Here is a 288,358-nt window from a genome sequence, read left to right as displayed (position 1 = left end):
AACTTAATGCCATCTAGTGCACTTCAGCTGTAAATTGCTGATAGTGAGAAATATTGACTGGCCTGTTCTGAATGATTCTTCACAATCATTAACTGATCAGCCTGTGAGGAGATCTTAATATTTTCATCTATTCAGGACAAATTTCACAAATTTGACATAATGATGTCCTACTGTCTCGGTGCTACTCTTTTATTCTTGTCCTTTTTAAAAATCAACGTTAGTTATATTTTACTGCGAAGCAGAGGGATTGTGCCCCCATCTTCTTTGCTTTAATTGTTCTTTAAATTATTAAAATGTAATCCAACAATTTGGCGTGGAGTGCAAGTTGATTTCAGTTCTTTGTAATTTACACCAAGGATGTTGATGTCCCTGGCACAATCAATATTTATTGCCCAAACTTTAGTACTCTTGAAAAACCGATGATAAACATTCTTGAAGAAATGCAGTCAGGCTGGTGAAGATAGTCCCAAAACTAGCGATTTTGAGGATTTTGACCAATCAGTGATGAAGCATTGCTGATATATTTCCAAGTCAGAGTGTTGTGGAACTTGCAGGATAACATTTAGGTGGTGGAGTTCTCATACTTTTGCTGCCTTAGGTGGTAGAGGTGGCAGATTTGGGAAGCTAGTAGAATGACAATGGAGAGTTGCTGCGTACATCTCAAATGTGGTATATTTTACATATTGGAGCTATGTAGAGATGACATTAGTTGCTATGCCTGTGACATGTTTTGTTTACAATTCTTGCAGAATACAAAACAATGAAAATCTGATTTCTGACTTTATGATTGCTTGGAAGTCATTGATAAGAACAAAGAACAAACAATGATACATCCTAGGAACAGGCTTTTCAACTCACCAAGACTACGCCAGTAAGGAAGTTAAAATAGTTGGGCCTAGAATCCCCTGCTCTGAGATAATCTTGCAGCTATGAACTAGGCTGAGATGACTGGTCTTGAAAATTCAGTGTGACTCCAGTCAATGAAGATTTTTTTTTAAGATTAGATTCCCTACAGTTTGGAAACAGGCCCTTTGGCCCAACCAGAACCTCCAAAGAGTAAGCCATCCGGACCCATCTCCCTCTGACTAATGCACCTAACACTATGGGCAATTTAGCATGGCCAATTCACCTGACCGGCACGTCATTGGATTGTGGGAGGAAACCGGAGCACCCGGAGGAAACCCATGCAGACACAGGGAGAATGTGCAAACTCCACACAGACACTCGCCCAAAGCTGGTATCAAACCTGGGACCCTGGTGCTGTGAGGCTGCAGTGGTAACCACTGAGCCACTGTTTCCTCCTCATTTTATTGGCCACAAATTCACTGGGGCTCCTTAACGTCACACTCAGTCAAATGTTGTCTTTATGTCACAGGCAGTCATGCTCACTTCACGTCTTGAATTATCTCTTGTGAAAATATTTCGTGGAACACAAATTGAACATAAGTGAGCAGGCTCTTGGTGAATAAGTGTCACTTGATAGCACTGTCAATGATTATTTCCAACATTTTACTGATGATTGTAAGTAGATTGATGGGGCAAACATTCAATTGGAGGGGATTTTTGAGGGGAGGACATATATCGCAATTTACCACCTCAAACCTGAAGACACAGGAACAGAAGTAGGCCATTTGGCCCATTGAGTCTGCTCTGTCGTTCAATGAGATTATGGCTGATCTGATCTTTGTCATATAGCTAGTGCTGTCACTGAATTGTAACAGTTAGTTCTGGGCACTAGCACTGTAACCAGAGTGTTGTTGGAACCTTCACCTTTTGCTGTAGCCAGCTAGTTCTTAATGCAACATGGACTGAATTGAGTTGACTGAAAACAAGCTTCTGTGATGTTAGATGCTTTGTCCACTTTTTGAAGATAATTAGTAACAGTTGAGATTTTTCTTTAGCAAGTATAGACTGGCCTCTGCCATCATTGAAATGTGGATGTTCATGGATCCTCCTCCTTTCATTAGTTGCTTAATTATCTATCAAATTTCATAACCGTATGTGGCATGGTTTTGAGCTAATCTATTGGCTGTGGGATCAAGGAACTCTCCATTGCACAATTCTTCAGCTGTCTAACATGTCTGGAGTCTTGTAGTAATTTCACCAGTTCAACACCCCTGGTGCTGCTGCTTGCATGCTCTTCCACATTCCTGCTGCATTGGAGGCAGTAAGACAAAGGTTCACGAAATCCAATTCAATTTTTATTCCATCAATCTACTGACAATCATCAGTAAACTCCCTAGGATAAAAGGGGTTGTTCTATGATGAGAAGCTGAACAAATTGGCTCTGCATTCTCCAAAGTTTGAAAGAATGTCTGATGATCTCAGTGACATACAAGACTCTGAAGGGACTTGATAAAGTGATGATAAAAATTCAATTCCACTGGTAGGAGAGTTTAAACTGTGCCAGCTCATGTCCAAGATAAGGGGTCAATCATTTGTGACCTAGGTGAGGCAAAACTTCCTCACTCAAAGGCCTAGAATCTTCAGAATTCTCTGCCCCAGACCATTTGAATACTCCATTATGACTATATTCCAGAATCAATGTTGAGCACTCCAAGGGCCAATTGTGTCTGACTATATACATTCAGATACACTGCCTTAGTGAAGGTTGGGGACATTGGGTGAGGGACAGGGTTGGGGATCTGTTAGATAAGGTACTGCTTCTGAAAGAGTTAAAATAATCCAAGTTTGTCAAAATTTTCCTTATAGCTAATACATTCCAATCCAGGGACCATCCTGGTAAACCTCTTTTGCACAATGCCCCAAATTATGAAGGCAAGCATGTCACATGTTTTCTGAACCACCTTATCCACTTGTGTTGCCACTTTCAGGGAACTATGGGCTTGCACCCATTATCCCTGTGTATATCAATTCTCCTAACAGTCCTGACATTTACTGGATACTTTCCTTTTGTATTTAATTTCCCCAAATGCATCGCCTCACACTTGCCCAGATTAAACTCCATTTGCCGTTTCTCTGCCCAACTTTCCAACTGATCTACATCCTGCTGCAGCCTTTGACAAACTTTCTTACTATCCACAACTCCAGCAACTTTTGTGCAAACCTATTAATCAGATCACCTACAATTTCATACAAATTATAAACAACAGAGGTTCCAGCACCAAACCTTGTGCAACACTACTGGTCACGGACCTCCAGTCAGAAAAACACCCATTCACAACTCATCATTGCCTTCAATAATTTCAATTCCATGCCTTCAATTTTATATCATGATGGGATGTGAATTTGACTTTGGGTCATTGGTCATTGAGCAACACAGGCCTCTGAAGTGTTTGTGCAGTAACAGAATCACTCTGTATCAAATCAAATTTTATTGCAATCTCTGATATTCCTCATCTGTTGGATAAGGTACTAGTACTTGGTAAACGTGACAAGAAATCAATCAAACTATCAATAGATCTGAAAGAGTTACTTTCATTTTTGATTTGATTTGATTTTATTGATAACTGTTATGAGTACCGAGGTACCGTGAAAAATGTTGGACTGTGTTTACAACTCTTTGTAGATTCTTTCAGTCTTGGGAAGAGCAGTTGCTATACCAAAGCGTGATGCATCCAGACAGGATGCTTTCTATGGTGCATATATTAAAATGTTTTGAGAGTCTTTATGGACATACCAACTTTCCTTTGCCTCCTGAGGAAGTAGAGGCCTTGCTGTGTTTTCTTAACCATAGTGTCAACGTGGGTGGACCAGAACAGATTGTAGGAGATCACCACTCCCAGGAACTTGACATTCTTGATCATCTCCACCTTAGCACCATTGATGCTGACAGGGGCGTGCCCTCCATTCTGCTTCCTGAAGTCAATGACCAGCTTCTTCATTTTGTTGACATTGATGTAGAGATTGTTGTCTTTACACTGTGCCATTAACCACTCTATGTCCTTCCTGTATTCCATCTCATCGTTGTTTGAGATATGTGGCTCAGTGGTTAGCACTGCTGCCTCACAGCACCAGGGACCCAGGTTCAATTCCAGTCTTGGCCAACTGTCTGTGTGGAGTTTGCACATTCTCCTCGTGTCTGCGTGGGTTTCCTCCAGGTGCTCCAGTTTCCTCCCACAATCCAAAAGAAGTGCAGGTTAGGTGATTTGGCCATGTTAAATTGCCCGTAGTGTTCAGGGATGTGTAGGTTAGGTGTATTAACTATGTTAAATGTTGAATAATAGGGTAGGGGAATGATGGTTTGCTCTTCAGAGGATTGGCATGGACTTATTGGGCCAAATAGCCTGTTTCCACACTGTGTGGATTCTATGATGGTGACCTATAACAGTGGTGTCGCCAGAAAACTTGTAAATGGAGTTGAATGTTGAAGTTTCAGTGGCTTCACCCAATCTGGTATCATGTGTAGTCTTTGAGTGGAAGTAGTGTGTTCTATACTAACTGTCATAGGGAATAGATGTATTCAGTAGAGCTATTGACAATCCTTAGTAATTATGTTTGACTAGTAATGTAGGTTGTGCTTGCTGCTTTCATGCAATAAACCATCTAGTTTGCTGTCCATTGATCATTAGGCAGAACATGGACAGATAATAGATAAAAGTGGATTGGTGGCAGCAAGTTACCTCAAACAAACTTTACCTTCGGTCACATACCACATCATCCACACAAACTTTACAGCTAATATTTCTGTCAGTTGTCTTCAATATTTCATTCCTGATAGCAATGCAGCGCAGTCTGAAAACTCTAGGTTTTTTTTCTGCTTGTGCACTTATCAAGGTGAAGCATGACAGCAGTGATGGCAAATCTTCCACTTTGCACATATTGACAGCACCTAGCACTTTCAAGTAAATATCTGGGTAGATGCAATTCATTGCTCTGCATTATCCTGACAAACTATCCTAAAAACTGGAGCTTCCTCCATTTTATCCTGAAAATGTCCACTGTCAACTCTCCAGGTAGCTCAATTGCTGAATACATTGCCTGACTTGGTATAAACAAGCAGATACCTGGTTTAATCCCTAGCCTATACTGAGTAACAGTACTATACAGAATAGGCTAGCCAAATGAAGCCAACGTTCCTAGTCTTGATCACACAGTTCATACTCCTTGCTCAAAGACATTTATGATGAACATTTGAATGCATTTTGATGCAGTGTCCTCCCATCACCTACCATCATTTTTTTCCCACATGAAGAAAGGCCATATGAATGAGTCATAAAAGGGGAGGAAAGCAAAGAAATGGGATGGGAAAAAATAAATTTCCAACCCAGCTTTGTCTGTGTTACTTCTAACCATCTTTAAAACTGCTAAACGTCATGCTATTGCCTGACTATGGTTGGTTTGACTTTGCCTCCAACAGAATGTTTTACCTCATGTGGCAATGCTTATGTTATCTCCTGAAACTGGGTATGACTATTGTGATATTAAAGAATACAACAGACATTTATTTCAGCTAGCTATCATATATAAATATTGCAAAGCCTGTGTTAACTGTTAAGCTAGTAGGTTACAACAGAGGAGCATGTATTTAGTCACCTACCATGCTTCAAGTGACCTTGAAGTAAAATGGAGTAGGAGATTTCTTAAAATATCCTTGAGTCACATGCTGTGATTCACTGATGATGTCATGAGCACATCATTTATAGCTGACAGAGTAACAGTGAAGAAAAACACAACAATGCCGTGAACTTAACAACTCTTAATATCACCTTGGATGGACACTCAGTTGTAGAATTCTTACCATAACCTCATGCACTTTATTCTGAGAGTAATTTAAATATTAACTTGACCATGTCCCTTAAAAAAACTTGAAAGACTTGCTTTAATATAATGGCATGTGATGGAAAATGCTGAGATCGTGATATTACAATCATAGAATCAGTCATAGAATCCCCGCAGTGTGGAAGCAGGCCATTCAGTCCATTGAGTCCACACCGATCATCCAAAAAGCATCCCACACAGACTCAGCCCTCTACCCTATCCCTATAACCTTGTATTTCCCATGGCTAACCCATTTAGCCTGCACCTCCCTGGATACTATGGACAATTTAGCATGGCCAATCCACCTAACCTGAACAACTTTGGATTGTGGGAGGAAACCAGAGCACCCAAAATCAATACATGCAGGCAAAACAAGTTACAGTGAATGGAGTTCACAGCCATGTTTCAAATGCAGCAGCCAATTTTCAGACAGCAATCTCCCACAGCAGTAATTTGGTATAAGTAGATAATCTATTTAACCTGTTTATTCGTAATTTTGTTTGAGGACAAACTATCAGGGTACTAAAGATAACTGCCCTACTTTTCTTCAAAATAGTGCCATGGGATTTTTCACACCGACCTAAGACAGCTTTAATCGGTTACATCTGAAAGATAGTCCCTCCAATGATGCAGCACTGCATCAAGACAGCACTGGAGTATCAGCCTACACTTTATTTATGACAAACTCTCTGAGGTGAAACTTGGAACTGCAATTTTTGGTTCAGGCAAAAATGTTGCCAACTGATCCACAAGTGACACAAACGAGATTCTTACATTTCTCTACTATTGTACTTCCATCCTACAGCTTTTCTTTTTCACATGTCAATGCATCTTTACTCTAGGTCTTTCTTGATTGCACACTGACAGTGAAACATAACTCCTGAGTCTACTCTGAAAGGCCTGACAATAGGCTGCAATGTAAACTCTCCCTTCATGAACTTGATCTCAAAACTCACAAACTTATTAACTCAGCAGATGTACTTTGTGCTGAAATCTCTACATTACACTAAGTATCTTTGTTTTGGTCATAGTTCATTATTTCTTCTTTCCTGACATTGTCTTGACATTAGATTGACAATAATTCACAAATCAGAGTAAACTGATATTACTTCTCAACTTCCAAAACATGTATGCATATGAGTTTTTTCACTTTCTTTTCTCAAGAAAATCTCTTGATGAAAGCAAGATCATTTCAAATTATCATTGGTTGTCCTGTCCCCATAACAAATTGCAAGGAACACCTATTTATGGAACATGTTAAGAATTTATCTGTAGAAAAATAATGACTGGTGGTTTAAGAATGAAAATTAAATCCTTATTGGAAAAGGAAAATTTATGTATAAAATGGTTCAGCCAAAGACATTCACTGCCACTCTGGACTAGAAAACTGATTTGATTAAAGTGCGTTGTACTTTAATTAGCTCTCCCAGTGATACCATTGTTACCATCTATTCACTTCTACACCATTGGGAATGCTTTGTATTGTGTTGTGTTGAACTTGACATAAGATATTACCTTGTGCTTTAAGAAAATATTAGTCGCTACATTTGTGCTAACAGTACAGATTAAATTGTTATCGACAATATAAGGGTTAATCTGTTCTCTGCGCTACTCATAATCAACTCAATTGCACACTGCACTCTGATTGAAAGCTCTGCACATTGCAACGTGAGGTGTAATTCTGTCTATTTAATATGTTATTTTGATGCTCTGGCATTGGAGGTAACAAAATTGTATTTTTTTAAAATCCAAGGTAAGATTTGGTTTTCAAATTCCAGATTTTTGGACATTGGATTTTACAAGCTTTTTCAGAACCATTTCTTTCCTTTACGAAACACGCATCCTTCACATTTTGAGAGTCTGCCTGCTCACTTGGAAGTATTATTTACTTAACCTCTCTACTGGGGAGACCAAACCCAGGTCGCCTGACAATTTTGCAAAGCAGCCCCGCATTACATCTATGAAACTGGACCCCGGGCTTCAGGTTGATGGCATTTTTACTTGTCCACTTTGCTCCCACACTGAGCTTTCTGTTATTGGCCTGGCACAATGTTCCAATGAAGCTGAAGGAAATGGAGCAGCAGCTCATCATGCTTTCTACAGCTGTCTTGACTTAATATTAAGTTGAACAATTTTGGATGCTAACCTGTGCCTCCATTCTTGTTCTCTGTTGTATTCCCTGCCATTGCACTGGGGCAGTGGAAGCTGGTAGTGCAAACATCGTGGAGCATCTGGAATCGGAAGCCAGCACTGACTCCATCCTGGTGCCCATGCCACTGGTGCGCCCAACGTCCCCTCATCATTCTCATTCCACTCACGGCCTCACTCAGCACCCTGCTCCCCATTTCACCTGGCCTAGTCTCACTCCCAGGTTCACTCACACCGTCACTCAGCACCATGTTCCCCCATATTACCTGGCCCAGTCTCATTCCCAAGTCCACCCTTTCATTTACTGCTTAAACTGGTGACCTTCTTGGCTCTATGACTGCTAGATGGTGGGAACGCCACCCCCCCCCCCCCCCCCCCCATTGCTATGGCAACCTTTTCCTTTGCCAGTTCAATCTTGTTTAACCTTGTTTTATTTCTTCATCTGTCTGTCAATATGGATGCAGATGGAGTTATTCATGCCTCAACTGGTTACATCTTTTGTTCCTTTTACTGTACTCATTCTTGGCTGAGAAGGGCATTGGTTAGATCTGTTGGCTGGATGATTGGTTTGTGATAGAGATAAGAAAATACTGCAGATGCTGGAATCCAAAGTAGACAGGCAAGAGGCTGTCAGGCAGGCAGCATTCAGGAGGTGGAGAAGTCAATGTTTCAGGTGTAACCCTTCTTCAGGACTGGGGGTGATGGTCGGGGGTGCTGCAGATAAAGGGGGTGACTGGGGCAGTTTGGTGAAGTGGGGATAAGTGAAGACAGGCAGAGGGTACGACCTGGTTGGTCAATGGGAGGAATGAATCTGGTAGGTGGCTAGGAGGGGTGGAAGGGAAGGGGGAGGGCTGGCAAGGGGGTCAGGGGATGGAAGAGAGCTTAAGTAAAATTGGAGAACACAGTGGTGACGATTGGTTTGTGACAGAAAATGATGCTAACAGCACAGGTTCAATTCCTGTATGAAGTCACTATGAAGGTCTTATGACTCTATGACTCTATATGACTATGGTAATTCTACTCTTACCTCCTTGGGTAAAAAGTCAGGCAGTTTCTGTGAAGATCAACAGAGATGAAGTTATGGGATGAACGCCACTATTTTTGGCCTTTACACAGGGAAATCTTTTGTCCTTGAAGACAGGGATTTTCATTCTAGAAGCAGGGCAGAGAAGTTGGGAAATTTTCCAGCTTGATGTCAACTGCAATCAGGCCCATTGCTCCTGGAAACTGTTTAGTGGTGGCCATAGGGAGTAGTGGCTGCTAAGGAAGATTAGTTAACATACTCACACAGTACCTTGTCCTAGTTGCTTTATTTAACATTAGGTCATCAAATTCTCTCATCACGCTGTCTCGCAATTCTTCACCACAATCTATCCATGCCTACTAATGCCTCTCGTGTGCCTCCTTGATCCCTCATACTCTCCATGCCAATCTATGTCCCTCTATGATCCTGCATATGCTGCATGTCTTTGGGAGTGGGTGGAGTTATATAGGTTAGCATAGAAGATAGGAGGGTACTTGGAGGTAGGTTAGCATGAGCCCATAGGTAAGACCTTTGAACATTTATTCATCTACATTGTGGTTCACGACACCTTGAAAGGGTTCTGAATAACATGGCCTTGAAAAACTGAAAAACTGACCCTGACCTTCCGATTGCTCAACATTTTAATAAACCATGTGATCCCATGTAAACATTGCTGTCATGGGCCTGTTAGCTTTGCAATGTAGCACAATGCAGGCTGAAAGAACAGCACCTCAATTTCTGCTTTGGCACTGTATAGCCCCAAGGTCTCAATTTTGAGTTCCACAACTCCAGAACATGACCTCTGTACCTCTTTTTTTGTTATATTTGCCAAATACTCCCATCACCTAAAAGGCACATACACGCAGCCATGTTGTTTGTGTTTGTATCTTGCTGACTTTGCTCTCAGAAAGCAGACTGATTTTCTCCTGCCATGCATTCATTTACACCCTTTTTATATCTCTATTTTATCTTCACTACCATTAGCAATCTCTTTGCCTTTGGCTCTGAGCACTCTTACAATCTGTTCCACTTGCTCCTCCTCCCCCTCTGTCTAAGGCATAAAAATTGCAATTTTCCAACCCTTCAGTTCTGAAGATGAGTCATTTTGAACTTGAAAAGTTAATTCTGTTTCTCCCTTCAAGGATGCTGCCAGACCTGCTGGGTTTCTTCTGCATTTTCTGTTCTTATTTCAGATTTCAAACATTCACAGTATAGTATTTGGGGCTTTTTTGCCTCAAGAAACCAGGCCAATTCCAAAGAAATTGTGCTTTGCCTTATAGTGGAGGGACAGGCAGGCTCAACTCTCACTCCAGCCCACATCCTTATAGATATAGAGGAAATAGGAAAGGGAGTAGGCCATTCAGCCTTTTGAGCCGGCTCTGCCATTCAATATGATCATGGTTGACCATACTACTCAGAACTTTGTTCCTGCTTTCACCCTACATACTTTGATCTCTTTGTCCCTAAAAACTATATTTAACTCCTTAGAAAACATTTAATGGTTTGGCCTGAACCACGTTCTATAGCACTTATCCCATGCTGATGAAAACCTGGGACATTAGGACCTGGGCTAGGAAAATTTGAATTGGGGCACGTCTGCCATTTTAAACGTTTCCATAAATATCCAGCCATTACGTTCCACTGCCATCCACTCTATCAAAGACTTTGTCTTACTCTTCCAGCCCTTTCCCTATATTTCACTGGATTAAAGTCCTTTTAGATTCCAATCCTCCTTCAGCTGGTGGATGGTAAGTTATTGACCTGAAATGTTAACCCTCTCTCTCTGCAACTGTTGAGTGACGTAAGGTTTATTTAAAGCCTTGTCTGTTATTTTAATTGCCAACGTTCATATATTTCACTGATTCCTTTCCTCAAAAATTTCATTTGACATTTTCCCTCTTCCTTCATGGATGAAGTCTTCATTTCCATTGAAAACTTTATTCTCATTGAGAAATAAATTGTCCATTCTGGATAAACAAAATACATAATAGAACAATGTATAGAATTTTTCAGGTAAATATGTTTACTTAAAGTATGCACTTGATGTGCTAGCAAATAGAAGGTCTGCCAGTTGTGTGCCTTTAGTAACTTACAAAGTAGCCTGATATGTTAAAAGATGAATTTATTTTGTTTGGGATTTATAAAAAAAATCTATTTACAGAAATAGAACAGTTTTGTATTTTATGAAGAACTTGTAAGTGACATTTAGACTGGCTAGACTCTGGTAGTTCGTGAATATTGAGGTGTTAAACTGAGTCATTGAGTTGAGCAATGAACAGATTAACATTTGCAAAGGTGAGGATGAAGCCATTATTCTGCTGTTTAATTATGCATAGTGTGTATGGACTGCAAAGCAGTACACTTAAATGGAAATTAGCCTGGCTGTCGTACACTTAGGGGAACAGACTTCCTTAGCAATGAATGAGGACGACCTGCCCTTTTGACTATAGGATACATATAACGGACTTCAATCTAACCATAGAGGACTATGGTTTCCATTCTTGGTGGAATCCAATGTAGATACACACATAATCTTTGAAAACCAGAGTCTTTATTTTTAGAATGAAGAACACATTTTTTTTTCTTTTTTTTTAGTTTTTCATTTGGAGATGTAATTACTATTTCAAGTCCCTCAACAAGTTGCTTCCTTTTCAACAGTGCAAATTCATCAGCATGCGGACCAGGATTTTCCTGATATCTGATGCTAAACTGTGATTAAGGATAAAGAGCAAGTGCACTGTATGCATTTCACTCAAGGAATTTCACTCAAATCTGTAATTTTTCTCTTGTTCTCCTCTGAGAAATTAACTATTCCATTCGCTGCATAAATTTTCAGGTTCTTGATAGCGCGACACCCTGGGTGTTGAATTTTTTATGAAAAAAAATCATGTAATAATTGTTGAACAGATGTATCTGTTGGGAAGTGCGGCGGGACAACCTCATGAAACCTGTACTTATTAATTTAACCCTGCCACCACCACAGTGCTGTGCATTACAGCTAACACTGTGTGGAGTGTTATAGTCAACTCCAGAAAAAAAACACCTGGATCCCAAGGACATTTCAAGCCCAAACCTCGGATCGCTGCCCACTTTCTATTCATTCCCATTAAAACTGAGCCAAGCATAAGATTTAACGGATTAGAGCAATACATGTTTCCCCTATTAATTATGTTTTTGGATTCCTGCTAATTGAATATTCATCCCCTCACAGTTAGCATATTTTAGAAATTATAATACAATTATATCAAATGAATTATTTTTGAACACTGACACTTGCTGAGAGATATTTTAGAAGTGCTTTTAATATATCTGGAAGGAAAGTAAGGGAGGGAGAGAATAGTACAGCTGATTACACTCAGATTGGATTTTAATACCTTCTAATGTCAGGATATTACAGTTGGCATTCAGTTCTGTTTTGGATTCCACATCCTATGAATTCAACTGTATTGTCTCCCTATATCCTGATCAGATTTGCCAAGACCTCAGTGCCTTCTTTTTTGGCTTCCAGTCTCTTCTTCTTAAATACTAAAATAATCAATGTCAAATATACAAAGAAATGGTGCTCTGGAAACGTCTGAAGTGGTGGGTTACCGACATTATAATTGGGCTAGTCTTCCAGAAACCCAGGTCATGTCCCAGGGACCTGCCGTGGTGGAATTTGGATTCAATAAAAATCTGGAATTGATGACTGTGAAATCATTGTTGATTGTCAGGAAATAAATATTTGTGCTGAGGAAGGGTCACTCAACCTGGAATGTTAACTCTGATTTCTCTTCACAGATGCCGCCGGACTTGTTGAGCTTTTCCAGCTGTTTCTGTTTTACTCTCCTTCAGGGAGAGTAACTGCCTTCCTTAGTCGGTCTGGCCTACACGTGACTTCAAACTGACAGTAATGTGGTTGACATTGTCCACTGGGCAATTCGTGATAAGCAATTAGTAAAAGAGTAATCAATGCTGGTCCAACCAGTGACCCCTATGTCCTGTGAATAAATAATAAAGAAAATCTAACACCTTGTAACGACAATCGATGCTTAAGGGAGGACAACTTTCATGACTTCTGGACATCCCAAAGTACTTTACAACCATTGAGGTACCTTTGTTTTCAACAAAATACTGTTCTAGCTGTTCTTGTTTACTGTAATAAGGTAGCAGCCAATTTGCACATAGCAAGATCCCACACAAATAGATGACAAAGAGCAATTGATTAGTTTTGGCAACGTTGGTTGAGGAGTAAATATTAACAAAGGTACTGGGAAAAATCTTCTTAAAAAATGTCACGAGATCTTTCCTGCTCAGCTGAGAGGGCTTTTGCACACTTTAACAAGTCACTCAAAAGATAATGACAGTACAGCAGTCTTAAGGTGATCCACAGAAAATGACAACATAATTGGAACTGTGTAAAGTGCCAAGGTGGAAGAGCATTTCCCAGTGCTGTAAATTAAACAGACCCCTCAATCAACAGAACTAAACAGTTCATATGCTTCATCATGCTGTGGGAGCTTGCTGTATACAAATTGACTATCAAGTTAGGTTAAAATAACAATTGCAATTCATTTGCACTTAATTGGTTACAGAGTGGTTTGGGATGTCCTGCAGTCATGAAAGGTGCTATAGTAATGCAAATTATTCCATTTCAGTTGAAGCTGGTCAGATGGTCATCCTGTAGCATTGCATTCATTTCGTTGACCCTTTATTCTTGTTGTGAGCAATCTGGCTAAAGTTTATTTGTGGGCACTACATATCAGTGGCCAGACAGGATAAATTCTGGTTGTATTTTCAGCATTCGCTGCGGTGAGTACGGTTGAGATTTTGCATTCATTAAAAGTTTTTTTGTGTGTGAGGGAATGCACCTTTTTAGCTAGCAGCTGATAATTAAGATCTTCACCCACTGCATTCATTCATGGGAGCTGAAAATACATGCTCATCGCACCCTTCGCCAGCTATATTTAGACAAGAGAATGCACCCTCAATGGCATTAACCTACTTTTCCATTTTCATCGCTGCCTTCAGTTTCTTATCTCTTTTATCAATGAAAGTACCTCAGAGCTGAGTGTGAATGAAAAATGTTGAGTGAATGTGATTCATTTGAGTTATTTACTCATCAGCCATTATCTGTAATTAAGAGACAAGGGAAAAACAAATTTAAATGGGAAATTCAAGAGTGTGCAGCTCCTAATAATGTTCGAAAAGTTTCTGCTACGAAGGTTAGGGCTGCTGAAGGGTTAAGGGAGATTTTGAAAGAGTTATGAAGACACATTACTTTACAAATCCCATTCTCTGCGCATATTGAAATTTTATTAAATATAAAATTCAATGGTACTTAAAATAAGTTAATCTCGGAGCAGAGTGGGGGGGGGTTGCAGCAGGGCTGGGGGAAAAGTAATTTTGTTCTATTTTGCCATTGAGAAGTCTGTTAAACTGTCTGGACCCAGTACAGAGGAGACTTGTTCACAATCATGAACGTATCAGCTTGGCAGATCTCAGATGCTAATATCTCCCTAACAAAATGGAACGAAGTCACTGTTTCCCACCAGAATTCAATTATTACCGTGACTGAGTGCTACTGAATTTTGTATTTATTCTAATTTCAGAATTTTGAATTTGCACAATTCTTTCTCTTGCCATTGTTATATCCATCTAAATTCCTCATCACAATTTTTTTGTGGCTGCGATAAGCTTGCTTCCTCGGTGTCGGGAAGGTTGAATTCTACACCTTTTTACCCCACCCCCTCCCACAATATATCTATTTGGCAGAGAGGAGAAAGGACAATTAAATCAATGCTACATTCACCATTTTATACGCAGCCCCAAAATGCTATAAACAAACCTGTTTTCTAAAAACCAAAGGAACAGTGGATGCTGTATATCAGAAACAAAATAGAAACTGCTGGAAAAGCTCAGTAGGTCTGGCAACATCCGTGGGGAGAAATCAGTTAATGTGCTAGTCCAGTGACCCTTCCTCAGGACCTGTTTTCTTATCTGTTTAGATTGTTGACATAACATGTTTGTGTTATGTGCAGTGTTGTGCAATGGTCGATCAAGGGTTTGAGGTCTCATCTCAAAACCCATGCACTAAGGGTTGAATCCCAGTGACATCAAGAATGTTAAAAGCATGACAGCCTACGAAAAGGTCAATGTTTCAGACATATATCCGAAACGACAACTCTCATGCTCCTCGGATGCTGCCTGCCCGGCTGTGCTTTTCCAGCGCCACACTTTTTGACTCTGACCCTCCAGCGTCTGCAGTCCTCACTTTCTCCTAGTTAGCAAGTTTAGATCACACAGGATAGAGGGAGAAGTAGGTATTTTGAAACAGAACTGGCTTGAAGGTAGAGACAGAGGATAGTGGTGAAGGGTTACTTTTCAGACTGGAGGCCTATGATCAGTGGCGTGTCACAAGGATCAATGCTGGGTCCACTGCTTTTTGGTTATTTATACAAATTATTTGGGAGTGAACATAGGAGGTATGATTAGAAAGTTTGCAGATGACACCAAAATTGGAGGTGTAGTGAACAGAGAAGAATGTGGCCTCAGAGTACAAATGACTCTTGATCAGATGGGCCAATGGGCTCAAGAATGGCAGATGGAATTTAATTTAGACCAATGTGAGGTGTTGCATTTTGGAAAAGCAAATCAGAGCAAGACTTATGATAGAGTCCTGAGGAGTGCTGCTGAATGAAGAGACCTTGGAGTGCAGGCTCATAGTTCCTTGAAAGTGGAGCCACAGATAGATAAGGTAATGAAGAAGGCATTTGGCATGCTTTCATTTATTGTTCAGTGCATTGAGTATGGGAGTTGGGAGGTCATGTTGTGGCTGTATAGGATATTGGTTAGGCCACTATGCGTGGAATTCTGGTATCTCTGCTATAGGAAGGATGTTGTGAAGCTTGAAAGGGTTCAGAAAAGATTTACAAGGATGTTGCCAGGGTTGGAGGATTTGAGCTATATGGAGAGGCTGAGTAGGCTGGGACTGTTTTACCAAGAGCATCAGAGGCTGAGAGCTGACCTAATAGAGGTTTATAAAATCATGAGGGGCATGGATAGGGTGAATAGACAAGGTATTTTCCCTGGGGTGGGGGGTGGGGGCAAAACTAGAAGGCATAGGTTTAAGGTGAAAGGGGAAAGATTTAAAGGGGACCTAAGGGGCAACTTTTTCATGTCGAGGGTATTGCGTGCATGAAATGAGCTGCCAGAGGAAGTGTTGGAAGCTGGTATAATTACAACATTTAAAAGATATTTGATTGGGTATATGAATAGGAAGAGTTTAGAGGGGTATGGTCAAAATTCTGAAGAAAGTCTTAGGTTACAGAAGGATACAAACAGATTGGTCAGGTGGGCACATCAGCAGCTGATGGGATTTAACCCTGATGGTTATCAGGTGATGCACTTTGGAAGGAGTAGAAGGACAAGGGAGTAATCATTGAATGATAGAACACTCAGAAACTCAGAGGAGCAGAGATATCTGGGGGTGCTTGTCCACAGATCTCTGAAGGTGTCAGGACAGGTTTATAGGGCACTCAAGAATCATGTGGGTCTTCCCTTTATTAGTTGAAGTATAGCTTATAAGAGCAGGGAGGTTCTGCTGGAGTTGTACAAACGTTTAGTTAGGCCATGGCTAAAGTACTATAGGAAGGATGTGATGACACCAGAGGGGATGTAGAGGAGATTCACCAGAATATTGTCTTGAATGGAGTCCTTTAGTTATGATTAGATTAGATTAGATTACTTACAGTGTGGAAACAGGCCCTTCGGCCCAACAAGTCCACACCAACCCGCTGAAGCGAAACCCACCCAGACCCATTCCCCTACATTTTACCCCTTCATCTAACACTACGGGCAATTTAGCATGGCCAATTCACCTAATCTGCACATTTTTGGATTGTGGGAGGAAACCGGAGCACCTGGAGAAAACCCAAGCAGACATGGGGAGAATGTGCAAACTCCACACAGTCAGTCGCCTGAGGTGGGGATTGAACCCGGGTCTCTGGCTCTGTGAGGCAACAATGCTAACCACTGTGCTCTGAAGAGATAAGCTCGGGTTGCTTTCTTTGGAGCAGAGAGAGCTGAGGGGGAGCCTGATTGAGTGGCATGGACAGGGTGAAAAGAAAACCACTGTTCCCCTTAGTTGAGGGATCAATAACACATGGGGCACACTTTCAAGGTGAAAGGGAGGAGTTTCAGAGGGAAATTGAGGAAAATATATTTCACCCACAGGATGGTGAGGTCCTGAAATTCACTGCCTGGGTATCCTCACAATATTTAACAAGTACTTGGATGAACATTTGAAGTGGCATGACATTCAAGGCTATGCATCTAATGCTGAAAGATGGGGCTAACATATTTTCAGTGTAGTTTTGGTAATACAGACTCAAAAGGCCAGCAGGCCTTATATGTACTGGATGATTTTAACTCCGAAATTGATAGATTTTTGTTAATTAAAAAGACTAAGGGATAGAGGGCAAAAGTGATTCTGTAGAATTAAATTACAGATCCTAAACACTTGCTGCATAAAACTATTTCCATCGCGTCGCTATTCTTTCCTTGCTGATTGCCTTAAATTGGTGTTTCTGCTTCTCTACCCTTTCATCAATGAGGTAAAAAATTTCCCCTTACTTACTCTCCTCAGATCCCTCTTGACTTTGAATACTACTGTCAAATCTCTTCATAAGATACTTGTGTGTTAGCCAGAATCATCATAATTTTCTTGCTTTACTACTCTATCCCCTTATTTACAAAGCTTAGGATCCCATATGTTTTATTTCCCAGTTGCTTTATTAACTGCTTCTCATCCTATGCAGGCACCTGCAATGATTTGTCCCTGTGATCCTGTGTCCTCTTTTCAAAATATACCCTTTCCTGTGCTATTTGACTACCAACTTCAATAGCCTATCAATGTCCTTTGTTGAAATTTGTTGATAAGCCAATTACAAGGCACTTTATCAAATTTTGTTTTTGTAAGTCAAAACATCAAGTATACCAGCTCTCAAACTGACTGTGCCCCAAGTTCTCCACAAGAGGAGGACCTCAAGACAAAAGGTCAATAGCACCCAGCAGGATGTGTGAGCGCAAGACCCCAAGGCGGGCAGTCAGTCACACCTAGAGGAGCAGGTCAAGGAGGACCCCAATGCAAAAAGTCAGCATCGCAGAGCAGAATATGACAGGAGAACCCCAAGTCAGTCAGTCGGTATGTCGGGGAGAATGTGTGAGGAAGATCACATGACAGGAGCTCAGCAGCACCTGACAGAGATATGAGGGACGGATGAGTCAAAAAGTATGGTGCTGGCAATGCACAGCTGGTCAGGCAGTACCTGAGGAGCAGGGGTTTTGATGTTTCAGGCTTAAGCTTTTCATCATTCCTGATGAAGACCTTACGCTCAAAACATCAACTCTCCTGCTCCTCGGATGCTGCCAGACTGTGCTTTTCCAGTGCCACACTTTTTGGCTCTGAGCTTCAGCATCTGCAGTCCTCACTTTCTCCTCTATGCGAGAAGGATACCAAGATATGCTGTTGGTAATATCTAGAGCAGCATGTTGGAGGAGCACCCTAAGACAGGCAGCCAACAATTCCCAGAGGAGCATGTGTGACGAAGACTCCTGAGAGAGAATTCTCTGCCTCTTGAGCTGAAGATAGGCTCAAGGTTAATGAAGAATAAACAGGTTTATTACATATTGAGATGAGACTAAGTACAGCTATTTACAATAAAGTTTCTGAATATGAGTTTGAAAGACCAGGAATGAACTTGGCTATTCCTTGCAAAATAACACTTTCATTTTATTTTTCTTATGAGAGGACTGTAAATTTCTTCCCCCCACTACTCTGGTTGCTGTACCATTGAGACTTGGATCAGACAGAGAAGAGGTTTGATGTACTTAGTGCTGTCATCCCGAATTTGTCATTGTATATTGACAACAACTGTGCAACAATGTGAGTAGGATGTTGCAGTTAAATATTAATCACTGACATCATTGGATCAGAGGTGAACCAGTTTCTTGCAAATGGGCTGAGCAGATGGACAAACTCTGCTTATATTTTTTTCTTTTTTTTTCTTTTTTCTTTTTTTCATTTTTTCCCGCCAGCACCCATGTTGTGTGTGTGCAAGTGTGAGACACAGTGAAAGACAACAGGTGAACAAATCTTTATTCAACTTCCACCACCAGGAAGAAAGGAAACACCCGAGTGGCCAGTGACAAGCAGTCCCCTTCACATCAAAAGGCACTGCTGCGTGATCAAAAAGGTGAAGGGGAAGGCAGGGGTTAAATCAAAATGGAGTTGGAGGAAAAACAGAATACCTGAAGAAAACCCAGGCAGACACGGGGAGAATGTGCAAACTCCACATAGACAGTCATCCAAGGGTGGAATCAAACTTGGGTCCCTGGTGATGTGAGCAGTGCTAACCACTGAGCTACCATGCCACCCAAAACTGTGCTTATTAGCTGCCTAATCATTTGAAAGCTGAACAAAATGCATGGACTAGATCAGTTTAGGAAAACTGGTCAGTATGGATGAGTTGGACCGAAGGGTCTGTTTCCACATTGTATAAGTCTATGACTATGATTCTAGTGTAAGAAGTGTGGTGCTTCAGGAGAACAACTTAAGAATAATTTTCTTTTAAAAATGCATTAAAAGCAGAGGGGAGTTACACTGGAAGCAGTATATGCAAAATGGAAATGATGTTGCACCATTGCATGAAGGAAAGTTTTGTATTAGTATGATATTGACAATATCAATGATGGAGAACATATACAAAACTGTAAGAACATTAGAAATAGGTGCAGGATTAGACCATGCTGTTCAATAAGCCTGCTCCATTATTTGTGATCAACAAAGCTGAACTTCACCCTGAATTCCACTTTCTCATACAATGTTCTTTGATTCCTGACAGACTTAAACTCATACCAATACCCCAGCTTTAAATAATTTTGAGAATAGACCATCCACAAAATGTTGAGGTAGAGGATTGTAGAAATGCACAAACATTTTGAGCTCTTCATCATAAGTGATTGCCTCCTTTTCCCAAGTCCATGACCTCTGATCTAAATGCCAGAGAACATAACCTGTCATTCAAAGGACCAACTGCTCGACTCAATGTGAAGAGTAGGAACATTTTGAGTTCTTAATAAGAATTTTGGCCACCTCTTGTAAAACAGTAGACTGAGGCCTGTCAGGATCTGAGCTGGTGCAGGGTGCAGGACATAGCCTTGAAGATGCTTCACCTGAGGCCTAGGTACTTTTGTCCTCAGGAGTTGAGGAGGTGGCTTCTAAGGGAGCTGGGAGTTTCACTAGTGGAGGAGGAGATGCTGGCTGTACCAGCCACATTAAAGAGCGATAAGTCATTGCGGCCATTAGTTAGAACTGGTGGACAATGGACAACGTTGCCAATGGAGCTATTGTGAGAATTTCAATGGAAGGAAACATGGTATGTACTCAGTTGGCTGGGTATGCAGCGATTCTGGCCTTCTTCTGTGTGGGACAAGGTTTCCCTCCCATATGCAGTGAGGAGTCCAGTATCCAACAGCTCTCCACTCATCTGGGCTCTCTTTACTGTGTTAAAGGTTGAGTTCTCCCACAATGAGAGAAAGGGAGGAACTGAGTGAGATGAAAATAGACAGCATGCCATGGTGGGATTTGAACCTGGGCCCCTAGAGCATTATCTGGGTCTCTGGATTAATGGTCCATCAATAATCCCTCCAGTCCGTTGCACTAGGTCCTGCTGTAGATAGTTGAGAGTGTGATGCTCAAAGCACAGCAGGTCAGGCAGCATCCGAGGAGCAGGAGAATTAACATTTTGGATATAAGCCCTTCATCAGTAAGGGGCTTGTGGGCTGGGGGGGGCTGAGAGATAAATGGGAAGGGGAGGTGGGATTGAGGGGGGGGGGAAGATAGCTGAGAAAGTAATAGGTAGATGAAGGTGAGGGAGAAGGTGATAGGTCAGATAGGAAAGTGGAGCAGATAGATGTGAAAGGTGATGGACAGGTCAGGAGGGTGGTGCCAAGTTGGAGGCTTGGGACTAGGATAATGTGGGAGGAGGGGAAAAGAGGAAACTGTTGAAATCCACATTGATCCCATGTGGTTGTAGGGTCCCAAGGCGGAATATGAGGTGTTCCTCCTCCAGGCATCAGGTGGTAAGGGTTTGGCAATGGCCATGCAGGGTTCGTGGTGTGGGAGGTTGGAGTGGGTGAGGGCAAGTGAGGGTACATATTTCAGGCAATGGTGATAGTAGCAGAGTGTGAGAATTCGGTGCAGTAGCAGAGATGGTATGAGTGTGCTGTCACAATGAAAAATGCATGCAGAACAGCAGAGAAGATCGGGGACTTTCTTATGGTACTGATGACCACTCCCTGCCATTGGGATGGCACTCACCTGACTAGTGACTTCATACCAGGCTACCAAGTTCTGGTGTTCTGGCTTTCTCTCCTCATCTTCTGGGTAGAGGACTCATGTTCTCTGGACCATCCCCTCGACCAGGATCTCCAAGTTCCCACTGGAGAACCATGGTTACCATACTCCCCTTCCCTGACATCTTCTAGTTAATGTTCAGGCACAGCAGGGCAGCTTCAGAATGCCAGAGCTTTTCTGAGTGCACAGCAGTCTTTTAAAGATGGTGTGGACGCAAGAGATGTTGTTCTTTTTTCAGATGTCCACTCAGTGGTGAGTTCTTTTAAGAATTGTGTGTGGCAGGATGGAGCTGTAATCAGATGGGTTGACCAGCTAGCCAATGAGTTTGGTCAGATAAAACCTGCCATGCCTTGCAGAAATATCCTTCCAAAAAACTCAATGTAACTCACACTTAGCCAAAAGGATGTATGATTCAATTTGTTGTAACGTGGTCACCGTGTTCCCAAAATAAATAGTTCAAACACCTTCAAACAGTACAAATTAATTAACTACAGCATTGGAGAAATGCTTGAAAGTGGGGAAACATTTGAGGGTCTAACGTGAAAGAACAGGGCATGGGAGCAATTAGGTTGATTTTTTTTCAAAGATCCTGGCAGTTTAATGTCCTTGGTGGGAGGGATTTCAGAAATGATAATTCAGTAGAAAATTAACAACCACTTAGCAACACAGGAAATACGAGCCGGAGAAGGCCATTGAGCTCTTCATGCTTTTAGGGACATTTAAACAGTCGATGATGATGAGATAGTATAGGGTGATGGGCTTAGATTAGTTCACAGGTCGGCGCAACATCGAGGGCCGAAGGGTCTGTTCTGTGCCATATTGTTCGATGTTTTATGTTCTATGCTTGGTCCATATTCTATTAGATCATGGCTGATCTTCCATCTCAATAGCATTTTCCCACACCATCTACTTATCCCTTGATATTATTAATATCTAGAAATATATCGATATCTATCTTCAGAAATATGCCAAATATCTTTAGACAACACCTTCTAAATACACAATCACTATCATTTAGAAAGATAAAGGCAGCAGATGCATGGGAACATCATCACCCGCATGTTCGCCTCCAGGCCATTCTCCATCCTGACTTGGAAATACATCGCTGTGTCTTCACTGTCGCTGAGTGAACATCTTTGAATTCTCTCCCTCAGGGCATTGTGGGTCTATCTTCAGCATGTGAACTGTAGTGGTTCAAGAAGGCAGCTCACCATCATCTTTTCAAGAGCAACTAGGAATAGGTGACAAAGCTGGCCCAGGCAGTGAAACCCACGTCCCACAAATGAATAATGAAAAAAGAAACCTGCATCTAGTCTAACGCTAAAATAAAAAGAGTTCTAGAAAAACACAACAGTTCTGGAAGCATCATTGGTGAAGGAAACTGAGTTAAGTTCTTGAATCCAATATGATTCTTCTTTCAAATGTCCTTGATTTTGTCCATAGTGAGGAGAAAGTGAGGACTGCAGACGCTGGAAAGTCAGAGTCGAAAATTGTGGCACTTGAAAAGCACTGCTGGTCAGGCAGCAACTGAGAAGCAGGAGAATCGACATTTCAGACATAAATCATTCATCAGGAATGTGGGGATGGGGGAAGGGGGCTGAGAGCTAAATAGGTGTGGGGTGGGGCTAAGGGGAAGGTACCTTGAAAGTGATAGGTAGATGCAGGTGGGTGATGATGGTGTTAGGTTAAAGCGGAGGATGGAGTGGATAGGTGGGAAGGAAGATGGACAGATGGGACAGCAAAGAGGTCACTGCCAAGTTGGAGGGTTGGATCTGGGATGAGGAGATGGAAAGGGAGATGAGGAAACTGGTGAGATTGACGTTGATGCTGTGCAGTTGGAGGGTCCCAAGGTGCATGTGTCCCAAAAACAACCTCACCACCCTGCAGCTGACCACTTCAACTCCCCCTCCCACTCCGCCAAGGACATGCAAGTTCTGGGCCTCCTCCATCACAAATTCTGAGCCACCTGACACCAGGAGGAAGAACACTTCATCTTCCACCTTAGGACCCTCCAAGCACACTGCATCAACATCGATTTCACCAGGTTCCTCATCTCCCCTCCCCCCACCTCATTCCAGATCCAACTCTCCAACTCAGCCCCACCATCTTGAACAGTCTTACTGTCCACCCTTCGCTCTGTCCTATCAACATCAGCCCCCACCTGCATCTACCTATTGCCTTTCAAGGTACCTTCACCCCAGCCCCTCACCCCCCCCACCCCCATTTATTTCTCAGCCCGCTTTCCTGCTCCCTCTCGCCCCACATTCCAGATGAAGGGCTTATGCTGAAAATGTCGACTCTCCTGCTCCTCAGATGCTGCCTGACCTGCTGTGCTTTTCCAGTGCCACACTTTTTGACTTTGTCCATAGTTAGACTTGGGTGACCTTAACATCAAGGGAACAAGGGTCCTAGTCAAATATTATTTAATCCTACATGTCAGGTTTACCACCAGAAAACAAGGATAGAGCAGTTGACTTTGTCATGGTAACTGCAGCAAGCTGATTTTTAAAAAATCCTTAACACAAAGACAGAGAGATGGGAGCGAGAGAGAGAGAGAGAGAGAAAGAGGACAACTGCAGTAGTTGTGTAAAATCATGGGAAAGGTGTTCTCTGTTCCCTACCACCCAGGAGTCGGCTGTGTCATTGAAGAGATGGAACCTGCACACAAATTTAATGGAACTGGATGAGGAGGCCCGGAAAAGGAATCACGAGAGTGGTCCTTGCTTTTGAACTCAGTTTGGAGATTCTCAGAAGACTGCGGGAAATCGATTTCAACCCCTGACACAGTGAAACAGGGAGAAGCTGGCATGTTGGAAGCTGCAAGTAACTTTGGACTAGTTTAGTGGAGAGTGCAGCGTGATGTATAAATGTGAAATGGTTTATAATTTGTGTTATGAAACCAAGAAGAAATATCTTTTCTGAAGCTTGGAACATTTGCTGCCCACTGAATAATGTTTGACTGATATTTATTTTAGCTTGATTGTTACAAATCAGAGATAAGCTATAAATGCTGGCCCAGACAGTGACATCCACAGCCTGTGAAAGAACTGATTGCGTAACCCTTTACATCAGTTGCTGGGAATCTCAGTCTCTTTATCAGTCTCTACAGGAATCAGAAGAATGAGAAACTGTGTCCAACGGCTAAAGAATTGATAACCATGGAACACAGATTTAAGTTTAAAGAATAAGAGGTGGCATGATGAAAATATTTGTATGCAATGAGTCATTAGGATTTGAAATGCACTACCTGTTTAGGTGATGGATATAGATTCAATAATAGCTGTGCAAGGAGAACTGGATGCTTGAAGGAGAATAGAAATTGAAGAAATATGGAGAGATGAGAGGGGAATAGGGGAAGAGGATGCTAAAAGTTACTTAATAAGGTAGACAAAGTAGATGCAGATAATGTTGGAGAAGCTGGCCAGGTTTGGCAGCATCTGTGTAAAGGAAACAGAGCTCATGATTTAAATCTAGTGACCATTCTTCAGAATAGTTCCAGCATCTGCAGTTAAGTACCAGGGTTGGGGGAGTGAATGATTGTGGATGGGGTGCCAATCAAGCAGGCTGCTTTGTCCTGGACGGTGTCAACTTCTTGAATGTTGTTGGAACTGCACCCATCTAGGCAAATGGGGAGTATTCCATCACATTCCCGACTTGTGCTTTGCGGCTGGTGGACGGGCTTTGGGGAGTCAAGAGGTCCATTATTCACTGCAGGATTCCTAGCCCCTGGCCTGCTTTTGTCACCACGTTATTTATATGCTGTTTTTGAGTTGAGGTTTTGGTCAAAGATAATCCCAAGGATGTTGTTGTTATGGGAGATACCATGATGGTAACAGCATTCACTATCAAGGGGCAATATTTAGTTTATCTCTTACTGGAGATGGTCACTGTCTGGCATTTGTGTAACATGAAAATTATTTGCCAGCCCAAGCCTGGATATTGTACAGATCTTCCCATATTTGGACATGGACTGCTTCATTGTCTGAGGAGCTGGCATTGGCAGCATTACCCACAGCTCATGAAAACATTTTTAAAATCCTGGATTGTATGCTGAAAGAGTGAGCACTACACAGAGTCAATGAGCTGAATGGTCTCCTTCTGCTTTCAACTGTTCTATGATGGGCCAAACAACCTTCTGCAGTGTATGACTGTGGAAGCTTCAGATTTATCGTTTTATCAAATTGGGAAAGTGGCAAGTAGAGCTTTCACATCAAGGCGAGTGGAAGGGGAGCAGGATAACTGTCGCTTCCCATTCGGATTACAGCATAGATGCTGTTACTATTCTATTTTCGTGCTCGCTGCTCTTTCCCCACACTCCCTGAACCCCCCTCTCTTCACCTCAAATTGGAGAAGTGTAAAAGATGTGCTGATGCTCGCTCAACTTTAAACACATGAAGGAAAGGAGGACAATTTTTCACTGCATGTTATCTTCATATTGAACTAATGATCGTGGTTTACAAAATGATGTGGCACCATGGCTTACGCCATGAACCTCACAGCCTCTAATAAATTTTATGTAAGGTCATAACACAGGCTTCTGCTCTTCAAAGAAGCAGAGATTTATCCTGGAAAGGCCTATGTGATAAATACTCATTCGTAACGTTGTAGACTATTATTCTGCAGGAAGCAAGAAATGAATGCTCAGGGTTCAGTATTTTTTCTGTTCTTCGGGTTGAGGTAGGTGATATTCTCATCCATATTTTTTTAACACCAATAATTATTCAACTGCCCTTTCAGCAAACAGAAGCTGCTTCCGCACAGTCTACAACCCAATTGTCCCTGGTTAATAAATTAAACATGCTCCAACTACCTGCAGAAATGAACATTTCAGTATCTTTAGACACACTGTGACATCATATCAATATTTAAAACCATCTCCTGCTTGTATTCTGAGTTGTCCAACTTCATTAAGAACATTCATTATCAAGCAGAAGGGAAGTGTATTTTTCCCCCACTGACTTAATGGAACTCCTCATTCTGATTGAGCAGTCCCAGTCAACTTGTCTGCAATTCGCATTAAACCCTCCTCATACTTTCTCTTTTCAATGCCTCTTGGAGATGGGTAATGCATTGCAAACCACACTATAACATTAACAAAAGTAAACCCAAACAATTGCACTTCTAATTATTTTTGATGCAGTATATACATTTCTTACTTATTCATTACCTCTTATGTGGATGAATTTAAAACCTTTCAGGATTTGCTTTTTACAAATGTAACTGTGAACTTTTGAGTGAGGAATGGGATTGATCAGTTTTTCTCTTTATTCATTTTGTCCGGCATTGTTCTTTTCTTTTAAACAATCACCAAGCTGTAGCCTTTATTTATTAATTGCTGTTATATTTTGATTGCCTATATGCTTTTTAAGTGTTTTGCTCTCCTTACCAAGCTGTTCCTTTGTCTTTCTCTGAAGCTGCACTATTTGCTCTTGTCCGTAACACAGACACAGCTGCTATGCATGTATTCTCCTACTCAGCCCTCGGGGCAGCTTTTGCTCCACTAAAGTGGCCAATAAGGTGAAAGTTCAACCGTTGTCTCTGGGCAGATATGATTGGCTGCCTAAGGAAGGCAGTGATGGTTGGGAATATTCACATGCTCTGCACTTCATTCCTTTCCTTGGCTAAACTCTTCATTTCAAATAACACCTCACTTGAAGTCGTGTCTCTGTGTCAGTCAGGGTGATAATTGAGGTGAGATCTGTGCACTGCATGGCGTTTATAAGTGAGAGGAAAAAACTGCTATATATGGTCATTGCCGGAAGCTGCACAGCGGGAGGTCAGCTTTCTTTCATCAGTCTGACACTGGCAGTAATGTGTAAAATTATTAGAAAATTGCAGCTGTACAGATCACACAAAGATGTTCAGTAACCTTCAGTTGCAAAATTGTGTTTTTATAATGTGGGGAAAGTTAGCACATAATTAGGTTAGAATATTAAGGTAACTGAAAGCCTCAATCTTTTTGATTGGAATAGATGACTCTGTGTATTAATATTAATGATAGTAAGATAATATAATGGAATAACGTCACACTTTTTATTTTAAATTTTTTTCAACCAAGATTTGAATGCTTGTTCGCTTAGTTGTCTCTGTTTACCCCTCCTGGAATAGTTGATATTGTATTATATGGGAAATTAACAAAGCATTAGCCTTATCTCTTGCGGAGAACTGTGTTAACTGGCATTTTCAGATTAAAACAACTTTGACATACAACAGTGACACATGCTTATAATTTGGTAGGGTTCACTCCCTATGAGCAGTGGACAAAACTGCTTACTTGAGATCAATATCAATCCTGCATTGTACCCAAACCAACAGCTGGCAACAAATTTTCTTAAAATTTAAGTGTTGGAATTACATTTATATTATATTTTACATGAATAGAAGAAAATGATGGTTGCATCACAGAAACATCAATAAATAAATGGCAAGAAATTGGGCTGAGTAGCACCCATTTCTGGTCATTGTGAATAATCTAATAGCATTCAAATGGGTGTGCATGCATGAAGGAGGTAAGTTATTCAACAAGAGTAAATTATATTTCATTCCTACTTGCCAGAGATGAGAAGGTAGAGCGAGCATGGAGTTTTGTGAAGACTATAGACTGGCCCTTGGTGAAGGCTGCTATTTAATGCATCCAGGTGAGGCATGGCAATGCCCCATGTCATTCTTGTGACATCTGGTTTATCCATAGCCATAGGCAGTGAATCATTCTGGTTAATTCCTAGTACGTTGGCACAGTCATAATGCCTTAATTCCACGATGCTATCATTTTTGAGAGTTACCTTGGCAACCCAAGGGGATGGCTCTTGCCTGAAAAGTACTATCCATTTTGACACTGACAAGGAAGCCACAGGCACATTGTTGTAGGTATACAATGGAAGCCACTGCCTGTATGACCTGGGCCCCGGAAGAGTCCTGCAGTTCTCCCAAGGATTCATGGTGGTATGTTGCATGATCAGTAGATGTGTGGTGGGCAAATGACATCTGTAAACAAACAGGAAAAAGGAGGAGGAAGAAAAACAAGATAATAAAGCAAGGTAAGCAATCTCCTGGCCATCCATTTGCAAGAAAATAACTTATCCATGTGTATTAGCTGGAACTGTAACATCAAAATTATCACTGCTAAAAAGAGACAATGAGACAATGTTTTGTTTTATCTTGCAGTCATCAGAAACAGGTCACAAGAAACCAGACTTGGAAAAGAGGACACCATTTTATACAGCATGAAAAAAGGGTGCTGATTGGTTGGACCCTCATTGGCGTGAAGAGGCAGGAAGAACATTTTACTGTCAATCTTAATTTTTCATATAAGCAGGTAAATGCTGATTTTGTCAGGGTGTTGCCATGGGGATGCATTAGAGAGTCCCCATGATCTCATTTTAAATAAAAAAGAGCAATGTATGCACAATCCTTCTCCCTACATAAAACAGACTCCTGTCTATTTATATATGTATCCTTTAGCATGCACAAATGCATCACATTGAAAGGACAAATGATGATCTTAAATTGCTTTCAATGTAAGTCTTAACACAGGCCAAAATTATTTAATCAGTTATTAATTAATAAACAACCTTCAAGAACACAATCACATCTAACAATAGATGTAATTTTCAGAGGCTTGATGGTGGGAGTCTGGAAGTCACTGCCTGAAAGGGTGGTTGAGTCAGAAACGCTCTTAACATTGACCAGTATTTAGATATTCTCTTATGCTGTCCTAGTCTCTAGAGTTATAAGTCAAAAGCTGGAAAATGGGATTAGCGTAGTCGACCAGCACAGACACAATGGGCTGAATGACCTCCTTTTGTGTTGTTAATGCCTCCTTCTATGACCTTGTAAGCACAAACATGATTGATATGCTGCCTGCTGCAGATAGTCAACAGGACATGTTGTTCAACATGGTTCACCAGGATGTACAGCCTATGGACCTGGCATCATACCAGCACTCAAACTTCATTATCATACTGCTCATTTGTATGGTAGGCAAAATGTCTTTTGGATTTGATGGAGGAGAAAACCACTCATGGGTGGACAGCATAGTAGCAGTGAGTGATAGCTTATTTCAGATGTTGTTCAAATGTTTGAGACACCTTTTTAGGGCATAATGTAGACTGGGCACCACTGATACACTTATGTTACGACACTGGGTAATCTCTCCTGCTTAACTTAAAACCAGCAACACGTAAAAGATTTATCCCCTACAGTAATCTGTAAAAATCGAGTGGCCAAGAACTATTTAAAGTAAAAATTAACAATTTTATTTCTTAACGTATAACTAACTAACCACAATTAACAATTTCTTTCTCTAACCTATCTTTTACCTTTCCTTCTATAATACTAGTCCGATAAAGCTCATGATTAAGATTTACAAAACAGCACTTCTTATCTCAAAACCAGATAGCTTTTGTTTCTTGTCTTCATATCTTCCTGTGTCTTTTCTTCTGGTTAGGAATTTCTGTTTTACAGGTGATTGATCAAAAAAGTGCCTTTTTAAGAGAGCTATTTTTCAGGCAGTCTGTTTACATGCTAGGTTGTGGCTGTTCTCCTCTCAACTGTTCAATTTTCTCTGGTCTTATACTCCAGAGCATCAGATTGTGAGATTGGCCCTCAAGATTGTCAATATACTCAATTCAAACTTGATTGGAGTTTGATACGTTTCGGGTATAATTCAAACTGATTGGCCAAATTCAAATTTGCTTTTGTCTCCAAGCAACAAACGAATCGAGTTGTTCCTCCCAGTGTTACATTGTTACCTTTTTAAGTACACTTGGTGCTGTGTCCGGTAGTTCTGCTGCTTTTAGCTCTTTTAAAATACAGCCACATCTTCATAACACCTCCCCCTTTAAGAAAAAAAAGAACCATCATAATGAAAAGATGGCTTCTTTTTTTTCTATCCTTTTTAAAAAATTTTTTGGATAGCATACAAAACAATACTTTTCATTGCATCTCAGTACATGTGACCATAGTAAACCAAATCAAATCAAACTCAAGGCCAAAAGTGTTGAACTAGGTCGTTCATGAGATGTTGCGATATAAAGTGAATGATGATTTGTTCAGGGTATCCATTACCATTCATGATAATTCTCTATCTCAGCATCAAGCTTACAAACTAAGCAGATGGATGGCCAAATTAATAAGTTTGCCAAAAACACTGATCTTGTAGCATGTGGGATTGGAGGAATCACAACTTGTATTTTTTTCTTAGTTACTCACGGGATGAGGCTAGGCAGCATTTATTGGGCATCCTTAATTGCCCAGAAGGGAGATAAGAGTCAAGCACATTGCTCTGGGTCTGGATTCTCATGTATGCCAGACCAGGTAAAGATGACAGTTTCCTTCCCTAAATGACGTTAGTGAACAAGATGGGTGTTTTTTTTCCCAAAAATCAATTCACAGTCATCATTAGACTCTTAATTCGAGATTAAAAAAATAATTGAATTCAAATTCCACCTTCTGCCATGGTGGATTCAAACCCAGGTGCCTGTAATATTATCTGGGTCTCTGGATTAACAGTCCAGCAATAATACCATTAGACCATTACCTCTTAGTGATGGATCAGTGATTGGAGGCTTTCAGTAGATAGATCCCACTGGCAGACTTCTCAACTAATACATCAAGGAAAGGAAGCTTGTTTGATTGCTCATTTCAATGATAAATTTGAGAGCAGGATGAAATTTACTGAGCTGTGTAAAAATATTTTTTGATGCAGCTATGGATTCAATATTGCAAATGTGCCAATCTGGAAGCATGCAAGGGATGAGAGATTTGTGGTCATTCCATCAAACTGAGCTTCTCACGGTAACCAACAAAGATGTTAGTAAGGCCTGAGACTAGGAGGGACGCCATGGCAATGCCATCTACTTGGACACCCCTAGTGTAATTGCAATTGAACTCAACTAAGTTGCTAAGTTCATGAGTTCAGTGAACACAAATTCAGACACTGGTGGCCAATCTAGACTGTCATGATATAGTGATGTAATGCATATGTCAGTGGCTTCCATAAGTGGCAAGTTAGTAAGTAAGCTCAAAATTTCCAATCACCAATTTAGCTTACCTGTGCCACTGACCATCGCTGTGTTCATTCGGCCACAATACAAAAATAAAAAGCATTCCAAATTTGGAGACTTACAAATCAAACCATGCCACATTGCACTCAAAATCTGACCAATCGCCTTTGTGTATTGCCTTTATATCTGCCTTCTCTGTGTCTTTGGCTGTCTTAGTGCTCTTATGTGGTAAAAATTGCGGCACAGTGGTTAGCACTGCTGCCTCACAGCGCCAGAGACCTGGGTTCAATTCCTGCCTCGGGCAACTGTCTGTGTGGAGTTTGCACATTCTCCCCGAGTCTGCGTGGGTTTCCTCCAGGTGCTCCGGTTTCCTCCCACAGTCCAAAGATGTACAGGTTAGGAGAATTGGCCTTGCTAAATTGCCCGTAGTGTTAGGTAAGGGGTAAATTTAGGGGAATGGGTCTGGGTGGGTTGCTCTTCGGAAGGTTGTTGTGAACTTGTTGGGCTGAAGGACCTGTTTCCACACTAAGTAATCTAATCTAATATAAACCTAACCACCCGATGCCTGGAGGAAGAATGTCTCATCTTCTGCCTTGGGACCCTGCAACCACACAGGATCAATGTGGATTTCAACAGTTCCTTGAATCCCCTCCTCTCACTTTATCCCAATCCCAAGCCTCCAAATTGGCATTGCCCTCTTGACCTGTCCATTGTCTTTCCCATCTATCTGCTCCACCCTCCTGTCCGACCTATCACCTTCTACACCACCTTCATCTACCTATTGTATTCTCAGCTATCTTCCTCCCAGCCCCACACCTCTCCTATTTATTTGTCAGCCTCCCGGCCCAAAAGCCTAATTCCTGATGAAGGGCTTATGCCCCAAAGTTGATTTTTGTTTTTCCCTGCTCCACAGATGCTGCCTGACCTGCTGTGCTGTTTTAGCACCTCACTCCCAACGCCAGGTTATAGTCCAACAGGTTTAGTTGGAAGTACAAGCTAGTTACCTGATGAAGGAGCAACGCTCTGAGAGCTTGTGCTTCCAAATAAACCTGTTAGACTATAACATGATGCTTTGTGATTTTTAACTTTGTCCGCCCCAGTCCAACACCAGCACCTCCACATCATACTCATATGTAATGCTCCAGATCTTACCTCTCCCTGTCTCTGTAATCTCTTCCTTGCTTAACCCTTTTGAGATATCTATGCTCTTCGAATTCTGGTCTCCTCTCCTACTATGTGAAATCAAATAAGAGTGCATGTCTTCAACATTGCTGTGTTCTTGGTGTTCCTGTACTGATGGGCAAAGCCAGATACTTTACTATTATTAGAAAGGTAAAACTGACATGAAGAGTGGTGGTCCAGGAAATGGAAGAAGTAAGAGCTTCGTTCTTACACAATTGGAAGCTTGTCCAGATGTTAGATATGGTGGGGTATGTGAGAAGGAGGATTAGGCATGATGATACCACTATCTTCATTGGTTTCAGTCCCAGTGCTGGTCAGGCCCTCAGCAATGGATGTCCCAGTCATGGTCAGCAGTGGTTCCTTCATGAAATGGGGTGTGTAGTCATCACTGTCACCATCTGGTTAGCTCTCACAGCCTCCAAATGTATGCTGCTTTGTCCTTCAAAACAGATTGAAGTATGTCAGTGAGTGTCACGTAATCTATTCTGGTGAGGTGGCTGTCATAGTTAAATAGCTGGCAGTGTGTTCATGCCATTTGTGTGAATGCGTGACTTGCAGCAGTGGGAAGGTGAGGTGAGACTATGATTTTGAGAGATGAGTCGTGATGAAGAGATAGTTGGTGGTTGAGTGATGGGATGTGACGATTTGACCGATGCGTGAGACTGGTGATGCAGTTGTTGGGATAGGACAGCAAAAAATACATTCTCTGAGTTTGAGCACTTATGTGACATCACTGAAGTTCCACTGGCACTCCATCCAGGCTCCTGGAACTTAGCTCTTGAATTTTACTTCCACAGCAACCTACACTCATTGCTTTCTGTGTGCCTCTGGCTGTCCTCCTTTCTTAGCCTCATAAGCAATCAGAAGCTGCTTTTGCACATTCTACAGACCAATTGTCCCTGGTTCATAAATAGCTCCAACAACCTGCAGGACATCTGTCTTCCTAGTCACCTCTTCTGCCATGACAGTCAATGCATTTTCTGAAAACCTTGGAGCCTACTCTCTTCCTATCCCATAGAATCCCTTCAGTGTGGAAAGAGGCCATTTGGCCTAACAAGTCCACACCAACCCTGTGAAGAGCATCGCACCCAGACCCAGCTCCCTCACCTTTTCCTTGTAATCCTACACTTTACTGTGGCTAATCCACCTAACCTACACATCTCTGGACACTACGGGATAATTTAGCATGGCCAATCGACCTAAACCATACATCTTTGGACTGTGGGAGGAACCTGGAGCACCCAGAAGAAGCCCACACAGACTCAGGGAGATCATGTAAACTCCACAAAGACAGTCACCCACAGCTGGAATCGAACCCGGGTCCCTGACACTTTGAGGCACTGAGTCACCAGGCTGCCTGGTTGGGTTATCTTCAGCTACAACTCAGAGGGACTGCTTCAACCACATTCCCCTCCCATTTTAAGAAGAGTAGGCTGGCTTTAAGTGGCATTGGACATTCAGAAATAACATCCCGTGGTTGATGGTTCCAGACAATGAACATTGGACTATAACCTGGTGTTGTGTGATTTTTAACTTTGTACACCCCAGTCCAACTGGCTTTTTTCAAATCATTACTGTCAACTGGCATTGATAACTGTGCACCACAATCACTGTGTCTCATTTGGGACCTATCCAATTTACAACCCTACAGGTTCTTAGCTAAGTTATAGCATAGAACTTAGACATTGGAACAGACAATTCAAACTCACTATTTTTTGCTAAGGCTTATTCTTCATAAGAAATACCTGCTCTGCCAGGTAATCTCCATCTGTCTAATCCTTTTCCCCTCATTTATTTACCTCCCTTCCCTTTGAAGCCACAAATTCTCCATATGACAGCAAGATCCATATTCTAATCTCCAGGAAACGAAATGATCAACTTTTTCAAATAGCTGGAAGATCAAAAACTAAAAGAATCCTGACAGACATATTTATATCGTGCCTTAGCATGTGTCAGGAATGTGGCAGGTCTTGACAGACATCAGCAAATAAGAATGTGAAAAAAATCAAAGTAGGAGTAGGTGATACAGCACTCCAACCTGTTTCATCATTCAATAAGATTATGACTGAAATTGTCACTCCACGGTACTTCACGTCCAAAGTAATCTGAAGTGGAGTGACTGTTGCAAATTTGCCAGAAAGTTTACAAATGTAGTGGTCCCCAATTTACAAACATTCGACTTATGAATGTTCGTGCTTATGAACGCAATCCCATACAGGTGTATAATTTTAAATATCTGATGAGCAAACATTTTCTGTACTTAGGAATGGCTGCTTTATATTGTCCTGCATTGTGTTTTGACATGCATACAAACTGACTTACGAACAAACTCCAAATGGAACCTGTTCACAAACTGGGCACTGCCTGCAGTAATATCTCACAAACAGAGTTGAAATGGGTGACCATTTCATGGTATTTTGGGGTGATAACTGAAAGGGGAATCCCTATGAAATTGAAAGCGGTTGGATTTTTCCTGTATACCTTTACCTTGCTGGAAAACTATTGTGATTGATACCTTTGGCTAAACGAGAGAAATAAAATCGGCTTGGGTTTCCATTTGTCGCAATGCATAGTTGTGTGTAGACATTGCGTGACCATTTTTAAGGTTGAGTACTTAAACATGGACTATTTAAACATGGGAAATATGTGTTTTGAAATCATACATCAAGTGAACCAATGCATTCATAAGATAATTAAGAGAATTGAGAAAACGGAGAGCAAGATATTCAGAATGAGATATAGTGTCTCAGTTGTGCAGTTTGTGCACTCTAACTGTGCCAACAACAGTACAGTCCCATTCGAGATAAGGGGTTTTACGATGTCATCATTATTATGTTGAAGTTCTGAACTGAGCCTTGTTCTACACTAGACATGGATTCATATTTTGCTCTCCCCTCACCCTTGACCTGGAAAGAAGAATGTCCTTAAAGGTCATAGCTCCTTTATAGATCCAGAAACGTCAGAATTTTAATTCATTCACAGAATGTGGGACATCTGTGCCTGGGCCAACATTTACTATTCATTCCTCGGTGCCTATGAGAAAGCAATGGTGAATTGCCAATTTGAACTGTCACAGTGCATTTGCAGCAGGTAGACCACCCCACCCCCCAGACACACACACTCACACACACTCACACACACTCACACACACTCACACAAACACACTCACATGCACACACACACGATACTGTTAGAAAGGGCTTTCCAGAATCTTGAGCCAGTGATTTCTATTCTACATTACAGTACCCTGGAGAATTCCAGTGCAGGACCATCTCAGGACAGGACCTCAGGCTGGTGGAAGGGATAGGAAAGTGTTGCACACTTGGAAATCAACAGGTAAGTGGTCCCAATCAGACATGGGTTCTAGATTAGAGTGGTGCTGGAAAAGCACAGCAGTTCAGGCAGCATCCGAGGAGCAGTAAAATCAACGTTTTGGGCAAAAGTCCTTCATTAGGAATAGATGCTGCCTGAACTGCTGTACTTTTCCAGCACCACTCTAATCTAGAATCTGATTTCCAGCATCTGCAGTCCTTGTTTTTACCCAATCAGATATGAACAATGAAAAGAACAATCTAAGCCTGAAATCTTCAAACGCCCTTGGTCACTTATTGATCCTTCAGTCAGAAGAGATTAAAGGCGAATAAAAGCAAAGGTTGCTGGAGATCTGAAATCGAAACAGAAAATGTTGGAGAAACTCTGATTCAAGTGTAGCACCTCTTTTATGTTGGATAAGGGTAATGAGGGAGAAGGTCAGGAATTCTACTATTAACTTAACACGCAAAACAGCACCAAGGAAAATCTTAGAAATTATTAGGTCAGGCAATCTGCACTTCCAGTCTTCTTTCTGATCTTTACACACAAGGGTTTGCACAGTCTTCAGGAGGGTTAATCAGAAAATCTAGCTACATTACATTTTGTAAGGCACAGTATACAAAGCTCACACCGATTTTAAAAGATTGGGATTTCCAGGAATGAGAGCATTACCTACGCTGCCCGAACAATGAGACAGCCAGAGGAAGACTTATCAAAGGGGCACTTCTTCAGATCTCACCTTAAACAATGTCAGTATGGAGTATGCATATTCTCCCTGTGTCTGACTGGGTTTCCTCCCACAGTCCAGTGATGTGCAAGTTAGGTGGATCGGCCATGGGAAATGCAGGGTTACAAGGATAGGGTAGGGGTGTGGTCGGGGTGAATGCTCTTTGGATGGGCCAAATGGCCTGCTTCCACACTATGATGTAATTAAGTAAGGTCCCATACCAAAACAGAGTCCCTGGCACTATTCAAATAAATTAAGGATAGCTTCCAACATCCTGTCTCAAATATCTCTTCAGCATAAAAAATGGATTAATTGGTAATTATTCTTATTGCTCTATAAGGAATCTGACTTCATGCAAAGTCACTGCCACATTGGCCTAAAGACTGCGAGCCATTTTACAACAAGTGGTTGATTGTATACGATTTGCTTTGAGTTTTGGCTATCCTAATAACCCACTGGCTGCCTATCCAGTTTGTTGGGGTTGCTCCATTTCCCATTTTGTATCAAGTTTTGCTTGTTCATCATACAATCCTCACTGACCTGTCCTGGCTTAAATTTCTCAACTGTGTTTAAAAGCTTGAAATCCTCAACTCTCTCTAGTTTCCCAGCAAACACAGTTCTCATCTCCACATTCCACCCCCCCCCCCCACAAAAATCTCACCACACCAATCAGCCCTCTGAACCTTGGCTTCTTGCATTTCCCATCGCCCTCCCAAACCTTCCCTTCGCTGTTTGTATCAAAGCTGTCAGCCCCGAATAAACACATTCTCAATTTCCCTCCCCATACTCTGCGAGGTTCCCACTATGCTTATTATGTTCATAAGCAATACTGCTGAGTAAAAGTCTTCGCAACATGTCTTAATGGGGTTGTATCATTATAAGAAGGAAGGGTGAAACTAGGGCTATCCTATTGCACTGACATAGCAACTGCTCCAGCTGCAATGCAAGCTTTTGGACAGTGTAATCAGTGTTATTGAAATCTGACTGGAGAACAGAGGTTTGTGATATATTGAATAATAAACATAGTTTATAAAGTTCATTAACTCGTAGCACTTTCAGAAGGAACTCCCCTCTATTGTCACTTCATTTTTTTGCATTTCCTTATATTGAGGGCGTCTCAAATTTATGGCAGTGATTGTTTCATGTCTCCTTGGAATAGTGCAGGCTTCCTCTATCTTGAAATTTCTTATTCTTCATTAAACTAATCAGTTTTATATAAATATGCGATTTATTACCTTGCATGCCCACAAACGTGCTTTATGTTTCATAAACTAGAAAATAGTTTGTCACTGTTTACAGGGCTTGACCTCATTGAAGCATCTGTGCAATGTTGACTGAACAAGTGAAGCTTTCTTGAACTTTTGATATCTGCAACAATGCCGGTGTCAATGGCAGGAATAATAAAAACCTACAATCTAAATGGTATATGAAGAAGGGGCACTGTCATTCTTAAACAGTACAGAGTGACCTAATTCATCCCTATACCAGCCAATTATACAGAGGCTTCATTTCTTCAAGTATGAAGTTGTCTTTGATTATAGCTTTTTAAAATAATGATTTTAGATTTTGTTTTCTCTTGTATGTGTTTTAATATGTACCTCAGATGCAAAAGTGTCATTTATTGTACAAAATAGAAGAGGGCGGTGTAACCTTTGAATACCCACTTATACTGGGCTGGAAGAACTAGTCATTCAGGCTGAGCAGTCCCAGCCAACTTGCCTGGAACTCGTATTCAGCCTCCCAAATCCTCCCCTTTTCAACATAAACTGAATGTGGGAAATTCATCATCTCCTGCAAAATATACACTTCTGTCAACAGCCACAATAGGCTAATGGTAGCAGCAATAATTATTTTTCAATGTAACATATACTTTATTTCCTTAAGAATTATTTTACTATTTTCATAGACATATTTGTTTTGGCAATTTTCTTTCTTACTTTTACTATATTTTTTCCTTTTCTAACTTTTTAATAGCTTTATATTTTAATTTAACCATTCTGATTTTTTTCTCAAATTTGAAATGTATTAATTATTTGCTATATTGAGTCACCAAATAGAAAAATTAGCATTTCATTGCAAAACCCTATTACAACTTTCAGTCGGTTTTAGGGGAAATAACGATCCCATTAAAAACTATGGAAAGACTACATTAAATAAATAATAAATCCAACATGTCTCTTGAAAAGGTGCAGTTTTGAATAAAATGATTGCCTTGCATGTATTTTGTTGCATTTTAACATTGCATGTTAGTGATATATCAAAGTTGTTTAGAAATGGCAGTAATAAACAGGATTATTGGAACTTGCTTAATTTAATGCCCAACCTGGGAGTCTCTAATCAGAGTGATCACAGGATTTTGAGGTCATAAACAAGAAATAGTGTTATTGTATCTATCTCATGCAAAATTGGACAAAGCAGAATCATCTTAAGAGCAACAAAATCATAATCCATATTTCAATCATATTTCAATCAGCTTTTGTTTAGGTACGTCATGTTTCCCATGTTTAAACATCTTTTTCTGTTATGCATCCTTAATGTGGAAGCTTTCAGTTATAACACTTGCACTTTTATGCATCTTACCATTCTAATGATTGCAATTATCAATGCCCATCATTCTAATAGTTTGAATTGTAACATCTTTGCTGTTCTACATGCCACCCAGTCCATAATGTTTTCCGTCCTAGATTTCACCTGATCATAAGGTTCTCAATTATATCTCTATCTTTAATAAAAACGTAAAGAACTGCAAATGCTGTAAATTGGAGACAAACAATGGAAATTGCTGAAAAAGCTCAGCGGGTCTCGCAGCACCTGAGACTTTTCCCCAGGGCAGGATGGATTGATATGAGAAGTCATACTTTGAAAATATTAGGAGGAAGGTATAAAGGAGACATCAGAGGTAGGTTGTTTACGCAGAGAATAGTGAATGCATGGAATGCATTGCCAGTTGTGGAAGCAGAGTCATTGGGGACATTTAAGTGACTTTTGGACATGCACATGGATAGCAGCAAGTTGAGGGGTGCGTAGGTTAAGTTACTATATTTTACATTAGGATTAAATCTCGGCACAACATCGTGGGCCAAAGGGCCTGTTCTGTGCTGTACTTTTCTATGTTCTATGTTCTAAATCAATGTTAACTCTCAGAACTTCCTTGGGTCACTTGACCTGAAACGTGAACTCTAATTTCTCTAATTGCTGCCAGAACTGTTGAGCTTTTCCAGCAATTTCTATTTATATCTCTATCTTATTTGCACACCTCACTAGTATGCATTCAAATCTTCCTTCTCACTTCCTGCTCTTTTTTATTCATGTTTATGCAAATTTATAATTTATATTGCTCACTAAAGGATAAGCAAGGGGGGTTGTGTGTCAAACCTGAGAAAATGGGTGAGATTCTCAATGATTACTTTGCATCAGTGCACACTGAAGAGAGGGACCTGATGAATGTTGAGATTAGAGATAGAAGTTTGTTTACTCTGGATCACTTTAACATAAGGAGGGAAGATGTGTTGGATAGGCTAAAGGATATTAAAGTGGACAAATCCCCAGGACCAGATTGCTGGGGATCCCAGGTTGCTGAGGGAGGCAAGAGAGGAAATAGCTGGGGCCCTGACAGCTATCTTTGTAGCATCCTTAAACACAGGTGAAGTGGCAGAGGACTGGAGGGTTGCTCATGTTGTCCCCCTCCTCCTACTGCCCCCTTGACCGTGACCCCACCTCCCATCACCAAACCATCATCTCCCAGACCATCCATAACCTCATCTCCTCAGGGGATCTCCCATCCACCGCCTCCAACCTCATAATCCCACAACCTCGCACCGCCTGTTTCTACTTCCTGCCCAAAATCCACAAACCTGACTGCCCCGGCCGATCCATTGTCTCAGCCTGCTCCTGCCCCACCGAACTCATCTCTGCATACCTCAACACGGTCCTGTCCCCCTTAGTCCAAGAACTCCCCGCCTACGTTCAGGACACCACTCACGCCCTCCACCTCCTCCATGATTTTCGCTTCCCCAGTCTTATCTTCACCATGGACATCCTGTCCCTGTACACCTCCATCCCCCATCACGAAGGACTCAAAGCCATCCGTTTCTTCCTTTCCCGCCGTACCAACCAGTATCCTTCCACTGACACCCTCCTTTGACTGACTGAACTGGTCCTCACTCTGAACAACTTCTCTTTCCAATCCTCCCACTTCCTCCAAACCAAAGGAGTAGCCATGGGCACCCGCATGGGACCCAGCTATGCCTGCCTCTTCGCAGGATATGTGGAACAGTCCATCTTCCGCACCTACACTGGCACCAACCCCACCTTTTCCTCCGCTACATCGATGACTGTATCGGCGCTGCTTCATGCTCCCACGAGGAGGTTGAACAGTTCATCCACTTTACTAACACCTTCCACCCCGACCTCAAATTTACCTGGACTGTCTCAGACTCCTCCCTCCCCTTCCTAGACCTCTCCATTTCTATCTATGTAGGCGGCACGGTGGCAGTGGGCAGCACGGTGGCACTGTGGTCAGCACTGCTGCCTCACAGCGCCAGAGACCCGGGTTCAATTCCCGCCTCAGGTGACTGACTGTGTGGAGTTTGCACGTTCTCCCCGTGTCTGCATGGGTTTCCTCCGGGTGCTCTGGTTTCCTCCCACAGTCCAAAGATGTGCAGGTCAGATGAATTGGCCATGCTAAATTGCCCATAGTGTTAGGTAAGGGGTAAATGTAGGGGTATGGGTGGGTTACGCTTCGGCGGGTCGGTGTGGACTTGTTGGGCCGAAGGGCCAGTTTCCACACTGTAATGTAATGTAATGTAATGCAACCGAATCAACACGGACATTTACTATAAACTGACCGACTCCCACAGCTACCTAGACTACATCTCCTCCCACCCTGCCCCCTGTAAAAACGCCATCCCATATTCCCAATTCCTTCGTCTCCGCCGTATCTGCTCCCAGGAGGACCAGTTCCAATACCGAACAGCCCAAACGGCCTCCTTCTTCAAAGACCGCAATTTCCCCCCAGAGTTGATCGACGATGCTCTCCACCGCATCTCTTCCACTTCCCGCAACTCCGCCTTTGAGCCCTGCCCCTCCAATCACCACCAGGACAGAACCTCACTGGTCCTCACCTACCACCCCACCAACCTCCATATACATCGTCTAATCCGTCGTCATTTCCGCCACTTCCAAACGGACCCCACCAACAGGGATATATTTCCCTCCCCTCCCCTATCAGCATTCCGAAAAGACCACTCCATCCGCGACTCCCTCGTCAGGTCCACACCCCCCACCAACCCAACCTCCACTCCCGGCACCTTCCCCTGCAACCGCAAGAAATGCAAAACTTACGCCCACACCTCCCCCCTTACTTCCCTCCAAGGCCCCAAAGGATCCTTCCATATCCGCCACAAATTCACCTGCACCTCCACACACATAATTTACTGCATTCGCTGCACCCGAGGTGGCTTCCTCTATATTGGGGAGACAGGCCGCCTACTTGTGGAACGTTTCAGAGAACACCTCTGGGACACCCAGACCAACCAACCCAACCACCCCATGGCTCAACACTTCAACTCCCCCTCACATTCCACCAAGGACATGCAGGTCCTTGGACTCCTCCATCACCAGACCATAGCAACACGACAGCTGGAGGAAGAGCGCCTTATCTTCCGCCGAGGAAACCTCCAATCACAAGGGATGAACTCAGATTTCTCCAGTTTCCTCAGTTCCCCTCCCCCCACCTTGTCTCAGTCCCAACCCTCGAACTCAGCACCACCTTCCTAACCTGCAATCTTCTTCCTGACCTCTCCGCCTCCACCCCCACTCTGGACTATCACCCTCACCTTATCACCCTCACCTTAACCTCCTTCCACCTATCGCATTTCCAGCGCCCCTCCCTCAAGTCCCTCCTCCCTAACTTTTATCTTGGCCTGCTTGGCACACTTTCCTCATTCCTGAAGAAGGGCTCATGCCCGAAACGTCGATTCTCCTGCTCCTTGGATGCTGCCTGACCTGCTGCGCTTTTCCAGCAACACATTTTCAGTTCTGATCTCCAGCATCTGCAGTCCTCACTTTCCCCCTGTACAAGAAGGGTAGTTGGGAGATTCTAGGTAACTACAAACCATTGAGCCTGACGCAGTGGTGGGAAAGTTGCTGGAGAAGGTACTGGGGAATAAAATCTTTTTATATTTGGAAAAGAATGGGCTTATCAGCAATAGACAACATGGTTTTGTGTGGAGGAGATCGTGCCTTAGCAACTTAATATAGTTCTATGAGTAAGTGACTAAGTTGATAGATGAAGGAAGGGTTGTAGATATCATATACAGAGGAACCTTGGTTTTCCGAATATCAATTATCTAAATATCGGATTATCCGAAGGAGATCTTGAGGTCCCGATAGAAACATTACATCAAACATGTGTTTCCAACACTGATTGCGTCTTTTGTTTACAATGATTAAACAGGCACCGTCTCCAAATGACTGACCTCCTGCCCTCTTTCTCTCTCTCTCCCCACACTTTCCCTGGAGTTCTACAGAGAGGTGTATCCTAAATCCCACTTCCCCAGATAATCTGACCAACATTGTCATGTACAGGGTAAAGGTGGAACCAGTCAAAAAGTTGCAGTAAAAAGGTGTCTGTGTGTGCGTGCGCGTGCTATTTGAAGACTTATGCCACAAAGGCAGCAGCAATCTTGTTGGTGTCCAGTCCGGCTGCCCCAGAGAGGAGGCGGGAGTGGATGGGGGTGGGAGGCAGTGTTGGACGGGGGGTGGTGTGGGGTCTCGCGCATAGTGTGCTGCTACCTCGTCTCCTGAACAAGGAGCAGACTTAAAAATAACTCCGAGCTCCAGAGGAAAGGCATTTAATCGATTAACCAAGTAATCAATTATCCGAGCGAAATAGTGCCAGCCCATCTCGTTTGGATAATTGAGGTTCCTTTGTACATGTACTTTAGTAAGGCATTTGATAAGGTTCCCCATGGTAAACTAATGGAGAAAGTGAAGTCACATGGTGTGCAGGATGTTCTAGCTAGGTGGATAAAGAACTGTTTGAGCAACAGGAGACAGAGAGTAGTAGTTGAAGGGAGTTTCTCGTAATGGAGAAAGGTGACCAGTGGTGTTCCACAGGGGTCAGTGCTGGGGCCACTGTTGTTTGTGATATACATAAATGATCTGGAAGAGGGCACTGTTGGTCTAATCAGTAAGTTTGCAGATGACACGAAGATTGGTGGAGCAGCAGACCGTATAGGGACTGTCAAAGAATACAGATAGACTGGAGAGTTGGGCGGAGGAGTGGCAGATTGAGTTCAATTCGAGCAAATGTGAGGTGATCATTTTGGGAAGTCCAATTCAAGAGCAAACTATACTGTAAATGGAAGAGCCTTGGGAAAAGTTGATGAGCAGAGAGATCTGAGAGTTCGGGTCCATTGTACCGTAAAGGTGGCTGCACAGGTGGAAAGAGTGGTCAAGAAGGCATAATGGTATGTTTGCCTTCATCGGATGGGGTATTGAGTATAAGAGCTGGCAGGTCATGTTAAAATTATACAAGACTTTGGTTCAGCAGCATTTAGAATACTGTGTACAGTTCTGGTTGCCACATTGCCAAAAGGATGTGGACGCTTTGGAGAGGGTGTAGAGAAGATTTACGTGGATGTTGCCTGGTATGGAAGGTGCTAGCTACGAAGAGAGGTTGAGTAGGTTAGGATTGTTTTCATTAGAAAAAAGGAGATTGAGGGGGGACCTGATTGAGGTTTACAAAATCATGAAGGGCATAGACAGGGTGGATAGAGATAAGCTTTTTCCCAGGGTGAGGGATTCAATAATGAGACGTCATGCGTTCAAGGTGAGAGGTGAAAAGTTTAAGGGGGATACACGTGGAAAGTCCTTTACACAGAGGGTGATAGGTGCCTGGAAAGCGTTGCCAGCAGAGGTAGTAGAGGCAGGCACGGTAAATTCATTTAAGGTGTGTCTGGACAGATGCATGAGTAGGTGCGAAGCAGAGGGATACAGATGCTTAGGAATTGGGCGACTGGTTTAGACAGTAGATTTCGATCGGCTCAAGCTTGGAGGGCTGAAGGGCCTGTTCCTGGGCTGTAAATTTTCTTTGTTCTTTTTATAACACATTCGCTGTTGAACATACTTCAGAATGACACACAAAATATTGAAATGAATGGTAACGGGGGTGAAATGTATTATTGTTGGAATCTATAGTGATGTAGAGAAGCAAAGGTTCTTGGCTTTCTCTGTGAGAATGTTTACTGCTACTTACCATTGAATCAGTCGGAAGATGAATCAGACAATGAGTCATAGGTGAAACGCTTTGTTTTTCATCACAACTCATCGAGGGGTTAAATCGTGAGGGTGAAGCTCCAATGACAAACTACCAAAGATTCAATTAATGGGCAGCTTTGATATTCTGAACTTTCTTCAGGAGGTAAACTTTATCAGAACAGCTCAACTCTCCTCATTTTAGATTAGATTACATTACATTACATTACATTACATTACATTACAGTGTGGAAACAGGCCCTTTGGCCCAACACTGACCCACCGAAGCGCAACCCACCCATACCCCTACATTTACCCCTTACCTAACACTACGGGCAATTTAGCATGGCCAATTCACCTAACCTGCAGATCTTTGGACTGTGGGAGGAAACTGGAGCACCCGGAGGAAACCCACGCAGACACGGGAAGAATGTGCAAACTCCATCCAGTCAGTTGCCTGAGGCGGGAATTGAACCCGGGTCTCTGGCACTGTGAGGCAGCAGTGCTAACCACTGTGCCACCGTGCCGCCCACTAAGATCATCTTGCCCAATATGTTTCGTGAACGCTTTTCCATATGAATCATAGGAAATCAAGGGCACAATAACAGAGAACCAGAAGTAGGCCTCTTAGGCACTTGATTGAATTCCACAATTCCATGGAATCATGGCTGAATTGTGACCCAACTCTGCATACCTTCCTTGTCCAATATCTACTTTGGATGACAAAAATCTACTAATGGCAGTTTTAAGATCGACAAAGGATCAAGCCCTAATTCCCTCTGAATAAAGAAGTATTTCCAAATTGCATTTCTGAAAAGTCTGATTCAATTCATTTGATTATGCTTCTAAGTTCTCAAATGCCCACCTGGCAAATACTGTCTCCCTATCTTCCCAAACCATTCTCCATAAAATTTCAATAACTTGAATTAAATCTCTCCTTAATCTTCTAGATTTCAGGGAATACAATTCTAGTGTGTTCAATCTTGCCTCATGGCTTACCTTTGGATTTCAATTACTCATCTAGTAACTCTGCACTGCACTCCTTCTTAAGTCCAACATGACCCGCTTAAGGTGTGGTGACCAAAAGCTCAACTGGGCTGTGCTGTTATAGTTGAAACTTGAATGTGATTACTTTTATTTTCTACTTTGAAGTACAAAATGGAAACTTGGTGAATGCTCGAGTTTATGCTGAGCCACTGTATTGAAGAAAAGCATTAACCTGGTCTTGAAATGAGATTCTTGTGTTTTGTTATGGAACAACATTTGCATGCAGCCTCAAACACCTTCTGAATGAGAAACAATTTACAATGGTGTATTGTTAGTCTTGAAGCTGAGTAAACTAGGTGAACTGAAAGTCAATTTGCTTGCTATTGTCTCTGGTAGTCCTTCCACATCAATGTCTCTTTCTTTAGATCTGAACCTGTACTGAGGTGAACTTTTTGTAGACTATACAAACCCCTTGCAGGGAGTGCAGAATTGTTTCCAGTTCATGGTATCAGGTCAAATACGTGAAAGGAAATATCCTGAAAATTATCACCCAGACTGAGTTTGTGCAGGTGCTGAAGGAACCAAAAGAAGGACTAATCTACTTGACCTCATCCTCACCACTATATATGTCACAGTTGCATCTGTCCATGCTTTATCAGTAGGTGACCGCCATATATTCCTCATGGAGCCGAAGTCCCACATTCACGTTGAGGTACAGTGAAAAGCATTGTCTTACGTGTTCATACTGTACAATAGGGTCACAGAACAGAGTACAGGATACAATGTTACAGCTAGGAGAAAGGGTGGACTGCAAATGCTGAAGATCACAGTCGAGAGTGTGGTGCTGGAAAAGCACAGCAGGTCAGGCAGCATCCGAGGAGCAGCGGAATCGATGTTTCAGGCATAAGCCCTTCATCAGAAATTCATTTCTGATGAAGGACTTATGCCTGAAACGTCTATTCTCCTGCTCCTCGGATGCTGCCTGACCTGCTGTGCTTTTCCAACATGACACTCTCAACAAGGTTACAGTTGCCAAGAAGGTGCATAGAGAGAGAGAGAGATTAAGATTAACATTTGAGAGGTCCATTGTAAGTCAGATAACAGTGGGGACGAAGCTGTACTTGAATCTGTTCATATGTGTACACAAATATTTATATCTTCTGCCTGATGGAAGAGGTTGGAGGAGAGTATAATAAGGTGGGAGGGGCCTTTGATTATGTTGGTTGCTTTCCAGATGCAGCAAGAAGTATAGATGGAGTCAATGGATGGAAGGTTGGTTTGTGTGATGGACTGGGCTGTGTTCACAGCTCTCTGTACTTCCTTTCAGATTTGGGAAGAACAGTTGTCATACCATGCTGAGGTGCATCAGATATGATATGGTGGTGCCGATGTTGGACTGGGGGTGGACATAGTCAGAAGTCACACAACATCAGGTTATAGTCCAACAGGTTTATTTAAAATCACAAGCTTTTTAGAGTGCAGCCTCTTCATCAGATGAAGTCATTTTAATAGGCTGATCATCTGGTGAAGGAGTGGTGCTCTAAAAGCTTGGGCTTTCATATAAACCTGATGGGCTATAATCCGGCATCATGTGACTTCTAACTTTATATATCATATAGGATGTTCTCTATGGTGCATCTATAAAAATTTGTAAGAATTTTATGGACATGCCGAATTGCTTTAGCTTCCTGAGGAAGTAGAAGCATTGCTGTACTTTCTTGACTGTACTGTCAACGTGAATGAACCAGGACAGATTGATGGTGATTGTCACTCTCAGGAACTTGACACTCTTGACCATCTCCACCTCTGCACCATGAGGCATTGCCCTCTATTCCACTTCCTGAAGTCAAAGACCAAATCCTCTGTTTTACTGACGTTGGTTGAGAGATTTGTTGTCTTTACACCATGCCATTCAGTACTCTATCTCCTTCCTGTACTCTGTCTCATCATGATTTGAGATCCGAACTACAATGGTGGTGTCGTCAGCAAACTTGTAAATGGAGTTGAAGCAAAATCTGTCCACACTGGTGTGTGTGTGTGTGTGTAGATAAGGACTATAGTAGGGAGCTGAATGTGCAGCCTTAAAGAGCATCAGTGTTGGGGATTATTGTGGAGGAGGTGTTGTCACCTATCCTTACTGACTGCAGTCTGTTGGTCAAGAAGTCGAAAATCCAGTTACAGAGTGGGAAGCAGAGACGTGGGTCCTAGAGTTTGGAGATATTTGTTTGAAATTATGGTGTTGAAGGTGAAGCTGTAGTCAATAAGTAACATACTAACGTAGGTATCCTTGTTGTCCAAATGTTCCAGGATGAGTGTGGGGCCAGAGAGAAGACATCTGCTGTGGACCTGCTTGGCTGGTAAGCACATTGCAAAGGATCAAGGCAATATGGAGGCTGGAGTTGATGTGAGCTAGCACTTTTTAATTGTACAGAATAGTAGAAATTTAATGATTTTATTCTTTTATTTCTGTTATTGGCTGATAGCTTACAGTCATCTGCCAATCTCAAAATGTCTATCACAAAAACAATAAAACACCAACTGACCTCAGGGTATGTTTAACCATATATGGTAAACTTTATGGGATTAAAAGTTCATGATAGGTTAAACACTGTTTATGTTTACAGTAAAATAATGCATGCGCGTGTCACTTAATATCATAGAATCATGCTGCACATAAGGAAATCATTAGGCCCACCATGCCTATACTGGCTCTTTGAATTATCCCAAACCATCTTTTCCCTTGGGCTGCAATTTTTTTTTTCCAAACTGTATGCCCAATTCACTTTTCTAAGTTACTACTGGATCTGCTTTTATACAGCACCTTCCATATCATAATGTGTACATGGTAAAAAAGATTTTTGAAGGGAAAAGGTTAGTTGTAAAATATGCAGTGCCCCAGTTTAGAAAATATGTCGACATCATTATCAGTCATAAACAAACTGTAGCTGCTCAAGTTATATTGAAAATAAGCTCAATAACAACATGTAAAGTGTGTTTCTTTGGTGTAGACATATTAATAATACCAATAATGATAATGATAATACAAACACTGACACTTCATAAGATTTCAGTTTAATCTGTTTACCAACACAACCCTATATTTAAGTTTGAATTAACTGTGCCCTGGATGGCAATAACCTATATTTAGGTTTGGACTTGCTGATTACGTTTCAATTACATTTTAGTCAATATAAATTTCACAGCTGTATTCCAATCTGGAAGGAAAATGCACCTAAAGTATTAGGAATATAAGATTATAAGTTGAGATGGATGTGAAATGATTAACAACCAAATAAAAAACGACATTTGCATTTGATTCCCAAAGTGTTTCTCACGACAGGCACATATGTAATGTAAATATTCGAGATATGATGCATCTTTGTAGGTGATGAATTTCTAGTTGCAAACATCTGCATTTATGATTAAGTTCTGACAGGTGGAAAGGAGCAGAATTGTATGTTGAAACTAGGTTTAGAATAGGGGAGGCAAAAGAGAGAGTAAGTCCATTACATCAATATCCTCTTATTTATTATCACTATCCAGTCTTTTCAACAACCATAACTTGCATTGAATTTGAATTGAATTTATTGTCACGTGTACCAAGGCACAGTGAAAAGCTTTGTCTTGCGAGCAATACAGGCAGATCACAGAGTTAAGTAGCATAGACAAGTAAATGATAGGTAAACAGCAGCAAAAACAAAAATACAGGTACAGGCAAATGCTAAGAGTTTGAGAGTCCATTCAGTATTCTAACAACAGTAGGGTAGAAACTGTTTCGAAACTGGCTGGTGCATGTCTTCAGGCTTCTGTACCTTCTCCCCGATGGTAGAGGTTATAGAAAAACATTGCCAGGGTGGGATGGATCTTTGAGAATACTGGCAGCCTTTCCTTGACAGCGGGCCTGGTAGATGGATTCTATCGATGGCACGTTGGCCTTTGTGCTTATCCAGGCTGAGTTCACCACTCTCTGTAATCATCTCCAATCTTGAATGGTACAGTTGCCATACCCAGATAGTGATACATCCCGACAGAATGGTCTCAGTGGCGCACCTATAAAAGTTGGCAAGGGTATTTGCTGATTACATTTCAATTACATTTTAGTCAATATAAATTTCACAGCTGTATTCCAATCTGGAAGGAAAATGCACCTAAAGTATTAGGAATATAAGATTATAAATTGAGAAGGATGTGAAATAATTAACAATCAAGTAAAAAACATTTGCATTTGATTCCCAAGGTGTTTCTCATGACAAGCACATATGTAATGTAAATATTCGAGATATGATGCATGTTTGTAGGTAATGAATTTCTAGTTGCAAACATCTGCATTTACGATTAAGTTCTGACAGGTGGAAAGGAGCAGAATTGTATGTTGAAACTAGGTTTAGAATAGGGGAGGCAGAAGAGAGAGTAAGTCCATTACATCAATACCCTCTTTATTCACTATCACTATCCAGTCTTTTCAACAACCATAACTTGCATTGAATTTGAATTTGAATTGAATTTATTGTCACATGTCCCGAGGCACCATAAAAAGCTTTGTCTTGCGAGCAACACAGGCAGATTAGATTAGATTACTTATAGTGTGGAAACAGGCCCTTTGGCCCAACAAGTCCACACCGATCCGCTGGAGCGCAACCCACCCAGACCCATTCCCCTACATTTACCCCTTCACCTAACACTACGGGCAATTTAGCATGGCCAATTCACCTAACCTGCAGGTTTTTGGACTGTGGGAGGAAACCGGAGCACCCGGAGGAAACCCACGCAGACACGGGGACAACGTGCAAATTCCACACAGTCAGTCGCCTGAGGCAGCAATTGAACCCGGGTCTCTGGCGCTGTGAGTCAGCAGTGCTAACCACTGTGCCACCGTGCTGCCGATCACATAGTTAAGTAGCATAGATAAGTAAATAATAGGTAAACAGCAGCAAAAACAAAAACACAGGTACAGATAAATGCTAAGAGTTTGTGAGTCTATTCATTTTTCTAACAACAGTAGGGTAGAAACTGCTTCGAAACCGGCTGGTGCATGTGTTCAGGCTTCTGTACCATCTCCCCGATTGTAGAGGTTGTCGAAAAACATTGCCAGGGTGGGTTGGATCTTTGAGAATGCTGGCGGCCTTTCCTTGACAGCGGGCCTAGTAGATGGATTCTATAGATGGTAGGTTGGCCTTTGTGATTGTCCAGGCCGAGTTCAACACTCTCTGTAACTGTCTCCAATCTTGAATGGTACAGTTGCCATACCAGGTACTGGTACATCCAGACAGAATGCTCTCGATGGTGCACCTATAAAAGTTGACAAGGGTATTCGCTGTCATGCCAAATTTCCTCAGCTGCCTGAGGAAGAAGAGACATTGTTGGGCCTTTGTAACCAGTGCATCCACATGAAGAATCCAAGAAAGCTTATTGTGGATGACCACTCCCAGGGGCTTGATACTCTGCACTCATTCCACGTCTATGCTGTTAATGTGTAGTGGACATGATTTGGAGATGCCGGTGTTGGACTGGGGTGTACAAAGTTAAAAATCATACAACACCAGGTTATAGTACAACAGGTTTAATTGGAGCGTTGCTCCGAAAGCTAGTGTGCTTCCAATTAAACCTGTTGGACTATAACCTGGTGTTGGATGATTTTTAACAATGTGTAGGAGAGCATGAGTAACATTCTGCTGAAAGTCAATATGAGTTCCTTGGTTTTGCCAGCATTGAGAGCTAGGTTGTTCTCAGTGCACCATTTTTCCAGGTCTTCCACCTCCCGTCCGTAGTCTGTTTCATCACCATCTGAGATTTGACCGACTATGGTGGTGTCATCAGCGAACTTGTAAATGGCATTAGGCTGATATTTGGCAATGCAGTCAGGGGTATACAGTGAGTACAGTAGGGGGCTGAGTACGCACCCCTTGGGGGGCTCCAGGGTTGAATGTTAGTGAGCATGAAATATTGTCCCCAATCTTCACTGAAGATTGGGAAACTGAGGATCCAATTGCAGAGAGTGGGGCTTAGTCCGAGATCACTAAGTTTAGTAATCAGTATTGAGGACATAATAGTGTTGAAGGCTGAACTGTAATCCATGAGTAGGATTCTTATGTAGCTGTTCTTGGTGTCAAGATGTTCTAGGGAGGAGTGAAGGGCAAGTAATATGGCATCTGATATGATCTATTGGTCCGATAGGCAAGTTGAAGTGTGTCAAGAGTCATGGGGAGGCTGAAGTTGGTTAATGCCATGACCAGCCTTTCAAAGCACTTCATGACCACCGAAGTTAGGGCCACTGGGCGGTAGTCATTGAGACATTTATATAGTCCAAGGATAAGCATTCGACTTTATTTTTGTTATGGGGTAAAAATGAAGTTTAAAACATACTTTAGATAAACTTCACAGATTTACAGAAATCCTCATTTGTTTCACCACAGGGTTGTTAAAATAATAAAGTTAGTAGTATTATGGGAGTATTATTTATATCGTTCTGTGGGAGGCTAATAATATTTACACCCTGCCCCTTAGAACTGGCAACTATTGATGTAAGACAGCAGTCAAATTGGCAGGATACAGTGTTGTTCTCCCTGTTTGACTCAGAGATACCATTAATAATTTGGGGATGGTGGCTTGATTTTCTGGCACAGATAGTACATCTCCCTAATGCCTGCAATATCATGGGATTGTTTACATCCAACTGAGCAGTTTAAGTTTTCAGCCAAAGAATAATTGCCGTATTGTTTCAATGTGGGTACCCCTTAGGCTCAGTATTTGCATTATTTCTCTAATTTGGATTAAAACTACTGATTCCTCATTGAAGTTGGAGGATGGGGAGATTTGGATTAAATGTTACAGATATCCTACCCCATTTTATAAATGCTCTGGATTGTCAGGGAGTCCTTTGGGAAGAAAGATGTAACTTCTGGACACTGAGAACATAAGAATTAGAAGCAGGAGTAGGCCATCTGGTCCATCAAACCTGCCCCTCCATTCAATAAGATCATGGCTGATCTTTTCATGGACCCAGTTCCACTTACTGCCTGCTCACCATGACCGTTAATTCTTGTGTTCAAAAATCTATCTATCCTTGCCTTAAAAACATTCAACAAGGTAGCCTTAATTACTTCACTGGACAGGAAATTCCACAGATTCCAGGGTCTTTTGCCAACAACATTGAAGGAGCGATAATATATTTCCAAGTCATGATGGTGAGATTTCTTAATGTATTCTTCGGAAATTTTCTGTGGAATTAAATTTGGACATAATACTTCAATTGATTTCTAAGGTTTCAAATGACAGCTTTAACAAATGTTGTTTAGTATATTTCTGGTTGCTTTACTACCACTACTTATAGTTCCAGGACCCTACAGTTAGAGGTTTGGAAGGTCTAGCTCCCTGATCAGCGATACTATTATTTGATCAATCAATTGGCATTTATTTATCGGTTAAACAGCCTTTTCATCCAACTTTTCAATGTATTGTAGCTAACACAAATGCAAACAGAATGAGAAGAAAAATATATTTGATAATGAACATGATTAATGACCTCCCTCTATGTTAGATCATTTATTTTAGCAACCATCTACTTTTTTTAATCTTTAGGAATGGTGGCAAAAGCATCTATGACATTGATTTCACTAATCCATGAAACTCATTAGCAATATTGAGGATTAGTGTTGTTTGGGGAATATTTAAACCAATGCATCGAGAAGCATTCTTTGAGTAGTTCAGTTCTGACACTCATACCTATTAAAAAAGCAGGCTCAGAATTTACCTACATGACAGAGAAAAAAACAATAAACAAACTGGTCTATTTTTACCTGAGCATAAAGCTTCAGGTCTGTGGCCACAATGGCCATGCAGCTTGTAGGTTACTCGTACTTTTGTCACCCTTACATTTCATAATCCTTCACCTGCTCATTGGAACAGGTCATGTTGACACTCCAGTCATGAACTATCAGAGCCTAGTTAGTATGCAACATGCATTAATTAATTGAGCTAGTCCACTGTTGCAACTTGCAAAACATGTGAACCTGACCAACAACAACTGGAGAAGCGAAGGTGAAAGCCCTTTATTTGCTCAGATAATTGAACAGTTTAACAATTTACCAGCTACGCACATTTATTGAATGGTTTTGCAGGTTTACTTCCATATTATGCAACTCCCCTGCATAAATTAACACCATTAAAAAGCAGGAATTGTTGGAAATGCCCGACCCATTGGTTAGCACCTGAAAGATAAGGGCAGTTTAACATTTTAATAACAACCATTCAGCCAAATTTATCTGGTGGAAGTTGTCTTTGAATGAGGGCGAATGGCTAGAGATCAATACGTTGTTATGATCAGACCCCTCCCATGAGTTACTCCAATTCATTACAGTTCCAGATGGGATGCCCTAAACTATCAAGCTCCCGGATGAGAAGGGGGCAATTGGCTCCCTTTCTTTATTCACCCACCTTGCCTCGGTTGGTTGCAATTAGGTTAATTTAGAAGTGATCCCTTCCCTCGTGGATACCTTTTTCCTTCAGATCTAAATGAGCCTGCATTTTAAAAGGAGCCAATTTAGTCAGGTGCACTTGAGTTAATAATGAGTGACTTTATTCATTATTAAACATGAGTAGAATCAGTGACACAATACATATTAGAAGTTATTCCAAAAAGATAAAAGTTAACACAAAAGGGTCAGCCTCCAAATTGTTTATGAGGAGTGATAGTTGAACTTGAGGCCATTGTAATGGAGATTACTGGGAGCATTGTTGGTAGTTGAATAGTCTTTTTAAAAAAATCTTGGTTTTGTAGAATGGTTCTCAGCACTAGGAATGTGAGTCATGGAGTCATAGAGATATACAGCATAGAAACAGACCCTCGGCCCAAATTGTCCATGCCGACCAAATTTCCTAATCTGAACTAGTTCCATTTGCAGGTGTTTGGGCCATAACCCTCTTAATCTTTCCTATCCATGTACCTATCCTTTTAAAACTTGTAATTGCACTGTCTCCACAACTTCCTTTGGCAGCTTACTACATATATGCACTATTCTCTATGTTTTAAAAAAAAAAGTTCTGCCTCAGGTTCTTTTTAAATCTCACCTTAAACTATACCCTCTAGCTTTGGACTCTCTTCCCCTGGGGAAAAGACCTTGGCTATTCACCTTATCTAAGACTCTCTCAATTTTATAAACCTCCATAAGGTCACCCCCTCAGTCTCCTACACACCAAGGAAAAGAAAATTCCAGTCTATCCAGTCACTTCATACAACTCAAACCTTCCAGTCTGGTGCTGTGAGGCAGCAGTGCTATCCACTGTGCCACCGTGCCTAACATATGATGATTGGCTGAGGATCCTGGGATTGTATTCATCAGAGTTTAGAAGGTTGCGGGGAGATCTAATAGAAACTTAAAAGATAATGCATGACTTAGAAAGGGTGGACGCTGGGAAGTTGTTTGCATTAGGCGGAGAGACTAGGACCCGTGGGCACAGGCTTAGAATTAGAGGGGGTCAATTTAGAATGGAAATGAGGAGACATTTCTTCAGCCAGAGAATGGTGGGCCTGTGGAATTCATTGCCACAGAGTGCAGTGGAGACCTGGATGATGGGTGTCTTCAAGGCAGAGATTGATAAATTCTTGATCTCGCAAAGAATTAAGGGCTAAAGGGAGAGTGCGGGTAAGAGGAATTGAAACACCCATCAGCCATGATTAAATGGCAGAGTGGACTTGATGGGCGGAATGGCTTTGCTTCCACTCCTGTGTCTTATGTTCTTATTAGGAGGCAGAGAAGTCGATGTTTCCAGTGTAACCCTTTTTCATGACTAGAATGTCAAATAACCTCCCTTTCCATCACCGGACTATTTCCCAGCCCCACCCAATACCTTCCATTCCTCTGAATGACCCCTCTTTCCAGCTACCAACCGGATTCGTCCCTCCCATCGACCAACCAGATCATACCCATACCCTGTGTTAACCTAACCCCATCTCACCACACCACCCCTCCTCTCACCTCCCCCCCCTCCTTATCTGCAGTTCCCCCCACACACACCCCCAGTCCTGAAGAAAGGTAACACCCGACACATTGACTTCTCCGCTTCCTGATCCTGGAACTCCCTCCCGAACAACATGGTGGGTCAGCTCACAGCAGGTAGACTGAAATGGTTTGTGAAGTCAGCACACCACCGTATTCTGAAGGGCAACTAGGGATGCTGGCTAGCCAGCAACACCCACACTCCACATTTTAATTAAATAAAGAAAGAAATCTGTGGCTCTTACCTTCAGTTCCCTTGGCCTTAAGTTCTGGAATTCCCTCCTTAAACCTCTCTATTTCCCGACCCTTCTCCCATGATTCAAGATAATCCTCAAAATCAACCTCTTCAAAGTAGTAAAACCTGACAAGGTGGTGAATGGATGTGTCATCAAATTGACGCTGGGCTGGGTATGGTGTTATCAAGACTGGTGTCGAAAAGGCTCAGTTGAAGATGTTAAGCTATATTAGAGGAGGAAAAAGAGAGAGGGCGAGAGAGACATGCAGAGACAAATATTTAGGGAAGGAGTTTCAGAACTTAGTCCCTTGGTACCAGTTGATGACCAAAGTGCAGCTCTTAGCAACTGGTATAACAGCAAACCGTAAGGACTGGTGAGACATTGTATCACAAAGTTTGACATTTGTCATATGATTGCAACACTTATAGGTAGAAGTCAGAAATATTGATAATTTTCTTGGTTTTTTTTTCTCAGTCTAAAAATCAAATGCTGGGGAAGACAATATTTTACTGCATGGCTGCATGGTTCTGGGTAACCACCACAATGTTGTTACACTGTGAAGCAGTGATGCCCTTACATGTCCCACATCTCACCATCCAGCCGTGACTGTGGTGAAAATTCACAGTTACACAAGGTGGAACCCTCCATAACACAGTTGTCAGCTCTTGGCATTAGGTTTTATTTGAGCAATAAACTGTTCAGATTCACAGAGTTCCTTTTTGACTTTCTCTTTTCAGTGCCTTTATGTATTTTAGCAGCTGCAGTGCAGTGTGGCCCTGGATGCGAGTCACCTGATTTACTGCGGTGCAGGCTGGAGAATCTCTTTGCAGACCTGCATTTTGGCCTGGCAAAGTTGGCCATTTACTGGCCCATAGTGGATACAGACACTGGTCTGTCTATCCACTCCTTTAGTTCCAAGTCTTGCCTGTACCAGAGTGGATAAGGAACATGCATTTTCTGAGGGTACACTAGAAGTCTTCCATGATGTCAGAGACTGGATATACCAACAGAAGCATTATTGGCTAAGTTTATCTGTTTATTTTAATTTTTAATGGTTTAACAATAACAAAACTGATTTGAAAAATTCTTTTGTGGATATAGGCATCATTGACAAGGCCAGGATTAATTTCCCTTAAACTGAGTGGCTTGTTAGACCACTTCAGAAGGGAGTTATACTGGACTCAAAATGTTAACACTCTTCCTCTCTCCACAGATGCTGCCAGACCCGCTGAGTTTCTCCAGCACTCTTTGCAATTGTTTCAGATTTCCAACATCAATGGTATTAATGGATACTGATGGATATTGGTCTGTTTAACATGAGAGAGTAATGAAAATGATGACCAAATACTTGGTGGAAACATTTGGTATGGAAAGGCTTCTGAAAAAACTCCAGAGGCCGAGATAATGTTGAAATTCTTGAACATTGTTGTACATGCACTCAGGCAAGTGGAGAGTATTCCAACATATTCCTGACTTGTGCTTTGTTGATTAGAGAACAGGCATTGCAAAGGTGTGTGGAAACGAAGGAGGTGAGAAGGGGTGATGGGCTTAAGAAATTAGAGTGAGTTTTTTTAAAATGAAAGTTTTTTCCTGACTGGAATCAACATGGTTCAGTGATTTCAATTGGTGATTTGTGCAAATCGAACTTGGTTAGAATTAATATTTTTATCTGTTCTTAAGAAATGAGCATTGCTGGCAAAGCCAGCATTGACTGCCAGTCTCACTGCAATGGCTTGAGAAGATAATTATCAAGAGTTGTTAAGAGTCAACCGTGTTGCTGTGATTCTGGAGTCACACATAGGCCAGACTTCCTCCCCTGAAAGGCTTTTGTGAACTAGTAATTTGTAATTTCATGATGACCATGAATGAAACTAATAGTTTATTCCAGATTTATTACTTACACTAACTTAAATTCCCTGCTGCCAATTTGAACTGAGGAGTTTGGAGGATAAATCTGGTTCCCTGGATTCCGTGTCCAACAACGTTACCATCAGACTCTTTATTAGTTGTGTCACTTTTAAAAGGACAGGGGTGGACGTGTAGGTTATTTTTGTAAATATCATTGTTTGGTGACACTGGGGACCATTTAGATATTGACTTAAAGTATATAAATAATCCTAGAATTGGTTTCTAAGTCCTGAGAGAAACAAAATATAAAGATGAGGGAAATAAAAATCTCAAATCGTGATCACTGGTTCAAGTTAACTATGACACCACTTAAACAGTGGCCTGGAGCCTGGGGATGGCTGCTCTCAGTGAGTTGATTTCAAAGGGCTTTTGCCAGGTTCCATTGAAGAAGATCTACCAGCAGGGAGAAAGCTAGTGAATAGACATCATTCAACCAGTAAGACGTACATGGGGGAATAAATAATGTTAGAATGAAAGAAAGGAGAAAGTGAGGACTGCAGATGCTGGAGATCAGAACTGAAAATGTGTTGCTGGAAAAGCACAGCAGGTCAGGCAGCATCCAAGGAACAGGAGAATCGACATTTCGGGCATTCCTGAAGAAGGGCTTATGCCCGAAATGTCGATTCTCCCGTTCCTTGGATGCTGCCTGACCTGCTGCGCTTTTCCAGCAACACATTTTCAGCTAGAATGAAAGAAAGACTTGCATTTACAAAGTTTCTTTGCCCTCCTCAAAACATGATGTAGAGGTTAGATTAGATTCCCTACTGTATGGAAACAGGCCCTTCAGCCCAACAAGTCCACACCAACCCCCCCAAAGAGTAACTCACCGAGACCCATTTCCCTCTGATTACTGCACCTAACACTACGGCCAATTTAGCATGGCCAATTCACCTGACCTGCACATCTTTGGATTGTGGGTAAAAAGCCAGAGCACCCAGAGGAAACCCACACAGACATGGGGAGAATGTGCAAACTCCACACAGACAGTCACCCAAGACTGGAATCGAACCCGGGTTCCTGATGCTGTGAGGCAGTAGTGCTAACCACTAAGCCACTGTGCTGCCCAACAGGTGCTGGTATTGGATTGGGGTGGACAAAGTTAAAAAAAATCACACAAAACCAGGTTATAGTCGAACAGAGTTATTTGGAGATACAAGCTTTTGGACTGATGTTGTGTGATTTTTAACTTCATCTTAAAGCAGTCAATAAATTGTTCTTGAAGCTGCAGCTGCAAGAAATACAGCAGCCAATTTGCACACAGTCAGTTGTCATAAACAGCATTGTGATTATGACATGATAATCAGCTACCTTTTAGAACTATTGTTTGCAGAACAAATATTAACCTGGTGCTGTGTGTTTTTTTTTAACTTTGTCCACCCCGGTCCAATACCAGCACCTGTTGGGCAGCAAGGTGCCAATTGAGGAGAGCATCACAGCTACGCCTGATCTTTGCCATCTGCAATATTCATACACACACACACTACTTCGAATGTGTCAGTTCATTACAATTAGAGGCAGGAACCCTGGATGATTTTCCTTTTTCTCCTCCTGCTGGTCCAGGAAATCTAACAGCACAAAAGGAGCCCATCATGTCTATGATAATGTTTTGAAAGAACTGGCCTTTTATTCCATACCCTTAGCTTATTCTCCATTGACCTGCAAATCAGTCCTCTTCAAGTAATTAGTCTGTGGAAGATAATAAAATCTATTTATTCACCATTGGCTAGGTATTCACCTACTTCAAATTCTCCACATGCAAAACATTACAAATTAATTGACAGAAAAGAGGGGAAATGGTAAAATGAATTTTCATTTTCCCAAGAGAATTATACTATCAGAGTACTTACACAGGAGTGTCAAGACCAAAAAGGATCTTCGCCAAGTCTTTCCTTCAGTTCCGCTGGGAGCTAAGGAAAATGAATGGAGACCCAGACTGTGACAATTTGACTTTAACATTTCTCTAGGGCTTTTGTACTAACTGAGGTTGTTGGGAGTAGAGTCATAGAGTCATAAAGATGTACAGCATGGAAACAGACCCTTCGGTCCAACCTGTCCATGCCGACTAGATATCCCAACCCAATCTAGTCCCACCTGCCAGCACCCGGCCCATATTCCTCCAAACCCTTCCTATTCATATACCTATCCAAATGCCTCTTAAATGTTGCAATTGTACCAGCCTCCACCACATCCTCTGGCAGCTCATTCCATACACATATCACCCTCTGCATGAAAACATTGCCCCATAGGTCTCTTTTATATCTTTCCCCTCTCACCCTAAACCTATGCCCTTCAGTTCTGGATTCCCCGATCCCAGGGAAAAGACTTTGTCTATTTATCCTATCCATGCCCCTCATAATTTTGTAAACCTCTATAAGGTCACCCCTCAGCCTCCGATGCTCCAGGGAAAGCAGCCCCAGCCTGTTCAGCCTCTCCTTATAGCTCAAATCCTCCAACCCTGGCAACATCCTTGTAAATCTTTTCTGAACACTTTCAAGTTTCACAACGTCTTTCCAATAGGAAGGAGACCAGAATTGCACACAATATTCCAACAGTGGCCTAACCAATGTCCTGTACAGCCGCAACATGACCTCCCAACTCCTGTACTTAATACTCTGACCAATAAGGGAAAGCATACCAAATGCCTTCCTCACTATCCTATCTACCTGCGACTCCACTTTCAAGGAGCTATGAACCTGCACTCCAAGGTCTCTTTGTTTAGCAACACTCCCGAAGACCTTACCATTAAGTGTATAAGTACTGCTAAGGTTTGCTTTCCCAAAATGCAGCACCTCGTATTTATCTGAATTCAACTCCATCTGCCACTTCTCAGCCCATTGGCCCATCTGGTCCAGATCCTATTGTAATCTGAGGTAACCACCTTCGCTGTCCACTACACCTCCAATTTTGGCGTCATCTGCAAACTTACTATTTGTGCCTTTTATGCTCGCATCCAAATCATTTATGTAAATGACTAAAAGTAGAGGGCCCAGTACCGATCCTTGCGGCACTCCACTGGTTACAGGCCTCCACTCTGAAATACAACCTTCCACCACCACCCTCTGTCTTCTACCTTTGAGCCAGATATGTATCCAAATAGCTAGTTCTCCCTGTATTCCATGAGATCTAACCTTGCTAATCAGTCTCCCATGGGGAACCTTGTCGAACGCCTTACTGAAGTCCATATAGATCACATCTACTGCTCTGCCCTCATCAATCTTCTTTGTTACTTCTTCAAAAAACTCAATCAAATTTGTGAGACATGATTTCCCATGTACAAAGTCATGTTGACTATCCCAAATCAGTCTTGCCTTTCCAAATACATGTGCATCCTGTCCCTCAGGATTCCCTCCAACAACTTGCCCACCACCGAGGTCAGGCTCACCAGTCTATAGTTCTCTGGCTTGTCTTTACCGCCCTTCTTAAACAGTGGCACCACGTTTGCCAACCTCCAGTCTTCCCGCACCTCACCTGTAACTATCGATGACAGAAATATCTCAGCAAGAGGCCCCGCAGAGGTGACATTGCAAGAAAATATGACTTTACAATAAATAAAGAACTGATACAAACTCTAGCCTCCCATTGCGCTATCCACTTCCCCCACAGCTCATCATCTCAAGGCATTGCCAAGACATCTTTATGCTACAATTTGCTCCTGAGCCCAGGGAACAGAATTTATATAGGTTTCAGAACTTTGTGTAAATGATTTGGATGTGAATATAGGAGGAATGTTTAGTACGTTTGCAGATGACACCAAAATAGGTGGTCTGGTGAACAGTGAAGAAGGTTATCTCAGAGTACAATGGGACCTCGATTAGATGGGCCAATGGGCAGATGGAGTTTAGTTTAGATAAATGTGAGGTATTGCATTTTGTTAAGGCAATTCAGATCAGGGCTTACACGCTTAAATGTCGGGGCCTGGGAGTGCTGCTGAACAAAGCGATCTTGGGGCGTAGGTTCACGGTTCCTTGAATGTGGATTCACAGGTAGACATGGTAGTGAAGAAGGGGTTTGGCACACTCACCTTTATTGGTCAATACATTGAGTATAGGAGTTGGGATGTCATGTTCCAGCTGTACAGAACATTGGTTTGACCATTTTTGGATTATTGTGTGCAATTCTAGTCTTCCTGTTATGGGAAGGATGTTGTGAAACTTGACAGGGTTCGGAAAGGACTTACCATGATGTTGCCAGGGTTGGAGTGTTTGAGCTGTAAGGAGAAGTTAAATAGTCTTGGGCTATTTTTCCTGGAGCATCAGAGGCTGAGGGGTGACCATTACAGATATTTATATAATCATGAGGGTCATAGATAGAGTGAATAGTTAGCTCTTTTTCCCATGGCAGGGAAGTTCAAAACTGGAGGGCATTGGTTTAAGGTGAGAAAGGGACCGAAGGGGTGACTTTTCCTCACAGAGGGTGGTGCATGTGTGCCAGAGGAAGTGGTGGAGGCTGGTACAGCCACACAATTTAACAGGCATCTGGATGTGTACATGAATAGGAAGGCATTAGAAGGACCAGATTAATTTAGGATATCTGGACTGGCATGGATGAGTTGAACTGAAGGATCTGTTTGCATGATGTGCAACTCTATGAAACTATGACTGGTTAGCAATTCCAAAGTCACAGCAGCATCAGGCACTGTTTCAATAGCTTCAACACCCCACCTCGAGTCCAAATCTATTCTGGATCTTCTGTTTGCCAATACCCATTAACAGCCTGTGAGTCTTAATTACAAGGCCTTAGAAACAGTTGAGGCTAGAAATACCTGCAGAAGCACTTAACATTGACATGAGGAGGAAGAAAGAAATAACAAAGGATAGAGAGAGAGAGAGAAAAAGAGAGTGAGTGAGTGAGGGAAAGAAGGAAATAAAGACTTATGCAGTGTATTTTTACATCCTGAGGATCTTCCTAAGTGCTTTACAGCCAAGGAAGTACTTTTTGAAGGATAAGCATTGTAACAAACAAGTCAAAGGCTGAAAACCGTACTATGATCCTGTTGGATAAATGTTGGCCAAGACACCAGACAGATCTTCCTGTCTCTTATTTTAAGTGATGTCATAGGACCTTCTCACATTGGAATGGGGCTTTGGTTTAATGTCTCAAATGTTCAACAGCCCCTCTCTCAGTACTACAACAAATGAAAACCAAGACTGATTTTGTGTTCAAGAATGAAATGTGAATGCGCAACATCCAACTTGGAGGCAGGAAGCTATCCAATAAGTTGTGGCTGACACTGAAATTGCATGTTCTATAACAGCAGCAGGGAGCTTTACTCATTAATACTTTTTTTTTGCTGTGGGATCAGGAAACCTGACAGCTCTCTTCCCTGTTGCTAGCAAATTTTATCTTTCCACCCACTTAAAACTTATTAACCAACAGTGGCTGTAGGGATTCTGCTTAAATGCAGATTAAATCAGAAAACTGCAAATGACTGTCCTTTCTTCAGTTGTTCTCAAGTAATGTTCAACGCACAAAAGAAAACCTTCATCGACAGAGAAATTAAAATCCAATTTAGGATCCATACACTGTATTCAGGAATCACAAGGCTCACCTTCCAGCAGGTTTTGCTTTGTTTGAAATTGAAAGACAACATACCATCATGATATCTTGCTTTTATAGGTAATTTAGTATGGCTTCTCTACCTTAGGAAGCCTTGGCAAAACACCCATCTCTACCTTCAAGTGTTGCATAGCACAAATATTCACTTGAAAGCATCATTTAATGATAAACCCAGAGGAGATATATAGGTCTGGTTAATGGCTTTGAAGTATGGGGGAGAATGAAACAAAAAGTAGTTATTCTTTTTGTTTCATCTTAGGTCGAACTGCTACCTTCTGTGTGGAGATTGACTAACAATTGGCTCTTTTTTCTGAAAGGAAACTTGTGATTCAGTTTAACCCCATACGCCATGTCACTGTCATCTTCCACCTTGATGTGGAGGTGCTGATGTTGGACTGGGGTGGCCGAAGTTAAAAATCACACAACACCAGATTATAGTCCAACAGGTTTATTTGGAGGCACTAGCTTTCAGAGTGCTGCTCCTTCATCAGGTAACTAGTTGATAATCCTGTTGGACTGTAACCTAGTGTTGTGATTTTTAACATGTTCCACCTTAACATTATAAAGTAAATTCCAGGCTGCCAAATATTGTTGCTAACATAAAATTGCAAATTGTAATTTTTTTTCACCTGATGAAGGAGCAGCACTCTGAAAGCTTGTGATTTCAAATAAACCTGTTAGAGTCTAACCTGCTGTGGTGTGACTTCTGACTTTGTCAATTTTTTAAAACTGTTATAGCATGGAATAATGGAACTCTCAAATTATTCACGGAATTTTACATGATTTTTTTTATGCAGACTTCCATCTTTTTGACCAGAAAGTACAATTGTGTTACCATAGGTGCAGCCACTCTTTAATCTATCAGCTAATTTCTACACGGGTGAGATTGGATGTCAATTATTATTTATTAGACATTAAAGGTGTGCATGGACTACAGAGGTCAACACTTCCCTGTATAATGCTACCTTCACCTAACATTTAGAGGTTGCTGATTGCAATTGTACTGCTCTTATGTTGAATCTGTATAAGGCTTTATTAAACAATGAAAGATTGGCCGAGCACAATTTCAAGCAGCCTGAACAACAAAGTGCAACTCCTATTAATTTTTAAAATTTTATCCCAAAGGTCAGATCTAGAATAAAATTACAATGCCTGTGATTTACTGTCTCATATTAGGAATATATCTGACTACTCATATTCAGATTGATGTCTCATTAGGAAGATTGGGTTCAGGAAATCTGCATTCATTTATCTCTCTCTTTCAGTGTTTTGTGGATTCTCAAAGTGCACCACAGCTGCATTGTGAATTTTTTTATTCATTCACAGGATGAGGGTATCCCTGGCTTTTGTTGCCCATCCCTAATTTCCCAGAGGGCAGTTAAGTGTCAACCACATTGCTGTGGATCTGGAGTTACATGTAGGCCAGAACAGGTAAGGATGACAGTTTCCCTCCCTAAGAGATATTAGTGAGCCAGATGGACTTTTCCTGACAATCAACAATGCTTTCATGATCATTGCTAGACTCACAATTCCAGATTTTTATCAAATTCAAGTTGTACCATCTGCCATGGTAGGATTTGAACCCAAGTCCCCAGAACAATACCAGAATCTCTGGACCAATAGTCCAGTGATAATACCACTGGGCCATTGCCTCCCCAGAATTGCTGAGCTAGTTGCATAGAACATCTTGCCGAGAAAGCACAGCCGATCAATCGGCATCCAAGGAGCAGGACAATTGATGTTTCGGGCACAATACCTTCATCAGGAATTGCTTGACTCTCGATTCTGATCTCCAGCAGCTATAGTCCTCACTTTCTCCTGCATGGAATATCTTATCTGAAATCTTTTACATCCTCCAATTTTAGCCTCTTGTGAATCGTCAATTTTAAATGCTCCTACTTTGTTGTCATGACCTGAACTATGTGGTCCATAAATTCTAGACTTTCTACCCTAACTGTCCCTGCCTCTCACAACTCACCATCACCCACAAGGATGCTATTTAAAGCCCGTTTCTTTGATCAAGCTTTTGATCGTCATCATGTATGGCTCAGTGCCAAATTTTGTTTAATACTGGCTCCTATGAAATTTGTTAGAATATTTTACTGCATTGAAGGTGTGGTGTTATCTCCTGAATTATTTTGAATTATCCAGAGACTTGGGGAGACTGTCGTTCATCTTTTCTTTCCCCATGACAAGGCCACAGCCAATCAGGGCTGACTTGTCAACCAATCAACCTTATTTTCTCCTGTAGTGTAACTTGTCATGGTTGTTTGAAATTTGGTATGTTTGCATTTGTGATGATGAGTGCAAGTCAAAACGTTTCAGCAATGCCTCTAACTCAGGGGCACATTTACTTTGACTCCAACATAGCTTAGTTAACTCTACCAGGATCAGGTTTGGAGTTCTCCTAGTGTCTGAGTATCAGTTACTTGTTGCATACAAAGGGGACAATATCACACATGTTCAATAAATAAAATTGCAGAAACTTTTATGCACAAAATTTTACTCTTTTATCAACTGACAAGCAGAAACGGCCTTTTTTTCCTCAGGCTTAAGAATCACTGATGCTCCTTTTAACTGATAGAAAAGAGATGATGCACCAGATAATTACATTTACAAATACTTCCTGAGGAAAGCAGACTTTACAAGTTATATCAACAAAGGCAGGTGTGGTTTCTGTCTACTTAGATCACTCAGTAAACATCCCTTTTGTATTCAATGTTCTACCATGATGTTTAAGTCTTTCATGTGTTTATATATTGTTCACAGAGGTTAAGAAGCTCCTTGACTACTGTTAAGAGATTTTTGGAATGAGGATTAGTCATGAACCTCAGATAATCTCTATCATAAACTTTTTTTAGCCAAATTGACCCAGCTGAAATTTAGATAAATGTCCTAATCTTAGCTCTCTGAATTGCCATACCATGCACTAGTTTGGCCCATGACCCTTCTTCACACGCATGTTAATGGCAGATGGAGAGAATGTTGACCTCATGAATCTCCCTGAGAATAGTGCCCAGATCTAACAACTGACATGACATTGCATATATTCTGCGGGTTTGAATCACTTTGCCGATTGTAACTTATAAATTCCCCAGAGCCCTATTACAGGAAAATCTGTCTTACAATAACAGCTATAACAGATCAGTTGCTAAAAAAGATATAGGAAAAAATCTGTTTTGTCAGGAGAAGCGAGGTCTCCTTTGAACACTCAGATTTGGCTATTTATCTAAATTTACTCTTTATCCAGCTTTTCACCTTCCAGCAATGGCCATCATTTCAGTCAGTGCCATATCTTGTCAACACAGCAACCTTTCGTATCCTGACCAGTTTCCAGTCATCCTGAAATATGGCTGGTTACTACTTACCTTTAGTCTGGACCTCCTCTTATGCCATGAAAAAGGGCAAAACGTAGATCTTGAAATAGCAGTGGACACCAATAGGTAGAAATGGACATGGAAGAAGGGTCACTGTATTTAAGGAGATCTGGCCATATTAATACATGAGAGGAGCATCCATCATTGCCATCCAAATTTGTGTAGAAGAAACTGTTGCTGAAAATGAGATATGTTTCAAATGTCAGTGAGCAGTTGATGTTTTAGTGCATGTCCTATGGGCATTAAGTCAGCATGGTGGCTCAGTGGTTAGCGCTGCTGCCTCACAGCATCCGGGACCCAAGTTGATTCCACCCACATGTGACTGTGTGGAATTTGCATGTTCTCTGCATGTCTGTGTGGGTTTCCGTCAGATGCTCTGGTTTCCTCCCACAATCCAAAAATGTGCAGGTTAGGTGGATTGGCCAAGCTAAATTGCCCTGTAGTGTCCAGGGACGTGGTTTAACCATGGGGAATACAGGGTTACAGGGACAAGGTGGTGGGGTGGGATGCTGTTTGGAGGGTTGGTGTGGACTTGATGGGTTAAATGTCCTGCTTCCATACTATAAGAATTCTAGTCCAGAATTATGAAGATAACAAAATAGAAAGAAGACTAAGACTTTTATAAAGCCTTTGATATTTAGATGCATCTAGATTAATGCTACTTTCTGATAGATGATTCTGTTGCACTTGCCCCTTTCCTGACTTCCTATTCTCTCTCCTCCAAAGTATGATGGCAGTGGTTTTAATCCTTTTCATTCTGTTCAAAAGAACCTTTTTGAGGCATGAGCATTCATTCAGATATGCTGGATGCTTTATAGTTTGAGAGCATCTTCTCATTCGAGAAGATTGGTGCACATTTTGATGCGTGACCACCTGTTTCTTGCCTGGATAATGCAGTTCCCCAGATTTACAAGGTACGAGCAGGATAAGGGTGGCTTTTAGGAGAAGGTGAGCTCTTTTATTTATTCATTTTTGCATTCTTTGCCAACTCAGCCATAATTTTATGAAATGGTGGAGCAGTTCTGAAGGGCTGAATGGCCTATTCATCTTTGTTGTTCATATTTTTATGTTTATATTATAAGTAGATAGATCTACAAATTTACTACTATTCTCTATATCTACTTAAAAAACCTTATAATACACTTTGCATAAATCAACCAGTAATTTTGTGTCCAGTTTCCATCTGAATTAATCTGTCTGACGGTAATATGACTCACAGTGCTGGTTTTAATGTTATGGACTCATATATTTTAAGATTTATGGGAGATTCAGGATATTCCACTTTATTTCTACCTATTGTTGATTTTTACTTTTTGTCTTAAGAGAGCCCTTGGCTAAAGCCAGTAATAAGTTTCATCATGGGATCCAGGTTTTTTGGTATCCATGAACTAATTAAAGCCATCAGGGCAGTAGTGTGCACAAGTCTTGTGGCTTTTCTCCATTTGGATTACACTTCTTTAAATCTCCTCTTTCAGGTATTTACTAATGTTTCACTCTCCTAACCTCACATGGACTCTTTTTTTCAGTTTGCTAACATTCACAGGGAGAGAGGAAAATACATCCACTTATTTCATCTCGTGCCCTGCAGTCATCCTAGACGGACAATCAATTGAATGGTCAGGAATCGGTGTTGATGATGCTTTTCGAGAAACAATTTAACAAGTTACCTAAAGGTGCCCAAAGTGAATGGAACAGCAACTCTCCATCTTCCCTTATGGGGTGACTCTCACTCCACGTCCACAATACTGAGATTGGGAATTCAGTAGTTTTTAAGAGAACTCCCCCAAATGTGAAATCACAATACAAAATGGATTGGAGTGTGAACTCACTGCATCGTTATGAAACTCTGGTTCACATCTTTTCATGGGGTGAATTAATTTTCACTAAGTCATAGCTTTACACCTCCTGCAGCATGAACTCAATCATCAGTTTTAGAGGGAAAAAATGGATTCACTTATTGAATAATGTATATTTGATTCCACCTCCTGTCATCCCTTTTATTGTCACTTCTTGCTTACTGTCACCTTTTTCTAATTAAAGACCGATTTTTTTGCAATTCATTTTCAATCTGAAACTGTCCCTTTTACTGACAGTGTCTGCCTATTGTACATTTTTTTTTGTTCCACACAATTTTCATGCAGATCTACACTTAATTGTCATCTTCTTGTCACACTAGTCAGGTGCTAGCTTTCTCTAAATGGACCATGTAATCAAAATCTGCGCAAAACCTGCAGCCAGCAGTCGCTGTGTGACTAAATTATTCGAGGGTGGTTTTATTGCAAGCTGGTTCATCCTGAATGTCTCCCAGAGGGAAATGGTATCCCATTGGACCCCAAGCTTTGTTGATGTCATTTCTTGCTAACTGTGGCTCTGCCAGGTGGAAAAATGAAAACGAGAGTGAATACAACCCCACCATTCTGTTGTCTCTTGTACCCTCTTGTCTGCAGGATTAGAGGTCTCACTATTGGGCTGCCTGTGCTGTATTAGGTGGCAGCTATGAATTGTGATGCACACAGCAAATAAAATCTGAAGATTTCATTTTTCATTAGTGCTAAAATAAAATGTTAAACTGACCAGTGAAATAATGTTTTTTTTTCCCTGTAGGATGCTTGAAATCTCCCATCTATTTTAAATGATTTAAAACTTTGAATTCCTATGCTTACTGATTTAAAAGTGTACAGGTTAACAACTTTACAAAAAAAAAATGATACTGCAGGCTTACTGAACAAAGATTTATTGCATTGTACTGATGGTTTGGAGTTATAAACTCAAGCAGACCTTATGTCCAGATGTTGGATGAGGTCCCTTAATGAATTAGCATGTCGAGTGAGAGAGTTTTTTCTTACCTGCAATGCATGGGTGACTACTAGAATGGCAGTTTGACTGTGACCTTCACATTAAACCCAGGATAGCACACATGAACCTGGCTAATACATATGAACCTCAGTTCACCAGTACACCTTCTTTTACAAGTACACGCAGACCAGGCTTTCAGTCAGTTTTGAATACTTGTTTTTGTATAGCCCTAGAAGGGCATAAACACAAGAAATATCTGCAAGAGATGATTTTTTTTTGCTGAGGGGGCAAGATAGTCAATCACCTCATTACCACTTCTGTCCCTCACTCTCTTTGATGTTCCCCTGACACTCTACATTGCAACATTCTACAGGTCCAAGGCAGGACCTTACCAGAGAGCATTGAGTCCTCATCTGCTGTCCCTTTTTGCCTGTAGTGGTCCTCATTTAAAAAAAAAACTCATTTTGAAATTATAAATTAATAACGTCCACAGAACCTTTGGGGTTCTAATCTATTATCATGACAACTTGGAGGTTTCAGTGACGTTTACACCTTCAACTTGCCCCTCCCAAAAAACAGCCTTTTCAAAAATGACTCAGTTGGATGCGAGCATAAGAGGTAAGTAAGTTAGTAAGTTTGCAGATGACGCCAAAATTGGAGGTGTAGTGGACAGAGAAGAGGGTTACCTCAGATTACAACAGGATCTTGATCAGATGGGCCAATGGACTGAGAAGTGGCAGATGGAGTTTAATTCATATAAATGCGAGGTGCTGCATGTTGGGAAAGCAAATCTTAGCAGGACTTATACACTTAATGGTAAGTTCCTAGGGAGTGTTGCTGAACAAAGAGACCTTGGAGTGCAGGTTCATAGCTCCTTGAAAGTGGATTCGCAGGTAGGTAGGATAGTGAAGAAGGCGTTTGGTATGCTTTTGTTTGTTGATCAGAGTATTGTGTAGAGGGGTTGGGAGGTCATGTTGCGGCTATACAGGACATTGGTTAGGACACTGTTGGAATATTGCATGCAATTGTGGTCTCCTTCCTATCGGAAAGATGTTGTGAAACTTGAAAGGGTTCAGAAAAGATTTACAACGATGTTGCCCGAGATGGAGGATCTGAGCTACGGAGAGAGGCTGAACAGGCTGGGGCTGTTTTCCCGGAGCGTCAGAGGCTGAGGGGTGACCATATAGAGGTTTACAAAATTATGAGGGGCATGGATAGGATAAATAGACAAAGTCTTTTCCCTGGGGTCGGGGAGTCCAGATCTAGAGGGCATAGGTTTAGGGTGAAAGGGGAAAGATATAAAAGCGACCTCAGGGGCAACTTTTTCACGCAGAGGGCGGTACGTGTATGGAATGAGCTGCCAGAGGATGTGGTGGAGGCTGGTACAATTGCAACATTTAAGAGGCATTTGGATGGGTATATGATTAAGGAAGGGTTTGGAGGGATATGGGCCGGGTGCTGGCAGGTGGGACTAGATTGTGTTGGGATATCTGGTCAGCATGGACGGGTTGGACCGAAGGGTCTGTTTCCATGCTGTACATCTCTATGATTCTATGAGTCTATTGTTTGTAAGAGTTTTCTTCTGAGTTACTTACAATACTGTTCAGGAGATTGATCATCAAATGGTAGAGACAGAAGGCTGACCTTATAAAGCCCTTTGCAGCTGGGAAAGGAATAGAATGTAGGGTTTATCCCGGAATTACTGATGCTGGCTTGCATTTCAGTAGTAGGCCTCCAATCCCTGTGCTGGATATTTTGGAAGAGAAGGATTCAGGACTCAGGAAGACTGCATTACATCCACATCCTGCCCAAAATGGAAGCAGGCAATCGTTTAGAACCTGAATTGAGAAATAGAAGTTTAGGATTCTGATTTGGATCTTCTGGGAGCTGCCAACTTCCTTTCATAGTAAGGAGGCAGATAAACTGTGTGACGCCTGGCAGGCCTCTCCTGGTAGACCTGCCAGGGTAAGAGTCCCGCCAAACACCCAAGCTGTAGATAGATTTACAAACTCCTGCCCAGCGGTGGCCTGTCTGCTTTTCTTATTCTGAATTTTTGTTTAAGACTTTAAAACGTTGCTGGGAAGCATCCTCTGACAAGTCTCCTCCCAGTTACTTACTTTGCATGGCAGCCAAGCACTTCTCCCTAATTATATCATCTCCGCTTAGCTTTCAAGCTTCCTACCTTCAATCTTAATTCCCATTCCCTGTTCACCGGAAGTGAGTCACTGACCTGAAGAATGGTAAAAACGTTAGCCCCGAGAGTCATTGCAGAATATCCCAGTTGCTCTATTGATTTGTTCTCTGTAGAGTTATCCAGTCTGCCTCATTTTCTTGCACCCTTCATGTTTTGCACATTTAGTGCCCATCCTATTTTCCTTTGAGATAACTGATTGCCCTCACTTTCACAAATAGTGAATTCCAGCTCCTGCTCACTGTATAAAAATATTTTCCCTCACATCCTCCTTGTATTTGTTTTTGGCTGAAACATCAAATGCGTGTCTCCTACTCCTTGTGTAATCAGGTAACGAGAAAGGCACTTCTTTTGCAATCCTATCCAAACATCATACGCTTAAGCACTGGAGTGAATCTCTCCTCAACCCATTTTGTTATAAGTAGAAAGGTCACAGGAGAAAGTGAGGATTGCAGATGCTGGAGATCAGAGCTGAAAATGTGTTGCTGGAAAAGCGCAGCAGGTCAGGCAGCATCCAAGGAGCAGGAGAATCGACGTTTCGGGCATGAGCCCTTCTTCAGGAATGAGGAAAGGGGGAGGAAGATAGCTTCTTCAAGGAAGGCATTCTTGCAAGAGGATTCGCAGTAGGTTAAAATCTTCGAGGAGAAAGTGAGGACTGCAGATGCTGGAGATCAGAGCTGAAAATGTGTTGCTGGAAAAGCGCAGCAGATCAGGCAGCATCCAAGGAGCAGGAAAATCGACGTTTCGGGCATGAGCCCTTCTTCAGGAATGAGGAAAATCGGACTTTCCTCATTCCTGAAGAAGGGCTCATGCCCGAAACGTCGATTTTCCTGCTCCTTGGATGCTGCCTGATCTGCTGCGCTTTTCCAGCAACACATTTTCAGAAAGGTCACAGGCCCAGCTTAACCAGTTGAAATTCAATAAGATTAATGAAACACAATTTGCATTCTACAAATCCATGTTGGGTCTCCTTAAATAACTCCGAACTCTCTAAATGCTTGTTATTTTGTTCCCCTGATTATTGTCTTTCAAATTTTACCCGCCACTAAGGTTAAAGTGACTGGCCTGGAGAAACCAGAAAAGCGCTTTTGTGAAATAATGTATTACATTTGGCACTTTCCGATCCTTTCCAATAGACAAGGGATATTGGAAAATAATAGTGAACTTTCCCAATTTCCCTTAGCAACCTTGGGAAGCAAGCCATCTGGTTCAGACAGTATATCCATGCCTTTCAGTTACATTCTGCTGATCAGTTTTCATCCCATCCATTAACCTCTAGAATCTCTTTTCTTAATAATATTTTGTTAATGTTTTCTTTATTAGTAAACTCTGATGCAAAGTACTCATATGTCCTGTACCTGTAAGCATTTGTCACCCCTTTTGTCCCTTATCGACATGAACCCACTCCATACTTATCACTGGGCTAGTAATCAAGAGATCTGCAGGCTAGTGTTCTGGGGATATGGATGAATGTGAAAATTAAATTACATAAATTTCTGTAATTAAAAAGACATAGGAGTCTAAGCAATGTGGGATTTGGGTCAGAATCATGTGAGAAGTCCAGTGAAGCCTATCTCGACATCGTGATCAACTTGCTCCATATTTTATGCTTTTGACTAGCAGCCCGGCAGCTATCTTACTGCATATGCAAAACAAGTTAAATGCCTAAACAGCACAACAAGGAAATCAGAACAGGTACATGGAGACTTCAGCTATGAAGAACCTCCATGTTGGACACTGGTCACCAACATCTCAAGGGCACCAGCCGCATGAACCTCACGTCCATGGACAAAGACATACAATATTAGCCAGCCTGTAAGAACCCTCATTGGCAATTCCACTTGGAGAACACTTCTATATTTCAATGCTGCGCCTTGGACTACACTTGCAATTATCATTGTAACATTGCTACAAGGATAATGTGCACTCGGGGACATCTACCCAGCTCATACACTGGATCAGCTGTATCTCCAGTTTCTTTACTGACTGTCATAGTGCTCACTCACACTGAGCCTATTGCATGCTCACAGTATCCCTGCTTTGTCTTGCTGTTGTATATTTTAACCTCTCAGCAAGATCAGGTACATGTCCTTTTGTCCTGCTATGCCATTTAGTGCAGAAACAAAGGCAGGAAACTTGCCATGGTTGTCCCCAGGCCTGAGTCAAGACAAGAGGGTCGACTTTTGCTTAGGGGGTCTTTGCATAGAAGCTCAAGGCCAGCCTCCAATACCAGGCCAGGAGATTGAACATAGTCAGTCAGCCACTCAGGGCAGTCAGAGTCAGTCAGTATATTCTCATCATATGGGGTGAGGAGCCAAATGTCAGGTCGCATCCCCAACCTCTTGACTAATTCTTACCTATATTGTAGGCTGTTTTCCTCCTCAAATGAGAGAGGAGCAGGTATTAATGGAGACAAAAGTGGATTTTGGTTATTTTGTTGCAGGTGGGGAAGAATCCTGAGTGAGTGACTGTGCAGCACAGAGCGCATGGAGGGTTAGTGGCGTCAGTGGTGAGTCCATTAGTAGAGATAGAGTGTGTTGTAACCCCAGGAGAATGTGGCAGTACTTACCCTGGTAGAATGGAGAAAGACTTTCACAATCTTCTTCCAGGTGGTTGAGCACTCTATGATCCAGATGGCAACCTTGGATGCGTCTGGTGGGGTCTGCTGTTGTGGCCTCCACTGCCAGTCCCGAGAGGGATGGAAAGCCGTATCTTCACACGATCCATTCAGCTGGGACTTCGGGTCCCTGCCCTCAAAACAGGGCACCAATCTCCCTCCATCAGCAATGTCCCGGGAACCATGCAGGCCAGCTCTGAATGGACAGGGCATGTCCGCGTGCACAATGGGACATTGTAAGATGGCACGGGTGCAAGGGACACTGATTAATTCTGTGATATTCCAGAAGTGGGAATTTGTTCCAGGAAACAGGCTCTCTGGCTGTATTCCTGATGAGGGGCTTTTGCCCGAAATGTCGATTTTATTGCTCCTCGGATGCTGCCTGAACTGCTGTGCTTTTCCAACACCACTAATCCAGAATGTTGTAAGATGGGGCGAAAATCAGATGTCAGGGATGCCATGGAAGTGCGGCCAGCAGTTAATAAAACATGTTTGATAAGATGAAGTGAGAAAGCACGTGAGACTTTGTAGCAAGAATTCCTCTGAAACACACAATGCAACTTGCACTTAGCTCAAAACAATGTAACGTTTGCCCTTATCTGAACACTAACTCTAACCCTTACCCGAACCCTAATTTTAAACTCATCCCTTACCCAAACCCTAACCCTAATCTTACACAAACCTTAATCCTAACCCTAACCCTAAACTTAACCCTAATCGTAACTCTAGGATAGTGGTGACTTTGTAACCATTGTTGATTGTCATTAAATCTCTTCTGATTTCCTTCAGAGAGAGAAATCTGGTCGGGCTAAATCCTGGGTCCTGAATGTCTCCCAAATAATCACAAGATTTTCCGGGTTTTAAGCCTCTTTAACCAGCTTGCATAGTATCCCCAAGTGATCCTGTCTCCTTTTCTTCTTGAGAGTCCTTTGCTTCTTTACCTCACACCAATCTCTCCATTATTCTTTCTGTTCTTGCCTGCTTTCTCTTTGTGCACTTATATGTGTTCTCCCTCCACTCCCTTTAGTTTTGTAGCTCTGTCCGTTTGCAACTTTGCTTCACGTGTTTTAGCCATATATTCTTAATCTCCTTCCTGTTGGCGCTGTCTGCAGGTCAAGGGTCATGAAGTAACATGCATTGGTATCTTATTATCTAAGAAAATAACGACTTTTCCTGTTATAATCAGCACCATCCCATAAAAGTCCTTCAAATATTCTTAAAATAAATTGCAAATTCCATACACATTCTAAAGAAAATACAAATGGTCATTCCAAGTTGACACATCCTAAATCAGAACACCATCTTCTGGCATTAGCAACTTAAAATGTCTATGAATTAATGGGAGCATAGATGTAAGCCTTATGTATGTGCCCTTGACTCTGTTGTGTCTATTCCATTTGGCTAGCAAAGACAGAAACCTAAGACAATGTGAAACCATATGCTGCATGATGGAAATATGTTTGGCAGACAGAAAGCTTACCTTATTGTTATATGCAACAGTCATCATGCAGTCACACAGAGGATAACAGCTACTTAGAAATGGATAACAAGATACCCATTCAATCGAGAGGTGGCGTAAATGAGCTCCAGCAGTTTACAATCATCACCTCATCTTCATAAAAGTTAATTTCCTTAGAGGAATATTTGATACATATAATAATGCAAAATTAGAATTTTAAAATACTTTTGCCTATGATTCAGGCAGCCATTTCATACATTTAGAAAAGCTACATACATCTGAAGATTTAAAAATCACAACTGCAATTGAAAGCAGTGATACAAAGCAGAGCACAAAGGAGTAAAATTTACTTTGGAGTGTGTGACAGGCCAGGCAGTATTATTTTCTCACCCTGTAGCTTCCAGGAAAGTCTTGCTAAAGATTGTTAAAAATAATTACCATCACATTTATTTCTTGCTTCAACCCACCCACAAATAAGAAAGGTATTTCGGCACTGAACAAGTTAATGTTTTGTTCCATATTAAGCAAATCAATTTTAGCGTAATGCCGGCAGGCTCCCTTACACATCTGCAAACGGCTGCTTGTAAGTGTTTCCATATTGTAATCAAATGGCCTTAAACAGGAGCCATGAAATGTAATGACACAGAACTCCCCACCCTGTGACTTTATAGCTCTGAGATCTAATCGAATTCAAACAGAAGGTAGTAGGCCGAAGCTAAATGAGAGAGCACTTTTTTTTATCCCTCTCTCCAACCACCGAGTTACCTTGCTGTTCCGTGGCCCAATCTGCATATGTTATTGGCCCCCAAATCCCTAGGCTGGCACCTCAATCTGTGTAAGCTAATAGTACAGATCCCGCAGATGTTGCATGGACCAGGCTCGGGTTAACGAGGAAGCAGGAATCAGGGAAAACAGCATGAGACACTCGCCAGAGAGAAAAAAAAAACTCCTTGAGTCAACCTGTGCTGTGAGATGTTAGCATGAATTATCATAGTGTTATTTCTCCACTGGGGCACTGTGTGAGTTCAGCCTAGCACACCTGCAGTGTCTCTATCTCCCTCAGTGATGGAAAGTGTCAGTTTCATGTATTAGAAAACAGCCAATCTGCCAGCTCTGTGCCTTCACGTCGGCCCAGAAGTGATATGACCCAGTAAAAGGGTTAACCCTTAATTGGCTTTGTTTGGAGAAGCTGTTCTTTCAGTTTTAGATTGGGGGGGGGGGGGGGGGGGGGGGGGTGAGGGCCAAGATTGTAAAGTGCCAGCAAATATAGATGAACTCACAGGCATCTGGACAAAAACAAAACTGCCACCATACCACCCACAATGCCCATCCCCATTTCCACATGTCCATTCATAAACAGCTTCATTTTAACCTTGCAGTCTCCTGAAAGGGGAAATGCCTCTCAATGATACTCCCCTCAATAAGCTACGGTGTGCATTGATCACAGCATCTTGCATGTATAGTTTTATTAAATTGATAATGATTTGCTAAGTCACAAGTTGCAAATGTGGAGGTGAGAACACCAATGCCCTTTCCTGTACCGTCCTGTGGTTGTCAAGGGTTGTCAACCCTCCGATATCAAATAAAAGAAGGATCTGTGAATGCTGGAAATCTGAAATAAAACCAGAAATTGCTGGAGAAACTCAACAGGTCAGTCAGTATCTAAGGAGAAGAAGCAATGTCAACATTTTAAGTCTGGTGACCCTTCATCGGTTCTGAAAAAGGGTCGCTGGATCTGAAAAAATGAGTATTTTCTCTGCACAGATCTTGCCAGACCTGCTGAGTTTCTCCAGCATATTTCTGTTTTTGTTACAAGGATATTGTGGAGTCTGCAACAATAAAAGATTAATTGTGCTGCAAATGTTGATATCTTTATATGCTTACCTGATGAGAAAATAATAAGCAATGATAATTACAAATTTAGACTGTATAGCATATTATGTTTCAAAACATTTCAGACAATCAATTAACCTTCTTTAGGAATATGGTAAGTCTCACATGTGAGCCATCCTTTTCAACTAATGTCCCCAAAACAGCAGCGAAGATGCATTTGTTATGTTTGTTTAGTAGAGAAATGTTAATCAAGGTACTAGCAGAATTCCCTGCTCTTATTTGGAAACTGCCACAGGATCTTGAACATGCATCTGAACAATTAAACAGTAAACAGCGATTAAATTGTGAATCCCAGAGACATGGAGCTAATAGCACCTAACATAAAGCAGTAAGGAAAAAGAAACAATGAATTGCAGATGCTGGAAACCAGGGAAAAAAAACTAGAAATTTCTCAAAAACTCAGCAGCATCTGTGGGGAGAAAGCGTAGTTAACATTTTAGGTCCAGCAAATCTTCTTCAGAATGAAAGATAAAGGAGTCGCACTTAGAAGACTAAGTGTGCTCACGTTAAGTATGTGCCTCATTGACTCCCTGCATATTTATTTCTTTTTCTCCCCTGGCCTAGCACCCCACATCCCCTATTCTCCTTGTCCCCATGCATAAAATCATTCAAATTCTCAGAAGTATCCAATACTTCTGAGATCTCCAGTTCATCAATCACTAATCTCTTCAAGGAGCTCAGCACCTGTGGAATTCATTGCCCCGGAGCGCAGTGGAGGCCAGGACATTTAATGTCTTCAAAGCAGAGATTGATAAATTCTTGATCTCGCAAGGAATTAAGGGCTACGGGGAGAGTGCGGGTAAGTGGAGTTCAAATGCGTATCAGCCATGATTGAATGGCTGAGTGGACTGGATGGGCCAAATGGCCTTACTTCCATTCCTATGTCTTATGGTCCTATGGTCTTACGGTCTAACACGAAAATAACAAAAAACCTCTACGAGTTTCTATCAGTGAGTCCACCTCAATCTTAACCAAAATCTGCCCTTTCCCTTTTCACACAATCACAGTTGATTATTTCACAAAGAGGAAGTGAACCTTAGTTTTTGGCAAACTGACTTCTGTCTTTGCCCAGGCAAGCAAACCAAAAGGCCTTTGATGAACAGTTAGTCCTGCTTGGTCATGAAGCATGTAGTATTAGTGAGATTAACAATGAACTCTGTAAAGGGCTGATAGATACCACTGAATACAAGAGAAGTCCTACTCAGTTATAAACATTCAATGACCTGAATTTCCAAAAAGCCAGAAGGACTTTAGATTTTTGATGAAAATGTCTAAAGATATTCGAAGTGGAGAGGTACCTCTTTGGAGGAGGTCAGGTACATTTTGTAGTCATTTAATTCCCAGTCCCTTTATTTTTATTTTTGAAAAATTAATCCAGCCCTGCAATAGAGAAGATACTTTGTACTTGCTGTATCATTGTTGGAACATGAGGGCTATCATTATAGATTTATTCCTATATGGCTGTTTCTATAAGCTAGCATTATCACAGTGATGGGTGAACAGCATGTAGTATCACAATTTGATTGACAACTCCAGGTGGTTATAAAAAGCTTAATTGCCTTTAATGTGGGGCTGGAATACAAGTGTGTGTTTTTATAAGGGATTAAGTACTCGGTAGAAATATTTGTTTTTCAAAATGAATTAAATAAGTCAAAGAATTTGAATTTGATGAATGAGAATGCTTTCTAATTAGAGTTTAGTCAGCAATCAACATTTAGCAGCTTATTTCATCTCATTGTGGTCTCTAGATCTGTTCATGGTACATGTTGGGTGAATTGGCATAGAGGATGGAAGGACAAATGTTGTTGATTGGGGAACCATGGGACTGCTTGAGTTGAAACTATTTTTGCAAAAGGGATACAAATGGGGTAACGGGGCAGGCTCAATGGTTAGCACTGCTGCCTCACAGCACTAGGTACTCAGGTTCGATTCTACCCACAGGTGGAGTATGCACATTCTTGCCATGTCTGCATGGGTTTCTTTCAGGTGCTCCAGTGTCCTCCCACAGTCCAAAACTGTGCAGGTTAGATGTATTGGCCATGCTAAATTACCCACAGCGTCCAAAGATATGCAGGCTAGGTGGATTATCTGTGGGAAATGCAAGGTTACAGGGATAGGGTGGGGGGCTGGGTCAAGATGGGATGCTCTTCAGAGGGTCAGTATGGACGTGATGGCCTGAACAGCCTGCTTCCACACTGTAGGGATTCTATGATAACTCTGTGAATTAGGGTCATGAATTAGCATGAGTTGGTGCTAAGGTGGCTTCAGGGCTATAGAATGCTATTGAGTTGTGTGAGGTGGCATTAGTTGACCTGAAGGAAATAAGGAGCAATGGAGTTGGAGAGAGGAGCATAGTTTGGAATGGAGTTCACAAAGAGCCAAGTGTGCTGGGTGGAGGAGACATAAAGGTGTATAAACCCCATCCAGAGCACCAAGATGGCTCCCTAGGACAGTTCACTTTGGCAGCCAGCAGTCCTTGTGGCTATCTCTGAACTGTTCCTATCAGGCTTGGTTCCGGTTAGCACTTTCCTGCAATCCCTACACACAGAAACAAAAGATCTGGCGGATTGGGACGTTCTCTCAAGTCTCCAAACTTGGGAGCAAAAATCCGGCCCAGGGCATAGCAATTAGTCTTGTGTCAGTGACTGATAAAACTGAACTGTATAACAAATCTTGAGAGCTATATGTGTAAATAAATAGAAATTAAACCTGTTAAGTAGCCAACATAGCTGCTTAAAAGGGACTGCATAATGCCCAATAATGTTCCTTGACTTTTTATTGAGAAGTGGCACATTGAAGGGTTATTGTATAATAGACCTAAAGACCGAAGATCAAATGCAGACTTTTGGAACATCACTGACAAAGTCCAGCTTTAAAGGCTGCCATACAGGCCTAAAGCTGTGAGTATCCTGGGTTAAACATGAAAGTAGATATCAAATTCATGGAGAGGCATGATCAGTAAACTTCATACAGTAAGCAGAAAGCTCAGAGATCTGTTATGGATTCAGAAATGTGATGAGAACTGGTTGAGCGACACAGATTAGCAGAGTTCATGTAGCAATTACAAGAAACTTCAAAAGGACCAGACCAAATTTTCATATATGGAAAATTCTAACTGAGAAAATGCAAAGATCTACAGACTAGGTGGAAGAACATAGAAGACGTGCTTTCTTAGCAAACAGTTCGAGGAAAGACTGAAGCAAATGGGTCTAGATTAGGTTAGGAATCTGGTCGGCATGGACAGGTTGGACCAAAGGGTCTGTGTCCGTGATGTACATCTCTATGACTTTACATAAACAAGAGATTCATCACTTAACCAATTTCAGTTCTCCACTGGAAATATATCCAATTTTGAATTGATTTGGTGTGTGCATCAAATAGAAGTAGATTGGGGCGCCATTCTGTTAATGGATTATATGAAGACTTAAGTATTTTGACTTAATTTTAATTGGCTAAATAGGAAACCTTATCTGACAAGGCAGGTTATTGGTTTAAACCATTCATGCTGTTTTCACAGACTGACTTCAGGTCAGTAATAGGTTGCCAGGCTAAAGATAGTAGAATGTCCCTTTAAGATTAGGAATGCCTCTGGAGGGCCATTGCAAATAACTCTAACAAAGGGTGCACACTTCCCTTTCTGCAACAGCTTGGAGTTAAAGACCCCAGACCTAGAATTTTCTGTCACAAAAAATGTTCCATGCTCACCACATTCCTGCCTATCCAAACTCACCCAGGCTTAAAATCAGCTCCATAGTGTTTAAGTAAGTGTGGTTAATCAATCAGTTCGTCAATAGCATTGAGAATAGGTCGACAGTAATTAGGGTGGAGCTTGCCCTCACAAAGTAACTTTCAGAGCTTCAGTTAAAGCTTTCACGTTCACATCATGGCAGGTTGAATTCCCTCGACAAAACAATTGTAGAGAGAGTGTGACTCACATTCCTCTTTGCAGTTTGGACAATTTGTTAAAAGTGCATTTATGCAAAATAGGTAAAAATGGTGCATTATCAGTAAATGGAGCATTTCATGGTTATAACATTTCCTATAATGATGAAAAAAAAATGCCTGTCCCAAAGGAATTCAGCTTTTCATCTTCTGCATGACGTTTAAGGGAACATCTCCAAAATTCTCGCAGCAAATTTAATGACAATGAGTGGACTGATCAGGATTAATTTGTCCCTTTAAAGAGTGAGTTGTTTAATGGTGGCTTTTTATCTTTCTGACAGGTTTTTCTCAGATGTATCATGAATAGTATTTTTGTGACAGCAGCATTACTTTAAAGCATCTCTCTAACATTTTGTGCTACAGAACGATCTTGCCCTGATAGTAATTTAGCAATAGCAACGAGCTCATACAGTGTCCATTTAATATAGCAATAACAGGCACTGAGCAGGACCTGGAAGCTGAGGTACTGGAGGTGACCAAAGGCATGCTTTAAGATGTATATTTTCATGGGGCTTTTGAATTTGGTGGAGAGAGGCAGGGAAGGTTAGGAAAGGCATTTCAGAGATTGGAGACAGGCCAATGACTTGTTAGTAGTACATGAGTTTTTATTCACTTTTTGTTTAGAGGGACCTGTGGTGTAGTTAATTAAACCACCCTTCTTCAACACTTCTCCATTGCCTCTGGTTTAACTCGATTGTTTGAAAGCTTGCTGTTCTGTTTGACTTCAAAGTGAGCTTCAGACCTCATATCTGCTCCATCACAAAGATGCCTATTTTCACATCTGTAACATTATCCACATGCCATTGATCAATCCAACTGCTTCAAATAGGCTTATTCAGGCCTTTATCAACTCCACTTTCTCTTACCAACACATGCTCTCCATTTTCCATAAACTCGGCTCATGCACGACCAGAGAAATGGGTTTGTACTTGTTCCCAGTGAGGAGGTTAAACAAGAAGGTTTGATAGAGATGTTCAAATTTGGAAGAGTAACAATTTGATAGAGTAAATAAGGATAAAATGTTTCTAAGTAGTGGAAAAATCAATGAAAAAGGTTTAAGATCGCTGCAAAAGTGCCAAAGACAAGGATGTTGCCACGTTCGGAGGATTTGAGCAAGAGGGAAATGCTAAATAGGCTGGAGCTGTTTTCTCTGGAGCATCAGAGGCTGAGGAGTGACCTTTTGGAGGTCTATACAATTATGAGGGACACGGATAGGATAAATAGACAACATCTTTTCCCTGGGAGCAGTGGGGGGAGAGTCCAGAACTAGAGGGCATGAGTTTAGGGTGAGGGAAGAAAGATATAAAAGAGACCTAAGGGCAACTTTTTCACGCAGAGGGTTGTACGTGTACGGAATGAGCTGCCAGAGGAAAGTGGTGGAGGCTATTACAATTACAACATTTAAAAGGCATCTGCATGGGTATATAAATAGGAAGGATTTGGAGGGATATGGACCAAGTGCTGGCAAATGGGATTAGATTAGGTTCGGATATCTGGTTGACATAGACGAGTCAGACCAGAAGGTCTGTTTCCGTGCTGTGCATCTCTATGACAATGCAAGGAAAAATGATTTAAACAATGAAACATTATGATCCGTCAGGTAATGCCTGAAAGAATGGTAGAAGAATATTGAACAATACATTTGTAAAGTCAATTGATTAAAAATTGGAAGAGGAAAGATTTATAAAAGGTCAGGGGAAAGAGAACAGCAATGGAACTAGTTGGATATCTGAAAAGCTAGCACAGGCACAATGGCTGAATGGCCTATTTCTGCACTGCATCACTTTATGATTCTAAACTTACACACAATCCTGGCGCACTTTCATATTAGTAACCTCCCATTTATTATCTGTACTGTTTTGTACCTAATAACAGATTAATCAGAGCACCTTCATTGTTTTAAACTGGTTATACATGTGCATTATTTTTGTAATGATTTCTAACTTGTGATATTGAACTTCATATCTATACTACACTAGAACTCACTATTTTGACTGTTTATAACACATAATAGTATGTAAAGTACTTGTACTGCCAAATGCCCTGTAATTCAAACTTAAGACCAGCACTGGAACAAAACTGATATTATAACCCCAGCATATTTTGATTAAAATTACACGCAGTACTGGTACATATCCAGTAATGATGCATTAATCTTCAGTGAGTATTCAAACCTTTCTTTCTCTGACTGAGATGAGTAAAGGAACATTGTCCGCTGTTTATATTTCTCTCTGAAATTTATTAAATAATTTTTCTTATACTTGCTACCAACATTTTATCTCAGTAATGTATTTACAGACAGTCTGACTTTGAAATCAGCCTGCATAGACTGAGAGATGAGCAAAATAGCAGGTTGCTTTTTTTTTTGAATATACAAAACTGACCTGGAATGAGCAAATAAATTATTGGCAAAGGGGTTACCGCGGCTTGGAGAAGGAAAGATGTGTCCCACCTTTTCAGTACTTTACTGATAGGAAATCAGTGGGCTTTAAAAAAAAGGACTGCATTACTTATCTCAGCTACTCAGCAAGAACATGAAAGACCTTCTATCACTTAATGAAAAATAGCTTCTTTTTGGACAGAACTTCATAGGCTGCAATCAAGCCTCAGCTCCTTCTTGACGTGCCATAGAAGAAAATCAACTCAGCATCTATTAATAATATTTTCCCTGCTTCTTTCATTTCCCTGCATGTCTTACCACTGTCAGGGCCAGTGATGGAGAAGCCCTTTATCTCATAGAAGACTAGTCTGTCAGCTTGATAAACAAGTCTAACAAGAATCTGAATAAAGATCTTCCCAGTAGACCTACGATAGCGGCTTGCTCATTTTCCAGCAGGCAAAATTTAATCTAACGGCTCGGCTTCTCAAGCGTCACATTCAAAGAGATGCAAATTTGTCAGAACTCAGCCCCTGCTTGCTCACTTGCAGCCTCGCAATACATGTCAAAAAGGCCCAGAGCTGGAGACGTCTCTCTCTCTGGCCAAACTAATCCCTCAGAGGTGAAAACAATTAAGGGGAGATGATGATGAAGAAGAAGAAGGGGGGTGGGGGGGATAGTAGTAACGAAAAGACTTGAGTCTGTGTGGTTTTCTTTCGCACTCATTTGTGTCGGACAATGGTGCCGTTAGTTTGATTAAGTGGAAATCTGCTCGATGGAGAAGCTGGTGGAAGGAGAGGGTATTAGTGTTCATTCAAAGGGAGATGAAAGGCTACTCAACATGCTTGACTCCAGCAAGAATGATGAATGCTATTACAGCTCAGTAAATACAGAAGGTCTTGAATGATTCATCAGCAACCGTTCTACATTGCTTTTATTTACAAGTAGGCACCTAAATCTGCTCGGTCCTGATTTCTATTCCTTCACTCTACATATGGATCTGCAGTTTGCTGCCATTTCTTTGTATCATTTCAATAACAGCTAGTTTCAATGGAGTTTGTAATCTTTAATTTATTTTATGGTCCTATCTTACTGCAATATATTCTGTCTCATCTAACTTCCCATCCCCCCGCCCTCTCTAATTATTTATCTCCTGGTGTCACTGTAATATAGACAGGAAGTATTGTTTAGGAGACAATGCATACCTGCGAGCAATTACAATGAGGTTACTGGATGCCACTCAATGAATTGTAAGACATCACCCCAATCACGGGGTACAGTTAATTTGATAAACTGCAACCCACAATGTCCTTGCTGTAACATTCAAGTTCCACATTGTCACACCGCATTATTGCCTTGTAGTAACTGAAAGGTACCTGATATTCTTATTTATTATATTAAGAACAGTGAAATTTCATGTAAAGTAGTCTTTATATCTTTTAATGCATAAGTAAGAGTTAACTTTTTAATTGCCATAATAAGATTGATAGCAGATAATTTCAGAAAATATGTTGTAGCAGTTCATAGATTATATATTCTGTGAAGTCGAGATACAAAATTATGTTGCATTTGTATTATTTTCAATAATGAACATCTGAATTATATCCTGTACATGTGGTGGGAGGCAGTCTTCCAATCAGGAATAGCCAGCTGACATTGTAGATAAACTTTGTATTCATGTGTGATGCAGCAGGCCTGACCATGTAAGTCCATTATCACTTTTATATTCTGTGTGCGAAGTGTACAAGTCTGGTTTATGTTCAGTAGTTTACCAGAATCATGTAGCGTAATTCTCAGCAATGACTATATGGTTTGGAGATAAGAATTACTTTGTGACGAGGATTTTCTGACTTGCTGGTTCATGGTAGCCTTCTGAGTGCACAGATTTCCAGTGCTACCTGTTAAAACTGCATGTAAATTTCCATTAACTAAGCCTACTACAACCTTCTACTTTCCAACATACCCTCTTATTAATTTTCTAATTTACTGATGTTTAATTTGTGCTTCTATCATGAGTAGGCACAAATGGAAGTTTAGAATGGAAGTTGCCTAGTTTGGAATGCAATTTATTCTGGAGTTATTGTAAATTACCAGTTTCCATTTCCTGTCATGCGTATTGTTACCTCACTCAGGTAGAACACTGAAAACCAAGCCCCGCTATTCCTGGAGTTTCACAAAAGTTAAATATTTGGAAAAAAATGCAGAATTTACTTGTCTGTCAGATCCAGGTTAACAGGAAGCACAGAGAAGGCTTTTGTACTTCATAAGATTGCACCTTACAAAAATGATTACTTATGACAAGCAAATAGACTCTAACCACAGGTAAACAATTATATACTGTTAACATACAACTCTACTGGTTAAACCTCTAACAGCCTTATAAATCCTCCGCATTCGCATATACAGAGGGAAATAGAGGGAAAAAAAATGGATGTTTTGGGCAAAAAGAAAGAATGGGAAAGTAGTCCAGTCGTCCCTGTTCACATGATTTGCTGAGATGATTCTTGTTGTAATACCAATGCTGCTTATCGAGCTTCCTTCACTGGATGTTTTCACTGGCTTGCAAGAGGCACAGGATGACTGATTCAAACTTAAAGAAGTCTCAGGCTTATTAATTGAAACTCACAACTACTGAAAGAAAAATAGGTAAAAACGAGGACTGCAGATGCTGGAAACCCGAGTCTGGATTAGAGTAGTGCTGGAAAAGCACAGCAGGTCAGGCAGCATCCGAGGAGCAGGAAAATCGACGTTTCAGGCAAAAGCTCTACTGAAAGAAAAATGCCTTGCTTTTCTTCAGGCTTAAAGTCTTTTTCTTACTGAAGAGAATAGAGACAACTCCAGAGCCTGAAGAGATCTGATGGCATCTCACCACCTTGTTCATACCCCCGGCTACCTAACTTGGAGTCAGATAATTGTTGGCAGTCAGAAGGCCTTTGTCAGCAGTAACTAATCACTGCTTGTTATCAGCTGGATCTCTTTTTGTAGACACCCCTCCTGTGCAAACGACACTTCAACTATGGTTGAATAGACAGCTGTGTAAACAACATTTACAATGAGTGTCTAATTACTTGCATCACAAAATGCAGCATCCCTCAAAATTTTTTTTTACAAAAAACCCTCCTTTATTTCCATTTCAATCCATGATCAAAAGTACAGAAAAATAAAAAAGGTCTTTACATTATTTATTCACCATTAATATGCTTGTCCCAGATTGTCAACTAACTATGTTTCACACTCAACCTGATGCCAATTAATTATTATTTAACAGGTGTCATATAATAGTGGATATATTACTGTATTAGAAATCTAGAGGCCTTAATTAATAACTGTAGAATGTGAGCTCAGATCCTTCTTTGACAAAAGAGAATTAGAATTTCAGTTTAAACCAAAATTCAAATTAAAAAGCTGTTCGAAAATTCCAGCTGGCTTGCAAATATCCTTTAAGGGTGGAAAACTACTATCCTGAACCCAGACAGACCTACACATGACTTCAGTCCAAACTGACATGGTTGAGTCCTGACTACTTAGCAAGCCAGTTAATTAAACCAAATCTCCAGGACAATTAGGATGTAACCAGTAGAACCAGAAATGCCAATCTTGGCAGAGAGGTCCATAACTTTAAAAAAATGAATTTGAAACAAATATTTAACCTTGAAAAGAGATTAATCAATAAAGGTTGTTCCAGTTCTGGCTAATTGTCTAATGCAATCAACTGCAGAGTGCACATGAGAATAGAGGCATTTTTCTTTTAATGGTTTTCATGATCGAGATGTACTCCCATGCACACTCAAACATTAATGGGCCATCAGAGAAAGACAGCTGGTACCCAATGAACAGCATGTATTGGTGCCTTAAGGGGAGAAATGATGAGAAAAAGAGTGGTAAAAGAAGGGACGATATTGTCAGTCTTGGTGCGATCCAATGGAATCAATGTGTATTCTGTTGCAAGAATCACAGACTAAATTTCTGGCCTGCCAATGAGCCGGGATTTCGATCTGTATTACCTGATTTCAAACTATTTGATTAAAGCACAGGCTTTAGTTTGTTTTTCTTTGTGACCATTTGAGTTGAAATACTTGTGCTCTCTTTGTCTTCTCTTGTTTTAGTATCAAACTAAGCTTTAAGCAACTCTTTGCAATGTGCACCAATGGGTCCAGTTTATTTGACTCACCTACAGATAACTGAATGACAACAGTTCAATGAAATCTGATCAGACCAAAGTTAATGTCTAACTTTCAGAAAATCTAGTCAAAAATGTGAAGCATGTCATTAATTAATGTAAACACATTTCATGGTCTGATATGTTAAAAAGAAAGCTACTTCCATGTTTGAGACTATTCATAAAGAGTTTGGAGATCACCCTGACCTGTATCAGGCTCTTAATGTTTCCAATTTATTTCAGGAGGTTAATGAAAAACTTTAATTTGTCCATTTATTGGTACAACTTGATAGCAAAGACTAAAAGCGTCAAAAGCCCGACTAATGCTAATAGAAGTCTGCAGTATTTTGGCAATAATGTGATGGGATTGCTACTCTACTCCAATTGTTTTTTCACATTTATATAAAATGAACGTGTAGGACAGTCATTGTGCTGCTTGTCTCTATGTGTGTGTGCATATGTTTGAACATATGTCTCTGTTAAACTATACTTGTCCCCTATTAACCACAGAGTAAGATTCCCTCATTGCACTCCATGTATTGAAGTGATAAATATGTTCATATAGAATAGGTTCACATCAAGGAAATCCTCTGCTGGCCAATGGATTTCTGGCTGCATAAATATTGCTGTAAATTCCTCTGTGAAATTAATCTTTAATGCCAGATTATAAATGACGCAAAGATTACAGAATAAATTGCAGGCACTGACAGGACCCCTGCATGGGTTTCTTTTAGCCTCACTAAGCCTCAAAAGATTGATTCAACCTCATTGTGTGAGTCACGGACAGCACTTACTCTCATCTCCTGTAATGTAGACACTGGACAACTTATGCACCGGAGCCACAGGAGGATGCAGGTGGCAAGAATTAATGCAAGGCACTATTAATCTACTGTATATTCTTCAGTGAAAGTTTTCCTGTCTCAGATAGCAGTCTTGTCAGCATATAATGGCCAATTCTATAATCATAGGTTGATTTTCTTTTTGCAGAATCAAATTAAACTTCTTTCACTTTCAAACTAGAATTAGTTTTCTCCGATTTTATGTAAGGTGGGAGAATTTCATTATCAAATATCCTTTTTTTTTGCCAAAGCTCCCCTTTTTTGTGTGTCAGGTTGGATTCCCTGGAGTATTAAGGAATGATCTAATTGAGATTAGTTAAGATGAAGGGTTTGACATGTGAGTTGCACAAAATGACCAAAGAGGGTGATAGGGTGGGGAGTGAGAAAATATTTGCTCTGGTGGAGAAACTGAAAGAAGGGGACAGCAACTTAAAATTAGTGCCAGGCTGTTCAAAAACGATATCAGGACGTACTTCACACAAAGCATTGCAGCAATCAGGAACTCTCTCCCTTAGTCTGAAAAGCTGTTATTGTTAGGCCAATTCTTTTCTCTGATATTCATTCAGGGAATATGGGCTTTGGTGTCTACATGTTGCTTTTTATTGACTATCCCTAATTGCCTTCGGGAAGGTGATTGTGAGCAGCCCTCTTGAGTGGCTACATTCCATTTTTTATTGGTAGATCCACACGCTGTTAGGGATGGTATTCCAGGATTTAAAATTTACAAGCACTGTTTAATTTGTTTGTTGTTAGGCAGGAATATTAAGGGAAATGCAAATATAGTGGGTAAATGGAGTTAATCTAAGAACAATGATCCAAATGAGCAACAGAACAGATTTGAAGCATACTATAATTGTAATAGCTCTTAAGACCAAAGTGTATAACTTAGAGGATGCACTGCCCAGTGTTGAGTCACAGATAATGAACGTATTGATATCCAGTTCCCCTAGTTGGCTCCATTTTGGACTACAGAGGCATTAACATTTATAACATTGTACAGCTAAATGGCATTTGTTTTAATTCCCACCACTCTGCCCTCCCAACACAGCTGCCCCCACCTAATGAGAATTCGAATCACATACAATATAATCTGGGTATTGACCTCCCCATTGGTCCTACGGGCTGTTATTTTAACTTCTGGGCTTGCAGGCACATGAAAGCCTCATTAGTATTCAAGAACTCATGACATTTGGTCTCCAAGGCCATCTTGACATCCAGAGCACACAATTCATACTGATGGTCAGGTGCATCCTGGTAGGTTAGGCAGTGATGGATCCCAGACTATTCAGCAAAGCAAATTTATATGGTTCTTCATGATTTTCATTTGAGTCAGATGGAGCAATATTTGTTGGTCCAGGCACTTGAAAGAAATTTTAGGCCTATCCTCACCTTGGATTCCTCCCCTTCCCCAACTTCCCCCAAAATTATGACTTATCTTAGTATTAGAAAATTATCTTATAAGACTTCAAAGTCCTGTCTTTGCACAACACAATGATTGCTTTTCAGCTCTTGCATGATTCCAATTGAATTGGTGCCATCAACACTTAGGTACGATGGTGATGTCCTAGGACTTCAAATGACTTAGGCCTCATTTCGACTTGGCTGTGTAAGATTGTCAATGATTCTTGACCCTCAAGCTGCACTTACAACTCAGTTTACAAGTAGGAATCAGCTTGAATTGAATCTCAAAGATTGAATCTCAAACCAATGTATCTGTCCTCACAGTAATAAAGCAAAAATGATAATTTGACATATCAATTCTTTTCCATCTCTCTTTAGAGAAATCAGTTCAGTCCCAATTCCCCTTTCTACTTCCATAGAGCTAAAAGTTTATTTCCCCCAAATGCTTATTCAATTTCCTTTTTGAAATCATCTTCATACCTCCGTGCATCTTGCTCTGCTGCAGTTAATTATTAAAACTTATCTCGAATGAAACTATGATTTTATTTAAAGAGTCAGTACACACCTATGGAGTTCAAGCCAGGCAAATGTGAGGTGATGCATTTTGGAAGATACAATTCAGGAGTGAACTAAATGGTAAATTGAAAAGCCCTGGGCAAAATGGATGTACAGAGAGATCAGAGTGTTCAGGTCCGTTGTATCCTGAAGGTGGTAACGCAGGTCAGTAGAGTCATCAAGAAGGCATACAGCATGCTTTCCTTTATTGGACAGGATATTGAGTACAAGAGTTGGCAGGTCATGTGACAGTTGTTTAGGACTTTGGTTTGGCCATATTTGGAATACTGCGTACAATTCTGGTGGCCATATTACCAAAAGGGTATGGGTGCTTTGGAGAGGGTGCAGAGGAGGTTCTCCAGGATTTTGCCTGGTATGAAGGGCACTATCTATGTAGAGAGGTTGAGTAGATTAGGATTATTTTAATTAGAAAGACGGAGGTTGAGGAGTGACTGCTTAAGGTCTACAAAATCATGAGGGGTATAGACAGTGTGGATAGCAAAGAGCTTTTTCCCAGAGTGGGGACTCAATTACTAGAGGTCACGAGTTCGAGGTGAGAGGGAAAATGTTTAAGGGAGATATACGTGGAAAGGTTTTTACGCAGAGGGTGGTGGGTGGCTGAAAGACATTGCCAGCAGAGGCGGGAGGGGTGGGCACGATATCATCATTTAAGATGTATCTAGACAGATACATGAATGGGCAGGGAGCAGAGGGATACAGATCCTTAGAAAAAAAGTGATAGGTTTAGATAGAGGATCTGGATCGCCCCAGGCTTGGAGGGCCGAAGGGCCTGTGCCTGTGCTGTAATTTTCTTTGTTCTTTGTTCAAAGCCTTGGAAGATCCTGAGAATATCTAAATGTCAGGCTTTCTTCATGAAGGCTCACAGGATTCAGGGAGACTTCTATTTTGTGCAGATCAAGACTCAAGGGAGTGTCTCCTCAGAACAAGCATTAAGAATGAAATATTTCCCTGGAAGCAAGTGGTGAAAATATGTTAAAGTAGGAATTTTCCAAAATCTAGAGATAGGAGACTGGTGAACTGTGTGCAATTTTTTTATTATTATTATTGGGTCATGGGGCATGGGGGGCATGAGCATTGCTGGCCAATATTTATTACCCATCCAACCTGCCCTTGAGAAGATGGTGGTGAGCTGCCTTCTTGAACTGCCAGGGTCCATGTGCTGTAGGTTGACCCACAATGCCCCAGGGAGGAAATTCCAGAATTTTGACCCAGCCACATTGAAGGAATGGCGATATGTTTCGAAGTGAGGATGGTACTGGCTTGGAGGGGAACTTGCAGTGATGGTGACTCCCAAATATCTGCTGCCCTTGTCCTTCTACCTGGAAGTGGTTGTCGCTTTGGAAGGTGCCCGTCTGAAGATCTTTGGAGAATTTCTACGATATATCTTGCAGATTGTACACAACCGTCACTGAATGTCAATGGTGGAGGGAGTGGATGCTTGTGAATATGGTGCCAATCAAGTGGGCAATTTTGTCCTGGATGGTGTCAAGCTTCTTGAGTGTTGTTGCAGCTGCCCCCATCAAAGCAAGTGGGGAATATTCCATCACACTCTTGACTTGAGCCTTGTTGATGGTAGACATGCTTTGGGGAGTCAGGAGGTGAGCTATTCAGTGCAGTATTGCTATCCTCTCACTTATATCCAATGTATTTATAAGATGAGTCCAATTGAGTTTTTGGTCAATGACAACCTCTAGGATATTGGAAGTGGTGGATTCAGTGATAGTAACACCATTGAATGTTAAGGGGCAGTGGTTAGATTATCTGCTACTGGAGGTGGTAATTGTACCTATTAATTGTCATTTGTCAGCCCAATTGGGATATTATCCAGATCTTGTTGCATTTGACCATGCACTACCTCATGGAATGTTGCAGAGAGTCTGATTTGTTTTGCCTCTGGCCTCAATAATTCAAATCTGTTGGATTCAATGAGTTCCAGTCCTTCCCATTAACACAGAAAAGAATGAACATTTACAGGTTTTATTGCAACTTCACAAGTCTTTTAGCCTGATTTCCATCCCTTTGCTAAAACAACAGAGCACTTCAGCATTGGTTCTCATTAGTTCTCAAAAACAAAGCTGCAAGTAACACCAGTAGAAAATAGCACCCACGCTAGGTCTAGCCTTGTGTCTTTTTCCTTACAGACAGTATCAGGACTTCAAACTTTGGCTGTTGTGGATTACCACTGAAGCTCAGATTACAAAAGGATCTGGACCAGATGGGCCAATGGGCTGAGAATTGGCAGATGGAGTTTAATTCAGATAAATGCGAGGTGCTGCATTTTGGGAAAGCAAATCTTAGCAGGACTTATACACTTAATGGTAAGGTCCTAGGGAGTATTGCTGAACAAAGAGACCTTGGAGTGCAGGTTCATAGCTCCTTGAAAGTAGAGTCGCAGGTAGATAGGATAGTGAAGAAGGAGTTTGGTATGCTTTCCTTTATTGGTCAGAGTATTGAGTACAGGAGTTGGGAGGTCATGTTGTGGTGTACAGGACATTGGTTAGGCCACAGTTGGAATATTGAGTGCAATTCTGGTCTCCTTCCTACTGGAAAGATGTTGTGAAACTTGAAAGAGTTCAGAAAAGATTTACAGGGATGTTGCCAGGGTTGGAAGGTCTGAGCTATAGGGAGAGACTGAACAGGCTGGGGCTGTTTTCCCTGGAGCGTCGGAGGCTGAGGGGTGACCATATAGAGGTTTACAAAATTATGAGGGGCATGGATAGGGTAAATAGACAGGGTCTATTCCCTGAGGTGGGGGAGTCCAGAACTAGAGGGCATAGGTTTAGGGTGAGAGGGGAAAGATATAAAAGAGGCTAAGGGGCAACATTTTCACTCAGAGGGTGGTACGTGTATGGAATTTGCTGCCAGAGGACGAGGTGGAGGCTGGTACAATTGCAACATTTAAGAGGCATTTGGATGGGAAGATGAATAGGAAGGGTTTGGAGGGATATGGGCCAGGTGCTGGCAGGTGGGACTAGATTGGGTTGGGATATCTGTTCGGCATGGACTGGTTGGACCGAAGGGTCTGTTTCCATGCTGTACACCTCTATGATTCTATGACTCTGTGTTGACCACCTCTCATTGAGACAGGACTCCTTTGCTCTTGCCCAGAATCATCAGCTCCATCCACTGAACACTTCAAAGTTTGTAAGGTCTCAGGACAATGGATTATAACTCTGAATTATTTACAAACATTAACCTTTTAATTAAAGCACATGTTATATTTTCTTAAAGGAGGACACATGACCAAAACAGAATTGTGGATGAAAATTCAGTTGGTGTCTGGCAAAGACCTGAGAGAAACATTAGAATGTGATGCCTGAGGTGCCAAGGGATATTCAAACAGCAACCCCTCAAAAGGAGAGATGTAATCCAAAATAAACTGGTCTACAAGCTCTTGTGACTGCAGATATAATGAGATGTTGACTACTACTCTCAGCAGAAAGTCATCACCTGTGGATTATGCTCTAAACCATGTGATGACATGTTTGTGCTTTAGCCTTCCATGAATATACAAGAAAATGGAGGCTGAAAGCTAACTGCAATTTCTGGTCTGTGCATTAGTGGACAGATGTGACAATATGCACCAGTGTGATATGAAGGTTTAAGTCAGCCATTACTCACCCCTGTGCTGCAGGTAAAGAAAGAATACGTGTCACTCTGAGTGCTTGAGGCCAGGAAAGCCATTGAAGCCATCATTGATAAATAAACAGGACAAAATCCTGCCAGCTAAATTACAAGAGCCAAAAATCTCCAAATGTCTGCTTCACTACGACCATCAGTGTTACTAGTATGATCCAACTTAATAGCTTCAATGTCCATAATCTACCCTTCACGGGGCACAGAGACTGCTCATATACGTTTTCAACAGAGTTTTACTCAATTTTCATTTTTAATCTAATACATTGTACACATATGTCACATTTTATTATAATTTCTCATGTTTAGTAGCTAATCAACTCGTCCTTTCTTTCACTCAAGAAAGCCTGCTTAATTTGGCTCATTAAAAAACATAAATACAATTAGTAAAAAATTAGTAAATACAATTAGATTGGGAAAAGGTATTCCATGAAGGAAGGGATCTTTTTAAAATTATCCATTTTGTGACCTTGGTCTGAGAGAGAGGTTGAATTAAGCAGAGGAGCCAGATCATCCTTACTCACCTGGGAGTATGACCACTTAGGAATGGGGTTGGTATCCTATCAGAATTATGACAGATTATGGGCAGTCACCCAGTAATCAGTCATAGCAATGGTCTTTCCAACCACCAAAGACCATCATACAACGTGTTTGTTCTCAATAATATTTGTCTTCAGATGCACCTATTATTCCAAGAGGCATACATATGCATTCAGTGTAAACCTGATGAAGAAAGGATCAAAATAGCTTGATTGGCAATCTTGATATCGCTCATTATAATAAATGTGCTACTCTCAATTGGGTGAAAGGGCTGTTTTAAGGGAATGGTTACCATTCTAACAGTGCCTAAACTTAACTGAGTGAAGACTTAACTGGGTTTGGGGCAACCTGTGATTATGAAAAGTGCTACATAGACTCATTTTTATTTCTGATTACAATAAATAACTATAAAAATGAACTCTAATCAAACAAATCTTAAATTCAAACATTAGGGCTTCTTCAGCTCGGTTGGCTACTTGCTTGGCTTTGACAACAGTATGATGCTAATCGCATGGGTTCAATTCCCCTCACTGACTGAAGTTACATTGTGAAAACCTACCTTCTCAACCTCTCCCCTTCCCTGAGGTATGGTAGCCCTCAGGTTAAATCACCATCAATTGTTTCTTTCTAATGACAGAGTAGCCTTATGGTCTTCACTACATTGGGGAGACAGGGTGCTTACTTGCGGAGCGATTCAGAGAACATCTCAGGGACACCCATGCCACCAACCCCACCGCCCTGTGGCTGAACACTTCAAATCCTCCTCTCACTCCACCAAAGACATGCAGGTCCTGGGCCCTCCCTCCATCACCACTCCCTCACCACTCAATGCCTGGATGAAGAAAGCCTTATCTTCCACCTCAGGACCCTCCAATTCCAAGGCATCAATGTAGATTTCACCAGTTTCCTCACCCCACCATATCCCATTGCAACCTTCCAAGTTGGCACTGCCCTCATGACCTGTCCATCTTCCTTCCCACCTATCCCTCCACCCTCCTCTCCAACCTATCACCATTACCCCCACCTCTGTCTACCTATCACACCCTTAGCCACCCCCCATTTTTCTCACCATCCCCTCGGCTCTCAGCCTCATTCCTGATGAAGGGCTTTTGCCCGAAACGCCGATTCTCCTGCACCTTGGATGCTGCCTGACCTGTACTTTCCAACACCACACTCTCAACTCTGATCTCCAGCATCTGCAGTCCTCACTTTCACCTTATGGTTTGATAAGACTATGGTAACACAACAAATTCAAATGTTGCTCCTTGAGTAACTCCAGCTATATGTATTTTGTACACTCTCGTAGTCCTTATCATGTTCAACCGCAAGTATGATTTTCAGTTTGCAGATACGAAACACACTTGGGCAAACATGCTGTAATTAAATTGTGGTGATAAAACCTGATGGACAGGCACTCTGGTTTATCTACACCAGATAGAACTGCAGTGGTTCAAGACGGTGGCTCTCTACCACCTCCTCAAGGGCAATTAGAGATGGGCAACAGGTGACACCATGCAAGAATTGGAAACTATTAATCTTGAACTGTGAGTACATTCAGGACAATTATGATAGCTGTGTTCAGGAATGAATAAAATAAATTATTAAATGATAAACAAATAAATTGCAGATTTACTCATCTTGGTCTTATCTTACTTGCCTTCACGATGAGCTAATTAATGTCAGCTTAACGATGTTCTTTTCAATGTTGATGCATCAGATAAATACCCATAGCTGCCTGACGAACAGCCTGAAGACAGAAAACACCAGGAACGTCTGGAAACAAATCACCACTGAGTTGTGATAGACTCCAGTAATGATGGTTCTGTCATTAATGAACTATTATTCTGAACGAACACCCAACACATGGATACCAGTTCAGCAAAGTAATCATAACTGATCAATAAAGAGCCAATTGAAATTCTTAATGAAAAGCTTAGTCTGTCACAGACACGCTGCTTTTACACAACCACTATTCAAGCCAATTCCTTTCAAACGTGGATGGAAAGCTTATTTATGTCTGAAGAAAAATATAACACTGATTCTTAACTAGGATTAATAGTAATTTCTTCAGAAGGTTAGGCTTTCTGATGAAGGGCAGTTGTGGAATTGGGTGGAAAGATTATGTAATGTGCAACCCAATGACATAATGAGCTTGCAGATTGCGAGCAGAGATGGTGAAATGGGTCTTCGGGCTAATGCAAAACAGGCAATAATTAATCAACAATTCATTGTCTGATGGAACAGAAATGTCTAGAACGGTGTAAACTAACAATTCACTACTGACCACTTTTGCTACTGCTCAAAAGCAACTTCGTCAACCAACAGAACCTGAGCAGGATTTTCAGTCGCTCAAACCTATTCTGTCATTCTGTGATATTTTGTATAATCTCTGCCTCAAATCCCTTTTATCTGTCTTTGAACCTTAGTCAGTGATATTGTTAATGAATTTAAAAAAAACTTTCACCTTGAATTTCATTTAAGTTTGTCTCTGGTTTCACAGAATTGTGGGGGGAGAGAATTTTTGTTTTCCACAATCCTTCATGTCACCAGTGTTTTGTGATTCTTTTAAAACTATGTTCTGCTGTTGTGGAGCTTTAAAACCTTTTTCATATCCTTTCTATCCAATTTCTATAACATTTTAAGCATCTCAGTTAGACACACTGCTGAACTTTTTAACTGCAAACTAATTTGCCAAGATTCTGACTACAAAATCGCAAATTTTACTCTTTCAGTCAATCTGCACTGTACCCTCTCCAGTGTCAGCTGAGATCCTTCCTGAGATATTGTGTCTAAAACTGAAGGCAGATGTATCTCAACCAAGGCTTTATGGGGTGAGTTTTCATGGAGTTGGGGAAACGTCCGTGGAGGTGAAGATTGTCTGGGTTAGGCTTAGGGTTATCCCTAACTTTAACTCTAGCCTTAAACTGAATCATAATTTTAAGCCCCAGTGTTAACCAGTGCTGGTTTTGACTGTGCGGGATAGTGCATTTGCAAATTGTGCAGGAAATTTCATGACTGTTAACTGGGGTATGCTAACAAACTTGTTTCAATTGAAGTACAAACTCTAGGCAATTCAGTGTAGCTAAAACAAGTAACATCAGAGAACTTTCCTCATACAATTAACTAAGCCATTTCCTGCTCCTTAAGTTAAATGATCTCACATGATCTCACTCACTTATTTCTTTCTGAAATGCAAGCACCAATAGAATTCAGTGGCAGAGGTGTGATGTGTATACTTTGGATCCAAGAATGATACTCATGAAAATATTTTCTCATTGGTGGAAATACAGGAGGTGCAGATAACCAAAAATGTACAGGCATCCATGTGCACAATTCACTAAAATAAAGTGGATAAATACAAAAAGTAATCAAAGAACCTTGCATTCCTGACCTCACTATTCCAAGTAGAGGATTGTCCAGGTTCCAATAGTTTTCATGGAGTCACAATTAGCTTTTAAAGTATTGTAGTTCACAATCGCTCAGAGGTGTCATGGATCACAGTCTGGAAGAGCAAGACCTTTAGAAAGGTAATTTCAAAAGGTCTTGCCATAGGCCTCATGCCAAGCTATATCCTTCCACTCTTCATGGTTTATCAGACTCTTTAAACCAATCTATGTCCTACCACCCAATCCCAATGACCCCTCTTTCCCTCCATACCAATCTATGTCACTTTCACGCCAATAAAGCTGCTAAATACTTTGTACAAAACAATTGAACCATATAGTGACAATATAATGTATGAATAATATTTAAGAAAAGTCATTCATTCATAACTTGCCATGGTAATAGATATATATTACTTTTCTACAGCCCATTAAAAGTGTCCAGACCTATTAAAGTACCAGTAGCTGAAACTACAAGCTCTTGATAGCTCTTTTTCTTGTGGAAATACACATTGTACAATTGTAAGAATAACTCATAGAACTAGAGCTTTCATTCAAGCAATGTTTTCTCCATGACGCCAGACTTAATGAGCCCAGAAGATGAGAAACTGGATCAGTTAGGATGATATTCATTGGAATTTAGAAGAATGGGAGGTGGGGGTTCACACAGAGACCTATAGAACTCTAACTGGACTGGACAGGCTAAACATAGGAAGGATGTTCCCAATGATCAGGGAATCCATAACCAGGGGTCACAGTCTAAGGATGTGGGGTAAGTCCATTACGATTGCCATGAGGAGAAATTTCATCTCCCCAGAGAGTGGCAAGCTTACAGAATTCTCTGACACAAAAAATGGATGAGACCAAAACATTGAAAGTTTTTGATGTGATAGCTATCGCTTCACAGGCTGAAGGGTTCAAAGGATGAATTCAGGAACAGGGCGCAGAGTTGGATCATCTGAACTGATGATGTTGAACATGCTCAATGGCCTAATTCTACTACTATTTTCTATGTTTCTTTGGAAATATCTTAACTCCCGCTATGTCTCAAAGATGAAAATCCAGCCTTGCACCTTTATACTTCATGAGATTTGGGATAATGAAGAGGTAATAGCTCCTTATCACTTTCTGGATCAGTGGTGTTGGAAGAGCACAGCAGTTCAGGCAGCATCCAACGAGCAGTGAAATCGACGTTTCGGGCAAAAGCCCTTCATCAGGAATAAAGGCAGTGAGCCTGAAGCGTGGAGAGATAAGCTAGGGGAGGGTGGGGGTGGGGAGAGAGTAGCATAGAGTAAAATGGGTGAGTGGGGGAGGAGATGATGATAGGTCAGGGAGGAGAGGGTGGAGTGGATAGGTGGAAAAGGAGCTAGGCAGGTCGGACAAGTCCGGACAAGTCATGGGGACAGTGCTGAGCTGGAAGTTTGAAACTAGGATGAGGTGGGGGAAGGGGAAATGAGGAAGCTGTTGAAGTCCACATTGATGCCCTGGGGTTGAAGTGTTCCGAGGCGGAAGATGAGGCGTTCTTCCTCCAGGCGTCTGGTGGTGAGGGAGCGACGGTGAAGGAGGCCCAGTACCTCCATGTCCTCGGTAGAGTGGGAGGGGGAGTTGAAATGTTGGGCCACGGGGCGGTGTGGTTGATTGGTGCGGGTGTCTCGGAGATGTTCCCTAAAGCGCTCTGCTAGGAGGCGCCCAGTCTCCCCAATGTAGAGGAGACTGCATCGGGAGCAACGGATACAATAAATGATATTAGTGGATGTGCAGGTAAAACTTTGATGGATGTGGAAGGCTTTCATGTTATCAAGAGCAGGTGGGGATGGGGAGTAATTGCTGGTCTTGCCAGCAATATCCATGTCCTATTAAATAACTGTTAAAGAAGTTGTATAGAGCATTAGTTCTATGTTCAGTGCGAGGCTGTTTGATTACTTTATGTATTTATCCACTTTATTTTAGTGAATTGTGTACATTGATGCCTGTACATTTTTGGTTCTCCACACCTCTATACTTGCACCAGTGAGAAAATATTTTTATGAGTATCTTTTTTGGATCCAAAGTATACACCGTCACATCTCTGCCATTGAATTCTATTGGTGCTTGCATTTCAGAAAGAAATAAGTAAGTGAGATCATGTGCTACATTTAATATAAAGAATTAGGCGCTGGCGGAAATGGTTTATTTAATTGTATTAGGAAAGTTGTCTGATGTTACTTTTTTCAGCGACACTGAATTGCCGAGAGTTTATATTTAAACTGAAACAAAGTTTGTTTGCATACCCCAGTTAACAGTCGTGAAATTTTCTGCACAATTTGCAAATGCTTGTTAAAGTTTGAATTGTGGGGGTGAGCAAAGGATAAAGATTCTTATCTCAGCTCCTCTCCTTTTGCAGCAGGTGCATGGTAAATCAGAAAGGGAGGAACTCAGTTCCTTTAACCCTTTCACTAGTGCTTCCGTCAAAGGCCTGAAAAGCTATGGCTGAACATTAAACAAAACGATGAAGAAGAAGCGAATTCGAGGTTCGTCGGTGAGTGCTACTTGGAGATCTGTACTGTGATGTTTTGGGGGTGATGTCTTTGCATCCCATTGGGTTACTGCCTCGGCTGGTGAGGGTGGTATAAAATATAAAAACAGGCCTAAACATTGGATTGTTCAGCTTTTGTTTCTCAGAGTCTGAAGTGTCCAACATGACATGGAGCATGCTCATAAGAAAATTCACATTATGTTGTAATGTGCTAAAGTGTCCAACCTCAAATGAGTGTTATTCTGATTGCCTACAAAAATCTGTGATCTAACTGCCTACTTCAGCCACTGTGCCAACTGTGATCATGATCTACCGCAGCACAAGCAGAGACTGGGAGAGCTAAGTAGAGGCTCTCTGAAGAAACTCACTCAGTTGCATAAAATGACTACAATGTTTCAAGAAATAAGGCCTATCATCACATTCTTGGTGCAACTTGTGATGGCCATAAATGCCTTGCCAATGTCTCCCATAGTCCCAGAACTAATTTAAGAAAACCCTGGAACCCAGCATATGAACGCCACCCACACCCACACCCAGAGGACAGAGAGTCTAACTGAAATGGTAAAACTGCATCCTAGAGAGACCACATGGAGAGCCATACAATTTTAGATGGAAGGATCAAGAGATGCACACGTACTGGATGTTTAATTAACGTTGGGTTTGAAGAGGCCATGGTGAGTGTTTAACCAAATGGTTACAGAAAGTTGTTGCAGCACAATATCTCCCCTTCTCTTCGCAAAGAAAATTTGGTGCTTCTCTTCACCTCCCTTTTCCCCTCCATTCCTGAAAGCAATCAGCCCTGATCACCACACCCTGCCCCACCGGGACTTATTTACATCACCAAGGATTGTGGGTCGCTGAAAGATGAAGCTTCCTGCATAACTCACGCTCGGTCAATGACCCAGCTCTGCCATTTTTCCTAACTTCAGAAAACTTGGTAATGTTTTCACTGAATCTGGAAACGTTAAAAGATGATATAACTGTGGTACTTAGGATTCTGAATCCACTAGATTATTTAGACCTAGACAAGCAATTTCACCTTATCCAAAATGAGGTAAATTTGCATCTAGTGTTTGAAAACAACAGCCCCATATTGCAGGAAAATGAAGGAGGGGGCAACTGGTAGTTGTTGTCAGCAGGAACCTTGGCAATGCAGAGGACTTGCTGAATTCGATAGCAAGATACCTTTTACATTCCTGTCTGTGTTTCTCAGGTGGCAACTAACGAGAGTGCACAGGTTAGACTGGCTGGCAAGTGTGTTTTTATTTCAAAAATATATTTTATTCATAAAAATATCTTTAAATACATGCATAGTCACTGAAGCAGTTCAGTTCTGTGCAGTAGCACGAGGAAATAGACACTGGAATTTGACTGTAACAAACATACCAAGGCTTTTCTGCCTGGTGCACAACTATATTTACATATATTTGAGGCATTGGGGAGCTTCGATAACTGAAAGGACCTCCATTTAACTTTGACAGAAAGATCTTAGATGGTCTTTCCCCACTGTGCTTTGGCAGCAGCTGCCCCAAGCTTTAGTGTGTCCCTCAGTATGTAGTCCTGGACCTGGGCATATGCCAGGTTGGAAGACTTGGTTCGAGTCAACACCTTGGTCTTGAAGATCAACAAGTTTTGGGCAGATCAAAGAGTGTCTTTCACCAAGTCGATGGTGCTCCAGGCACAGTCAATGTTTGTCTTGGTGTGCGTCCTGGGGAACAGATGGGACAGCAAGAGTCCTACGTCACGGAACTGCTCAGGACGAACCTTGTCAAAAACCACTGCATCTCTCTCCAGACGTCCTTTGCAAAGGCACATTCCAGCAGGAAATGTGTGACAGTTTCTAATCCCATCTCCTGTGTGTGGTGATGCACACAGTCTGGGCGTGCATGAAGGATCTGACAGTACTCTCCCTTCTCACCACCAGCCAGGCGATGTCTTGGTGCTTGTTGGAAAGTTCTGGTGATGAAGCATTCTTTGATTTTGAAAATCTGCTCAGGGAACAACCCGAGGGATCCACCCTCTCCTTATCCAGCAGGGTCTTAGAGAGCTCTGAGGCAAAGAGTGAGACTCGCTGGCTCTTCACCTCCTTGGGATCCTCTGTGACATTGATCCCCATGGTCTTCAGCAGGAATAGTTCTGCATGCTCTCCTGGAGTTTGGATAGTTTTCCTCATCAGCCTTTCTCTCTTGCCTTCTGAACACCTTTGAAGATAATGAACCACTTGACGTTTCCCTTGACTGTTTCCCACAAATCTGCTGGAGACTCAAAGAGGAGCTTCACAGTTCTCCAAGCTGTGTAATCCCTTTTGCACTCCTCAGTGTTTTCTAGAGTCAGTGGTCTCACGTTCAGTCTCCACGTTGCCTGGCTGACCCACTGGTTTTTTTAGATTAGATTAGATTACTTACAACATAGAAACAGGCCCTTCAGCCCAACAAGTCCACACTGATCCGCCAAAGAGCAACCCACCCAGACCCATTCCCCTACATTTACCCCTGCACCTAACACTATGATCAATTTAGCCTGGCCAATTCACCTAACCTGCACATTTTTGGACTGTGGGAGGAAACCAGAGCATCCAGAGAAAACCCACGCAGACACGGGGAGAATGTGCAAACTCCACACAGTCAGTCACCTGAGGCGGGAATTGAACCCGGGTCTCTGGCACTGTGAAGCAGCAGTGCTAACCACTGTGCCACCGTGCTGCCCACAGTTGTCCTGTAGGTGACAGTCGGCCAGCAGGAGGTAGTGGTCAGAGAAGAACACCGGCTTGGCATTGGTGGATCTGACCAAGAAAGTGCGGGACACAAACAGGAAATCTATCCTTGAACGGATAGACCCGTCTGGCAGTGACCAGATGTAGTTACCCTTCATTTGCAGGGGTGCTGAAGACATCCTGCAACTTGGTGACTTTAACCATTCCCATTAGGAATCATGGCATCCAGTGTGTTGCCAGCCCCTCCAGATCATCCATCCGTATTGCAGTTGAAGACTTCAGTCAGAGTGGTAGGCCTGGACGTCACCGAACTGCTGCTGGATTATCAGTCATTCACTCTTTACCACCAAGGCATCTCAGGGGGACGTTTCTGTAGCATCTGCTTTGAGGATGTGACCGCCCACCACCTCCTTCACTTCAGAGACGGTAAAGCTGCCTTCTCGCAGCAGATTCCTAGGCCAGAGGAACAGCAATCTCATATTCCCCCAACCAGATCAATGGCCCGTGTGCCCATACACTCGACCATGTCCTGTCGCTGCTGAGGTGCGGTATCCCACAACCCTGCAGAAACAGGAGGCCTGCTTTGACATTGGCCAACATCAAACCAACAGCAGTGCAAGAAGCCAACCAGAGAATGGGGAGGAAGGAGGGACAGAGCGAGAGATTGCAAGTGAGAACAGCTTCACAGTAGAGGTTGCTCCTTCTCACCCATTCCAGATGAAGGGCTTTTGCCTGAAGCGTCAATTTTCCTGCTCCTCGAATGCTGCCTGACCTGCTGTGCTTTCCCAGCACCACTCTAATCTTGACTCTAATCTCCAGCATCGGTAGTACTTACTTCTGTCTTCTCACCCACAAGCTGTTTAATCAAACGCTTTACCTGCTGGAATTCCCGATTGTGGAGAAGCCTGGCCCAAAACTGTGAAATCAAAACCATTGGTGAAATTTCCAGCATGCAGCCTCATTAAACTATTTGAAAACTCAACAGCCTCTCAAGCGCAGCTTATTCATCTGCCATTACTCAACCTTGCAAACATGCCTCTGTTCAAACCAAAGGCTTGTGTTTTGGGAGTTGGCTAGTGTCAGGTTTCACATTTTTTGTAATTTTAGCCTCCTACCCCTAATCCACTTTGGGCAGTTAAAATATCCCCCAAAACTTCAGGGAACAATAGATTAATCTAAGCGACAAATTGCCGAGGGAGACATTAGAAACAGTTGCTATTGATTCAGTGAAATACAAATTAGATAGATTTCTTTCAGAAAATTAAATTTTGGAATACAACTAGACAGGCAATTTGTAAAATTACATGTGGGAAATGGCTGGGAGAAAAATGTTGAACTTGGAGTGTTTGGCTCCGAGAGAGTACATATACCACTAGTGTTTCTGTAATATTATTCCTGGATCTGTTTTATAATAATTGATAACAATTGCATACTATGTTAGTCAGGAACTCCAATATTGTTGTGGCATGTAACTATGAGTATGGTGGAGAGTACAATCTTCGTGTAGGAACTGCAATGCCACATAATCAGTGTTCATGGTAAAGCAAGTTAATAAATTAATCTTCTCATTTGCAGCTTGTTCGTAAATGTGTGCACTCTTGTTGTTTCAATGAGAGCAAAAGAAATTTCTATTCCTTCATCTTTCCAAGTTTTGCTCACTGGCCCCCATGGATGAGAAATAAATTGAAATATGACCTGTCATATAAAAAGGTTGCATTCCCCTGAGTTAGATTAACTTTGTTTTTTCACTTGTTTACATTCTTGGTATATCGAAATGGAAATGAGGTGCAGAAATTACAATGAACTGTTCCTCATGCCAAAGGTGTGTGGAGCTTGTCTTTATTTACACTTCTTTCTATGCTAGAATTGAAGCCTTTATCAAGGTTCGAATTCCAGACATGGAACAGCAAGTGAGTCTTGCTGAGATTTACTTCTTAGGTCAGGCCCCAGGCCTGGCGAGGAGTTCACACATTCCACATGTCTCCATCAGAATTACTAATGATAGTAAAAAATTCAAGTAGGTTGGAGGAAGTTAAAAGTAATAACACCAGCTCAGGTGTCAAGGAACAGGATAGTGAAGACATTTGGTATTGCTTGCCTTCATTGGTCTGCATTGATTAGAGGGGCTGGGAGGTCATGTTGTGGCTATACAGGACATTGACTAGTCCACTTTTGGAATACTGCGTTCAGCTCTGGTTTCCCTGCTCTCAGAAAGATGTTGTTAAACTTGAAAGGGTACAATAATGATTTGCAAGGATGTTTCCAGGTTTGGAGGGTTTGAGCTATAGGGAAAGGCTGAATAGGCTGGCACTGTTTTCCCTAGAGCATTGGAGGCTGAGGTGTGACCTTACAGAGATTTATAAAATCATGAGGGACATGGATAGGGTAAATAGACAAGTTCTTTTTCCAAGAGTCCAAAACTAAAAGGCATAGGTTTAAGGTGAGGGGGAAAGATTGAAAAGGAACCCAAGAGGCAATTTTTTCACACAGAAGATAAAATGTGTATGGAATGAGCTGCCAGAGAAGGTGATGGAGGCTGGATATACAAACAAGAAGGTGAAAGTCAGGACTGCAGATGCTGAAGATTAGAGTTGAGAGTGTGTTGCTGGAAAAGCACAGCAAGTCAGGCAGCATCTGAGGAGCAGGAAAATCGAGGTTTCGGGCAAAAGTTCTTCATCAGGAAATTCCTGATGAAGGGCTTTGCCAAAATGGTACTATGAATAGTAAGGGCTTAGAGCCATTGTTGCCAGGACTATCACCAACCTCATTACTTCCAGAGATCTTCCCTCCACTGCCTCTAACCTTATAAATCTCCTGGAGAGTCTGCTTCTAACTCCTTCCAAAACCCACAAATCAGACTGTCCCAGTAGACCCATCATATCAGCCTGTTCCTGCCCTACCGAACTCATTTCCTCTTACCTTGACTCCATCCTCTCTCAACTTGTCCAGACTCTGCCCACTTGCATCCATGATACGTCTGATCCCCTCCACCATGTTGACAATTTCCAGTTCTGTTCACAATGGATGTCCATCCCCTTTATCCTTCAATTCCCCACCAGGATGGTCTGAGAGCCCTTGGATTCTTCCTCAACCAGTGGCCTGAACCATTCCCATTCCCCACCACTCTCCTCAGCTTGACTGAACTTGTTCTCTCACTGAATAATTTTTTCTTTAATTCATTTCACTTCTGCCAAGTCAAAGGTGTGGCGAAGGGCACCTGCATGGGTCTCAGTTATGCCTGCCTCTTTATGGGATATGTGGAGCAATCTTTGTTTCAGCCCTACACTGGCCCCTCCCACAATTCTTTTCTCGGTAAATCAACAACTGTTTCGGTGCCACCTGGACCTTGGACGATTTGTTCATTTTGCCTCCGATTTCTACTCCTCTAAAACTTCTATATCATCCATTTCTGACTCTTCCCTTATTTTCCTTGATCTCTCCATGTCCATTTCGGGGAATAAGCTGTCCACTGCCATCCACTACACAGCCACTGACTCCCATAGCTACCTTCACTACAGCTCTTCCCACCCCACATCCTGCAAGGATTCCATCTTATTCTCCCACTTCCTTCACCCATGTTGTATCTGTTTGGATGAGGCCACCTGACAAAACAATACTGCTGACATGGCTTCTTAACCCGCTGTGATCGCTAGCATTTCTTGTTTTCAGTCAAAGATTTGAAGGGATATGGGCCAAATGCTGTCAAATGGGACAAGATTAATTTAAAATATTGGTCAACATGGTCGAGTTGGGCTGAAGCCCTTGTTCCCATTTTGTACAACTCTATGACTATGACTCTAATGATCGTAAGAAAACAGAAGTAAGTTGGAGGAATTTAAAAGCAATAACACCAGCTCAGATGTTGAGGAACAAGATGAGACCACTGTCAAAGTTAGGGTTAAAATCTGAAATTTTCATTCATTACTCAGCCATGCAGTGATTCTGCTCAGCTTTTGTACTTTTGTAAAAACAAACTCCACCAAATTCGAAATGGCCCTTCCTATTCAGAATGCTTCCTTGTTACTATTTAGGAAAATAACTTTTGAAAAAGTTTGAGAAGCAATCAGCATTTTTTAAAATTGGGCTTGAAGGGATTTTATGAATGTTCATAGAATCACACAAGTCTTAGAGAAGGGGGCCATTCAGCCCATCGTGACTAGGGTAGCCTTCTGAGCATTTTAACTTATTGCTAATCGCCTGCCTTTACCCCATCACCCTACGTGTTATTTTTATTTAAATAATCATCCAATGTCCCCTTGAATGCTTTGATTCAACTTGCCTTCACTACATTTCCAGATTGCACACTCCAGACCCTAACTGCTCATGGTGTGAAAAGGTCTGTTCCCTAGCATTTTTCCAAATCAAGGTTGTCTGTGTCTGTGAAGTAATTTTGAAAGGCTTTTCATTTCAAATATATCAAGTCTGTGCTTTATTATTGAGAAAAAAAAAGCAATAAAAACTTGATGTCTTGGTTTTCAGGTGATGGCAAAACTCTAGTTGAGATAGGTGCAAATTTACATATCATCCTCCAACCTTCAATTTGACTCGGTAACTGAAATGTGATAAATCTTCTACCTGTAGCAAACTTCGCTGGAGAGCAGAGAAAATGGCAATGCATCTGTTATTCAAGACTGGGGCTCATTTTTAAAGGGAAAGTTCTAGTAATGACAAGATATTTGACCTTGTGTTGATAATGGTGAATTACATATGGCAAAGTGAAGGGTTGTGGATAGCATAGCTACTTTGAATGTGGAAGGCTAGACATCAATCAGGTCATTGGTCAAGCGAGATCTTAATGCTGAGATCATGCTCCAAGTTAAATCCAGGAAAATGCTCCATAGCTTGCCAATGGACTATGACGCAATCACTGAGATATGCTCCGTCTGGCTTCAGTTTTTAAAAATTATTTATTCATGGGATGTGGGCACTTCTGACTCGGCCAGCATGTATTGACTGTTTCTACTTGCCCAGAGGGAATTTAAGAATTAACCAGATATATGAGATCTAGAGTCACAGGCCAGACCAGGTAAGAATGGCAGGTTTCCTTCCCGAAAGGGCATCAGTGAACCAGTTAGGCTTTTGGCAGTGGTCACCATGAGACTAACCTTTTATACCACAATTTTATTGACACCAAATTTCACTGTCTGCCATGGTGGGATTTGAACCTGTGTCCTCAGAAGCTTTACTCCAGCTCTTTGTGAGGCTTATGAAACATGACTGGGCAGCACGGTGGCACAGTGATTAGCACTGCTGCCTCACAGCGCCAGAGACCCGGGTTCAATTCCCGCCTCAGGCGACTGACTGTGTGGAGTTTGCACATTCTCCCCGTGTCTGCGTGGGTTTCCTCCGGGTGCTCCGGTTTCCTCCCACAGTCCAAAGATGTGCAGGTCAGGTGAATTGGCCATGCTAAATTGCCCATAGTGTTAGGTGGGGGGTGGATGTAGGAGTATGGGTGGGTTGCGCGTCGGTGTGGACTTGTTGGGCTGAAGGGCCTGTTTCCACACTGTAATGTAATGTAATCTAATCTAATGACACAAACCTAACTTAGGAAATTTCAAACACTGTGCTCAATTTTTACTCCTTATCCCACATTCACTATGCCAAAGCTGCATCGCACAACTTTCTTACAAATGTAGGATGCACTAAGGTACAGCAAAAAGGCAGTTAGATTCAGACAAGATGGTCTTCCACTGTTCGATCATTTCTCAATTTCTCAGTAACTATAATGGTCTTTTCAGAGATATCCATCCAGTGATTCTCCTCCTTCAAATAATGTCACATAATTAATGCAGCATTAATATTTCTGTGGCTTCAAGCACAATAGAGCTCAAACCATTCAGATTGGGGATGGATATAAGACCCAAGTGGTATAATTTGCACTACTATCCATTCAGAGGAACTCTGCTACCAAGTAAAGGGTGTGTGTCTTGTCCTGCAAAAGAGACTGCTTCCATGCTGTAAGTATAAAATTGTTAATTGTTGGGTGCCAATGTGCACTGCCGACAGTATGCAGTAAAAGATGTTCACTTTGCATGATGTGAAGTTGGCAGTAAAACCTCATGCCAAGATATTCCTCCAGACTATGGGATGAGCCCACCCTGTTTCAAATTTTGTCGGCAAATTATTCTTTTGCAACTGAAGCTGTGATCCAAATAGATCTGTGAAACCAGTCAGCTCTGTAACCTCATTTTATTTTACAATTCTCCCCATTCCTTCTAGTTGGAGCATTTTATACATCTCTAATTTTAATTTAAGCTCTGCACATTTGGTAGCCATACCTTGAGATGCCCAGGTCTTAAATTCAGTTACTCCCTCCCTATACATCTGTACCTTTCTTTTTGCCTCTAAAATTCTCCATGAAACCTAACTCTTTGACCAAGCTTTTGATCATCGACCTAATAATTTTTATGTCACTCAGTTTTAATTATTCAAAGTATTTGGAATGTTTGTGACAAAGGGTGTGTATTTACATATTTAGATCATTTTTAGTGTTCAAGATTCAAAATAGTGGCATATGGTTGTTGAAGCTATGAGGAAATGTTATTTTGAAGAAAATGACTAGGTGAGACAGTTCTCCCAGAACAATGATCAAATCCAGGTATGTGCCAGAGAGAAATTGATTGCTGTGTCCTGAAGAGTTAATGGAAACCTTTCCTTACTGGGATTGCTTATGACAGGGAAACAAACAATGAAAGCCATTAGCTGTTTCCAAATCCGGATAGACAAGCAGGAGGCAGGTAGAACATCAGGAGGTGGAGAAATCAAAGATTTGGGTTTAACCCTTCTTCAGAATCCAGGGCTGAAGATGGGTTACACCTGAAACGTTGACTTCTCCATCTCCTGATGCTACCTGGCTTGCCATGTCCTTCCAGCCTCATGCTTGTCTACCTTGGATTCCAGCATCTGCAGTTTTTTTGTCCCTATCCAAATCAGGATAACCAAACGTATGAACTTATAAACTAGCAGCAGCAGTAGGCTAGTTAGGTTTCGAGCTGCTGCACCATTCAATAACATCAAGTGTGATTTCCACTCAGGAAACACAGATTTTGAAAGTTTTAGGGCAGTTTGGAGAACATTTGACTGGGGTGAGAAATGCATGTAATGTTTCTTAGAAAGGAGCCTTTTTTCAGAGCAGTCCACCTCAGTCAAAAAGCATAACTTCCAGACCAGGAGTGTTTGTTAACATTCTGCAGGTTATTAGGGAATGTCAAGGATTTCAGTTTTTGTTAGTGTTCATATCAATAGAATCCATAATACACAGAACAGAAACAGGAACGGGTTAGTTAAATCAAACCTACAGATGAAATCTGGAAATATTATATCTCTATATCATATATTAAGACCATAAAATATAGGAGCACAAGTAGACCATTTAGTCCATCAGAGTTGAGAGTGTGGTGCTGGAAAACATTCCTGAAGAAGGGCTTATGCCCGAAATGTCGAGTCTCCTGCTCCTCGGATGCTGCCTGGCCTGCTGTGTTTTTCCAGCACCACATTTTTCAGCTCTGGTACTCCAGCATCTGCAGTCCTCACTTTCTCCTAGCTGGAAAAGTACAGCAGATCAGGCAGCATCCAAGGAGCAGGAGAATTGACGTTTCGGGCACACTCTCAACTCTGATCTCCAGCATCTGCAGTCCTCACTTGTTCCCATTCCGTCCATCAAGTAAACGTTGCCATTCATTGCGACCATGGCTGATCTGACAATCCCCAACTTCACTTTACTGCCTTTTCCCTGTAAGCCTTGAATCCCTGACTGATTAAAAATCTGTCTGAAGAGACATTAATCCCTTGTAATTGACAACTTGGTGCAGCTTATTGAGAAAGTCATCATGCGAATTGTCAAAAGCCTAAAAGATGGCTCGAGACGTTCCCTGCATTGAGATCAGCCTCACTGAGCTTCTCATGCTATCCTGTCACAAATCTCACAATAAGCTGTGTTGCTCAGACCCTTATACATTTCCACCCTAGATTTCATTTCCCATTGAATAAGACTCCTGGACTAAGTGGCTGAATCGACATCACCTTATATCCAATGTCAAAACATAAAAAGAAATATCCCCAAGGTACTTCTCTGAGATTTATGGAACAATAATCACAGGTGTATGATATTAAGTTGATATAAGGAGGCAGTCTTTGGGGTAGAAAGGATATGAGACTAGATGGACAACTCAAAGTCTGAAGTTGTAAACAATCTTTTGCCATAAATTGCAATCTCTTTTGAAGAAACCTACTTCATCAAGACAGGTCCCAGGGTTGACTTGCATGCAATTGTACGCTCCCTGTGGATACAACCTCATCCGATACTGGAAGAGACTTATTTACATGCTTAGTGTTGTATGGGCAATGCTCACCTCTGACCATTGTGTTGTGTAAGGTTGTCTACACTATTTTTCACCATAGGATATGTTTGCTGCCACCATCCATCACAGGAATCCCAGGAGATCGTGACAGTAGCAATACTTCTGCATGTGGCAACAGGGAAGCTAAGAAAAGAGGGGCACCAAAGTGAAATCATATAGAGCTAATGAGTCAAGTTTTGAGAAAAGCATAGGAAATCTCAATAGGGTTCATGAAGTGAAACCTTACATATTATCTCACCAAAATTGACATTTAGCCTTTTTTGGGGTAATATTCAGTCCAATGTGTCCCAAATAAGCAAACGATTCCTTGGGAAATTTTCATTCATCAGTGCTTTAAAACTGCATGCATGTTCTCCCACAGTTTCATTCTATTTCAGATTGGCAGTGTTAGCTTGGACGATGAGTTGATAGAATGACATTGAGACAGTTCTTAGAGCAACATGTTTTGGGATAAAAAAAAATTATATTAGATTAGTATTGTGTCATATCAGAGGATTAATTAATGGCCTCAGAGTTACAGCACTCCTGAAGCAGCAGTGATTGCCGTGTGATTGAATTTTCTATGCAGTTTGAAGGGGAGAAAACTGGGTCCAAGACTTGTATTTCAAACCTTAATTAGAGTAACCGTGTGCAAATTAAAGTTGAGGTAGTTGGTGAACTGACATACTACATGAGTGTATAGATCAGTAGAGAGACAGTGGCACTCAAGAGGATTTTCCAGCATAGCTAAGTTAAATATATTTCTATAAAGAAAAATTCTAAATGGAGGACCAGTTGTAGTTGACTAAAGAAGTTAGGAAAAGTAAACTTAAGAGACTATTTGGTCCAAAGGGTCTGTTTCCATGCTGTACAACTCCATGCTGTACAACTCCATGACTTTAGAAAAGCATCTGACTACATAAAGCTGACTAGTGGGTCAGATGATTAGTTGTAATATAAAGAAAAGTAGAGAATGACTGAAATGATAAGCAGGAGGATGACATTAAAGTGGGAGAGGACAGTAGCTAAGAATGTAAAAATGAGAACAAGAGTTTTTCTATGTATTTAAAAAAAATGCAATGAAGTGTCATCTCGAAAGTAAGAACGAGGAGTTAATGATAAATAAGAAGGAAATGGCAGATGAAATGATCAAATATTTTGCTTATGTCTTTACTGCAGAAAGTACAAAAGTGTCATTAAAGCTGCAAATCAGGTAATAGAAAGAGAGAGGAAATCAGCAAAATTACAATTGCAAGGTTGACATGGACTTGCCAAAAAATTACCTTGAGGATGATTTAGGGCCATATAGGGACATAGAGACGTAGGTTGACATGAGAGAAAGGAGGGAAGGTGAGGAGTGGGTGAGTGAGTGGAGGTGTAGTGTGTAGGGCAGAGACTGAAAATTTCCGGAAACAGCTGGAATGATATTCCCGGGAACTGATGGGCCTTATAAACAGCATTCAACAGCCCTTGCGACCTGTGTTCAGGGGCTGCAGTTTGAATCCTCCCAATCTTTCCCATCCCACTTCCCTCATTCCAATCCCTACTGAACCCAAATTGGATCGATTGGGTGTCTTGGATCACAGAGGATCTCCAAACAGTTCTTTTTGATTCGGTTAAATGTGGTTACGTGAAGATTCGACAACAGCGATTTGCTTAAATGTGGATGTTTATTAAGTAATAATAATGATAATAATAATAAATTGAAAAGCAAGGAGAAAAAAGCAATGAGTCTTAGGCCCTTCTGTCGGTCGGGGGCCACTTGGATGACGGCTGGTCTGGAGGCTTAGGTTTGTTCCTGGTACTGTTCACCATCCCAGTCTGAGGTAAAGTCCAACTCTTGGAACAAAACTCTCTCTCTCTCTCTCTTATACAGTATAACAAACAGGCAGTACAGAAACAGCTACAGTAAAACAAGCTGCTGCCGTTGTCTTCAGCCCGTAAGGAATATTCATAGGATTCATTCAGGGTCATGCAGCTGTCGCATATCATCATTTACCTTCCCAACCTATTTTCTCATTCTATACAATCCACCCCCGGTGATATTTGACAGCGCATGTTCCGATTGAAAATGCAGGCACAAATCAGTGATAGCCTCGCAGGAATATATAATAAATGTATAGAACTAACACCAGAAAATTAAAACTACAGTGAAAATAACTGTCATCAATACGAATACAATAACAATAGGGTGAATCATCAAATTAATGATGGCCTTTGGGGACCTACCCCGAAATATATCCCACCAGTGATGTATGGTCAAGGCCGTGATGGAATCAGCAAGTCATGTTAACTGTCCATCCGCATATGACATAGCAAGTTTCATTCAATGTATATTTCACCCCCTTGTCGTCAGTTCCTGACTAATATGAGCATTTTCATGGAGAAAGCCTCCAACTAAGTCAAGTTGACAACTGGTGGAAGGTTCTGCACCCCAAAGATGGTACAATAATGTTGTACATTTTCCCATTTCCCTAATTGATTTGATCTGTCTACTTGGGATCATAGTTAGTGTATATATCCTTATAACAATGACTAACTGGAGGATCCTTTCAGATGCCATCTAAATAAATGGTGCGGGGACTGGTAATACAAGTCTGCTTTTGTCCTGTCTCATGAATAACTGTGAAATTATATGGAATAAGTGCTATGTGCATGTTCCTGCAGAATGTTCAAGGGAGTATTGTTCAAATCCTGGGGTGTGGAGTAGGCATACCATACCAAATGGCCACTCCTGACAATCAATCCCACAGTGAGTTTGATTCCTCTCATCAATCTACTTCCCTCTCATCTCTGGGAGCCACAATTGCTGGCCAAACAGATGAGGGACAGTAATAAAGTTACACCAATTCTGTGCATGGGTCGCATTAATAATCCTCATCGTAAAATTACACCCTTTTGTAATACAGGTAGTATATTGCAAATTGGGATTGATCTGCAATTGTTATCTGGCAAACTTGAAAAAGTTCACCCAACTACCACTGTATCCTGACAGAGCTATTTGTTTCAATTCTGCTCTGAACAGTGGATGTGAAATTTCATGAAACGTCCAAACCGTATAAGTATTGAAACTATTCTGTTATAGGGACATGTAAAATGGTTCCCATTCCGTTCTATTTAGTTACTTCCATCATATTAACCAACCGGATAACATATTTCCATTTAACCCTCTGTCCCAAGCATTTTGTGACCTAATGGCATTTCCAATCAGGATACCCACCTTTTGTATCTTGTTTTGTAAGGTCTCAATAAGCATGGCATTCGATGCTCCAATGCCTGTTCCTAGCCCTCCTAATATTGTACCAAGCCCTGCTTTAGCTTGGTCTTTTGCGTCACATAACTAAAGGTATGACTTTACACCCGTCGGGTTTTGACTCATATTGTACCCATATCATGAGATTAAGTACATTTTGAGATGCAAATACTTTGGTGCATGTTGAGTAGAGGCGTTGAACATGGGCCATCCCTAATTGCTGTTGATTAGTTTTCTGGTCTGACCATATGGCATCATCTATGTCCCATTGACTATTTCAGATGCGTTGGTACAACCATACCATTGATCTGCAATTAACACGGTTTTTATTGTCCTTTAGATTAGATTAGATTACTTACAGTGTGGAAACAGGCTCTTCTGCCCAACAAGTCCACACCGCCCTGCCGAAGTGCAACCCACCCATACCCCTACACATCTACCCCTTACCTAACACTACGGGCAATTTAGCATGGCCAATTCACCTGACCTGCACATCTTTGGACTGTGGGAGGAAACCGGAGCACCCGGAGGAAACCCATGCAGACACCGGGAGAATGTGCAAACTCCACACAGTCAGTCGCCTGAGGCGGGAATTGAACCCGGGTCTCTGGCACTGTGAGGCAGCAGTGCTAACTACTGTGTCAACGTGCTGCTCTTTTACCCTTTTACCCTTGTCTCTTTTACCCTTTGCGGTACATTTGTATTGAACTTTACCCTGTATGACAATCAGGTTATTTTCATTAACTGTGTAGTTGTATTGTATATCATACAAGCCATTTCTGCTCGCTATGCAGTTTGCAGTTGTACTGTGTATCCTTTAGACACGGTAAACATACTCTGTTCCAATGCTACCCATAACCAACATGCCGTACCTGTAACATAGTATCCGATGACACATCGAAGTCCTGGGTGACAAGTAAAATTGTCCTGCACTCTGTTAGTCTCTTGGACTGTCCACACCATATCCACACATCAGTCATGGAAATCCATTGTCCATGTCAACTGGCAAGTCATCCACAGCAGCATCTATCCATAATCAATCGGCATGGTTCTGTGAAGAAATCATATCTTTTCAGTGTACAATCTTTGACAATTCACTCTCTTTTTGTTAGCTTCCCTGTGTCTATACACTGTTGTACTTCCTGTCCCATTATCAATATCCAGTAGGTATCACCTTGTCCACAGGCAAGTATCTCACTAGACTTAGAAGGGTGTTGTGGGTGGTATACCCGCATTCCTCCCCCTGCACAAAGATCATTGGATGTTGCATGTTTATTGGGAGGCTGTGACTAGTTACCTCCTTCAAACATTCTACTCATGGGTATCCCTCCTTTCAGAGGCTGATTGTTCAGATTATATCAGCGCTTTGAGCCACACCTGTAATGTATGATTAGAGGTCAATAATTTAATTTATTGTTTTAATAACCCATTCATTCATTCTACAAGGCCAGCTGCTTGATGGTAGTAAGAATTGTGGAACATCCAATGTATCTTACTGTTTGCAGCTGATTGCTACACCTGTTGACCTATAAAGTGTGAGACGTTATCTGATTGTATTTCTGATGGTTCACCATGGTAGGATATCAACTGTTCTCGGCCTTTACCACTATTCCTCTAATTTTCTCTGGTTGTCGGGAGAGCTAACATGAGCCCAGAGGAAGTGTCCACTACAGTTAACAGATATTGATATCGTTGTTGTAGAGGTCAATCTGCCAGATTTGAGCAGGCTGATTTTCTTGTTTGATTTATGCCATTGGCTTCATCGGCAGTGACACACGTTTACCTTTTGGCATATTTTACACTGCCAATGCGTTCTTTCACAGATCAGTGCTTAAGTGCAAACATTGATCTCTTGCCCATTGCACAGTGCCTTGATACCCTAAATGTCTGATTTTTCATGAGCCCATTTTCCAGTGTGGTACTCTTCAGATGCACCTTCAACTGTTCTGCATTTACTATTCCATCCACAATATTGCTGTGGTTAGCAGATTCCAAACCATCCTTCATTTGGGCAGCAAAATGGTACACAATGATTTCCACGCACTGTGCCTTCACCCATATTTGTTTCCATAGTTCTGTTCCCCACAGGGGCCTTCCAGCAATCTTCCAGTCATGTGACTGCCAGGTTGACATCCATACAACCATTTTATGGCCACAAGTTAGTATAAACTGACTCTCCTCCTCTAGCTGCTAATTCGGCTCATTGGCTCAATCCCCCATCTCCTTCACTATTCATAACCGTTTGTGTGGAGGCATTAAACACAGCTGCTTGCCTCTGGCCACTCTTTCAGGTGGCTGATCCATCAGTGAACCAAGCACAGTGACGAGCATCTTCAGACAGTTGTTCGAATGGAATGCCCCATTGAACAGGAGATGCAGGTATGGCCAGGTGGAACTCGGAGATTGTTCACCTGGTGAGTATTCAGCTATTTACTCATGGAGTTTGGCATCCCCTTCTTTTCCTTTCTCGGATCACTATGTACCATTTCCATTTTACAGTGGAGCTGTATTAGGCTCTACTGGCCTGGTGGATCACAATGTCAGGTAACAAGCATATCAGAATGGATAACTCAAGTCTGAAGAGCACTGCGTCCTCACTCGTCTACCATTGAGTTTCTACTAGGGGGGTATCTGGTCGGTGTGGACAGGTTGGACCGAAGGTCTGTTTCTATGCTGTACATCTCTATGACTCTATGACTACAGGGCCCAGTAGCTGGCCAGAAGTTGTTTTTCAAATGCTGTGTAATGCATAGCTGCCTCAGTCACTTTTCTAGACCAGACTCCCAAAGGTATTGATTTCCCCTTTTGTCTCTGCCATAAGCTCCACGTGGTTACATCTTGTAATACTGATACTTGTAATTCAAAGGCTAAGCCAGTATTCTGAGAAGCCAGGGGCAGCACCAATTCTACGGCCTCTTTTAGCAGCCTGAAATGCTTCCTGTTGTTCAATTGAGCTTTCTTTCAAGTAATGGCATGTAAAGGTCTTAGTAATGTAGTTATGTGAGGAATATGTCTGCACCAAGCAGACCTATAAATTTCTGTGCCTCGGTCTTGCCAATTGGAACAGCCAATTTTTTGTATTTTATTCCGTAGTTTTTCAGGGATGACTCTATCCTCTTTTGTCAACTGAATGCCTAAAACCTGCTCTGATTGTGTTGGTCCCTGTATCTTTTTTGGTTTCCCTTTCCGTCTCCATCTCGCATAGGTTGCACCAGTATGGCTAGAGCTTCTGCCATCGTGGTTTCCATTGGTCCATGGGTCAAGATATCATCAATATAATGTGCTACATAAATTTCTGGCAGGGGGGGATGGTGAATACATATCTAAGTCCCTTGCTACTAGCCCATGGCATAAGGTTGTATTATGTAGGTATCCTTGTGGTGGCCAACAGAAAGTATATTGGCAACATTCCCACATAAAAACAAACTGAGCTTGTGATTCCAGGGGCTACCGGTATCCAGAAAAAAGGCATTTGCTAGATCAATAATAGCATACCACTGTCATATTTCTATAACAGTGTCCACATCAGGCACAGCCACCGACAGTGGAGGAGCATATTTGCTAAGCTGGCAGTCAACAACCATCATTCGTCAACTTCCATCAGGTTTCTTCACAGACCACACAGGGCTATTGCACACAGAAACTGCATGTATCACAATCCCTGCAGCTAACAGGCCCTGCATATTATCCCCAATTGTGTCCTCCTGGAATACGATACTGTTTCATTGAAACTACCCATGTGGACGGAGGGATAATGAGGGGTTCCCATTCTGCCTTGCCAAAAGTAACTGTCACAGCTTATATACCAAAGAGAATTTGCCCAGTGGGGTTTGCAAGGTGGTACCTCTCAATGGGTCCATACTGATATCTTTCTCTGCTATGTTGGATATCAGTATTGGGACTACTTGTGGGAGTCCATTCCCCAAGGCTATTTGAATATTTGTTCTAATTGCTGGTGTGACCACCCAACAAAGTCTTTTCGTAGTCATTTTGAGCACTGTATGTCTATGTAGATTGCCATGTATAATAGTAACCTCTGCCCCAGTGTCTAGTAATGTGATGTTTCGAATAAACGGTGGCAGGGACATGAGGCCTCAAGTCTCTGGACATCTCACCAAACGACCTTATAAAGACCCCAGAGTCCTAACCCCAGCCCTAATCAATTGGCTAACTGGTTTGCTACAACTGCCCAGCCTCTTCCAGGCTAGGCTACAGTTACTGTGGTTTCCTTTCCTCCCTCCACATCTGATTTAGTTCTTTCTTACTTCCTTATCCTTTGCAGAGCCGTGCATCTTCCATATAGTGTACTGGCATCCACAGATATTCCATCTATCCTACTCCTCTCTATTCCTGCTTTCAATAATGCTATGAACATTTCTCTTCTGGTAATGTTTTATTTCACCTTTGAACCCATCCTATCTCCACGTTGTTGTCCTTGTTTATCACTTGTTCAGGTGTTTGCTTACCAGCCTCTCCATCCTCTAACTGTCTGAATAGCAAACACACTTGTCCCACTGCCTGTCCGTGAGCTGGCCCTAATAGGGCTAACAGGGCACCTCTCATCCAGCCCACACCACTTCGTATTAGCCGGTTCCTCATTCCAGCTGTGAAAGCTTTCTGGTGTAGACCCTGAAACTGTGGAGAATATAACCCGCTCGCATAGCCAAATCCCTCACTTTTTTATACCTTCTGGTATGCCCTCCCAATTTTCAACATCACCTTCCCAATCTTTCGGGGGAGGGTACTTGTTTCCTACTGGTAGTGTCAGTGCATTCCACAACAATCCAGTATGCCCTACATTTCTAAAAGCGCTATTCACATGTGGCTCAGCATTTAATGCTCCCAGATTCCCTCACTCTGTGACACTCAGCATGATATGGGCAGCATTCTGGTCGCATGCCCATGTCAACCAAGGGCTCACCTGAATTCTGCTTGAAGCGCAACCCCAAATCCTATAATTCAGACAGAGAGTCATCTCTCACTATTCTCGAATTCTGTGGATTTTGTCTCCCTACCTGTTTTGCCTTATTCATTATTAAGGGTCGTGCTATTAGTCCCTTTCCTGAGGATGGCTCTGAAGGTGGAGCATCCCCTTACCCATCCATCCATTCATACTCTGAATCAGATGAAAGCTAAATGGCAATCTCTGTGGCGCAATTGATTAGCCCATTCGGCTGTTAACCAGAAGGTTTGTGGGTCAAGCCCATCCAGGGAAGCTCCTGTATGTCTACTTATTTATTTCAGATGAACTCAGGGCATGGTTAGGAATATGGGACTGGGATATCATAGCAATTACAGAAACGTGGCTCAGGGATGGGCAGGATAATGTTCCAGGATACAAATGCTACAGGAAGGACTGAAAGGGAGGCAAGAGAGGAGGAAGAGTGGCATTTTTGATAAGGGATAGCATTACAGCTGTGCTGAGGGAGGATATTCCCGGAAATACATCCAGGGAAGTTATTTGGGTGGAACTGAAAAATAAGAAAGGGACGATCACCTTATTGGGATTGTATTATAGACCCCCTAATAGTCAGAGGGAAATTGAGAAACAAACTTGTAAGGAGTTCTCAGCTATCTATAAGAAAAATAGGGTGGTTATGGTAGGGGATTTTAACTTTCCAAACATAGACTGGGACTGTCATAGTGTTAAGGGTTCAGATGGAGAGGAATTTGTTAAGTGTGTACAAGACAATTTTCTGATTCAGTATGTGGATGTACCAATGAGAGAAGGTGCAAAACTTGACCTACTCTTGGGAAATAAGGCAGGGCAGGTGACTGAGGTGTCAGTGGGGGAGCACTTTGGGGCCAGCGACCATAATTCTATTAGTTTTAAAATAGTGATGGAAAAGGATAGACCAGATCTAAAAGTTGAAGTTCTAAATTGGAGAAAGGCCAATTTTGACGGTATTAGGAAAGAACTTTTGAAAGCTGATTGGGGACAGATGTTCGCAGGTAAAGGGGGGGCTGAACAATGGGAAGCCTTCAGAAAAGAGATCGCAAGAGTCTAGAAACAGTATATTCTTGTTCGTGTGAAAGGTAAGACTGGTAGTTGTAGGGAATGCTGGATGACTAGAGAAATTGAGGTTTTGGTTACCAAAAAGAAGGAAGCACATATCAGGTATAGACAGAATAGATCAAGAGAATCCTTAGAAGAGTATAAATGCAGTAGGAGTATACTTAAGAGGGAAATCAGGAGGACAAAAGGGGACATAAGATAGCTTTGGCAAACAGAATTAAGGAGAATCCAAAGAGTTTTTGTAAATATATATTGAGGGCAAGAGAGTAACTAGGTGGAGAATTGGGCCCCTCAAAGATCAGCAAGGCGGCCTTTGTGTGGAGCCGCAGAAAATTAGTATGTACTGTGGAAAAGGATATGGAAGATATAGACTGGAGGGAAATAGGTGGTGACATCTTGCAAAATGTCTATATTACAGAGGAGGAAGTGCTGGATGTCTTTAAATGCATAAAAGTGGATAAATCCCCAGAACCTGATGAGGTGTACCCAAGAACTCTGTGGGAAGCTAGAGAAGTGATTGCTAGGCCTCTTGCTGAGATATTTGTATCATCGATAGTCACAGGTGAGGTGCCAGAAGACTGGAGGTTGGCTAACGTGGTGCCACTGTTTAAGACGGGTGGTAAGGACAAGCCAGGAAACTATACACCAGTGAGCCTGACATCGGTGGTGGGCAAGTTGTTGGAGGGAATCCTGAGGGACAGGATGTACATGTATTTGGAAAGGCAAGGACTGATTCAGGATAGTCAACATGGCTTTGTGCATGGGAAATCATGTCTCACAAACTTGATTGAGTTTTTTGAGGAAGTAACAAAGAGGATTGATGAGGGCAGAGTGGTAGATGTGATCTATATGGACTTCAGTAAGGCGTTCGACAAGGTTACCCATGGGAGACTGATTAGCAAGGTTAGATCTCATAGAATACAGGGAGAACTAGCCATTTGGATACAGAACTGGCTCAAAGGTGGAAGACAGAGGGTGATGGTGGAGGGTTGTTTTTCAGACTGGAGGCCTGTGACCAGTGGAGTTCCACAAGGATCGGTGCTGGGCCCTCTACTTTTTGTCATTTACATAAATGATTTGGATGCGAGCATAAGAGGTACAGTTAGTAAGTTTGCAGATGACACCAAAATTGGAGGTGTAGTGGACAGCGAAGAGGGTTACCTCAGATTACAACAGGATCTGGACCAGATGGGCCAATGGGCTGAGAAATGGCAGATGGAGTTTAATTCAGATAAATGCGAGGTGCTGCATTTTGGGAAAGCAAATCTTAGCAGGACTTAATGGTAAGGTCCTAAGGAGTGTTGCTGAACAAAGAGACCTTGGAGTGCAGGTTCATAGCTCTTTGAAAGTGGAGTCACAGGTAGATAGGATAGTGAAGAAGGCGTTTGGTATGCTTTCCTTTATTGGTCAGAGTATTGAGTACAGGAGTTGAGACGTCATGTTGCGGCTGTACAGAACATTGGTTAGGCTGCTGTTGGAATATTGCATGCAATTCTGTTCTCCTTCCTATCTGAAAGATGTTGTGAAACTTGAAAGGGTTCAGAAAAGATTTACAAAGATGTTGCCAGGGTTAGAGGATTTGAGCTTTGGGAGAGGCTGAACAGGCTGGGGCTGTTTTCCCTGGAGCGTCAGAGGCTGAGAGGTGACCTAATAGAGGTTTACAAAATTATGAAGGGTATGGATAGGATAAATAGGCAAAGTCTTTTCCCTGGGGTGGGGGAGTCCAGAACTAGAGGGCATAGGTTTAGGGTGAGAGGTGAAAGATTTAAAAGAGACCTATGGGGCAACCTTTTCACACAGAAGGTGGTACGTGTATGGAATGAGCTGCCAGAGGAAGTGGTGGAGGCTGGTACAATTGCAACAGTTAAGAGGCATCTGGATGTGGTATATGAATAGGAAAGGTTTGGAGGGATATGGGCCGGGTGCTGGCAGGTGGGACTAGATTGGGTTGGGATATCTGTTAGACATGGTTGTTTTGGACCGAAGGGTCTGTTTCCATGCTGTACATCTCTATGACTCTATGGCTCTATAAATGTCTCCATCCCAATGGTCAAGGTCCCATCGTGAGGTAAATAATGTGCGCATTTTGACTGGGCCACCTTTCCAATTATGCAATTTTATCCTCTTTCTCTGTTGTACCATTGCCAGATGGCAAACTATCAGATTCTGTTTCTCCTCCATCCTCGTGGCTCTCTCCTGCATTGTCTTAGCTGCTTCTGTTAGGGTGATGTTACATTGTTCTACCACCATCAATGTGGCCTCAAGTTGCCAGTTATTGGCCTGGCACTCTCCCAATTCCCTACACATCGAACGCAAAGCTGTTAACAATATCCATCCCACTTACAATATACTATCCTTGCTTTTGAGGAAGCCCACTTCCCGCAAGCACTCATGTATGGCAGCCTTTATGAATAACCCCCGTCTCTCCCTTTCCATTTGTGACCATCCCCCATTCTTGCGGGGGTCCTAATTGTGCTATCTAGTTCGTTACAGACCTGCATTCCATCCTGGAATACTCCAGAAGGCCTCCGAAGCATCAGGTTGCCTTTCCCTTCCCTTAAACATTTCCCCGAATCCCATCTTCCTCACCTAAAATATCTTGGATCGCAGAGTGTATCCAAACAGTTATAGAATCATAGAGATGTACGGCATGGAAACAGACCCTTCAGTCCAACCTGTCCATCTTTTCAGATTCGGTTAAATGTGATTACGCGAAGACTCGACAATAGCAATTCGCCGTCCTGCCTGTCGGTGACCCTGGAGGATTAGGTTCATTCCTAGCACCATTCGCGATCCTGGCCCAAGGTAAAATCCAACACTTGGAATGAAACAGTCTCTCTCTTATACAGTGTAACAAACAGCCAGTACAGAAAAGCAGCTTCAGAAAAACCGTTGTGGGCCCGTAAAGAAATGTTCACAGGATTCATTCAAGATCATGCAGTGGTCAAATATCATTATTAACCTCCCCAGCCTATTTTCCCATTCTATACAATGGGTGTGGCAAAATAGGAAATTTCCTCACACATGCTATCTGTCTCAGGAATGAAAATCCATTCTGCAATCTTTCAGATAAAACTTGAAACCAAAACTCTACATGGATGCTGGAAATCAGAAACAAAAACAGAAATTGCTGGAAAAGCTCAGCAAGTCTGGCAGCACTTGTGGAGAGAAATCAGAGTTAATGTTTTGGGTCGAGTGACCTTCCTCAGAATCCAGAAATGTTACCTCTGATTTCTCTCCACAGATGCTGCCAGACCTGCTGAGTGTTTCCAGCAATTTCTGTTTTTGACTATATATGGATACCAGGTGGTCACAAAACACTATTCCGAAGAAGATTAAGGACATTCTCCTCAGTTTCTTGGCTTCAATCAACATTGTTAAAAGTTGCCACCATCAAACACATTTTCTCTTCCCTCTCACTTCAGCTTTCCAAAAGGACCATTTCCTTTTGTGATACTCTGCTCTTTTCTTCTGACATCCCTTGCACCTGGTCCCCTTCTCACAACATCTTTCCGTGAAAATACAGGAGTCATAACATCTTCTAACATGAGAGTGATGTCCCCTCATTGTCTCTAGGTCAAAATCCCCAAATACCCTCCTTGAGAGCTAACATTATGAGTATCAAGTTAAAAATCACACAACACCAGGTTATAGTCCAATAGGAGAAAGTGAGGACTGCAGATGCTGGAGATCAGAGTCGAGAGGGTGATGCTGGAAAAGCACAGCTGGTCAGGCAGCAACCGAGGATCAGGAGAGTCAATGTTTCAGACATAAGCCCTTCATCAGGAATGAGGCTTGTGGGCTGGTGGGAGACACCCTTTCCCCCCCACCTCCATCTACCTGTCACACATGCCCCAGTCAACTCTTGGCTCCCCCCGGCCCATAAGTCTCATTCCTGATGATGAGCTTATGCCCGAAAATGTTGATTCTCCTGTTCCTTGGATGCTGCCTGACCTATTGTGCATTTCCAGTACCACACTCTCGACGTATAGTCCAACGGTATATTTGGAAGCACAAGCTCTCGGAGCGCTCCGAAAGTGAGTGCTTCCAAATATACCTGTTGGACTATATCCTGGTGTTGTGTGACTTTGTCCACCCCCACATCATTATGAGTACCATCACAAGGACTGCAACAGATCAAGGAGGATCCCCAATGACACATTCTCAGAGCAGTGAGTTCTCAGTGATATACGTTGCCTTCCAGTAGTGCTCACACAAATATTAAAAAGAAACAAATGATCCAGTTTTTTCATACCTAGTGTGCTTGGTGATCAGCCTATGGAGCTGATGAATTGTGAGACATTTCAAAGTTATTTCCTCCCATTCTTAAAATGATGGGTTCACGGCAATTAAATGATCCTTGGTAAATCCAGTATCACAAATGAGACCACCACAGTTTGTTCACTGAAAGTCACATTGCTCAGATGTCAATGGGCTATGACTCAAAACCTCAGAGCCCATTCCCGACAGCATTCTGCTGCCTTAACTCCTCTTTAAAAAAGATTGCATCATTTGTGTCTGGCAGCATTGTTGGCAAATTTGATATATTTCATATAGCAGTGGGCAAAGTTTAGAGTCGATGCAATGTCAGACAGTTGGATTTCGGCGATCTTTGTGATGGTAAAGAGATGGCGCTGAAAGTTTACTTCAGGGACTGATATGGTTCTGAACAGTCTGGATGGATCTTCAACAATGGTTGCGGTAGGTGTTGGAGTTGCTCGCAAGGATGCAGAGTTTGATATGGGAGCACAATGTCTTTGGCCATTTGCATGTCTGCCTGGAGCAAAGTGCGATTCATTCCAGAATAGATGACGGGCAAACATCACGGTGTTGCAGGAGCAGTGGAAAAATTAAGACAGGCGTGAGCAAGTGCATGTGGTTTTGCCAGTGTTGAGAATGGAAGTTGATCCCGTGAATGATATTGCCAAGAGACAGTAAGTAGGTGTGAAAGCAGGACAGCCCTGATGGGTCCTGTTGATCCAAGGGTTAGATAGGGAAAAATGGAAACAATGAAAGGCAGTTCCACTGAAACAAAAACAGAAAGTCAGCAAGGTCTGTCATCAGGAGAGAAAGCAAAGTTAACATTTCATGTCCAGTGACCCTTCTTCAGAATTGAGAATAGCGAGGGAAAGACGTTTTTTACTATTTATTCACAGCACAAGGGCATCACTGGCTAGGTCAGCATTTATTGCCTGTGGATCTGGAGTCACATGCACATTATGTAAGGACGGTAGTTTCCTTCCCCAAAGGACAAATAGTAAAGCAGATGGGTTCTTCAGACAATCAGCAATGGATTCACTGTCATCATCAGACTCTTTAATTCCAGACATTTATTAAATTGAAGTTCCACGAGGGGAGGATTTGAACCTGGGTGCCCAGGACATTAAGTGTGGCTTTGATTAACACCCCAGCGATAATACTTGAAGCAATCACCTCCCCACATTTGTGTTGATGATGGGGGTGGGGGAAAAAGGGGTGAGTGGCTAAATGGAGACAGGGTCCCCATGAGTGAGAGAAAGACAGTTAGACAGACAAAAGAATGGCTGACAGTAAAGCAGCAAAGGAGAAAAGTTGGTAATGGGGATAATGGAAGAAAGGCATGAGAGAGAGATAGTGTTGTGGCCGATATCAAAGGCAAAGGAAATGGTTGACAAAAGTGAAGAGGGATAATGCATTATAGTTATGTAAGCTGTCATTTTATTTCATTGATTAGAGTCTTTTCATTGGTACGGTGCTTGTCAAGATTCAATGAGTAAGAAATATAAACGTGGATATGTCAAGCAACAATAAACTCAAGGACATTCGAGAGAAATAGAATGTTAGAGAGGTGGCAAACAGGTGATTATTCCATTGAATTAGTGGCTGACGAAGATTGTTTGAAAAGCAGGCAAGCATTCCTGATCAGACGTAGCCACTTACGGTGTAAGTTAAGTTAACTTTGGGGCCAGGGTGAGCAGAATTGAGTTGAGGGGGCAGTGAATGGAACTCATGGGAAACGAGTATCTGGGAGCTGGCAGTTAGTGGAAGAATACAGATCCGGAGTGAGGACAGGGAAGGGGACACAGATGAATGGGCAGTCTCAATCTCAGTTCTTACGTTTCTTGGAGAGAAAATCAAATCAAGTAATTATATCTGATGAAATCTGTAAAATCCAGAGAATTCTTTTTTTGCAGCTGTTGTGAAATAGAAAACAGGTGCACTTTTGCAAATCGACAAATGTCTCAGCACCCATGGGACCCTCTGAAGGCACATTCCCTCATGTTATCGAGATAAGTTGGAGACTCTTCAATCATTAAGCACTAAAGGCAGCAAACAGCTCAAATCTTTCAGGAGTCAGCTTCCAACTGTTCTCACTCTTTCTCCTTTGCTTTAAAGCACAGCGCTTCTGCTGCTGTTTTTATTCCTGCTGAACAGTGTGAGTTTGTCTGTGTTTAACTTGAGTTTTAATTCTTTTTTTGAAATGAAAAAAATCAGATTAAAACACCACAAAGAAATGTTGTTGAAGCGGAAACAGCGTCTCTTATGGTTAAAAAAAGATGCACAAATATGGCTGGCGCTCAGAAAAGGAAATGAAATCCAGACAGTCACTAACTCTTTCTAAAAATAACAGCGAGTTCTTTCATGATCTTATCCAGTCAAAAGGTACAATACCATTTTGAGTCGGACCCAAGAGTTTCCAGACAAACATCAGCCCCATTGAACAACTTAGTAAGAATTAAAGAAGTCCCTAATTTGCTTATTTAAAGTTCAACCCTGAAGGCTTTCCACTGGCTTTGTAAAAAGAGTTTCCAGTGCATTTATCATGAATTCCTTCTCAAATGTTAACTGTAGGTGATGGTGCAGTTGAGGTAGTTGATGCAGTTGTGCTATCGAGGGATGAATGATCAGCTCACCATTGTTTTCTCACATCTCACATTGATTGAAATGTGAAGCCACAGGAGTTGTAAGATACTTGGAAATGGGTGGAAGGGGACAGCTACATCAGTCATGAAAATATAGTGAAGAGATCCGGAAAATAATGAGAAAAAGGACAATGGAACACTGGCCATTGTATCAAGAAGATGATGCCACAAAGGGTTAGAAGTTCTAGGCATCACAACCTAGGAACAACCTTGGAGAAAGTGCAGTTCAGATTGACCAGAATGACCCAGTTGTCGAGCTATATAAGATGGGAAAGGAAGGGACAGTGTGGGAGCTGGTGGGAAGAACGAGTAAGGGGGCCAATTAAATAAACTGGGATTGTATTTCCTGAAATTTAAATATTTAGTGGGCAATTTGATTGAAAACTTCAAGATATTGAGGGGAACAGATAGAGTAACTGTAAGCGTGAGATGCGAGTGGAGGCCTAGGTTGCACAGGATACCAAAAGATCCTGATGTTTCAGCAGTAAAGTTAGGAAAGACTTCTTCACACAAAGAAGTTGAGAATGATAATTTATGCCAAATCAGCTATCAATTTTAAAACTGAAACTGAGAGGTTTTTGTAAACCAAGGGTTGGGGTTGTGGTAGTTCATACGGAAAAGGGGGTTGGTTAGTTCAATCATTGGGTGCTGGCTTGTGATGCACAATAGTGCAGGATCAATCCCATGCCAGGTGTTACCATGAAGGTCCCACCTTCTCCACCATGCCCCTAACCTGAGGTGTGGTGACCCTCAGGTTAAACTCTCCATCTGTCATCGCCCATTCATGAGAGAGTGAGGCAGTGACAATGTCCCTACAAAAGGGGTATGGGACAGATGTGGCTATGGAGATAGCAGGCAGATTGGCCATGATCTTGCTGAATACTGAATAAAGTGCTAAATGGCCTTCTTATGTTCTTTCTGATGTTTGGGCCTTTTTAGGGATGTATGACAGCTGTGAAGAGACACTGAAGATGTACTAAAGTCGAAATGTATCTCATTGACTCATGCTTCGGTGAATCAATGAGTGAGGTAAACAGTGATATGTTGTCAACAGTGAAACAATGTAAACAATGCAGTGATATAAACAGTGCACTTACGCAAAACAGTACAGTAATATAATGGGGATATTGATGTAAGGACTGCAGTGTGACATAAACAACACAGTGATATAAACAGCATCATGATGTAAGTGCAGAATTGATTTAAATAGTGGAATGGTGTAAACAGGAATAAAAACACCATCATCAGAAATAACACGTGAACTTGAAATTTTCAAGCACCTGCACTTACACATGTAAATAAAAAGGATTCCTCAGCACACACAGCATTAGCTTACTAATCTGAAGGGATTTAACAATATAAACTGACAGTCTGTCGAATCTACTGCCAATACATCTATCTGTATATTTCTTCTATCGTTCTGCTAATCTCAAGAGGCTTCTAGTCTGGCAATGTTTCAAATGTAAAATTTTCTTTCTCTCCTGGACTCCCTACCTCTCTGAACTAACTCTGTGAACCCTGTGAGAAATATGCAGCTTTCAAAAGAAATGGTTTCTTCGGCATATTTACTTTGCTCCACTCTGCCATGCCTTCAGCTGCCAAGGTACTAAGCTCTGGAATTCCTTCCCTGAGCCTTTGTGCCTCTCGAACACGCCCTCAAGAAACTCTTTAAAACCTCACTCTTTGACCAAACCTTTATTCATTTGTCCTTAACACACCTTTACCTGTCATCAAATGTTACTTGATAATCCTTCTGTGAAATACATTAGGATGTTTTACCATGCTAAGGGTGCAATATAAATAGAAGTTAATATTGCCTTACACATTCGTTACCTGGCATACGCAAGTACAGCACTTAAATATATGTGCAACAAAGCTGCACCTGCATGCATATGTTAAAGAGCTGTCAGAACAACAGAGCAACTCCAATCAGCTCACCCCCAAAGATTTCAATACCGGCACATGTCTTTCACAGGCACAAAAACCATGCAACACGAAACCAAGATTAATTGGGCCTTATCCGTTTTATGCATGTTTCCAGCAAGAAATCCAATTAAATTATATAATATTTCCTTTTCAGCACTGAATTTCCACAACTGGCATTGTGAAAATATTGAGCCTTGTGTCAGATCATTTGAGTTCTTCCTCTGCTATTTCCCCTCAATGCCATGTGACATTTTATTGGACTTGTTTTTGCCTCAATGTCAAGCACCTACCCAACACAGCCAAAATATTAATGAAATGATTGCAATCATGTTCCAGTGACATAATTCCAGCATTTAAAGCTGAGAGTTAAGTGTTCAGACCCTGTCTAATCACAATGTGTAATATAGGCAATTGCAGTGATTGTAACAAGGTCAGCCAGGTGGACATCATAGCATATGAGTTCACTGATTGGGGCTCTTAATCTGGTCCAATCAGAGAGCCCTGGCTGACAGATAAGGACAGGTGTGTCACCTTGTGTCTCTCACTGTGCCTCACACCTGCACACACACACCATGGGTGCTGGGGAAAAAATAAACACTACTGCGGTTAGGCGGTAGTGGGGGTGGGGGGGGGGGGGGGGTTAAAAAAAGAAGAAAAAAAAGATAAAAAAACAGGGGTGTGCATTGCCCTTTGATGTGAAGGGCAGTTAAAAAAAAGGACAGGTGTGTCACCTTGTGTCTCTCACTGTGTCTCACACCTGCACGCACACACCATGGGTGCTGGGGAAAAAATAAGCACTACCGCAGTTAGGCAGTAGTGTGGGGGTTAATTTAAAAAAAAAATAAGCAGGAGTTTTCATTGCCCTTTGATGTCAAGGGCACTGCTTGTCACTGGCCACTCGGGTATTTTCCTTTCGAGAGCTGGATCAGTGTGAGTGTGAGTGTGTGTGCACTTGCAAGGACTCTCCTCCTTCCTGTTCACTCTGAGAGCTGGCTCTGAGGGAACCGGATCAGTGTCAAGGAGTCCCCACATGTAAATAAAGGGTGATTTGGTAATGGGACACCAGCCTCTGTGGAGTTATTTCAGCAGTTCACCCCAAAAAGAGTTAACTGATACCATTTGATAAGCTCTGCCCATCAGAATATAAAAGATTGCTCTTGGGTTGCATTCAAATATAACAATCTTCAGTAAGTGGTGTTGCCTGACAATCTATCAGCTCTCGTATCTAAAGAATACAGTTGGGCTGGTCTCTTACCAGAGAGAGATAATTTTTGCTGGTTTAACCTGAGGATCACCGCACCTCAGGTGAGGGGAGGAGTTAAGAAGAAGAGTTTGAGAGGATACAGCAAAGATTTACCAGGATGCTGTTTGGTTTTGAGGATATTAGTTATGAGGAGGGATTGGACAAACTTGATATGTTTTCCCTTGAATGTCAGAGGCTGAGAGGCAACCTGATGGAGATTGATAAAATAATGAGAGGCATGGATAGAATGGATAGTCAGAATCATTTTCCCAGAGAACAAATATTGATTACTAAGGTTTACGGAAAAAGCTGGGAAGGTTAAAGGAAATGTGAGAGGCAAGCTTTTTTTACACGGGGGAGGTAATTGTCTGGAATGTGCTACCATTGGAGGTAGTAGAAGCGGATACAATAGCAATGTTTAAGAGGTATCTTGACAGATACATGAATAGGCAGGGAATGTAAGGATGTGGACTGCATAGATGCAAAACGTTTTTAGTTTGGAGTGGTGTCATGTTTCGACGCAGTCTTCGGGGGTCAAAGAGCCAATCCCTGTGCTGTACTGTTCTTTGTTCATCATAGCAAATTCAACCACTGGGGAATTGAACTCACACTGTTAGCATCCCACTGCAAAATAAACTAACTGTCCAGCCAACTGAGACAATCAGATCCCAACTGAAGACAAGTTTGCAGCAGTCAGACAAAATGATCTTGCCGGCAATTGATTGATTTTAAAACAGGAAATTCCAGTTTCTGCTGACACTAACATTTTTTTCTATGAAATTAGCAACAGGGAGAATTCATTACTCCCTCACACACCCTCTACCTGGACTGAGACAGAAATTAAAAAAAAAGCAGGTTTAAAAAAAAAGCCAAATAAACTGAAAGGTACCTGGCACAAGTTAGATTTTAAGTGATATGGGGTCTGCCTCAGATATACGTAAAAAGATAAGTAGAATTTTCTCCCAAAAGTGATCTTTGCGGAATACATTCTCATTGAATTCATCATCTTTTGGTTGCATCGTAAGTAATGGTGTGAGGTAAATTGTGTTTAACTCGTGTTGAAAGGGGCTTCAGCATTCTGGTTAGATGACTTGTTTGTCAATTTAGGATTCTTCAAATTGTACAGTGATGCGATTTTTTTTCAATTCATCAGAATCGATGCCATGCTGCTAAAATTAAATTTGGTTAATTATGATCCCAAACTCATTTTGTCACAATAATTCAAGGCGCAGAGGAAAAGTGAGGCTGCGTAGACTCACAGATTAATAGATTTGTAGCTGAGTGGTTTTGGCTGTTCTACTGATGAAGTCTGCCTAAGTATTCTCTGGAAAAGACAACATTTGAAGTGAGTTTTTAGTAGCACCACAATATTTTAGATTGTGGCAATTAGAATATATATCAATGACACTAATTCACATGAGAAAGAAATATATAATTGCAGTTATATAGCGACTTTTAAAATGCCAGGACATCCCAAAATTGTTCACAACCAGTGAAGCATTTTTGGAATGTATTCACTGTTTCAATAAAAGAAATGTAGCAAACAATTTGCATGTCACAATTCCAAAGACAGTAATAAAATAATGACCAGATAATCTGTTTAAATGGTGATTAAAGAATAAATATTTGTCAGGGCATCTGCCAAGTTTCCAGCTGCCCTTCTCCAAATGATGCAAAGACAACTCCGACACACTCCTTGAGGTTTGATACCTTCTGAAAATGTATTGCTGGAAAAGCGCAGCAGGTCGGGCAGCATCCAAGGAGCAGGAGAATCGACGTTTCGGGCATGAGCCTTTCTGAAGAGAGCTTCTTCAAGGAAGGCATCCTTGTAAGAGGATTCGCGGTAGGTTAAAATCAATTAGGAGAAAGTGAGGACTGCAGATGCTGGAGATCAGAGCTGAAAATGTGTTGCTGGAAAAGCGCAGCAGGTCAGGCAGCATCCAAGGAGCAGGAGAATCGACGTTTCGGGCATGAGCCCTTCAAGGCATCCTTGTTTGACACCTTCTTCAAAGCAGCATCTTCAATACCTTTAATGCATCACATTTGCAGCATGAATGGCCTAACTGTTTTGAGTTATAAATAATAATATGCAAAACTGACCAACAACCCAGACAGGGTGAAGTGAGGACTGCAGTTGCTGGAGATCAGAGTCGAGAGTGTGGTGGTGGAAAAGCACAGCAGGTCAGACAGCATCCGAGGAGCAGGAGAGTCAACGTTTCAGGAAAGAGCCCTTCATCAGGAATCATCATTGCCCAAAACGTCGATTCTACTGCTCCTTGAATGCTGCCTGACTTGCTGTGCTTTTTCAGCACCACACTCTCGAAACAATCCAGACAGGCAACACCAGACAGAGAAACCTTGAGCCTGTGTGTTTTTCCTGTTTCTGACCCCTTATCTCTCAAACCTCTGTCAAACCCTTTTGGTGCCCAGAACTGGGAACAATAGTCACAGTGGGGTTAAATAGCTCTATAAAACTTTAGCAATAGCTTTTGGCTTTTGTATCCTTTGTCTCTATTTATAAAACCCATTAACAGCTCAGGTTTCAATATGATACAGTTTACAACCACTGCTTTATCAGTCAACTACGCACAACTTAATTGTTCATATTATACAACCATCTCTGCCTTGTTTTGAATCTGGCCCTATGTAATAGTGAGATAGCAACATCCTAAAAACTTGAATTTGCTACCAGAAAAATTTCACTTTCTACGAGTGATAAATATTTTCTCATTTTAACTTGAATCCAACAACACTTACAAATGCCCAGCATGGAGCATGTAAACAAAGGGCAAGGATGCAGATGGTATGGCGTATGGTGGAAATCTGAAGTATAAACAGAAAATGCTGGAAATATTCAGCAGACCACGCAGCACCTGTGGAAAGGGAAACAGAGTTAATACTTCCAGTCCACAATCTGTACTTGTTCTGATGAAGTGTCACTGACCTATATCTTTCGCTGCATAGATGCTGCCACTCTTGCTGAACATTTCCAATATTTCCAGATCCTATTGCAACAAACATAATCACTTTAGCCATCCCTTCATAAAGCAACCAGGCTTCTACTGAATCTCCCATTCAGCAAGATACCAAGCAGCAACTGACTGAGATCTGGTTTGGCAGCACATAAATTTCAACAAAAAATTGACAGAAGAATAAAGCATAAACAACATTAAGGGCAAAATAAAATCAAAATCAAAGCAATAAATTATAATTTTAAAAATGGAGTAATCAATAAAAAATACCATTATGAAGTGGCAAAAAGTAGAGCTAATTAATAAAAAAAAGAAAGTTTGTGTCCTTTTTGCTCAAAAAGCAGAACTAGGGAGAGAAAGAACATGCCCCAGCTCCCGATCATCATTGAAGGGTTTGGAGGCTTTGTGAAAGAGTTGGGTTTAACTTTGATTCACACTTGATGGCACATTATCCAAGATTCATACAAATTGGAAGTTGGTGGTTGGCTGGTTTTCAACCTTGGTTGTCCTCCTTTCCATGCCCAGTTTGTGGGAAGGACAAAGGGCACAGTCTCTCACAATCATAATACTGCTGAGGGGGAGAAAGTTAGGTTGGGAAGCAGGGGATATGCATAGCAGCCGTCAATCATGGAGCACCATCAAGAATGAGGAAGGGAGAAGTAGATGTTAATTTTAGATTACTTTACAGTGTGGAAACAGGCCCTTCGGCCCAACAAGTCCACACCGACCCGCCGAAGCGTAACCCACCCATACCCCTACATTTACCCCTTACCTAACACTACAGGCAATTTAGCAGGGCCAATTCACCTGACCTGCACATCTTTGGACTGTGGGAGGAAACCGGAGCACCCGGAGGAAACCCATGCAGACACGGGGAGAACGTGCAAACTCCACACAGTTAGTCGCCTGAGGCGGGAATTGAACCCGGGTCTCTGGCGCTGCGAGGCAGCAGTGCTAACCACTGTGCCACCGTGCCGCCCACTAATCTGGAATGTCTATGGACAGGGGAAGCCTATTCCTGCCATGGAGCATGGGGTTAAGAAGCATCAATTCAGGTAAAAGTGAGGCAGAGCTAGGTGCATTGGTTTACCTTGCTTTTCACTCAAACATCCTTCCGCCAGGATCGCCACAAGAGCTCAGAACTACAGCATTCATTGACCGATCAGCATATCATTTGGGATGGTTGATGTGCCGGGATGGTTTATATGCCAGAGTGGCTGATTTTGAACGCTGACATTCTTATTGGCCGGCTACTCAACTAAAGTGTTTGGGGTCCCCACTCCCCCCCCCCCCCCCCCCCCCCCCCCCGCCACCACACCCCCACCCACTCACCATAAAAGCAACAACTCCAGTGATGGCACCATCCCCTTCCAGACTCTTTATCAATAGATCTGGGACCAGAATGCTTAGCTCTTTCTCTATTCATTTTCCCTCTTTCGCTGACTGACATCAATGTTTGGGATGGTGGGAAATGTAAACAAGAAAGGATTGCACGTACATGCCGTTGCAATTTACCCTACATCTATGAAATCTAAGTTTGAGGAACGGTACAATTCACTTTGTGGAATAACCTACCACCAATGATTAAGCAGGGCTCTGAATGACTGAGCAAAATCTGTGATATTCCTAATACATTTTGCTGTACATTCAACATCTGAATCAGAATCTTTTTCCAGCCTTCAGTATTAACAAGATGTAAAGTGCAAAATGCAAATATTGTCACTGAAATCCAAGGATCTCAATGAGAATGATTACTGCATGATACCAAGTGTATCCTACAGTAAAACCTAGCCTAGCTTAATGGCATCAAAACAAAGAAAGAACTACAATCAAAAGTTTCACATATGCATTTGTATGGAGGAAATATTTGCTTCACAACACAAAGGCAGGAACTTACCCTGGAGTGATTGATTGTTCTTTTGGAAAAGCTAACAACGAAACTGTTTCTCCAAAATTCTGCTATAATCCAGCTCAGAGACCATTACAGCAGATTAGCTGCCATGTGAATAGGCTTCAGGCTCAGGAATGGATCCATTCATAGTCTGAATAACAGGTTAAAGCAAAATGATGCAGGTGGTGGTAATCTAAAATTAATAAAAGAAAATGCAAGAGAAACCCAGCACATTTGGCAGCATGGGTGGAGAAAGAAACAGTGTTAATGTTCTTTTTCAAGAAAGGTAAATAGGCAAAGTGATACTTGATTTATTTCACTTTCTATTCCATTCCTTTCAGCTCTGATGATGTATAACCTTCACCCAGTTCTAGTCCAAATCACATCAAAAAGGAACCACTATTTACTCTCATTTCCCTGTATACTCTGGATGGGCATTCATTGCAACCTAAAGGTATTAGGCCATTCAGTATGAGCACAGAAACACAAGGTACGATTCCCAGTCACTGTCTTTGTGAGTGGAGGCACTCAGCAAGGCTTCATAAGGTTAAGGGTGTGTTTCTGATCTATTAAACATTCGATTATCGAGAAGGCTTCATTCATAAGATACTTCGATGATGCAGTTGTGAGATGGTCATTGCATAAAACAAGAAAGTTGGCAATACATTCCAAAACAGTTTTTTTGTGCTATTTGAGGTGATGGTCTAATGGCCTTATCACTAGACTATTAATCCAGAGACCCAGGTAATGTTCCAGCGACTTGGGTTTGAAACCTGCCATGGCAGATGGTGGAATTTGAATTCAGTTAAAAAAGGAAGAGATCGGGAATTAAGAGTCTAACAATGATCATGAGTTGATTGTTGGAGGAAAGCCCATCTTGTTCATTAATGCCTTTTAGGGAAAGAAGCTGCCATCTTACCTCATCTGGCCTACATTTGACTCCAGAACCACTGCAATACCCCCATCCCGGGAATGAATTTTTAAAAAAAATTGAAGGCTGAATCTCTGAAGTTTTAACTAACTTGGTATTGCTAACCACTGACTTAACTGAGTGACAGAGTCAAATGTCGGCATTCCCATTACAAGTGCTGGCCAAGTGTTAAAACCCATATAAAGGAATAAGAAGTCGTTTCTCCGGTTTTCTGAAATAATGCTCAGGTACGCAAATTCCACAAACATTTACAGGAAACAGACCACATATATCTTTTTCTTTTGTTTCTTTGAAAGAGATGGGTTGACTTTCGGCTGACCTACATACATTGCTTTTCAAAGTTTACAAAAAAAAACCCAAAGGAAAGGTGCCAGAAGTATCACATACCAGCCCACTGCTGCATACTTCATGCAATTATTGAAGAGAAATATATCGGTTTCGTTGTTGCAAAGAAAATATGTTTTTTTGTAAAGGCCACAACTCGCGACAGTAAAACCGCTGTCTACGTTCTTTTGTCGCTAGCTAGCCGCATCTGTCTAACATCCGACATCCTTTAGTTGGACCTGGGTGGAGAGGCTAGGGGGCGCAGTTGGGTATCACATCTCTCCTCAGGGCCAGTCATGTCTACCCATGGTTCCTGTTAAGCCCAATAGATGAAGACATGGCTGCTTTCTTTGTGCACTATATACATTTCAAAAACATTCAAAGGGATGGCAGTGAGTTAGGGGGATCTTGACAATAGAAATTAGGTGAAAATTCACTCACTGTTTCTCTTCTTGTTCTTTCAAACTATTTTCAAGTGATCAAGTAAAGGATGGTGGAAGCTCAATTATTGATGGGTCTGTTGATCGATGTGAGATTTCCTTATTTCTACACTTTTGCATCAAGTTGTACTTTGGAATAAGTCAGAAAACTCAACATTGATAGAATCGCAGAAGCCTTGCTGCACAGAAGGATGCTATTCAGCCCATCATGTCTGCACTGTCAAACGTGACAGAAATATTTCAACCAAAGTAGACCTACAACCATGTTGAGATGTTGCAGGCAACTTGATAAGACGGTTCAGCAAACTTACCAAAATATATCATGAACTTGCAAAAATGCACTGGCAAGCTCAACTCAATGTTCCAGCCAGTTTGCTGATCTTACTAAAATAAACACAAGATTCACTAAAATTCTCTAGTCTATACATGACACTAGCTCCTAGATAGTATATTAGCTACCGAGCTGATAAAAATGTATTAGGTTCTTGCTACAACAGTTTGAATGTAACAAACAAGACTGTCACTGCAGGGCAGTGTTGAGTGAGTACGATCAGAGGTGCAGACTTTCAGATGAAATGTTAAAATAAACTGATTCATGCACTCTTAGGTGGACACTTGATACTAGTTTGAAAAACTCCTAGCTGAAATCCTAGCAATATTTGTCACTCAATCAATACGATTAAAATAGATAAGCTGGTCATTATCAGACTACTGTTCGTAGGATCTTGCCAGGCATTAATTGGCTGCTACATTGCAGGCATTAAAATACTTCTGAAAGTGCTTTGTTGGCTGTGAACTGCTTTGGGATGTCCAGTGGTTCTGAAAAATGCTGCACAAACGCAAGTGAACTGAAACATATTTCAGCAAAATCATCAAAATGCAGCATTATAATCAGAAGCCAACTGATCATGGTCAGTATCTGTAGCAATAGAAATCAGTTGGATCTAGTTGACTATGAAATCCTCCGTTGGGGTTGTTAACCTGGGAAAATCAGGAAAGCCCTGGCTGACCAAAATAACCAGGAGATTTAGAATCTCCTTAGTTCAGGGACTGACTCCAAGCTGAGCTGGCCATAGCCAGTGTACTGCGTACTGTGCACAAGTAAATAAAGAGTGACTTGGTGATGGGATACAGGTCTCTATGCAATTATTTCAGTATTTTACCAAACTGACAAAAATATATGAGTACGTCACCAAAAAAAACTAAACAGATTTGAACTCTAAAAGATTTTTAAACAAAAACAATGGTGAAATATTTCTGATTTTGATTTACTGTCATTTATTCTGACTTCAGTTAATGCACTTACGGTGCAGATGCATCCCTAATTGGCTCATTTGCATTAATATAATGGTCATTGTTCTGAGATATTGAGAATAGAGAGCAAAATCTGGAAATGTTCTACATTGAGGCTGAATGTATTGTTGGGATACTGCAGGAGAAACACAGAATCCCTCTAGTATCTAGTAATATCCATGTAGCATCTGGGATTCAGAAAGAATCTTTTGGAAAGGGAGATGAACAGCCAAAATTCAAGGAGACAACAAATGAGTCAGGAAAACCATAGGCCAGATATAGCACAAGGGAGTTGAGCAAGGTTGATGATATTTATGGTAATGCAAGAGTCTGATGAACAAAGCAAATGTGTTGAGGGCACAAATTAAAACATTGGGGTATGAAGTCATTGCTAACACTGAGACATGGGTGCTAGAGGGGCGAGATTGGTAGCTTAATATTCTAAGATACGGGGTCTTCAGGTGAGATGGGAAGAAGGTTGAAAAGGAGGAGGTAATGCAATTTTGATCAGGGTCTCTGTTATAGCAGCAAGGAGAATGACAACAGTCCTCAAATGAAGCCATATGGGTAGAGCTTGAAAACCAAAACACAGCAACCATTTTGCTGTGAGTGTACTCTCAGCTCCCTAACTGTCTAACAGAAATAGAAGAACAGAGCTGGATGAATATTTCAGGGAAATATAAAAGGCTGAGCCAGGAGGCCTACGTTCAAGTTTGAACTGTTCCAAATATATGTCACAACATCTCTGAACAGGTTGTTTAGAAAATATCCAAAAATACTAGGACATAACAGATTTTAACTGTCCCAATACTAACTGGGGTAGTCAATAATGTGAAAGGCCTAGAAGAAGAATAATTCTTAATATGCATCCAAGAGAGCTTTCTTTAAGTGAGTCTGTAGAAGGTCCCACAAGAGAGGGCTAGTCCTGGACTTAATGTCAAGTAACAAAGCTGGGCAAGAGGTTGAAGTATCAGTGGGGGAGCATTCAAGCCACTGATCATTATTCAGTTCGATGCAAGATTAATGTGGAAAAGGACCTGAAATTAAAGTTCTAAACTGGGAAGGTTGACTTTAATAAGATCCAATTTGGCCAAAGTGGGAAAGGGAAAGTTCCACTCCAAAAAGTGGGATGCATTCAAGAAGTTTGGAGAGTACAAGGCCAACATGTTCCAGTAAAGAAAAAAGGGCCGGACTTCAAATCTTGTGAACTTTAGATATCAAGGGATATGCAGGATTGGATTAAGAGAACAAGGGACGCTCATGGCAGGTAACAAGGTCTCAAAACAGCAGAAGCTCTTGAGGAGTACAGAATGTGCAAAAGGCAGCTTAAAAAGCAGATTAGGAGAGTTACAAGGGAACATTACAATAAAGAAAAATCCTACGTTGCTTCACAGGTACAATAAGGGTAAAAGGATATAGAGGGAAAGAGTAAAGCCCATTAACAACTGTAGCAGTAATTTGTGCATGGAGCCAGAGGACCTAGGTACAGTTATAAATGAATACTTAGTGTTAGTGTTCATCAGTGAGAGGGATGATATGGGTATAGAATTCAGGGAGAAGGTCTGTGATACAATTAAAGAAATCATAGATAGAGACGTGATTCTGAGTGGTCTGGCAAGCTTAAAAGTAGACATATCTCTCGAGTTGTTGAGTGAGGCAAGAGAAGAAACAGCTGGTGTGCTTGCAATAACTTTCAATTCCTCTCTGGCCATCCAGGAAGTGCCAAAGGACTGGAGGGTACCAATATGGTGCCATTATTCAGGAAGGGACAGTCAGTCTAACCTCAATAGAGGGGAGATTATTGGAAGCAATTCTGAGGGACAGAATTTATCTTCACTTGAAGAAGCAGGTATTAATCAGGAATAGTTAGATGGTTGTTCTTGGCCAACACAAATGCTCAGGGCAGAAGGACATTTTTATAAGCTGTAGAATCTTTATGACTCTATGACTCTAGTTCACCCACCAACCCCAAGATTGCATGGTATTTCTAAAATCAGTGTAGCTGGATTTGATGAGCATATTAGGTTTGCAATAACGATGATGGTTTCATTATTCTGATTGTTTGTTAATTTCTTGACACTGTCTTCTGTGTGAATTAGCAAACCAAAATGAGGATTAATTTTGATTGGGTTGACTTGCAAGATATTGGGGCTTAGTACATTTCATAAATGGGGCTCTTCATTGGTAACAGCTAGAGGGGTCCTGGGTATAGTGGTATCTTTCAACATTTGCTGTCTTGTCAAATTTAAATTTAGCCCTATTAGCTCATCTTCATGTTTAGTTACAATTATCAAAACAAAAAGGGAAAACAAAATATGTTCAATGTAAACTTCAATTTGTAACCAACCAAGATAAATAATTCAGATCTCGTTGTTGACACCAATACATTGACATATACACCACTGCATAATAGTATTGTCTTATTTACTTAGGTTTAATAGATGGACAATAGACAAATCACAGTTATATATTAGGAAGCACAAAAAAACGCGCAAAATTCAGAGGAGATGAATCAATCAAAATGAAGAGAAATATGTTCCATTGGAATGGAAGGGTAAAAATTAAGCAGATGTTTGCTTAAAGTTGGAAATTTGCAGACTTATAAGAATGCGCAAAAATAAAAATATCTTCAAATGCAAAGCTAGACTGCAAAAAGAAATATTAATGTTATATATTAAATTAATGTTAAAAATTAGAAAGCAAAACATCAAATTAACATCAAATCCAAAAGGATGAAGAAAGTAACTCAAGATTGCTATTGTCTTCTACTTATTAGTTTGTTACCACTGGTCTCCCCGAAAGGAAGTGGTCAATATGTACTTAGGAGTATTATTTTCCTATGGTCCAAAATAATTCTGAGGCAGAGAAGGTGGATGGGAGAATAAACAAAATGGATAGCAGATAAGGAGACAGTAAATGAGCCCTTAGGTTTCTCTTCAGATCATTTGAGTACTGCTGACACAATTCTTTGAAAGCCTTATCAGTGTCTCATATCTATGTTAAGCTGACATTAAAGCAAACTTGTCCTTTAAAATTAGACATTCTAATGAGCATTTGGCATCACACAGCTGAATTGCATTGGCTGATATTGGAAACTAAACGAGATGCAATCAATGTGTTCTCATCTAGCTGCCCCCAAAGTAACCCAAATACTTCCATGAAATTTGCGTGCAAGTTGGAGCCTTTTAATTACCACATATACTTAGTCATGCAAATAAACCTAAAGGTGCCATGCACTTGAATGGATTTGCTAAGCACTTAAAAAAAAAATTGGTTGCAAGCCTCTAAAGTGAGCCTGGGCTCAATTAGTCAAGTTCATCATCGAATTTAACCCATTTGACGAATAAGCATTAAAAATTGGAAAACATTTGTTTGTGAATCATGGTCTCTTGTCTTCTCTCGATGTAGTCTAGGTTCTACTGCATTTTAAGGAAATTGCAGGAGAGAAATGTCATACACATTCAAAAATGCATGAAAGATTTTGTCTTTGGTTTTCTTGGAGTAGTTCACATTGACCAACATAAAGGGTGCACTGTTGCTCCGAAAAAGGAGCAAAATACTCAGCTTTTTTCAACCGAAACCCAAGAGAAGCTTACATGTATTTTTGTAACATTACAGTAAAGGGTCACAGGACAAAAACCGCAGGCGTACCTTTAGTATCGCAACAGATAAAGGCGAGTTTTATGAGGTTTTCTGTTTTGTACCAGAGCGGCACTAGTCCAAACCCCACTCAGGAAAAGGCACATGTTTTCTCTATTTTATCTGTTCGCACTATCCAGCTGGCTATGTTTTGCGAAAATCAATCTTGCTTTAAGTTATGAACACCTGTCTCGTCAAAAACAACAGACCAAAAAAAGTGACTCATGTATTCCAATGGGCCGAATTTTGTTTTCAAAATCACTTTCTAAAATAATGAAGACCTAAGCTTCTTAGCCCTTGAGCATGGAAGATTAAGAATGGTGATCTAATTCTGTTGTTTAAGTTGACTAAGGGAGTTGACAGATTGACAGTTATAAATTATTTCATCCGGTGAGAGGTCCACATCAAGGAAATGCGAGCTTAAAATTCAAACTGGCTCATTTATCTTGAGAGGAGTGGCTCTTCACACAAAGGACAGGGGAAATTGCAAACTTTTCCCCTCAAAACCTGTTGAAACTGGGGATCAATTGCAACTTCTATAATGGAGATTGATAGATCTGTTTCAGACAAGGATGTTAAAGGATCTTGTAGGAAAGATGGAGTTTGAGATACAGATTGGCCAGTATCTAACTGAATGACAAAACTGTTTCTACGGTCTGAGTGTTCTACTCTTGCTGTTATGGTCTTATCTTCCTAGGTGTAAAAACGCCACCGACTCCCGCCCATTTTACATCACTGCACGCTGTCAAATTCAACACCATGGTGTTCAAAGGGAAGACTTACAGTTAAGACTAAGTTGAGAAATATTGGAACAACCTTCAAGCACAGAGTGTTTGTTGAGATATTGGATGAACTCTGGTAGTTCCAATGTCCACCCAATGTAAGAAGTGACTCAATGTTAATGTATCTGTTTCTAGTATACTCCATTGGGGATCTGACAGCCGTGAAGTGTTATTGCTATAATTTAAATCCAGGGACCCTGGTAATGTTCTGGGGGCTTGGGTTTGTGTCCTGCCATGGCAGATGGTGGAATTTGAACTCAATAAGTATCTGAGGGAGGTGGCTGAGGAAATAGCGGAGGCATTGATTGTGATCTTTCAAAAGTCACTGGAGTCAGGGAAAGTCCCAGATGATTGAAAAATCGCTGTTGCAACCCTCTTCTTCAAGAAACGCTCAAGACAAAAGATGAAAAATTATAGGCCAAATTAGCCTAACCTCGGTTGTTGGTAAAATTCTCGAATCCATCGTTAAGGATGAGATTGCTAAATTCTTAGAAGTGCAGGGTCGGATTAGAACAAGTCAACACGGATTTAGTAAGTGGAAATCATGCCTGACAAACCTGTTAGAATTATTTGAAGAGGTAACAAGTAGGTTAGACCAGGGAAACCCAGTGGATATTATATATCTAGAATTTCAAAGGACTTTGATAAGGTGGATCATAGGAGACTACTGAGTAAGATGAGGGCCTATGGTGTTCGAGGTGAGCTACTAGCATGGATTGAGGTTTGGCTGTCTGACAGAAGGCAGAGATTTGGGATAAAAGGTTCTTTTTCGGTACGGTAGTTGATGACAAGTGGCATCCCTTAGGGTTCAGTGTTGGTGCCGCAGCTGTTCACTTTATATATTAATGATCTGGGTGAAGGGACTGGAGGCATTCTGGTGAAGTTTGCTGATGATGTGAAGTTAGGTGGACAGGCAGGTAATACTGAGGAGGTGGCGGCATAGTGGCTCAATGGTTAGCACTGCTGCCTCACAGCACCAGGGTCCCAGGTTCAATTCTGACCTTGGGTGACTATCTCTGTGTGGAGTTTGCACATTCTCCCCGTGTCTGCGTGAGTCTCCTACGGGTGCTCCAGTTTCCTCCCACAATCCAAAGATGTGGGATAGGTGAATTGGCCACGCTAAATTGTAGGGTGTAGGGTAGTGTAGGGCGCATTAATTAAAGGGAAAAGGGGTTTGGGCAGGTTACTCTTCAGAGGGTAGGTGTGGACTGTAGGGAATCTAATCTAACCTAATCTAAAAAAAAGATTTAGACAGTTTAGGAGAGTAGTCCAGAAAATGGCTGATGAAATTCAATGTGAACAAATATGAGGTCTTGCACTTTGGAAAAAAAAGAATACAGGCATGGACTATTTTCTAAATGATGAGAAAATTCATAAAGCCAAAGTACAAAGGGATCTGGGAGTGCTAGTCCAGGATTATCTAAAAGTTAACTCGCAGGTTGAGTCCGTGATTAAGAAAGTGAATGTAATGTTGTCATTTATCTCAAGAGGGTTGGAATATAAAAGCAACAATTTGCTTCTGAGACTTTATTAAGCTCTTGTTAGGCCCCATTTAGAATACTGTGTCCAGATTTGGGCCCCAAGGACATACTGGCACTGGAGCCTGTCCAGCGGAGTTTCACACAGATGATCTCTGGAATGGTTGGCCTAACATATGAGGAATGGCTGAGGATCCTGGAATTGTATTAATCAGAGTTTAGAAGGTTGAGTGGAGATCTTGCAAAAAGTTACAAGATAATGCATAGTTTGGAAAGGGTGAACACTGGGAAGTTGTTTCTGTTAGACGGGGAGACTAGGACCCGTGGGCACAGTCTTATAAGTAGAGGGGATCAATTTAGATAGGAAGTGAGGAGACATTTCTTCAGCCAGAGAGTGGGCCTGTGGAATTCATTGCCACGGAGCACAGTGGAGGCTAGGATGTTAAATGTCTTCAAGGTAGAAATTGATAAATTCTTGATCTCGCAAGGAATGAAGGGCCATTTTCTGGACCACTCTCCTAAACTGTCTAAATCTTTTTTTTAGATTAGGTTAGATTAGATTCCCTAGAGTCCACACCTACCTTCTGAAGAGTGCGGGTAAGTGGAGTTGAAATGCCCATCAGCCATGATTGAATGGTGGATGATTGATGGGCCGAATGGTTTTACTTCCACTCCAATGTCTTATGATCTTATGGTCTTATAGAATTAGGAGTGTAATGTAGGCCATGAAACTATTGACAATTGTAGGTAGAAACTGCTGTCCTTACCTGGTCTGGCCTAAATGTAACTCCAGAGCCATAGTAATGTGATTGACACTTCACTGCTTTCTGGGCAATTGGGGATGGGTATTAACTGTTGGCCCAGCCAGTGATGCCCACATCCCATGAATGAATTTTTAAATATTATAAATGTCAATTAAAATGTTGTTAAAGAGAAATGATCCAAAGGTATGGGCCACACACCCAAATCACTGATATGAAATAAGCAATGAAAGCTGAATTTTGAACAAGATGAGAATGTATGAACCTATTTGCTCAATTGCTTTTAGTTCTCAGCTCGTATGGCTGCTTTAATCATAAACATTTCTTTCAGTGACAAGAAACGCTTGACATTATCAATGTCCCATAACTAGAAAAAGACAAAGTTCCTGGTCCTGATTACTAACCTCTTGCTAGAAATTTAATCTCGTATTAAAACCACTCAACTGACCTGTAGAGGGACATCATACAATGAATGGTCACTTTGCTGTCATGTAGGAAGGTCATTGATGTCCAACTTAATTGAACATGGAATGAGTCAGTGCCTTCAGAAAAGGAGGGGTGGGGGGGAAAAAAAAAAACTATAAAAATACTTATTTTGTAGGTTTTGATCTTGCCTGGAATCAAATACAAACTGATTTTATTTATTTTATTGGGTCAATGCAATCACAATAAGTGACAAACATTTTCAAGTGCAAAATGGATAATGTACTAGTTAAACTGTACTTTTTATGAACTTTTGCTCTTTATTCAGAAACAAATTGCAAGAGACACATCAGTAGAACAGAAAATCTGTTTTAAAAAAAACAAGCAATTGATTAGGTCATAATTAAAATGACAGAATTTTTCAAGAATTCTTGCAGAATAAATATGTTATCCCATAGTACAATTGCCTGCTGCCCATAGATGGAAATATCATCAACCTTACAATTTCAATATCAATAGGCTGCTCACACCCATCAGGCCACACCAGTGAGGTGAGGTCTCAGAACAATTCAAACCTAAGTATCTGTAAATTGAATGACACTCAGGTAAGGAGATTATGAGAAAGAATGGAGCTAAGGGTTAGGGAGAAAGGGTGTTTCAAACTGACTAAGCTCTGTGAAACAGTAAGAAGGTACGCAGCAAGTCTGAAATGTAACACTCCATTCTGAGGGAGGGTCACTCAACCCGAAACATTAACTCTGATTTCTCTCCACAGACGCTGCCAGACCTGCTGAGCTTTTCCAGCCATTTCTATTTTTGAGGATGAAATTGGAGCAAGATCAAAACAGAGAATGGAAAGAGAGTTCACAACAGAGTTTGAGGAAGAGAGTTTGGAAATTAGAGGTAGCTCAATAGCTGTGAGATAACAATCTTTTGCATACTTTCTTGGGCTGTGGTTTTGGACCTTACATGTGCTACGTGGGAAATTAAACACAATTTTAAATCATCTCATGAAATCTGAATTGAAGTGTTACTCCTGTATTATGCTTGTGCAACGAGTTGAGGAGCCAATGAGGAGGTATCGTTGCTTGATTAATAATTCAAAGAGACATGTGATGTCCCAGCGATATGAGTTCAAATCCCACCATTTCGATGGAATTTGAATTCAATAAAAACAAGAAGTTAAAACTTTAGTGGTGACTGTGAAACAATTGTCGATTGACATAAAACCCATTGAGTCCACTAATGTCCTTTAGGGAAGGAAGCTGCCATCCTTACCTGGAATAGCTGACATGCATTTCCAGACACACAACAATTTGATCCACACTTAACTACCCTCTTAAATGGCCTAGCAAGCCATTCACTGCTGGAAAGCCTCAGAAAAGAAATGAAACCAAACAGACAATCTGGTATCAACAGAAGCACTGGAAACAACAACAGCAAACTCAGCTTTGCAAAGTCCTCCTTTCTAACATCTGGAGCAGGTGCCAAAATTGGAAGAGCAATCTGATAAATGAGTCAAATAACTACCTGACATAATCATACTCATGGAATCATACCTTACAGACAATATCCCAGACAACTGGAACGTGGTGCAGTGATATATATAATCAGAGAAGAGTTGTCCTGGAAGTACTCAACATCGACTCTCGATCCCATGAAGTCTCATGACATCAGGTCAAATATGGGCAAGAAAGCCTCCTCCTGATTACCTGGTCATGACCATCTCCTTGGTGAAGGAAGCATTGACCAGGGGACATAGATTTAAGGTAAGGGACTGGACATTTAGAGGAGATGTGAGGAAATATTTTTTCACTCAGAGAGTGATGGGAATCTGGAACTCATTGTCTGCAAGGATGGTACACACAGATGCCCTCATAACATTTCAGGAGTATTTAGATGGACATTTGCAATTCTAAGCCATACAAGGCTATGGGGCAAGTGTTGGTAAATGAGATTAGAATGATTAGCTGGTTATTTTTGACTGTTGCAGACTCGATGGACTGAAGGGCTTTTTTCTGTGCTCTAGACCTCAATGACTCTATGACTAACAATGTCTTGGCTTCAGCAGTAGTGACCAAGCTGGTTGAGTGAAAAAGGACATTACTACTGGACTGGGTCTGTGGTAGATGGTAAGGGATCGAAAAAGAGGGAAGAACATAGCAACTCCATTATTTCAAAACTGCTTGCTGAAGCTGCTTCTGTCCATGGCAGAATCACTAAGCATGACCACTTCATTGGTAGAGGGATTGAATTCCGGAGCAGCAATATCATGCTGCAACTATACAAAACACTAGTGCGGCCATACTTGGAATATTGTGGTCGCCATATTTCGGGAAGGATGTGGAAGCATTGGAAAAGGTGCAAAGGAGATTTACCAGGATGTTGCCTGGTCTGGAGGGAAGATCTTATGAGGAAAGGCTGAGAGACTTGGGTCTGTTTTCACTGGAAAGAAGAAGACTAAGAGGGGATTTGATAGAAACATGCAAGATGATCAGAGAATTAGATAGGGTAGACAGTGAAAGTCTTTTTCCTCGGATGATGACGTCAGCTTGTACGAGGGGGCATAACTACAAATTGAGGCGTGATAGATTTAAGACAGATGTCAGAGGCAGGTTCTTTACTCAGAGAGTGGTAAGGGTGTGGATGCCCTACCTGCCAATGTAGTTAACTCAGCCACATTAGGGAGATTTAAACAATCCTTAGATAAACACATGGATGATGATGGGATAGTGTAGGGGGCCGATCTGAGAATAGTTCACAGGTTGGCGCAACATTGTGGGCCGAAGGGCCTGTTCTGCGCTGTATTTTTCTATGTTCTATATTCCAAGACTTTGGAAAATTGGTGGAATAAGTCCAAATACTTTCAATTAGAGTCATGGATATGTACTCAGTTTAATGGGCTGTTGTCTGTCACTGTGAGCTGAATGGCTAGCAATGTCCACAGTAAAATTGGACAGTACCATGTCTAAAGAGCAAAAATTCTCAAAGTTGCATCAAGTGCCAAAATGAAGGAGCTTTTGCAAAGGCACACTTCAGAGGTTAAAGTAAAATAATATTGGTGACGTTGGAACGTACAAAGATCAACAACAATTTTTAATCAGATTCCTCAATAACACTGAAAACATAAGGTACCAGAGGAGGCCATTCAGTCCTTCAATCTAGGACTATCTGTTAATGATAGAATGGTCTGTACCTCAACTAGTTTAGCTACTTTTATCTTACATTACTCAATGCTCATTGCTGACACATTCTATCAATCTTTGTGTTGATATATCCTCTGACTAATGAAGTCCCCTTATCACAGAAACATAGAAACTAGAGCGGGAGCAGGCTATTTAGCATTTCAAGTCCACTCTGCCATTGAACATGATAATGGCCAATCATTCAATCCTGTTCCCACTTTCTCCATGGAACTTTTGATCACTTTAGTTCCAAAAAGCTAAATTTAGCCCTTCTAGAAGTTACAACATCTGAAACTTCCAATGCACTGTTAACTTCCTGTGGAACAATAGCCACTATGATTACTTTCTGGTCACTTAATCAATCATTTTTCAGGAAGCCGTGGAGGTGAGATTCACCTATGAAGACCGTTTGAAGCCTTCCTCATTGATATCGTAGAGTCATAGAGATGTACAGCACAGGAACAAACCCTTCGGTCCAACTCGTCCATGCCGACCAGATATCCTAACCTAATCTAGTCCCATTTACTAACACTTGGCCCATATCCCTCTGAACCCTTCCTATTCATATACCCGTCCGGATGCCTTTTAAATGCTGTAATTGTACCAGCGTCCACCACTTCCTCTGGCAGCTCATTCCATACATGCACCATCCTCTATGTGATAAAGATCCCCCTTAAGTCCCTTTTATTTTTTTCCCCTCTCACCCTAAACCTATGCCCTCTAGTTCTGGAATCCCCAACCCCAGGGAAAAGACTTTGTCTATTTATCCTAACTATGCCCCTCATGATTTTGTAAACCTCTATAAGGTCACCCCTCAGCCTCCAATGCTCCAGGGAAAACAGCCCCAGCCTATTCAGCTTCTCCCTATAGCTCAAAACCTCCAACCCTGACAACATCCTTGTAAATTATTTCAAATTTCACAGCATCCTTCCGATAGGAGGGGAGACCTGAATTGCATGCAATATTCCAACATCATTGAAGAACACTACGTGTAGCAGCCATAGCACCAAGAAATTCATGTGAGCCTGCGCAGAACTGTACCACATGAACAAGATACACCTCCCAAATGTTTTCTGTGATAGTTGAGTCACAAGTGTGAAGCAGGAGGGATATGTCGGGTTGCTGCAATCAGTAAGCATGAAGCTTCTGCCAACTTCAACTGTCAGTTCAAGCTTAGTACACGCCTCAGACATGTAATTGAATATCTCCTGGTCCATGAACCCATTTAAAAATCAGGCCTTGAAATAAACCCTGGGGAGAGCCATAATCAGTTTGGCTGTAGGCGCTGCGAGAGATGTGGGGCAAGGAGAAGTGATACGTGGAATGTCCACAGGAAATGGGTCAGTGAAAGTTAAATATAAAATGAATGTGAGGAAAATTAACCAAATCTAGGACACTCTGTGCAAATTTCCAAATAAATACAAACAGCAACATAAAGATATCCCATAGAAAGATGTCAATAAAGTCTAAAATAAATGACTGGGGGAGGATGTTAATTTTAAAGATAAAGGCCTTGAAAGTGGAACAGAGGAAGTGGAGAAATAAAACAAAATAAATAAAGTAACTTTCAATTCTGCACCAGTTGGGTATTCTTGTGTTTTCTGCTCTTTTAAGAGCATTTCAACTAATTTCAGCTTCAGCAAAATAGCGGAAATTCCCATCCAGTCCAAGACTAATAACAATGACACTCGCTGCTGATTTCTGACCCTCGATAATATTATCTTGATCATTAGATACATCCTCCAAAAACAATCTGGTTGATTCTAAAAGGGCTCGGATTAGGTGAAATCACAAGAACACAGAGCTCCCAGTGAGGCGAGGAGGTGCCGGAGGTCTTAGAAAACAAAATGTTAGATAAATCTCCAGGACCTGATCAAGTGTATTCCAACATTGTGGGAAGTTAGTGAGGAAAGTGTGGAACTCCTTAGCAGAAATATTTGTACCGTCTGTTAGTGCAGGTGAAGTACCTGAGGGCTGAAGGATGGCTAATGTTGTGCCATTGTTTAATAAAGACTGTAAGAAGAAGCTTGGGAGCTATAGACCTATGAGTCTGACATCAGTGGTGGGTAGCTGTTGGAGGTGATTCTAAAAGATAGGATTTACATACATTTTGGAGAGGCAAGGATCTCCTAGGGATAGTCAGCATGGTTTTGTGCAAGGAAAACCATGTCTCACAAACTTGTTTGAGTTTTTAAATAAAGTAACCAAAAAAAATTGATGAGGGGAGAGCAGTAGACATTGTTTTCTTTGACTTTAGTTAAGCCTTTGACAAGGTTCCGCATGGTAGACTCATTAGGAAAGTTCGATCACATGTGATTCACGGTGAACTTGACAATTTGATACAAAATTGGCTTTATATTAAGTGACAGAGGGCGGTAGTGGAGGATTGTTTTTCAGTCTGGAACCTAGGACCAGTGGTGTTCCACAGGAATGGTATTGGGTCTACTTTTGTCATTTGTATGAATGATTTAGATGAGAATATACGAGGCGTGGTTAGTAAGTTTGCAGATGGCACCAAAATTGGCTTTATGGTCAACAGTGAAGATGTTTATCGAAGATTACGATGAGACCTTTATTAATTGTGTCAATGGTTGGTGGCAGATCAAGTTTAATTTGGATAAATGCAATGTATTGCATCTTGGTAATACAAACAAGGATAGGACTTATACAATTAATGGTAGAGCCCTAGCTAGTGTTGTAGAACAGAGAGACCGAGGGGTTCAGGTACATAATTATTTGAAATTTGGATCACAGATGGACAGGGTGGTTACAAAGGCATTTAGCACACTTATCTTCATTGCTCAGACCTTTGAGTACTGGACTTGACTGGAGTTGGAATGTTATGTTGAGGTTGTACAAAACATTGGTGAGACCTCTTCTGGAGTACTGTGTGCAGTTCTGCAATATCCTGTTATCGGAAGGATATTATTGAACTGGAAGGGGTTCAGAAAATATTTTCCAGGATGTTGCTGGAATGGAGGGTTTGAGATATAAAAAGAGACTGGAAAGACTGGGACTATTCTCACTGGAGTATAGTCTGTTGAGGGGAGAACTTATTGAGGTTTATGAAATCATGAGGGGCATAGATAAGGTGACTGACAAAGATCATTTCCATAGGGTGGGGGAGTTCAAAACTAGGAGACACATTTTTAAGGTGTGAGGAGAAAGATTTTAAAAGAACATGAGGGGAAATTGTTTTTTACACAGAAAGTAGTTTATATGTGAAATGAACTGCCAGAGAAAGTGATGGATACAGGTAGTTACACTGTTTAAAAGACATTTGGATGTTCATGAATAGGAAAGGTTTGGAGGTATATAGGCCAAGTGCAGGCAGACTAGTTTCATTCAGGAACATGGTTGCCGTGGACAGGTTGGACAGAAGGGTCTGTCTCCATGCTGTATGACTCTATGACTTTATGATTCTAAACTAACTTATTGCACATGGGCTCATTACACCAGATGAAACCTGTGACCCATTAGTAACACTTTTCCTTTTGCCCAAGGAAATTGCAAAACGTTAGACATTTACTGAAGTTGTTGATGAAAACATCAATACAGAAGGAGGCCATTTTACCTCCTGTGCAAGTTAATACATATTGGTCAACTGTGTCAGTGATGGTGAAAGGCATGTGGGCAGACATTTTATGTCATCCAAAGTTGTCACTTTACAAACATGGTGGATGGTGGGCAGGCTTTGTAGAATCAGTAGTAACTTACTGCTGGATTTCTAGTCTTTGATCTGGTTTTGTAGCCATTATATTTATATAGCTAGGACACTTCAGTTTCTGGTCAATAGTAACCCCCAGCGTGTTGACAGTGGGGAATTCAATGATGGTGAAGCCAATGAATGTCAAAGGGTGATGGTTAGATTCTTTTTTGTTGGAGATGGTCATTTCCTGCTACTTCAATGTTGCAGATGTTACTTGCCACTTGACAGCCCAAACCTGGATGTTTTCTGCATTTGGACAAGGGCTGCTTTAGTATCTGAGCAGTTGCAAGTGGTGCTGAACATTATGCAATCATTGGCAGACACCCTTACTTCTGACCTTATGATGAAGCAGCTGAAGATGCCTCAGTGGATGAGCCCTCCAGTATGTCCTCTCTGAGTGCAGATGTAACACTCTCCCTGACTAGTAATGCACAACTGAGGAGAATTATGCAATATTCCCTATTTTTTTGGGATGAGTGCAGCTTCAACACTACTCTAGAAGCTTGAAACAACCCTGGACAAACCAAGCCACTGGACTAACAACACATCCACAAACATTCAATCCCTCCACCATGATGTTCAGTAGCAGCAGTGTGTACCATTGATAAGATGGTATAGAATGTTACAAGAATCCTTAGACAGCACCATTCAACCCACAGCCACTTCCATCGAGTAGGACAAAGGCACAAGATAAATTGAGCCGTTGGCTCAAAATCCTTGACCTCCCTACCGAACAAAATTTTGTGTTCACCTATGGCAACAGTTCAAGAAGGCAGTTCACCACCACTCCTCAAGGAAAACTGAGAATGGCAATAGATATTGGCAAGGCTAACATCAGCCAGATGCCATGAATAAATTTAAAAACATTGTAAGGGAAGGGTTGGTAGAGTGAGGATATGGGGTGGGAGGCAGTAGTGGGTGGAAGACAGGTTGGGGAAGATGATGGATCTAAGTTCAATCTGGCAAGTTTCAACGTTCCCGTTGATGTGGAATTGAGAACAATCTTCAAAAGCCAAGTGTGAGTTGCCATTAAAATCGAAAGGCATGAGTCACGATTGGTCTCTTTTAAAGAGCTCTTGCGGTCCTCTGCTGTAAAGGTGCCACATATCTCTGCTCATTTCCTTTCCATCTTGCTATATGATTACACCGAGTGTGGTCAGTGTGAGGAGGTCAATGCTCGGCTGCTGCGTTGACCACAGAGTCAGCATTAAAGTGCAGCTTCAAGGCTATCTCTCAGCAAAGTGTGCACCTTGACCAATGAGCAAGCAGTCTGCACTTGAGGAAGAAAGAAAGAAGCTCTAATCTAATCTTGATTTAACCACATGTCATGTAACCTAGTCTCATAGCAAGAGCACTTACAAAAAAAAGAGACAGTCAGCAAAAATGGTAATAGAGATGACGGATGCGAACAACGTTAATGTGAAAGGGTGGAGTACAATAATGTAATTCTTGATCAAATCCAGATTTTCAAATGAGCAATAAGACACAGAAATGCTCAAGACTTTGATTCATTTACCTTGTCCCAAAAATCAATAAAAGCCTGACAGTTCCTTATACCTTTCAAGTGCTTCTTTCATCCAAAAGGTATCATCTCTCTCTCTCTTTTTTTCTCTCTCTCTGTCTCTCTATCTCTTTCTCTCTCAGTCTCTCTGTCTCTGTCTCTCTCTCTCTCTCTCAAGATGTGTTTTGCTTGAAATGTCCCCTCTAACTCCTTGGGCAAACTGTCATCAACCTTCTTGTGAAGTCCTTCAATAGAAAGGATCTGATTGCTTCCGTGTGCCTATCCAAGAGTCTCTTAAATATCCCTGACTAATATATTATTGATTGCTCTTTCTTACACTTGCCCTGAAACCACTAAGAGTCAACTGTGTCGAATGAGTCTAATTATACTCAGCCTGGACCAGATCAGAGTGGTAAATATCTTTCACTGCTGGGTTTTTGCAAATTCTAGGCATGATTATTCCCTTCCTATAGATGGTGAAGAAAGTGGAAAATGGGCAAATAGTTCAGCAAATTCATCCTGGAGAGATTTTCACCACCTCAGCAATTAGATACACGTTTAGAAAGTCCATGGGCAACCTTCTCAGCTCAGCACAAACTAAAGTGCTTCTGTGGTCAATTCTTGGCCACTCAGGAGCCTGAACTCACCATCACCCTGATTATCTGCCTTGCTGTCTGTGGCTAGTTTTGCGATTGGCAAACCAGGCAACCTGCCTGTTGAGTTAGGAAGGAGGAGCTCCACCTACCTAAATAGGGGCCAATCAGAGGGGCAGTGATAGGATGTGGCCAACAGAGTTCACGTTTCTGCCCTTGCCTCTGAACTCTCTAACCACACTCTTTCTGCAATGGGCGAGACCCAAAAGAAAAGCACTTACTCACTCATTATTTAAACCTGTAAAGCTTATTTCTTGCAATCTCGAGGACCCAGATGCTGATAGCCTCTGACTGGCTGACAGCTTCTGGCAGAGCAAGACTTCAGCATTGAGGCTCATGGCGCACCAGAAAGCTCACTGCTTGATTGTAGCTTGATCCGTTGAGCTTTCTCTTAATGGGGGCTGGGAATCAATCACTCCTGATGTTATCCGGCCCCACACTGGAGCATCAGATCCTAACACTTAGTTGCAATTTTGAATATGGCCCAGACACTTTCACAATTTGACTCCTGGCCTACAAATGATCAGATTATCTAATTGACATGGTAGGATATGAACTCTTAAGTGCTAGGAGCTTTTTTTAAAAATTTGTTCATGGATGTGGGCATCCCTGGAAGGCCAGCATTTATTGCCCATCCCTAGTACCCTGGAGAAGGTGGTGGTGAGCTGCTTTTTTAAACCACTCCTGTCCTTGGGATTTAGGGACATCTGCAGTGCTATAAAGACTCATAGAATCCCCACAGTGTAGAAAACAGGCCATTCGGCCCATCAAGTTCACACGGACTATTCAAAAAGCTACCCACCTTATCCCTGTATTTTCCATGGCTAACCCACCAAGCCTGCACACCCCTGGACACTATGGGAAGTTCAGCATGGCCAATCCACCTAACTTGCACATCTTTGGACTGTGAGAGGAAACCGCATGCAGACAAAGGGAGAATGTGCAAACTCATCATGGCTTCTAGTTGTGCATAAAGCACAGACATAGCTCCGCAACTCATTGTTTGTATATTGTCTCAACCTAATTTTGATCGTGATGCCTAACCATATCTTTGGTCCTCATTACTCTGTCACCTGAAGCTGGAATCAAGCCTGGGTCCCCAGCGCTGTAAGGCAGCACTGCTAACCACTGAGCCACTGTGCACTTGAGGAAGGGACTTGTGGATTTTGAGGGAGTCCAAAGTAGGATGTTGCCTGGTTTGGAAGGGAACTTGCGGGCAGCCGGTCTTCCATGCATCTGTGGCCTTGTCATTCCAGGTGATAGTGTTCACATTTGGAAGCTGCTGTCGAAGGGACCTTGGAGATTTTGTGAAATGTGTCTTGACGATTGCTGCTATGATGCAGCGGTGCTGGATGGAGTGAATATGGTATCAATCAAGTGAATATGTGGATATGGTGTCAATCAAGCATTCTAGACAGTACCGAGCATCATGAGTCTTTTTGGAGCTGAACTGTCCAAAGTTGGAGAGTATTCCACCACTCTCCTGATAATGTGACCTTTTGGAAAGAGGAGGTGAGCGACTCATTGCAGAATTCCGAACTGTACCTCAGAGATTCTGACAGTTCAATTTTCAAGACAACTTTTCATTCATTGGTTGCCCATTTTTATTAATTTATTCAGCTCTGATGGCTTTTAGTTGTGCATAAAGCACAGACATAGCTCCGCAACTCATTGTTTGTATATTGTCTCAACCTAATTTTGATTGTGATGCCTAACCGTATCATTGGTCCTCATTACTCTGAAGCCGCTTTGTGTTCTCAGTACTTTGTTTACATTGTACTGAGCGTTTTGAAGGCTCTCAGAGTCAAATTTGCCCACTGTCCTTCTGAATCTTTAGCACTGATCCACAGACATGGATAGAGCAGGGAGGAATAGTTGCAACTCTCAACAGATTTCAGTGAGATCCAGCTGCAGCAGCCAAGTTCCTTGTCTTAGAGTTAGAAATGTAGATATTATCATTGTCATTTGATAGCGAACAAGTCTTTAAATGAACTTGTTTGCTGTCAATGTGCTAGGCCTGTTGGAAAACTGGTCAGATTGACAGGAATGGCCAGAAGTAATGCCCTGGGTTTCAGTACAAGGTCTAAATTACCAGGCCCCAGCTCAAGGTTGTGGTAAGTCTAAAGACTGCAGGAATCAGGCTCTCTTGAAGACACTTATGATAGGTACAAAGCAAAATCGAAGTCGATGTTATCGAGCAGGATGTTTAAGAGTTGTACTCAGGTCAGATAAGAAGAAAAGCAACAAATGGACTAGGAGAGTGATAGGGCTAAAGATATAATTCCAGTAACCACAGTAAAAAAGAAAGTCAGATGTTCACAATTTATTTCCATTACTGATAGAGCTGCAGCAGTGCCTGTTATTGCAGAAGAAAATTACAAGAAGTCCCTAAGTCACAGTCCTTCAAACAAAACTGCTGTGAGACTGATGAGTTGCTACAGGAGCAGTATTACAGTGTAAGGAGAAGATAGTGTAGGGAGTAGAACTTAAAAAAAAAATCAATCATGGGGCGAGGGCGCTGCTTGCTTGGCCAGCAACTGTTATTCATCCCAGAGAACTCTTAAGAGTGACCCACATTGCTGTGGGTCACATGTAGGCCACACTAGGTAATGATGGCAGTTTTGTTCCCTGAAAAACATTAGTGAATCAGGTGGTTTCTTCCAACAATTGACAATAGATTCATGGTCATCATTAAACTCGTACTTCGAGGTTTTTACTGAATTCAAATTTCACCATCTGCCATGGTAGGATTTGAACCTGAGTCACCAGAACATTACCTGGGTCTTTGGACTAATAGTTCATTGCCTCCCCCATGAATGCAGTGAGGTATCCTATTTCTTGCTCTTGGTCATAATTGGGAAGGAATATAGTCGTCCTGATGAGAAGGATTTGGCTTCAGGAGGTTCAGTAACTAGGCTGAGTTATCTGCAGTAGAGATCAGAAAGAAAGCGCCTGGTGTTGTGAAAGTACTGAGAACACAAAGCGGCTTCAGAGTAATGAGGACCAATGATACGGTTAGGCATCACGATCAAAATTCAGGTTGAGACAATATATAAACAATGAGTTACAGAGCTATGTCTGTGCTTTATGCACAACTAGAAGCGATCAGAGCTGAATAAATTAATAAAAATGGAGACGATTCAGAAAGGTGAATGGGTCACAGCCAGGGGAAGGCTCAGAAATCACAGGCCTGGTAAAAACACTTGGCCACCCTTCTGACCTGAATACAGTGCTTCCTATCCCAACCCAAGCATACCAGGGCCCCAGTTACTGGGCCCTTGATGTGCAAGAGTATTCCTCAAGTGGTGATGATCTGAGCATGGAATAAGATTGTCCGCTGTGAGGTTTAAAAATTCATTATTTTACTGGGTTTTGCAGAGATACTCTAAAAGGAACTTCTTCAAGAACCACAAAAAGGTAGTTTGCATGAATGCATAACTTGGTAACCCAAGTTATAAAGTTTGTGAAGTTTGTCTCAGAATGAAAAATGGTCCAGCCAAGATTCCTTCATTCTATCATCAAACTGAAGAAAAATGAAAGAATCGATGCATGTTGGGTTTTTTTCTGAAGTGAAGAGTCAATCTTTGTTTTGGTCAATAGCCATGCTAAGTGAATAAACACTGAGCCTATGCCCCCATGACCATAAATCATAACCGTGGATCATCTATGGATATAGTGAATCTTTGATTACAGCACATGTTTTAAAAAGGAGGATATAGAGTAAAAATGACTGATAATATATTTGAGTGACTGCCTGAAACTCTTCTGTAGATTACCTCCACCTGCATGGGAGACCATGGAATGTCACACCTGGTTGTGTGCCAAGACATTTTCAAAAAGAAGAACTTCAAAACCTAGCATGCAAACTGAAATGTAATCTCCTGTGAGTTATCTCAGACTGAGATCATGATGGGAGAAAGAAAGGAGATTGGGAAAGAAACATATTTGCGTTGTCCTTTTTCAAGGATACATAACAACAGGGTTTAAAAGTTGGTTTCACCCCAGGGCTGTGTGTCCTAGTGGGTGAAAGTGTGTGCTGTGAGGACTTCAGGTTAGAACAGCTCTAATCACCTTTGTGCTGCAGGTAAATAAGAAAATTATTTATTTTTTATCAAATGGGGAAGGAATTTTATATAAAGCTTTTTTCTCCTGTCCTTTCTGCTGGGGAGGTTAAAACAAATATAGTTAGTAATGACTGCTGTGTTTGAACATGATAAACCATTTCCCAAACAGCAGACTAGCAGCAACTCTGAAAATTTGACATAAAACTAGAAATTGATACTCAGCAGGTCTGGCAACACTTGTGAAGATAGAAGCAAAGTTAACATTTCAGGTTGTGAACTTCCATCAGAACTAAGAAAAACTGAAAAGGTATTGAGCATAATTTAACCACTAGCAGCAAAGGAAACCACCACAGGGAATTGTTTTTATTGCTAAATTTTTATTATAAAAATCATCTATAAGTACATACAAAGGTTCTAAATCAGTTCAATACTGTCTTTGCAGAGAAAAATACACAAAACATTAGAATTTTGACATTTCTCAGAGCTTCCCTGTGGTTTGAAAAGCAAAGACATTTTCTTCTCAGGCAGGAAGCTATTTATATTCATTTTGAGGTAATGAGAGGGTCTGATAACTGAGTGTGGCCTCGTTATACTTTATCAGATAGACTTTAAATGTGGGTCTTTCTCCAATGCACATTGGCCACTGCTGCTCCAAGCTTTAGTGCATCCTTCAGCACCTAGCCCTGGACCTTAGAGTGTGTTAGTCTGCAACACCCTGTCAAAGTCAACTCTTTGCACTGGAAAACCAACAGGTTTCAAGCAGACCTAAGGACATCTTTCATTGAATTGATAGTCTTCCAGTCCCATTCACCACCATCCTCCTCTGCCTGGCTGAACTCATCTTCATTTTGATCAACTTCTCCTTTAAGTTCTTTCACTTTAGTCCAATCAGAGAGGTGGCCATGAGTACCTGCATGGGCCCCAGTTATGCCTATCCCATTGTGGGCTATGTGGAACACTCTGGCCCTCACCCATAACTCTTTTGTCAGTACATCGATGACATAAGTGGTGCTACTTCCCCTCTCATCCATAATTGGAAAAATCCATAAATTTCACCTCCAATTTCTATCCTAATTGGGACCATTAATGGCTGACAATTTCTATCCTACTCTCACCTTTACCTGTTCCATCTCTGATACCTCCCTTCCCTTCCTTGTCATCTCTGTTTCCATTTCTGAGGATAAGCTGACCACTAATATCCACTACAAACACACCAACTCTCACAGTTACCTGGACTATAAAACCTCACATTTCACTTCCTTTAAAGACTATATTCCATTCTCCTAGTTCCTCGGTCTCCTTCACATCTGTTTTGATGACGTCAACTTCTACAAGGAACCTCCACCTTTTTGCTTCTAGGCCCTCATCCATCTCCCGCACTTCGGCCTTCACCCCTTCTCTTCCCTCCCACATCAGTGATACAGTCCTGCGATCCTCAGACATCATCCCACAATCAATACATATTCCCCTCCCTTGTCAATCTTTCATAGGGACTGTTCCCTCCACCACTCCACTCCGATGGCACCTTCCCATGTAACCACAGAAGGTGCCACACCTGCCTGTTTACTTCCTCCCTCCCATTATCCATTCAGGTGAAGCAGTGATTTACCTGCACTTCACTCAATCTAGTCTATTTTTTTGCTGCTCACAATGTGATCTCCTCTGCACTGGGGAGAAGAAATGCAGACTGGGTGACCACTTCACAGAACACTTACAAAAATGACCCTGAACTTTCAGTTGCCTGCCATTTCAACTCACCACCTTGTTCCCTGGCCAACATTTCTGTCTCAAGCTTGCTACAGTGCTCCAGGAAAGCTCAGCGCAAGCTAGAAGAACAGCACCTCATTTTCCGCTTGGGGACCCTGCATCTTTCAGAGCTTAATACTGAGTTCAATAATTTTAGGGTCCAAGCACCTTCTCCCATATCTTTAGTTCAACTCCCACACACTAGGCCCTGTCATCACATGGGCTGCTACCACAAGTGTGGCACCTTCTGTGGTTACATGGGAAGGTGCCATCGGAGTGGAGTGGTGGAGGGAACAGTCCCTATGAAAGATTGACAAGGGAGGGGAATATGTATTGATTGTCAGCATCCCACTGGAGGTGGTCGAAATGGTGGCTAACGATCCTTTGGATGTGGATGTTGGTGGGATGATATCTGAGGATCGCAGGACTGTATCAGTGACGTGGGAGGGAAGAGAAGGGGTGAAGGCCGAAGTGCGGGAGATGGATGAAGGCCTTGAAGCAAAAAGATAGAGGTTCCTTGTAGAAGTTGACGTCATCAAAACAGATGTGAAGGAGACCGAGGAACTAGGAGAATGGAATATAGTCTTTAAAGGAAGTGAAATGTGAGGTTTTATAGTCCAGGTAACTGTGAGAGTTGGTGTGTTTGTAGTGGATATTAGTGGTCAACTTATCCCCAGAAATGGAAACAGAGATGACAAGGAAGGGAAGGAAAATATCAGAGATGGAACAGGTAAAGGTGAGAGTAGGATAGAAATTGTCAGCCATTAATGGTCCCAATTAGCAGCTATTGATGTCCCAGGTTAACCTTTACCCATTCTTTTGTCTGTCCACGTGTTCTCTCCCTCTCTGGCTTTCATCTCCACCTACCGTTTACTTCCCCCCACCCCCTTGCCCACTTCATTTTCAGCGTACTGTATATACCAACCTTTTCCAAGCGATCATCAGTTCTTAAGAAAGCTCACCGACCCCAAAGCAATAACGCTGCTTTTTCTTCACAGATGTTAGGAGAAAGTAAGGACTGCAGATGCTGGAGATCAGAGCTGAAAAATGTGTTGCTGGAAAAGTGCAGCAGGTCAGGCAGCATCCAAGGAGCAGGAGAATTGACGTTTTGGGCATAAGCCCTTCTTCAGGAATGACGAGGGTGTGCCAAACAGGCTAAGATAAAAGGTAGGGAGGAGGGACTTGGGGGAGGGGCGTTGGGAATGCGATAGGTGGAAGGAGGTTAAGGTGAAGGTGATAGGCCGGAGAGGGGGTGGGGGCGGCGAGGTCGGGAAGAAGATTGCAGGTCAAGAAGGCGGTGCTGAGTCCGAGGGTTGGGACTGAGATGAGGTGGGGGTAGGGGAAATGAGGAAGCTGGAGAAATCTGCATTCATCCCTTGTGGTTGGAGGGTTCCTAGGCGGAAGATGAGGCCCTCTTCCTCCAGGCGTTGTGTTGCCATGGTCTGGCGATGGAGGAGGCCCAGGACCTGCATGTCCTTGGCGGAGTGGGAGGGGGAGTTAAAGTGTTCAGCCACGGGGCGGTTGGGTTGGTTGGTGCGGGTGTCCCAGAGGTGTTCTCTGAAACGTTCTGCAAGTAGGCGGCCTGTCTCCCCAATGTAGTGGAGGCCACATCAGGTGCAGCGGATGCAGTAAGTGATGTGTGTGGAGGTGCAGGTGAATTTGTGATGGATATGGAAGGATCCCTTGGGGCCTTGGAGGGAAGTGAAGGGGAAGGTATGGGCGCAAGTTTTGCATTTCTTGCGGTTGGAGGGGAAGGTGCCGGGAGTGGAGGTTGGGTTGGTGGGGGGTGTGGACCTGACGAGGGAGTCACGGAGGGAGTGGTCTCTGCGGAACGCTGATGGGGAGGGGAGGAAAATATATCCTTGGAGGTGGGGTCTGTTTGGAGGTGGCCGAAATGACGAAGGATGATACGATGTATCTGGAGGTTGGTAGGGTGGTAGGTGAGGACCAGTGGGGTTCTGTCCTGGTGGCGATTGGAGGGGCGGGGTTCAAGGGCGGAGGAGCGGGAAGTGGAGGAGATGTGGTGGAGAGCATCGTCAAACACGTCTGAGGGGAAATTGCGGTCTTTGAAGAAGGAGGCCATCTGGGTTGTTCGGTATTGGAATTGGTCCTCCTGGGAGCAGATGCAGTGGAGGCGAAGGAATTGGGAATATGGGATGGTGCTTTTACAGGGGGCAGGGTGGGAGGAGGTGTAATCTAGGTAGCTGTGGGAGTCGGTCGGTTTATAGTGAATGTCCGTGTTGAATCAGTCGCCCGAGATAGAAATGGAGAGATCTAGGAAGGGGAGGGAGGGGTCTGAGACGGTCCAGGTAAATTTGAGGTCGGGGTGGAAGGTGTTAGTAAAGTGGATGAACTGTTCAACCTCCTTATGGGAGCACGAAGTAGCGCCGATACAGTCATCGATGTAGCGGAGGAAAAGGTGGGGGGTGGTGCCAGTGTAGCTGCGGAAGGTGGACTGTTCCACATATCCGACGAAGAGGCAGGCATAGCTGGGGCCCATGCGGGTGCCCATGGCTACTCCTTTGGTTTGGAGGAAGTGGGAGGATTGGAAAGGGAAGTTGTTCAGAGTGAGGACCAGTTCAGTCAGTTGAAGGAGGGTGTCAGTGGAAGGGTACTGATTGGGTCATTGGGAAAGGAAGAAGCGGAGGGCTTTGAAGCCTTCGTGATGGGGGATGGAGGTGGAGAGGGACTGAATGTCCATGGAGAAGATAAGGCGTTGTGGGCCGGGGAAGCGAAAATCATGGAGGAGGTGGAGGGCGTGGGTGGAGTCCTGAACGTAGGTGGGGAGTTCTTGGACTAAAGGGACATTTACTATAAACCGACCGACTCCCACCAATTCCAATACCGAACAACCCAGATGGCCTCCTTCTTCAAAAAACCGCAATTTCCCCTCAGACGTGTTTGACGATGCTCTCCACCACATCTCCTCCACTTCCCGCTCCTCCGCCCTTGAACCCCGCCCCTCCAATCGCCACCAGGACAAAACCCCACTGGTCCTCACCTATCACCCCACGAACCTCCAGATACATCGTATCATCCTTCGTCATTTCCGCCACCTCCAAACAGACCCCACCACCAAGGATATATTTCCCTCCCCTCCCCTATCAGCGTTCCACAAAGATCACTCCCTCCGCCACTCCCTCATCAGGTCCACACCCCCCACCAACCCAACCTCCACTCCCAGCACCTTCCCCTGCAACCGCAAGAAATGCAAAACTTGCGCCCACACCTCCCCCCTCACTTCCCTCCAAGGCCCTAAGGGATCCTTCCATATCTGTCACAAATTCACCTGCACCTCCACACACATCATTTACTGCATCTGCTGCACCCGATGTGGCCTCCTCTACATTGGGGAGACAGGCCGCCTACTTGCGGAACGTTTCAGAGAACACCTCTGGGACACCCGGACCAACCAACCCAACTGCCCTGTGGCTGAAAACTTTAACTCCCCCTCCCACTCTGCCAAGGACATGCAGGTCCTTGGCCTCCTCCATCGCCAGACCATGGCAACACGACGCCTGGAGGAAGAGCACCTCATCTTCTGCCTAGGAACCCTCCAACCACAAGGGATGAATGCAGATTTCTCCAGCTTTCTCATTTCCCCTACCCCCACCTTATCTCAGTCCCAACCCTCGGACTCAGCACCGCCTTCTTGACCTGCAATCTTCTTCCCAACCTCTCCGTCCCAACCCCCTCTCCGGCCTATCACCCTCACCTTAACCTCCTTCCACCTATCGCATTCCCAACGCCCCTCCCCCAAGTCCCTCCTCCTTACCTTTTATCTTAGCATGCTTGGCACACCCTCCTCATTCCTGAAGAAGGGCTTATGCCCAAAACGTCGATTCTCCTGCGCCTTGGATGCTGCCTGACCTGCTGCACTTTTCCAGCAACACATTTTTCAGCTCTTCACAGATGTTGCCAAACCTGCTGAGTTTTCCAACTTTTCTGGTTATATTTCTGTTCCTACGTCTTTTTCATCATTTTCTTGGCCTTCCTCAGGATTGGTTTATAGCCTGGTTCCACTTGCAATATTATTTGACGCTGTTACCGATTGGCGTTTGGAATGATTTAGGAACATTTAAGTCATAGAGATATACCACATGGAAACAGACCCATCGGTCCAACCCGTCCATGCCGACCAGATATCCCAACCCAATCTAGTTCCACCTGCCAGCACCCGGCCCATATCCCTCCAAACCCTTCCTATTCGTATACCCACCCAAATGCCTCTTAAATGTTGCAATTGTACCAGCCTCCACCACTTTCTCATTCCATACACCTACCACTCTCTGTGTGAAAAAGTTGCCCCTTAGGTCTCTTTTATATCTTTCCCCTCGCACCCTAAACCTATGCCCTCCTTTTCTTCAGCTCTCCTTTATTCTTTCTTGATTTGTTCACAGGATATGGGAGACACCAACATTTATTGCCGCCTGCTATTGCTCAGAAAGTAGTTACCAGTCATTGCTATGGCTCTGGAGTCACTGTAAGGTAATTCCCTTCCCTAAAAAGCATTAGTGAACCAGATGTGTTTTCAATAACAATTGACAGTCATGGCTACTTAGCTGCCTTAAATATTTATTCCAGGATTATATCAATTTCATTTGCCACAATAGGATTTAAATCCATGATCCCAGTATACTGGCCTGAGGGTCTGAATTACTAATCCAGTGACATTACCATGACACCATTTCTCCCCTCAACTCCCCTTTAAACTATAGCACTCTCTGTACTTCATAATGTGTATATCTCACTCTTCGACAGATTATTCCACCTCTCTTCACAGACCCTCGCACTTGACTGGTGATGTCCATGTTATGTCACGTTATACGTCACTGTATCATTACCATAAACATTAACTTATTATTCCATAAGTGCCTTCGAAAGTCTGGATGATGCTGCAGCATAATGACCAAAATGATATTCAAGGCAGCGAGTTCATTGTTCTATATAAGGTCATTATTATCTCGTGAGACTTCAGTTGTAACTCTCTCATATTCTACCTTAAGGTTACCATAGTCTCTATTACCACTATCCCACTACTGCTGATGGGCTTGGTCGGGAATACATATGGCTATGCTGTTGAGTTCATAATTGCATTTAATAGGCACATGTAACCCTTAAGTGGATCTTAATAAACTCGCCGTAATTTGTACCCAAGCTTTCTAAGAAGAAAAAAACCGAAAGAACTGCAGATGCTGTAAATCAGCAATTTCTGAAGAATGGTCACTGGACCCGAAATGTTAACTCTGCTTTGTCATCATAGATGCTGCCAGACTGCTGAGCTTTTCCAACAAGTTCTGTTTCTGTTTCTGTTTCTGAAAAGATATCTTGGTTTTAGCTTAATTTTAACGTGTAAAATCGAGACAGGCCTTCCGGGGTGGCTTTATAATAAAGTGCAAATGTACATGTTATCACTGCTAGTAACCACAGAAGATTTGCATATGATGTTATAAGTACAGAATTACTTCGGGCCTGCACATTCCAATGTAAACTCTGCAGCTTTTGGAGCGATATGGGATAATCTTCCACCAGGCAGGGTTAAAAACCGTTACTTTTGATAAACGTCTTCAATTATTCCCCCACTGAGGAAGTGTGCAAACTTAATTTATGCCTGGCAATGATTGGCTTAACATTTAACAAGCCTGGAATTGACCTTTTGTACCCTGCCAAGACACTCAGCAAATGGTCCTCTTTGTGGGTTGGCTAGAAATTGTCGGTCACAAGGGTGCAATAAATTTCCTCAGACAGTTTGCTCACCTCCCTTCAGGCCGTCCCCCTCCGTCTCACCCCTGATAATCCCAGCCACAAGTGTTGGCTGAATTGTTGCAGCCGATCTTCAACGCTAGTGTCCGTGTTCTAGGAAGCAAGTGGTTCAATGTGGAATGAATCACCACCACTTCAGACATTGCTCTTACCCCTGACAAAACAGTCCACTTCTAAAATTAAAGAATTTGGAATCCCTGGTCACCTACATAACTTAGACGCCAGTTACAACTCCAGCAGTGAGGGGAAAATAAAGTGTACTTGAAATAAACTTCAATGAATGCAAATATTAATTTGGGGCTTTGAGCTTTAGTCAACAAAGTTTCCTGAGTGCTTGCCTCACACAGAACTGCACTCCTCTATTCCTTTCACAGCAAGCAGTGTGATTAATATTCAGTTCTGCACTTTAAAAAGAGTGAAACTCAAAGCAGTCGACACTAGTTCAGAGAGACTGGCAGTCTCCAAATGTCAATGTAGCTCACATATTGACACTGTGTTATCTGCCCATTGCACCCACTGTACAGACCAGGATGTTGGTCAGCGCTTTTACATGAGTACACAGGCGTGAGATATACACCAGTGATACTGGAGATGTATGAGTTTGCAAAGACAGGATATTTATGCACTGCTATTACTGCCTGAGGTGGTGGACAGATGAATCCTTCTTCCTCCAACACTGGAACAGCTTGTCCCTGGTCTCAAACATCAGCTCTTCTGCCATCGCGACAAGGCATAAACTTGCACTTAATTTAACAGCAAATGTGATGAAATATAATTTGCTCCTTTATTTTAAGTGCTGTTTGCAAATTTGCCAGTCTATCCCTTCAGTGCAAACAGCCCTATGTCAGTATTTAATTGTATAGGATCAGGAAGAAAAATGGCAATTGCTGTCAGTAAGAGTCGCAGGATGTCTCGCTTTCTCTTTCTCTTTTCCCAAATTAATATGTATCACAATCAATAACGTTTAATTACGAATCTGTACCACAAGAATATATTCCAAAATGTTATAGCTACATTATCATGAACAGTAGCGTGCTGTAATACTGTAGGTGTTGCACCTGACTAATCTCATAGAATTGCCTTATACTCTTACCATATGAGAGTTTCTAATCATCCACATCATGTCCAGGCAGCAGAACAGAAGTCTGTGGAGTAAGTGGGAGGGAGTGGTGATGAACCATTGAGGGCAGAATTCACTTTGTACCTCAACACGTCTTATCATTAGACTGTGTGAAGGGAGTGAGAAATTCACGTCAATTAATTAGTTAATAGTTGCCTACAATATTCTTTTATTACTATATTCTCTGGTTACAATGATTCAGACTTTTGGGGGGATTTCCCCAAACTCTCATAGCTGAATTTACCTGGCTTTCTGATCAACCCAAAATTAGGAAAAAGAAGTGAAACTAGATGATCAGTTAACAATAATTGCATTCCATTTCGAGAGCTTTTATTGATTGAGTTGCTGCTGGATTACTGAATGAAAATGAGGTACCTTAGTTTTTTTTTAAAAAAGTGTTTGTATGTGTTTAAAGTGAAAAAAAAACTTACATAATTCATTTACTGCCTCTGTAGTTAGAATCAGATTTTCTACAGCGTGGAAGCAGACCATTCGATCCTTTGAGTCCATACCAACTCTTCAAAGTACCACACAGTCTCACCCCATTCCTATAAGCCCGCATTTCCTATGGCTAACCCACCCAGCCTGCACATTGCTGAGCACTACAGACAATTTAGCATGGCCAATCCACCTAACCTGCACATCTTTGCACCATGGGAGGAAACCTGATCACCTGGAGGAAACCCACGTAGACACGGGGAGAATGTGTAAACTCCACGCAGACAGTTACCTGAGGGTGGAATCAAACCAAGGTCACTGGCACTGTGATGAAATAGTGCAAACCACTGAGCCACTGAGGCATAGGGTAAAAATGGGAGAAGGATATGGAAAGACAGGAAATGTCCTTTTGCAAGTTGGCAAGTAGAAATGTCTGTTATTTCTACAGTGCGCTATGACCAAACCTTGTATTTTGAGGTACACTTGTACAGGAGTTGGCATTGACAACATAGCTCCAAAAGTAAAGCTAAAATTTAGAGTTCCCTTTTAATTCCAGGCCCACAAAATTAAAAAAAAAACACACAGAAACAGAGACTGCTGGCAAAACCAAGCATGTCTGGCAGCATGTCTGGAGAGAAATCAAAGTTAATGTTCCAGGTCCAGTGACCTTTCTTCTGAAGAAATGTTAACTGCTGAGTTTTTCCAGCAATTTTGGATTTTGTTTCTGATTTCCAGCATCTGTGATTCTTTTGCTTTTTCAGAATCATAGAATCCTACAGTGTGGAAGCAGAGCATTCGGCCCATTGATTCCACGGCAACCCTCCAAAGAGCATCCCACCCAGACCCACCCCCCTACTCTAAAACCCCGCATTCCCCATGGCTAACCCACATGGCTTGAATATTTCTGGACACTATGGGTAATTTAGCATGGCTGATCCACCTAACCTGCACATCTCTGGATTGTGGGAGGAAACCGGAGCACCCAGAGAATGTGTAAACTCCACACAGGTAGATTCCCGAGGGTGGAATCAAACCTGGGGCCCTGACCTTGTGAGGCAGCAGAGCTAACCACTGAGCCACTGTTCCGTCCCCATGAAATTTTAACCCTGTCCTCACCTGCATGTTAACAGTCAGTAGCCAGCCCAAAATAAGTAGAAAGCAGCAGCCAGTCTATGGGTAGAAGGCACTGCAAGTTCAGGCTACTGGATAGGAATAAATGACACAATAGAAAGATTAGAGAGCGAGGAATGGTGTGGAAGGTTGGGGCAGGTGGAATACTCTAACTGTTTGAACACTCTACTCCCAGTGCTATTCATATATGAAAGAGCTTGACTTCCCTTTGAACACTGGTTCATGTTCTGATCTGCTTTCATCAGACAGGAATCTGTGATGACTTTGCAGCTCAGGCCCAAGTTAAAATACCATCAATGTCCAATTAGGACTAAAATTAGGTACCACAGGCCTCGGAAACCACTCAAAATGTTGGCCTGCAGGAATGATTGGTAAGGTTGCTATAATAGAGATATTGTTTCAATGTCTTTATTCATGTGTTCCCATGAGTGGAAGTTAGTTATCTAGCTTCAAACTGTATATCGTATTGGGTGAACATATGTTAACTAGAATTCAGGAGCAGGCCTATACTGTGGAACATTTTCCTCTTTGTGACCAATGTGAGCAACTCTTTGTGCAGTTGAGCTGAGGGGTCACTGCTTAGAGTTGGGGTGCTGCTGGGGTGTCGGCCACATGGCATCTGTTTAAGAGCATGCAGAATCAAAAGATCGGGAAATAGGAGGGGGCGAGCTGCAGAATCACTCAGTCAGGACTACATTGTCATAAATTAGCACTATAAATAAAACAAAATTTGGGGCTGTCCCAAATTAATCTTCGGGTGAGTATGACACACAGCGTAGCTGCTGATCACAGGGAAACTATGACTCTCGGCAATTCCTGGCACAACATAATCACAACAGCAAGCAGGAGCTGAGGTGATTTGCAAAGAGAGAAAAACTAGATAAACACATAAAGGAAAAGAAGGACTTATGAATAGGGTCAGGAAAGAAGGATGGGAGAAAGCTCACGTGGGGCATAAATGGTGTTCCATGCATGTGTGGGGCCATTTCAGTGCAGTTAATGCCATTCAGTACAGCATATACCAAATAACAGGTGGAATCTTGTGGAGAAGGCAGGGGTATCGGCTATTGGCTGAAGACCCATGTCTCACCATTTTACAGGAAGACCCACTATATTTTGTGCCATTCAGGCACTTGACAGACCAATGGCAGGCCCTCTTCCAGAACCAAGGAATTTAGGGATGGAAGTCTGGATCCCCAAGACCTTTCAGTCTTTCATTGTCTTTCTGTATTCAGCAGTGCCACCCAGGAGGTGGTGGCTGCTGCCGGTACAACACTGACCCAAGGTTACAGATGGCACATGGAGCACAAGTGAGTGACAGAAGGAAACAGTCTGGGGGGGAATGGGTAAGGATCATGGGACAGGAAGCAAGGGTAGAAAAGCCAACTGGGCCTTTCTGATGTTAGATTGGAACAGGCTCACTGGGTTGAATGGCCAACTTCTTCTCTTAAAGCTTTGGTCTTATGATCAATCACGGAGTGGCTTTGAATGAGGAACAGTTCCTTGGGAACCCACAAGCAAAGCCCCCAGGCTTGTTTGTTGAAATTCCCACCTTGCATACCTTCCTCCCAAACCCTGTTCCCTGCTTTTGGAGAATACTAGGAGCAGTGGGATGATGCACTTGAGTGGGCTTTAATTACCCATTTAACAGCCTCAATTTGCAGCCTGAATGGAAATGATGACCCTTGGCCCTCCCACTGCACACTTATTTGAGGATGGAGTCAGTACATGGCTCTTCTGCCAGATTTAATGTCCGTGCATCACCAAATTTACAGTGGGGTAGGGCATACAATTCAGCTCAGCAAGTGACAAAACTGACCCAGAAACATGACTGACACGGATTGTCAGACCATTTGATACTGTCCTTCCTATTTTCCTCAACCCACTACCTGTCCTGCTGCAAACCTGACTCTCCCACTGACATTCACGCATCCTTAGTGTCTCAAATTTAAAGCATGCTTTCCAATGTTTAAATTTCATCATGGCCCCTTCTCCACACATCTCTGCAATTTCCTTGCAATTCCAATGCCCACAATGAACTTCCCCCTCACTCCTATCCTTCCTTCGCATCTGGCTGTGACTTCTTTGGGTCCTTACCCACTTTGTTCTACCCTGGTCAGTCATGCTTTCAACAACCTGCCCACTTCCATTGAACTCCTGTTTAACACCCAACCCATTGACAAAGCTTTACACTATCCCTACACCAGTATTCTTCTTAATGGAGGTTGATCAATTCGTTTGACTGGACAACTGGTTTGCAATGTAGAGTGACACCAGCAACATGGGTTACCAACTGAAGTTACTGTGACAGTCTCTCCTTCTCAACCTCACCCCTTTCCTAAGGCATGGTGACCTTCAGATTCAATCGCCACCAGTCAACTCTCCCTAATGAGATGGCAGCCCAATGGTCCCCTGGGACACTGGCAACTTGACTTGTTAGTTTTCTTCTTATGCCACTCTTACGCACTTGGGATATTTCTCTCCACAAAATTGAAAGGTTTTGTTGGATTTGCCTGCAGACAATTGTGAACAATGTTGGATTTTGATGAAGGATATGGGAGGTGGGCCGGTGAGGAGTGTAAACCTCAAAAATTTTAATCTGCCCTTATCGGCAATTCTGGGAGTAATTTTAACCTGAAGAGCTGTCCTCGGTGTCTTGACCAATGTTTTAACCTCAGAAAAGTCACTAAAGAAACAGAAAATATGGAAGCATATGTGGAATTCTAATATAAAAACAATTAGCAACTCTAGAAATACCTAATAGTTCCAAAGCTTCCAGTTGACCAGAAATACTAACTTGTTTCTCTTCACAGATGTTATCTGACCTGCAGAGGTTTTCCAGCCACTTTTTGTCTTTATTTCAGATCATCAGTATTTTGCATTTGATCTATGCCAGTGCTTGTCTTCATCCATCTGGAGCTGCTGCAGTCCATGTGGTATAGGTACACTCACAGTGGGGAGTTCCAGGATTCAGATCCAGTAACAGTGAAGTGCCCACCGATATAGTTCATAATCAGAATTGGATTGGAGGAAGACTGAAAATAACGTTAATCTGGTCACTGTAACATTGCTGTTTGTGGGATCTTACTGTGGATAAATTGGTTGCTTTGAGTCCTACATTATAACAGTGTCTGAACATCGCAATAAGCAGGGTGTAAAGCTCTTTAGGACATTCTGTGGTGGTGAGCGGTGTTATGTAAATGAATGTTCTTTCTCCCTGTTTAGTGGCATGAGATTGAATCAATGCGACATGTTGCACAGGTTTGTTTTCTATTGCAGTTGAGTGATTTGATTTTTGTCAAACTTGTGCTGTTCATATGTGCACTCCATGGGATTATATCCCTTTTTTGGGTACAAAGACAATGAAAAATTCCTGTACTAAATGGTCATTAGGTGGCGACAGTTTAAAAAAAACAAATTGCTCTCTCATTTTAAGTGTAGAGGAAAATACATGTGTAATAGTTGTTCATTAACATTACGTGCTTTACCTTACGACCCTTACATCTAGAATTCATTGACCTGATTTAGGGTCATTTTTTTTTCTTTTTGGTCTTCTTTTGAGATGAAATCATCTTTTACTAGAAACGTATCCTGTGTTTCAGCTGAAACCTTTTGATTAGAGTGCTTGAGGAGCAGACTGATCCGGTATCAGTTTCCCTTCCCAGGTCAAAATGACTAATAAATCATTTAAGACCAGATTGAGTTGATAGTGATAGTGAGTTACACAGGACTCTCTGCCCACTGCTTGCAACCTTTAAAATGGGAGTTTAAATAAGTGCTTGCTCAGCTATGTGTGGAAGGTTTAGGCTTGGCTTGCCACTCAGTTACTGTAGAAAGAAAGTGTCAACGTGCACTACACAGTGCAGTGTGTCCAGCTGGTGTGTCTTTTGTAGAAGTGCATCATTGTTAAAAAATGAAAACCCGTGCTCTTATCCAAATGAGGTAGATCATTCGTGGTCCAGAAGGATGAAAAACACATTGTCAATTATTAGGCACTTGCCACCTGACTGAGAAGTCAAACAACCTTGGTTCAACTTAATTCCTGTTCAAGGTAAGTTTCACCACACAGTAGTTGCAATCGATGTAGGAGAAAGTGAGGACTGCAGTAGCTTGGTGTAGCTAAGGTATCCTTTCGGGCGAGTGTTAACCTTTGGTGATGACAATACAACTGCCCAAATTTTCCTTCTGGTTCACTTCCCACCACCCCTGCCTCAAACTTTAGCTCTCCAAGCTTGAATGTAGTTGACAGACTTTGATAAAAACAAAATTGATCTTCAGATATCACTAATTTTGTTGCTATGTTTTGCTTCAACCTTGAGTATGATTTACGTGAGCATGCTATTTCTTTAAGCAGGCCTTCCCATTAAGTTCTTTGCTGAGGAACAACTTTCCTGAAGGTATACATATACAACCACAAGATAATTATGATGTGGAAGTGCCGATGTTGGAGTGGGTTCGACAAAGTCAGAAGTCACATGACACCACTTTGTAGTTCAACAGGTTCATATGAAATCACAAGCTTTAAGAGCCCTGCTGATGAAGGAGCAGAAAGCTTGCAATTTCAAATAAACCTATGACCTGGTGTCATGTGACTTCTGACAAAATAACTGGAAGCTTAAGTAAGCCAATCAGTTCTTCAACCTACTCTACCTTCAATCACATCATGGCTGATCTGCTTTTCCAAATTCCACATTCCCATCTATCCCTGATAACTTTTCATTCTGTTGCTTAACAAGGACCTATCTACCACTTCCTTAAAAATAGGAAATGATCTTTGTGTCTGCTGACTGCTGAGGCAGAGAGTTCCAAAGTTGTGTAACTCTCTGAAAGAAAAAATGCCCAGCATGTTTTTTTGAGCTTCTTTGAAGAGGTGACAAAGAAGATTGATGAAGCCAGAGTGGTAGACATTTTCTATATGGACTTCAGTGAAGTGTTCCCCAAAGTTCCACACGGTAGACCGGTTAGTCAGGTTAGACCACATGGGATCCAGGGGTAGTTCGCCAACTTAATATAAAATTGGCGTAAAGGTAGGAGACAGAGAGTGGTGGTAGTTGCTAGCTTTTCAGACTGGAGGCATGTGACACGTGGTGAGCCTCAAGGCTTGTTGCTGGGTCCAGTGCTTTTCATCATTTGTCTAAATGATTTGGATGTGAGTATAGGAGGAATGGTTAGTAAGTTTGCAGATGACACCAAAATAGCTGGTGCAGTGGACAGTGAAGAACATTATCTCAGAGTACAACGGGATCTTGTTCAGGTGGATTGATGGGCTATGGAGTGGCAGATGAAGTTTAATTTAGATAACTGTGAGCTGTTACATTCTGGTAAACCAAACCAGGGCAGGACTTCTACTCTTAATGGTAGTGTCCTGAGGAGTGTTGCTGAACAAAGAGATCTAGGGGTGCAGGTGCATAGATCCTTGAAATTGGACTGGCAGGTGGTGAAGAAGGCATTTAGTACACTTGTCTTCATTGGTCAGAACATTGGGTAGAGGAGTTGGGACGCCAGGTTGCAGCTGTACATTACTTTGATGAAACCACTTTTAGAATACTGCGTACAATTCTGTTCTCGCTTCTAGAGTAAGGATGTTGCTAAACTTGGGAGGGTGCAGAAAAGATCTATAAGGGACTAAAGTGTTTATGTTATAGGGAGAGGCATAATAGGCTGGGACTTTTATCCCTGGAGCATCAGAGGCTGAGGGTTTTATAAAATCATAGTGGCTTAGTGGTTAGCACTGCTACCTCACAGCGCCAGGGACCCAGGTTCGATTCCAGCCTGGGTGACTGTCAGTGTGGAGGCTGCACATTCTTCCTGTGTCTGCATGGGTTTCCTCCCACAGTCCAAAGATGTGCAATTTAGGTGAATTGGCCATGCTAAATTGTCCATAGCGATAGGTGCATTAGTAGAGAGCAGGGGAATGGGTCTGGGTGGGTTACTTTTAGGGCAGCACGGTGGCTCAGTGGTTAGCACTGCTGCCTCACAGCACCAGGGTCCCAGGTTCGATTCCAGCCTTGGGTGACTGTCTGTGTGGAGCACATTCTCCCCCGTGTCTGCGTGGGTTTCCTCCGGGTGCTCCGGTTTCCTCCCACAGTCCGACATCCAAAGATGTGCAGGTCAGGTGAATTGGCCATGCTAAATTGCCCATAGTGTTAGGTGCTTTAGTCAGAGGGAAATGGGTCTGGGTGGGTTACTCTTTGGAGGGTCAGTGTGGACTTGTTGGGCCGAAGGGCCTGTTTCCACACAGTAGGGAATCTAGTCTAATCATAAGTAGCATGGTTAGGATGAAGAGCCGTGGTCTTTTCCCTTGGGTGGGAGAGTCCAAAACTAGAAGGCACAGGTTTACATTGACAGGAGAGAGATTTTAAAAACGGGTAACATCTTCATCAGAGGGTGGTGCATACATGGAATGAGCTGCCAGAGGAAGAGATGAAGCTGACACAATTACAACATTTAAAAGGCACCGGAAAGGGTACATGACTAGGAAAGATTTAGAGCGATATGAGCCAAATGCTCAGATTGGGATGTCTGGTTGGCATGGATCGAAGGATCAGTTTCTGTGCTTTATGACACTATGACTCCACCTCTGCCCTGAAGGGGCAATGATAATTTTAAAATAGCATCACCTAATTCTGGAGTCAGCTGCAAGAGGAACTGTTCTTTCCACTTTGTCAGGAATATTCAAGATCTTATAAACTCCAATCAAACCAAACCTCGCTTTTCTAAAGTTCAGTGAAAACTCACCCAGTCTGACCATCTTTTCCACTCACTCCAGGTATCAATCTGGAATACCCCATCTGAACTGCCTCAAATACATTTAAATTTTTGCTGAATCATGCATACCAAAATTGCTTATAGAATTTGGGATGTGGACTCACCAATGCCCTACGAAATTGGAGCTTAACCCCTTATTTTTACATTCAATTCCTTTTGTAATAAAGGATAGCATTCCAATAGCTTTCTTAATCACTTACTGTACCTACATATGAACATTTTGTGACTCATGCACTACAGCATTGAGATCTCACTGCAATTCAGAACGCTGAAGGCATTCTCTGTTTAAATAATACTCTTGTTTTTTTTTAGAGTTTTTTTAGGTCACCTTGTTTCATGTTGTTAAAACAACTTGGCATCACACTTTTGCACTTTCCAAGGAAACTGTTTTCAATGCTATTTCCTGCACTGACAATGGGTGGAGTCTTATTGAGGCATCTGGGGTTTCCTCACCTGGCTGGAGATCCACAACAATAGACCCAACAAGGAGCTTCTTACAGGGAACTGATCCACACACTAATCAGGAAATGACAAAGCTTCATCTGGAATCAAGACCCCAGGGAGCGAAATCCTGCCCAGCGAGATCTGGCGGTCGCTGAAAGGCCAAGAGATTTTGTACTCAATAGAACCATAGAGGAGACCATGCTACAGATGACAGAATGACCATCCAAATGCCCTTACAGTCTCCAAGCTCACCAGGAATAGAAGATTCTGCCAAATGACAAGGTATTGTTGAATTCCTTCCTCATGTTGCTATTCTTTGTGTATGATCTTTGATATTGCTGGGAATAATTTAAATCTAAATTGCCAAATGGCAAACCTATGGGATCGGGTGCAAAACTGGTGTTCCACTTTGTTCTCCTGATAGGCTCAGGTAATGTCAGCCGCAGAGGGAACCGAGGGGAGGCAGCAATGCAAAGTCAGGCTTGTTCCCTAATACATTTCAAATGCCTTCCAGCAAAAGTCTCTGGATAATGATCACGAGCAGAAATTGTGGCTAATTCCCTAAGCAGAGGAATTGAGGTCAAACAGGATGCCCAAATATCATCAGGCTGAGTTCTACAACCTCAGTATAGACTGATCGGTATGGCTAGGATGCATGCATAAATGATGTTACTGAATTACCAAACCGAGCAATCCTGCAACTAAACCCACTCATAGAACACGAGTCTCTACTGCTTAACATCTCGAGCAATGGGTCTGTGATCTCGCTGAAATACTTAGCACTTTAGGTGAAGAATTCAGCTTTTATCTTCTGGCCTTCCAATGACATTCTGCTGTCTGCTGATTATTACACTTTTCAGGTCCTTGTTTCCACACCATCACAAGCTGTTTCCTTCAACACCACACCCCCCCCCTCCAACAAATGTACACTTCATGATATAATTCTGTTAATTCTTTTTTCCAAATGTCTTCCTTAGACTACTTGCATTTCCAGCCTTCAGTCCCTGTCGCCACAGCTGTTACTGAGTTATGAGGTACCTATGCTGGAGTGACCTTCTCAGTCAATTTCCCAGCGCACATGGGGGCAACTTTTGAGGTGAGGGATTGCGGCCTGGAAATTTGGATCTCTGCATAGCAGGTAATTGATCAGCCAAGATCATATTGAATGATGGAGCAGGATTGAGGACCTGAGTGACATACTCTTGCTCCGAATTCACATATTCGTATGGTACAAAGGTTCGTTCCATCACTTTTCTGCAAGATAGGTTCCAATGGCAATGGCAGATAGGCAATTTAAGGCACTTAAGAGGACAGTTAAGCTTCTGTCTGTTACAGCATTGAAAACATCCTCCACTTCCTTGCCCCACCTCACCCTCGATATATTTGTTCCCAATCAGGTGAAAGGGAAAGGCTTGATTGTGGTAGGCTGAATGCTCCTAACTTCTAATGTTGAAAAGCTCTTTAACAGAAAAGTTACAAGAATGCTGTCTGCCCATACTGAAGCCTTGTCTCTGAGTGCCATGATTATGGAGGTAGTTATGTCCAAAAGCAATATGTTGCGAACATTACAATTCTCCAAAGAATGTCTCCCATCAGTCAGGTCATCAATAGCTCTCCTACTGGTCTCTATTGGAGTGGACTTCATTACCTTTTATTTTCACCTCCTTACCTATCCTAATTGAACAGTGAACGTGGAGGTGGCTTGTAAATTGGTACTCTGATGTAACATCTCCCTGTGGGTGGACACCAGACAGCAAGAAATGTCAGGGCCTGATATGGGTTTCATGATATCCGAAAGAAAAACCAGTCCACATTAAGCTGAGGGTTTAAGATAAATGGGGCATCATGTTTATAAGTATATGTAGTGATTGGAATGAGGGCTAGGCAGACCTCATTGAGTATGAGATCCCTGATAGGGGCTGTTAACCTGAATCCAATCAGAGAGCCCTGGCTGGCAGATGTAAACAGGAGTCTCCGCACTCTCAGCACTGTCACTGGTCTAGCTGGTCAGACAGAGTCCATGTACTGTGCTGGTACTTAGTGATGGGAGAGTGGCCTCTCTGCAGTTATTTCAGAGTGTTTTCTTTAATTTATAAGCAAACACAATGCAAACATGTAAATAGCATTAAAAGATATGAGCTTGTGTAAATTAAGCCATTCTTGTTGCAGTGTACCACATTTAATTCAGCAGGAACAGTATTATAGACTTGCACGGTTCATATCATACATTTCATTTCATTAAATATATGAACATTGGAAACACAAAGTGACATTTCTCAGCATCTTTCATACCAGCCCAATCTCAGACTATTCTTCTGACAGGTTCAGAAAATTAAAGAGTAAGATGCAAGCAATGAAGCCAGCAGGAAATTAAAGAAAATGAGGTTTGCATTTATAACATGTTTTTCATGTCTCCAGGATGACCCTAAGCGTGTGAGATACTTTTAAAGTGTAGTCACTAATATAATGCAGGAAACATGCAACTAATTTGCATGCAGCAAACTCCCACAAACAGCACTGCAATACATGTGCAGATGATCTCATTTATAGTATATTAGTTGAGGGTTGAATGCTCGACAGGTATGCTCAGGAGAACATTCTAACTCTTCAAATCATAGAATCATACAGTACAAAAGAGGCCCTTTGGCCCATCAAGTCTGTACCACCAAAGCTACACTAAATCTATACAAGTCCCACCTCCAGCACTAAGGCCATTGTCTGGAATGTTATGACATTTCAAGTGCCCATCCACATTTTATTTTTAAATACCCACCTCAACTATCCACCCAGGCAGTGTATTCTAGACTCTCAACACCCTATGGGTGAATGAAAATTTCCCCAAATCCCCTTTCACCCTACTGCCTTTCACCTTACAAGCGTGCCCTCTTATAATTGACCCTTCGAATAAAGGGGGCAGATGCTTTCTATCCACCTTGTCCATGCACCTCAAAATTTTATGCACTTCATCAAGTTCCGCCACCACCCCACCCCAAGCTTCCCTGCTCTAGAGAAAGCAACCCAAACTTATCCAGCCTCTCCCCAGAGCTAAAGTGCTTCCAGGCAATATCCTGTTGAATCTTCTCTACATCCTTTCCAGTGCAAAGACATCCTTTTATAGTACAGAGACCAGACCTGTACACAGTACTCCACTGTGGCCTTAACAAAGTCCTTTACAGCTCCAACATAACCTTCCTGCTCTTACAATCTATGCCTGACTGATAAAAACAGATGTCCTATAGCCTTCTTAACTACCCTATTAATCTGCTTTGGCACCTTCAGGGATTTTTGGACAAATATCCTAAGATTTATGCTGTGGGATTATTTCAGTCAAGAGTAGCGGGGCCTCGGTTTGCCATCTTATCTTGTAGGCCAGCATGGTAAAAATACCTTCTTTGTAATTTCAAATATATACTTTATTCATAAAAAATCTTTGAATTTATACAAGGTCACAAATGCAGTTCGGTTCTGCATAGTTGCATATCAAGGGAATAAACAAGCATTGGAGTTTGACTCTGTCCAAACAAGTCAAATACCTCTCTTATACATACAATATTATATTTAGATGCATTGAGGCAATAGAAGGATCTAACAGCTGAAATGCTGCGACAATGCAGCACTCCCGCAGTACTGACATGAAGTGGGAACTGGATTTTGTGCTCCCATTTCTTGAGGAGGCCTTGAACTCATTACCCCCTTGCACATGTGAGAGCGCTACTAACTGAGTCATGGCTGATGCCTATTTAGAGCTTATTTACAATCAGAAGAAGAGGAAACATAACTAAAAGTGAAAGATGGATTCAGTTTGGAACGATTCAGACTAAGAATAGAATCAAACAAGAGAAATGCAGAGCAGATGAAAGAGCTTTTCTGTCGCGGATTGTGTGAGTCAGATGATACTTGTCCTGTTTGATGCCTAACTCACAGTTTTGCCCATAAACTCAAACTCTCTGATTTATCAGTGCATTTCAGTTTGAAACTCTTAGTAAAATTAATCAGAGTCACTCCAAAGTAGACCGTGGTTCCCTTCAGAACTTCAGTTACCAATTTATTGGAATCAGCAGTTCACTGGTTTCTCCAAACAGCATTGAGGATATTGCTATTACTGAAAATCGGAATCAAAATCAGAAAATGTTGGAAAGTAGGGCCAACATCGTTTTGACTTACGTAATCTGTCAGATGGTGACTGCCTGCTTCTCATACTTTCTGCTTTCCACTCACTAGCATCTCAATATTGGTTTTTGCTCCATAATGCTGAACTGATTTTAGTAGTAAATGTGTTTGCAAGGATGGCATAAATGGAAGCTTACGTTTTATGAAGAAAGATAGCATGTTTTCCCATGCACTATTTCCACTATCATACGTAGTCAGGTTTTGCAAGTGCAGAGATGAAGTATTATGTCCTGGACTTATTAACAAAATGAAAGCCTGGAATCAAAGGTAGTTGAAACAAAGACATGAAATAGCTAAGGGTCTGAAAGTGGTAGTGAATGATTCTTTTTTTTTTCAGAGAGTCGGGGTAGAAAAAATGGTTCCCCCTCTACCCCAACCTTTATGATACATATTGATGTCTTGACCTTGGGCATACAGGACACTATTTCAAAATTTGGAAATATAGTAAATTGCGAAGAGGACAATAATAGACTGCGGGGATTTTCATTCCCGATTCCCTGACAGGACTCTGCAAATTATTTTTTGAAGATGTGCCCAATTAAGTAGCAGCTTGCAAGTGTCCTGTTCAAATATGAATGCCAGGTGAGCCTCTGAGGGTGAAAGGCCAATGGAAGTTTTCCAATACTGACAGATCACCACACACATTGGGAGAAGTGATTGATGTGATTGGGTGAAAGAGCTCAAAATGTGGAGGCACCTTCTAAGATGATTCAAAAGTTTTAAAGTACAAAGCGATCAATGTTGCCTCTCTATCATCATGGAGGCAGAGCCTTTTCACAGCGTGGCACTGGGTTACAAATGTGACCTTCTGGTTAATGCAACTGTGAGGAAAAGGTAGGATGGGGATGATCAACTGTTAAAGCACTCGAAGAACTCATTCCACCTTCTTCCTGGTGGCAGGAATTTGCAAGTACATCTGTCATCTACTACTCTGTAGTTATTTGAAAACTCTACATTTTTACAGCAAGTGCAGAAACAGAGACCTATATACGCAACATACATAGCTATGCATCTAGACAAGTCTTTAGAGGTGGTAGGGCAATTGAGACAGTGTATGGACTTCTTTGTTTCAGTTATAGTGATGTAGCTTTCAAAGGCAAGGACATTAATGGAAAACCTTATAAAACACAAGTTAAGGCTTCAGTTGAAATATTGTGTTTAAATTTGGGGACTATCCTTTAGAGGGAATATGAAGACCTTAGAACGTGATGATGATGTACTGGCATAGTATTGATATTGAGGAACAGTACTGTATCAATCTGCATATAGAGTCATAGAGATGTACAGCACTGAAACAGACACTTCGGTCCAACGCATCCATGCCGACTAGATATCCCAACCCAATCTAGCCCACTTGCCGGCATCCATCCCATATCCCTCCAAACTCTTCCTATTCATGTACCCATCCAGATGCCTTTTAAGTGTTGCAATTGTACCACGTTCCAGGGAAAACAGCCCCAGCCTATTCAATCTCTCCCAAAGCTCAAATCCTCCAACCCTGGCAACATCCTTGTAAATCTTTTCTGATCCCTTTCAAGTTTCACAACATCTTTCCGATAGGAAGGAGACCAGAATTGCACGCAATATTTCAAAAGTGGCCGAACGAACATCCTGTACAGCTGCAACATGACCTTCTCTGAATGAGGTCACATTACATAATATTTTTTTTTTGACAGTGGCTTGGAAGCATATGGATTTGGAGTTGATAATTTTATTGGGACTGAATTGCTCTGTTTTACAATGTAATAACTGTATAATATGACCAACTACATTTCCCTCAATAGCATTTTGACAAAACTCTTTCGTGCTGAAAACAATTATGGCATTTCTGATGCTAAGTAAGGCTTTTTGAAATAAAAGGAGAAAGTGAGGACTGCAGATGCTGGAGATCAGAGGTGAAAATGTGTTGCTGGAAAAGCGCAGCAGGTCAGGCAGCATCCAAGGAGCAGGAGAATCGACGTTTCGGGCATGAGCCCTTCTTCAGGATTCCTGAAGAAGGGCTCATGCCCGAAACGTTGATTCTGCTGCACGTTTTTGAAATAAAAAGTGACCAGTGGTTGCCATAGACATTATTTAAAACGTCTAGACAGCCATCAGGTAACCCTTCAGAGCACCAACACAGGCTAGACTCCCAGCTCATATTATCATAGCCAGTTAGAGTCATAGAGTCCTACAGCATGGAGACAGGCTCTTTGGCCCAAACTGGTCCATGCCGATCAAAATGTCCATCAAGACTAACCCCATTTCCCCGCACTTGGCCTATATCCTTCTAACCTTTCCTATCCATGTATTTGTCCAAATACCTTTTCAATGTTGTTAATGTATCCGCCTCAATCCCTTCCAGTGGCAGCTCATACCATATGCATACCACACTCTGTGTAAAAAGGTTGCCTCTCCGGCTCCCTTTTATTCTTTCCCCTCCATGTTTAAACTGATGCCCTCTAATCCTTGATTCCCTAAACCCGAGAAAAAGACTGAGTGTATTCATCCTATCCATGCCTCTCATGAACTTAAACACTTCTATTAGATCGTCCCTCAGTCTCCTATGCTTGAAAGAAAAAGGTTCTGGCTTGTCCAACCTCTCCCTAACTCAAACCAATGCGTCCTGGCAACAGCCTTATAAATTTCTTCGGCACCCTTTCCAGTTTATTAACATACTTCCTGTAGCAAGATGATCAAAACTCAACACAATACTCCAAATGCGGCCTCACCAATGTCCTATACAATTGCAACATAGCTTCCCAACTTCTATACTCAGTGCCCTGACTGATAAAGGCCACTGTACTAAAAGCTTTCTTCACGGTGGCTCAGTGGTTAGCACTGCTACCTCACAGCACCAGGTTCGATTCTAGCCTTGGGCAACTGTCCGTATGGAGTTTGCACATTTTCCCTGTGTCTGCACAGGTTTCCTCCCACAAGCCAAAGATGTGCAGGCCAGGTGAATTGGCCATGTTAAATTGCCCATTGTGTTATGTGCATTAGTCAGAGGGAAATGGGACTGGGTGGGTTACTCTTCGGAGGGTGGGTGTGGACTTGTTGGGCCGAAGGGCCTGTTTCCACACTGTAGGGAATCTAATCCCTGCCTTGTCTACCTGTGACTCCACTTTCAGACAACTGTGCACCTAAACTCCAAGGTGTTCCACTACATTCCTGTATTCCCTTGATCCCAGCTGCCTGTACCTGAGCCATACTTCCTTTTTTCTGGTCAAATTCTCAATATCTTTTATCCAAACTATTCATTTAAATTGAGGAACAATGTGTCTTCTTGTGCTATGAAAGATGGTCATGAGTCATCATTACAAATGAAATACAAAATTTACATTGGTTGATTTAATTAATTTTTAAAAACTTTTGTGGTATGTGGGCAATACTGACAAGGCAGCATTTATTGCCCATTCCTAACACGCTCCAGAGGGAATAGTTTTGCTCTATCTAAATGATCAAACTTACCACTTTGAATAGTGCAGGTTCTAAAGGCTATCAAAGTGAAAACATTCATCCTCATCTCTGTGTTTGATCTTTTACCAATGATTTAAGATCCATGATATCTGTCTATTGAGCCACTCACCAGAGAGAATATTCTTTTTTTCATTTACTCTGTCAAAACTCCTCTTCAACTTGAAAGCACCTAACAGGTCACCTCTTATATTCTTTTTTTCATGAGAATAGTGGCATCATGGTGGCTCTGTGGTTAGTACTGCTGCCTCACAGCACCAGGGACCTGGGTTCAATTCCCACCTTGGGCAACTATCTGTGTGGAGTTTGCACATTCTCCCTGTATCTGAGTGGGTTTCCTCTGGGTGCTCTGGTTTCCTCCCACAGTTCAAAGATATGCAGGTTAGATGAACTGGCCATGCTAAATTGTCCATAGTGTTAGGTGTAGGGGAATGGGTCTGGGTGTGTTGCTCTTTGGAGGGTTGGTGTGGACTTGTTGGGCTGAAGGGCCTGTTTCCACTCTGTAGGGAATCTAATCTAATCATTTCCAACCTATTTCATTACTCTCTTTAGTAAGTCTTTGCTAAACCTCCTCTGTATCTTTTCTAAGCCCTTTATGTTTTTTGTCGAAGTAGGGTGCAAAGAATTGTATACACTTATATCCAGATGGGACCTAGCTAGTTGTTTATAAATTGATAGCATAATCTATTTGTGTATATAATGGAGGGTCACAGAGGGAGTGCTACAAAGATTTACCAGACTGATTCCTGAGATGGCAAGGCATTTGATGTATGAATAGAGATTGAATGTATGTTGCACCATATTCACTGACATTCACTGGCATTAAGAAGGAAAGAAGGAGATCTCATGGACACTTACAAAATTCCAGTTGGCATACATAGGGTAAACAAGGATTGATCCAATCAATGATTGAGTAGTCCACTAGCAGGGTCACAGTCTCAGGATACCAGGTAGGCAATTTAGGACTGAGATGAGGAGAAACGTTTTCACCAGAGCGTGGTGAGCCTATGGAATTGTCTACCACAGAAACTGGTTGAAGTCAGACTGTTTTCAAGAATGAGTTTGATATAATTCTTTGAGCTAAAGGGATCAAAGGTTGTGTGTGAAAGTAGTAACAGAGGACTGAATTGGATGATCAGCCATGGCCATCTTGAATGGCAGAGCATTCTCAAAGGGCCAAATGGTCTACACCTGTTCTTATTTTCTCTCGTTGTCTAATCTATGCTTCTCATGTAAACCTAAATCACGTATTTCTTTTTAAACTTTATCACCTTTCCCCATGATCTTTCAGTGTTAGCTTCTGGAAATACTAATTCTGAACTTTTCAGAATTGGGCCATTTATAATGTTTCCATTCTAGTCCTTCTAGAATGAATCACTTCATATTCCTTTGTACTGAACTCCACCTGCCATACTTCTGCCTTTTTCACCATCTTGAAGGCTATGGTATTCTGAGGTACGAGGATCTAGACTGGCCGAATCCAATGATATTATAGGGGCACGTAGCAGTGAGGAATTTGAACTTTCAATGTTCACCATCTCCCTGACATGTCATAGGAATCCAGGGAAGATTGATTTTGTGAAGAGTGTGTTGCTGGAAAAGCAGAGCAGGTCAGGCAGCATCGGAGGAGCAGGAGAATGGACATTTCCGGCATAAGTCATTCATCAGGAATGTGACACAGTCACTCAACATTTGTCAGAAATTAATACTCCATCAAGTCCATGTCAAAAAAGTAAGCAGACATGCACAATGACATATATCAGTAAAACACAAAATTATTTTTCTGACAAAACTAGAAATCTACATCCACCTCTACCTATGGATTCTGGAACATTGGAGCTTTCAATGCTGAGAGCAATATATTTTCATGGGGTTACATACATGAAATGATGAGGTATGGTTAGTAAATAGTGTTGAACGGCCACGATCTTCTTGAATGTGAAGTAGATTTGAGGGACAGAATGGCCTGCTATTCCTGTGTTAATAGGCTTGTACTTAAATACTATGTGGAGAGCCATTGGGTGCATGTGTCAATTCAGTTGGTTGGACATGAGACTGAGCAGACTGGAGCCAGCTCACATAGTTTGCTTTTATGTCTGCTCAACTGGATAAGGATTAGACTTTGTCAAACCGAATCAATCCAAATTCAGTTCATTTACATGTACTCCCTCTCAATGCTCTGCTTCTGACATGTTCTTGTCCACATCACGAAGACACAGTTGAGTATATAGCAGTCCCTGGAGTCCTAATGCATGAGAGAAACCTTACAGGAGCTGAAACATTTCTCTAATGATTACACATTTATGCAATTATCATGTGTTTTTAATTTGTTGTTTGGACCTATACATTCATTTTTTTTTTATCTTCCTCACTTTTTCCAGCCCTTGAGATTGTAGCAATACACCAAATTCAACAGATAAATCTGGACACAGTTTACAATTGAATGAAACCTTCTGAAATTCAAATACATTTAGATTTTGCAAAGTGCTAGGTACGAGTGAGAGATACTGCCAATGCAGTGACTTTTAATTAAGCGCCACGCTTCTGAGATTCCTTGGGCTAAAAAAAAATCTAAACAACAGTTGGAATGTACATTTGATTAAATGCAGTCAACATGGCTCTGTGAGGGGCAGGTCATGCCTCACAAACCTTATCGAGTCCTTTGAGGATGTGACTAGAAAAGTTGATGAAGGTCGAGCTGTGGATGTGGTGTATATGGACTTCAGCAAAGCATTTGATAAGGTTCCCCATGGTAGGCTCATTCAGAAGGTCAGGAGGAATGGGATACAGCGGAACTTAGCTGTCTGGATATAAAATTAGCTGGCCAACAGAAGACAGCGAGTGGTAGTAGAAGGAAAATATTCTGCCTGGAAGTCTGTGGTGAGTGGTGTTACACAGGGCTCTGTCCTTGGGCCTCTACTGTTTGTAATTTTTATTAATGACTTGGATGAAGGGATTGAAGGATGGGTCAGCAAGTTTGCAGATGACACAAGGTTGGAGGTGTTGTTGACAGTATAGAAGGCTGTTTTAGGCTGCAGCGGGACATTGACAGGATGCAGAGATGGGCTGAGAGGTGACAGAAGGAGTTCAATCTGGATAACTGCGAGGTGATGCATTTTGGAAGGTTGAATTTGAAAGCTGAGTACAGGATTAAGGATAGAATTCTTGGCAGTGTGGAAGAACAGAGGGATCTTGGTGTGCAGGTACATAGATCCCTTAAAATGGCCACCCAAGTGGTGTTTTGGCTTTCATTAACAGGGGGATTGAATTTAAGAGTCGTGAGATCTTCTTGCAGCTCTATAAAACTTTGGTTAGACTGCAATTGGAATACTGCATCCAGTTCTGGTCGCCCTATTATAGAAAAGATGTGGATGCTTTGGAGAGGGTTCAGAGGAGGTTTACCAGGATGCTGCCTGGACTGAACGGCTTATCTTATGAAGAGAGGTTGACTGAACTCGGACTTTTTTCATTGGAGAAAACGAGGAGGAGAGGGGACCTAATTCAGGTATACAAGATAATGAGAGGCATAGGTAGAGTCGATAGCCAGAGACTATTTCCCAGGGCAGAAATGACTAACACGAGGGGTCATAGTTTTAAGCTGGTTGGAGGAAAGTATAGAGGGGATATCAGAGCTGGGTTCTTTACACAGAGAGTTGTGAGAGCATGGAATGCGTTGCCAGCAGCAGTTGTGGAGGCAGGGTCATTGGGGACATTTAAGAGACTACTGGACATGCATATGGTCACAGAAATTTGAGGGTGCATACTTGAGGATCAGTGGTCGGCACAACATCGTGGGCTGAAGGGCCTGTTCTGTGCTGTACTGTTCTATGTTCTATGTTCTCAAGGATAACTTTGACCATGTAACTTAGACATCTCCAGAGTGAAGGAAGTTTGACCAGCAACACACAAATCTTGGGATCAGCATTTTCCTGATGACTCATTGTTAGTGAGCACTATACATAACTGTACATCTCTTAGTGTCGAACACCTACCAACTTTTGAGGAGGGCTGCTGAGTGCTCACCATGAATAGCTGGTGTCCCATCAGTACAGAATGATGTTCTAGTAATATAAATGCTTGTGGTTTCTAATCTTTTGAAGTCATTTCAGAGCTACAGCCGTGGGACCTTCTCTGCAAATATAATGCACCTCTCATGCATCATTTCCTCACTGTCGGCTGTGGATTATGATCTATCTGTACACCTGGCATCATCTGTCATTTCAATATCTTGCAATGCAAAAGGCAAATGGTGAGATTGTGGCAGGATAGCTGCTGCTGTTACTAACAAGACTGTATTTGTGTTCAAAGGGGCATTTTCAGAAAGGCAGTAATGTAACTGCCCATCTCCAGCTGAACAGAAAATGTTTTTTTTTGCAGTTAGGGTACTTTTAACCAAGTTTCTGCCAGTTTCCCCTTTTTGGCCAAAGGTTTCACACAGCAGGGATGCTTTACTTAAGAGTTAGTGGATCTTTAAAGCTTTTTCTCCACAGATATTAAGGGAAAAGTGATTTTGGTCTCAACATCTGAGGAGCTATTTCCCTGAGATAATGTTATCCTTTCTTACAAACCCATATGATGGGCTGCTGGAAAAGAACTATCATTACAGAAATGAATCAATTTAATATCATCAACAAGGTATACTGTACACCTATAAAAAAACTACCAAAAAGGGTGATAGAGTTGGGAACCCTCAAGACATTTAAGAACTAACTGAATGAACAGTTGAAATGTCAATGCATACAAGGCTAGGAGCCAAGATTTGCAAAATGGGGTTATAATAGATGGATATTTGATGATCAGTGTGGACATGATTGTTTTTTTTTACAGTATGGAAACAGGCCCTTCGGCCCAACAAGTCCACCCCGACCCTCCGAAGAGTAACCCACCCAGACCCATTTCCCTAGCCTATATTTTACAAATGCACCTTTCAAATATGGGCAATTTAGCATGGCCAATTCACCTGACTTACACATCTTTGGATCGTAGGAGGAAACCGGAGCACCCGGAGAAAACCCACGCAGACACGAGGAGAATGTGCAAACTCTGCACAGACAGTCACCCAACGCGAGAATCAAACCCAGGTCCCTGATGCTGTGAGGCATCAGTGCTAACCACTGAGCCACGGTGCCACCCCAAAGATTGAAACCAATCTTTCTGTACTGTAAAAACTCTATGTCTCTATGTCTCTATGACCCAAATTGCAAAGTTTTAAAAATTCACTTTTGGGACATGGGCACCACTAGATTGGTGAGTATTTATTGTTAGTTTCTTGTTTGTTGGAGATGGTAATTGCCTGGCACTTGTGTGAATATTACTTTTCACATGTTAGCTCAAACCTGGATATTGTCCAGGTCTTGCTTTATTTCACCATGGACTGTTTCAGTATTTGAGGAATTGAGAGTGGTGTTGATTATTGTATAATTATCCTGAAGAAGGGCTTATGCCCGAAACGTCGATTCTCCTGTTCCCTGGATGCTGCCTGACCTGCTGCGCTTTTCCAGCAACACATTTTCAGCTCTGATCTCCAGCATCTGCAGACCTCACTTTCTCCGATTGTATAATTATCAGCAAGCAATCCCACTTTTGACCTTATGATGAAGGAAAGGTCATTGATGAAGCAACTGAAGAAAGTTGGGCCTCAGACATTACATTGAGGAACTCCTGCAAGAATAGCTTAGAGCTGAGGTGACTGACCCCCAACAATTGCAACTATCTTTCTTGACTCCAGTTTTGCTAGGATTCAGTGATGTCACACCTGCTCAAACGTGGCCTTAATATTAAGGGCTGTCACTCTCACTCTCATGTCTGGAATACAGCTCTTTTGACCATGTTTGAACCAAGGCTGCTTGATAGCACTATTCATGGCTTTTTTGTCAATTGTTAGTGATCAGGAATGGACCAGTAATGTGATAATGGGATGGGTTAGATTTGTCCTGCTTTTTATGAACAGGACATAGGAGGGAAATTTTCCTAATTGTTGGATAGATACCAGTGTTCCAGGTTGACCGGAACAGCTTCTCCAGAGTGGGTTTAGATATGGAGTGCGCACCTTCACTAGTATTGCTGGAATGGTGACAGAGCCCGTTGCCTTTGCAGCATCCAGTATCTTCGGCCATTTCTTGATATCACATGCAGTGAACTGAATTGGTTGAAGCCTGGGCACCTGTAATGCTGGGGACCTCAGGAGGAATGCGGAGATGGGCGTCTGGCATAAAGTGGATTTAAATGCTTCAGCCTTGTTATTTGTAATGACGTTCCAGTCTCCCACATCATTAAGGATGGCAATATTTGTGGAGCTTCCAATTCCTGTTCGTTGATTAATTGTCCACTATCATTCACAACTAGACGTGGCAGGACTCCAGAGCTTAGGTTTGATCTGTTGTTTGTAGGATTACTTAGCCCTGCCTATTGCATTTTGCTTTCACTGCTTGCCATCCAGTAATCCAATGTTGTAGTGTGAAATCTCATTTTTTAGGTATGCCTGGTGCTCCTCCTAAGATGCTCTCCTGTACTTTGCATAGATCCAGGATTGATCACCTGGTTTGATGGTAATGATAGAGTTTAAGATATACAAGGCCATGTAGCTTCACATTGTGTTTGGCTCGTAGATGCCCAGTCTTGAGTTTGCCAGATCTATTTGAAGTCTGTCCCATGATAGTGTCTGGCAACAGGGTGCAGGGTATTCTCCTTGTGAAGATAGGGTTTCTTCTCCGTAAGGACTGTATGGTGGTCAATGTTACTAATATTGCATCTACAACAGCGAGATTGGTGAGGGTGAGATCAAATAGGTTTTTCTTCTCTTGTTCATCCCCTCAACACCGGATGCAGATCTAGTCTTGCAGCAATGTCCTTTCGAACCCATCGGCTTGGTCAGTGGTGATGCTATTTAGCCAATCTTGGTGATGGACACTGAAGGTTACAACCCAGGGTACATTCTGTGCTATTGTCACCTTCAGAGCTTCTTTTCAGTAATGTTCTACATGGAGGGTTATTGAGTCATTAGCCAAGGCATGGGTGGGTGGTGGTGATAATCCAAAGGCCATTTCACCTCAGCTTTGACATGATGTCATGACACTTCATGGGAGTCAATGCTGAGGACTGATGGAGAGCTTATGCTCGAAACGTCGGCTCTCCTGCTCCTCAGATGCTGCCTGACCAGCAATGCTTTGCCAGCACCACTTTTGACTCTGATGCCCAGGATCTGTAGTTCTCTCTTTCTCCTGTATACCACTGTGGCCAGGGTGGGCGAGGCTCTCTCCAGGGACAATGATCGTGGTTTGTGGGATATTATCTGCGAGGTATGACCCTTTGAGGATGACTGTGTTAAGCTGTTGCTTGACTAGTCTGTGAGACAGCTCACCCAGCTTTGGCTCAAGCCCTCAGATGTTGGTAAGAAGGAATATGTTGCATTGACAATATATTTGCCGTTGTGGTTTCCAGTACCTGGGTTGATGCCATGTGTTCCATACAGTCTCATTCATTTACTTCGGCTTCATAACTGTTTAATATCACTGAGTGTCTTGCTCAGCTTTCTTGCAGGCAATTAAGACTTAATCGCATTCCTGTGGATCTAGTCATATGTAGAAGAGACCAGGTAAGGATGAGTGTTTTCTTTCCCTAAACAGCCTTAGTTAACCAACAGTGTTTTCTCAACAATCAGCAGTGCTCCCAATTAAACTAACTTATAAATCGAGATCTGTCGTAATGTAACTGTATTTAAGCCCATATACCAGAATATTAGTCTCCGGTTCTGAATTACTAGTCCAGTGATGGGCACCATTGGCTTCATTGTTATTAATAATAGCAAGTGCAAAATGTCACTAAGATACTGAAAGGCTGTGTGCAGTTTGACAGACTCAAGACGCTCCTTTGGTTTCTGTGTTCCAATATGGGACATCATGCAAGACTTTCAGCCATGTTGTGTTTCTCTTTACAGTAACAAGTCTTTATCATAGGTTTGACTGTGTTTTGCTCCTTGAAGTTTCACTCCTACTGGATGTTTTTCTCTTTGTGAGTTCTCTGCTCAAAAGCACAATAACATGACCCCCTCCATGGAGAGGGCATTGTGACAGGTTCTGAATCTATGTCAGCCAAAGTAGAGGTTGAACCCCGACTTGTTGGCACCAATCAGCCAAATCATTTAAGCAGCCCCTGAAAGACTATTATGATAAAGGAAAGACCAAGAAAGAATGCGGTTCTAGGAAAGCATAGAGTGTGGCAGAAAGCTAACCCTGTAACACATAACCGCTAGATAGGTTTATCGTAACAATGGCATTATATCACTGATTGGAGAAACATACAGGCCTCAATGACAGCTGACACCACAGCTTCCCTGTGTTGTTTAAAATAAAATGATGTAATCAGCCCTCAACTGTAGTGCGGACTGTGGATTTCCTGTCAGTGTTACTTTCAGTCTGTCAGACAAGAAACTAGCAATAAAACTGATGATGAACCCCCCCCCCCCCCCAAATGAACTCTCTGACCATGAGGAAGAGCAAGACCCTGTTGAAACAGATCCACTCTAAAATAGGCTGGCTTTTTTTCACCACATATGATAGAAGGCTCAAACCTTTTCCAGGCCTATTTTTGTGGGGGAATGGACAGCTAGAAATGTGTTCCAAAGAAGGTAAACCATGAAAACTAGAGCATCCTGAAAACAAATGATTAAAATGATGCCAAAAACTTAAAATATCACTTTGTCCCTGTTGTATGTATCAAGTTATGTTATATCCTTGGAAAACAGTGACAAATTTTCTGTATGATTTCATGACACCACAGCTACCTAAAGGTCTCTCTCTTACTCTTGGCCTTCCCAGAATGATAAAGATTTTGGGAAATCTGTGTTTATTGGTTGCAAGACCACTGGTGGCTCGTCAGATCTATCCATGACCAGTAGATTCTCCTACGTGGTGTGCAAATGAAGAGGTACTTGCTGTTTGGTGTCATTGGGTCTATCCTTCTCCTTCTCTTCGATTTCGTGTTGCTTCTTCACTCAGTCACAAAGGTGCCTATTGCCTTCCTGATTTAACATCTCCAGGCATTTCATTCCATTCATGTGATGTGACTTGATTTGATGTCACATGTACCTAGATACAGTAAAATGTTTTGCTTTGCATGCAGTAGAGGTGGAGCATACCCTACAAAGTGCATAAGGGTAATAGAACAGCATGAGAAATACAAAGTTGCAGATGCAGAGAAGGTGCACAAACAACAAAGTCAACATTAAATTTGAATCATGAGAGGTCCATTCAGAACTCTAATAACAATGGGGAAGAAGTTGTTTTTGATCTGTTAGTACACGTGCTTAAGCTTTTATACCTTCTGTCCAATTGAAGAGGTAGGAAGAGATCATAACCAGGGAGGGTAGGGGTCTTTGATTATGTTGGCTGCCTTTCCAAGGCAACAGGAAGTATAGATGGAGCCGATGGATGTAAGGTTGGCTTCCCACAGCCAGTAATCGATGAGGTACATAGAGAGGGACCTCTTCTGGGAGTGCTTGAAATGTTTGTGTGGGGCTCTCTGTTCAGTTTACTGGTGGTTAGATATGTAATGGCATTGGGAAAGTTGTACCACGCATTGGCAAATCTGATGGCATTGGTGCATTTGATCTGTTAAGAGCAACAATGTTTGCATGCATTGCATCCTTTCCATAGCAAAAACCTTTTACATGGGCCAGACGATCAAACACTTTCAAAGCTGGCAAAGATGTCAGCTTTAAGATGCACCTTAAGGCAGGATGGAGAAGTGAGGATGCTTACATAAAGATTTCTGGACTTTGGGGTTTTCGCAGCTGAAGGCACATCAACCAATAGTGCAGCAATTAAATGTGATGATGTTTAAGAGTTTGCAAGTGGAAGAACATGAATATCTTATAGGTTTGGAGGAGGTGACAGCAATGGGGGGTTATGAGTCTATAAAATCAAGATGTTGCTTTATAAAGTAAGTTGGCAAGCATGGGGTGATGATGAACAACATTTGCTGTGAATTAGAACATGGCAATAAAGTTTTAGATGATCTCATATTTGCAGATAATGGAATGTGGGCAACTGGCCAGGAACACTTTAAGTCAGAGGTAACAATGACTTGGCTGGGAATTTCTTCAGCAAATGATTTGAGATGGAGATGAAGCTAGGCAATGTTATCGAGAAAGATATAGATGGTCTTCATGGTAGTGATTGGACACATGGTTGGAAGCTCACCTTAGGATGAAATGTGACACCATTATTGTGTAAATTCTGCTTTAATTTTGTACATCTACCAAGGAGAGGGATGAAGTCAGATGGAGTGGCATGGTAGCTCAGTGGTTAGCACTGCTGCCTCATAGTACCAGGGACCTGGGTTCAATTCCACCCTTGGGTGACTGTTTGTGTGGAGTTTGCACATTCACCATGTACCTGCATGAGTTTTCTCTGGGTACGCTGGTTTTCTCCCATTGTCCAAAGATGTGCAGGTTAGGTGGATTGACCATAGTGTCCAGGGATGTATGGGACTGGGTGGATAAGCCATGGGAATTGCAGAGCTACATGGATAATGTAAGGGGGGTGGGTTGGTGTGGACTTGATGGGTCGAATGGCCTGCTTCTGATTCACATTAGTGTTCAGCTGGCAGTTTCAATGTGGAGAGAAATGAAGGTTTGTTGCTAAATAATGGAAAGTATCAAGACATGGGGGATCTTGCTCAGAGATTGTGCAAATTAGTTTCATTTGACAAGCTTTAACTCTACTGACCTGTAAAGGCTGTTGCCTAATTGTTTCAGCAAGGCAGCAAGCAGGAGGATCCATCATGGCTACCATGTGCCTTTCATGCTGATGAACAGCAGGCAGTTTTCATATCCTGGAAACCTTTGCCATGCTAATTGGGTGGCGGGCTTGCCTCTTGTCCAACCAAAGCATAACCATTTAGAATTCACACAATGTGCATCTCAGAGTGATGGTGAGTGTGGACCGGAACCCAAAATTCAAAAATCCGGCCCTTGATGTTTGAACAATTGGCCTCATAATGGCATTAAAGATGGTACCTCCCATCAAGAGTAGCTTCTCCTTGATGAATTCTGTTTTAAATTAACTTGGATGACATGCCTCTCTTGTTACTGTCAGTTTAAATTGCATCAGACAGAAATTGGATCCAAATAACCAGCAGTCTGTGGCTTCCTAAAGAGTTCGGGCATGCCCAACCATCAACTTGGAGGCCTGCCGATCTTTGCTCATCATCATTCTCTTATGATAAACAAGGGCTCGTAAGTAGCAACTATAAAGAGTATTACAGGGCTTTTACAGGAGGAACAAAGTATGTCATACAATAATAATGAGGGCAGCAGGAGCTGGGTCATGATTGTTTCTGTCTGGGCACTGGGCCGGTGTTATTAATTTCAGCAATACGAACACCTCATGGCATAACTCCTGGTGTTGCAATCACTCTGCATGTGTTTTAAAGAGAGGCAGGAAACACAAAGGCAAAATAGATACAGAAAATAGAAACAACTTAACACATTCGATACTACCCCTTCATCGACATTGTGCTTCTATTACATGTGGGAGCTTACACCGGGATGGGATTTGCAATGCTACCTGCTTTTCTCCCATTCAGGTGCTGACAGATCCCACTGAACTCTCAGAACTTTATGTTTACTGGTTGCACAATTTGCAGACTTTCCTTTCTATTTCAGTACACTAGATCCTACTGTGAATTTTTTGCTCCTGTTTCACTGAAATCCCATCTTTCACATGCAGTGATAATTTGTTGGCAGCGAAAGGTTATAGGTTCAAGCAGTGTTTGGACTGAACTTTTCTCTTCATTGTGCAACATGAAGCATTGCCTTCTGACAGGTCTCAAGTGCAGCAACAGAATAGAGGTCTTTTATACACTGCAAGCAACACTTCTTCAAAGTTAGATTACTTCTGACGACACTGGTTAGCTGATCAGAGTCGAGAATGTGGTGCTGGAAAAGCACAGCAGGTCAGGCAGCCTCCGAGGAGCAGGAGAGTCAACGTTTTGGGCATAAGCCCTTCATCAACCTGATGAAGGGCTTATGCCTGAAACGTCAATTCTCCTGCTCCTTGGAAGCTGCCTGAGCTGCTGTGCTTTTCCGGCACCACACTCTCGACTCTGATCTCCAGCGTCTACAGTCCTCACTTTCTCATGGTTAGCTGTCACAACTGGAATGATATTTAGAGCTTAGTAAGAGATGGCTGGGTGGTAACATTCTTGCCTCAGAGCCTATGGATTGAAGTACCATTCTAACCTGACACTGAGGGAGTGCTGCAATGCAATGATGCTGTCTTTGAAATGAAATATGAAATTGAGGCTCCATGTGGCCTCTCAGGCGGGAGCAGTAGACCCCTTGTAAATATTTAAAGAATAGCAATAAAGCACTCTCTCTGGGGCGGCACAGTGGCTCAGTGGTTAGCACTGTAGCCTCACAGCACCACGGTCCCAGGTTCAATTCCAGACTCGGGTGACTGTCTGTGTACAGTTTGCACATTCTCCCGTACCTGCATAGGTTTCCTCCGGGTGCTCTAGTTTCCTCCCACAGTCCAAAGATGTGCAGGCCAGGTGAATTGGCCATGCTAAATTGCCCATAGTGTTAGGTGCATTAGTCAGAGGGAAATGGGTCTGGGTGGGTTACTCTTCGGAGGGTCGGTGTGAACTTGTTAGGCCGAAGAGCCTGTTCCCACACGGTAGGGAACCTAATCTTATCCTGCTCAATATTGATGCATCAGCTTACACCAGCAAAGGCAATAAAGTTTGAGGAGAATAACATATATGCATCTAAGGGGAAATTAGACAAATACGTGTGGGAGAAAGAAATAAAGGTATAGGTCAATGGGTTAGATAAAGAAAATGGGAATAGTGTTAAGTGGATCATAGGCATGAACACCAACTGCATTAACACTGAAAGATCAATTGCCGTGCTGTATATTTTATGCCTTTAGATCTCATCATTCTACATATGACCTTGTTGTGTGCAAATTGGTTGCTCTTTTTTCTTGCTGTGTAACAGTGTTCTGGTGCATCCTCAAAATTGAGAAGGTGCTTTCCCAACATCTGTCTTCCTTCCTAGAGGTTTGACAATGAATCCTGAGGAGAAAGTCAACAAATATTATCCAGTTCAACAAACAATGGCAGTCACTAGGGATAAATTGGCATCAAATTAACACACCCACTCAAATAAGCCACATAACAATTGGTTTGGAAAGTCACACTGATTCATAGGTGTCTTTCTGTGAGGCTGTAGTTCTGGTGTATTTTCAGAACAGTACACAGGAGTTAATTGCTTAAAATACTGAGGAGGGTTGTAAGCTTGTTTTGTTCCTTACAATACCATTCCATTCATAGAATCCCAATGGTGTGGAAGCAAGTCATTTGGCCCATCAAGCCCACACAATGCCTCTGAAGAGCATTGGATCCAATCCCTGTTTCTCTACAATTCCCACAGATAATCCACATCCCTAGACACAATGGGCAATTTGGCATGGCCAATCCACCTAACCTGGATTAACTTTGGATTGTAGGGGGATCCCAAGCACCCGAAGGAAGCCCATGCAGATACAGAGAGAACATACAAACTTCGCACAGACAGTTGCCTGAGACTGGAATTGAACCTTGGTCCCTGGCTTTGTGAGGCAGCAGTGCTAACCGCTGAGCCATTTGGATGGAATGTGGAATTCTTATTGGTTTTTATTTGACTGTATGCTGATTTCATGCAAATGATCAAACGTTTGCTTTAGATAGACTAAGTAATTAGGAGATTTTTCCTTCCACTGGCAAGAGAGTCAGTAACTAAAGGACAGAGATTTAAATTAATTAACAAAAGAACCAAAAGAAAGATAAAGAAAAATGTAGGAGTTGTTGTGCTCAGGAATGCTCTACCTGAAGAAATATATGTTGGTTGCAGATTCAATAAAAAAATTCAATTGTGACATAGATAAATAACTGAGAAGAAAAGCAAATGCAGAGCTTTGGAGAAAAAGGAGGAGAGTAGGTCAAGTTGGACAACTCTTTCAAAAAACTGACACACATGTGATTGGCTAAATGGTCCTCTAAGTTGTATATTCCTAGTGTATACCTCATAGAAACCATGCTTACAAACATAGCTGTTAATCGTAGTGACGGCAAAATTTGAACATTTGCCTTTGAAACATCCCTTCCACTACTGCTCCTGCACCCCACCACCACCCATCCACTCTTCCAAAAGGCTGATAAAATTGGCTTACATCAATTGCTATATTATTCTGGATGGGAAAATTATGTGCAAGTCAAATAGACTGGACAGTGTCAGCCAAAACCTTCAAATTGCACCCCTTAATGTAAAGCAGCTTTGAGCCATTTATTCACAAAACCAACACACTTAGGTTAACCTCTGATTACATCCCACAAATTATTCTTGTAGTTTTGTGACCAATATTTAACAAATTGCTGTGGAATCATGACAAAGTTTTAGTGCGGCTTATCAGTTACTTCTAAAACTATTGATTAAGTGAAGTCGAACATGCAATATGCAGTTTCTGCAGCAGTTTTCAACTTTATTGCAAATTGGTACTGTTCAGGCTGCATGATGCTATAAAACAGCACTTCAAGTCATAGGCTTGAATTTGATGTATGAAATGAAGGGGCTTCCTTTTAGGCTGGAGTATTACTAGTGAAAGTAAGATTCAATCTGGATTTTAATTAGGGTTGAAGATAATAAAGAAGTAATTTTTTTTACAAAAATCTCAAAAATAACTATACTTTGGGGTCATCGAAGACATTAAAATGGGGGAGAGGAGAGTAAATTGGAGAGCTAATTGAAAAATGAATCTTTATTTGTGTAGAGAAGTCTATATGGATGAAAGTTCCAAAACGTTCCCAAAAAGATGAGCTTCCTATCACACTGCAGGGTTAGAGTGAGCAACACCAAACTGCAGATCTAAAGCTGTTTTTGCTTTTGGTAATTCAGATAAATTTGAGGAGCAGAAAGCTTGGTTTTGTCTCAACTCTGAGAATCAGGTTGAGAATGGCTTGAAATGTAAAGGGAAAATTTTCATTTTACAGCTGTACCAATAACAGATTTTCTGAGCACCTATAGAGTCAGATTACTTGAATGCAGTTTTGAATACCATAAATACTCAAGAAGTATTTTACTTTTTGAGAGAGAGAAAAAAATGGCTAATGCAAATAAGCAGCCCAGTTTACATCTCTCTCGATTTTCATTTTTGTTGACTTATAAGTGGGAATTAATAATTAATAGAGCATGAAAGGAGCTACTGAATCACTGAACCATCCTTTTTTTTTACTGTCACACAAAGTCAAAATCTCAAAATTAAAACGAGCTAAGCACTCATTTCCTTATCTAAGCATGCAGTGTCTGCCTGGTCACCATTTCTTTACTTCTGCCCATTTATCACTGTTTCATTCAACTTTCCTTTTAGCATTGCCTCTTTCAAGAAAGTAAAATTGAATGGTGACGATTGTTAAATTATTGAGAAGTTTTGTATCAATAAGTAATGTAGTGGTTGTGGTAAGCAATGAAGAAGTCAGAAATTATGACATCAAATGACACTATGGTTATGTTACAAAACTCACTGCACAAAATTTGGGTATTTGTGCAATAACGTAAAAGTTACAACTTGCTTGTGAAAATCTTGTGCACCAATGCTCTTCTAGTAAATAACACTGATGTGGCCAACAAATAGAGGCATAGAGATGTGCAGCACAAAAACAGACCCTTCGGTCCAACTCATTCATGCTGACCGGATATCCTATATAAATCTGGTCCCATCAGCTGTGTCCCTCTAAATTCTTCCTATTCATATACCCCTCCAGATGCCTGTTAAATGTTGCAAATGTATCCACCTCCACCATTTCCTCTGGCAGTGCATTCCATACATGCACCACTCTCTGCTTGAAAACTTTACCCCTTGGGTCCCTTTTATATCTTTCCCTCTCACCTTAAATCTATGTCCTCTAGTTTTGGACTGCCCTAATCTGGGTAAAAGACATTGGCTATTCACCCTATCCATGACATCATATTTTATGAACTTCTATAAGATCACCCCATTTTTCTGATGCTCCAGGGAAAATAACTTCAGCCTTTTCAGCCTCCCTCCCTAAGCTCAAACCCTCCAATACTAGCAACATCCTTGTAAATTGTTTCTGAACCATGTAGTCTGAAGTGGTCTCGCAAGGAACTTAGTTCATGGCAACTAGGGATAGGCAATACATTCGGTTTTAACAGTTTTACTCAAGCCCCTGGGAATAGTGAGAACTCCAGATGCTGCAAAGTCAGAGTTGATAAAATGTGGAGTTAGAGAAAGCACAGCAGGTCAAGCGGCATCAGAGGAGCAAGGGAGCCTGACGTTTTGGGCAGGTCCTGACGAAGTGTCCTGCCTGAAACATTGACTCCTCTGCTCTTTTGGTGCTGCTTCACCTTCTGTGCTTTTTCCAGCCCCACATTTTGTCGACTCTTACTTAAGCACCCTAGGAGATAAATTAATCAACAGAATAGCTATCTACAAATGCTGAGAGTGTTGTTCAAAATTAATGCTCCTTATTGGCAATAATTACATTTGACGATCTTTGCATTCTCAAAGGATATAAGAGGTTAGGTAGTTTACTTTTTTCCTGCGTTAAAAACCTAAAATTAGGTTTACAAGTATGGCTTCCAGCAGCCTAAACATCCAACTGTTGTTTCTCTTTTTAAAGATTTAATTTCAAATTGCTTCTTCGAAAAATAGCTGAACTGACAACATCTCTCTCTAATGCCAGAAGCAAAGTTCATCAAACTTTGAAGGGAGGATGCATTCGCTTGTCAGTGGAAACCTCCATCCAGTCTGAGCCAGGAGAGAGAATATGTATCTGGCTTCCCTCTCAATGTTGTCTGAAAGGATATATTAGTGTTCTCTGATCTTCTGGAGAGACTTGCTGGCATGCGAGATTGGGAGTAGAATCCGGCTCTCCAGCTTTTTTGATGCCCAGATTTTGTGTATTCTGAAGCCAAAGTTAGAACAGAAATGAGCAACACTAATCCCTCCCTTCAACCATGCCCTTTAAAAATTAGTTAACAACTCGTGCAGCCCCAGTTGCCCACTGCTTGCAGTCCCAGCTTCACAACCAGCTTATTCTGGGCACGTGTCCCAGGGCTTGCTTATAATTCGACTCTTACTGTCACAGTTGAGAGGAGGTTTTGTCTTTCCCAGATTGATTCACTCAATGAGGCACCTACCAGAAACAAGGAGTACTGAAAAGAAAAACAGGAGCATTTAAAGACAAGAGATTTGTTTGACCAGAGGGATTGATCGATCCAACAGGTAAGCTGAATTAAAAACATTTTGAAATCAGAGGCTCAAGAAAAGAAAACTGCACGTACCTGTATATTTATACATGTATATAAACTTAAATGTACATGAATAGCAGGAGGAAAGAAAGCAAGAATGATTCTGATTATTGCATCATTTTTAATATTGTTTATAATCTGGCTACACAAAGCAGCAAGAGCTACCTCCCTCCTCCCCTAGTGTTATATAGAAAGTAACTTCCTGAAATGAACTGTGAATTACAATCATTGCACATTCAGACATTAAGCTGTATTACCTCAGTCATTGAATTGCCTACAGGGTTCAAGCTATGTCAGTGACTGGCGACGTTAGAATGGAACTACTGTGTACAGATCAAAATGAAAGGGTCGGGAAGTGGGCAGAGCAACAGTACTACCCCTTCCCCACTCTGACCTGATAGCAATCAAAATCTCTTCTCTGATCCCTCCCACATGGCAAAGGAGATCAGAACTTTTGGCTTAAAAATTGAATTCTGGCTCACCGCTAATCAATCAATCTAGCTTTAAAATCTTCTATGTAATTCTCTGCCCTCTTAATTTCATGCACAGCTACAGCAAAACATGTCAGTGACATATGAAACTGTGCAGCTCTTAAAGAAACTTGGCACTAATCCAATTTTTTTTATTGCTTTCTCCAGCAATCTTCAGTGCAAGATCCATTTACCCACTTGTGGTGATCTTTTCAGCTTATTTGGCCTATTTGTTCTAAGGCAATCTGACAAAAAGACACTTGTCTTAGGAAGCACATTCATTGTGTTAAATGGTCAGGTTATTAGGTTGCTAGATGATTTGATTAGCTTTGCTTTATTTGCTTAATTACTGAGTTTCATCGCTGAAAGGGCAGGGAAGTGGCCTGAAGCTGAACCGTTGCGAATGGTGCATCACAACAGCTACTGATGGCATTTATAACATGTCAACAAGAGATAGTCAGGAGTGGACAGTCTAGTGATTGCCTTTGATGAAGCTGCTCACAAACATAAGTTGGAAAATCACATGTAACGATCCTGAATCTTAGAATGTGATGGGAAAAATGTTGCACCTCGAATATATTTGATGTTTTGTAATCAATCAGCTCAGAGATATTATTACACACTTCTAGAGCAGGTAGGGCTTGGGCCTCCTGGCCCAGAGGTAGGGACACTACTTCGGTGCCTCAAAAGCCCTTCTAATTTATCTTACCAGGAGTGATTTATCTTCATCATGTTAAAAGAAACGATGGTGCGTGACAAATTCCATTCAATCCTTTCAAGAGGAAACTGGCATGATAGCAGGGGATCACTGAATCCCCTGCTATCAACATCCTGGGATTTACTTTTTCTACTGGATTCACCACATAAATACAATGGCTACAAGAGCAAGTCAAAGCCTCGGAATACTGCTGTGAGCAGCTCACCTCCTAACTCATCAAAGCCTGTCCACCATCTACAAGGCACAAATCAGGAGTGTGATGGAATACTCCCCACTTGCCTGGATGGGTGCAGCTCCAGCAACACTCAAGAAGCTTGCCATCATCCAGGACAAAACAGCCTGCTTGATTAGCACCACATCCACAAACCCTCTCCACTCCCAATGCAGTGTGTGCTTTCTAGAAGGTGCATTGCAGAAATTCACCAGATATTCTCAGACAGCATCTTCGAAACCACGACCACTTCCATGAAAAAGGCAAGGACATTAAATGTATGGGAACACCATCACCTGTATGCTACTCACCATTCTGACTTGAAACTATATCGCTGTGCCTTTACTGTAGCTGGGTCAGAATCCTGAAATCCCTTCTCTAAGGGCATTATGGGCCAACCCTCAGCAGCTGGACTGCAGTAGTTCAAGAAGGCAGCTCACCACCACCACCTTCAAGCCAGCGATTCCCACATCCCAAGACTGCATAAATATGTGTTATTCCCACTTATGTTTGTGAGCAGCATCATCAGAAGCAATCTCCAGACTGTCGCTTCCTGACTACTGCTTGTTGACATGTTGTAAATATCATCAGTGGCTGTTATGGCAAAGTAAAAACTTGGAGATTTTGCAGGATAAAGAAAGGATAGAAAATTGAATTATATACAAGTTAAATAGTAGAAAACTTTTAAATTAAGCATGGTGTCCAAACTTGTGCATTATTTTAGAAAGGAAGTGAAGACTACCAAAGTGATGCAGATAAGATTTACCACATGTTTTTACGAATAAGTGATTTCCATTATGTAGATAGATTGAAGAAGCTAGGTTGCTCTCTATAGTTCACAAAAGTATTAGAAATTTGATAGAAGTACTCAAAATCAGAAAGCGTCCAGATAGGTTAGGTAGAGAGTTGTACCCATGGATAGTAGAATCAAGAACTCGAAGATGCAGATGTAAAGTAGTTATAAAAGGATCAACTGTAACTTAGTTGAAATAGCATGAACAGTTTTGGGCCCCTTATCTAAGGAAAGAGAAGCTGGCATTGGAGAAGTCCAGTGTCAGTTCAACGGGCTCATCGTGGATATGGAGGGAATGTCTTATGAGTACAGGTTGAGTCAGTTGGGTCTGTACTCATTGGAGTTTAGAAGAATGACAGGTGATTGAAAAAAATAAGATTCTTAGGGGGCTTTACAGAGTAGATGTGGAAAGGTTATTTCACCTTCAGGGAACAGTCTTGGACTGGAATGTATATTCTCAAATTAAGGGTCATCCTCTTGAAACTGAGATGAGGAGTAGTGTCTTTTCTCAGAAGATAGTACAATTCTTTTCTGTAGAGGGCTGTGGAGGTTGGGGCATTGAGTACATTCAAGACTGAGTTAGACATTTTTTAATCAGGAAACCAATGGCTATGGGGAAGAGGCAGGAATCTGGAGTTGAGGGATATTAGATCAGCCACAATCTCGCTGCCTGACAGAGGGATCTTGATGGGTTGACTGCTTTTGTTCCCATACATTATGTTTATGAGAAAAAGCTTTCTCTTTGCAATGGATGTTTTGAAGCTAGGATAGATGACCTGAAAATGTGGTGGAGTCAGATACAAGCAGGACTTTTAAAAGGGAATTAAATAAGTACAGGGGTACTTTCAGATTTAAGATTTTCATGGCTATGGGGAGAGAACTAGAGAATGAGACCAGCTAAGGTGCTCTGGCAGATAACCAGCATGGAGCAATGGCTGAATAGCCTCTTTCTGTGTTGCAACCAGTTTATGACCCTACGATTTCTGCAGTAATAGATGCAGGGGCCAGATTCATGATGCCAGTCCGTCCTCTGATCATTGAAGTGATGATTTATAAAATGTGTGCTGCCAAGCATAAACACCTCAATTAAACATGATAGGCAGTGGATACGTTATTGTGGGATATCATAGCTGTAAATGATCCTGTCCTCATCTTTTTATAGGTATTTACAGGATAGCAGGAGACCTTTCAGCCCATCAGAGTCTGGTATGGTCAAGAAATATCTGATTAACTTAATCTCAGTTTTTGGTCAATATCCCAGGAGGCTTTGGCAACAAATGAATATCTCAATACTGCTGAAATGTTCTGAGAGTTTCTGATTCACCAGTCCTTGCAGGCACTGAGTTCAGACTCCCACCACCTTCTGAGTGAAAATATTTCTCCTCAAATCTCCTCTTTGCCTACTACTGCTTGTCTGAAATCTTTGACCTCTGGTTAATGACTATTTTACTCACAAAAAATGTCCTGCCAATGCACCAAATCTATGTCCCTCATATTTGTATAAACCTCTATCAGGTCTCCTCTCAATCTTCACTGCTCCAAAGAAAATAAGCTCAGCCATCCAAGCTTTCCTCATCTGCTCAGCCACCATCCTGGCCCATCTCCTCTTCACCCTCTCTCGGACAATCACACTTTTTCTATAAAGTAGTGATCAAAACTTATGGCTCAACAAGCATCTTATACAGTTCCAGCATAAGGTCACTTATATTCTATGCCTTGGCTAAAAAGGGCAGGTATCACACCTGCCTTCTTGACCACCTTATCTATCTGCCCTGCTACCTTCAAGGATCTGCATTTATTCACACCAAATTCCCTCTGATTGTTAGTACTTTCCAAGGTCCTACCATTCACAGAGTACAGTCAGTTCTACTATAATGCTGCATTTCCATTGTCATGCAACACCGTGTTATAAGAAAATCACATAATAGCAGCACCATTTAAATGAATGGGGCCAGAATCGTATTATAACCAATGCACACTTTAAAAGTTCACGCTATAGAGAAAGTGTTCCCAATTCATTAATAGAGTTATCGCGAATTCGCATTAACAAAATGTGCGTTATAGCAGAATGACCTGTATTTACTTGCCTTATTAACCCTCTCCAACTGCATAGCTAGGTTAGATAGATTGGTCATGGTAAATTACTCATAGTGCCCAGGGATGTGTGGGCTAAGTGGGGAATGCAGGGTTACAATAATGGGGTTGGCTCTGAGTGGGCTGCTCTTCAGAAGGTTGATGTGGACTTGATGGACCAAATGGCCTGCTTCCACATCATAGAGATTCTATGAAAATAATCATTGAGGACTATGCCCGTATTTTCCCAATCAACACACCAATTATCTCTATGGTCCCTATGGGCCCTACCTTTTCCTGAGTTATTCACTTGCACTTTATATATTTAAAAATCCCCTTTGGATTTTTCTTTATTCTGCCTATCAATGCTTCCTTTTGCATTCTGATGCTTACATGTGCTTCCAGGTTAATGGATACCAATCCAAGTTGAGCAGCCTTGTCAATTTTAGTTTTTCTTGATGTGTGATCTTAAGGACAATTGTAGCAATCTCCCAGTGCTTACCTAATTCAACATCAGAGCTCAGGGATCTAATCTATGATCTGTACTGCGTTTATTCTGCGAATTAACCCATGGAATCAGATGATACAGAACCTTTTACTTAATATCATTGAAGTACAAAGCATTAAAATGTCCAGTTTAAATTCAGCCATACTTTCATCAATAACTAGATTGCCCTGAGCTGCATGTAATATTTGATTAACAGTTAAATGTTTTTGATGTTACCATACCCTTGCATAAAACTTGTTAATCTGCAGAATGTCCTCCAAACTCATCAGAAGAAAACAACCTGGGTAAAAGAGCAGAAATACACAGAGGTTAATATCGTGGTTTCCTGTCCTGTGAAAATTAAGGCGTTAGCAACTTGTTTTCATTTTTAACAAATCAATTGGTTACATTTACAGACAGACTAGTATCTAAGGTTAACTCAAAAGATTAGAAATATGATTTTAAGACGGATAGATGGTGTATATAGATAAAGAGCTCATGGAAGATCACAAACTTTGTATGACAATGAAGTTAATGTTCAGAAATTAAAAGCTCAGACCAAACTCTGTATCGTGACTTCAAGAGCTTGATATCGCATGCCTAGTTATGTCCAGAATTACTGTCCTTCTATACACAACATGAAACTGGAAGGCATGATGATGGCGTGAGGAATGTTCCAGACTTTCAGACTGTGGTGTGATACTCTTCTCCTGATGGCTCACAGTGGCTAGTAGTTGTTAATTCATCCTTAGTCTGTGTCACTGTGCAGTGACACTGCCAAAATATATCAGGAGAATATCTATCTAATTCTGATCAGATTTTGTCTTTCCTAGAATTGTTCAGTTGTCAGTTCTATCAGTGCTATGTTTGCCACACATAGTTTGGTAATGAAGAGGTCAAGTTTCCTGTTGTTGGTTTGCTCACCGCTCAATGAAGGCCCACTTTTGCAGCTGCGTTTGTGAGTAGTCAATTGATTTGGCCAGGGGTGGTGCTACTGAGCCTCTGTTGGTGATAGAAAGTAAATTCTCCTCGCACAAATTACATTCTACAGCATGTTCTCCTTTTAGTTTCCTCACCAGTGATGTGCAATGCAGAGGACATTTATTTTACCACCTTTGCTGAAAGATCCATAGGAATTTTCTTTGATGTTGTGGACCCTGTCAAAGCCTGTCTGTATTTTGATATTTTCCCATCTCAAGCTAGTCAATTTTACTCAGTCTGTGCTATTGTCCAGATATTGTTTGGGTGGAGTTGGAAATGGGCAGCGCCATCATTATATGTACAAACAAACTGTTTCAGAATGGAACCAACATGCTCTTGGGATATCAATTGTCATAGCATGTACTCCATAAGCTCTGCCCACTTCACTTGACATTGAGTGGTACAAGCAGTGGTCCTTAAAGGGAGCATTGCAGACCATTCAAATACCATGAAAACAATGGGGAGCAATTGCTGTGTTGAGGCAGTGGGCTTGATCCTATATCTGTACCCCCATCCCACTTAACAGTTTGCATCCCTCTGCATTACTGGGGCCACTACTGGGACTACAGGCAGTCTCCACTGAAAAGAAGCCATGCCACTAGACTGCCTGTTGTTTTGTGTTTTGGTGACTAAGTTTTTTAGACCATAATGGAGAAAGTGGGATAAATCAGTAGAGCGAGGAATGGGGAATGGGGAGTGGATCTCTGATGAGGTGGGAGTATTGTAACATTGGCACCTTCCCATTAACAAGATCACCTAGGAGCTTCATCTGGTGCCCTTGCCATTTGGATCAGGCACCCACCCATTAGTAAATGCCAGTAAGTACATTAGAAGTAGAGCACTGGTGTCATAAAGCCAAGTATTTCCCTTCCTTTTCCACTTCCTAGTCAGCGCGGGCCTGCATGGTATAAATTTACATGTAAGTGATTGTGCTGTTTTCTATAAAATTGTCTCTTCTCCCAGTCCCTTGCCTTTCTTTAATCTACATGTACATGCTCCATGGCATTTATTACCTGTTCCTAGATCTCCTTGAGAGGGTAATGGCCAGCCTTTTCTTTGAATCAGTGCAGTCCACATGGTGAGAAATGCAATGAAAGTTAGTACACCTTCACATTTCAGGGTTTGGGGGTGTGGGTGCATTCTGCTGTAGGTGAGCAGCTTTCCTTTCACCTTTTACTCATATCAGTTCCAATCTGACGCAACGTCAGGAGGCCTTGTCTCATCCCATTTCATTACAAGCCCCCTGAATGCTTTGCCAATGTGTTCAGTTGCCATCTAATGTCTGGTGCCTTATGGTTTCAAAGGCCAACTACCTGTCCTATTCTTTTTTCAGGTGACGCCTGACAATGAGTGTCTCCAATGGCCTCGAATCATAGAATGCCTCCAGTGGGGTAAGAGACTATTTGGCCCATTGGGTCTTCACTGACCCTCCAAAAAGCATCCCACCCACATGCAGCTCCACCACCCTCTCCCTGTAACCATGGCCTATTTACCTAACCTGCACACCTTTGGACATTGGGAGGAAACTGGTGCATCCAATGGAAATCCACACAGACACAGGGAGAATGTGCAAACTCCACACAGAGAGTTATCCAAGACTAGAATTAGATCTGGGTCCCTGGTCCTGTGAGGCAGATGTGCTAACCACTGTGCCACCTTGCCACCTCATTACAGCTGCAGGCATATCATTATATGTCACTTGATTTCCCTTTGTATTCCAAAGGGATTTTTAATGGATGTGCCCCATTTTCCTTATAGTCTGGAGGTCCTGTGTATGATTTCTTAGCTATGTTAAGTATTTCCATCGCTATATGTGGAGCATTAAATAACTTGTTGGCTGAAATGATGGGGACTGCCAAGGAAATTGGCTCATGATAATTTAGAGGTAAATGGAGCAGTGCAGAAATGCAGGGAAACTTTGAATGGCAAGGCAGGAAACCACCTTGATTGTGAACTGTTCCCTCTCACAATGAAATAAGTTGGCAGTTTGATAAATAATACTAGATCTTGCATGACACAGAAAGCAATCTTAAGTGTGGTCAAATAATGCAAGCTCGGCAAAAAAAAAAAAATTTGTTTGCAGCCAAAGGTGATTCATTTAGCAGGGCAACTTTAGAGATGGGCAAAGATCTGAAACGGATGTGGATTTTTGATTTCAGCGCTCAGCAGAGAAGCAGGCACCAGCCAGGTAGTCACCAAAGTGAATTGACTATATCAGAAACCCCAGTCAAATAAAACACCTCAACCCCGGACAGGACTGCAAGCAATAACTGAAAGGTGGATTTGCAGCAAGAAAAAATTCAACACATATTCAGTCACTGCTTCTTGTAAATTCATCAATAATTTGTGTTTACAGCAATACTTCACAAGCGGAACACCTGATGCAACTGAAACTGATACTTTTTTCGGATGAATTGTCTCATTCTCTACAGGTCAATAACAGTTATCTTCTGTTATGGTGTCTGCTTTCCTTAATGAGGCACTTTATTCATTATCAGGTTCTCGGTACACCTACACTGAACAGAGAAGAAATCTTCATATGATTCGGATGAAGGGACTCCACTCAAAATGTTAGCCTATCTGTTCTCAGTTCTTTGCTGACATGCCTGGTGTCCGTTTCCAGTGTTTTCTGCTTTCTTTCTTATTTATAATTTTCCTTTTACCGCTGAATATTGGATCTCTACCTTTAGGTGGCACCAGCTGTGAAATGTTCCTCTTTAAATATTTTTTCTCTCATTCTCATTTAATCAACCATGTTACTGGGAGATACAGTGTGCTTTTCTCCCTGTAAATTTGCTTTGGTAAAGATTTTCTTTTATCAATGAGAAAATTAATCACTGACGTAAAGAGTCAAAATATTCTGGGGCCGTTTTAAGTTAAAAATAATAAAAGCACAATTTCCACTTGTTTGCAAGATGGTAGAAATAAATGTGGAGAGATCTCCCATAATAAATAGACTTTAACAGTTTCAGCTCTGATTCTCTCTTTTTTTAACTTTTCATGCTACACAGCTGTCTCTAGCCATAAAACATCTCATAAAATTATATTCTGCTGATTACTGAATATAGCAATCGGGGATTAGAAAATCCATCAGAACCTCTGGGCATTACTCATTTTATCATATTCATTACTGAAAAAAAAGTGTTTTAACCTTTTTTTTATACTCTTTCATTTCAAACCATGTCCACGCAAGACCAGAGAGGGTAAATGCAGAATATGCAGATTCTGATGCCTGATGTTTCAACCCCATTCCTCCAGGGGACCTGTTCCCAATCCTTGCTTTTCCTCTGGAAGTGGTATTTTTGTAAAATAATTTTTTTAGTGCTGAGCAGGTCTATTGGTTTACACATATCTGGTATTGCAAGGTAATGTGAATAGTTATTTGAAAACCAACAACTAATTTTTTTAGGTTCAAGTTATTAAAGTATTAGTTTTTTTTAGATTAGATTCCCTACAGAGTGGAAACAGGCCCTTCAGCTTAACAAGTCTACACTGACCCTCTGAAGAGTAACCCCCACCCCCTGACTAATGCGCCTAACACTAAGGGCAATTTAGCACAGCCAATTCATCTGGTCTGCACATCTTTGGATTGTGGGAGGAAACCAGAGCTAACCCATACCGACACAGGGAGAATGTGTGAACTCCACACAGACAGCCACCCAAGACTGGAATTGAACCTGGGTCCCTGGCACTGTGAGGCAGTAGTGCTAACCACTGAGCCATCGTGCCGTTCCCCTAACAGGCTACTAAAAGCCCTCTTTGAAAAAAAAGTTGCAAGTTCGTCTTTTCATGAACTTCGCATGTCTTACAACTTAGAGGCTTTTATTTTTAACACGACAGATTATTTTAATTTCCATTATAGTATGCTTTGCATTTCAATTGTGAAATTTCTATCCAGGTTTGGAAATAAATTGCTGTTCCTTCGGTGTCACTGAAATTCTCTCACTAATGGCATTATGGGTCTACCTACAGTATATCACTGCAGCAGTTCCAAAAGGCACCACCAGCTTCTCGAGGGCAATTAGGGGCTGACTATAAATGCTAGCCAGCAACACCCATATCTTGTGAGTGAATATATTAAAAATGATTTAATTTCCCACTCCCGGGAGATGAACACATAATTCAATCTGAAACTCCAGTACCAAGTCGGAATATCAGAAGTGGTGTTAACTGAGAGAGGTGTAAAAAATTCCAGGCACTGTTAGAAGAAAAGCAGGGGAAATTGCATCCATGTCTTTGTCAATGTCTCAGATTAATCAGATTATTCTCAAAATGAAATGGTGTTGCGCTCAATATAGCAATATACTATATAACCTCGGACTTGAATATACTCATCGGTTTACCTTATGAACTGAAGGGCCACCAGATAGCTTATTGGTGTAGTGGTGTTGTGAAACTAAATGGCCTACTTCATTACTTTATTAAATAGTTGATTCAAATATTCCTACTTTTATAGACACAGTGTAAGCAGTATGTTGTAGCAGCAGGAGAGATATTTGGGAACGGGCAAACTGTTTTAATAGTGGAAAAGACTGTAGTCATTTATCATTGATGGTTACAGCAGCTGCACTCTCTGTTATACTAATGGTGTCTGCACTCTGCATGAAGGGAATACAGCTAGGGTAACTTTATTCCCAAATTTCATGTTCCAGTTAGTCAAATTTTAATGGAAACCAAAAAGAATTAATAAACATCTTGTTAATCGCTCTGTTGAGAAAGGCATTGCTTGCCAGTTCTGACAGTACAGGCCAGGCCTGTGTACTTTCACCTTCCATGTCAACACTATCTTCCTGCTTTAACCCCATATCCAATGGTTTCTTTATGTCTCACAATCTATTGACCTCAGACTTGAATACACTCATTGAGTTAACATCCAAAGTCCTAAATGGTACAAAATTTCAAAGATCCTGTATGAAATGTTCACTTTCAGCCATCATTTTGGACATCTGCCTCTTCCATCCCCTCAGTGTTAATTCTTTTCTGATTACACATCTACTGAAGCAATTAGTAGCTTTGTATTATCTGAAAGGTGCTATATAAATACAAGGTGTTGCAGCGAATGCTAACATGACTCTGAAATTCTACTTCTCACTTCAGAAGGTTAATGTGTGAAAGAGATCCGCGTTGGTTATATTTCTACATCATTCACCTTTTAATTGTGTAGAGATTATTTCTCAGGAATAGCATAACCTGAGTAATTAATATACTCCCCCTCATGAAGGTCACAGTACTTTGTTTTGAAACTGTCATTACATAATACCCATGGGGAATTAAACAGGAACTCCTTACAAACTAGGGTTTGTAATCGCCAACTGGCTGAAAGAAGAAAGAATAAAGAATAGAGAAGATAAATAACATTTGTAAAAAGGTACTTCAACTTCATAATGTTATCTTAAACTCTATTTTATAGTCCAATGATCTCCCCATTGTTCAGGATTGATCTCTGTCTATTTTCCATCACATTTACAAATTTACATTTCTCTGGAAGGTTGAATCACAATCCAGATGAAAATACCACACCTGTACTGTCACACTGTGACCTTTGTACTATATATATGTTATTTATTTTAACAGCCAGGGTAAAAAGGTCAAGGCTGAAGTGCAAGGCAACGCTAAAGTTGAGAAGAGAAGTTGGGATTCATCTTCCATCAAAGTAAATATGTTCCTCAGATTAAACCAACAACAGTCACATCTCTCTCTCTCTATCTCTATCTCTAATGAGAGAGCCACCTATGGACTTCTGAGACCACAGCAACTTTAATTTACTCATAACTAGGTGACAGTGATCTTCAGTTTTGATACAAAACAGAAAGTGCTGGAGAAACTCAGTAGGTCTGGCAGTGTATGTGGGAAGAAAGCAGAGTTTCAAGTCCGGTGACTCTTCATCAGAACTGTTAGCAGTGAGGAAAAAGTGGTGTTTATGCTGAAGAAGACGTTGGAGAATGGGGGTGGGACAGGGAGAGATGAGTGGAAAGGTGGCGATGGAGCCCAGAAAAAACAGAGACAAAAATATTCAAAGGGTCGGTCTCTTTCTTGCTCTCTGCTTTCTTCCTACAGATGTTGCCAGACCTGCTGAGTTTCTCCAGCAATTTCTGTTTTTGTTTCAGATCTTCAGCATCAGAACTTTGTTTTATTTTTGGGTTTTGAGAGCCTGATCATGAAAGGTTTGAGGAATAATTGAAGGAAGCAAAGGATTCTATAGCTTTAGGAATCTAAGAAAGGATCAGTCAAAGACCGTAATGCAAAGACCATAGATTTCAACATTGTGCAGATGCAGAGCTAGGAAAATATACAGTGACATTCTGAAAATAAAAACATTTAGTTAGGTGCAGTACCAGTGAGGCAGCATTTATTTCCTGTCCCTGAATGTTAAGCCAATGGGGTGGCTGGTTACTATTCCTGAAGGATATTATTAAACAGTTGGTTTTTCACAACAATCCATGTTAGTGTTCGCATGCTAGCACAGCATGAATTCTTATTGAATTCAATTTGACACCTTGCTACATCAGGAGTATGAACTCTTGCCCCTGAATGGCAAGATCAATAACACAACATCTGGTGTATTTGGAGCCTCAGAAGAGTTTCAGAGATATCATAACCTGGGCAATATTGATAAAATATAGAAAGGCACCAAAGGTTAGAATGGAAAGAGTGAAAGTAGTAGTGATATTACCTGTCAAACAACAAAATCTTTTTGCACAAGCTTATGCTGAACTTCAGTCAGAGGAAATACTAAGTTTGGTTTCAATGGATCTCCGGAGGCAGAAGGGAACAGGTACACGATCTAATTTTTGCTACAACACTGGGAATTAAAACAAAGCAAGTGACAGTTTGGTGTTAATTGGATGGGAGAAATACTTTACATGGAACCACCATGCTTCTCCCTTGCTCCTATACGAGAGAGTCACAAGATTTCCAGTTATAAAGATCAGTCACGGTTTAATATCCAATTGGTTCTCAATTCTGATTGTATTGCTATCATATTCATTAGGAAGAAAAGAAATTGTTGAATCACTGATAAGAGAGCAGAACACTGACCTGAAAATTAAAGAAACAGAAAACGCTGGAATGAGTCACTCTGTAGGTCAGGCGGCGAGTGGAAAGTGCAGCTAAGTTACTGAATGAAATCTTATCAAAATGGACCTATTCAGACCATGGAGGTTGCTTTCAGGTCAGGAACTTGTCTGTTCTGTTGGTAGTGATTTGCCAAAACCCTTTAACTCAGCCTGCAGCATATCCATCCAAGGAAATTCACAACCAACTAGAGAGGATAGCCAGGAAGATATGTCAAGTCAGTTCTAGTGAAAGGTATGACATGAGTGAGAATGGCTGAACTGTGCATTGAGTTCTGTGGCTTGAGTAACCAATGGAATATATAGGAGACCTGGGATGTGTTGTTGTCTGGTTCCCCCTTAAAACAAGTTAGACAACTCCAACCAGACATCAGGCATTTACTTGGCCGATATATCCAGCATCCCTTGCTGTTTGGCCAAGTTGGCAATCTATCTGTGTTTTAGCAGCCAAGAGGCTGCTATACTGTGGAGTCCTTGCAGCACGATCTGAGGGATGCAGTGAAGTGGTGTATACCAAGTGTGGGAGGAAAAGGTCAACCTCTTCAACCAAAATGTGTAGATGGGATTGACTGAGGAAGTCAGTGGTGGTCCCTCAAACAGTGCTCTGAGAGGATCCTGGAAGACAGGAAAACTGACTGGTGTAATAGTTTGAGGAGCCAAATCCCACATGTTAACTTTCCCAGCAATTTCCTGCATGGCACCTCTTATTCTAACACTCCCTGTGCCTCATTTTCCAGGAATCTCACATCTCCATCAAACCTTCACATCCACCCTCATTTTTGTGCCCTCTCGTGCGTGTACCTTCCCCACCAACCATTCCGGACACTCACTATCCTCTGTTTTCTCTCCTTGTAGGAGGTGAGAGGGCAGTGCAACAGCAAGATGCAGAGAATGTTGTTGGTGGAGGGTACAGGGGAGTGTGAAACCAGTGGGGAGGAGAGTGCAGCAGAGACAGATACGTTGGTAGCTCCCAGCAATGCATGTGTAGCTGGCCAGTGGAAAGGAGATCTTGTTTCACGAAGCTGCAAAAGGCAGCAGTGACCTGTTGGGTGAGTCTACGCCTCCTACAGAGCTCAGCGATGGCAGGAGCTGATTCTGGACCTCTGGACCATGTATCAGGTGGGGGTCCCACTTCCTTCTGACCTCTGGAGACTATTCACCACCGGAAATATATATATGTACTGATCGTTTTCCCTCCCGCCTGTTCTTTCATACTTCTCAGTCCCCTTTATTTATACAACAGCATAGTACATATTGATAAAAGAAGAGGTAAAATAAATATCATTTTATTGGTTTATATATAAAAATGAGTTACAAACACTTGCGATGGCGAATCGTCCTCAGCGGCCAATGGGCGGTGGCTAAGCGTCATAGGCGGTGAAAGGGCAGTGGCTAATCGGCAGCAGCGAATGGTCCCATCCCGGTTGTCCTTCCCATTAGAGATCCAAAGCAGAGCTGTGTAAAACTCCTTGTGTGTCCCAGTGAGGGCTGATAGCAGGGACAATCAAATCAAGGCGAATGAAGTCTAATGCAGGAGACCTGACTTCTCACATGTTGAAAATCACCTGAAAATCATCAGTCAATGGGGTGGCACAGTGGCTCATTGGTTAGCATAGCTGCCTCACAGTGCCAGGGACCTGGGTTAGATTCCAGCCTTGGGTGACTGTCTGTGTGGAATTTGTACATTCTCCTTGTGTCTAGTGCTCCAGTTTCCTCCCACAGTCCAAATGATGTCCAGGCCAGCTATGATAAATACAGGGTTACGGGGATAATTGAGTCTGGGTGGGATGCTCTTCAGAGTGTTGGTGCAGACTTGATGGGCCGAACGGTGTCTTTCCACACTGCCGGGATTCAAAAGACCACACTCATGTTGTGATCTGCAGCATCTCTTGCAATCAGGTGTGCAGCTATTGTCACACCAATCTTCCCAGCCCGTCAGAGCACTCACCTTATTGACCCTGGTGAGCTCCACACAGCTGGAGAAACCCTTGGTCTTGTTGCTGAAGCCTGACTGACTACTGGGTTAAATCCTGAGTTAGTTGCCATTTTGAATATAGAAATTGCACGACAGGGAAATGCCTGTCCCCTATTAATCTACAAACATCACCACTCCCCCCACCCCACCTCGGTTTAAATAACAGAAGTAGGAGGAATCATTTTGGAGTTGCAATGTAAAACGATTTTCCAGTTTTATGAAAACCCTCGCCAACCTGACTTGGTTGTGAAACTGCCTCACCACGGCAGTTCAAAATTCTGTCCAATATTTTCAGCAGAAGGTCCTAATGCTGCCTGAGCTGCTGTGCCTTCTCCAGCGCCACACTTGATCAACTCCAATGTTTTCAGATCCATCTTTGTGTCTTTTTTTAAACTCCTTTGCTTTTGCGATTTAAATCTCTCCTGTTTTCAGTCATGCCTCGATTTCTCCCTGCATCTTCTGCTACCTCTCCTGGCATTCTGCCTCTACTGTCCCGTAAAAGGACCTGCTGATGCTCTCACTTGCCCCAGAGGTCATCCACCTTCAACATGAACCCTGTTCCTTGGTTCCCAGATGCTGCCTGACCTCCTGAGTATTTCCAGCGTCTTCTGTTCTACCTCCTGAATCACTGATCCTCACGTGAGTACGATTGAATTAATGGGAGTTGCAAAACCCTGGCTGAAGATTAAACGGCGTTAAGTTGAAAAGAAAAGCAACCACAGAAAAAAAGGCAGAGAAAGAAAAGAGTGAGTCGTTCTTTGTGACAAAAATTTTCAAAGGTGCTCTGCCAGTGACACTGCTGGAGTACACTACAAGTAAAAAGCAGCACAAGCAAACAATGGTTGCATTTAAAATCAGCATCCAGAAGATTTTGAACCAACTGCACATAGCTATCTCAGAAACAAGAGAGAAAGGATTGTATTTACTTAAACTGCTAAGCAGAACTCCTGTAGTTACGGCTGTCGAGCTGTATGCAATGGTTATTTATAGTCTAAACTATTTATTGGTATTCATATGCTGCCTTCCACCAGGACAGTCATTTTCCTTTTGTAGTTCAGCATTCACTAAAACAAAATTCAAAAATCTATGGATGCTGGAAATATCAAATAAAAAAAAAAGATACAGCAGCACTTGACACATTAGCCAGTGTCTGTGATAGAGCAACAGCGTTAATGCTTTCGCTTCTGGCCTTTCATCAGCAGTTGGAGATGTTTTAACTGTTTTGAGCAAGTGTAAAGACTGGGAAAGAGGGACTGAGGAGAGGGGATGCATAAATGAGCAAAAGGGAAGTTTTGTGATGGGTGTACAGCAATTGTGTTTGAACGATGACAGGTTGGTGGTAAAATTCAGGTATGTGTGGGTAGAAATAGGACAAATAAAGAAATAAATGATGGATAAAGATAGCAAAAAAAGAATTTGTACATGGCCACCTTTAATGGGGTGTTGGCAAGTCTGGCAAGACCAATATTTGTCTTCCATCCTTTTTTGTCCCTATGGTCTGAAAGAAATGGAAGCAATGATCATCTCCTGAAGTTCATAAGTTCATAAGATATAGGAGCAGAATTAGGCCATTTGGCCCATTGAGTCTACTTTGCCATTCGGTCATAGCTGATATGCTCATCACCTCCATTTTCCTGGCTTCTGTCCATATCCCTTCAGCGCTTTACCAATTAAAAATCTGTCTAACGCCTTCTTAACTTTACTCACTGTCCCCGAATCCACTGCATTTTGTGGTAGCGAATTCCACAGATTCACAACTCTTTGGGAGAAATTTTGGAATCTTCCAGCCGTTATACTAAGTTATTGAATGTTGAGCTTTGAAGGCTGCAAAGTGGCTAATAAAATAATGAGGTTACGTTTCAGGAGTCTCACATTAAGCATTTTTGGAAGAGCCAAAACATCTGAGGTGGAGAGGCCCAAGATGGAGTGGCACAGACAGATAAAAACAGCAAGCTAACAGAGACCATGCTTCAGATGAAAGCACGTTCAGCAAAGTAATGGTCCAATCTGCATTTGTTCTTGAAATATTAGCAGTGAGAAACAGTAACTGAAATAAAACTAAAGGAGATGTGCAAATTGTTGTGTTACTCACAAGGTGAGACTGAGGGCATGAAAGGTGATTTGAAAGGAGATGAAAGGATTCACTTTGTCCTCGCCTTCCACCTATTAGCCACCACCATTTAATTGATCAATCTCCACCACTTCCACCACTTTCAGCACAATGCTGCCACCAAATATATCTTTCCTCCCAGAATTCCAAAGGGACTCTTCTCTTGTGGCATATTGATTCATTATTCCTGTCTCCCGAACACCACTTACCTTTCATGCAATGCTTTTCAGAGACATTGCAGGAGATCCAAACCCTGCCTTCTTACCTTCGACCTTATAATCATCTAGGGCTCCAAATACTGTTTTCCAGAGTTAACAACCTCATTCACCTGAATAGAAAACACAAAATGTTTCCCTCTCCACAGATGCTGTGTGACCTGCAAAATATTTCCATTACTTCTAGTTTATACTTCTTGTATTGTAGACTTAAGTGCTGACAAAAGAGGGCACTAGTTTTACACAGTGGCACTTACCGGACAAACCTTAGAGTTGAGAATCCCACATTTCATTCAGTAGAATTGTATGTCACCGCTTCTTAAAAAGGTAATACCAAACTTTAAGCAGACTGATTTTTTGCACTAAGCATTGCACTTGTCAAGTGTGAAGCCTGTTTAATTAAATATGCATCTTACAATCAAAATCTTCTCTGTTCATTTCTGTGGACACCTGTTCTGTTAAGTATGTAATAATAAGGGTGGTTTTCAGTTAAGTATGCAGTTTTGCATACTGTACCAATCCCCCATTTCTACATTTGCAAGTGTGAATCTGTTAAACTGAGCTGATTATGAGAACAATAATCCTGCCCTTTTCTGGTACCAGTAAGAAAGCATACAGCACTTTAACCATTTCCTTCCCTGTCTGACCCAAATTCTGCACATGTCCTCTTCCCGTGCAGCACTTGCGAAGTCAGTCTTTACCATGAATTCAGTAAGACCCTGCAGAACTTGTAAGCGTACAACTGATTGAAGATGTGGACCAACCCTAAATCGTCAAGGAATTGAGAATTGACAGAGCACCACTCTTTTATCAATTAAAGTGATTTGGTGACTGAAAATGCTGACAATATGAATTCAATCAAGAAAAATGATAGGGATTAGCTGCACATCCATGATTATCCCATGATGTATTTTTAAAGTTCAATCACTGATTATTTAGGGAATCACTGCAGCCATTTTGTATCTAGCAAGGGCTTACAAGCATCAAATCGTTAAATGAGCAGATAAATACTATGTAGGATATCAGGGTATCTTTCCCCTGTTCTTGCTCAAAGACACATAGAATTACTTGCAGCACAGATGGAGGTTATTCAGTTCATAAACTCTATGACAGCTCACCATGGAGCAAATTTTTTTTTTGAAGGTCCATCCAATTTTCTTTTGAAATCTTTGCTCCTACCACTTTTGTGACCAGCAAGTTCCAGACACTACTCACAGTGTGAAAAAAATACTCCCACACTGCGTTCCTGCTGCATCTTTCACCCAAAGCCTTACATCATGGGTCTCTTAGTCCTTTTTCCATCAGCTAATGGGAACAGATATTTCTTTGTATACTTTATCCAAACTTGTCATAATCTTGTGCACATCTGGTCAGTCTCACTGCTTCGGCCTCAACAGAGAGTCCCAGTTTCTGCAGCCTAACCTTGTAACCTTGTAAGCTCTCCAAATCTGGAATCATTCTGATGATTGTGCCAGAACCTTTTGCACCAATTGTTTTAATGCTTCATTTGAAACACAAGAACTCCATAGTGTAGAACCTACAGTTTATTGCACACTGAAGTGTCAGTCTGCACTATATGTTCTAATCCTGCAACAGTGTTTGAACTCATTGTCATTGTATCTCTTATATCTTCAGTGGAACATTTAATGTTAGGAAGTTGCAAACTGCTTTCAAAACCTGAAATGTTTTAATGACTAGACTGATTCCGACATGGTGCCCAATCTGCAGATTTCAGGCTGAACTCCAACATTTAAAAACATTGTGTATCGGGTGCTGGCAGGTGGGACTAGATTGGGTTGGGATATCTGGTCGGCATGGACGGGTTGGACCGAAGGGTCTGTTTCCGTGCTGTACATCTCTATGACTTTATGGTTCTATTCAAATCCCATTGAAATGATCTCCTTGAGGAGGCGAGACAGGGAAGATTTTCCCAGATTATTGTTCCCAAATTCTCCTGCTTCTGAATTTTTTTTTGTTTCAAACGATCGCTTTATTTTTTGGGTGTGGTGAAAGTGTATATTGCAATAGACAAGATAACAAAATTGTATGTGATAGTCTGGATGGATCAATGGGTGTTTACTGGCCCTCATGGTATGTCCCCATGCTTTGTGAGCCAAAATACAATCAGAAAATATTATCTTGTCAATGGCAAACCTGTGTCAGCTTCACATTAGGAGATTGGGAACCCGTATTCTTGCACTAGATTTTTGTCTTATTATCTTTTTGAAAAAATCTTGTTTCTTTGCCACTAACCACCTGAAATAACTGCACAGAGGCTGGTATCCCGTCACCAAGTCACCTTTTATTTACATGTGCACAGTCAGTCCCTGAAGTGCGTTTACATATGTCAGCCAGGGCTCCATGTTTGGCCCAGGTTAACAGCCCCAGTCAAGCATCTCCTTGTCAATAAGATCCACTTGGTTCCAATCATTATACCACCCTTTGCATCCAGTCAGCTCTGCATTTCTGAATGTCTGCAATAGCAACAGTGGACAGCAACATTTAGAGAAAGCTCAGCTTGAACGAGGATCATTTAAGTTAAAGGGATCTGCCTGACTGATGTCTCACTCGCCCATCTGAATCTATGTTCTCTTCACCTCAATAGTATCGCTTCTCTAATTCCCTCACCAATGTTACTTTCACTCTGAAACACATTGCATTAAATTTTTCATCACTGTTGGATGAGCTTCACTTTTTATTGGAATAATGAAGAAATATAGTGATTGAGATACCTTCTTGCATTTCAGCAATTGTCATGTGATCACTTATGTAAACTCAAGTAAGCAGATTAAATGTTAGTCCGGAAAAACTCACCCCATAGGAAGATATCTTCACCAGAGAAGCACACTTCATGATTTAAGTGTCTGCAATGATTATACTTGCATATTTGCAGTATGTATTGACCCTACAACCTGTTAATTCAGAATGCCAGTGTCTAAGCCAGACTAACATATGAACAAAACCCTTTCCTGTTGAAGGGCTTTTGCCCGAAAAGTCAATTTTTCTTTTTCCTGGGCTGCTGCCTGACCTGCTGTGCTTTTCCAGCACCACTCAAATATTGACTATGAATGAAGTCAGTTGTATTCAGATACCAGATCGTAAACACATTGCTACTTGAAGTTTATTTTTCAATAATGATGCTTTTAATAGATAGCTTGATCACTGTTTTTAAATTCGTTCATAGAATGTGGGCGTCGCTGGCAATATTACCCATCCCTCATTGCCCTTGAGAAAGTGGTGGTGAGTGCAGTCAGAGTTATGCAAATCATTTGCACCTTTGAGCATGAATGCTTTACATTCATATTTAAATCTGTGATGGTAAGAATTGTCAGTGTGCCTTGAAATGAAACAATTCCACAATTCTTTGGATTGTTACTTCCAAAACAGAGGTCTGAAGTTGGTCAAACTGCAACTCACTGCCTGTCTGATTGCACAAAGTTCTGATAACACAGTTTCTGTTAGCATTCACTATCTTGGATGTTGATGTTTGAGAATCACAGGTCCAGCAATTGAATAAAGGTCAGTTCTAGCTCCCTCATGGATGGACAAATTCAAAATCCATTTGCAACTGAGTTCAGAGCAAATACTTCTAGTGAATTGAAATTGCATATCAATAGTTATCTTAAATTTAACAATTTAATGAAGTCTTGTCTCCTAAATGTTTGTACTTGGCCCATGGTGAGTGATTAGTAGTCAAACATTTTGGGCACAACCTGTACCAAGAGTTTAATTTTAACCCATTGAATATGATTTTATACTTTGTATTTTAGTGTTTCAGAAGTTGCTTTTGAAGAATAAGTTCATCCCTTTTTAATTGCTAAGTATACTGATGCAACTCGAATCTGGCCAGGCCTGCTTCCTCAAAATGTTAAAAATTACACAACACCAGGTTATAGTTGAACAGGTTTAAGTGGAAGCACTCGCTTTCGGATGAAGGAGCAGCGCTCCGAAAGCTCGTGCTTTCCAATTAACCCTATTGGACTATAACCTGGTGTTGTGTGATTTTAAATTTGTACACCCCAGTTCAACACCAGTATCTCCAAATCAGTCCTCTAATGTTGTACTTTCACCTGCTATTTCTCTGATCTGTTGTGAAGCGGACAGCTATGAGGCAGAAGGGACAGTTTCACATAGCTGCTATCTGTGCAAACATGTTCAAACCAGCAGCTCCGATCAATGCTTCAAATTGATTTGAAGCCCTTTTTAAGTAGGCTGCGCATGAAGGAATAGCAAGGTCCGTGACTTTTGTGCCGATTAAGAGGTATCGGTTTCTTTAAAAAGTAACCATAGTTCTGGTAGACATTCTCGTTTCAATGAGCCCGACAGTGTTCAGAGGCCAAGGTGGGGACGGGGACAGTGACAGATCGTGCAGAGAGTCTGTTGTTTTTGAAACCTTACCGTGGGATGGGAGGGAAGTGGGGCCAGTAGAACTGTCACAGACTGCAAATGAGAGGCCTGGCAAAGGGCCAGCTGCTGATCTTGTTTTTTAGTTGAAAGTTGCAGGTAAGATTTTGAAAGAAGAATCCTCTTTGCTTGTACACGTTGATTGAGAGATGTCTGCATCAGCAATTTTTAATGTCACAAGGAGTCGAACAGGATTCCTCCATCAGGGACATTCTTGTATATAGATGGGCAATAAATGCTGGTCTTAATGCCAGAGACACCCACATCTGAAGAATGAATTTTAAAAAAAAGCAGCTACAGAAAGGTTAACTGCTGAAAACTCAGTTTTGAAACCGTGAGTGGGGTGCCATGCCTGTTGTATGGGGAGTTTTTGGAGCAGAATTTAGTTCCTGTAAATGCAGACTCTGATAAGCCTCCTCATACACCCCCATGTTGGTGATCAGGAGTACATTTGTGTGTCTTACCTGCTATACACTGAGGTTAAACAACGTGTGCCTTTCCTGTCAATGTCAAAATTCGCACACCACCAGGTCATAGTCCAATCGGTCTATTTGAAAACACTAACTTTTGGAGCGTTGCTCCTTCACCTAGAGTTTTCAAATAAACCTGTTGGACTATACCCTGGTGTTGTGAGATTTTTGACCTTGTCGAACCCAGTCCAACACATAGAACATAGAACATAGAAGAATACAGCGCAGTACAGGCCCTTTGGCCCTCGATGTTGCGCCGATCCAAGCCCACCTAACCTACACTAGCCCACTATCCTCCATATGCCTATCCAATGCCCGCTTAAATGCCCATAATGAAGGAGAGTCCACCACTGCTACTGGCAGGGCATTCCATGAACTCACGACTCGCTGAGTAAAGAATCTACCCCTAACATCTGTCCTATACCTACCCCCCCCTTAATTTAAAGCTATGCCCCCTTGTAATAGCTGACTCCATACGTGGAAAAAGATTCTCACTGTCGACCCCATCTAAACCCCTAATCATCTTGTACACCTCTATCAAGTCACCCCTAAACCTTCTTTTCTCCAATGAAAACAGCCCCAAGTGCCTCAGCCTTTCCTCATACGATCTTCCTACCATACCAGGCAACATCCTGGTAAACCTCCTCTGCACCTGTTCCAGTGCCTCCACATCCTTCCTATAGTATGGGGACCAAAACTGCACACAATACTCCAGATGCGGCTGCACCAGAGTCTTATACAACTGCAACATTACCTCAGTACTCCGGAACTCAATTCCTCTACCAATAAAAGCCAGTACGCCATATGCCTTCTTCACCGCACTATTTACCTGGGTGGCAACTTTCAAAGATTTGTGTACATGGACACCAAGATCTTTCTGCTCATCCACACTACCAAGTATCCGACCGTTAGCCCAGTACCCCATCTTTTTATTACTCTTACCAAAATGAATCACCTCACACTTAGCTACATTGAACTCCATTTGCCACCTTTCTGCCCAGTTCTGCAGCTTATCAATATCCCGCTGTAACCTGCCACATCCTTCCTCACTGTCTACCACTCCTCCGACTTTCGTATCATCCGCAAACTTCCTCACCCAACCTTCTAACCCCTCCTCCAGGTCATTTATAAAAATGACAAACAGCAATGGTCCCAAAACAGATCCTTGCGGAACACCGTTAGTGACAGCACTCCAAGATGAACCTTTGCCATCAACTACTACCCTCTGTCTTCTTCCAGCCAGCCAACTCCTAATCCAAACCTCCAACTCACCCTCAATGCCATACCTCCGTATTTTTTGCATTAGTCTACCATGGGGAACCTTATCAAACGCCTTACTAAAATCCATATACACCACATCTACTGCTTTCCCCTCGTCCACCTCCTTAGTCACCTTCTCAAAGAATTCAATAAGGTTTGTGAGGCACGACCTGCCCTTCACAAAACCATGCTGACTATCCTTGATCACATTATTCCTATCCAGATGTTCATAAATCCTATCCCTTACAATTCTCTCTAAGATTTTGCCCACAACAGAAGTGAGACTCACCGGCCTATAGTTACTAGGCTTATCCCTACTCCCCTTCTTAAACAAGGGAACCACATTTGCTAGCCTCCAATCTTCTGGCACTACTCCTGTAGACAACGAGGACATAAAAATCAAGGCCAATGGCTCTGCAATCTCCTCCCTTGCTTCCCAGAGAATCCTAGGATAAATGCCATCAGGCCCAGGGGACTTATCTATTTTCACCCTTTCCAGGATTTCCAACACCTCTTCTCTACATACCTCAAAGCCATCCATTCTACTTAATTGTGACTCGGTACTCACATCGACAACAATGTCCTGTTCCTGAGTGAATACTGACGAAAAGTATTCATTCAGTGTCTCCCCAATCTCTTCAGCCTCCACACGCAACTTCCCACTACTATCCTTGACTGGACCTATTCCTACCCTAGTCATTCTTTTATTCCTGACATACCTATAGAAAGCCTTAGGGTTTTCCCTAATCCTACCAACTAAGGACCTTTCATGTCCCCTCCTTGCTGCTCTTAGCTCTCTCTTCAGGTCCTTCATGGCTACCTTATAACTCTCAATCACCCCAATTGAACCTTCACGCCTCATCTTTACATAGGCCGCCCTCTTCCATTTAACAAGGGATTCCAATTCCTTATTAAACCACGGCTCCCTCACACGACCCTTTCCTCCCTGCCTGACGGGTACATACTTATCAAGGACACTCAATAGTTGCTCCTTGAACAAGCTCCACATATCAATTACACCCTTGCCTTGAAGCTTACTCCAGGCCACACATCCTAACTCATGCCTCACTGCATCATAATTTCCCTGCCCCCAGCTATAACTCTTGCCCTGTAGTGCACTCTTATCCCTCTCCATCACTAGAGTAAAAGTCACTGAATTGTGGTCACTGTCCCCAAAGTGCTCACCTACCTCTAATTCTAACACCTAGCCTGGTTCATTACCCAGAACCAAATCCAGTATGGCCTCACCTCTTGTTGGCCTATCTACATATTGTGTCAGGAAACCCTCCTGCACACATTAGACAAACACTGACCCATCTAACGAACTTGAGCTATAGCTTTCCCAATCAATATCAGGAAAGTTAAAGTCCCCCATAACAACCACCCTATTACTTTCAGTCTTCTCTTGAATCATCCTCGCAATCCTTTCTTCTACGTTTCTAGGACTATTAGGGGGCCTGTAAAAAACTCCTAACAGGGTGACCTCACCTTTCCTATTCCTAACCTCAGCCCAAACTACCTCTGATGGCGAGTCTTCATCCATCGTCCTTTCCACAGCTGTAATACTATCTTTGACAAGCAATGCCACACCTCCCCCTCTTTTGCCCCCACCTCTGACCCTACTAAAACATTTAAACCCTGGAACTTGCAACAGCCAATCCTGTCCCTGTTCTACCCATGTCTCCGTAATAGCCACAACATCGAAGTCCCAGGTACCAACCCACGCTGCAAGTTCACCTACCTTATTTCGTATACTTCTTGCATTGAAGTATACACACTTCAAGCCACTTTCCTGTTTACAGGCACCCTCCTTTGAAAATGATGCCATGTTCCTAACCTCCCTACACTCCAGGTCCTGCACCCTAAAGCTACAGTCTGGGTTCCCATGCCCCTGCACCTCTACATCGTGGATTCCTGAAGAAGGGCTTATGTCGATTCTCCTGCTCCTTGGATGCTGCCTGACCTGCTGCACTTTTCCAGCAACACATTTTTCACCTCTACAAAATGGTTTTCTGTCAATGTTTGAACACCAGGGAAAAGGTGGCATTGTGATAAGTCCCCTTAATTTACATTGTTACATCATTCCAAGTCATATCAGCCACACCACTCCTTTAAATCACACACATTGAAGGATGAACTTCTTTAATTCTCAAAACATACACTCCTTAACCAGGACACATCAGCAGTCATACAATTTAAGCCATGCTGCTAATTCATCGAAACTTAGCCTGTCAAGTTTCATAAAAGCAAATTATTGTGGATGCTGGAAAATCTCAGCAGGTCTGGCAGCATTTGTAAGTAGAGAAAAGAGCTGACGTTTCGAGTCTAACTGACCCTTTGTCAAAGCTCAGCTTCATCACTTTTACACAAAGGATAGTTTGTGCTTGGAGGTGGTAGAAGCAAACACTATACCAACATTTCAGAGGCATTTAGACAAGACACATCAACAGGCAGGGAATTGAGGGATACAGACCATGTGCAGGCAGATGGGATTGGTTTAGAATGGTATCATGGTCAGAGCAGACATGATGGGCTGAACGACCTATTTCTGTGCTGTACTGTTCTATGTTCTACGTACAGAATGTGTGAAAACTCCATGAATAACTGAAGCAAAAATCGTATAGCTATCAAAGCCTGAGAGAATGCCTCAGTGAATGGTAAGAGTGTAGCTCCATACATTTTGGGCTTTAACAGGACAGCATGCAAGTAAGTCTCCTGATGTTGTTACATTGACCATAGTTCTGGTTTCAGAAGGCAGCAAGGTAGTTGGAGAAACCCTGATTCACTGACTTAAGTGCTGTCCTGATATCTCCCACCAAGAAGACTAATGGAATTTTTGACAGAGTGCCCAGCAGCAAAGAAATGACTGTGAAGGGTATAACTGAAGCTGATACCACTCAGTGCATACCAGACACAACTGTATTTACACTCTCCATTGTTCATGGCTGTCTTGTCAGTATGATCAATGTCAGTGATCTCACAATAGTGTTCGTTGTCCCTCGGTCAGTTGATGCATCTTTGTGAATGAACTTGGATTTAGGCAGCCTGCTTCTTAGTAATTGACATTGAGTTACCATATTTCTTGTGTCCTAGATAACATAAAATAAAGTACCCACATTGGAAATCCTGCCATCTAAATTCTTGAGAGATAATTACCAAAAATAACCTTGTCATAATATTGTTGTTTATCTAAATGTATCACAAGTAATGTGCATGGATTTCATTTAATTGAAGATCTCTCATGGGTTTATTTACAGCTATATTAATGCATACAGTACAGAGCAATCTCTAGATGCAGTCTGCATCTCAAGTGCTACAATTCAAAAGAATCTGTGATATATGGTCAATGTAACAACATCAGGGGACTTACTTACGTGTTGTCCTGTTAAAGACACATCTGGATGAGTACTTCAAGTGCTGGAGCATAGGAGGCTGTGGAACAAGTGCAGGTAAATGGGATTACTGTCTTTTGATGTTTGTTGGTCTGCATAGATATGGTGGATCAAGGGGCCTGTTTGTATGCCGTATGACTCTGTGATAATGATATCACTTCAAATTTACGAAAGATATTTCCCAAAGATATTTCTCACGTGCTACAAATCTAAGCACATAAACATTTGATAACTGCAAAGTTAGTTACGCAGGGGTAGTGATTATAAAATTGACAACTGCAGAATTCTTAAGATATATATATTGTTTTGATAGCTTAAGAGTTTTTCTAGATCCTGTTAAGATATAGCTTCCTGGAAGTATGGATTTTGGCTTTGTTTGTTCTTGATTTGCAGATGTATCACCAGTGTGTTGATTGTTGTCATTAGTGTGCCAATATGTATCCTGTTGATATTGTTACCTATCAACGGTCATCTTCTGGGTGTATTCTTTCATTTACACTTCCTTAGCTGGCTGCATTGCTCTGTTAAGTGCCATGACTCATAAAACATGCTGGCATAGAGGAGAAATTGAATGGCCTCCTTTAGCACCATAAAAAAAATCTGTAATATTGTAATCTGTGTAACAGAGTTCCTGTTGTGAGATGCGAAAGTCTGACCTTTTATCCTGGCTCACCACCTGCATGCTGCTTATATCCCAGCTCTCTTGTTTGTCAAGAAATGTTTCCAGCAGCTCGGAGAAGTTGGATAGGCGGTGCCTTGGCAAAGTCATTCTCAATTGCCCTCTGCTGGTGTTGGTAACTGATACGCAGAGCTCTGAATTGTTAAATCTGTATATGTTGTGAACCATTCACTCAGTGAGACCATTAAGCCTTGTGTAATGTAGTGATGACATTACCTGTTTCACTCCCCATTGGAACACATATCCTTGAAAGGCCTACTTGTATTCTGTAGCCCATTATCAGAAATGATTTCTTCAGGTACAAAACAGAATGTATATGGCATTCAATGTGACTATTGATTACAATTGGAAATCTTGAGAAATAGTCAGTGACTAAGATACGGTCATCTCCATTAACAGTGGTGTTTTTGGTCAAAGAAACCAATGGAATTTTGTGTGACTGTAAACGTTGCTGGTGCCGTGGCTTTGGCATCGCATACATTTAAGCTTTCCTTGTTCATGAATGCTACATTTTCTGGGAGTGTTGATTGATGGATTGAATATTCTTGAAATGTCCTCTGGCATCAAACCTGTCAGAGTAAAAATGTTGTCAGTGCCGAACTGACTCAATGGAAGCATTCTTGTCATCTTCTGCCACCATGGGTACCTTGGTGATCTCATGGATAGTCACAATGTTGAGAGCTGTACATGTTGGTAGAACTGTCATTACTAGCCCGCTCATGTCTAGTAGTTAAAATATTTGTAGTTTCTATGTCGGGTTGCCATAGCTACAATGCATTGTTAGTGTATTAGTGCATTGTACCAATGCAGCCCATTGTATGTAATTACTTTAGTGGTTGTCAGTTATACTATTGAGTTCCAATGTTCCTCGTAGATTTCTTTCAGAACTGCTAAGATATATGCATTAGCTCCAGTGTTAGACTCTGTTCTGAATGCTTGTTTGTCTGTTTCCTTTGGGTAAATGATGTTCATTGTTGAAAGTTTCCAGTTAGATTAGATTACTTACAGTGTGGAAACAGGCCCTTCGGCCCAACAAGTCCACACCGACCCGCCGAAGCACACCCACCCGGACCCATTCCCCTACATTTACCGCTGCACCTAACAATATGGGCAATTTAGCGTAGCCAATTCACCTAACCTGCACATTTTTGGACTGTGGGAGGAAACCGGAGCACCCGGAGGAAACCCACGCAGACACGGGGAGAATGTGCAAACTCCACACAGTCAGTCGCCTGAAGCGGAAATTGAACCCGGGTCTCTGGCGCTGTGAGGCAGCAGTGCTAACCACTGTGCCACCCTGCCGTGGTTGACTTTGTCCACACTAGGTATTACGTTTACCATGTGTAAAGCCTATTCATTCTCTGGATGGAAGTTGTTCCACTCTGCATCTTGTTTCAGGTGTGTTTTGCTGTTAACTTTATGTGTTGGCTTAAATTTATGCATCTTCTGGTGTGCTCCTTGCTGTTGTTCCATATTGCTGTGCCTGCCTTCTGTTGAATTGTCTTTTTTAATTTTTGGCAGCATCTTTGGAGCCAAATTTCTTGTATAGGAGAACCCAGTTTCTTTTGTACCTCAGGCCTAGCACAGATCTTGAAAAGAAGGATAGCTTCATGATGGATCCAATAGGCCATATTTGTAACTTATGTCCTGGATGAAGTGTCCGCCTTGTCTGCTGTATCTATTGCTTGATGGTGCTGTTGATCAATTACAATAGCTTTGCATTTCTGTCATCTGCTCAGGATAAATCAATGCCACAATCTTATTTTTTTACAAGAAGTCATTCTGAAAGGTTTTCATAGATGTTGAGGCAATCACCGACTCCATCTTTTACTTTGATAGTGCAGCCTCTGAAAAGGTTGCATTCATTGCCCATATTATGGCATCTGCTGACAAATTGATGTATTGATTCTTTTATCCTTTATCTGTAGTGCATCATAGATCCATAGAGTCATAGAAATGGACAGTATGGAAACAGACTCTTTGGTCCAAATTGTCCATGCCGTTCAGATATCCCAACCCAATCTAGTCCCACCTGCCAGCACCTGGCCCATATCCCTCCAAACCCTTCCTATTCATATACCCATCCAGATGCCTTTTAAATGTGGCAAATGTACCAGCCTCCACCCACTTCCTCTGGCAGCTCATTCCATACACTTATCACCTTCTGTGCGAAAAAGTTGCCCCTTAGGTTCTCTTCTATATCATTCCCCTCTCACCCGAAACCTGTGGCCTCTAGTTCTGGACTCCCCCAACTCAGGGAAAAGACCTTGTCTATTTATCCTATCCATGCCCCTCATGATTTTATAAACCTCTATAAGGCTGCCCCTCAGCCTCTGATGCTCCAGGGAAACCAGCCCCAGCCTATTCAATGTCTCCCTCGAGCCCAAATCCTCCACCCCAGGCAACATCCTTGTAAATCTTTTCTGAACCCTTTCAAGTTTCACAACATCTTTCCGATAGGAAGGAGACCACAATTGCACGCAATATTCCAACAATGGCCTAACCAATGTCCTCTACAGCCAGAACATGACCTCCCAACTCCTGTACTCAATACTCTGACCAATAAAAGAAAGCATACCAAGCGCCTTCTTCACTATCCTATCTACCTGCGACTCCACTTTCAAGGAGCAATGAACCTGCACTCCAAGGTCTTGTTGTTCAGCAACACTCCCTAGGACCTTATTATTAAGTGTATAAGTCCTGCTAAGATTTGCTTTCCTAAAATGTGGGCAGCACCTCACATTTATCTAAATTAAACTCCATCTGCCACTTCTCAGCCCATTGGCCCATCTGATCAAAATCTTGTTGTAATCTGAGATAGCCTTCTTCACTGTCCACTACACCTCCAATTTTGGTGTCATCTGCAAACTTACTAACTGTACCTCTTTGCTCGCATCCAAATTATTTATGTAAGTGATGAAAAGTACCGGGCCCAGCATCGATCCTTGTGGCACTCCACTGATCACAGGCCTCCAGTCTGAAAAAACAATCCTCCGCCCCCACCCTCTGTCTACTACTTTTGAGGCAGTTCTATATCCAATGGCTAGTTCTCCTTGTATTCCGTGAGATCTAACCTTGCTAATCAGTCTCCCATGGGAAACCTTGTCAAATGCCTTACTGAAGTCCATATAGATCACATCTACCGCTCTGCCCTCATCAATCCTCAATTCTTAGTAGTCAATTCTGAAGTTGACTCTTCCTTGCAGCTTCCTTCAAATATGTTCCTTAACTTTGTGGGGTTTTTTTCTGGACCACTTGAGATAAGCCTGAGATGGTGAGTCTGTGTAATTCCTCATTAAGAACTACTATAAGTATCTTACACAGCTTGCTTTATTTGTTCTTCAAATGCTTGGCTGTTGAAACAAGGCTGTATCTTTTGTTTAAAGAGTTTGAACTCAGAATGGAAATCCATAGCTTTCCTGGTCATGCTGAGGATTTAGTATTCCTCCTTCTGTGATTTCACTACTTAAACCTTTTCTGTTTCTTTTTTTTGCTTGAAACCTGTCTGAGGATGTGTTTCATTGGCTCTGCACTGTTCTTGTTTTGTAACTTGAATTTAGGCACATCTTTTCTCAGCTCAACATGGGTTGGACTCCCAAAGGCCACTCAAATTTGAAGTAGCTTTTAGATGGACTCTGCTTGAATTATTTGGCTGCTGACACAAACTTGGCTAACTTAGAGATACTGGCAGTTAATATGCATATTATGTAGCCTTGTGTTTTCTGCACTATGTGAACATCTGAATTGTTGTTATACTTTGTTTCCTGCTGCTCCCCTTGTCTTTCAAGCTCTTTGGTCTGTAATTTCTTTTAAAAAGAAAATTTGCAGCCGAACTAAAACATATAGTACAGACTAATCTCCAAACACAAACTGTGCCTTGAGTGTGGCAGTCACCCTGTGGCTACGTGTTAACATCCAGATATTTGGCTCATTTGCATGTTGAGCTCTTGTAGGACATCACTCCTAAGGTGCCAACACAATAAACCTGACAAAGGATATTATCTAATCATTGTTTCTTAAATTTGTTATTTAAAGAGAATAAATCCCATTTTCAAATATATTGATTTGCCTTCCCTGTAAAGGTCTATCTCCAAGACCCATTCCAATTGTATGCAGTTGAAAGACACATCCCCAGTAAAGATCACTGAAAATTATACATATGTTCATAAGAATCAAATTTCAGTATAATGTTAATTTGAAATTCACACCCCTTTTGCATGAACAACCTGCCTCAAAGCACAAACAGAAGTTCACACATGAGCACATTCAGGGGAATAGCTATGCTCGTTCTTTCCAGCTCTCTGATCCTCCAGTGTTTGAGCAATTTCAGTGTTACAAACAAATCAGTTTGACCTAAGGTGTCAAGTAAGGTAATCTATCTTACATTTTAATTCAGCCTTCAGTTTGTTCTATAGAACCGTCATTTTCCCAGAAATAGGTTAGTTGGGCTGAATGGCCTGTTTCTGTGCTGTGCATTTTATGTCACTCTCTCAAGCCTTATGAATGTTATGAAACAGAATCCAACAATGTGGATAAGCTTCATTCCCTAAATCCAAAACTGTCCAGTTTTTAAAAGAGAGAGGAGTGTACAGAGATTGGGGGAGGGACAGAAGCTATTTTAACTGAATGTAAACTGAGTGTTATTCGACTTAGGCTGCTTCCGATATTGGGATGGAAACTTGGGATTGAGCCGAATTTTTACTTTACCTTTGAGTTTAAGGGTCAATTTCCCTGTAAAGTCAAGGTGAGATGTTATAAACACACAGACTGACACTGGTTGTAAATCCACAATTAGAGCTGAACTGTGCCAACTTCTAGAAGAGGGAATGACATAGCCATTTTTCCAACAAAAAGAAAGTGGAATTGGGCAAGCCTGCAACAATGAATTGAGCACTACAGATCTGGTTTGCATAGAAACTTGGATTCAGCTCAAACCCCACACTGTTCTGTTATCTCTCTCATCTGCTACTGAAATAATACAGCATGACTGCTATGTATGATTTACCTTTCAAGTTAACTTTCAGCCCTATTTTTCCTCTGAAAGATTCCATCCTGAATAAAATCTAGATAGGGTTGCAACATCTTTAAAAGTTCAAAACCAGACAGAGAGGAGGATAGGATGAACCAGTCACAATGTCAGTTCTACTATTTTCTTTACCAACGAAGACATTTCTTTCAAGGCCTAAGTGTGATTAATATTTAATGTCTTTGCAACAGACATTGGAGAAGAAGGGAAAATATACATTGACTTTTCAAAAAAAAATAAACTTGGAGACTTGTTTTCATTTTTAGAAATCCGGTCAAGGGAACATTTAATTGCATTGCAGAGCTCTTGCAGTGATAGTGTCCTAGTATCTGAGCCAGGAGGCCCAGATTCAAGTTCCACCGGTTCCAGAGGTTTGTAACAACATTTCTGAAAAGGTTGATTCGGCAAATATCTTGAAAGGCCACAGCAAAATGGTAGCTCCACGCTTTGCTGTGTGTTTGTTGAGGCAAAAGTGACATTGTGTCAATTCCTTTTCTAGTACGTTATTACAGAACAAAAAATAAAGAAAATTTACAGCCCAGGAAGAGGCCCTTCAGCCCTCCAAGCCTTAGCTGACCCAAAATCACTGTCTAAACCTATCGCCTAATTCCTAAGCATTTGTATCCCTCTGCTCCCCACCTATTCATGCATCTGTTCAGATGCATCATAAATGAATTTACCGTGCCTGCCTCTACTACCTCTGCTGGCAATGCGTTCCAGGCACCTATCACCCTCTGTGTAAAGTACTTTCCATATATATCCCCCTTAAACTTTTCACCTGTCACCTTGAAAACGTGACCTCTTGTTACTGAATCCCTCACCCTGGGAAAAACCTTATCTCTATCCACCCTGTCTATACCCTTCATGAATTTTTAGACCTCAATCAGGTCCCCCTCAATCTCTTTTTTTCTAATGAAAACAATCCTAACCTACTCAACCTCTCTTCATAGCTAGCACCTTCCATACCAGGCAACATTCTCGCAAACCTCCTCTGCACCCTCTCCAAAGCGTCCACATCCTTTTGGCAATGTGGCAACCAGAACTGTACACAGTATTCTAAATGCTGCATAATCAAAGTCTTGTATAATTTTAACATGATCTGCCAGCTCTTATACTCAATATCCCGTCGGCTGAAGGCAAGCATTCCATATGTCTTCTTGACCACTCTATCCACCTGTGCAACCACCTTCAGGGTACAATGGACCTGCACTCCCAGATCTTTCTGCTCATCAAAGTTTCCCAAGTTTTTTCCATTTACAGTATAGTTTACTCTTTAATTAGACCTTCCAAAATGCATCACCTCACATTTGCCTGGATTGAACTCCATCTGCCACTTCTCTGCCCAACTCTCCAGTCTATCTATATTCTCCTGTATTCTTTGACAGCCCCCTATGCTTTCTGCTACTCCACCAATCTTCGTGTCATCTGCAAACTTACTGATCAGACCACCAATGCCCTTTTCCAGATCATTTATGTATATCACAAACAACAGTAGCCACAGCATTGACTCTTGTGGAACACAACTGGTCACCTTTCTCCATTTCGAAAAACCCCCTTCAACTACTACTCTCTGTCTCCGGGTGCTCAATCAGTTCTTTACCCATCTAGCTAGAACACGGGCGGCACGGTGGCACAGTGGTTAGCACTGCTGCCTCACAGCACCAGAGACCGGGTTCAATTTCCGCCTCAGGCGACTGACTGTGTGGAGTTTGCACGTTCTCCCCGTGTCTGCGTGGGTTTCCTCCGGGTGCTCCGGTTTCCTCCCACAGTTCAAAGATGTGCAGGTCAGGTGAATTGGCCATGTTAAATTGCCTGTAGTGTTAGGTAAGGGGTAAATGTAGGGGTATGGGTGGGTTGCGCTTCGGCGGGTCGGTGTGGACTTGTTGGGCCGAAGGGCCTGTTTCCACACTGTAATGTAATCTAAAAAATCTAATCTAAACCCTGCACACCATGTGACTTCACTTTCTTCATTAGTTTACCATGAGAAACTTTAACAAATGACTTACTAAAGTTAATAAATATGACATCTACAGCCCTTCCTTCATCTATCAACTTGATCAGTTCCTCAAATTAAGTTGGTAAGGCATGATCTCCCCTGCATAAAACTATGTTGCCTATCACTGTTAAACCCATTCTCTTCCAAATATCAAGAGATCCTATCCCTCAGTATCTTCTCCAGCAACTTTCCCATCACTGATATCAGGCTCACTGGTCTGTCGTGACCTGGAATATCCCAACTACCCTTCTTGAATAGGGGGACAACATTAGCAACCTTCAAGTCTTCTGGCACTTCACCTGTGTTTAAGGATGCTTCAAAGATATCTGTCAGGATCCCAATTATTTCCTCTCTAGCCTCCCTCAGCAACCTCGGATAGATCTCATCCAGTCCTGGGGATTTGTCCACCTTATTATCCTTTAGCCTACCCAACACATCTTCCTTTCTTATGTCAATGTGATCCAGAGTTAACAAACTTCTCTCTCTAATCTCAACATTCATCATGTCCCTTTCCTCATGTGAACACTGATGCAAAGTACTCATTGAGAATCTCACCATTTTCTCAGGTTCGACACACAACATTCCTTCCTTATCCTTTAATGGATCAGCTCTTTTTCTAGTTACCCTCTTACTTCTTCTATATGAATAAAAGGCCTTGGGATTCTCCTTAATTCTGCTTGCTAAAGTTATTTCATGACCCTTTTTAGCCAGCTTGATTCCTCGTTTAAGATTGGTCTTACTCTTCTGATATTCCTCCAAAGTCTGTGCTGTTCTTAGCTTGGACTTATGTACGTTTCCCTTTTCCTCTTGGCTAGTTGCACAATTTCTTCTGTCTGCCATGGTTCACGATTCTTGCCTTTCCTATCCCTTGTTTTCAAAGGGACGTGCCAAACCTGCACTAACTTCAACCTATCTTTGAAAGCCTCCTACATATCAAATGTGGGCTTCCCTTCAAATAGCTGAGTCCAATCCACATTTCCCAGCTCTTGCCAAATTTTGATATAACTGGCCTTGGCCCAGTTTAGTACTCTTCCCTTAGGAGAACTCTCATCTTTGTCTCCAAGTATCTAAAACTTACAGAATTGTGGTCACTTTTTCCAAAGAAGGCCCCCACTGCAACCTCTACCACCTTGCCTAGCCCATTTCCCAACACCAGGTCCAATATGGCCCCTTCCTTCATTGGACTTTTGACATACTGCTCTGGAATGCTCCTTACAAATTCTGCCCCATCCAGACCTCTGACACTAAGTATATCCCAGTCAATGGTGGGAAAATTAAACTCACTCATCACTACCACCTTGTTGCTTCTACATCTTTCCATAATCTGTTTACCTATTTGTTCTTCTACCTCATGCTCACTGCTGGGAGGCCTGTTGTACAGGCCTCAACAGTGTAATTGCACCCTTCTTATTTCTCAGCTGTACCCATAATGTCTCACTGCTCAAGCCCTCCATAGTGTCCTCCTTTAGCACAGCCGTGATATCATCCCTGACCAGCAATGCAATTCCTCCCCCACTTTTATTTCCCTTCCTGTCCTGTCTGAAGCATCTATATCCTGGAATATTTAGTTGCCATCATGCCCTTCCTTCAATCAAGTCTCTATGATCGCAGTAATGTCATACTCCCAGGCACCAATCCAAGCCCTAAGTTTGTCTGCTTTAACCACTATACCCCTTGCATTAAAGCATATGAACTTCAGACCACCAGTTTCTGTGTATTCATCTGCTTTCTGTTTACTCTTTCCCTGGGTAATGCTAACTTCATGATTCTGTTCCTTATATCTGGTTGATTATCATTAGGCTATCATCAGTCCCTAATCTTGATTTACCAAATTAATTTGGCTTGACACCTCTCTCTGTCCCATTAAGAACCACTTTGAACCCTCTCACTGTTGTTTGCAGTCAAACTCCTCGTTGGTGCCCCCTCACTCTCTTTAATTCCATAAACTAGGCCTTATCCTTTACTTATTCATCATAATTTTGTGTCTTTATGTTGTGGGCTTAGATATCAAAAGTCTGTTTAACCTAATCTACCCACCTGAGGGCATCAGATTGCTCACCAACTTTAGAATCATAGAATCCCTACAGTGCAAATGGAGGCCATGTGGCCCATTGAGTCTGCAACAACCCACCCCTATCCTATCCCCATAACCCTGCATTCATCATGGCTAATCCACCCAGCCTGCACAAACCTGCACGGTGGAGTAATTTACCATGGCCAATCCACTTAACCTGCATAAGTTTGGACTGTAGAACGAAACTGGAGCATCCACACAGGCATGGGGAGAACATGCAAATTCCACACAAGTCACCCAAGGCCAAAATCAAGCCTAAGTGCCTGGCACTGTGAGACAGTAGTGCCAACCATTGTGCCACCCTTTACAGCCCTCCTTATTCACTTAACACCTTGAAGATTCCTTCCATGCCTTTGACCAATCTGATTTGGAAATATATCACTGGTTCTTCAATATCACTGGGTCAAAATCCTGGAATTCCCTCCCTAAGGACATTGTAGGTGTAACAAACGGACTGCCGCCACTCAAGAAGGTAACTCACCTTCTCAAAAGCAAACAGGAATGGGCAAGAAATGCTGGCCCAGCCTGCAACACCCACATTCTATGAGTGAATAATTTAAAAATACTTAATTGCAAGTTATCAGCATGGGTGCAAAATGAATGCCATAGACAGCAAAGCGATTTGTGTGGCCTTGCAATGAATTATTGTAACGTAATGTTGCATTTACCTCCCAACCCAGATAGGCAGCTGAGAAGTAATCTAAAGGAATGGGTGACACAAGAGTGTTACAACAACAAGAGTTTTACCTGTGGGTATTGAGTTTGGGTTGAACCATGATAGCTTCGATAAAAGTCTTGTGTTCCTGGTAAAGAAGACAGTGCCTAATGGCCATATAGTGAAGCCCACATTTCATGTTTCAAATGCGGCTGTTTAGGGGCTGCACATGCTCTAGTCACCAGCATGCATGACCAGATGAGCACAACACTGGAAATATTAATAATTACAATGATATTTTTATGGCATTGGAACATTCCAACATAGTTCACAGAAATGCAACTGGACGAAATTGGACACCATGTCAAGTAAGCTCAGAGACCGAATGCTTGATCGAAGACATGTTTTTTTTAAAAGGGATTCTTAAAGGAGCAGGAAAGCGTGGTAAGTCTGAAAAATTCAGGGAATTTCACAACATCAGCTGAAAATAGCTGAAGATAAGCCTCAGACGGTGGGATGAAGGAAGGGGATGAAAAGAAGAAGCCAGAACTGGATACCAAGAATGGTGCAAGACAAGAGGTATAGGGATCTGACCTCTTTGCTACAGATGAAAGTAAATTGCAAATGTTGTTTGCAGAAATGTGGAAGCTTGCAATCTTTGATACCTGAAGGAAAGGAAAAGATTTTTGGTTGAGGTAACAGTTGGCCATACTGGAACTAAAAACAAAATACTGCAGATGCTGGAAATCTGAATTGAAATCAGGGAATAGAACCCAGCAGATCTGGCCACATGCTTAGAAAGAGAAAAGAGTTAACATTTCGAGCCTGATGTGACTTCAGAAAGGGAAATAGAGAACAGGACCCATTTGAGGTAGTCCAAGACAGTGGTACTGTAGAGAGATAGATCCAGAGAGTGCATGTTCTGATGGAAGGCCATCAATTTGAAACATTTCTCCTTCTACTGATGCTCTCTAACCTAACTGTTTCAAGACTTTCTTTTGTCTTTCCTTTCATTTCTGGCACCTGCAATATTTTACTTTTAAGATTATTGTTCATGCTTTTGCTGCCTAATATCAAAAGATACATGAATCAGTGACAACTTATTTTTTCCAATTTTTATCTTAAATCATATGTGTCTGATGTCCAGTTGACTAATTGAAGCTTCTAAAAAGACACTCCAGTAGTCAAAAGTGTTAAAGTAGACAGACAGTCGACACCAGTAAATGATTAAATGCCTTAAAGTTTCATTCACAAAACAAGTTTAGTGCAACAAAGCAAAATTTTTGGATATTATCAATAAAAACATTTCAATCTATTCATCTCACAGTCCAATATTTAGATTTGAAGTTGTCTCTGGGGTGGTACATGCCTATATTTAGCTCTGAAAGACTCATTTCATTTTGGTGTAGTGAATAAGATCACAAAGCTGTCTGGCACTCGATTAATAAAGACCAGATGAAGCAAAACCCTGTGCAAAGAAGACTTGAGACGGAAAGAGAAAGTACAAAAAAAATTACTTTAAAAAATCAGCCAAATATTAAACAGAAGCAAATGTTAAATGAAGCCTAGCTATGACCAACCCCTTGAGCCACAGCAGTTGGGAAAGGCTCTTCAAACTGGATGTAGTTTTTTTTTCTTTTAAAGTGTGAGGAAAGGCAATCTGGCCAGCATTTAATCGATGCTTCTCTTGTTTATTTTGTTTAAGTGATTTTTGTTTTCCCTGCGGAAAGAAAGAAATTTTGGACAATGTGAAGATATTTTTGCCCTCTGACTAGCTCTATTTTTCTGAGCTAGATGCCAGACCACATCTGTGGATACGCCAAGTGTGCTGAGTCTCCCTTGCATTCTCTCCCTCCCTTGTTCCCCTCCTGTTAACCCCTGTGGGACTATAGTGGATTTGATTAGATCACGAGCCCCTTCAGGCCAGTGATTCCTTTGCAGTTTTGGAAAACTGGGAGTATTGGTTTAATAAACAAATTATGGCGGTACAAGATAGACCTTTAATGAATCACAAGTGGCATCAATGGTCTTGTAGTCCACCTTGGTCATATAGAAATTCATCACTTTCTTTCTTTGTGGCATTCAATGGTTTACATAAGGAATAAGAGTAGGAGTAGAGCATTCAGTCTCTAAGACCCGCCCTTCTATTCCATATAATCATGGCTCACCTGCTCAAGGCCTCAATTTCGCTTTTTTGTTAACCCCTCATAGCCCTCAACTCCTCAATTGTTCAAAATTCTATCTCCTCTTTAAATACGTTCATTGATCTAGCCTACACGGTTCTCTGAGGTAGAGAATTCCAGTCACTCACTACCTTCAGAGATAAAAAAAACTCCTTCTCAACTCAATTTTAAATGAGTATCCCCTTCTTTTATAACGTAGAACATAGAACAATACAATGCAGAACAGGCCCTTCGGACTTCGATGTTGCGCTGACCTGTGAACTATTCTCAGCTCGTCCCCCTACACTATCCCAAAAGCATCCACGTGCTTATCTAAGGATTGTTTAAATCTCCCTAATCTGGCTGAGTTGACTACATTAGCAGGTAGGGCATTCCACGCCTTTACCACTCTCGGCGTAAAGAACCTGCCTCTGACATCTGTCTTAAATGTATCACCTTTCAATTTGTAATTATGCCCTCTCGTACAAGCTGACGTCATCATCCTAGGAAAAAGACTTTCACTGTCTACCCTATTTAATCCTCTGATCATCTTGTATGTCTCTATCAAATCCCCCCTTGGCCTTCTTCCCAATGAGAACAGACCCAAGTCTCTCAGCCTTTCCTCATAAGACCTTCCCTCCAGATCAGGCAACGTCCTGGTAAATTTCCTGTGTACCTTTTTCAATTATTCCACATCCTTCCTGAAATATGGAGACCAGAACTGTACACAATATTCCAAGTGTGGCCGCACCAGCGTTTTGTATAGTTGCAACATAATATTGCTGCTCCAGAACTCACTCCCTCGAATCCCTTTTGTAACTATTTTCCCTAGTTTGAGATACCCCGAATAATAGGAACATCTTCTTAGCATCTATCTTGTCAAGCCCCCTCAGAATTTTAATAAGAGTTTTAATAAGATCGCCATTTATTCTTCTGAACATTATATTGAATAACAGTAAAACGTATTCAGCTGTTCTTGATAAGGCAATCCTTTCCTCCTAGGATTCTAGTGAATTTCTTTTGACCTGTCTCCAATGTGAATATACCCTTACTTAAATACTGAATTCAGAATTTTACATATTTTTAAAACTCCTAATCCCTAGTATTGAAAGGTTCTTAATTACTTGCTGCATGAACATATTACCCTTTTGTGTCTGACGCACCAGTTCCCTCTGTGCTACGTTTTTTTTGGAATTGCTCTCAACTTAAATAATAGATTGCCTTTGATTCTTCTAACCAAAGTGCATGACCTCACACTTCATTGCATTAAACTCCACCTGCCAAGTCTTTATCCATTCATTTGACCTATTACTATCCCACTACTAATGCCTTAAATCCTTATCACAATATGCAGTCCCAGTTATTTTTATGTCATCAGCAAATTTGGATGCAATATACTTTTGCCCTATTCTAAATTATTCACATAGATAGTAAATAAATTGAGGCTTAGGACTGATCACTGTGGGGCTACACTCGTTATGTCATACCATTAATCTCAACTCACTGTCTTCTGTGTGTTAACCACTCCTCAGTCCATGCGACTACATTGTCTCAAGTACTGTGAGCTCTGATCTTGTGCAATATATTTTATACAGCATGCTGTTGAATGCCTCACGTTGAACAAATATTTTCAAAAAGTCGCCTGTGCTGAAAGTTACAGAAGTTCTCAAATGTTCACTCTAAGAATGATGGCAGTAACATCTGAATAGCAGATTGTGGAGCTCCTAACGTTTATCCCTTTCCAGCAACTCTAAAAATAACCTGAGACGGGTATGGAGATGGGGTTTCTGCCTACACATTCATTGGTCACTTTTCTTGAATTCCTGGCTCTTGTTGGTCGCAAAAAGGGACTGCAAAATTTAGGCCCAAGTGTGCAAAACAGAATGGCTGTCTTAGGCCATTCTGCCTCATGGAAACAGGAGGATGCTTTTCACCTCCTTGAGCTTGTTGCAACATTCATTTGAAATCATGGTCCATCCATCCATACATCCTGATTCACATGCCCTTAACGCCTTTGCCTAACAAACGTCTGATTAATCTCAGGTTCAAAAATGTAAACATGTGCTTTTGAAGTTGTAATAATAAAATGTGTTTGAGCTGCAATGTGAAGCTGGGATGGTGGGCCTCCCCCACCTCCCCCACTACCCCAAACAAAACTCCACCCCTCTTCTGGACTCTTCCATCCGGTAGAAATTCTTTATTTTTTTTAATCTAAGAAATCCTTAAATCTTCTTGAACATCTGAACTCAATGAACCCCGATCATCTAAATTCAAAGTGATAGAAGCATCATTCATAGTTTAATCATCTTAGCTTTGATGTTTTTGTAGTGAAAGTACGATTCTCCTGGTGAAAGTCACATATGGAACATATTTTGCTAATACTTACCATGAAATAAAGGTGATGTTTGTATGACATGAACTTGTCCCCAGAAAAATACAAAGTGCATTTTTTAAACTCAGTACAAATTCTGTGCTCATCATTAAAGGCCACTACGAATTAATGAGTTAAAAGTATTACTGGGCAATAAGGACCTCCCGAGTACCAATCAAGGTAATGACATCATTTGAATCTGATCTCTGTTCCATGCTTCACAAATGGTGCCCGATGATTTTCTGCTCTTCTTTCTGATTCCCAGCATCTGCAGCATTTAACTTTACTCCTTCCATCAATGAAGTTCAAAAGGAGGCCATTCAGACTGAAATAACTCCACAAAGGCCACTACACCATCACCAAGTGACCCTTTACTAACACATGCATTGTTCTTGACACTGGTCCGGCTTCCTCAGAGTCACGTCTCAGAGAGAACAGAATCTCTGACACTCCTGTTTATATTTGTCAGCCAGGGCTCCCTGATCGGACCAGATTAACTGCCCCAATCTGGGGACTCATACTCTATGAGGTCCATCTGTTTGACCTCATTCCAATCACTACACCGCCCATTGTGCCTGCACCAGTTCTCTGAACAAGTAATTCACTCAGTGTAACTCCCTCACCGTAATTCTGACATGGAGGTGCCAGTGTAGGACTGGGATGGACAAGGGCAGAAGTCACACGACACCAGGTTATAGTCTAACAGGTTTAATTGAAATGACAAGCTTTCATAGGGCTGCTCATTCTTCATCTGATGAAGGAGTAGTGCTCTGAAAGCTTGTGTTTTTAAATAAACTCATTGGACTATAATGTGGTACAAAATTAGATTAGATTACTTACAGTGTGGAAACAAGCCCTTCGGCCCAACAAGTCCACACCGACCCGCCGAAGCGTAACCCACCCAGATGCATTCTCCTACATTTACCCTTTCACCTAACACTACGGGCAATTTAGCCTGGCCAATTCACCAAGCCTGCATATTTTTGGATTGTGGGAGGAAACCAGAGCACCCGGAGGAAACCCACGCAGACAAGGGGAGAATGTGCAAGCTCCACACAGTCAGTCGCCTGAGGCGGGAATTGAACCCGGGTCTCTGGCACTGTGAGGCAGCAGTGCTAACCACTGTGCCACCGTGCCACCCACGGTGTAACTTCTGCTTTCATAGTTCTGCCCATTGTTCTTTCTCAGGGAACAGTCTGATTTCCTTCTGAATGCTTCAGTTGAACCAGCTTCCACATTCTTATGTGGCAGTTCTTAACCACTCATTGTGTGAAGAAAAGGTTTCTCTCGTGTCATTTTGTTTCTTTTACCAATTACTTTAAAACTGAGATCTCTCCTTCTCAACCCTTTTATGAGTGATCACAGTTTCTTCCTATCTAATGATTGTGAATACTTCAATCACATTCTTCCCTTTTCCAAGAAAAAAAACAGTTCAAACTTCTTCAATCTCTGTTTATACATCTGTCTCATTGAACCATACTATCATTTTACTAGAGTTTCACCACTCTAACCCATCATGTCTGTCCCGCCTCCTGGTAGACTTATACAGATTGTCCCATTCTACGGCCCTACTGTAAATTCATCAAAATATTTGAAAAATGTATTTTCAAATATATATCCAGCTCTCTTTTGAAACCTTCTATGGAATCCACCTGCACCATACTCCCAGACAGCACATTCCAAATCCTGACTACTCTCTGTGTAAAGAAGTTTCTCCTCAACCCACTCCCAGCCCTCTTGCTGACAATATTGAAATTGTGACCCCTAGTTACAGACATTCCAACTAGTGTAAATCCTTCTTTTCCCTTTCAAATTGATCATAATTTTGTACACCTCAATAATGCCACCTCTTCATCTTCTTTACTCCAAAGAGAAAAAAAGCCGAATTCTAATCTAATCTCTCTAATCTTTCTTTGCATCTAAAATCCTTATTACTGGTATCATTCCAGTAAATCCTTTGCACTCTCTCCAGCATCCTTCCTAAAATAATGTGTCCATACTGAACACAATATTCCAAATGTGATCTGACCAATGATTTGTAGAATACTTCTTTACTTTTACACTCTATATCTCTTATTTTTCTCGAAGAATGTATTTACTTGTATTATGGACTACATCAGTTTTTCCACTATTGACATCAAGTTGCCGGGTCTATAGTTTCCTAGGTTATCCTTTGCCCTATTCTGAAACAATGATGTCACATTGCAATCCTCTAGTCCCTCAGGACTCAACCAGCGTTCAGAGATGCTTGGAAAATACCTATCAACGGCTCCACACTTTGATCCTTTACCTCTCTCAGCAATCTAGAATGCATTCCATCCTGACCTGCTGACCTCTCTACTTGGAGCGCTGCCAGCCTTTTTAGCACCCCTTCTCATCTATTACGAGGAGATTGGAGGATTGCCGATGCTGGAAAGTCTAAGTCGATAAAGTGTTGAGCTGGAAAAAGCACAGTCTAGAATTAGCGTGGTGCTGGAAAAGCACAGCAGGTCAGGCAGCATCTGAGGAGCAGGAAAATCGATGTTTCAGGCAAGAGCCCTTCATCAGGAACCAGTCTAATCTCGACTCTGATTTCCAGCATCTGCAGTACTCACTTTTGCCTGCCTGGAAAAAGTACAGCAGGTCAAGCAGCGATCATCTCCTATCTGCAGCAACCTATTGCCATCCCACCTACCTTTCCCCCAGCCCCATCCCCCACCCCCCTCTATTTATTACTCAGCCACTTCCCCCTTCCTCAGTCCTGACTAAACATTCTGACCTGTAACATCGACCCTGCTCTTCTGGTGCTGCTTGACCTGCTGTGCTTTTTCCCAGCTCCACACTTTATTGATTGATCTAGTACTATACTGCTTGGTTTTCTCAGTACTCACATTTTCAATTGGGCCATTATCACCAATTTCTCAGTTGGTAATGACAGAAGCAAAGTATCAATTTAGTATCTCTGCCATATTCTTTGCTTTAGTGAGCAGCTTACTCTGCATGTTCCTATGGGCCCCACTCTATCCTTCACCAATATCTTGTGATGGTTAGCATTGCTGCATTGTGATAGTCAGCATTGGATTCCACCCTCGGGTGACTGTTTCGAGTTTGTGTATTCTCACTGTGTCTGAGTGGGGTTCCTTTGGTTGCTCTGGTTTCCTCCACAGTTGCTTCTGTATCTTCTGCCTGATAGAAGGGATTGCAGGAGAGCATTACTGGGGTGGGATGGGTCTTTGATGATATTGGCAGCCTTTCGATGGCAACGGGACATGTGAATGGAGTCCATGGATGGGAGGTTGGCTTCCATGATGGTCTGGGCTGTGCACACAATCTTCTGTAGTTTCTTACGGTCCTGGGCTGAGCAGGTCCTGGTACCAGGCTATTATGCATTCAGATGGAATGCTTTCTGTACAAGTTGGTGAGGGTCCTTATGGAAATGCTGAATTTCCTGAGCCACCTGAGAAAGAAGAGGCGTTGTTGTGCCTTCTTCACCATCACATCTACATGGAAAGTCCAGGACAGATTGTCGGTTATCATCACTTCTAGGAATTTGACGTTCTCAACCCTCTCAACCTCCGCTCTGTTGATGTAGATGGGGATATGTTCTTCTCCTTTTTGAAGTCAGTTCTTTTGTTCTGCCGACATTGAGAGAGAGGTTGTTATCATTTCACCATGTCACCAAGCCCTCTATCTCCTTTCTATATTCTGATTCATCGTTGTTTGATATCCGTCTTGCCAGGTTAGTGTCGTCAGCAAACTTGTAGATGGCATTCATTCGGAATTTGGTTACACAGTTGTGGGTGTACAGGGAGTATGGTAGGGGCCCAAGGATGCATCCTCAGAAGGCTTCTGTGTTGAGTGTTATCGTGGAGGCGGTACAGACGTCTATCTTTACTGACTCTGATCTGTGGGTCAGGAAGCTGAGGATCCAGTTGCAGAGGGTGGAATTGTTTTGAGATCAGTCTGGTAAGGGATGATGCTGTTGAAGGTGGAGCATAGTCGATGAGCAGGAGTCTGATGTCATGAGGAGAGTCACTGCTCCAAATTAGCCACATGTTGTTCAAGGACTGCTACCCTCTGGCTCATAAAGCAGGTGTGACTGTCCCAGATGTTTTGTGGATCAAAAACCTCTCACATTTGGCACCTCACAAGCTTTCCCAGTGTCCCTGCCACCTTTACTGGTCAAGATGTTGCTTGGGCTCTGATCTCTCTCTCATTTTTCTGGTTTGAGAAGGAGGGAGGGAAACACTACAGTTATGTCACATATGGGGCTTCACTGTACTTGGAAACTGGGTCCGCTGCAAAACCCATCTCAGTTTTGGTGAGTCAGTCGACATCTCTCGAAATCTTCCTCAGTCTCTCTTTCCCGGTCCTTGGAAGATAAACTAAGGTAAAAGTCTCAGAGACTCATGGCTGATTTCAAGCACACATGGTAATTCCAACCTGATTGCAATATTTTTCATAGCTCCAAACCTTAATAACAAATGGGTCAGGTATTTACACAGGGGTATCATCTAAATGGACTAAAATACCTTCATTAATGGATTAAGATGATCGACTTACTAATGTAGAGATTCAGAAACAAGAACTGAATATTTGCTCACAAATAAGAAAAATCTCTCATAAGCACAAAATGAAAGATGAAAGAACAAGAAAATCAAAGAGTTTGAGCTTTTATTTATTATTGATGAACTGAGGTGAAGGCCTACAGTCCATAATACAAGACATAACCAGGTATGAAAAGAGTGGCAGACAACATGAAGGAGATCAAGAAGCGATGCTTAGGTGTCACCAAGCTGACGTTTATAGAAAGAAAAGACAACTGAGGAATGCTACTGAGCTGAGGCTGAGGGAAAGAATAGTTCAGAATAGGACTAGGCTAACTGGGTCATGACTGACACAGAATTGGAACATAAGGATAGAGTAACACCTGTGTCTCTTATTTTTCAAAAAATTATTTTAATACAGCAAACATGCAGCAACCTTGGAATGCAGTGCAGTGACAACATTGTGTTGCTTTTTATGAAGGTTATGTTGATCTTAATCAATATGAAAAGTGTTTAGGTCACTTAGGTTACTGACGTTGAGAAGAATGAGGAGGGGTCTCATTGAAAGATCAAATTCTAACAGGACTGGACAGGATAAATGCAGGAACGATGTTTTTGATTACCAGGGAACCAGGGGTCACTGTCTAAGGGTACTGGGTCGGTCATTAAGGACACAAAGTGAGGCGAAATTTCTTTACCTCGAGAGTCATGAGCCTAAGGAATGCTCTGTCATGCAAAGTGGTTGAGCCCAAATCACTGAATGTTTTTCAGAAGGAGATAGATTTGGTTTTTGAGCTAAAGGGGATGAAAGAGTATGGAGTGAAAGTGGGAGCAGGCTACTGAGTTGGATGAACAACATGACCATATTGAATGGTGGACCAAGCTCGAAGGTCCAAATGGCCTATGCCTGTTCCTATATCCTGTGCCTTTATGTTCCTAACCTTCTCCTCATACCCCTCAAGGTGGGAATGATATATGATAGGGTTTGAAATGGCTGCCACTGGGTAGTTCTTCACTGTCTTTTAGGTTGTCAAGGTGCCCATTAAAAGAAATGTGGATCTAATTGAACTGTAGTATTCACAATGTGGCAATACCAGTTAAGCCACCAGGTCACTTAAAGTAACATGGTCCCCTTAACTGAAGTGAGATTAATTTTGTGCAAGTGGTTCAAGTATTTCAATCAAATGATGTAGCCATTCTCTTTTATTGTCACACTGCGCACACCCTTTCCTGACTAGGTGACTGACTGTTGGATTACCTCAGTCCAGCCTGCAAGTGGTTGACCCTGAGCTTCCAGTTTCCCCACTCCCACTCTGTCTTCTCTGTTCTCAGCTCCTTACCCTGTTCCAATGAAGCACTGTATTTCCTATTTACTCAGGACTTTTAGAATCACTTTGTTGCCTTATCTGCATACTAATTGCATTGATATATAAGAATGGGAGTCAGCAATTCAGCCACTCAGATCTATCCCAGCAGTTAATTGCATATTAGCTGATCTGTACCTTTAACTATATTTCCCCATTTAGGTTGGGTATAGTTTAATAAACTATCCGTTTGTACATTGTCAGGATGCAAGTAGTGGGATGATGCAGTTTTATTAGGCTCACAAATGGAATAGTTTCTTCCTATCTACTCTATCACATGATTTTGAATATCTCTATCAGATCACCTGTTGACCTTCTTCTTTCCAAGGAGAACAGTTCCAATCTTACCACTTCCACTATATTTAAGAGTTTCCTTTCTTCCAGTTTTCAGAAAATTAGGCTAAACAATGATTTCCCATCAAAGCCTAGGGGTCTGCCTAATCCTGAAACCCACACAAGCTATTGCCATGATTTGTTGCTTCTGTTGTTTGCAGAATTCTCATGTGGCTTAGGAGCTGGAGCTTAAAGTGAGTCAGAATCCTCCTCAATCATTGTGCTTTGTGAAGGGTTAGCATTCTAACTGCTGCTTTAAGAGAATAAGGAATGCATTAGTACTCAGGCTGGATATGTGAGGCAAAGGACAATATCTGCTCTATTAACATACATGCATTTGTTAGATCATAAAACTTCTTGCAACATTGGCCTATTCTGCCAATGGAAGAGGGTAAAAGAGAGTATAACTGGTGTAGAAGAGCCTTTGGTTATGTTGGCTGCTTTCCCAAGGCATCAGAGTCATTGGATAGAAGGTTGGTTTTCGTGGTGGACTGGGCTGTGTTCACAACTCTCTGTAATTTCTTGCGGTCATGGGCAGAGGAATTGCCATATCAGGCTGTGATGCATCCGTATAGGATGCTTTCTATGGTACATCTAGAAAAATAGTTTTTACTTTTAGTTTTAAATAGTTTTAATAAACTTTTCTCCAAGAAAGGCCCTTTTTGTCGATGTTTGGCCGTTTGCTGCTTAAGGACCTGCAGTTAATGTCCCTTGAAGAATATGCTGAATTAAATGATGAGGCCTACAGTAAAGGTGTCGGAGAATCAAGCACGCATTGCCCCTTACTTGCTAGGCTGTTGCTGAATTGCACAGGCACAGACTCGTGTGTTTCTAACTGGCTGCACTCCAGTTTACATGCATTCCAGCACATTATCCTGGTGTTGCATGGGATCCATTACAATGGGTATTCCACTAGATGAATGAGTGAGCTGACCCAGAAAATCGCTCCTGCAAATTGATCTCCAGATCACTGGTGGGTGATAATCTGGTTTTCATTGGCATAACATTAATCCAATTCAGCAAGAGAAAATTGACTTGACCACTATGTTATAGTAAGCATCAGCTAAAAAACATGAAAAGAATCATTATATCACAGAAAACGCATGATTTTACTGTGAACTTGACCAGATGACCCTCACAAACTTGCACTGGTTCACATTTATTCACAGAGAGACCAGCCTATTGTCCCAAGCAGATGTTGGCAATTCCAAAACCTCAGCTGTGCCCTGGGGAAATATGGAGCTGTATGATACAGGTTTGAAAGCTCAGGATTGCTTCTGGCTAAAGATAGAGATAAAAAGGTAATACTTCCTGGGAAGATCAGAGGTTGTAGAGTCATTGAGCTGTACGACACAGAAACAGAACCTTCCATCCAACCTGTCCATAACACCCAGATATCCTCAACTAGTCCCATTTGCCAACATTTGGCCCATATCGCTCTAAACCCTTCTTATCCATTTACCCATCCAGATGCTGTTTAAATGCTGTAATTCTACCAGCCTTTACCATTCCTCTGGCTGCTCATTCCATACGTAAACCACTGTCTGTGAAAAAGTTGCCCCTTAGGTCCCTTTTATATCTTTCCCCTCTCACCCTAAACTTAGGCCCTCTAGTTTTAGACTCCCCTCCCCTGGGCAAAAGACTTTCTCTATTTACCTTATCCACGCCCTTCATGATTTTATAAACCTCTATAAGGTCACCCCTGAGACTCCGACGCTCCAAGGAAAACAGCCCCAGCTTGATCAGCCTATAGCTCAAATCCTCCAACCCTGGCAACATCCTTATAAATCTTTTCTGAACCCTTTCAAGTTTCACAACATCTTTCCGACAGGAAGGAGACAAGAATTGCACTCAATATTCCAACAGTGGCCTAACCAATGTCCTGTACAGCCGCAACATAACCTCTCAACTCCTGTACTCAATACTCTGACCAATAAAGGAAAGCATACCAAATGCCTTCTTCACTATCCTATCTACCTGTGTCTCCACTTTCAAAGAGCTATGGACCTGTACTCCAAAGTCTCTTTGCTCAGCAACACTCTCTAGGACCTTACCATTAAGTGTATAAGTCCTGCTAAGATTTGCTTTCCCAAAATGCAGCACCTCTCATTTATCTGAATTAAATTCCATCTGCCACTTCTCAGCCAATTGGCCCATCTAGTCCAGATCCTGTTGTAATCTGAGGTAACCCTCTTCGCTGTCCACTACACCTCCAATTTTGGTGTCATCTGCAAACTTACTAACTGTACTTCTTATACTCACATCCAAACCATTTATATAAATGACAAAAAGTAAAGGACCCAGCACCGATCCTTGTGGCACTCCACTGGTCACAGGCCTCCAGTCTGAAAAACAACCCTCCACTATCACCCTCTGTCTTCTGCCTTTGAGCCAGTTCTGTGTCCAAATGGCTTGTTCTCCCTGTATTCCATGTGATCTAACCTTGCTAATCAGTCTCCCATGGGGAACCTTGTCGAACACCTTACTGAAGTCCATATAGATCTCATCTACCGCTCAGCCTTCATCAATCCTCTTTGTTACTTCTTCAAAAAACTCAATCAAGTTTGTGAGACATGATTTCCCACGCACAAAGCCATGTTGACTATCCCTAATCAGTCCTTGCCTTTCTAAATATTTGTATATCCTGTCCCTCAGGATTCCCTCCAACAGCTTGCCCACTACCGACGTCAGGCTCACTGGTCTATAGTTCCCTGGCTTGTCCTTACCACCCTTCTTAAACAGTGGCACCACACTAACCAACCTCCAGTCTTCCGGCACCTCACCTGTGACTATCAATGATACAAATATCTCAGCAAGAGGCCCTGCAATCACTCCTCTAGCTTCCCACAAAGCTCTTGGGTACCTTTAGGCATTTCAAGACATCTAACACTTCCTCCTCTGTGATATGGACATTTTGCAAGGTGTCACCATCGATTTCCCAACATTCTATATCTTCTATCTCCTTTTCCACAGTAAATACTGATGCAAAATATTCATTTAGTATGTCCCCCATTTTCTGTGGCTCCAGACAAAGGCCACCTTGTTGATCTTTGAGGGGCCCTATTCTCTCCCTAGTTACCCTTTTGTCCTTAATATAATTTGTAAAAACCCTTTGGATTCTCCTTAATTCTATTTGCCAATGCTATCTCATGTCCCCTTTTTGCCCTCCTGATTTCCCTCTTAAGTATACTCCTACTTCCTTTATACTCGTCTAAGGATTCACTCGATCTATCCTATCTATACCTTACATATGCTTCCTTCTTTTCCTTAATCAAACCCTCAATTTCTTTCGTCATCCAGCATTCCCTTTACCTACCAGCCTTCCCTTTCATCCTGACAGGAATATACTTTCTCTGGATTTCGTTATCTCATTTCTGAAGGCTTCCCATTTTCCAGCTGTCCCTTTACCTGTGAACATCTACCTCCAATTAGCTTTGGAAAGTTCTTGCCTAACACTGTCAAAATTGGCCTTTCTCCAATTTAGAACTTCAACTTTTAAATCTGGTCTATCCTTTTCCATCACTATTTTAAAATGAATAGAATTACGGTCGCTGGCCCCAAAGTGCTCCCCCACTGACACCTCAGTCACCTGCCCTGCCTTATTTCCTAAGAGGAGGTCACGTTTTGTACCTTCTCTAGGAAGTACATCCACATACTGAATCAGAAAATTTTCTTGTTCACACTTAACAAATTCCTCTCCATCTAAATCCTTAACATTATGGCAGTCCCAGTCTATGTTTGGAAAGTTAAAATCCCCTACTATAACCACCCTATTATTCTTACAGATAACTGACGTCTCCTTAGAAGTTTATTTCTCAATTTCCCTCTTACTATTAGGGGGTCTATAATACAATCCTAATGAGGTGATCCTTTCTTATTCCTCAGATCCACCCAAATAACTTCCCTGGATGTATTTCCGGGAATATCCTCCCTCAGCACAGCTGTAATGCTATCCCTTATCAAAAAGCCCGCTCCCCCTCCTCTCTTGCCTCCCTTTCTATCCTTCCTATAGCATTTGTATTCTGGAACATTAAGCTGCTAGTTCTGCCCATCCCTGAGCCATTTTTCTGTAACTGCTATGATATCCCAATCCCATGTTCCTAACCATGCCCTGAGTTCATCTGCCTTCCCTTGCATTGAAATAAATGCAGTTTAATTTATTAGTCCTACCTTGTCCCTGCCTGCCCTAATTGTTTGACTCGCTTCTGTTCTCAACTGTACCAGTTTCAGATTGATTTCTGTCCTCACTATCTCCCTGGGTCCCACCCCCCACCTTACTAATTTAAATTTCCCGAATAGCTCTCGCAAATCTCCCTGCCAGTATATTAGTCCCCTTCCAATTTAGGTGTAATCCGTCCTTCTTGTACAGGTCACATTTATCCCAAAAGAGATTCCAAAGATCCAAAAATGTGAATCCTTCTCCCATACACCAGCTCCTCAGCCATGCATTCATCTGCTCTATCCTCCTATTCCTGCCCTCACTAGGTCGTAGCACCAGGAGTAATCCAGATATTACTACTCTCAAGGACCTCCTTTTTAAATTCCTGCCTAACTCTCTGTAATCTCCCTTCAGAATCTCAACCTTTTCCCTTCCTATGTCATTGGTTCCAATGTGGACAATGACCTCTTACTGGCCCCTCTCTCCCTTGAGAACATTCTGCACCCTCTCTGAGACACCCATGATCCTGGCACCAGGGAACAACACACCATTCTGATTTTTTTGCTGCTGGCCACAGAAACGTCTGTCTGTACCTTGGTCTAGAGAATCCCCTAACACAATTGATCTCTTGGAACCCGACATACCCCTCATTGCATTAGAGCCAGTCTAAATACCAGAAACTTGGCTGTTTGTGCTACGTTCCCCTGAGAATCCATCACTCCCTACATTTTCCAAATCAGCATATCTGTTTGAAATGGGTATATCCACAAAAAACTCCTGCACTAGCTTCCTACCTCTCTTACCTTTCATGGAGTTAACCCATCTATGTGACTGTATCTGAGACTTTCCCTCCCTTCCTATAACTGCCATCCATTACATACTGTTGCTGTTTCAAATTTCTCATTGCTTCTAACTGTCTCTCCAGCCAATCCATTCAATCTGATAAAATTCGCAAGCAACAGCATTTATTGCAGATATAATCCACAGTAACCCTTAAACGTTCTTTAAACTCCCACATCTGACAAGAAGCACATAGCACTCTACTAAAGGCCATATTTGCTCCTTCACAATATACAGACCCAGAATAGCCTTCCCAGCTTGGTTTATTAAGTTGACAGCCTTCCCATGCAGTAGAGGTCTGGAGATACTCTACCCCTGACAAAATGCCAGTGAATCCAAAGAATTAACTCTAACTGGGTTCATTATTGAAGTTTCCTGTTTGTCCTGCTACAAGGACACCTGACCAGTAAAATCTTGCAGTAGGTGCCAGAGACGAGGACAAACCCTAGACTCAAAACAGCACATGAATCAAAATACTACAGCGATGATGAGATGCAACAATGGAATGAGCAACAGTAAAGCAAATGCCAAATACAAATCATGGAATGGATCAAACTATCGTGGCTTGTTAGGCACAAGGCACAAATTAAATTAAATGCTAAAGCAAAGTAGAATGGATCTCTACTCCAACACAGATTAAAGTGTTGAGTATTGTTTGAAAGAGCATAGTTAGCTGCAGCTGATATTTGATCAACATAATCACTGAAATACCTGACGTAATTGTCATTCAACAGCACTAAATACAATAGGAGTTTGATCATGTGTACTTACATGAGCAGGAATGTTTGATAACTAAAAACAAAACAGAGGCAATTCAACAGACTAAAGTTTAGAAATAGTTTGCATAATGTAATTTTTTCAAATGGCTGTTGTCTCTTGGGAAAGAACATCATTTCCTGATAGTTCAATGGGTAAGTGACATGGTTTAACAGAAAATCAGACAGATCAGAAATCACAATCCATTTCAAGATTAACATAGATCCAAAATGTGTTTAAATCTAATCTGTGTTTAAATGTCCAGATCAGAAATCTATTTTAGAAAACAACCTGATAGTGTTGATTGTACTTTGTGCAAAGAACATCTTCCTGATATCTGTTCCAAATTTTTCTTTTGCCATTTTTAACCATCTCCTCTTACAGATCACACTGTGGCTTAAAAAGCAGTCACTTCTTCATTACTATCCACTCTGTCTTGCTAATAAGTGTATGGTGGTAATTTTAACTTTGAGTGAAACTGTAAAAACATTTATATTGATTCAAACGTCTTTCATGTCTTTCTTGATTTTCATCTCCAGTGAAGTGAGTACTGCCCTCACATATCTTTGTGAGTGGATATCAGATAACTACAGAATCACTCTCAAATGTAAAGTCCCCCCAAAGGTAAATAGCCTGCCGATACTCACTGTTAGGTATCTAACATGACAAATGATCAGTGCCTATTAAACTTGACTTTCAGCATGAGCCTTTGTCTGAGGACAGAAGAAAACTGGGTGAACACTTTTACCTCATTGTACAAGTCAATGCAAAGCTATACATAATAATTTGAGCTGTCCATCCCTGGAGACGTCACTTAGCATTTTGTGTTCGATTAAGATAAGGTGTCAGCCATTTCGGACTGAGATGAGGAGAGATTTCTTCACTTCAAGGATTGTGCACTTTTGAAATTTTCTCCCACAGAAGGCTGTGAATGCTTAGTTACTGAGTACAGCTGAAACTTTATTGCTGGAACAGCACAGCAGGTCAGGCAGCATCTAGGGAACAGAAGATTCGACGTTTCGGGCACATGCCCTTCTTCAGGAATGAGCAGAGAGTGTTCAGCAGGAGAAGATAAAAGGTAGGGAGGAGGGACTTGGAGGAGGGGCGTTGGAAATGTGATAGGTGGAAAGAGGTCAAGGTGAAGGTGATAGGTCAGAGTAGGGTGGAGGCGGAGAGGTCAAGAAGAAGACTGCAGGTCAGGAAGGCGGTGCCGGGCTGGAGGGATTCGGCTGAGACAAGGTGGGGGGAGGGGGGATGAAGAAACTGGTGAAGTCCAAGTTCATCCCCTGTGGTTGGAGGGTTCCCAGTCGGAAGATAAGACGCTCCTCCTCCGACCGTCGCGTTGTTGTGGTTTGGCGGTGGATGAGTCCAATGACCTGCATATCCTCGGTGGAGTGGGAGGGGGAGTTGAAATGCTGTGCTACAGGGTGATTGGGTTGGTTCGTCCGGGTGGCCCAGAGGTGCTCTCTGAATCGCTTCAGAGAGCACCTCTGGGCCACCCGGACGAACCAACCCAATCACCCTGTAGCACAGCATTTCAACTCCCCCTCCCACTCCACCGAGGATATGCAGGTCATTGGACTCATCCACCGCCAAACCACAACAACGCGACGGTCGGAGGAGGAGCGTCTTATCTTCCGACTGGGAACCCTCCAACCACAGGGGATGAACTTGGACTTCACCAGTTTCTTCATCCCCCCTCCCCCCACCTTGTCTCAGCCGAATCCCTCCAGCCCGGCACCGCCTTCCTGACCTGCAGTCTTCTTCTTGACCTCTCCGCCTCCACCCTACTCCGACCTATCACCTTCACCTTGACCTCTTTCCACCTATCACATTTCCAACGCCCCTCCTCCAAGTCCCTCCTCCCTACCTTTTATCTTCTCCTGCTGAACACTCTCTGCTCATTCCTGAAGAAGGGCATGTGCCCGAAACGTCGAATCTTCTGTTCCCTAGATGCTGCCTGACCTGCTGTGCTGTTCCAGCAATAAAGTTTCAGCTTTGATCTCCAGCGTCTGCAGACCTCACTTTCTCCTAGTTACTGAGTACACCCATGACTGAGATTGGTAGATTTTTGGATTCTAAGCAAAGCAAGGGTTGTGGGGATTGGGAGGGAAAATGGAGTTGAGACAGAAGAAGATCAACCCAGATCTTACTGAATTATAGATCAGGCTCTATGGACCCTATGGCCTAGTCCTGTTCCTGTATCTTATATTGCTATATCCTGATGGTTTTCATGGAGGAGGAACTGTGGAGATAATAATATCAAGACGCTACTTTGAGAAGATTTTTATATCATACATTTCCTAGCTAATTGCAGACAAATATAAAAAATAAGTTACATTAAGTTAGTAACACTGAAAGTGATGGGAGATACAATCATATTATTCAGTCATTGTGTGTAACCAATGCAGACTCTTCCAATCAATGCTGAACAAAAATAACTCTTATAAGATACTTCACTCTGCTCTTAATACCCCTTTCAATTAGATAATAGTGAATCTCAGATCTTGTGGAAAATTATATTCTTTTTAACTATTCCCAGAATGAAAACTCTATCATCCATACCTTTGGGCAACATGGACCAGTTGGGCCAAGGGCCCTGTTTCAATGCTGCAGATGTGTATGACTCTATTTTAACACATACTAAGTTCCATTCATCCATTGCTCCCTATGCCCCTTGATCGAAATTGATTCTCAATTCAGAAATACTTCTAATTTTCTTGGTCATTTATTAAGTCCTCCTAATGGATTCACCTCTTTCTATCTAGCCATAATCTTCTGCCATTCTCCAGTCCTTGGAGATCTCTGAGCTCTTGCAATTCTCACCTTTTGCATATCCCTGATTTTATCTGCTGCCCTTTTGGCACCTGTGCATTTCCTAGACCCCAACCTCTGAAATATCTACCTTAAACTTGTCCACTTCAGTAATCGTTTCTATTTAGAGTCATAGTGTCCCATAAGATGCTCTCAAAAATGACCTCTTTAACCAAGCTTTTGATCATCTGTCCTGATATCACCGTCTGAGGCTTGGCATCAACTTTTCTTTTCTTGCTGATTACTCTTGTGAAGTACCTGGGGATGTTTTACCATGTTAGAGTGAGTACATCTGTCTTGCACGATAGCTTTTAGAAATGATTTCTTACTCATTTCATGAGGTCTTACAATTTGGTTGAAGCTGGAGTGAAGGGTCAATGTTCAGCATGGTTTTTGAGGTGTCCGATAGTTGTTCGTCACAATCCTTCCTCTTGGCAGTGACTGCATTAATTTGAAAACCCTGGAAAATAAGTGGAGTAAATTCTGGAGAAAATGTAAACAAATCAAGGTGGTTTCCATTTTACAGCTGCATTTCATTTCCCCCTATTTTAAACTTGCAAAAGCCTAAGGAAATCCTGGTTCCATTTATCAACTGGTATTTCAGTTTTTCTTTTCAGTTTCGTCAATGGAGTGCTTAAAACGTAACTGTCATTCTAAATGGTTAACATAACATTATAGTGACATTTGTATCACCTGTCTTATTTGCATTTTGAATCTACAGATCATTTTACTTTAATGCATATTTATTTAATTCCCCAAAAATCACTAACCCAGTGACACAACCATTTTTGCAGTGTTCGTGTTTTGAAATTCAGTTTTTTAAAAGTAATTTCTTTCACAAATCCATTGTCCTCATTCCCTGCACTCAGCTCTGATATGATCTCTCTCTCTCACACTTTTTTTCTCAATATCTCTCCTCATATTTCAAATTCTCTCAATCTTTGAGCATTCAATCTTGATTTTTTGAAAACTCCATCATCTTCAGCTTATTTGTTTATCTCTTACATTCTTGAATTTTCTCATTTTAATTTGTGTTCCTTCAATACTTGTTCTTCAACCTTCACTTCTGTATTACTCTTTCTCAATTTGTAAATCCTCAAGCCATCTGGTTCATTTTCCCATACTCAATCCATGGTTCCTCAATCTCATTTCCACTTTCAGTTTCCAGACATTCAATTCCATTCTTTCTGAATGCATCAATCTTTACTCCTCAACTCCAGTTCGTTATTTTCCCATTCACCCAATTTCTCGTCTCTGAAGTCTCTATTTGACTTACTGCTTTCCAAGATAATTGGAAATTTTAAACTTTCTTTTATACGTATGTCAGAGTTATTCTGATTTTGATTAATAATACATCAAGTAAATCAACTCAATAGCTGTGAGAAACTTCAACTCGGAACTGCCCTCCAGACCTGTCCATCACTCCTCTCTCTGACCTATCACCTTCTCCCTCACCTTCATCCACCTATTGCTTTCTCAGCTACCCACCCCAAACCCCTCCCATTTATCTCTCAGCCCCAGCCCACATGCCTCATTCCTGATGAAGGGCTCATGCCGGAAACATTGATTCTCCTGCTCCTCAGATGCTGCCTGACCTGCTGTGCTTTCCCAGCAACACACTCTTGACTCTAGTATCTGAGGAGTGTCTGCTCTGAGAATTCAATCTTTGCTGAGGAATTTTCTGTATTGTATATTTTTCTCTTGAATCCAGGATGTTAGACTTTTCTTTGCTTACTGGGCCCTTGAAAATAGCAAGTTGTTTGTTAAATTAATGGATTTTTTTGAATTGCTGAAGGTGTTTGCTTATCTAGGTGAGGGAATTCAGTCCTAAGGAATGTTTTAGCTGAGTTCACTGGGTGGAAGTCTTGTCTCCAGTGAGAGATGTATGGATTCACTACTTTTCCAATCTAAATTGGCAATCCACTGGAATTTGCATTATCAAGTGGGCCAGTCTTTGGATAAGGCTCTAAATTTAGGCTTCATCAGTCTCTGCTGCTTAAGGTAGAGTTCAAAAGGCCCCACGCAACTAATTGAAGAATGAGATTTTCTTTGTGTCCTGACCAATCAGCAATCAACAATAAACCAGAAAAAAACTTAAACCAATTGCTCATTTTTGTCTCATTGCCATATGTTTTTTATTATTGTGCGTAAAGTGACTGCCAACTTTGTCTGAATAAGAGAAATTGTGAAATATTGTCCAAGATTGCAGTTGGTTGAGAGAACCTTGATAAAGGTCTTACCTTTCTAGGCAACCAGTGTCCACATCAAATCACCTAAATTGTTAGATGCAGAATAAAGCACTCACTACTTTTCCTCAACATGTTGCTTAAACCTAACCTCAGTTGGATAACTTCTATTGTACCTTGCGATGTTTCCCAGTCATCCTTATGTTTTCGCTAGATGAGCTTGCCAACAAAGTAATATCTGTGCTGAAGTAAGGGCAACCTCTGAATATTTATCACCAACTGTTTAGGAGATCCTTTCATGGGAGAGATGAAAAAACAATGGATACAAGCTGTATTTTCAGAGCAGAAGGTAGAGGTGCTAACCTATCACACCATCCAGTTTCCCTTTTCTCCCGATATTTCTCAGGGTTAATCACTAGAATAATCATGGGTGCTCCTCTGGAGGGATTTCAGGTTGGATTCAACCATCACCACTGACAAATGAGATGGGGCCATTGCTGTTTAAAAACAGAGCAAATTTACACCACAGAAATAGACCAACAGTTCTATGCCAGCATACAAATGAATCCATAATATTCCCATTCACTGTATTAATATACCTTTATTGCATTCTCCCTCATGAACAGATCTAGTTTTTTTTCTTAAATGCATCAATGCAATTTGCCTGAACTATTCCAACTGATCACGATTTCCACATTACAACAGTGCGGTGTGTAAAGAAGTTTCTCCTGAATTCCTCAATGGATTTATAAATGATTATCACACATTTATAGCCCCTGCTTTTAGACTTTCCCACAAGTGGAAATACCTTCTCTATATTGATGAGAATTTAAATGACATTAATGAGGAGAGAGTCCAGAGATGAATAAAGAGAACCTTGGTTTATTTCCTTTTAACTGTAACTCTCATTGTTTTATAGTTTGGAATGTCAATTGAATTCTGAGTTACCAGATTTATATAACATAAAAGTGTTATTTTAATGAATTTTAATTTTGAATTAAAATATGTTCAATTTCGAATGAATTTTAATATGAAACTGTACATAACTCAGAATCCAAATGTCCCAGATTTGTTACTGAAAATCATCTAAGTTACAATGAAATTCTGAAGAAGAGCCATCCGATCCCAAATGTAACTCTGTTTCTCTCTCCACAGACTCCGTCAGAACTGCGGAGATTCTCCAGAATTCTCTGTTTCTGTTTCATACTTAAAAGTGTAGATTATTTCATTGACAAAAATACATTTGATTTGGAATCACAATTTTCCAGTTTAATAGTAAAATATTTCTGATTTTAAAACATGAATCTGATTTAAACTGGAAATTGTTCTGATTCTAAATGAAACTGTGGCTTATTTATGATGCAGCTAAAGAGGTATTTACTTGGGACGTTACAGGTTTTGCACTTGATCTTGAAGGAAAACTAGAAGGTGTTAGAGAGGTAAGTTCTGACAATGTTAGTTTTACCACCAGCAGAGTTGTCAACCAGCTGTGGAAACTTAAGGTAAATAAACCTCAGGAGCCAGATAAGATCCATCCAAGGATCCTTAAGGAAACAAGTGAGGAAATTGCAGGAATCCAAAGACAAATCTTTCAGAAATTACTGACTACTGGAAGGGTGCTTGTAAAATGGAGAGAGGCAGATGTTATTCCTCTTTGAACAAAAAACTTGGCCGATGTGATTCAGGATGTTGGAGAATCATGTCTTTGCTCACAAATATGGTTAAAGCTGAAAAATGTGCTGCTGGAAAAGCGCAGCAGGTCAGGCAGCATCCAAGGAGCAGGAGAATCGACGTTTCGGGCATTTCCTGAAGATGGGCTTATGCCCAAAACGTCGATTCTCCTGCTCCTTGGATGCTGCCTGACCTGCTACGCTGTTCCAGCAACACATTTTTCAGCTCTGATCTCCAGCATCTGCAGTCCTCACTTTCTCCAAATATGGTTAAAGCTCTGGGAAGTTATTAAAGAGATTTGGGAACATTGGGATACATTTCTTCAGGGAGGGTGGGTATCACTGGCTAGACCAATATTTATTACTAGTCCCTAATTGCCCTTGAGAATCTAGTAGTGGTCTGCCTTTTTGAACTGCTGTGGGAAGTGCAACCATTCAGGCACGTGGAATATATTCCTTCACACTTCTAATTTTACCTTGTAGATAGTGGACAGGCTTTGGTAGACCAGGAATGAAGTTACCTGCTGCAGAATTATCACCTCTTGGTTTGCCTTTCTCAAAGCCATTTGGGGTCTCCAAGAGTTCAAGGCAAAATTCCATCCTTGATTTTCAAGTAGGAAAACGATGCATTCTCAATCTCCTGACTTTCCAACCTCCTCATAGCATTCTCCTGGGAGTATACCAAATGACATCCATTATTTTGGTGATTAAGTGGTCAAGCAATGGAGCAGACATCCTAACAGGTCTATGGAAATAGAGAGCAATGATTCACTCAAATGTAACTTAGCCAGATTTCTTTCAGAAAGTTATACTATGGGATATACAGTATGTAAGTAACTTGTGACAGGATATAAGAGACTTGGAAAATGTAACATATTTGGGAGAAAGAGGTGATTTTAAGCCTATGGTTCCCAAAGCTCTCCACCCATGGGGCTTTCTGTCTGTCATTTCTGGGTGTACCTATTATAGAGATTGATCCTATATTTAGACAACAGCTCCATTAATACAGTATGCTGTAAGGGCTCTGAATGTAAAATTCAAATTAAACAGACATTAGCCTTTTTCTGTTTAGCAGTTTTGATATTTCTGTGCATGGAACAGAGTTTTTTTTCTACTGTTCACTCTAAGTCTGTATGAAAGGAATATATTATGATTCTAAAATGTTGCATGAGTCACAAAGCCACCCAGAAGGGGAAAACATGAAAATTAGAATCTCCCAAATTTGTCGCAGTCAGTGAGTTAAGAAATCTGCTTTGAGCAGAGAAAGAGAGAGTGAGAAAAAATTTGAAGAGGAACAAAAATGTTCTCTAACATTTTTTGAAAAGCATGAATAGGGAATTAAAATGAAACACAGAAGTATTGGAACTGATGGCAGAGCACATTCATTTGGGCGATATTGAACAGTTATACACCGTGCTCAATACATGAATAATATGAAGGGAGAGGAAATGAGGAAGCTGTTGAAATCCACATTTATCCCGTGTGGTTGCAGGGTTCCAAGGCGGAATGTGAGGCATTCTTCCTCTAGATATTGGGTGGTAACATTTTAGCGATGGAGGAGGCCCAGGAACTTCATGTCCTTGATGGAGTGGGAGGGGGAGTTGAAGTGTTCAGCCACGGGGCGGTGGGGTTGGTTGAACACTTCAATTCCCCCTCCCACTCCATCAAGGACATGCAGGTCCTGGGCCTCCTCCACTGCCAATGCGTTACCACCCGGCGCCTGAAGGAAGAATGCCTCACATTCCACCTTGGGACCCCGCAACTACATGGGATAAATGTGGATTTTAACAGCTTCCACATTTCCCCTCCCTCCACATTATCCCAGTCCCAAGCCTCCAAATCGGCACCACTCTCAAGACCTATTCATCACTCCCCTCTCTGACCATCACCTTCTCCTACACCTTCATCCACCTATAGCTTTCTCAGTTACCCACCCGCCTCCCATTTACCTCTCAGCTCTAGCCCACAAGCATTGTTCCTGATGAAGTGCTTATGCCCGAAACATCAATTCTCCTGCTCCTCAGATGCTGCCTGACCTGCTGTGCTTTCCCAGCAACACGCTCTCAACTCTGATCTCCAGCATCTGTAGTCCTCACTTTCTTCTCGTCCTCAGATACTAAACACCACACAGACTGGCACATTGTGGATCAGGTGACCGTACTAAAATATAATTACAAGATTAATAAGAAAATTAGCAAAAATAGTCCACCACTGTAAATAAGTGCCTGCTAAAAAATAAACAAGCCGACAAAGAAATTAAGAATAGTAAGTAAAAACAGATTTATTTGAATAAGGATCCTGCATGCATCATGCTGATTCTGATGGTAAGTCTGTTGTGCGAAACAGGTTGGAATGGGCGGGAACACAGAATCTAAAATCCAGTGTGCAGGTTAAGGTTTTTGCAATAGTACCGTACAAATGTATGACTTCCAATGTCAGGAACAATAAAGGCAGTAGATCCATGGGAAGGCCACCATTAGCAAGTTCCTCTCCAGTTATGCACCATTCTGACATTGCCATTCATTCACTTTCACAGAGTTGACATCCTGCATCTCTAACAGCATCCTGGACATCCCTACACCATATTAGTTTTCAATGATACAAGATCACAATGCACTGGCATCTTGTCATGGCCAATTAGGATCGAGCAATTATTATTCTTTCCTGTATTTCACATGACGAAATGAAAGAGACAATAGCAGGGACTAATCGCTGACAACCAGCAAGATAGCAAATCTTTTCTTTATTCCATTCACTCGTGAATACAAACCATTCTATTGACCCCATTCATAGAAAGAAATCTGCAGTTGAATTTTGTTGTTAAGATAGTTATGTTTACTGAGCCATGAACGCTTCTTAAGTCGTGCCTTGGCATTTACTGTAAATTTTGTTTATTCAGTGTATTTGGACACCATTAGCAGGGCCAGCATTTACCACCCAGCCCTTGCTACCTCTGAGATGGTGGTGAACTGACTTCTTGAACTGCTGCAATCCAACTACTGTGGATGACCTACAATGTTGCTAGGAGGGAATTCCGAGATTTTGACCCCAAGGATCAGAGGAGCAAATGTTCTGACAATCAGGTAATGGTCTACACCTGCTTTTCCAGGAAATCCTGACCAATGCCTGAGGCCATGGGATGAAGAAACAGGTGGACACTATTCAGCTCCTCATACCAGTTCTGCCATTCAATGGAATCATGACAGAGCTGCATCTTAATTTCCTTTACCTGCCTTGGCACTGTGACTGAGCAAAAAAAATCAAATGGTCTCGTTTTTGAAAGATTGGACTGAATCTACATCTGTAGAGTTATCTATATTTCTGTGACATGTCAGTGAAAACTTTGCTAATGATTCTTGGCATGCTGTTCATTCATGGGAGTGTCTAAGTCAATCACAATCCTGTCCATCAACATATATGCTTCCCAGTAAGACGCAGAGAAAGTTGAACAGGAAGACAGGCTAATTATTACTCTGTGTTTATTAACATCACTGTATCAATCAATGAGCTGGATGGGTTGGGGGTCGGTCTATGGCAAGGAGCAGGATATGCCAGCAATTAGCCAATGCTAAGCGAATCTCTTTGCCAGATGCTAATTAAAATGAACCTCTATCAACTTCAAACTTACACTTGAGGAACACTGCAACACTGTCTCTTCCTGGACTAGTGATTTCTCCAGCAACATCAGGATTGGAGGGTTTGAGCGAAAGGGAGAGGCTGAATATGTTGGGGCTATTTTCCCTGGAGGCTGATGGGTGAACAGGAGATGCATGAATAGGGTGAAAAGCCAAGGCCTTTTTCTAAGGGTGGCAGAATCCAGAACCAGAGGACATAGGTTAAAGGTGAAAGGGGAAAGATTTAAAAGAGACCTATAGGGCAATCTTTTCAGGCAGAGGTTGGTGCACGTATGGAATTAGCTGCCAGAAGAAGTGGTGGAGGCTGGTACAATTACAACAGTTAAAAGGCATCTGGATGGGTATATGAATAAGAAGGGTTTGGAGGGATATGGGCAAAATCTTGGCAAATGGTTAATTTAGGATATCTAGATTAATTTAGGATATCTGGTCAGCATGAATGATTTGGATTGAAGGGTCTGTTTCCATGCTGTACATCTCTATGGCTCTATGACTCTATGCAGATAGGTACAGACACGCTGATTTTCGCATTTCCATTGGAACATATTCAACCCACAATAATCCTTTTGAAGAGCACCTGCTTACCTATTACCTATTTTTCTGGTCAGAATTCCAATTCTGGCCAGTCCCGGTTGAGCCTATAGGAGGAAACTATGGAGAAATCTGCTCAGCGCAGCAGCAGTAGTTATATTGTTTAAAGAGCCCAGAGCCACTTAGAAAGTTGCTCAGAAAAAGGAAAGGGAGATGGTAAGTGGGTAGGGAAAATAGTAATGTGGCAGCTGGTTGAGAGCATAGGATGCCCGGTGGGTGAAAAGCTTGTTCTCAGGTGGGGAAGGGGATAAGCCCTTCATCAGGAATTTGGAGGGGGAAGGAGACTGAGAGATAAATGGGGGTTGGGGATGGAGATTGGGTTGGGGGCGATAGCTGGGTAGGTGATAGGTGGATGCAGGTAGGGAGCAAAAGTGATAGGTCGCTGGGGAAGCATGGAGCAAGTGGGTGAGAGAGTAGAGTGCCTGGTGGGTGAGGGGATAGGTGCGATGTGGGTGAGGGTGCAATTTGGTAAATGGGTAAGAGGGCAAGATGCCAGCTATGGCTGAGTGCTTGTGTATATCAGAGCACATATTGAGTTAAGTAGGTGGTTTCAGACTGTGGATGTGTGTTGGGTTGGGCAGCTATGGCAGTACTGGATCATGTTGTGAGCAGTTTGTGTCTTTGGGCATCATGTTAGATTGAGTGGTGTTGTGGTCAGGTCAGGAAAGAGGATCTGGGGTGATAGAAGGATATCCAATTGGATCCAAGTGTTGGGTATGGATGTAATGGTCATTTTAAGACAGGGATGGTGTTGTGTTGGGCGTAGGGATAACAGGTTAGCATGAGGTATAGGAGCCAGCAGGTAGGGATGGCCAAGTAATGGGGGACTATGCTCAGGGGTGGGGTTGATGTTGGTGTCTGTTGGCAGTTGTTAGTCATGGGTCCAGATTAATTGCAATGCAGGAGTTAGAGTAGCTTTTAAGTGCACTAAACTTTACTAGATAACGATCAGGAGAAAGTGAGGTTGCAGATGTTGGAGAGTCAGAGTCGAAAAGTGTGGTGCTAGAAAAGCACAGCAGGTCAGACAGCATCTGAGGAGCAGCAGAGTCAACATTTTGGGCATAAGCTCTTCATCAGGAATTTAGAGAGGGAAGGGGACTGAGAGATAAATAGGGGATTGGGGGTGGAGGTTGGGCTGGGGGGAAGATAGCTGAGTAGGTGATAGGTGGATGCAGATTGGGAGTAAAAGTGATAGGTTGCTGGGGAGTGTGGAGCCAGTAGGTGGAAAGGAAGATGGACAGGTGGGACAGGACAAAAGGGTGATGCCAAGATAAGTTTGAAGCTGATATGAGTTTGGAACCTCTTGGATTGTCTGGTTTTAAGGGGCTTCTTTTGAAAGTTTCCAGATTAGGGGCATTGTTGATCAGGATTTTCAATTTCCCAGGCAATTCTCTGAGTTTGCTGCACCAGGAACACCATATGGCCTCCATGCCCAAATCCAGTCAATGCTGCAGAAATGACTGTCTGGCTAGAGGAGTGTTTGGTTAGGTACAGAACATGAAACACAGTCACTTCCAATATTATGGTCTGCAAATTTCTTGATATTCTTTGATTTGATTTGTTATTGCCACATGTACCTAGGTACAATGAAAATTTTGTTCTGCATGCAGTACAGGCAGATCATACTGAACAAAGTGCATTAGGGAACAGAGCGAGGTCTCCAAAGTCACGACTGCAGAGAAGGAACACAAAGTACGAGGTCAACATTAAATTTAAAATTTGAGCGGTCCATTCAGAAGGCAAATAACAGCTTTTCTTGAATCTGTTGGTTTATTTGCTTAAGCTATTGTATGTTCTTCCTGACGGAAGAGGTTGGAAGTGATTATAACAGGGCGGAAGAGATCTTTGATGATGTTGGCTGCCTTCCCAAAGCAGCGAAAAGTGTAGATGGAGTCAATGGATGGAATGCTGGTGATATGATGGATCAGGGTCGCGATTAGAGTGATGCTGGAAAAGCACAGCAGTTCAGGCAGCATCCGAGGAGCAGTAAAATCCTATCGTACTCTATGCTACTTTCTCCCCACTCCCACCCTCCTCTCACTTATCTCTCCACCCTTCAGGCTCTCTGCCTGTATTCCTGATGAAGGGCTTTTGCCCGAAACATCGATTTTACTGCTCCTCGGATGCTGCCTGAACTGCTGTGCTTTTCCAGCACCACTCGAGTCTAGACTCTGGTTTCCAGCATCTGCAGTCATTGTTTTTACCGATATGATGGATAGGGCTGTGTTCACAACTCTCCATAGTTTCTTACAGTCCTGGGCGAAGCAGTTGCTTCCGGATAGAATACTTTCAATGACGCATCTATAAAAACTGGCAAGAGTCTTTACAGATGTGCCAAATTTCCTGTTTGATAGGAGACATGATTGATAGGAGAATACACCAGTCTTTGCTATTCCATCTGTGAACAGTGGTGTCTGTACACGCAGATGATTTTTTTCCCCTTCTTATCCTCAGATCACTGAGGTCTAAGCCAGTAAATGACAGGGATATAACTGAGTGGGTGGAGGGGGTGTGTGGGGGGGGGGGATTCACATACGTTTCAATTGCAGACTGAATCGCCCTGATTTTAATCATGGAAAAATGAAAGGAGACCAAAAAGTAAAAATAGAAGGTTGTTCGGGTGACCAATGCAAGATGAGAATGGATTCAGCAGACTGCTGACAGAGTAAAGAAAACTTTATAACTATCATTAGCCTGGAGGGAGAATTGTGCATCAGACCCACCAACTCATTTGAACCCTGTAATTGTGGTGACAAGGACTAACACTGCTGATTGACTCACAGATTCCAAAACACACAAAATTAAAAGGAAAATCTGATTAAATGGATTATTTAAAAGATCAGAAGGAATATGTTACCAATTGACCTATAATGGGTGCAAGATGCACTCTGACCAAACACATTCTAACTATCCCACACAATAATAGAAAAGAGCCAAGGTGGTAGAAGTAAGTAGGATGAACATGAAGTAATTTATTCAAAAAGTGCATTAATATCCAGGCAAAACAAATGAAGATTAATGCATGTTACACATAAAATGGATCAAGAAATAAAATCATAGGCAGCATGACTTATGGGAATCAGAGAATCCACAGCTTTGTTTTCATTTCCTTAATGAGATGTGGGCTTCATTGGTAATTCCAGTGTTTGCTATCCTTCCTTAATTGTCCTTGAAGATCTCTAATAAATTTGTCAAGCATCGTCTCCCTTTCGCTAAACCTTGTTGACTCTGTTTGATTGCATTAAACCTTTCTATTTTTTGCTTAATATTGAACTCTAGCACTTTCCTAACTACAGATGTTAGGCTAATTAGTCTGCAGTTCTCTGCTTTCTGTCTGCCTCCCTTCTTGTACAGGGGAATCGCACAGTTTTCCAATCCCTTGGAACCCTATAATCCAATTTGTTCTGGAATATTTCTATCAATACCTCCACTATCTCTGCAGCCACTTCCTTTAAAACCCTTATTTGCAGGCTGACCTAACAAGTTGTCTATCTTTGGTCCCACTAATTATCAAATAATTTGCCTCTCTTGAAAGGGATCGTTATGAGATCTGTCTTCTCACCAGTACCTTGTTTATCTGATAACCTTGGGATGTCTGTTGTGTTCACTACCATGAAGATCAATGTAAAATATTAGTTTTATGTTTAGAATTAGAATCCCTACTGTGTGGAAACAGGCCCTTCAGCCCAACAAGTCTACATTGACCCTGCAAAGAGTATCTTACTCAAACCCATTCCCCAATATTTACCTGTGACTCATGCACCTAGCCTGTACATCCCTGAACACTATGGGCAATTTGGCAAGGCGAATTCACCTAGCCTGCATATCTTTGGATTGTGGGAGGAAACCGGAGTATCCAGAGGAAACCCATGCAGACAAAGGGAGAGTGTGCAAACTCCACACAGACAGTCATCTAAAACTGGAATCAAACTCAGGTCCATGGCGCTTGTGAGGCAGCAGTGCTAACCACTGAGCCACTGTACCATTCCATAAAAGTGATCTACAATTTCCTTGTTTCATATTATCAATTCACCAGTTGCTCCTTCAAGTGTGCCACACTTACTTTAACTATTCTGTTTATATACGTATAGAAGCTCTTGTTTTTAGTTTCCATATTTCTTGTCAATTTAATTTCAAGATCAATTTTCTACCATTTTATTAGCTATCCTGCACCACTGCTCTCTTTTTAAATTTTAAGACAATTTCATGTAGTACTGGAAACATTTGCATGGGAGATGGTACAGAGGAGAGGTGCAATGACTGTCACTCTTCCCTGTACTTTGCAGAATGGGGTGACAGGCAATAGAAGGCAGCAGATGAGCACTGTCAAGGAGAGGTGTACCTGCAACACCTCAGCATTCTAGTGGAGAAGGTACTCTGCACCATTTCAGTCAACATTTCCACAGATATTCAACATGCTGTGATACCCTTGACTCATGCACCTTTGCTAAGCCCACATCACCTCCATTTGCCTGTCTAAACTGACGTGCAAGTTGTGGATAATATGAACATGGACCTCTTGTTATGCATCCTACAGCTACAAGACATTCTCTTTGTAAAACAGCTTACTGAATTACGGAACTAATAATTTGGAGAACAGTTTCTGCATTAAATTTCTTTTCCTTAATCAGTAAAGGATCACAAGTATGTAACCATACTTGTATAAAGTATTCATATATTGCACTTGAGTATGCAAAGTTATCCCTTTTCTTTAAACTCAAGGCACTGTAAGCAAATAGCTCACGTTTAAGAATACCAGTGAGTGGTCAGTTCAACAATGAATTAGTATAATTCTTTAACTGGCAACCGACAGATTATCACTGATTTAGTACCAAGTATATTTTTTACAATGTTTCAAAATTTACAATTTTGTTGTGCAGGGTGCGTTGTGAAGAGCACTGTAAATGATAAACTTGCTTAATAAGATGGAGAATGAAGAAATTGATTCCGTAAGTAGGATCCTGAATGTAAATAAAGAGAACCACAAGGGTATGAGGTGCAAGTGGGCAGTACGGTGGCTTAGTGGTTAGCACAGTACTAGGGGCCCGAGTTTGATTCCACCCTCAACTGTTTATTGAGGCGTTTGCAGGTTCTCCTCATGTCTGTGTGGGTTTCCGCCTGGTGCTCTGGTTTCCTCCCTCAGTTCAAAGATATGGATTGGCCATGCTAAATTGTCCATAGTGTGCATGCCAGATGGATTAGCCAAGGGAAATGCAGGGTTACAGGGATTAGGTGGGATGCTGTTCAGAGGGTTGGTGAACTTGATGGGCCGAATCGCCTGCTTCCATACTGTAGGTATTCTACGATTCTATGAAGTTGGTAATATCGATTAGGAAAGGTTACTAAAAGGGTTGGCAGTGTATAGGCAATGAATAATATTTAAGGGATGTATGAATGAATTGCAATTATTAATTTCTGTCTGGCACAAAAATGAAACAGAAAGCTGACTCAACCATCGCTTAGAAAATAAATTTTGGATGGCATTAGATCAAAAGGGGAAACATAAAATTGCCAGCAAAAGCAGCAAACCTGAGACCGGTTTAGAATTTAGCAAGATAGAACAAAAAGATTGATCAGGCTGGAGAAAGTAAAGTATGAGAGTAAACTTGCAGGGAGCTTGGAAACTGACTGTAAGATTTTCTATAAATATGTGAAGAAGAAAGATTAGCAAAGACAAAAATAGGTCTCTCACAGTCAGACATAAGGGAATTAGAATTGAATTGAAGCATTAAATACATATTTTGGTTCTGTTTTCATAAAAGAAGACATAGATAACTTCTCCGAAATGTTAAGCATCTAAGGGAGTAGTGAGAGGAAGAAATTGAAGAAAATCCGTATTAGTTAAAAAAATGTGCAAGAGAAATTAATAGGGTTAAAGGCTGACAAATCCCCAAGGCTTGATAATCTACATCCACTGAAGGAAGTGGCCTGGAAATATTCGATTCATTGCTGGTCATCTTCTCTAATTCTATAGATACTGAACGATTTCGTACGGTTTGGAGGTGGCAAATGTAGCCCTATTATTTAAGAAAGGAGGGCGAGATAAAAACAGAGAATTGCAGACTGGTTAGCTTAACATCAGTCATGGTTAAGATGTAAGAGTCTATTATAAAAGACATGATAACAGAACACTTGGAAAGCATTAACAGGCTTAGACAAAATCAGCATATGCTTACGAAAGAAAAATCATGCTTAACTAATAAAATCATTAGAAATAGGAGTAGACCATTTGGCCCCTCAAGCTTCCTGTGCCATTCATAGGATCATGGCTGATCTAACATTCCTCACATCTACTTTCCTAAATTTTCACCGTAATTACCTTACTGACTAAGAATCTATCTATCTCAGCCTTAAATATACATAAGGGCTCTATGCCTCCAGCTCACTGTGTAAAGGAGATTCAAAGGCTCTCAATTCTTTGAGAGAAGAAATGCCTCCTCATCTCAGTCTTAAACTGGCACCTCTTTATTCTGAGACAATGGCTTCTGACCCTAGACTCTCCTATAAGGAAAAATATCCTCTTAGCATTTACCCGTCAAGTGCCTTAAGAATCTGATATGTTTAGATGAGATCATCTCTCATTCTTCTGAACTTCAGTGAGTAGAGTCCCAACCTGTTTAGCCATAAGACAATCCCTCCACACTGGGGACTATCCAAGTGAACCTTCTCTGAACTGCCTCCAGTGAAATGATATCTTTCCTAAAATAGGGGACGAAAACTGTTCACAGTATTCCAGATGTGGTCATGCCAGTACGTTGTACAGTTGCAGTATGACTCCTCAACCCTTTTACTCCAAATCCCTTGAAATATGGGTCAACATTCCATGAGCATTCCTACCTGCTGAAGCTGTGAGCTAGCCTTGTGTTCAGACACGATTACTCCTAAGTCCCTTTGTGTGGCAGCTTTCTTCAGTTTGACTCCATTTAAATAATACTCTCCCTTCCAAAATGAATAATTTCACATTTTTTTTCACAGTAAACTCCATTTGCAAACTTCTTGCTCATTCTCTTGACCACATAGCATACTGGGGTTTTAGAGAATGTGACTAATAGAACTGACAAGGGAGAACCAGTGGCTATGAAGGTCAGCACAGTGGTCCAGTGGTTAGCACTACTGCCCACAGCACTAGGAACTTGGGTTCGATTCCACCCTCGAGTGACTGTTTGTGTGATGTTTGTACATTCTCCCTGTGTCTGCATGGGTTTGCTCAGGTTTCATCCCACAGTCGAAAGATGTGCCGGTCAAGTGGTTTGACCAGGCCAAATTGACCATAGTGTCTAAGTTCAGTGGATTAGCCATGGGGAATGCAGGATTTCGGGGGAGACATGGGTCTGGATGAGCTGCTGTTCAGAGAATTGGTGCAAGCAAAATGGGCTGAATGGCCTGCCTCTGCATTCTGGGAATTCTATGATGTTCTGGATTTGAAGAAGGCTTTTAATAAGGTCCCACATAAGTGATGAGTGGGCAAAATTAAAGCTCACGGTATCGGAGGTAATAATAAATTAGTATGGATTGACAACTGATTGACAGTGCAGAAACAGAGAATGGGAAGAAATGGATCTTTTCCTGTTTGGCAGGTAGCAACTAGTCATATAACATAACGTCTTCAATCCTCAGGTATTTTAAGGACCTGTCTTTTTACTATAGGAGTTGGGATGTCATGTTGTGGCTGTACAGGACATTGTCACCCTTCTATTGGAAGGATGTTGTTAAACTTGAGAGGATATAGAAAAGATTCACAAGGATATTGCCAGGACTGGAGGGTTTGAGTTATAGGGAAAGGCTGAAGAGGCTGGGGTTTTTTTGCCTGGAGCATCAGAGGCTGAGGGGTGACCTTCTAGAGGTTTATAAAATCATGAAGGACATAGATAGGGTGAATAGCTATCCATGGATAGATTAATTTCCTGGGGTGTGGGAGTCCAAAACTAGAGGGCATAAGTTTAAGGTGAGAGGGGAAAAATTTAAAAAGGACCTGTGGGGTAAATTTTTCATGTTAAAGGTGGTGCATGTTTGGAATGAGCTACCAGATGAAGTGTTGTAGGCTGGTACAATTACAACATTTAAAAGGGATCTGGATGGGTGTATGAATAGGAAGGGGCCAGATGCTGGCAAATAGGACTAGGTCAGATTGGGATGTCTGTTCGTGTCTGATGAGTTAGACATTAGGGTCTGTTTCCATTCTGTATGATTCTATGACTCGATAACAATCTGTTGAAATGATGAGGTTGGATATTACCCCAAATCTGCCGATAGAAACAGCAACTATAAAACAAATTATTGTTCAGGGTGAGCTGGATTGCGACAGCCTCATATCATTCTTGCAGATTCACGGTGGGGTTGGGGGAGAGAATTAGAACCTGAAATGGACATGTTTTGTTGTTGCTGTTTCCTCTTGCCCACATAGCACACTGAGGCACACCTGACTTGGTATCTGAGAGACTTTGAAAGAAAAATCTTCACATTTGCCAGCTCTTGCTGGGAGACAACAAACTTATGAATTGATTCCTTTTGTGTTCATTGCCAGTGAAATAATCCTCTACTGGAGTTATCACACAGCTAGTCCCTTTTTTTTTTAAATAAAAGCAGTTCCTTGGCTCAAGATACCCTGTCCTTGATCTTTTTCCAGAGGAGTAATAAATCTTTTTCCAGAGGCTCTGATCAGTCTGGTTTGGCACAGAGATGAAAAGGATTTTGAGAGGCCTTTTGTTTATATGTAAACAGATGAGCCTTCAGGCCAAAATGGTCATACTTTTGGAAGTGACCTGTATAAAGAAAGGGGAGTGGTCAGCTCTCTAGTTGAGCTGAGCAGTTTTTAGTTCAGTCTTGAACTGGGAGGAGTTCAACAGGTAGCCATTTGGAAGCTCTCTCTCTCTCTCTCTTTTCTGCCCTTCAATTTTACCTTGTAAGCATATGTTCCATTTATACTGGGTTTTAAAGGGAGTTTGCCTATTGGGACTGTTCTGTATATTCGGAATAGCATAATTAAGTCTTGTTGGATAAGTTGAGTTCTGTCAGTGTTCTTTATTCTGTTCTTTGTGTTTCATTGTGTAATTTTGTGAATAAATTTTTGTCTGTTTTAAAATCTAGTAGCCAACCTAGCTATTTTACTCTGGGTAATTTTCACTGTACACTTACCAAAACAAATTGGAAAGCTATGATCTGGAGCTGCCTGCATAAGAATGCTTTGGGTGGTCTGGCTTAGTCCACTACAGAATTCACATTGCAGTGTATATTAGCGCCTATCTGGTCTACACTGAGGTGGCTAAAATGAAAGGATGTTCCCAACTTCAAAGCTTAATGTAAAAATGCAGCCTTCCAACACCCACTTCAAAACCATTTAGTACTGATCAAGTATCAGTTCGCAATTCAATGTTACACCTTCTGCTTCACCTAAGAGGGTCGTGCTTACATGTTTCTGGATATTTCTTGTGAAAAAAAAATCAGCTGAGTTTCTTCCTGCTCTCCAAGATTTGAGAATGTATGTTAAATGTCACCATGAATGGATATTATATCAGCTTGTAAAACATTAGTACAACTCAGTCAGTTGCCTGTCAGAGCGATTAGACTCCTAAATTTCTCGTTTGTTTCAAACTTTATGGTTTTGTATGTAGAAGACTGCGTTTGTCTACCTGTCTGGTTACCCTGTGCAGCAGGGAGGATGTCAGTGGGATCCAGCAAAGTGCAACTGGCTCTGAAGTCTGAATCAGAACTGAAAAGCTGTTTTGAATACCACAAAACTAATCGGTGCAGCTGAAAGGAGTTCAGAGAGACTTTCCCCAAGCACACTCAAACCTGATTGGGTTCCTCCTTGAAAAAATTCAAGGTTGAATTGTCAAGGTTGGACAGTCCATCTGAGAAAATCAAGCACGAAAGATTAAACCGCTGTCATTGTGGTAGCGATGGTTAGCGATAATATTTTAAGCCTAGCAGGTGTTCTGTTGAATATGCAGTAAGAGTCAAGGCAATAACAGTCAGTATTTTATTCCTTTAGCTCACTATTTCTCTTTGTTCCTCTCCTTCCATTATGTCCTTTTCTCTCGTCAAATTTTCAAAAATTTCTTTTCTGTGTCTCCTCTTTGTATCAACTGCCTTCAAAACTCATTGAGAGCATTTGAAAAGTAATTAATTGGATGTTTAAAACGTCCTGAGGTTGTGAAAGTCTTGACATAAATACAACACTTTCATCTCTTATTTTCTTCCACTCTATTTCCCTCTCTCCCCCTTTCTCTATTTCTCTCACTATGAAGTTTAAATGCGTGCTTTCTCTGGGTCATTACTTTTGATTTGTACTCACACCATTTTTTCACTTTGATTATTGACTGGACAATTTTTGTCTCTTTTGTTGTTTTAAAAAATAAGCAGAAAAGCATTTGAAATATTTATTCCATTGTATATAGCACACAGTGTCAGGTGATGGTCTTAAGCTTCAGAAGGTATTCAAGCCTACGATCATCCTATTGAATTACTAGCTCATAATCATTGCCACATACTTATTAATCTCCATCTGATAAACATGTGGTATGAAGGATTCTTTACTCTTGAGGAATACCAGAATATCTTAAAAGGAATTCTTAGATCTGGATATTCTGTCAATTGCACACACACAAAAAAAACCATCACTGTGCACGTATGCCCATGAGCTCCTGATTTCTGGGTCTTTTGCATTTCTGAAAGTTCCAGTCACTTATTGCCACCAGTGGGAATTGCTGCATTTATTATTTTCTGAAATAATACAGTATGGACTAGCACATGAACAAGTGTGCATGATTATAGTTTAGAAAACCAAGTTCTTGTTTTAGTAACAGATTGAAGGGTGTTGGTGGAGAGAAGAAGGTCATTTCAAAACACCTTTTTTAACATTAAAGCAACAAGTGAAATCAGTAGAAATTTGATTTGACAATTGAAGGACTATTGGAAATATACTGCATGTCCATCCACATCTGACAGAAGAGAGGAGAGTTTAATGAATTGATGAATGACCCATCCTTAGAAATGAAATGGGAACATTGCTGCTCCTCCTAACTAGAATCAAATAAAAGGAAGTGCTTGGCACTGTGTCGAGTGGTCCCATTAAGGAAGTGTGATTAGGCTGTTCATGAACTCAAGAAGGGAAATGAAGTATTCTGAGCTCATGGATCTCAGAATGGACTCTTGTTTTTATTCGATCATATGCTGTGAGCATTTTCTAGTAGGGTCAGCATTTGTTGTATATCCCTAATTACACTTGGAAAATTGGTGGTAAGCTCATTTCTTGAATTACTTCAGAAGATTGGTCACCAACGTAATCCACTGCACACTCAAGATTCATGATCCTGGTTCATAAGGACAGTTCTAGCCCATTAAAGTTCTGGACAAGTTGGTCAACCATCCCTGAAGTTTGTGGATCAACCTGGCTGAGGTGTTAGGTTAGAAAGGCTGTCTCAGAGAATTAATATGGCACAATCTCTAAATAGCAGAAATGTCACCTTAACCCAATAACTTGCTCAACAAAATATGTATACAAAATCATATCACAGAAGGGATTTATTTTACTTTGGTGAATGACAGGTCTTCCAGTAGAAATAATTGTACATCGTCTCAAGTACAGACTTATGCTTCCCCTAATTCACAATTACACTGAGTATACTGTTTTCTGATGTTTGTTTTTCTCATTTGTACTTATTCTTGAGAAATTCGATACAAATTCAGTGGGAGGAGCAGCCACATTTGTACTTGGTGTACATAGAGACTGCTCAGTAGGATGATGTGGATTGTTAGCTCAGTCCACTCAGGGAGAAAGGCTGTCTGGAATGGGTTATTAATCTATTCTCCAAACTGCATGATACTCTTATCAAATGGGATCTTGACTAATTCATTTATAAATTTTAAAATACGATTATAGCATGCAGAATTAAATTGGAAGCGTGGCAACATATAACAATGGCAACTTTTAAAGTCTTTGATCTTATAACATCAACTTAAGACGATGAGAACATAGAATGTAGGAGCAAGAGTAGACGATGCTAAACCTAGGCCCAATTTACCCAGCCTCCCATCATTGAACAATCCACCTTAAGGATCAATCCAGTGAATCAGAAAGGTACACCGAGAATGCTAGAGAAACTGCTAGAGCTACTGGAACTAAAACCCTGGTTATGCACCACTGTGGATCTACAAGGGTTACCTGCTGAATGCAAGCAGCAAATGCTTTGCAGAGGTGGGTAGATCAAAGCTAAGAGGACCAACAATCTCACCGAGCAGATCTGACTAAGAGGGTCAATAGTGCAGCAAAATACATGGATCAGATGTGAGATGCTCCTGCCCCTGAAACATTTCAACTTTAATTCTTCCAGTTTTGAATTTGACAACTTGGCATCAATAGGGTTTGGGTTCATTGATCTCATCCCTGAAAATTGCATTCCTACCCTTTCTAGTCCATTAGCAAAGCATCTCAGGGAGTTTAAAGGTCTCCTAACTAAAGGCAAAACAGGTGCTCCACTCTTGCCATCCCGCACGTGCTTTTAAGTGAGCCATCAGAGGCCATCCAGAGAAAACAATTTTTTACTTATACCCTTAACCCTTCCCAATCCCATCAGCAACTGAAGACTGCCAGTTGTAAATAGCTTTAAATGGCATTGTACGGTTAAGAATGAGATAGTTGCAGTGTTACAGATAAAAAAAATGGAGTTGTGGGATTAACCATGATTGCTCTTTCAAAAGGGCCAGCATTAGCACAATTGGCTGAATTGCCTCCTTCTCTGCATCCCACGGTGGAGGGGTGCATAATTCCTCAGATTGTAATCACAGGGAGGTCGAATCTCCTTCTCCTGGCCGTGGCAAAATTTTTCGAATTGGGTTAAAAGTGGAAAGAGGACACAGGATTCCTAGCTGCCAGAGGCAGCGTGTCAAAGCAGGCTCATCAATTGACACCCATTAGCCCTGAGTAGACTGAAATTTAGCAGTGATTCAGGGATTAAACTGAGGCAATGCAGTTTCCCATGCCCTTGAAAGGTTGCCCAGTAAACCCAATGGGATTTGCTAGTGGTCTCCCAGGGAGTAGATTCACTCAAACCATGCACTCCAATCAGATGTCTTGGTGTCAGGAGGATGGGGGCCACTGAAAGATGCCAACACTCCTCTTGTGGCCATTATCAAACAGATATGCCAGAAATCACAACACCTGCTGATGCTGGCAGCCTGTAATTGGCCAGTGCCTGTAGATAGGTGGGACAACCACCACTGATGACCTCATTCATGGCTGCCACTTATATGCCTGAATGGCCTTTGGTTCACACCCCGCTCTTCTGTGTGATAAACTGCAAATGCTGAGAATCTGAAATCAAATTCTAGAAATGCATGGCAGGCTAGACAGCATTTGTAAACCCTTAAAAGAATTGCCTGCAAAGCAACACTGGCTTCGAAACACTTTATTAAATGCAAAACTATTTGGTACCTTCCATGCTTCCGAAAGAATCAGAGTCCTGCAGCATGGAGTCATTGGTCCAAATTGGTCCATGCCGACCAAAATGTCCATTAACCATTTCCCTGCACAAGACCCATCTCCTTCTAAACATTCCCTATCCATGTATTTTTCCAAACACCTCTAAAATGTTGTTAATGTACCTGCCTCAACCATTTCTGCTGGCACCTTTTTCCATATACGTACCACCCTCTGTCTAAAAACATTGCCCCTCAGGTTCCCTTTTATTCTTTCCCCTCTGACCTTAAACTGATGTCCCTAAAGGTGTTAAACAAATGTACATTATTTCTTTCCATGATTTTTCAGGTACTTGCCCTTAACCAAAGCTGAGAATTAAATTATAAGCATTTCACAAACAGTGTAAGAACTAAACACAAAATAAATAAAATTCAGCAGCAAAGAGGCAGTACTAATGTTACACCAAAGGGGCCCACAGGATAAAATTTCCCAGGAATGAAATTTTTGAACATTTGGTGCGATGTTCCTTTCTGTATCAGCCAAATTACCAGGCAAGGTGTGGTCCTGAATGGTTTTGCCTCATAGCAGAGGTAGCATAAAAGCTATTGGTTCGAAACGTGCATTCATAGTTTGCTTCTAATTGAACAGAGCTACTAACTGAAAAATAATGAGTTGGGGGCCTGAATATTCATGAGAGTAAATGCATTGGATGACACACTCCTGATTCATGCAGCACAGGAATGTAGCTTTCCCCTACTGGCCAGGATCAATGGAGCCACCCAAGAAGGGTGCAGTCTCACAAAACTTTCCATTTTGGATGCATGACGCAAAAGGAATTGCAAAGGACTTAGAGTCATAGAGTCATAGAGATGTACAGTATGGAAACAGACCCTTCGGTGCAACCCGTCCATGCCAACCAGATATCCCAACCCAATCTAGTCCCACCTGCCAGCATCTGGCCCATATCCCTCCAAACCCTTCCTATTCATATACCCATCCAAATGCCCTTTAAATGTTGCAATTGTACCAGCCTCCACCACTTCCTCTGGCAGCTCATTCCATACACATACCACCCTCTGTGTGAAAAAGGTGCCCCATAGGTCTCATTTATATCTTTCCCCTCTCACCCTAAACCTATGCCCTCTAGTTCTGGACTCCCCAACCCCAGGGAAAAGACTTTGCCTATTTACCCTATCCATGCCCCTCATAATTTTGTAAACCTCTATAACGTCACCCCTCAGCCTCCGACACTCCAGGGAAAACAGCCCCAGCCTGTTCAGTCTCTCTCTATAGCTCAAATCCTCCAACCCTGACAACATCCTTGTAAATCTTTTCTGAACCCTTTCAAGTTTCACAACATCTTTCCGATAGGAAGGAGACCAGAATTGCATGCAGTATTCCAACAGTGGCCTAACCAATATCCTGTAGAGCCACAATATGACCTCCCAATTCCTGTACTCAATACTCTGATCAATAAAGGAAAGCTTACCAAACACCTTCTTCACTATCCTATCTACCTACAACTCCACTTTCAAGGAGCTATGAACCTGCATTCCAATGTCTCTTTGTTCAGCAACACTCTATAGGACCTTACCATTAAGTGTATGAGTTCTGCTAAGTTTGCTTTCCCAAAATGCAGCACCTCGCATTTATCTGAATTAAACTCCATCTGCCACTTCTCAGCCCATTGGCCCATCTGGTCAAGATCCTGTTGTAATCTGAGGTAACCCTCTTTGCTGTCCACTACACCTCCAATTTTGGTGTCATCTGCAAACTTACTAACTGTACTTCTTATGCTCACGTCCAAATCATTTATGTAAATGACAAAAAGTAGAGGAACCAGCACCGATCCTTGAAGCACTTCACTGGGTCACAGGCCTCCAGTCTGAAAAACAACCGTCCACCACCACCCTCTGTCCTCTACCTTTGAGTCAGTTCTCTATCCAAATGGCTTGTTCTCCCTGTATTCTGTGAGATCTAACCTTGCTAATAAGTCTCCCATGGGGAACCTTGTTGAACGCCTTACTGAAGTCCATATAGATCACATCTACTGCTCTGCCCTCATCAATCCTCTTTGTTACTTCTTCAAAAAACTCAAGTTTGTGAGACATGATTTTCCATGCACAAAACCATGTTGACTATCCCTAATCAGTCCGTGCATTTCCAAATACATGTACATCCTGTCCCTCAGGATTCCCTCCAACAACTTGCCGACCACCGAGGTCAGGCTACCAACGTCAGGCTCACTGGTCTATAGTTCCCTGGCTTGTCCTTACCACCCTTCTTAAACAGTGGCACCACGTTTGCCAACCTCCAGTCTTCCGGCACCTCACCTGTGATTATCGATGATACAAATATCTCAGCAAGAGGCCCAGCAATCACTTCTCTAGCTTCCCATAGAGTTCTCGGGTATACCTGATCAGGTCCTGGGGATTTATCCACTTTTATGCTTTTCAAGATATCCACCACTTCCTGATCTGTAATATGGACATTTTGCAAGATGTCACCATCGATTTCCCTACAGTCTATATCTTCCATATCCTTTTCCACAGTAAATACTGATGCAAAATACTCATTTAGTATCTCCCCCATTTTCTGCGGCTCCACACAAAGGCCGTTTTGCTGATCTTTGAGGGGCCCTATTCTCTCCCTAGTTACCCTTTTGTCCTTAATGTACTTGTAAAAACTCTTTGGATTCTCCTTAATTCTATTTGCCAAAGCTATCTCATGTCCCCTTTTTGCCCTCCTGACTAAAGATAGTTTATTGTTTTGGAACAGATAGCATAAGCTAGTGAAGCATCAAATTTATGTTATTTTAATTTTCTCTGTTTTAATTTGTATGCATAAACAAACAGGAGTGAAAACACAGAATGGAAAACCAACCTTTGTATTCACCATGCTTACAAAGAATCTCTGGAGGGTGAATTCTTATAATTCATTACCTGAAGGATTAAACGAACATGAAATAAACACTGAAAACAGCAACACCCCATTGAAAATCTTCCAATTCTCAAAAAACCCTGTCCCTTTGGAGCCATCTTAAATATGCCAAAGCAGCATTATCCAGAATTCTGCTTGTGAACAATCTCACATGAAACATGAAACAATACTTCTCATTCAGGTTCTAACAGACATGCTGGATATTTTAAGGACATCTTCTACCAGTCATTCAACTGCCTGCAGAGTTTGTGTGCTAAATTCGAACCATTTAGATTCAGTAGCAGGAGAGGGATTTGTCAACTCGTCAAAATACTTGGCTCTTTCCATGTCTTCTAATCCAATCTGTGTCCAACAGTCCCACGTAGTATGTGGTGAATTGACAAAGGACAGCAATATTAAAGTGATCTTATTGTGGTTGTTATTTTGACCTAACTTGCAGGACAGGAATCCCATGGGATCAGGTAGAGTAACTGTTTCACACCCCCTCCAATATTTATCACATTTAATGCAATTTGACCAGGTTGCAAACCCATCATTATATTCCACTCTTTCTGACTTTTAACAAGAGGGTTAAGTTAAAATTGATCCCAAAAACTGCACCAAATGTTGAAGCGCACAGGACATAACAGTACATGTTATCGCATAAGGACTGGCTTTGTGGTCCAACTGGTTTGTGCTGATGTTTAATGCTTCACTGAGGGAAAGGAACCTATTGCCCAGTGTGAGAATCTGATGAACACAATCTGGTTCTGAAGAAGGGTCACTGGACCCAAAACATTAACTCCACTTTCTCTCCAATGATGGTGTCAGACCTTCTCCAGCAATTTCTGTTTTCATTTCAGTAAACACAGAGTTTGCCATGGCAGTGTGAAAATGTTTAGGCTCTGTTTCATTACTCTTTACTTGCTGCCACACAGTTAATTGCATTCATGACTTGACGCCTGGAGTGCTTTAGTGATAGTATTAATATCAGCATTCATTCTGAGGATAATTTCATTTTTGCAGAAAGAATTGTGAATTTTGAGATATTAGACTGGCAATGAGATTCTGCACCATGTCAAAATTTTCAATATTGTTCATTTTTAGCCAATCTTGAAAAAATGAGCTTTCGGCCTTCAGTACGGACCACAGTCTAATGCATGGACAGTGTCCTCAGCTTTTTCACTGAGTCAAGTGAACACTTAATTGAATGGAAATCTAAGACAATCTGTCTTCAGAGATTAAAACTGCAGGAATCTCTTTGCACTCATGTCCTAATAGTGTCCTTTTCAGATTTTATGAAACTCATGAGGGGCGTTTACATTATTAACCAGAGCTTTTCTATCCCAAGGCAGGAGTGGCATAAAATCCAGAGGGGTGAGCAGAATTTTCCCTCATCTCCTCATCTCTGTTGAAATGTTACCATTGATTACCATTGATTCTCCTTCTCCTCGGACGCTGCCTGAATCATTGTGTTTTTCCAGGACCACACTCTTGACTAATAGAGCAGAGATATCCAGCCTGCAAAGGGAAAGTACCTCAATCGTTCTTTCTGCATGTGACCTGCATTAACCAAACTTAAACTTCTCAGTAGCTGTTCTCACTCACTATTTCCCTGTAATCTGCTCTCCATGCAAATAACTTGTTGAAAGAAGGGGACACGGAAGAGAATGCTTCAGAGACACAGAAAAGGGGCAAGTTCTCTATCCGTGAAGGATAAAAAACAACTTTGTAGGCAGAACTTGTGGAAATAAACACAGAGAACACTGGGGAAACTCAGCAGGTCTGGCAAAGAAATAGAAATAATGTTTTGAGCCCGGGATATCTCTGGTTCAGTAAAAGGTTGGGAACTTTTTTTATATTCTTGACAGAACCTGTTTTCCAACACCTTTCAGTTCTGAAAAAGAGTCATACTGGCCTTGAAACATTGACTCTGTTTCTTTCTCCACAGGTGCTTTCAGAGCTGATGAGTTCCTCCAGTATTCTCTATGTTAGTGCTGGATTTCCACAGTATTTTGTTCTTATTTGAGAACTCATGGAAAACCTGGGAAGGAAGGAGGAGCTACAAAACACAAGCGCCACAGAACTGAGAGACTGAACAGTGCCATTGATATTCCGGCTAGTCCTGCCAAACACCAAATTTCTGACCCTTTGTTGGAAGGCAGAAGATCACTCTGTTCAGACTACAGCTGTTTCTTGGACCTACGGCTGCATGTTATTAAGCTGACTTGTACTACTAACAAAGTGTTTAACAGGTAATGATTCCCCCTGAATTGGAAACTCTCTATTTCCCAGCAAGAAATTCCCACACTGCTTCTGAAAAACATAAAAGCTCAGATGGAAAGGGCTGGTGCAAGGTACTGTCTATACCTTTGAGCCAGGAGGCCTGGCTTCTCCAGATGTGTGCCATAACATATATGTACAAGTTGATGAAACATATCTAAAGGATTCAATGAATTGCTCATCTCAACAGACTCTTCATTGTTTCTGCCACAAATTTCACCAAATCCCATTTTGCTATAAGATTCCATCCATAAGTAAATTTCTGGTATGTTCAGTGATTCATTGCTTTGTGTAATAAAATGCAATACATTTTTTTTTGTACAATGTAAATTGCTTTTGACCCTTTAAGGATAGATATTTGATGTTGAAAAATATGGGGGATGTTGTGATGTACCTTAAAGAGACATAATTTAACTGCTGACCACAATACTCCACAAGTTAGGATGTGATGTGTAATCCAACTTACTCTGTACAGAGAACAGAGCCACGACTGGACAGGTCAGACATGTTTATAGAGCCTTCCAATACTCACAATTATCTTCAACTAGGGAATTCACATTATTGTTTTTGAAATCCTTCTTGTATGATTTGTACATCTGCAATAGATAGAAGAATAAAATGTGCAACATCACAAAGTTAGCAGGAGAGACTGATGTATTCCTTCTGGTTGACTTATAACTCATTCTGTCACCAGAAAGCCTCTCTTCTGTCTCTGATAATCAGTCATGCTAAAACACCACTTGGCTTAAAGGCCTTTGTTATGTTATGTCGCACAGTAGTATGTCAGTTTATCTCATAATAAGTATGTCAGTTTATCTTTAAAGAAGATATTCATAATATTATCACAGTGTCGTAGCATATGACACCAATGTATAAAGATCTCACACTTCATCTTACCTGGAACATTTGAATCATAACATATAACTAGATCCAAAGATATGCAGGTGAAGCGAATTGGCCATGCTAAATTGCCCATAGTGTTCAGGGATGTGTATGTTAGGTGCATTAGTCATGGATAAAATGTAAAGTAGTAGGAGAATGGGTCTGGGTGGGTTACTTATCAGAGGGTCGATGTGGACTTGTTGGGCCAAAGGGCTGTTTCCACGCTGTAGGGTTGCTATTCTATTCTATTCTATTCTATTCTATATATGCTGTTCTTTTTAACCTGGTAGCTTATTGTGAGCCCAGACACTCAGATACCTGTGTTTGCCTGCAGCAGTTAGCTATAATAAACATCTGTTAGATTCTTCATTACTAGAAAATCAATGTTTAGTTTCTTACATTTTGTGGAAAAACGTAAGTATTGCCACAATGATTAAGAGAGACAGTCTTATATAAACTTTAGACTTCAAGTTCTTTGCAGTAAATATTTGGAAAACCAATTAAAGATCAAGTAAACAACAGTTTTGGACATTAGAAAATTAAATCAACAGTATTAATTTCTGTGAGTATTCCCTGCCACACAAATATGCAGATGATCATTGACTAGCCAAAAGATCAAGCTAAATTCTTGAGAAAAATTTAAGATAGTTCAAGACAGAGGAAGTTTCTAAGAGGTCCTTTACTTAAAAATAGAAGGCTGAAGTTACAAATACAAGCAAAACTAAAAGCAATCAGCAATCTAACTTTGGCTCTTTAAAGACACAAAGCCAGAGAGCCTTTCTCAATTGTCAGTTAAATGACCCTGATGGCATTCCCACAAAGAAATTACAGTTGCAAAATGTTAAAGGAAGACCATGAACCAGACCTATAGGGAAAATTCTGCAACCATGACTCTTAAATGTGCCATTTTAAATGGACAAAAGCCAGACTAAGTGAGCAATGGCCAATGAAAAATAAAGAAAAACCAATGGAGGAAAGGAGGATAAAAAGAAGGACATAACAAAACCTGTAGAAGAAAGCAATAGACACTTGGCTGCACTCTGCTAAAAGAAAGTGAAGACCTGCAAAGAGAAATGGAAGGCAAACCCTTAAATATCAATTGAGTCACCAATGACATCTTTACTGAAATACATTTTGTTATGAACTAGGCCAGACCACTCAAAACATTCTTCAGCAGGCAACCCAGACCATAACTTTGCAATTTGTTTCAGAAAGTTACCTGAAGTGAGCTAGCCAGGTTGACTATCAGGTTTTAAAACAGACAAAACATTTATTCACAAAATTACACAATGAAATACAAAGAACAGAATAAAGAACCCCAACAGAACTGTATTCCTGATGAAACGTATTCCTGCCCGAAACTTCGATTTTACTGCTCCTCGGATGCTGCCTGAACTGGTGTGCTTTTCCAGTACCACTAATCCAGAACTCAATCTATCCAAACTGGACTTAATTATGCTGTTCCAAACATACACAACAGTCCCAATAAGCAAATCACCTAAAACACAGCAAAAAATGGAACAGATACTTTCAAGGTGAAGTTACAAGGACAGAAAGTAAGAGAGTTTCCATACAGTTCACCGTTGAATTCCTAACCAGTTCTGGATGGAACTGAACTGCTCAGCTAGAGAGCTGACCACTCCCCTTTCAATATACAAGTCACTTCTAAAACATGACCACTTTGGCCTGAAATCTCATCTGTTTACATATAAAGAAAAAGGCTTCTCGATATCCTTTAATCTCTGTAACAAACCAGTCTAACCAGCACCGAGAGATGTTTACAACCCCTCTGAAGAAAAACCAAGGTCACAGTATAGTTGAGGAAGGCATCAGCTTTTAGAAAAAAAGGTCCAGCTTTGTGACATCTTATTCAAAAAATGGATGCAATTCTATTTTACATTTCAAGATAGTCCTGACCAAAGAGCTTTAAATATCTTACTTCCGATTGGTAAATGGGGTGTCATAAAACTAAAACACCTGATCTCCTCACAGACAATCAGGAAGGTCCACTGAAGATCTTGTAAGTTCTCAAAGGTCTTCTCAAAGCTAAGAATTAACTTCAGCATTAAAAGACTTCAACTCATTGAGATGTAAGAAGCAACTCCAAGAACTGGTTGACTAATTTACCAAAAAATACTGCAGTAAAGAGCAGAAGTGTAATTTTTCTGAAGAGGACCTTTCAGAGAGAGATGCTCTTTGAGTTAGTCACTACTTCCATACCAACTAAATACCTAAGGAAAAACCTTCTGATTAAGAAAAAAATGGAAATATCATTGATATAGAAGTGAAATCAGAAGAACAATCTAAAATTGACCTAGGCACCAGAAATACCAGTAGCAATCACAGCTCTGTAAAACCTGCAAATACATTCTGACCAACACGTCAGAACTAGTGCCAAATTCGGAAAAGCAGTCTCACAGAATGTTCCTTAGACAGCAACTTCCAA

At 41.7% G+C, this 288,358-nt stretch overlaps 3 long non-coding RNA genes across 4 annotated transcripts; 2 read left to right on the top strand and 1 right to left on the bottom strand.

The window, feature by feature from the left end:
- Window positions 1-48,950: 48,950 nt before the first annotated feature.
- Window positions 48,951-219,458, bottom strand: LOC122553412 (uncharacterized). 2 transcript variants are annotated; one of them, XR_015757845.1, is made up of 4 exons: window positions 219,306-219,458; window positions 206,937-206,995; window positions 116,335-116,513; window positions 48,951-49,811 (listed from the first exon to the last, which is right to left on the bottom strand). It is a non-coding gene; the product is annotated as an uncharacterized LOC122553412 (long non-coding RNA). The 2 variants fall into 2 exon arrangements; XR_006312701.2 differs by lacking the exons at window positions 48,951-49,811; window positions 116,335-116,513 and adding an exon at window positions 197,544-197,708.
- LOC122553413 (uncharacterized) lies at window positions 193,443-285,980 on the top strand. Its single transcript, XR_006312703.2, has 4 exons — window positions 193,443-193,556; window positions 201,806-201,916; window positions 265,085-265,268; window positions 284,699-285,980. It is a non-coding gene; the product is annotated as an uncharacterized LOC122553413 (long non-coding RNA).
- On the top strand, window positions 215,816-262,240 carry LOC148149367 (uncharacterized). Its single transcript, XR_015757846.1, has 3 exons — window positions 215,816-215,867; window positions 256,055-256,139; window positions 261,911-262,240. It is a non-coding gene; the product is annotated as an uncharacterized LOC148149367 (long non-coding RNA).
- Window positions 285,981-288,358: the final 2,378 nt, after the last annotated feature.

Source organism: Chiloscyllium plagiosum, unplaced genomic scaffold (assembly GCF_037043375.1).
Source record: "Chiloscyllium plagiosum isolate Xiang-an unplaced genomic scaffold, Cpla_swu_hap1 HiC_scaffold_8, whole genome shotgun sequence".
In the NCBI taxonomy this organism is placed as follows: Eukaryota; Metazoa; Chordata; class Chondrichthyes; order Orectolobiformes; family Hemiscylliidae; genus Chiloscyllium; species Chiloscyllium plagiosum.
This window is presented reverse-complemented; position numbering and strand designations above follow the sequence as displayed.